General features: G+C 45.7%; 14 protein-coding genes across 22 annotated transcripts in view; 5 read left to right on the forward strand and 9 right to left on the reverse strand.

The window, feature by feature from the left end:
* Positions 1-16,314, reverse strand: part of fam135b (family with sequence similarity 135 member B) — a 25,311-nt gene extending 8,997 nt beyond the window's left edge. For all 3 annotated transcript variants that reach the window (XM_084696560.1, XM_084696559.1, XM_084696558.1), the window contains exons 1-12: positions 15,921-16,314; positions 12,147-12,268; positions 11,937-12,033; positions 10,301-10,380; positions 6,196-6,335; positions 4,921-4,991; positions 4,296-4,469; positions 3,700-3,826; positions 1,096-1,249; positions 907-956; positions 594-749; positions 1-49 (exon numbers count right to left, since the gene is read on the reverse strand). The exon at positions 1-49 is cut by the window's left edge and continues 25 nt beyond it. In XM_084696560.1, coding sequence (XP_084552686.1) covers positions 1-49; positions 594-749; positions 907-956; positions 1,096-1,249; positions 3,700-3,826; positions 4,296-4,469; positions 4,921-4,991; positions 6,196-6,335; positions 10,301-10,380; positions 11,937-12,013 — 1,078 coding nt within the window. In that variant the 5' untranslated portion in view covers positions 12,014-12,033; positions 12,147-12,268; positions 15,921-16,314. The remainder of the gene's footprint in view (positions 50-593; positions 750-906; positions 957-1,095; positions 1,250-3,699; positions 3,827-4,295; positions 4,470-4,920; positions 4,992-6,195; positions 6,336-10,300; positions 10,381-11,936; positions 12,034-12,146; positions 12,269-15,920) is intronic.
* A 3,538-nt stretch (positions 16,315-19,852) lies between these two features.
* Positions 19,853-36,722, forward strand: col9a1c (collagen, type IX, alpha 1c). Of its 2 annotated transcripts, XM_084695655.1 has the most exons (38): positions 19,853-19,881; positions 22,734-22,819; positions 23,984-24,055; positions 24,651-24,780; positions 26,353-26,749; positions 27,106-27,186; positions 28,162-28,179; positions 28,715-28,798; positions 28,915-28,950; positions 29,216-29,287; positions 29,457-29,501; positions 29,656-29,691; positions 29,819-29,842; positions 29,954-30,007; positions 30,226-30,267; positions 30,649-30,690; positions 30,844-30,900; positions 31,065-31,118; positions 31,226-31,279; positions 31,470-31,523; positions 31,621-31,674; positions 31,841-31,894; positions 32,026-32,079; positions 32,178-32,231; positions 32,347-32,400; positions 33,079-33,123; positions 33,294-33,347; positions 33,456-33,509; positions 33,674-33,727; positions 33,842-33,913; positions 34,011-34,046; positions 34,140-34,184; positions 34,324-34,356; positions 34,489-34,635; positions 34,746-34,800; positions 34,895-35,089; positions 35,655-35,741; positions 35,845-36,722. In XM_084695655.1, exons 1-38 carry the CDS (start codon positions 19,853-19,855, stop codon positions 36,045-36,047), a joined length of 2,817 nt encoding a protein of 938 aa, XP_084551781.1. In that variant the 3' UTR covers positions 36,048-36,722. The 2 variants fall into 2 exon arrangements, with proteins under 2 accessions (XP_084551781.1, XP_084551782.1); XM_084695656.1 differs by lacking the exons at positions 19,853-19,881; positions 22,734-22,819 and having other exon boundaries at positions 23,987-24,055; positions 30,226-30,297.
* A 799-nt stretch (positions 36,723-37,521) lies between these two features.
* Positions 37,522-69,544, reverse strand: col22a1 (collagen, type XXII, alpha 1). Of its 2 annotated transcripts, XM_084696022.1 has the most exons (65): positions 68,920-69,544; positions 67,456-67,615; positions 66,784-67,350; positions 63,672-63,752; positions 59,650-59,761; positions 59,276-59,399; positions 58,815-59,090; positions 58,598-58,678; positions 58,275-58,391; positions 58,101-58,145; positions 57,938-58,000; positions 57,640-57,678; positions 55,856-55,909; positions 55,719-55,772; positions 55,581-55,634; positions 54,267-54,320; positions 54,121-54,165; positions 52,956-53,009; positions 52,793-52,846; positions 52,394-52,429; positions 52,260-52,289; positions 52,016-52,069; positions 51,839-51,883; positions 50,607-50,660; positions 50,168-50,221; positions 49,981-50,034; positions 49,818-49,871; positions 49,510-49,563; positions 49,343-49,387; positions 49,170-49,232; positions 48,941-48,994; positions 48,745-48,786; positions 48,562-48,594; positions 48,380-48,433; positions 47,946-47,999; positions 47,740-47,793; positions 47,593-47,646; positions 47,424-47,477; positions 46,961-47,065; positions 46,258-46,302; positions 45,515-45,592; positions 45,316-45,351; positions 45,177-45,230; positions 44,895-44,939; positions 44,703-44,738; positions 44,485-44,598; positions 44,139-44,192; positions 43,916-43,969; positions 43,729-43,782; positions 43,556-43,609; positions 43,324-43,377; positions 43,172-43,225; positions 43,002-43,055; positions 42,862-42,906; positions 42,221-42,274; positions 42,076-42,129; positions 41,819-41,872; positions 41,387-41,458; positions 41,170-41,205; positions 41,038-41,082; positions 40,605-40,784; positions 40,407-40,473; positions 40,132-40,314; positions 39,914-39,991; positions 37,522-39,793 (listed from the first exon to the last, which is right to left on the reverse strand). In XM_084696022.1, the coding sequence occupies exons 2-65, from the start codon at positions 67,544-67,546 to the stop codon at positions 39,600-39,602; spliced, it is 4,860 nt and encodes a 1,619-aa protein (XP_084552148.1). In that variant the 5' UTR covers positions 67,547-67,615; positions 68,920-69,544; the 3' UTR covers positions 37,522-39,599. The 2 variants fall into 2 exon arrangements, with proteins under 2 accessions (XP_084552148.1, XP_084552149.1); XM_084696023.1 differs by lacking the exons at positions 57,640-57,678; positions 57,938-58,000; positions 58,101-58,145; positions 58,275-58,391.
* Positions 69,545-71,401: 1,857 nt separating this feature from the next.
* LOC146295222 (uncharacterized) lies at positions 71,402-73,179 on the reverse strand. Its single transcript, XM_084695990.1, has 2 exons — positions 72,995-73,179; positions 71,402-72,501 (listed from the first exon to the last, which is right to left on the reverse strand). Exons 1-2 carry the CDS (start codon positions 73,034-73,036, stop codon positions 71,506-71,508), a joined length of 1,038 nt encoding a protein of 345 aa, XP_084552116.1. The 5' UTR covers positions 73,037-73,179; the 3' UTR covers positions 71,402-71,505.
* A 4,513-nt stretch (positions 73,180-77,692) lies between these two features.
* Positions 77,693-91,712, reverse strand: kcnk9 (potassium channel, subfamily K, member 9). Its single transcript, XM_084695559.1, has 3 exons — positions 91,124-91,712; positions 78,929-80,277; positions 77,693-77,882 (listed from the first exon to the last, which is right to left on the reverse strand). Exons 1-2 carry the CDS (start codon positions 91,710-91,712, stop codon positions 79,382-79,384), a joined length of 1,485 nt encoding a protein of 494 aa, XP_084551685.1. The 3' UTR covers positions 77,693-77,882; positions 78,929-79,381.
* Positions 91,713-98,665: 6,953 nt separating this feature from the next.
* trappc9 (trafficking protein particle complex subunit 9) lies at positions 98,666-219,968 on the reverse strand. Of its 3 annotated transcripts, XM_084696038.1 has the most exons (23): positions 219,853-219,968; positions 218,650-219,245; positions 216,988-217,133; positions 216,641-216,766; positions 215,712-215,738; positions 213,994-214,115; positions 212,702-212,827; positions 211,994-212,210; positions 209,177-209,320; positions 203,395-203,521; positions 202,338-202,483; positions 195,617-195,702; positions 192,253-192,379; positions 191,514-191,646; positions 189,244-189,407; positions 180,988-181,140; positions 174,790-174,908; positions 158,007-158,149; positions 151,638-151,748; positions 139,538-139,691; positions 136,269-136,359; positions 100,426-100,649; positions 98,666-99,384 (listed from the first exon to the last, which is right to left on the reverse strand). In XM_084696038.1, exons 2-23 carry the CDS (start codon positions 219,231-219,233, stop codon positions 99,205-99,207), a joined length of 3,450 nt encoding a protein of 1,149 aa, XP_084552164.1. In that variant the 5' UTR covers positions 219,234-219,245; positions 219,853-219,968; the 3' UTR covers positions 98,666-99,204. The 3 variants fall into 3 exon arrangements, with proteins under 3 accessions (XP_084552164.1, XP_084552165.1, XP_084552166.1); XM_084696039.1 differs by lacking the exon at positions 215,712-215,738; XM_084696040.1 differs by lacking the exons at positions 98,666-99,384; positions 100,426-100,649; positions 136,269-136,359; ... (2 more) ...; positions 158,007-158,149; positions 174,790-174,908 and adding an exon at positions 176,875-178,300.
* Positions 219,969-220,461: 493 nt separating this feature from the next.
* Positions 220,462-223,675, reverse strand: sh3bgrl3 (SH3 domain binding glutamate-rich protein like 3). Its single transcript, XM_084695530.1, has 3 exons — positions 223,544-223,675; positions 222,280-222,447; positions 220,462-222,120 (listed from the first exon to the last, which is right to left on the reverse strand). Exons 1-3 carry the CDS (start codon positions 223,586-223,588, stop codon positions 222,055-222,057), a joined length of 279 nt encoding a protein of 92 aa, XP_084551656.1. The 5' UTR covers positions 223,589-223,675; the 3' UTR covers positions 220,462-222,054.
* Positions 223,676-226,245: 2,570 nt separating this feature from the next.
* On the reverse strand, positions 226,246-228,747 carry paqr7a (progestin and adipoQ receptor family member VII, a). Of its 2 annotated transcripts, XM_084696939.1 has the most exons (3): positions 228,366-228,747; positions 228,064-228,256; positions 226,246-227,376 (listed from the first exon to the last, which is right to left on the reverse strand). In XM_084696939.1, the coding sequence occupies exon 3, from the start codon at positions 227,344-227,346 to the stop codon at positions 226,276-226,278; it is 1,071 nt and encodes a 356-aa protein (XP_084553065.1). In that variant the 5' UTR covers positions 227,347-227,376; positions 228,064-228,256; positions 228,366-228,747; the 3' UTR covers positions 226,246-226,275. The 2 variants fall into 2 exon arrangements, with proteins under 2 accessions (XP_084553065.1, XP_084553064.1); XM_084696938.1 differs by having other exon boundaries at positions 228,064-228,747.
* A 2,235-nt stretch (positions 228,748-230,982) lies between these two features.
* On the forward strand, positions 230,983-235,649 carry tmem222b (transmembrane protein 222b). Its single transcript, XM_084696889.1, has 6 exons — positions 230,983-231,271; positions 232,315-232,399; positions 233,147-233,178; positions 233,401-233,497; positions 233,577-233,707; positions 234,299-235,649. The coding sequence occupies exons 1-6, from the start codon at positions 231,027-231,029 to the stop codon at positions 234,384-234,386; spliced, it is 678 nt and encodes a 225-aa protein (XP_084553015.1). The 5' UTR covers positions 230,983-231,026; the 3' UTR covers positions 234,387-235,649.
* Positions 235,650-238,298: 2,649 nt separating this feature from the next.
* Positions 238,299-240,191, forward strand: tpbg1b (trophoblast glycoprotein 1b). The gene is made up of 2 exons (XM_084695671.1): positions 238,299-238,886; positions 238,998-240,191. The coding sequence occupies exons 1-2, from the start codon at positions 238,627-238,629 to the stop codon at positions 239,845-239,847; spliced, it is 1,110 nt and encodes a 369-aa protein (XP_084551797.1). The 5' UTR covers positions 238,299-238,626; the 3' UTR covers positions 239,848-240,191.
* An 8,664-nt stretch (positions 240,192-248,855) lies between these two features.
* kdf1b (keratinocyte differentiation factor 1b) lies at positions 248,856-252,653 on the forward strand. Of its 2 annotated transcripts, none has more exons than XM_084695713.1 (4): positions 248,856-248,991; positions 249,780-250,711; positions 250,789-250,863; positions 251,125-252,653. In XM_084695713.1, the coding sequence occupies exons 2-4, from the start codon at positions 249,799-249,801 to the stop codon at positions 251,229-251,231; spliced, it is 1,095 nt and encodes a 364-aa protein (XP_084551839.1). In that variant the 5' UTR covers positions 248,856-248,991; positions 249,780-249,798; the 3' UTR covers positions 251,232-252,653. The 2 variants fall into 2 exon arrangements, with proteins under 2 accessions (XP_084551839.1, XP_084551840.1); XM_084695714.1 differs by having other exon boundaries at positions 251,137-252,653.
* Positions 252,654-253,174: 521 nt separating this feature from the next.
* Positions 253,175-254,462, reverse strand: nr0b2b (nuclear receptor subfamily 0, group B, member 2b). The gene is made up of 2 exons (XM_084695692.1): positions 253,675-254,462; positions 253,175-253,537 (listed from the first exon to the last, which is right to left on the reverse strand). The coding sequence occupies exons 1-2, from the start codon at positions 254,234-254,236 to the stop codon at positions 253,287-253,289; spliced, it is 813 nt and encodes a 270-aa protein (XP_084551818.1). The 5' UTR covers positions 254,237-254,462; the 3' UTR covers positions 253,175-253,286.
* A 1,158-nt stretch (positions 254,463-255,620) lies between these two features.
* On the forward strand, positions 255,621-259,406 carry nudc (nudC nuclear distribution protein). The gene is made up of 9 exons (XM_084697164.1): positions 255,621-255,828; positions 256,344-256,421; positions 256,545-256,760; positions 256,843-256,920; positions 257,196-257,309; positions 257,441-257,635; positions 257,727-257,810; positions 257,958-258,076; positions 259,025-259,406. Exons 1-9 carry the CDS (start codon positions 255,754-255,756, stop codon positions 259,074-259,076), a joined length of 1,011 nt encoding a protein of 336 aa, XP_084553290.1. The 5' UTR covers positions 255,621-255,753; the 3' UTR covers positions 259,077-259,406.
* Positions 259,407-263,208: 3,802 nt separating this feature from the next.
* tbxta (T-box transcription factor Ta) lies at positions 263,209-267,006 on the reverse strand. Its single transcript, XM_084695484.1, has 8 exons — positions 266,751-267,006; positions 266,070-266,334; positions 265,660-265,794; positions 265,501-265,562; positions 265,345-265,406; positions 264,999-265,172; positions 264,746-264,869; positions 263,209-264,594 (listed from the first exon to the last, which is right to left on the reverse strand). The coding sequence occupies exons 1-8, from the start codon at positions 266,933-266,935 to the stop codon at positions 264,336-264,338; spliced, it is 1,266 nt and encodes a 421-aa protein (XP_084551610.1). The 5' UTR covers positions 266,936-267,006; the 3' UTR covers positions 263,209-264,335.
* Between the last annotated feature and the right edge of the window lie 19,135 nt (positions 267,007-286,141).

A 286,141-nucleotide genomic window follows, 5' to 3' on the forward strand; every position in this document is an offset into this window, starting at 1 on the left:
TCTCTTTGGAGTGCTCAGTGAAGAAGTATGCTTCTGAAAACCTCCTCACCTGAAACACAACCAACCACATTCTCTGTGATGCGCATCCCAAAGATGTTATACAATACTGACAATTTGTAGAAGTAAAGAATGAAAAGAGGTGAAGGAAAAAAGGAGTTTGATCCAAGCTATGAGAGACAATGGATTAGGTACACTCTTTCTTGATGTTCTTCCTCTACTATAATCACAGAGTAGGTGTTAATTGAAATCCTAACTAGCAGGGTAGCAGAATAAAATATCCCTGCAAGGTAATCTCAGCCAAGCAGGTTGATTATTCTCTGACAAAGGAGATGAAACTTCGTCAAATACAAGAGCCTAGAGCCCTGCTATATTAAGGAGCAGATTGGGAATACTTTAACGTTAACATTAATCATTCAAGTGATTAGATGTAAATTGCATTTGGATTCCGTGCCTGTATCTAGGCACGCCACTTGGGTGGGGGGGGGGGGGGGGTGTAAGTCCTATCACACACTGGAATGTAATTCATGTTTTACAACCAGGGAAGGGGTGGGGGTAGGGGGTCGCTCTGAGGGCTGGTGATGAGGGAGTCTCACCCTGAGTGTGTGATGCTCCTGGGCTAGGTAGGACAGGATGTGGGGGTTGGGTACGGCCGCCTCCAGGAACTGGCTCCACAGAGCAGTCAGCTGGGAGCAGAGCTGGCTCACGTCTCTGCTGACCTGCTCAGCCACCTTCTCGTGGCAGCCCTGCAGCTAAGGCAGGAAACAAAGGGAAGCCAGAAAGGAAGAAGTTAGTGGAGAACTCTTGCCAGTCGATGACACTGCGAAGTACCAAAAAAAGCAGGTAGTTAAGGTAAGGTCATTTAACGGACAGATTTCTTTTCAAATTGAAGTCTATTTATAAACTCACCTGTAATTCTATTGTCATCTGATTTAGGGTCTCTTCCACAGGTAGGTCCTCTGTAAAGAGAAATGTATTCATGTCAACATGCAGCTTACTCCAAAGACCGTTTCTCACACACCGTATCACATTAGGAACGAGTTTTTGACTGTTGACATGTCTACAAGCATGTGATGAACCATCTTCAGCTGGCCTCACCTATCTCCAGTTGAGGCAGCTGGGGGATCTCCTTCATCAGAGCGGTGAAGTAGGAGCGCAGGCCTCTGAGAGCCACCAGCAGGAGGCGACACAGTCTCCGGTGCCACGTGTGAGCTCTCTGCAGGCAGTCCTCGCTGGGTACGTAAAAACTCCCCTGAGGAGACACAGAGGAAACAGTTCAACAGTTAAACAAATATCTCCTTTGATGACCAACGGGGACACATGCTTGAGTTATACAGCCTCCGCTATGAAGGTGCCTGTGAGCTTGTTACTGACTGAGTGTACGAGGAACTTGTCTCTGTGTTCACACCAGTGTCTTAAACCAATGGAGGATCAAATATGAAAGACACAAGCAGGCTCTAAAAACCACTTGTAAAGAAACAGACTTGTAACCAGAATTATGAGGAGCCTGAGTCATTTGAGGATGGACCCGTTTACAGCAGAAACGATCTAAAGGAATGACAGACATTGTAATGGCAGCACAACCAATTGTCAGCACAAACTCATTTAGTTTGGATGCCTCATTCTTGCCAGAAGATGGCACTCTAACCACAAAGCAACCATACTCAAACTTCTTAAGACATCACATTCTAAGCCAACCTTGTTATTGTAGTCCATACTGACAAACTTTGATAGTAACATGTGGCTGACATGACACGCACGCCAGGCTGTCATCTCTGCCAGGTGACAGTCCGATCAACGGACCAGCCCAGTGGGCTAGGCTTCGGGCCCGGGTTCAGCCCACCTCCCCAGGTTCATCCTCTGGCTGGGAGGTTTAACCAGCGCCAAAGGGACTCCGTTTTAAAGGCATGTAATGCCTGTGTATCTGTGGATGTACTATAATTTGCTGGAGGCTGGTAAAGCACCAGCCCTATCATCATACCTGAGCGTGCTCTGTAATTGCAGCTCAGCAGCATCCCCACACCAGGAAGGAACATCTGTATGTTTACTTTCATAATTCTTTTTACTGTTATGGGGCCTTGGTCCGTGGAGCCTTGGAGCGAAGGAGCAAAGCAAAATAACAATTTTTAAACTATGAACCGGTCGTTATCTTAAAAAGGAGTTTTTTCTTCCCTGACAATGCATTAGGGGCTGACCTGTCTCTCATCCCACTAAACAGCCTGTCCGTATAGACTGCATTTCTTAAAAATACTTTCTTCTCTCACTACAGTGACACTGCAGTCTCCTTAGTACAAGACCTGACTGTGTGTGACAGGAATACCAGGATGAGTAGTCGGATGGTACACTGCGTGCGGTGGCTGTTGCCGAGCACCATGGGAAAAGTAGACGTAGGGGGTCCATCTGTTTACCATGGCGAGACTTGCTCTGTATTTCAGTACAAGGGAAATAACATGGACAGACAAGCCTTTACTTAGTGAGACACGTTTATGTCGTATAGCACGAGGAATAGGCTTTCTGTCCGCCTACTTAGAGAGGTTTAACTTGCACAATTTCATCTGAAGATATTCTTGCGAGAAAACTGTAGGCTACACTCATTAACCCTCAAAAGAGTCAGTAACCCTCGAGGCCCCAACTACAGTAATAATCTGTCAAAAAAAAAAAAGAAGAAAGATTGGATTGAGATCTCTCATGCACATCTTTTTATAGCCCTGTGGCGTTCTGGCCTAAATGATTAAGAACACACCTTTTTCTTTCACCCGTAGACCACGTTTCAGCTGATCCAGGTGGAATATCTGCAACAAACACGTGGCGGGCTTTGGCTATAACAACGCTCTTCATAACGACGGTAACTAAAAGCAGGGTGGAAATGCATTGGGTCGGCTGGGGGAAAGTGCTGAGAAACGTGCTCCAGCCCCCAGGTAGGAGCCTCTAAATAAATAAAGGTGGAGGGGAGACGGGATCACTCGGAACACATTTCACCTGCAGCGACGTGGAACGTGGCCGTTAGCCGGAGAACTCATTACCGCGATCAAACGTAGCTCCCCTGCTAGGCTAAACGCAGCGCTTATTAAAGCTCTCGGTCGGGGTGGGTGTAAAAAACAGGAACAGGGGGGGGGGGGGGGGAGGAGGGGGGGCTGTCCGGGCACTCGTTAAGGTTTACAGTGCAAGCTGTGACGTCCGCAGGCCCAAGGGAGAGAAACGCGTATGAAAACCAACTAGTAGGCTACTGAAGCGGAAAAAAAAATAACTAACCAGTTGGACCCAAGGTAGAGGCTGGCCCATACAGGAAATGTCCGACATAGTACCCATCGTAACAAGCTAATGAAAAATAGTTTCTCCGTTGGACGTTTCTCCTTCTCCCACACCACGAAGGAGCATGAAAGTGTTCATGGCAAATCACTCTCACTGCACAACGCCGACCGCGCCCTGACCACTCAACAAGCCTAAATGCCTTGTGAGTCAGATAAGAGGACGACACAACACCATTAAAACAAAGCACAAAAGAGCATCTTCACCTGAGGCCAGCTGTGGGTCCTGCCTGCCCAGGCATACAGGTTAATTAGAAAACAAAGGAGGTGAAAAACTGGAGCACATCAGCTCTAATCTCCGTGTGGCCTACTTAAACGGTCTATAACGACCAGGGGAACTGACAGATGATCCAGCAGGGAACTGGGTGCCTGATGAACTCCATGGTGACTATACCTCTGTGATGACAGGTTTGCAGTATCCAGCCCCGAACATGAGGTTCTCTATGGACATGGCAGATTGGTCGCTTCCACTTTCTGGAGAGCCCTTGCCAAGCCAGGCGCCCTTGCCTGTCCGTGCAAAACTAGAGAGAGATAGAGAGAGGGGGCATGTGATCGAGAGGGAATGTGAGGGAGAGGGAGAGAAGTTACCCTATAATGCAATCAATAAATCTCTGCTGTAATCAGTGTAATGGATGACTAAACATTTGGGTGAAGGTATCGGCAGCTGGATTCATCACTTAAGTGTTTGGAAAACTATTAATTCAAGTAGCCGGAGGATGCAATTTCAGGGCACGCTGCCAAATCAAACGACAAGTGTGCTGAGCCGCAGATAAGCAGGACTTGACTTGCAAAGTGCTGTACAGTCATACAAAAGTCAACCCATTCGATTCCTGTGGACTTGCATGGGGAAAACTCCAGCTTTTTAAGAACCGGTTTCCATAAAACAAGTCTACAGACTCCTTTGGATGAAGAACCTCCACTGAGGCATGTTTCAGTTGAGGGGTCGAAGCGAAGTCACATTTGGAGCTCTGCATCTCTGTGGTTGACTACCTGATGAGTGGTTGATGTAAGGCCACCAGGGAGGCATGTATGGACACAGAGATGACGGACAGGTGGAAGTAGTCGAACATGACAGGAACATGGTGGTGGAGCCCCTTCCTGGGGTGGAAGTGCAGGCCCAGGGTACGACTGCTTATCACAGGCACCGTCGCTATCTCTGCCAGCCTGGGAGACAGTAGACGACAGAGGAGGGCTTGTTCAAATCTTATAATACAGTTAGTGATGTAAGATGCAGCACCCACTAACACACTTAAAGCTAATGTTGGATAACTAGCTAGCTTGTTGGATAACTGTTTTCCCGAGGTGAGAAGAATGTTCAGAGGTCTGTCATGTGTTTTTAAATGAATGTCCCATCCCCGAGTGTAGACACCTCAGTGTGTCCTACCTTCGACTCTACCCCCTGTCTCAGTGCTAGAGGCATTTCCCTGACTTACATTTGGACTTCTGTTCACTGATGAGAGAGCGAGACAGATATAAAGAAAGACAGATCGAAAGGAGATAACCAAGAAGTGGATAACTAAGAAGTGGATTGGCTATGCCACTTGCATCCAATCCAAAGTGTGAGGGTGTGTGCGTGTGTCATCACTGAGTGTGCATACTGTGTGTCGTAGCTTACTGTTGCTCATTATCAGTGAAATGCAGGTCCAACTTCAGCTGGAAATCGACTTCGCTCAAAGCCTCTTCTAACTGGGAACAAAAACAACACAAAACAGTTATTTAATAAAACACTATGAAAATACACAACAATACACATTTCATACATGTAAATGCACACAAGCAAACTCAATCTAAATTTGTATTGGCTGTGAATAATAGGAAATGATGGCTGAGATGGAAATTCTGTTTAGATCAACAGTTTAAGAAACAAACAAGTATTGAAAACAATGTGTCGCCTCTGCCAGTAATGGAGCAATATGTTCTCTAACTCCCCTGTGAACCTTTGTCTCTCAAAAACACACACACACACACACACACACACACACACAATCACACACATTGTAGTCATTCTGCTAAGCTTGTGTGACACAAACACACACAGGCATCAACATCAACACTATAAGAACAAGCAGTGTTGTCAGAGCTATTGATATTCTGATTGAACGCACGCAAACACACACAGAGGAAATGGAGGGGTATTTTGGTCTGTGTAATCTCCGTTAGAGAGGAGCAGATAACCTCTATGGGGGTAATGAGGAGGAGTCAGGGATAGCTGACAGCTGAAACCTGATGCACCTCCCGGGCCACTGTCACATCTACATAAATGTGTAATAATACATGTAATGACATTTCTAAAATTAAGACACCTGATGTGAACATGTCGACACTAATGCAGTCTCTATATTCTGACAGAATCTGAATAATTTTAATAACAGTTCAACATTTATTTATTGAGCTGTGCAGTCACGAATGCTCAAGGAGAGCTATTTGAGGATCGGAATACAAAGGTAAAGCCCTGGGATGAGGGCTGAGGCAGGAGTCTGGAGCGTGTGGATGATTCGTCTGCGAGCAGGGCTGTTTCAGTGTGCTTCAGCTCCCATCTTGGAGCCTCCCTGTCACCCCTGATCAATCTGAGCCCACCCACCCCCTCCTCTTCTTCACAGCAGCAACAACACCAGACACACTGGATTTTTGGGGTCACGCTCACAGCGCAACGGCAGAGTACAAAGATCATCAATAACTGTCTGGCAGGTTTGCACGCTTGTATGAGACGGTGGATTTTCGAGCCGGTTGTCTCATTTGAAGAAGGTCCTTGCGGACAAAAAAGTCATGGTGTTTTTTTATTGATCCACCCCAAAAATGGGGCTTCATTGCAGTAAGATGTTTTTTCTCCACGTCATCCATGTATACCAGGGAATGCTGGAGGGTTCGTCTGCCAATGACCATAACTCACCCTCTCTCCATCCAGCAGCAGGTGGACCTTGAAGGTCATGCTGTCATTTACTGCGATTTCCTCGTTCCTGTAGAGGATCTGAAAGATTCTGCTGAACACGGCGCCATCGTAGACGCCCGAGGAACTGAGGCTGCATTCACCTGGGGGCGGAGCCAGCACACACAGCACACACATCAGACAGGAGAAGAACCGCCGGAAGGAGATCATGTAATGATGCAGTGATTCACCATTCCACGAGACAGCAACTACCGTATAGGTGTTCAGGCATTCACATGTAAAGCCTCAATTTGATGATGATATACGGGTATTTGATGATGATGATATGATATCCGGTGAAAACAGAATTCCCCTTCATGCATGATTATACTGTGATAGTCAGTGTTGCTCTCTGGTGGTGGGAGACAGACACAAGGCTGGTGGGCAACACACTGGATGAAGTCTTTGAAGGGAAGAGCCCCACTGGGCAAGTGCTCTCTTTCTCCCCCGTTCCTTCATCCCCTCTCCCTCCTACCCCCCCTCCCTCTCTCTCTCTGTCTCTCTCCCTCCCTCTCTCTGTCTCTCTCTCTCCCTCTCTCTCTCTATCTCATTCTTGCGATCTCTCTCTCTCTGCAGGCTTCCCCTGATAGAACAGTCGCCACACGACCCGTCAAGCAGCCATCACGAGCAAGCACCCCTCTGGTCATAATTTCTCATGGATGAGGAAATGCTGTGGTTTCTATCTAATGAAATTTTTCCATTCAAGTCACACTAGGTATTGATCATCTCATATGTAAAGGGAATACTATTTTGTAGTTGGATTCAGTGAGCCAGTAAGCGATTCACTGGTGTGTGTTGATAATGCACAGTGCTTTCATTTCCTTCCCAACCAGCCTCGTAGCTCCAGTATGAAGATCAAGGAGACTTTTGTTGACAGAGATTGGAGGATAGACTCTGCTTGCTCTGGGTTCATTTAAAAACATTGCATTTCAAGTTAGTATCCAAAGGGGGAGGGAGCTGGAAGGCAGAATAACTGGTAAGTCTTAAATCTTATTCGCTCAGAGTTGTACATTATGAAGGTGGTCCACTGCCGCATCGCTTCAAATACACTCTTTCGCTGCTCAGGGACTGAGCTTTACTTCCAACTTTGTGTTCTAAAGTAAATTCGAGAGCTCTGTGGACCTCTGTGGAAACACTAGTGCACGGCAAAACCAAAAAAACACGGCTGTGGCCGTGACAAAAAGAGTATTAAAAGTCCTAAAAAATAATATGACTGAGGTTTGAGTGAAGTTTTGAATTAAAAAGACATGCAGAAATTGTACCTTATACTATGGTGGACATGTTTTTTTAGCTAGTAACTTGGCACCACACTGAGATTTGTATTTATTTGGTTTGTTATGTAAATGTAAGTATTATAAAATGTATTTTTTCCTTGCTACTGAGCGAATTAAAAACATCCCAACCTGCAATCACTGTATTTTTCTGTATTCACAGCTATTAACTGCCCCAAATCAGCACAAGCAGCAATACTTCCTGCCCTAGAGTTGTTCGAAGAGTACACACAACTGAAATGTCAAACACACAATATCATTGTGCATTGGAGGGGGATTATTTCCTGTGTCTCATTGAGATAAAAAAAAAAAAATCCCGGATGGACTGCACACGGGCTGGCTACCTGGTGGCTGGTGCATTATGGCTATGAGGCTGTCTGCGAGGCTTAATATGTGACCTTGTGAGGGGAGAGGCAGCGGCAGACGGGAGGGGGGGGGGGGGGCTGCGGTTAAGCTCTCCAATTAGAATATGGACACAGCCTTTCTGTACGCTGCTGCATTTTAGCACACTGTACTCACACACAAATCCTACATCTCAGGCCCTGTAGCCAAGCAGGAATCCACCCCACTGTGGGATATAAGGGGATCCTATTGTTTGAGGACATTACTGTTTTCACAGAATGTTCTGTCAATACTACGTTTATAGCTCAGTGTCTCCAAATGTTTCTGACATGTTACTGCTGATTGAATATTCTGAGAAGACTTAAATGTTTATGTAGTAAGCGATTGTGCGACGCAAGCAGGACCAGAGCAAGTGGATTTCTACCTAACCTGCATTGTTCAGTTTCCACCGAGGTGTCATTAAACACAGCCGAGTTCAGCCTCCAGTTGAGGGAGCGCAAAATACAAGATTCACAGTGCTAAGCTCCACTGTTGCTTAGCACTGTCCTAGCCTGACATTTATTAGTTATTCTTGTGACTATCTTATGTCTGTGTCAAAGTCAAATCTCAATGTTATAGGAAGGGTTTTCACAACCAGGCATTCCTTGCCAAAGAACACGCCCCCACCCCCATGCACGCATGCATGGAAGCACACACACACTGCTTCCTGCACTCTGCTCCAACTATCAGGGGCTATAAATAGCCTGTATTACCGCAAATCGGTATTGCCAGTGTTGGTGCTGCCTGCGTATTCTGAAGAACAGATCTGGCCGGTGGTTTTTGTTTGGTTTCACTACTAAATAGATTAAATGACAGCTTATTACACATGCATTTGACTATTTAACCTCTAGAAATTGTGCAAATATTGTTTGTGGTATTGCAAGACAGAAAACAAACAGATACCAATTCTTTTTTCCCCAAACATTTTGTCTCACATTCTGCAGTTCTCTATTGTAATTGACCTAAAGGGAAAACAAGCCTGGGATCTCTTTCTGATTAGACAATTATTCTATTTCAGGAACAGCTCACAAAATCACGAGGGAGATATTCCAACAAAAACTGAGTTAATCACTCTGATTTTGAAAATGAGTTTCCATGTAAAAGAACAAAGAAAGAAAGGCTAATAAACATGAGACAATCACAGCAAACACTTTTCATCAGAACAAAACTCATAACGGCCACACTCAAATTAATGATTCCATCCTGTAAGAAGACATTCAATTTACAATTTTGTCTCTGGTCCTTAAGCAACACTGCTATTCTTCAAATGAAAGCCAACTTGTGCAGGCAGAATATTGTCAAAGAGAGAACATTTGCTAACAGCCTATAGGGCCACAGTATCCAGCCATAGGCTTGGGCGCAAAGACAGGTAGTTACCGGCTGGTGTTTGGATTCCTGTACGGAGGGAAACCTTTAGTTAGGTTCCTAATAGAGGAATTTAAAATGGGTCTTAACAGATGTCATAACACCAGGGAAAATATGAACAATAAGGGCGGACAGAAAGAATGTGGGGGATACGTTTTCTTTCTGCTCAAATCACACAGACATTTTACCAAGGGCCGTAAAAGTGTTTGCTTCAGAACAGACTAAACCAGCTTTAGGAAAAAACATTTCCCACACAACACTATCTGGTTGCAATACCATGCATGTGCACAATAAAAAGCAGTCACCTTTAAAGATGACTGTTCTCAGAACACTTCAAAGACAACTCGGTCCTACAGAATGTATGTCATTTGGACAAAGAATGCAGATCACAACAGAAGATTGTTATCACGAGACTATGTGGGACCCTGTGTCATGCGAGTGTGCTTTTCCCAGACTCATCCCCCCCAGAGCTTCAAAACAGGAGCTGCTTATCAACATCAACAGAATTCCACTTCAGAACCTACTCTCGAATTTAGGCAGTCCTAAATCTGTGGGACTCACTCTCTAGTTTCCTGCTGGAGACGTGGAATATTCTGGATTATGGTGATGAGGTGTTCAAGACTCAGAACATGTAGCAAAGTTTGAAAGTGTGTGAACTCATGACAATTTCATGAGCGCACAGAAGAAAGAAGCTAACTGCAGCCGGCCTATGGGCTGCAGTTCTCAGAAACAGTGTGTTGTCTTTGATGAAACCTCACAAGTTTAGAATATGGTTATTCTCGCCATCCTCCCACAGTCAGACAACAAATGCAAATACGCATTGATGAATCAAATCATGAAAATATGGTCTTCACTGTCCATACTCATATCCAGAGAGGCCATAACAATATAACAAATACAGATAATGCTGATAGCATTGCTCTAAAGAGGCCAAATCAATGGCCAATGTAACACATTTGCAGAAAACAACTTCCTTATAGCTTCCTCTGTCTTTGATACAAATATACTAACGGTGCAGTATAAATTACAAGACCTCAGTTATTTGTTTTTACCTGTATTCCCCTTTGTTGTTGCTATCAACCTGTGTGGCACACGAGGTGATACCTTCAATCCAGCTCGGACCTGGTAGAATCTGAGAACAAAACGACATCCGGAATCAGTATCTGCCACATACAGTACAGAGCATACCGCATCTTTGTACTACACATTGCAATAAACAACTAAAATCACGAGTGCTGAGACATTTGAACAAGATGCATGCCAGGACAAATGGCCTGGAGGTGGCCTGACGGTCATGTCAAACAACAGTGGACAGGACTTGTACAAATGTAGCTGAATATTTAATGAGGAGAAGATAAAATGGCAATAAATAATGAATCCTATGTAGTAATGCTCATCCATTTAGAGTGAGGCCAAGGCTGAAGAGCAATACATTACTATACATTATAGTTGCTAAAAACATTACAATTACATCTGCACTGAAAGTACTGAAAGTGTGCTTTGCGTATATTGGAACATTGTGACTTGCACACAGAGCGGAAGATTAGGCGGCGGTGTATTGAAAGAGACGTCTTACAAAGGTCACTGAGGGTTGGAGAGAAATTGGTTAAAAGCACATGGGTCCACAGGGACACATTGGCAGTCTGAGAAAGCAACGCTTGGCTGTGAACACAGTCATCGCATCCATGTTTTAGCGACCGACAGGCTCTTACAGATGGAGGCGTGACAGTATAGAGCGGCAAAGAGGTTTTGAGGGTCAATAAATAAATAGTATATAAACAAAGGGTAGTGTTTGTCTGGCGTACAGTTGGATAAAGCTAAGTCAATGCTCAGTGGATTGACTGGTTGGAGCCCATTGTAGAGCAATTGCTGTTTACAGATCCTTAAGGGCACAAACTGCCCAAATAACTGGGGTTAGAAGATCATTTTAAAGCAATTGCACAGCAAGGATAAGTTATCCAATTTCAGTTTATTGTTAGACCAACATTTGATGGCCAATATGGCAAATTAAAAGGTCAGCAATCCTATCAATCTCTTCTGCTCTATAAATCAAATGCAGACTTCATCAGTGAATTAATGCAATCAGTTTAAAACAGCATGGATTTCTCTGAAGTCCACTGCCGATGTTCACTTTTACTGTATAAAATGTGTAAGAATTCTACTTTACCGCCTCACAATAACACATGACACTCATGTATAGTGGTCAGTGGTAGAGAGGGACCTGCCAGCTCGTCATGCCCTTTTTCCTCTATGGGGCACAAACATGGCGGCCAGTAAAATCAAATATACTAGCGCACTCAACTGAGGAGATTACTATGAGAAGGCTTTAGCTTTCCTCGTTTGGGGTGGGGGCAGGGGAGGGGGGTCAGAGGGTGTGTGGATCAAATCTCAGTAAAGCTGGCATTTTAAAGAGCCCCCAGCCAACCAGATGCCAGTCTCTAATCTCCTCACAGACACATCATACTCTATAGTATAAAATGACCTTATTCTATCCTTATCATTGAGATTGTTTACTGGAAATCTGAAGCAGAAGTCTGTCACATAGGATTGAACAGTAGTTGTACCCTCATACTTAACTTGTTCATGTTTCAGTTATATAGCATACTAATTACTGCTAGGTACAGGCAAGTTTGCACCAAGCAATATAGTGCTAGCCAAATGGTCTTAATGTCTAAAAAATATGCTCACCCTCTCTGGAAGAGATCCACATTGTGAAACTTGTGCAACTCTACAGAAAACTCCAATGTTCCCTGTACTTCAGACATGATACATTCCAGTTCATCACCTGTCAAAACAGAACAGAACAAATCAATACAACACTGCGGTGCTTGGTTTAAAACTGGGAAAAAATGAACAATTACATCAAATATCTTCACATCGTTTTTGTGATGGTTATACCTCACAGTGAGAACCTTGGTCTGAATACAGCACTACCCTGTTCCTAATTGAGTCATCAGAGGAAGGAGTGATGGCCTTGATACAAGCTACTCAGGAAGCGGCTCCGCTGAAGAACAGGGCACCTGGCAAACAGAAGCCCAGAACATTAAGATGAATGAAGCAAAGAAGCCCAGTTGGGATTTTCAGATGTTCATGAATGGAGGCCGAACACAGAACTCAGCTACTCGTCTCCTGCTGAACCTGTGAAAGCGTCACGGCTCAGTCTGCTTCAGGAGCTTCATTCACACTCCAGTTGGAAGCTGTTTCTGCAGTTTTCTTACGAGGACGTTCCATTGCAATGCTGCTCACAAAAGCACTCACTGTGTGTACTATTTGTCTGTGGATTCATGTTTCTGGTACTTTTTTGTTGACACCGTGAAATGAGTCAATGTGCAAAGGATCCGTCTTTGTGATGCTGCTCAGTCACATTTCTGGGTTGTCCGCTGTAAAGAAACATGAGCAGGAGATGGAAATAACCCAGTCTGCAGTGCACATACTGTGTGTTTACAGTGGTGTGCACATCCTCATTATACCAGAATACAGAAGATCAAAACACTGTGAGGAGTATGTCAATCACCCTTACGGCCAATTAAGCAATGTTCTCTGGCTACAGTAATTACATAACATTACAATCCTTGGAAATGATTTTATCCGCATAACTAGACTACCTCATCCTATACCGACCGTTTGCTTTAAATGGGGGTCTATCTCTGAGCAGAATTATTCAGACACTGATTCAGACACAAAATAGCAAATCTGGTGCCACTGCACTTCTCCAACAGCTATCACTTCTAAGAAACAAAATAACGATCGTTCCTACAGTGCATTAGTTGACCGCTGATGAAAATGGCCAGGGGAAGGGAGAAACTGTAAGCGACAGAGTCTACTCAGCTCTGCTGACTTGGCGTCTCGTGTCACTTTGACAGGTAAGGGGGTGTGACTGTACAATGTCTCCGCCCCCCCCCCCCCCCCCCCACACACACACACACACACACACAACTTCCCACTGACAACTGTATTAAAGGTTAATATATAGGGCGGTGAGCTTTGTGCTGTGTCAGTGGGCCCACTGACACAGGCAGTCACACTGTAGTAACAATGACCCGTCTTCTGGCCACTGACCTGCCAGCCTTGGAACTTAGCTGTGAAGAGGAGTGTGGAAGAATATTGTTGCTCCAGTGGACTTGTTCTAGAAAGTTTGGCCATATGTTATGTCTCATTAGTTAGACTTGTAATACAAACAGCCTCCCCTTCCTTCATCATTCACTTTTGGCTGTGCTTTAGAGTCCAAAGAAGGATTGGAGTGCTTCTGCTGCTCCGTGACAAGCAGGTTACAGAGGGGAAAATGAACACTGTGTTCTTGACGGAGCGTGGACCCAGAGGCTGAGGCTGCATGATTCAGTCTCTTTACAAACACACACACACAAACACTCTTTTTCTCTCTCCCCCAATAGAGCAACTAGACCATATTCTCACAGCCAGCATAGAGGCAAAGGCCAGGTTCTTTCCTGATTGTTTGTACCTCTGCCGAAATGATCAATAACTCAAAATCTGGGGGCCATTCAACGAGTCAGAGAATCATGAGAGGTTTCAAGTGTAACTCTTTCCTTCTTCCTTTTCTGTACTACATGTGCAGTATGTGCATTGACACCTAAATGGAATAAGACACACTGTAACCTGTATGTGGAGCTGCCTCACCAGCATGTGAGACCAAAACATTCACAGAAGAACACAAAACCAGTTTCCATCTACTTCACTGCTGAGCCATTAGAGTCTATTTCAATGGTTACAGTCGACATGAAAAAGACTGCTGATGGTACAGCAACCACGTGATCCTTTGTGAAAGAGAAAAGGCATATGGGTTTGTAGTGAGAGGTTTGTGACAAAGGTCTTCATTGGTAAAAGTAACTGAGAGGGCAGGATATCTTTCTCTCTATCAGTAGACAACAATTGTTGTCATATGACTGGCATGTGACTTGCATGCACAATTCCACTCAACTGTGCGATGTGGGTTTGTAACATCAATTCCTAGCCACATGTGTTTACTCAGTATTGTTGAATGGACAAGTGACTGTGCTGCTTTAGCATTTTTATAGATGCTCTCTCATGACTAATTATCGAGTGTCAGTTTCTGAAGCTGGCTGCTAAACAATGTAATGAAAACCTTGATCATTTCAGGTACCATCTGTTTGGAATCTGATACACATTCAGACTATTTAATGCATTGCCATTACTGTACAATACAGGTGGGGGGACATGGGCTGACAACAACATATTGAATCCTACATGCTAGGCCTCAGGGCTTGTCCTCACACAGCTTGGTGCTGGTGAAGATGACTATTTCACTGACATCACAGTTATCCCAGAATCACAAGATCCTGAGGTAATATGTCAAGAATGCTATTTAAGGACTGAATACACATTGAGGAGACAGAATGGAGGACCCTGATAGCGTCTGTGTCACTAGGCAAGAGGCGGTTTGTTTGCACATGAAATGAAATGAATCTCTCACATTATACTGATCTTTAACCCCTTATTTCTTAAGCAATTTACACCACGGCTTCTATCCTTGATAAAACAGAGTGATGCAGGCAACGATGCAGTCTCACTTGTGTCTCAGAAAGGAGCAGATTACAACAATCATGTGAGGACAGATTCTGGCCAAGTCAGTTATTTTAAGGATTAATGAAAGCTTGACTAACCACACACATACTATCTTGAGAAAAATGGTTATACATGGTGAAGGCAGCAGAAATTGGCTAGTCTTTTATGTTAGACTCCTTAATAACCTACAAAGTGAATTATATTAAATCAAAGACCCAACAACCACAAGCCAAAGCAATTACAGAACCAAACAATGTGGCCAGCTAGCCTGTGATGGGGTTCAGCAGGTTGAAGATGTTGGATAAATGTAAGTGGAGAGGCATCCTTGCTTACACATGGATCCCTTGTGGTCAGAGGACATTTTGCCTGCAGCAGATGGACTTTGGAAGGTTGAAGTCAGCTGGATAATCCTTGTTTTACCACTTCAGGATTCATCTTTGGGGAGCATTCACCAATCTGACAGATGTAATGTGAAAACTGCATGCCCTTTCTGACCTTAAAACACTGTCACTGACATGCGAATGTTGACTAGTTATCAAGTTGAATATTATTGCTGGCTATCTATTTTCCTAATTTTAAAGTTTTATAAGAATATAAATGTTTCAGTTAACTTGATAATTTATTTTACTGTGAAGTCTATATCCAAATATGAATTATTAGGAGTGGTCCACTGTCATTCACAATCATGTCATTCATGGATTAACTACAATATATCTGTGCTCATTTTATTTATGCTGTTCCAGGTCAACTTTAACAGTAACCATCACAGGTCTGTATGTCTAACAGTGACAGTCAGAATACAATTAGTGAGGACTGAGGACATAAACTCACATTGTGGTGGTTTTAATAAATTATGTGCTACTATTAAGTCATATTGCTTCATCCTAGAACCTACAGAAACTATCGCTACAGTATTCCAACTTCTATTACCTGTCACCAAGTCATTTAATTAAACGTGGAAAATCATGTACAACCGACCACTAAACAAGATTAACCCGAACTGAACATGCAAGCGGGAGCTTTCCTTGAGCTAGCCAACCAACCAGTTTCCAAATGTTCCAGAGCATCCAACCTTTCATTTCTCCGTCCCACTGATGAACAATGGGGATGCCACTATCACAAAAACCTTACCTTGCTTAATGATGCTTTGCGATCCCCCACTCCTGTTGGCCTGCCTCCAAGTCAATTCGTTTATTTCTCAAGACGTTATCCTCCCAACCTACGAACATATATAAACGGTCTGCGGATTTGAGACTTCAGTCACTGTTTATATCGGTGTGTCGGTCCTCTCCGCTTCGTCTGCTGAAGCTGCTGTTGCCATGGTTATTCATTCAGCCTCTGCATGTTCTGCAGTGCAAACCTAGCAGTTTATGTTTCAACCAGCACAGGGATGTTCAATTTGTTTAAGTGCTGCTACTGTGTCTGTCTCGTGGTTCAGCTTCGAGTTCCTTCGTGTCCTTTCGGCATTTGACAGTTATCGTTTCAGGATAATATTAATGGTCAGCAGGCAGCCCTGCTGCTGCACTGTGCGTAGCCTACAACTGACGGGTTGACGTCAGAGCCCACTGAAAATGCTGAACGCATCCAAGTTATCCAAATCTTCTGATTCGAACCTGCTATAACAGCTACCACCCACCTTCTATATCGAGGCCTCAAATATTTAAAATGTTTAGCCTAGAGTTAACTTCATACAAAAATTCATGCTTTGGGGCTTGAATTAATTGGCTCGAACCAGACTTCATTCAATTATTTTGTCAAGTGCAAACAGTCATGTTTATTGCCATTTTTCAATATGTTGGCCTGCTACACCTGTTCACCAAATGACTTGTACCTGTGCTTATCTCTCTCTCTCTCTCTCTCTCTCTCTCTCTCTCTCTCTCTCTCTCTCTCTCTCTCTCTCTCTCTCTCTCTCTCTCTCTCTCTCTCTCTCTCTCTCTCTCTCTCTCTCTCTCTCTCACTCTCTCTCTTTCTCTCTCTCTCGCTCTCACTCTCTCTCTCTCTCTCTCTCTGATACACCGTGCCCTCTTCAAAAGGTGGATGATGAGATTGCAGGTGTGAGGAGAGTGTGGGGATCAGGACTATTTTGAACCATCTGTTCCAGAAAAGAACCCTTCCTGTATTTACCCATATCCCCCCCAGGTGAAATATGGGTTTCTGTCTCACATGAAATAAGACAATCATGATCATGGTCTTTTAGGCTTAGCATTCAGTATAACTCCCCGAGACTTTGGCTAGACACATTTTTCTCACCTACTTACTACTATATGCATCTCATCATGTCCACGCATAAACACTATGCTTATAGTCAGACATCTTAATGTCTGACTATAAGCACTCACTCATCCCGGTTCCTGTTTCCCCTCATCAAGGGCAAAATGCCCCGCCAGTAGCCACTCGGAGCACACTGCCATGAGCATAGAGCTCTCTGATTTAGAGGAAGAGCACTATTGATTTTCATGCAGCACTGCTTGCCAGGGCCCAGATGACCATAGTCTTGAACAAACACGTGGAGATTTCAATCAGTGGGAGGCTGCATAGCAAACAAGGGAGGCCCGCATACTCAATACTCATACCTCCGTCTCAACTGCTGAAGCTCTATGCTATTTGAATGGCAGGCCTAGTCCCTTATGGTCCCCCCGGGTCTCTACAAATAAGACCCCGGGGAACCTGGGAAGTTTTCTCACTTCTGCGTTTAAGCAGCCATTATTTATGGATAATGTAAACATGATGAAATATGCAAAGCATGAAATAAACTTAGAACTCCATTTTGCATTCTGGTTCAGGCCACAGTCGTACTATTACTGTAAACACATCATAGCGTAGGCTTGCTTGTTGAAACTCTTGATTGACGGAACCCCGAAAGCCTATACGTTCAAGAAGACTAATGTTCAACTCCTGTACATACAGTATGCTGAAGATCAATACTAATACTTAAAGCTCTTTTTACTTATTTGTAAGCCTTGAGACCAGCATGACCAGAGACTGCATCCTACTGGAAAATACAACTCTAGTAGAGCCCTCTGCAGTGAATGTGACTGTTATCGGTCATGTGACTTATCACAAGTTGTTTTCTGTCCTCTATCTCTTTCTATGCTTTCATTGAAAGCATGAGCTCTCAATTACACACCCTGGACATGTGATCTCTCCAAGGCCTCTATGGGGACTCTGACTCTGTATTAAGTTTCCCAGCAGGGGAAAGTGCTTTCATGCAAGTATCATGATTCACCAAGTACAACATAAATATTGATCCATCTAATCTAATACAGATACAAACATGTCATACTTGACCTTTTTATTACTGGTTGTAGTAAATTGCAGGGTGTCAAATATATCTGAGGTTAGTTATCGCTGATCAAATCAAATCAAATGTATTTGTATAGCCCTTTTTACTCGCAAGCATGTCACAGAGGGCTTCACATACGCCCATAGAACTGCCCCTCAACCAACCTAAACCCTCAAGGAAGACAAGAAAAACTCCCAGAAAAACACCCAACGGGAGAAAAAATGGAACAAACCTTTGGAGGAGCAATTCAAAGAGGGATCCCCTCCTCCAGAGACGGTTGGTAAGAGAGAGGAGCAGAACACAAGCTAAACATAGTCATACAATGGCAATGGGTTTTGAAACACCAAAATCCATTGTTCGGCTTTATAGACGTTGAATGGGACCGGGAAACTCGCTGTTGGCCGTCATGGAGACTGGATTCCGGTTGACGACCTGGTCCAGCGTTGGTAGACCGACACCCAGGCAGGTCCTGACACCTCAAACCCCCCACACCACAGGGAATGTGTGGGGGGGACAGAGAGGAGAACAGGGATTAGAGAATGTCAGGAGCAGCTAACAGTTACAGTCATAATAGAATGAGATCCCCACCGGTCAAGTGTGGACTAGTGCAGCAATTTAACAGAGCTAAAAGGGTATTTGATGCATCCCCACACACCAAGACAGCGACAGCCCCCCTCGGTTGGAACATGAAATCTGTTCCAGGGGGAAGAACTCTAAAATAGGTTATACTTATACAAATAAGGATGAAAACATTATAACTAGCTTTGGTTTGAAATGTGATGTGAAATTGTATAGTTATACATTGTGATGATGTTGTAATTTGATATTAAGAGTTTTAAAGGAAGTGGGATACTCAAAATTGGTTGAAATAAAGCCATGTTTGATGGCTGTTATCTTTCTTTTGAGAAAATTCCCTTGCCTCTCAAGCAGATTTTTTTTCAGATTTCATTTCACATAATGTATGGTACATGTAGAATTGCATTACTCACATCAGGCATACATGTCACCATATGTTATGTTTGCATCTCTGTACAGTGTACCAAGCGCCAGATATTAATATTAATATGAAGTATGAGAACTATACCTGGAAGATTAAAAACATCTCCATCACCAATTCAGTGACAATTACATAGGAGTAGCACTCAAGTTGTGATGCCGTGAATGTGTGGATTGACGTAGCTTTCAGCTCAACAGCCAAAGCTAATCACACTTTAACATGAGTTCTGGTTCTACCAATCTTGATTGCCTGAGGACTTGAAGGTAATAACAAGGCTTTCTGCTACAGTATGTCAGCCCCAGAGAAGCATTCTTTAGCAACAGTAATGAATAAGCGACATGTGATTTTGAAATCCACATTTCATCATTCCTGCAACTTCTCACTGTAAGGAAACTCAAACATGAGGATAACTATTAGCAGAATTATATACAGACAACACGTGTCATTATGGGGCACTGGCAAGAAGAGGAGGGGAGAGGACTAGAAAAAGGTGCACCAAAGGCCCAGAGGCCTTCTGTATGGCTTTAAAGTGCTGGTAATAAAACTCAGTCACCACCTCCTCAAAAATTCCTGTCCAATGGGAACTCGGCGAACAAACTTTTATGTCTCCTCAAAATAAGTTTGGGCATCCTCTGCACAGGTTGGCTTTGTCAGTTCTCACCATGCGCTCACAGGACTGATTTCAGGGGGACATTTCCTATCTGTGGCTCTTTCTGCTCCTCTGTCTCACTGCCTTCAGTCCTCTGTTAGCCTCCCTCACCCCTACTCAGGAAGGGAGAACTCATGGCGTCTCATAGCTCCACTTTGACCAGGTAAGTTTTCTAGCGGACATAATAGATTTGTATATCATTTAAGAAAATGCTTGACTGCTTTGGCACTCTTCATGACCTTAAAGTATTAGGATCTTGAAGTTGGATTTAAAGTGATATCTACTCTTGTTTTGGACTTGAATATTGTTCTGACATCCCAAAGTTCCAGGTCCCCATCAGCAAGGGAGTTTTCACATTTTCACACGTTATTGTTCTGCACTCACTCCATATATCAATTTTTTGGGGTTAATGTATTTTAAAAGAAAGAATACATCTTTACACTTTAATTAAACAGTCTGAAAATGAACCCTTGAGATTGTGGGTAAAGCATGTTATTTAGCTCTACAGGGATTACAGGAGCCGGCAAGGGGCCAAGATCATGATAGCTCTGCCTAAACTGACCCACACACAAACAAAACAGGCTGAATCTATATTATTGGACATCAACAAAGCTTCCAGAATCAGGCTTCTGGTCCTTCCTATTTAATTGTGTTTTTGATCCAGCTTTGACGTCTGGTTTCTGGAAATAGCTAGACCCTTTCTCACCCTAACGGTGTGTGGGGGTGTTTGTGTGTGCGTGCGTGTGTGTATGTGTGCAGGTTTTAGGCAGGAGATTGAGGCAAACCAGCCTTTAAACCTGTGGAGATTAGAATAGACTTCACCTTCCGACCTTGTGCTCGGTCAAGAGAACAGTTGGAATCACGAAATAACTCATTAAAGTGACTGATAGGTTTAATCTATGAGGCTGAGAGCAAGGTGCAGAGTAAGCTTCCAGTTTGTGTAATTAAGACAAATGAGTGTCCAGAAGTCATGCAAGAAGGGCTGGCTCGTATTGGCACTAGGTGAGTGTTGGGGGGGGTGTCAGTGCCATATGGGTGACTCTTGGGGCACAGTCTGCTCTATATACAAGCTCTGGGCTGTGGTGATCACAGTGCCTGTTCTGCTTATAGAAAATATTGACACAAGTCACCTGCACTCTCAAAGAAAAAGGGATGAGAGATTTATACATTTAGGATAGTTAGGATAGAAATTCTCAATTTAAATGACCAAAAATAGGTCTAACCTTGATGCATTTCCTTCTGCTTTGACATAACAAAGCGAGACCAGTGAGAGACCAGCGAGACTAGTAAGAGACCAGCGAGACTCAAGCTCACACTCAGCCTGCTGTTGATCTTTTCCAAGTCGTAAACTTCTAAGAGGAATCCCCACGGGTCGAGCTGTACACAATTCTTCAAGGAGCTCTGAGCTGTAATGCCTCTAGATCTGTGTTTGGGAAGATTAGCGCTGCGTCTTGATGCAATCCAACAGGGACATGGAAATGAAATGCTCCTAAAAAGCTTTCGTTGCCAAAACCAAAGGACTAAGCAAAGTTGCAAATTACTCTTCGTTTCGAACAACCTAGATTGTGCTTTTGCTGTGCCAACTCTGTGTCGGATGATATTCACTGAACAGACAGACAGAAAGACACAGAGGCAGACAGACTGATTGTGCCGTCAGCGAATGGGCGTGAGAGACGGACAGCCAGCCGTCATTGCTCGGGGCACGCTCCTCCATCATGGAGAATACGTGTCGGCAGCCTCTGTTTCTCTAAAGGGACGGTGCAGAAGATATCATTATTCAGTGCCCCGATAGCACACCCCTCTCCCTCACCCCTCTACACATATCTTTGTTACCTGAGCCCTCCATTCCAAAAACGACCTCCCTGTTCTCCTGATTCTGTCCCCCCTCCTTTCCTCTCTCCCTCCACATCTCCCGGGCTGTCAGCCTGTCAGACAGCACTGATGGGCAGCCTGTGACAGGCAGGCTGTGCTCAGAGATGGGGCAAGGATAGAAGGATATTTTGGATTCCCAAGTACAGACAGCACATTTGGCTACTACCGTGCTACTGTAGCAGCACATTCTGCACAAGAACAAGGCCAGCGGTCTGAGGACACGGCTAGAACCGGTGGCCATGTGTGCGGTTACGAAACCAGCGGTGAGGAGATCAGGCCATGTTGTACACAATAAGCCCAACTGGATTATGTCGGATGAGTTTGGCGGGGAAAACGCAGGGGTAGTTGGATGAAACATCTGATGCCCTTTTATGTCTGTCATAATGAAAACGGCGTTCCTCTCCAGGATGCAATCACACAGTTCTCCCTGTTTTCTGTCAAAGTGGAGAATTATGGCTTTGTCGTTCCCGAGCCTACCATTGAAAACACGCGTCTGTGTCATCATCCAATCCTCATCTATCAAACCGATCGTTCTTTTTTTTCTAAATCTTGGTTGCGTGATGTAGCTGCTGAAGTACGTGATTTATGCACCTTAGTGATTTGAAAGCCTCCCAGAGTTTCTTGGAGGGGGATCACTTCAGCCTCCTACAGTATGCTAACCTGACTCGCCTGATGGTTTGTTATACATAACCATCTGGGAAGTCATCCTTGGAAACTGTTTGGAAAAGGGCAGGCACTTTCAAAAACTTGGCAGGTGATTGGATGAATCAACTGTCTGTCACTGTCTATCATGGCCAAACTTCATCCACACCCGTAGCTGCCAGAAGTTCCTCATTTTCAGATGGAATCACTGTGGTTTGGGCACAAAACAAACAACTTGGAGCTTGGCAAGATGAACTGGTACATGGTTGAGATCTCATTAATCCAGCTGTCTTGCGAGGTTAACAGCATGCTGTGCAGTCCACCCTAACTGCACTGTCATAATACTGTGTTCATGATGCTAATATTCACTATGTTGATACTGTGTCATTAAAAAAGGTGATCAGAATAGACCTCAACTATAGTGCTGTGGTCGATTTAGTCAGAGATGTTGTGGATGAAATAGCTGGCTGAATGTCTGACTCCATCTCTCTCTCCATCTAGGAGGCAACCATGGCACCAAGCCTTGGTTGTGTACCCTTCTGCCTGCATGGTTCTGCTGTCGTTCCTCCTCGCTCCAGCTCTGGCACGTAAGTCATCCAACACGGCATGGTCATTGATGTCACTAACACAATGCACTGGGCACCTGTACTGCAGTAGATGTTTTTTTCAGATGGTTTGATATGAAAAACGGGCTTTCAATTTGGCATCAAAAGGCAATCGCACAACTATGAATATTTTCCGGATATTTGAAAGGTCCCTATACCGAAATATGCAAAGATATGCAAAGGACAAAATTGCGAATGCGTGCTATTTGTGATGATTCAATCTCATAATCTCTTGGCTCGCAATCACAATTTGCCTCCCTTCCCCTGTTGGAATTCAATAACAAACCTACTTTGTGGACTGGATTGTCCCCGTCATTGAATTAAAAAGCACATTTGGCTGTGTGCTCTTTCCCCTGCATATGGTAAATGTGTTTACCATCCTAAAATGCGAACAAGCGGTGTGGTCCAAGTGTTTTCCTCCACACCAATCATTAAAGCTGCCAATCACTCGTGACAGCATCCAAATTGCGGTTCATCTGCTCATTTGCGCTAACGACTGGCTTTCAGAACACATGGCGAAGGGAGGGAGACTCTAACAACTCAAAGCCCCGCATGCAGTCAGATAAGTGTTTATGACTTGTAAACGTCGTCTGCCCCACTCTCTCATTTCTCTGCAGTTATGTGGGTGCAGAGAAAGGCTTCCAGATGTGTTGTGTTCACACGCCTCCCTCTAAATGAGCTGACTCAGCTTATTGACTTTGCGGCCTCTCCGGGTCGTCCTTTCATGGCTTCCAGATCCTCATTTCACTGTTTCCCTCCAGTAGAAGAAGTGTGTTTCTGTCCAAACAGAAGCGAGATATAGCTGCAGTGGCATCTTAAGAACTGCTCCCTATCCTTATTGGTCACACACATCCACATGACAGTACAGACAGGGCCCAGTTTTTATAATGTGTTTGCACGGTCTAGGTGCATTGGGTGAAGTGTGTCACCTGGCAGTAACCTCAAGCGTAACTTCCATAACACATCCATAACCTCTCCACTGTAAGCTTAATGTGAGTTGGCATTCTCACTTTGTTTTCACTCCTGTGTGTGACCTTCAGAGGACCTCCATTTTGTAGGTGACAGCGTGTGTGTGCATTGTAACATGGTCTCCTGGGAGTCTCAGAGAGCAGACCCTAACACAGCTCTCTCTCCTTTTCCAATCAGAGCTAGATCTTAACAGACTGGACGGCGACACTGTCTGCCCCACCATGAGAAACGGACAGGATGACCTACCAGGTGACATTCTGTTTCAGCCTTTTATTTGAATGTTTTCAAATCAAACACATGGGCTTGAGTGCATGAATATATCACACTGTGGTTTACTGAGTGTTTTACCAGAATCTCTTTGAATCCAAGTTAGTTAGAGACAGTGTGGTCGTGGTGGTGGGAGGGATCCTACAACCCAGACACCTTGAAACTTTCAAATGCAAATAAAATGTTCCACTTGAGCAAGGCTGATCTTAGTGGGAAAAGTTCTAACTCTGCAAGATCTTAATTGTTCGCCATTGCCCTGTTTGAGCACAACTCCCATCACTACCTAAGCACTTGCAGATGTTCCACAAATGTGTGTTTGTTTGGTAAGGATTTAAATGCTCTTATTAGAGGACTATTGATTAGAATCACCTAACTGCCAGAAAAATACCTTGATACAAAGATAACAATATAGACTGCAATACAGCTCCACTTCCTTCTGCTTTGTTGTACACACCAGAGAGTACCCACATACGTTTGTTCACTTCACAATATGTTTTTACATTCCATCAGAGCTCTCCGTGCACACTACATCCATTATCACGCAGTTGGCGTGAACAACTGTTTGTATTTCCGGAAGGTTTCGATCTTATTACCCAGTTCCAGCTGGACGTGATCCCGCTGAAAGGAGTTAGGAAGGTGGAGGGCTCCACTCCCCTCCAGGTGGCCTACCGGCTCGACAGAGAGGCAAACTTCCAAATTCCAACTCGGTAAGTACAGTAACAAGAACGCAATACTGAGAAACGATGCACAAACGCTGAGCTGTCCTACAATGCAGGTGTTGCATTATTACAAGTCCCGGGCAGGTGTTGTTGCGCTGTGAGCAACATGTAATTGGTCGAGGAAAACATGTCTGAACCCATTTGGCACCTCCCAGAGATGAGGGGTGAGGGAGGGGGAGAGGTTATTGGGGTGTCCAGACCCCCCTTTGCCGTTTTAAACCCCCAGGAAATGGGAAGAGACGTATTTGATCATGCATTCTTAGTTGGAGTTTGCCTTCCTTGTCTCGACTCATAAAAGGGGGCAAGGCAGGAAATCGAAGAAGACAGGTGCTGACAGCTTCCATAATGTCCTCTGAGGACAGTCATTACAACTGTGTTTCGGTTGATCTAGTCACCCAGTGTGCTGGGGAAAGGGACCAGAGCAGAACCACTGTCCAATCACAAGCAGTCCTGTGCTGTCTGTAGTCTTCAGTTGGTTTGTGGTTGTCTCATGACCTTCGTACATATCTCAACACTTCTCCAAGTGTTTCACTGTTGGACAGGTCTCCAGCAGCACGCACATCTTCTCACCTGCTGTTATACAACACCCGGCGTCATGCTACTTTGGGCCTGGCACACCAAACACACACACACACACATTTCACACATACACAAACACATTTGTGCCACCAGACCAATGGACAGACTTGCCTTTGAAGTTTTTAAAGAGAGGTCTAAACTCCAGCATCCCTCCACTCCAGGGCATATAAGCCACTTAAACCCTAGCAGCGAGAGAACCCCCTCCGCAGGTAGCGACTGAGAGTGGTCCTGATTTGCTTTATTGGGTTACAGGAAACTCCTTTTTTATTGGCAAGCCTTGATCCATTTACAAGACGGTTAAAAGCCGGCTGCATCGGCCATTCATGAACACGCCACCTCTGGACACGCCGGCTTGTTAAATCACAGCCGCAGCAACACTGAGAGAGAGGCCTGGGCTGGGCGGCCTGGGCCGGGCAGCCAGGCTGACATCTCACACCCATCTGAGCAAGGGAGACAGATATTGTGTGCATCATTTGATAAAAAAAATAAATGTTAATGACATATCAAGGGCGTCATTGTTCCTTTGAGGCAATTATAATTGTTGCATATGCATGGCCACACATAGGGGATGCAGGGTAGAGAGGCTTTGAACATTAAAAGAGCAGCTTGTGATTCATGTCTCATTCATGAGTGGATCTTGGGCGTTGGAGAGCGGGAACAGAGGTGCTGCTTTGTGATTTGCCGACCTCGGCTTTGTGATCATCTCTTTCCTTTGACATTCAGCAGAGCTGGGGAACCTACCCTCACCCAGGGCAATATATGTTGCTGTGCTTAATGGAGAGTGTTATTTGAACCCTTCATTTTTCACTTTCTGTAAAGCGTCATGACTGGTATAATTAGAAACTAAGTGCTCTGACAGGAACTAGCTCAAACTATTCCTCGAGTGAGAAACCAAGCGGTACAGCAGAGCGTAGGATTCATTATGACAAGTCCATGTAAACAATGTGGCTGTCTCTGCTCCTCCACCGTTTGCCCACCCAGGTTGAACTTCCCCCGGGGCTTCCCCGACGAGTACTCCCTCATGGCCACCTTCCGGATGATCAAGAACACCGTCAGCAAGGTGTGGAACGTGTGGCAGGTGGTGGACGAGGATGGACGCAAAATGGCCGGCCTGAGGCTTAACGGCGACCAGCAGGCCCTGGAGTACTTCCTCACGGGCGCCGATGGCAACCTGCAGACGGTCATCTTCCCAGGCCTCTCGGTTCTCTTCAACACCAAGTGGCACAAGGTGATGATCGGTGTGGAGCGCGACCAAGTCACCCTGTACGTGGACTGCCACCCCGTGGACCGCAGGCCCATCAAGGAGAAAGGCCCCGTCACCACGGAGGGAGATACCCTCATCGGTCGCCTGGACGCCGATGCTGACGCTTCAGTGGTGGTGAGTGGGGATAGAGAAGAGCGTCTAATCTTGTTGGCCCAACAAGGCCAACTTTCCTCACAGCGCTGTGGTCGCAGTACTGCTGGGTAGGGCCAGGGTTTAAAGTAGGTGCGCCGAGTGACGCTTTCATGTGCAAGTGTTGCTGCCACAGCTAGTCTGTGCCTCAGTGGGGTTCCAATGAAGAAAACTGTTTCGCTGCAGAACACTCTCCTGAGTGAGAAAATAATGCAGCTCACAGATGGTGTCAGAACACCACAGGCCATTGCCAGCGCTGTGTGCCGTAGCGCATGCTATGAAGTAGTGGAAGTCATGGCATAGCATGGTTGGACATCAAAATCTCATTTCAATTGTTTCAGTTTGAACTCCAATGGATGCTGATTCACTGCGACCCAAAGAGAGCACAGCGAGAGAGCTGCAGCGAGCTGCCAGCTACAGAGGTAATCCACCCGAATAACATCCTCTAACAAGACATATAAAGACCTCAATTATAAAACAAAAACTGTGTAAGCAACTTTATGTTCGGGGCACTCTTCCATGTCTAGAATTACGCGTTCTCCGAGTGCACTGATGTGCACTTTTGCTTTCCAGTCGGTGTCACATTACCCATCTTGTATTACAGAGTTTAGGCCGCTCAACTTAATTAACATTTTATTCTACATCCACTCCTTGGAAAATGACAAATCAAATTTTGTAGTTCTTGCAAAATGAACTATCTGTTTAGGACTCTGCCATGCAACAATTGATTACATTGTGCCCTGCAGTATATACAGCAAGGCTTGCTTTGGACATAATGCCACTTGTGGGTGACTGTAGGCGTTAAGAGGTGGATCACAAAAGTTGCTCATGTGCACTTGAGTTCAAGATTAGTTTGGATGATTGGAAACACCATTACATGTTGCAAACACAAAATATTGCTTTCTGTCTCTGCCAATATTTGGAATTATAAATACACTATGCTGGTTTTTATGAATGAGGCCCCCTGCTCTAGATTGACAACTTCTTTTGGTTAATAGGTCAACTCCCAAACCAAACAACTCTTTTATTAACTAGTCTAGACTAATACTGAAAGTTCGAAGGTACCCTTAGAAGCCAGGCCAGCATGAGCAAATATGCAACTTTTAGGGTATGAACAGTATGAGTACCTCTGTTATGATGCAAACATGCTTCTCAAATCAAGAATGGTCTCATTTCTTTGATGCTAACATTTCTGCTGTGACAGCTGTATCTTTCAGTGCTCCAACACTGAAACTGTACCTGGGGCGGGTGTGAACTGTAGCGCGCTTTGTTGATATTTTAGCATGATGTGCTCACTGCCAGGGTTTTAAATGTGTGCGCTTCTTCTGCCTCTTTGGGTGAAGGTGGTGTGGTATTTTTCACTAACTCTACCTATCTCATTTCTCTTGCTTCTTCAGATGTTTGCCAATGCTGAGGTATTTATTTTTCTACTTCCTTCTTTTTCCCTGTATTTTGAATCCAGAAATCTACTTCAGTGCTTTGTCCCGGGATTGCCTGATTGCTTTATTTCTGCGTGACATGTTGCTTTTTGGGGGATATTGAAAGATGAATAATTTGATTAGTGGCCTAGATAGTACCTAAAACAGAAATAACTTCAATAAATGTGGTGGAGTCGCAAACAAATTACACTTGCTTCAATGTAATATCATTTTGATTGACATTTATATTGTATATTATATTGTTTATGTTCAGGAATATCAAATAAAGACGCAATCCATAGATTGTAATAGATTACATTCCAAGGACATCATAAAAGTATATTTTCCTTTAAGCTAAACAGGTTTAGAACACACTTACAACATTTGCAAAATTCAGACAAACAGTTTATTTTACTACTACACAGTCACACAATCAAACTAAAACAGTAAGAATACGTTTCCACTCTCCAGAGTGGCATTCACTCTGTCCTGAGAGCTGATTGGCTGTGCTGTCTCTTCCTCCTAACCCCAGCCTGACCCAAAGCCAGTGCCAGGTCCCCCAGGTATCCCAGGCCCCGAAGGGCCCCGAGGGCCCCATGGAGAGGATGGCAGAGATGTAAGGCTCATACCTCTGGATGGAAATCTCTGATTAATTAGCCTCCTCTGATTGGCAATAAAACATCTTCAAATCATAGCATTGTCTTGTACAAATGTATGTGTGTTGTGTTCCAGGGTATTCCAGGCACCCCTGGCAACACTGGTGCTCCTGTGAGTATGACTCATGACATTGTATGTTTTTTGCCAACAAATTCTGTTTCCACAGTCTTGGTCAGCTCTTACTGCTCATGGTTTGTTTAAGTGCACTCTCATCTCCTTCTTCAGAGTTGTTTCTTATCTCTGTCTAGATGAGAAAGGCACATCTTTAATCGATTATAAATTGACAGGCACTGCCAAGGTGTATCTTAGCAACAACGGCGGGGCGATGTCAGGAAGGAGATAAAGCTGATTTAGTCTTGTTGTGTCTGTTACCCAGGGCAGCAAAGGGGACAAGGGAGAGATTGGTCTTCCTGGACAGAGAGGTCTGCCTGGCCTACCAGGAGCTGTTGTAAGGACCCATTACATGACAAAATGGGCTTTTATCTATGCCCAAACACTGCAACACACATCATAATTATATTTACAGAATACTGAGATCAATTACAGTCAGGTATCTGCATGATAGTTTCAATATAGTACATTTTTTAATCAAAGATTCACTCCTCTTTTTGTTCAAGGGATCCCCGGGATTAATGGGTCCCAGAGGGGCAGTGGGAGAGAGAGTGAGTAACTCATCAAACCCTGTATTTTAGGCAAAGTAATGAAGATTACTATACCACTACAATGTTGTTACTATAGGTACTGCTTTGTAGTTACATGGTAGTTAATGTAACCTTAATGCAAAGTTAATGTAAACATTGTTTATTCTGTTTATAGGGACTTCAAGGATTTCCGGGGCCAGCAGGCCCTCCAGTAAGTATTTGTATTTGTTAGTATAAAGGATTGCGAAACATCAATACTGTTGAAAGTACTTTATTACTGCATTGATGCAAATATTCTCAAGGTTTATGATTCCATCTGATTCTCTCTTGTCTCACAGGGCCCTGCAACCGAAGGACCTCCTGTATGTATTTAGACTCCCCTGTGTCGCATCCCGTTATCTCACGGTGCTTTTGAACCAGGTTTAGTGAATGTTGCCACCCTGTATGTGACTGAACCTTGTTTGCTCTTGCAGGGACCGCCTGGGAAAGCAGGAATCCCTGGAGATGAGGGGAACATTGGGCCAGAGGTTAGTGTTTAAACACAGACACAACTCACACATAACACGCCCACCAGAACACATCGAGACATGTAAGAAAATACACACTGCATCTCCACAGTTCTGTCAGTGCAACTGTATTGAATCTGACTTTGATAGTTTGGTTTACTAATCTCTCAAACTGTTCAGTGTTAGCAGAACATCATCATTTTGTGTGATTATGATGAAGAAAACCTCCATGTTGGCAGGGCTCACCGGGTCCCAGGGGTGCTGTGGGTCTACCAGGCCCCGCTGGCCCTGCAGGGCCCCCTGGACCTGCAGTAAGTACTGGCTCCACTCTCCTCTGTGTCTGTGGTGTTTCTGTGGTCTGGTCTTCTCACATGGGTTTCCTTGGGAACGCCTGCATTTCCTGTACAATTCCATTATGAGATTGATTGTGGTGCACTATGTCTGTGATTCAATGGTACGGGCTTCACTGTGTGTTGAGTAAGGTACATTCCTAGGTGGTTAACCTTTAAACGTTTAAATAATGAATCCGTGTGTAGTAGTGTGTACTTAGTGTGTTTGTGTTTTGCATGTATTCATGTTTCCAAACATGGGATCTTTGTGAGTGTGTGTTTGTGTATGCATTTGTTTGCGGACTCGCAACCTTGTTCTTCCACGTGTTTTAGGGACCTCCCGGGGCTGCAAACCCTGAGGGCAGTGGGGAAGCTGTGAGTCTCTCTTTATCTCCTCTAGCATGGGGGGGGGGGGGGGGAATGCTTTTTGCATGGTGGTGAACTGGCAGCAAACGTCCCTTCAGCGGCGATGAGATGTTATACCAGAGTCTGAACACACTCTGAGAGGTGCTGTCTCTTTGTCGGCAGTGTCCAGCTGCATGCCCAGCGGGTCCACAGGGGATCCACGGGATGCCAGGGATGAAGGTGAGGAATGTGGATGAGGGCCTCAGGCTGACTGAACAGCTTTCTTTGAGCAATTGTGCTGAAGCACTCAATCGACACTGGCCAGTGGCTTTCTCTCAGTCATATTTTCATCGGAACCGTTTAACGATTTTTTCCTCTTGGTCTAAATGGTTTGTTGTCGCCAGGGACACAAAGGTTTGCCCGGTGATTCCGGGGCACCTGGGGAGGCAGGACCAAAGGTATGAGAGACGTTTTGTCAGGCACGTCTTGATCAGTACTCCGGTATTGAAGCATCAATACAGCGATCAGTATGTTAGTGTTTATATTTATTTTGTGTGATCTACAGGGAGAGTCTGGACCAGCTGGTGTAGATGGAGCCCCAGGACGAATGGGAGATGATGTAAGTTCAGTCTCATCGTGAAAACAACTACTGTACGTTTCGCATTCACCCTTATGCTCAACCACTGTTCAGATGAATCCCAAACCCTTGTGGATGGACCACAACACTACCATTCATGACCTAGCTTGTGAATAATATCCAGTGTTGTTCAGAAATGTATAACAAGGATGTTATCTATGTTGACCCTCAGGGCCAAAGAGGACCTATCGGTTTTCCTGGGACCCCTGGAGACAAGGGAGACAGAGTTCGTTCTTTTCCACGTTAACATCAATACATACATCCCGTGTAACTTGATCTTTTGGTGTTTGGCTGTGTGACTCACTGTGTCTTGTCCTTCCCAGGGTCCTCCTGGTTTTAACGGCATCCCAGGGCCCACTGGCCCACCAGGAGCACCTGTAAGCGACAATAATTTAATCAATGCAATCTAATTATACTCTGCCATTTTCAATCAATGTCCACAAGGGAAAGGCAGAGTCTGGCTGATGTCTTCATTAACAAAACCCAAAAAGGAATTTGAATATCATTGGATTACCATAATGCAAAATATCTTGTTCCTCTCAGGGCGTGGAGGGCATTCGAGGACGTCAGGGTTTGGAAGGGCCCAAGGGTGATGATGTCAGTGAAACAGTTATAATCTCTAATGTTTATCCTTTGCGTCACACACATGGTTAATTTGTTTTCTTTTCGGAATCAAGAGCTAGCTGCAGGCGATCAGTCATTTGATTTGTGTTCGTCTTCTGTATCAGGGTGCAGTTGGCCCTCAAGGAGAGCAGGGGGCTGTAGGACCAAAGGGAGACACCGTAAGTAGTGCAACACACTACTTTTAGATTCCACATAATGGTAATGGACGTTCAATTTTGCCCTTGAATCATAAATCCAAAACAAACTGTGCCTGCAGGGAGAAGCAGGCACAGATGGCATGGATGGTGTCCCTGGTATCGATGGAGCCAAGGTGAGTCCAATGTTTTAATGGCTATTAGTAACAAATGTGCAAATTCTAGAATTTTATGGATTGCGTGTAACCAGATGAATTGGTCAAATCTTTGTGTCCTGTGTCTATTTAACAGGGAGAATCAGGGGCACCTGGATCCATTGGAATCAGGGGTATTGTTGGAATTCCAGTGAGTGTTGCATATTTCTGTCTCCCATGTCTGACTGATAGTAATGTTCATTCTCTGAGACATTGAGTAGCTTTATAACAGGTGTCTTATTGGTTTCCATTGTATTGAAAGGGCTGCCAGATTTTTTGATTTACTTAATTTATCGTTGTTGTACATCAATTGAATTTCTTAATATTAAAAAGAAACCTTTTGAAGCATTCAGACAAATCAGTGAACTACTACAAAAAAATCTCCACAATATAAATAAATGTACTAGCGGGTCCGATTTTTTCACATAATAGTTTTGGTATTAAAAGGGAAGCACAACTGGGGGAAATCAATAGAACTCTGCAACCACACCACAGGCCCTATTAATAAAACATTTAGAGGCATGGGTTCAGGCTGAATGGAAAAATCCAATGAGGTTACCACAGACTTCCCTTTGACTGCAAGGTCAGACAAGCCGGGGGTCACAACAGAGTATAGGGTCAACAGAAGACACTCAGGAAGTAGTCCATCCTCTGTTGTGGTTGCAGAGGAAAATAAGACACATCCCTGTTACTTCCTATAATTTGAGAACAAAGAGAACCGACTTTGAATAGATCATTCCAAATGTGATGTGACGATGTCATCGGCCTGAGACGCCGTGAGGATATCAACTCGTTCTCATGTTTCTCTTCATACATTGTGTGTCTCTAGGGGTTACCAGGGAAGCAGGGAGAAGTTGGACCAGCTGGTCCAAAGGTACTGTAAAGAATCCTCCACCCAACACTCACTTCCACAAAGTCAGGACTCATTGAATTATGCATTCCTCATTTGTAAGTGATTACACTCAGGCATAGCATCTGTTGCATGCATGAGTGTACTATGCAGGTGTGGCATACCCTGAAATCTGTGTAAACTGTTTTGGTCAGGGGGATACTGGTGCAGAGGGGGCTGTGGGACCAGTTGGACTTCCAGGAAAGACTGTGAGTTTTGTATTTTGTCAAATTTGCCACATCCTTACAGTAGAATATCCACTCTAGTTAGTATGCTGCTGAAGATACTGATTTTTAAGATTCTAACATTTTGGTCAGGGGGACATTGGAGAATCAGGAGAGGATGGAATACCAGGGGACAAGGGAGCCACTGTAAGTTGTTGATGTCTTTTGGACTGTATTATAGTTGTGTTGTATGTTTTTATCTTCTGAATAATCGTCTTCCCCTGTTGTAGTGATGTTTGTATGAGCCAGAGATTAGCACACCACTATGTCAGTGACCATCAGTGATAATCAAATTTCCCATAATCCTCCAGGGGGAGACTGGAAAACAGGGTCCAGTTGGAGCTGCAGGTCCACCAGGCATTGAGGTGAGTCATATTAGACAATAATGCACCTCCAGTGTGGGAAAAAAAACATTTGGAGATGTTTTCTTTTTCATACAGTATGATAGTGACATGATTTTGGTTAATATACCTGGACAGGGAGATAAAGGAGAAAAGGGTGACACAGGTGAAAAGGGTTTGAAAGGTCATACTGGACCAAAAGGAGACCAGGTAAGATACATGTTGGACAATGTCGTGCCAGTATTTTCTCTTTATTGGCTAAATGTAAATGAATGAATACTATTTGAATAGCATCTGTCTTTTGTAGGGTCCAGTTGGCGCAATAGGTCCTAAAGGAAGTGAGGTATGTTCATTTACAAATCTGTGTTCTAGGACTTCTGTTCTACTATTATTTTGAATTTGTGTTCACTTTTGAATTTGTGTGTGTAATTTTCAGGGGGATCCAGGTCTTGTTGGGGATCCTGGGGTTAAAGGAGACCAGGTATGACTAAAACCATTTCAATACCTCCCTTAATTACAATATCTATGTCTAAAATCACAATGTTCTCTGCGAGCTGCACACAAAGTCTTCCCGTTAGGAATCACGCTGATCAGACCGGTTGTCTCATTGTCATTCACAGGGTCCTCCTGGCGTTCCGGGAATCAAAGGAGAGGTCAGTAGGGGACGAGTGGCAGCATTACTGACCCCATCTGCCACATCAATATGAGCAGCTTCTACCGCTACAGCTAAGTGATTCTTGTTGGCTATTGGGGCTAATAATGACTGTGTTGTCATCTCATGGCAGGTTGGAGAGAAGGGCACGAGGGGCGCAACAGGGGAAGAGGGCAGACCAGGCCAGCCAGGACACGAGGGGCTGACAGGGCCCATGGGAGCCCGTGGTCTGGAGGGAGAGATAGGCATACCTGGTTCTCCTGGACCCAGAGGCCTGCCTGTAAGTGACAACCAGAAGACAGAGACTGGTTTGAAGATGGCTGTATTGTTTGATTTGTCCCTGTGTTACTAAAACATATGCATTCATTTGTTTTCATGCCAAATCAATAGGGTCCCAAAGTGAATGATAAGAAACTCCAGGAACTATGCTCAGCGATTGTCGAAGGTAAGTAGTTGGATGTCGCTGTTGTGAACTTGGTCGTCAAGCCTGTTTCGTTGAAGGGTTGTTGAGTAGCATTTGTTGGCATTTTAATTTTTAGAACACTTAGCCGAGTTCAAGAAGGAGATGCTGATGAAGCCAGCCCCCCTGGCAGCACCTGGACCAGCTGGCCCCCCAGGGCCCCCCGGGCCCGCTGGGGCCACTGGACCAGCCGGAGACACCGGACCTAGAGGCCTGGCAGGGATCAAAGGCCATCCTGGCTACTACGGTTTACCGGGTGCCCCTGGCAAGCAAGGTAACAGTGACAAAGCTGATTAAATGCTGGTACTGACCTCACAGTTCTACCATTGGTGTGCAAAAACTGAAATGGGATTATATAGCTGAGGTGTCCTTGAAATGTCAAGATACTGTGGATGTACATCAGGGAAACACATGCAGTAAAGCACCAAATGTGTTTGGATGGGGCTGCTCAGGGACCGAAAGGCCCTTTACTTCGTAAGGCCCGTCCTTCATTTCTGTTCCTGGACAGCATCCAAAGCTTTCAAAGCTGATGCATCCTATCTCTTAATTGAACCTTTGAGTAAACAGCTTCGGGCTGCCAGACAGCTTTTGTTTTTAAGGTAGAGTACGTTGAAAGAGGTCTGGACGTTGTCTGGATGCAAATGTTTCAAAGTTATGCAATCACGAGATTCAATCAAAGATTCATGAACATGGCTGAAACATAGCTTGGTGTTCATAAAGCCTCTCCTTCTGAAGGTTTTTCATGTTTGCTTGTCTATAGTTTAGAGTCTACTTCCAAGGATCAAGGCAATTTGTTCTTCCCACAGCTGGTTGTATCTGAACGTATGTTTTTTGTGCAGGTGATGCTGGAGTGAAGGGTGACAAGGGAGACAAGGGAGGGGATGGAGTTGGAATCAAAGGCACCTCAGGAGAACCAGGCCCACAAGGTAACACAACTGTGACTGGCACCATGTACAGTATTCACATGAAGGAAAAAACTAACAAACTCAACCATCTCCCTATCTCCCTGGCCTTCTATCCCTGCATTAGGTGCACCTGGCCTTCCTGGTGTCGGAAAGGATGGCAAAGATGGCCCTGCTGGCGAGGCAGGAATTCCTGGCATGCCAGGTGCTCCAGGCCCTAGGGGCACTTCAGGAGCCCAGGGCTTGTGCGACCCCTCGGACTGTATAGGGAGGCCCCAGCCCCTCTTCTTGATGAGTGGGAAAAAGTCCTCCAGCATCAAGGGCCCGTGAAGCCAAGGAAGCTAGCTCACCAACCCACTCCTCATAAGCCTCAGCGACTACAGCATGGGTTCCTAAACCCACGAGTGGTGATCCATGGGAGTCTTCACATGACTCCATTGAACCCCAGAAAGGAGAGACACACAAAGGGAAACAGAGACAAGGGAAGTGTAGAATACTGTATAGATCTTTCAAACTGCTTATCTTTTCATTTGTGTGTCGTTTAGTAGAGAGTTTATCTGATGTGATCTGGTGTTATCAAAGACAGCTGCTATTCATGTCAAGACAATCTTTCAAATGATGAGAGGCCTAAAGTGCTGGCCAAAAAAATAAATTCTGAATGTTCAAATGATTCTGTTTCCATACATATAAACATGTTTAAGTAACCTCTTTCTGGCCAACACTCCTTCCATCCATGACTTTCCTTTGTATGCATGTATTGTGTATTTCCTGAAAACTCTGAGCTCCATGTACAGTGTTTAGCATAAAACCATAAAAGCTGCAAATACAATGCTTGTGTGAATGGGTGAATCAGTCATTTTACAAAACACAATGAGCCATATTGTAGATTATGTTTTGATTCAAAACATCTCTCTATCATAAAGAGATTAGATTATTTGTCTCCACAAGAAATGTATTAGATTATGCGCCACACTAAAATATCTGAGATTAAAGAACGCTTTTTTGTTTTCATGTTTCCTGTTGTTTTCAATAAACAATAAAAATAAACTACTTTGGTTTGGACATAATTCCTGAAAACATGATCTAATACAACAATAAAATGCATCAAATCACCTTTCAGCTTTGCCCCCCCCCCAACGCTCTGTAATGTGACACTTCACATCTTTCCACAGTGTTTCTTTGCTACGGTAGCTACCCATCAAACATTATCATACTGCAGGTGCTGAGTAGCTGTTGCCGGGCACAGACCAAGAATACTCAGACCAGTGAGGAACGTTTGGTCCTGGGTATAGATGTCATCATGGTCTTCCACTGTTGCTTGGTTACAGAGGTGAAGAGTCAACATCCCATCCATCCAGGGAGCAAATATTACCTTTTACAAAAGACCTGCCCGGCCCATCAGCAGCACCCTTTCTTCTAATAGCTCTCAACTGGGTCGGATTCAAAAGCTAAACTGTCTGGCCTCCCATTATAATCTATGTACACATTGCTTTGAAAAAAATCATATTGTGAAAATCGAAATTTAACAAGGCACATTATTTTGCGATGCATACGTGAAGCCTGTCAAACTGTAAAAATGGGTCTTAAGTTTTGGACATATCAGGAGTCTTATTATAAGTAAATTCTAATTGAAAACAAACCTATGCCCCTGAGTCAAGACCCACTGGTAATTCAGCTGGTTGAAGGATAGACTGTGATAGAAATCAGAAATTACTGTAACTGATTAACTAATAAACCGTCCAAGTATACTCCAATAAGCACTTTCAAAGTAAAAAAAAAGACAAACACATTTCTATAAAATGGATCTGTTCCAGTCTTTATTAAAATATACAGTACAGTACATGTGTATACCCTTATCAAACATAAATTTAGACTATTTAAGCACCAATTCCATGGGATTTACAAGTATGAATTACCAGGCGCCAATCATTCATATTGCTTGTACTGGTATTTAACATTGTGAATAATTTAACAGTATAACTTAACAAAAACCTACATCAGTTTTATACAATTGTTTAGAGTAATTAAAGGTATATATGAAAAAGGGAAAAAATATTACAATTATACAATTATTGATTGGAGCACAGAAACATCAGACATCTGTGATGATTGCTTGTTGGTGGAAGTCATAAGCATTATCATTAGCAAAACCATTTGCAGTAGTATATAAACATACAAATGTTTCCAAATAAATCTGAACATCAACTTCTGTCTTCTCTAGATGTATTAACTTAAACTTTGTGCAAGCTCCCGACATGACCAGGCGCAGGCTACATTTTAAGGTGTATTGCATGTATTGCAAGGGGCGTGATAAGATTGCGCACACAGGAATATCTTATGCCCATTACAATGTAGCCAAAGTGAAATAGAATTTGGAGATTGTAAGGTATTGTAGGACATGAAAGGCTGTTGGTTTAAAAAAACAGGTAGACACTAGAGTATGCACGTCTCCATTTTAGGTCAGCTGGCGTTTTATTGTTTGTGGGGGAACCCCAGAAAAGGCCAAATCCTAGATATCAATTCCCAATTTAAATTATTAAAGACTTTAAATGTTTGAAGACAAATGGAATACACTTGCTCATGGAATACCCATGGTTTCTAATACACCACCGACGTAGCAGTTTGTTTGGGAGGTTCAATTTAATTGGTACACTAGGGACCCGACTAAGAGTTCCTTCACATTGTTTACCTGCTGACCTATGAGCTCAAAATTCAAGCAGCATTTTCTAAATATAGTTTGCTTTTAACGAGTAACGATGGGTAACACTGTCTTTATTTATTCCCAGTTACGAGCAATAGTGGCACGTCTGTTCCCACAGAGGGTTGGTTGTCAAGCCACACACGTCCCTAACATGGAGGGGAAGTGGCCTGTTGGGAGAAACTATAGTTTGACACCGCTTCTGAGGGATAACTGAAGGGTAACAAAGGCTGTGTTTTTAGCACCTTTTCTAGACTTTTTACTGGGACAGAGATCCATTCACTGAAGCAAAAATGGGGGCGGGACAAAGGCACATAGCATGGAGCGTTGGGTCCTTCCCAATGAAAATGTTTACGGCAATTGTATCACACTCAACAAACACTGCAAATACAAGTATAAAAAGGAAACTTGTCACTTTTCGAGTCCCAAGAAAGAGCTACTGAACACTCATGTCCTATAGTCAACCAGCCATGAGGGTTCAGCATTCAGAAATAAAAGGCTATCATTATCCCAGATAACTGCACTTCTGGCAACAACGACAACAAAACACACACAGTAAGTGATTTAGGACCAACCACATGCTCATTAAATCTTTCAGTTTAAAACACTATTGATATTTGAAGATTGGGCCTCACACCTCATTTTCCCTAAAGGCAAACTCTATCAACAAGAATAGGGTATATAATTCACCTTGACTAGATAATTACGAGCTGATTCCGATGGTGCATCTTAGCGATGCATTCATTGGTGAGCACTGACTGATATCCTAAAGTAGATCAATTGCTGAATCTGCTATTGCAAGAGGAGGACAGATTAAACTGAGACAATGACAAAGTCATCATGGCATCATTTGCAGGACATCAAGAAACCATTATTTAACAGTGCTCCCACACAGAGTCTCCCAGCAAGCCTGAGAGCAAACACAGAGTCTATTTGGATAATGGCCAAATTATTGGCCTATTCCAGGTTACCCAACCTACTCCCCCCACCCTCAACCCCCACCCCCAACAAAATAAAAACAACCATCTGACCGGCAGCACATTGGCTGGGGCCCTCTGAACAGAACAGGATCCCACTGCCTTCTTTAAAAAGGAAAAAAGTTCTTGATTCATACCGACAAGTTTCAGTTCATAAACAGCTGGACTTGTCTGTGTGATGTCTGTGTGTGTGTGTGCGTGTGTTGTTTAGGTCCCTTTGACATTTTTGGTGTGAGGTCTTGATGCCAGGCTGGCATAGTAGGCACACTGTGAAGGGTCGCACTGGCCAGGGGGTCCCGTGGGCCCGGGCTGCCCGTGGGGTCCTGGGTTCCCGGGCTCTCCCTGAGTTCCTGCTGCCCCTGGCATCCCGTCTTTACCGTAGCCTGGCATACCAGCAGGCCCTGGTGGTCAGAGACATTCAGAGACGTTAGCTGACGTCATCCCCACCCATGGAGGATACAGAGTGACACAGTGATATCGGTCATGGATGAATGTTCCTACAGTCCTACAGGGAACTTTACCTATGGGACCAGCCGGACCAATCTCTCCTCTCTGTCCAACTCCAATTTCTCCTTTTTCTCCTCTGCTTCCTCTCTCACCTGGGATGAGTACATTTATTAGAAGGTCTTTGATACTGCCCGATACCACAGGGTTGGCCAATAATAAAGGAATGCATTCAAATGCATTCACCTCTATAGCTATTTTCTTCCAATTCAGCCACAGTAGGTTGTATGTGTACCTTTAGGGCCCAGGGGTCCCCTGATGCCATCTCCTCCGTTCTGGCCAGGCATGCCGGGCTCCCCAGGGGGCCCTGCTCGCCCAGGGGTGCCGTCTTTACCTGAGGGTCCGGGCGGTCCCGGGCGACCGGCTGTGCTCTTCACATGGGCTGGCTGTACCTGGGCCATGAGGTACGCCAATTTGGCTGGGGGGTGTAGCACACAGACACAGTTTACGGATAATGATATTGGGTAGACTACAAAATAGTCCACAGTCACTGTCAACTATGAGCCTTACCATCTAACTGCTTTGACAGTTCTTCCTGTATGAGTCGTCTCATTTGCTCCAGTGACACCGACTCTCCCTGTGGAAGACCTCCGGTTGATTAGTTCATCTGTACATTGTATCAGGTGGTGTGATGTTCACCAGCCCCACCAGGGCATGCCCAGTGAGGGTGTTTCGGCTGTGGGCAGTGAGAGTTAGGATGGTACTCACTCTCGGGCCTGGAAGACCAGGGTTTCCTGGTGATCCTTGAGGCCCATTGGGGCCCGAGTCTCCAGGGGGTCCTGACATGCCCATCATCCCTGTATGGCCCTTGCGGCCGGGGGTTCCGGGGTTACCAGGCATACCTGGGTCTCCTGTGGGGCCTTTATCTCCTTTGGTACCCGAATCGCCCTTGAAAAAGGTCACAGTCACAATTGGTGGTCTGGCTTTTCTAGAGAGCAAAGTGAAATTTGAACTGGTGTTCAAATATGAACTACAGCCACTGTGTTAAACACAGTAGACCTATGTTGAAGTGGGCAATTGTGGAGCCCTCTGTGACTGTGGCTTGTAAAAAGGGCGATACAAATAAACATTTTGATTTGATGGTTACAGGTGTTATAGTCTGTTTCTCTCTGTCACTTAGTTGTTGTTTGAATGCACTCACCCTCTCTCCTTTGAGACCACGATCACCCACTCTGCCTGGCATCCCCTGTGAAAGAGACAAGGAGATGAGAATTAAGTAAATAATAAACAAAATGATGTGTTCATTGTTGTTGGTTTCTAAACAGCTGCTTACCTGCTTTCCCTCTGGGCCTATGGGACCAGATGGACCCTGGACAAAAAGACAGGACAGAAAGTATCTCTGAATTCAATAACCAGACTGACCCCATCAGAATTACCTGGACAAATCTGAAATCTGCTTATGGTCTGACATCACTCTGAACATCATTCTGAACATAATAAAGAAGACTGGTGATAACATTCACGTAAAAGGAAGCAAAATCCCTACTTACCGCAGGTCCTTTTGGCCCACTAAAGCCTGGTAATCCAGGGTTTCCAGGCTCTCCCTTCACTCCGGATGGACCCTGTATTTAACAGGAGGACATGGGACTTATCACATGGTCTGCACATGGTCTAGTGTAGCCTACTGTAGCCGCATAACAGCCACACTCATTACGAAGGATTCTGTGAGATTAAAAGTTTAGCTGAGGTTCTTAGGAGCGTAGCACAAGCTAGATTCAGGTCTCATAAAACAACCCTGCGGTGGGACATGCCAGCTGCAGCAGATTCATATTTAAATTTACAAGAGACCTGTGGGTCTGATGTCAAGCTGGTTATGGTAGCAACAGAGCAAAGAAATGTCCCAATGTTTGCTTTATACGTGCAAATTCACCTCACATTTACTATTATTAAATGCTCATGTAATGTAGAACAAATTCACTCACAGGAGTTCCAGGAGATCCAGGTTTCCCTGATGGACCTGGTTCACCTGGTTTGCCCTTGAAATAGAGAGAAAAGATCAGAAAGACAGAGAGAGAAATGACAATAGAACCAGAAAGACAGATGTGAGTGACATTTCAAAATACAGCCAGTTATCAGTGTCCCAGACGTCTCCTCTGGTCTGTCTGCCTGGCACTGTTCTCTACCTGCCTCTGTGTTAGCCATCAGCTTAAAAGGTTGTTGGCTGTAGATGATGACTCACCGATTCTCCTCTTGGGCCCATGAGCCCCTCTGGTCCTGAGGCTCCCTGGTTACCCTTCAGAAGCAAACAAAATGCTGACAGTTCACACGCTTATTGCACACTGATAGCGACATCATTTCAAAGTGAATATTATGGCTTCTCTCACGTCTTTTCCAGGTGAGCCCTCACGACCAGGAAGTCCCTGTTTTCCATCTTCACCCTGTTTAGCATGTGAAGCAAACGCAGATGTAAGTTCATCGATTGGTTATGCAACAGAAAATAGTCTACAATCCACTGACGAAGGAGGGGAGGGAAGGGTTTTCAAATCTACCCTTGACCCTTTGGATACGTATATGGATTTATGGTGCTGGAAATTGCTATGTGCCACATTCATCTGATCCAGTCTATAAAATCTGTGAGATTGACATGATTTAGACACAGCGTGATCCTCTCTTATCTCTGAGGGATTTGGCGGTGAGTGCACCAGGAAACTGCTCTAATGAGTCGTCTGCAGTTAGACTGGAGCCTGGTGTTCAGAGAAGGCCGCAGGGCTGTAAACCTGGCTGGGGCTGCTGTCAGTGACTCAGTGGTGTCTGTAATGAGCCATGGTATTGGTCACACTTCTGCAGTGACAGAAACGTTTCCTGAGGGGAGCGAGACGAGGGATGACAAAGCAGCAGGTGCAATAGGATTTCACGAGAGTGGGCTGGCTTGAAAAAAGGGTGCATGACATTGCTAGCCTTAATCCTGACTCATCTTATTTTCGGTGACAGACGGATATTGCTACATGGGTGTGGACACACTGACCTTTGACCCTGGCGGACCAGGCTCTCCTCTGTGGCCCTTGAAGCCCTGCGAGGACAGATGAGGAACGTGAATCATACTGACATCTTTATAATATGAGTAACCACATGGAATCAGTATTCTGACGGCAGGTCTGGACTCACAGGCAGTCCTCTGAGTCCACTGTTGCCTGGGGGTCCAGGTTCCCCCTGTTTACCCTGCAGAGAGACACATCATTGAAGCTCCACAAAGAAATGACGCACTTCTCGTACATTAGATCCCAAACATCTTAAAAACCAACATATCAATGAATCAAGCTTTAGCATCTACTTACATGCTCTCCCTGTTCCCCTGGTCTGCCATCTTTGCCCATTTTCCCAGCCATTCCCTGCAGAACAGGAGAAGGAAGCATCAAGCCTTAATACGACACCGCCATGCATGACCTGTAAACCGATCCTCACTCGTTGAATAATATTGTTGTCTTACCATCAACCCTGGCAGACCTGGAGGTCCCTGGATGCCTTTGAGGCCCTCCTTGCCCTAGTAAAGCCAAACACAAACACAGACAGGCCGCAGTCTCAGAACCCTGGTGATTAATGCCCGCTGCTGCCAGGAGCTTTGGCCCAGTTGACACACACCCCAGAGGGGGGGAAGCTCCGACAATGAAGACGTGTGTAATAGGTAGCTCCAGGGTGTGGCATAGGGAGGCTAACCAGACCTTTTCTCCAGGGGATCCTGGGGGGCCAATGGGTCCAGGCTGGCCGTCTGCACCCTGGATGGCGAGACAAGTGGAAGTCAGATGAAACAAGTGAATGTATTAGCTAGGCGTACAGCAAGATAATTCAAAGTTTAATAAAACAAACATTATTTGTGAAAGGTGATAGCACTCACAGGTTGGCCCGCGATGCCAGCAGGTCCTGGGTGCCCAGGGGGTCCTGTGTGTCCCTACACACACACACACACACACACACAGATGAAGTGACATAGCCAAACATGGCATGATATGACCTGACAAATAAACATGAAACAAATGACAATGACAAGAAAGTGAAGTCTTAAGTTAAGTAAGCTGTCCTACCTTTTCACCTTTGTCTCCTGGTGCCCCTCCAGGGCCTTTATCTCCTTTCACTCCCTGTGGGAGAAAACCATTCACATTACCTGTCTGTGGCCTGAGTGTGCAAAGCACATACTGTAGCATGCTAAGACGTATGCTGTAACATGCTATGTCTTTGGGTCACTTGTTGATATTGAACTCGTTCGTTTTGATGTCAGGGGCATGGTGGAGAGGGTGTGGTACTGGCCTTGGTTCCATCAGCTCCTGAGGGGCCCGGGGGGCCGCTAGGGCCCGGCTGGCCCTATAATGACAAAGCAGCTCATTAATCTCTGTCCAGCTGAAAGGGTGTGTCCAGTCCCCTAGGCCAGACCATCAAGAGGAGTCACGTCCTAATCATTCACTACTGGCCCCAGAGGAGTCCTGCCTAATGATGCAGACACAGATGCCTCTCTCTGTCGCTCACCCCAAGTATGATTGATGTCCGAGCCAAGCCGATGCTTCTTCTGAGATGTGAACATTCTACTTTTGTAAGACAGGGTGAGTCAGTCATGCTTTGTGTAATGAGCGCGGTCGCTCGTTCCATTCTTACTTACTTGGTAGCCATCTTGTCCGTTTTTCCCCGGGGGTCCTGTGTGTCCTTTGTCTCCGGGGGCTCCTGGGAGCCCAGGGGGGCCTGCGGGGCCCGGGGGACAGTCTGAGCACACATCCTGAAAGAAACACAGTCACATGGCAGTGGGGGAGGAGTCTGTTTGAGTGAGGAACGCACTGTTGAACAAGACGGAGGACATAACAGAAGCCAAGGTCCACTCACCTTCAGATTCAAATCGGACAAGTCTGCTGCTTTCCCCTGAAAACACATAACCATATGTTAAACCGGTTCCCATGTTCAGATGAACCCGATCAATGGCTACCAATGCGTCAATGGGGCTGAGTTGACCTAACAATGAACTGTGGCATGCTGGTAAAGTTATTTCTTGCCCATCAAATAGCAGGGCGTACTCACTGGCTCTCCTTGAGGTCCTTTGTCCCCTGGTCTTCCAGGCAAACCCTGCAATCCAGACAATGGAGAGACGTGAATCACAGCAGCCATCCTTCAGCCCCACAACCCAAGTCGGTACTATCTCCAGCTGATCAACAAAGGGCATGTTAAACTGCCAATGAGGACTCGTTGGCCTAATGGTACAAGTGTTTTTCTCAGTGTCCGCAAGGTGGAAGAGGAGAGCGGTGAGAGACAAAGCCAACAGAAGGTGAGACATTCAGCTGTGTGCTGAGGCAGTGTACATACGTTGTGACCTGCTGGACCCTGCGGACCAGCAACCCCGGTGGGCCCTCTCATGCCCTGAATCACAAAAAAAAAAAAACGATATAGTCGTATCGGACAAGTCCTAGTGGTGCCAAGTTCTAAACATCACAATGATACTTACCTGAGATCCAGGTTCTCCTCTGGGCCCTGGGGCTCCCTAGAAAGGTTAGATATATATCAAAACATGTCCAACTGTTTGAATATGTGTACCTGTGTTCAAGCGTATTACATTGTATTTTTGTATGTACCCAGTGTGAATCCTCTTTGAGTATCTACTTTACAAATTGAATGTATTATTATAAGTGAGTGTGTCTTCTTACCGGGGGGCCAACTTTGCCTTCTCCCTGGGCACCCCTGTCTCCTGGCAACCCCTGCGGTCCTTGTGATCCAGGTTGACCCTAGAAAGTGATCAAATCGAGGTCAGTTTCTCACATTATCTGATGTTATTAGCATCATTCCGGTTTGAAACCTTCTGAAGTTTAAAAAAATTAATCTATCATTGAATTAACTGATGACAATAACACATACTCTTGAGGTCATAGCATCCCATCACACAGAAAGCATGGATGTCCTCTCATTTTGACAAAATAAATTCATAAAAAGACAGAATAGTTGCAAAGTGACAAGCCACTGTCCATTATGGTGGACATAACATAATTCCTGCGTCTCAGAAGAACATGGCTTAGATGTCGGGCTCCTAGGGAGGTCAGTTTCACAAGTAACATTTTTGCTTTCATCTCTCTCAAAATAATTCTCAAACCGACTTGTGTATGGTAATTGTGACATGTGATCATGGTAGATGGTCTCACAACACTAGTGGACTGTGATTTTTCCCTGTCTGCCCCCTCTAACACCTCTTCCTCACTTGAAAGTTCTGGCATGGTCACAGCGGGCTGGTCACACAAATTGCTTTTGTTCCCTTTTGAAAAATGGATTTGTTTTCTTATATCCGTGCAAGAAAAAAAGTGTATGGGAGCTGCCATGCATGCCAACAGGCCACCTCCAGGAACAAGGTAAACAGGCCAGTGTCTCTACCCCCTTCTCATCCTCTCTCCCAACACACCTTAGGTCCAGGAGGTCCTTGGATTCCCTGTGGTCCAGGTTCCCCCTGAAAAGTTACAAATTGCAAAACAATTATCCTACGTACGGGCAAGATCTAAACAGATTTAAAGCAATAACATTGCTTCCAATTTTCACATAAACCAGCCTGAATTGTTAGTGTAACATCCTTGTTCATGTATAACTTGTGTATTGTTGCCTGCGGGGGTTGAATATTATTGGCTTGCACCTGACAACAGTTAAAAGAGTATGTGTGGACATCCCTGCTGCGGCCCACAACAGTTTAATGTGATCCATTTAAACGGTGTACTATTTGTGTTTTTGCTTTTTCAGCACTGTCACCATATGTTTGTGGTAGAAAAAATTGAATAGGTTTGGCTGAAATATGCTTACTCCAGTCACTGGCATACCTGCCATGTGAACCTGTGGTAATACAGCATGCCAGCAGAAGCCAGTATTAAACCCCCTAAGCTGATCCAGCACTCTCAGCCTGTACTATTACGGACTTTCCGTACTAGTAAAGTATTGTACTTTTCGAGATTGAGGTTGTAAGAGACGCAGTTGCCTGATTCAGAAGAGATCATTAAAACTATTTCATATGATTGAACGGTTAAGGTGAGATGTGCCAGTCTACCTTAGACACACACACACACACAGGAAGAGCACATTTGCAAGTGAGCTACAAAAATGTTAATGTCATGACTTACATTGAGTCCATCTTTTCCCTTCCCTTGTGGCCCAGAAGGTCCGACTGCACCAGGTTCTCCAGGGGGCCCCGGGGGGCCTGCACGTCCTTCCTTTCCCAGCTCTCCCTGAAACACATCACCATGCAAAGAGCCACAGGGACTCAGAACAGAGCTCCAGTCTCCACTCCTGGAATAAAGATGCACTGACTGAGGTGTAAGCCTGGGTAAGCACCAACAAACATGACAATGCACCAGCACACCCAGAGAAGATGTGGGTGAGACTACAATATGCTTGCTGTGAAATCCAATTTGGGCATTACATCTACACATAGAAACATAGCATGTGGCACTGGCTATGCATCGAATCAATAGTCAAAATCAAAGGTTGGACTTATTCTACCCTATACAGTATCTGTTCCAACTATAATGGTTCTAACTTTGATGAAATGGGACATTTGGATTCAGACAGGACGAGGTGACCAACCCTCTCTCCTCTTTGTCCTGCTAGACCAGGAGGTCCGAGAGTTCCAGGTATTCCCTAGAAACACAAAGGTGAAAGTCAAGAAAGGCAGTAGGGATCCCATGCATTTGTAATCAAATGCATTTTCTATCTGCCAAAAACGTCAGTTCCGATTCGCAGGAAGTCGACCTACCACGTTGCCTGGTAGTCCACGAGTGCCTTGGGAACCAGTCAAACCTGGAGGACCCTGAGAGCACAATGAAAGTCAATAACAACAGTCGACAAAGTCAGAACACCATAACAAAAACAATCACAATGGGAAGACAGAACCCAGACTCACCGGATCTCCCACTCGCCCTGTCTCGCCTTTGGGGCCGATGTCACCTTTCGGACCCTGGGGTTAAGTCAAGAAAGATCATTATAAAAACAATACTTTTTGAACAAGCTAGTACACTTATCATGTATGTCATGGTATTTGATCATTTGTTTGTATACAGTAGTGCTACAAGTAATTCAGGTGCAGAGTTTCAGGAATAAGATGTTTACCTGAGGCCCAGGCAGTCCCTTAAAGCCTTGTTCACCAGGCAACCCTCGTGGACCCTTTAAAGGACAAAAATAAATTATCTTGTGCCAGTATAGTGTTGACTCTGTGTACAGTAAATCCTTAGATTAGACTAATGTTAGAGATAACAATATATATGATTAGACTAATGTTAGAGATAACAATATATATGATTTTTAGAGTGGGCCACCTGACTGGAATTAGACTGGAATTATTTATTTGAATCAATCGCAGTTGAATTTAACTTTGGAGTGAACAATAGCAAAAGAAATGTAGGATAGGTGGCAAGGCTTATGTCAGTGTAGCATGTCAGTGTAGCATGTTGAACCACTTTCCATGAGTTTCATTTACAGGTTCTAGACTCTTCTGACATCTAGTGGAAAGATTTAGACATTGTTATATTAGTGCCTTAACTCACCAACTCTCCTGGTTTTCCTTGTTCTCCCTTTACACCTTGCTCTCCAGGTTTACCCTGCGAAGATAAAACAATACGCTGAATCCATATAGAAATAAACAATCATATCCAGCTAAATCTGACATATGTATGCACTATTGCAAACATGTATTATTTAGTACATCGTAATGTTGTATTGCACTTACTGGTTCGCCAGGCTCAGGAATTACATTGGCAACCTACGACAAAATGAAACACAAAACTGTTTTATATTTCATACAGCATACGCCATTTTGAAAATGCAATTTTTGATGCGCAACGCTGCATGTTGGTGTTCCTGTCTGTTATTTAAGTAGGATTATTATATCAACATCCCCAACACAACTCACATTTCCTGGTATCCCAGGAGCCCCTCTGGATCCTGTCTCACCCTGAGGAGAGAGACAGAGGAGTTAGTGCAGCATGACTGACTAACACTAATGAACTCATTACACCTTCATTAGGGTGAACTGATGTAGCATGTAGCGATGTATTTAAATACATAATGAGCAGCACATGCTGTCCCTGCTACAAACTGTCTCTCACCTTGTCTCCTTTGTCACCTTTTGGCCCGAGAGAACCATCTTTTCCCCTGTCACCCTAAAACGAGGGACATCAAGATTAAACAGAGACATCCTTATAAGTTAATCAGCTGAGGAGAATATGGGGCTTTTCAACACCGTCACAGTGAAGAGATTTTGAAATGGGTGTCAACGTATGTCGCTAAATGAGTCAAATGTAAAACATGTCAAATGTGATAGGAGACCGAACCTACCTGGCTTCCTTTCTCTCCTCTTGGCCCAGCAACACCTTGCTGTCCAGGTAGCCCCCCCTCTCCCTGCAACATCACACACAGACCCGAGACAAAGGGGGCATCAGGTGACCAATTTCCTGAAATTCTTAGCTTGGCATACGGCTGTAACATGAGGGGGGCAGACACGAACATACCCTCTCTCCTGGAGGCCCTCTAGGGCCAGGAGATCCATCGTCACCCTGGAAGGACAACACAGATATCGGAACGATTCATCGGAAAACACATTGAGATAATCAGTCATCCACTGACTGGAGTGAGTGCTCTCACTGCTAGGCAGTATGATTGTGCATTGGCACTTTACCTTCGGTCCAGATTTTCCAGGGAAGCCATCTGTTCCAGACTCTCCTCGAGATCCCTTGTTGGAAATAGAAGGGAAGATGATCATTTGGTTTTCAATAGAAGCTTGTGGTAAATATGTTAATCAAGAAAAATAAATGTTGTAGTGATGGAAAACTTTATGAAAGGTAAGTTCAAGTTACATACTGTATCTCTGTCTGTATGCATGTATTCATGTATCCATGCATGTACATTATTGTGTAAAAACACATGTTCAATGGTCTCCAAAGTGGGGTCTAATGTGAACAGTAAAGAATAGGGAGAGCAACTGACCTTGGCCCCATCATTTCCTGGAAAACCATCCAGGCCATCTTTACCAGGCAAACCCTTAGATAAACCACAAAGAAGGATTTCAGTAAGAGGAAATAAAACGTTATAGCATCAAAACCATGGTGGGAGTAATCCTGAAACCGACAATGAGGAAGCATGAACTTACGGCTTTTCCTGACTCCCCTGGTTTACCAGAAAATCCAATTTCACCAGGTAGACCCTTAATAAGGAAGAATGAAAAGAAGGTTGACCGTTTCCAAATAGAGTATAGTAACCTAGTATAAGGAAGAAGTGATTTGAGTGAATGCAAGACGACTGCGAATCTTGTCCTGTGTTGTCTTTCACCCACTTACAGGTGGACCTGTTTGTCCAGGGTTTCCATGTTGCCCTGGTGGACCCTGTGCACCCTGTTGATAAATGATAAAATACCATCAATAAACATGGTCATCATCAGTCTAGCAAGCAGATGTTTGTAATAGCATGTCCTTTCATCCACCACTAGAGGACAGTGTAGTGATGCACAATCTCTTTTTTGAAACCACAGGCGAAAGTAGGAGCAGTTATTATTGTTGTAGTAGAAATATGGAATATTGATGGCAATGTGCATTAGCGTAGGACCTGCCTTGTGCAATTTCCTTAAGTTACTGTAAATTGGGGATACTGTTAAGAGAGAAGTCAGGGATGACTCTGGTCTGCATTGAGTTGTTGACAGACTGACAAAGATGAAAATGCATATACTGGAATGGAAGGAATGGCAGCCACATTTAAAATTCAAAATCAAAGTCTCCTTACAGGGGATCCAGGTAGGCCATCAACACCTGGTAATCCACTCTCTCCTTTCTTTCCCTGTAAAGAAACAGATACATCCTAAATGGCCAAACACCAACATGATGAGGTGGAGCATACATTTGAGCGACTACAGGATAATAATATAGGCACGAGCCCTGCATTTGGAAGTAGGATTTGTGAGAAAAAAACGACCACGCGATAATCCATCTTTTTAAGTTCAGAGTTATTCATTTGTTCCCGAACCGCAGTGGTTCTGATCAATCAGCATCATATGAGGAACTACTGGTAGACGCGAGCAGGGTTGAAGTTAGCCCATGATGGAAGGTGATAGACTATGACTGTTCACCCAATCACCTACCAAGTCTTTTTTTAAACAGTTTCATTGGACAACTTCCCAGATGGTTATGTGTAACAAACCATGAAGCTACCCTCTTACTGTAGTTGACCCACCACCACCGATTTGATTTCAAAGAATTCCATATCAACTGTAATATGCCGCCCTCTGCAGGCTGTCTTGCAACACTGCATGTGTTTCACCTGGAAGGCCTGAGCCGTCATAAGGACATGGGTGGGTGGACAGTTCTCAGTGCCTGGGAGGGACACAGATGACTGATGATGAGGGCCACAGTGAACGTCAGAGCAGCTCGTTCCGTGCCTGGTCAACCAAGCGGCTGGCTCAGCTGGTTCTGTCCGCCCCGCTGGTCGAGCAGACATCCCTATTATCACAGCTAGCCCCCCTCAGTGAGCTCACATCCTCCTCACAGACTCAGACCAGCCCCCCGCCACGCTGGGCTTCACAGCAACAATACACTGAGGTGCATTTAAATGCAGAAGCACTGGCGAAGCAAGCCAGAGAGAAAAAAAAAGGTGAAGAAATAGGTCAAACTCTCTCTGTTTTGTGCATCCAGTGCAGATCCATTATCTACTCTGGAGACTTTCTACACTGCGAAGTAAAAAGCCATCTAAGCAGTCTGTGTACCTACTGAAGAACCTACCGCTGCTGACTACACCGCTGGAAAACCCACAGAAAACATTCAGTAGCCATGACTACAAATTTGGAACCAAGAAACGTGTTGCTGAACATGTTACATTTACAATATGTGATTCTGTTGATGTTTGTGGTAAAATCATATTCACCACAACGAATATTATATGCCTCCAAGGTTTAAACATGCCACTAGAAGTTTCTTGTGTTGAAAGGATAAGTTGACTAATCTTGTGTTCAAAACCCTTACCCTTTGTCCAGGCTCACCAGGTAAGCCTAATTCACCAGGTTCACCCTAAAGAGAAGAACACATTTTGAAAGTAAGTATAAGCTCACTGACAGACATTTAATCACCTGCTAGATTTTCAATAAAGGACAGTTGAGTCCTTAAGGTTAATAACATAAGTCCTAAAACGTGGATCCTTACTGGAGGCCCTGGTGGTCCGTCTCGTCCCTGGGGGCCAGCAGGGCCAGGGGGCCCCTGAAACACAGTCAAGACAGGACATATGTGACCATGTGGCTACACCGTATGTAAGTAGGTCCTCTAATAACATTCACAGTTCAGTGTTCTCACTGTTCAGTAGACAGTAGATTCCAGAAGTAAATAGTTTGTTTAATAGACACTGAACAAAAAAACAGGACAGATAATAATGATAATTGCATTAACTTACAGCTTCTCCTTTCAAGCCTTCTTTTTGAACCTGTTGAGAAAGTATTGTGAAGACATGTCAGCCGAGTAGATACAATTTAAAGATTATTTAAATGCTAGTGTACCTGACATTTAAATATCTTTTTGGGGACTTACCACATCTCCAGGTAACCCGGCCAGGCCCCTCTCTCCCTGAGGGAACATTTAAACAGAAAGAAACCCCCTTTCAAAAGGTGCAGTAAATCACAATATGATTTCTTTGTGTGCGAGTGGTGTGTGTGCGTGTGAGGGAGATTGTAAACATGTACACTGCACAGTCAGTAATTACTGACAGACAAATGAGCTCAGCTATCTTCTGTGTCAGACAAATAAGAAGGCTGCCTTTGATCAGAAAAGGGAAAGCAAAACAAGAACGTCTGGAAAATAGAGACAGCGACTTATAAACTGAGAACAGTACATTCGAGACACTGGCAGCTCTTCACTTCTCCAGAATGCCCTAAAAGATGTTCTTTTTTGTTCAGAAAAGGTGTAATAAGTACAGATGAGAGACCCTACCTTATCCCCTTTGATGCCGCTGGGCCCAGGTGTACCAATCAGTCCTCTCAAACCCTATGCAACAAAAATATCCAGAATCAATTTTAAATTTCAAATAGACAGGTAACTGCCAATAAGATAAATGCCTATTTTTTCTTGGGTGAACGGCAACACGATAACTCACATCTTTACCAGAAACACCAGGCTTTCCAGGCAATCCATCCAGACCTGCATCTCCCTAGGAAACAAGAATGAGTTCAAAGGAATACACATTCCACAGGAAACAAGAACAGGAACACAAACCCATGTTGTGTAGCAACATGTATTTATCATTTGGCAGTTTAGCAGCTGGTAGGAGATGATTCACATTACACGTGTGTGTCAGTCAGGTTTCCTAACATACAGTACAGTCCCCTTGACCCGAGCATCACCCCTAGGCCCCCCCCTGTCTAACCACTTCCCCTGTCACCTCAGCTGAGGTGAGCGTTTCTCCAGGCCTCAGCCCCAGGAAGCTGACTGACTGGGGGACTGGTAGGTATTGCACGGTTGCTCTGAATGCACGAAAACAAGAGAAGTTCTATGGAGCCCAATGGTGTGCTTTCAGAACCTGCTACATGATTTAAAGTCAGGACATGACTGTCCATGTGCTTAACATATTTGTGCTGTGAACTAAGACAAGGACCTGCAGAGACATCCTGACAGATTTTCTTCACAGGAATTAAACAAAACATAAGTCTGACTGGCAAACTATAATATATGTGTATTCCTCCTGTGTGCATGGATTACATTTAGATGTTTCTCAAGTTCTTCAACTACAAGTGAACAGTAAAGTTACAAGAGTTTGTACAACCAAAGACAATACATTGTCAAACCTGAAATAAATTCATGATCAAAAGGCACCCTATCCACATATGACCAAAGCTAGATCTCCCAGTCACAGATGTATTTTATTTGGGCACAAACTTTCACAGATTAATAAGTTGTGAACAACACTGGTCAAATACTTTTTTATGATGAAGTGAGAGTCTATATTTCAGTATGTTCTTAGATATCCACAGGAAGCCTTCGACACATGCTGCAGTAGCCCTGAATGAGCCACATTTGAGTGTAACGCCCCCTCAGGTCCCAGACAGGAAGTTTGGCAAGTGCATTAAGGAAGCACATCTGTTTGCACCATTATTCCTCTAAGTTCCCCCTTCCTCTGGGATGAATGTGCTTTCTCTGTGGCTTATGGAATTAACCCTCTCAGGGATGGAGAGCCCACAGCTTCACTACATGAAAACCACGAATAACCAGGGCCTACTGCAGTTTTTCTGGAACTTAGGTATGTAGGCTCTGACAGAACTTACCCTTGTTCCTGGTGTTCCTTTTTCTCCTTTCACACCACTGGTTCCCTAATGTTGAATAAAATAGCACAGGCATGAGGGTCAATATAAAGACCAACCACTTTTTTTAATTTATTTTTTATTGGCAGATTGCAGTATGCTGTACTCACAGAAACACCTTTGGGTCCAGGTGTGCCAATAGGTCCAGAATCTCCTTGAACTCCCTGAACAAAGAGAACAATAGGATCAAACGTTGGCAGTTTTTAGCTGCAGTTCAGTCAAGACAATCACGTATTAGATTTGAGCATTTATTGTTACATGACATGGACATGTAGATTTACTTTGGCAGAGTGGATAATCTAAGGGAAGCACTCCCTGCCTCCTCAATGCAACACATACATGACATGACATATGAGGCAGGGAGCAACAGAGATATAATCCCCCTGATGGATAGACATACAGACAGCATGGGGGGGGAGAAGGGGACGGTGGAGGGTGGCAGCAGCACTGATCATACAACGACCGGGGTCTTTTAAAGACGCCTTATTGGACGTGGCCCAATGGATATGCGCTGCTAACATGGGTGTGGTAGTGGGTGGAGTAAGGAAGGTGGAGTAAGACGCCTTACTTCCCCGATGACTGTTGCGCGCTGCCCGATTGCCCTGCCAGAACTAGCTGCGCTTATTTCAAACATAAATTCCAACATACATAAACTTAAGGTTTGACTAAAGCATTTGCTCCTTGAAACAGATTGAACAGCTGTAATGTTATTTGCTGTGACAGGGTTTAACTAACTTGGGAGGCACATAGATCATGTAGGCCCATAAACGCCCAGAACAGCAACAACAGCTGTCACTATGGAGACCTTGGGTTAGAACCCCCCTCGGAGATGACCTTGACTTGCGACCTCATTCTCACTCTCTCTGCTACTGCAGATGCCTAGCTAAATAGTGACATATAATGCCAGTCAGACCTAAGAAGACGTTCAAGTTATGACCTGTTGTCATCTAAGGTTTTCCTGGATCATAAGTCCAAAATGATTTTGTTTGTTATGGGGGGAAACGTTGTTTAACATTGTTCATGTTTCCAGTACTCAGTAGTGAATAGGGGGGCTATCATTAACTCTAGTTCTGCCTTTTTCTTTGGATCGGGCTCTCGCACCGAAACTGGGTGGTCACAGGTCATTGGCCAGCCCCATCAGTGCTCCACCTTCTTTCTCCAAATATTTAATCTACTATTTGGTCTCCTTTCCAGGGAAGGTAGACCAAGCCAGTCACATTTCACCTGAAATCGATAACAGGCAGAGAGGTATTTGTCTGTCTGAAGTAAGTACGCCCACGGACACAACAAAGAATGTCTTTAATACAAAAACAGACGATCCAAACATGCTGTCTGCTTTGTTAAACTGCGAAAATACCCACAATTCTTCCAGCTAAGCTGGAGATCACGATGCAGTCATTCTGAATGAAAGACCGCTCACTCACCTTTGGTCCCAGTGGGCCAGGCAAACCCGGGTCACCTGCAGCCCCAGCTTCACCCTGTCACATGAATTGTGCTTAATAAAATTAGATGGTAGACTCTCCACAGTAATCAAATAATGATGCCAAGAGAACGGTGTTTACTTTGGTGCCTCTCTCGCCCTGTTTTCCAGCAAAACCAGCTACTCCACTGCTTCCCTGTGAGAGATTTGAACAGACTTAGATTTGGCATGTTTCAGAAAGCACAACATTCAACTGGACTATGGGCATAAACACCTCACCTTCTCTCCTTTCTGCCCTTTATCACCTAATGAGCCCTTACTGCCACTGTCACCCTGTGGAGAAAAAAGAAAGGTGTTGGTAGGTACATAACTGATGTGAAGGGTTGGTGCGTTGGGACAAACACGTTCAAAACGACAACATGCTGTGAGAAAACAGGGTTAACAAGGTTAAGTCACTGAACACAGCTTAGTAAACAACTGTTAGAGAACTGGTTTACACACAATACGACAAAAACGAACAAGAAAAAACAAAGATTACTACGTTTACATTCAAAACAATCAAAGCACATTAAGAAACTAGGACATTTACACACAATACTTTTGAGCAATGGTTCAAGGGCCAAACTATGTGGATGTCAGTCGGTTTGGTTCACCAATCACCACTGAGGTCAGTTCGCACATGCAGTAAGGGACAACCTCAGCACATCAAGGTCAATGGATTTCTATTGTCTTTAAACTTTGTCCTTTTGGTTTGTACTCTGATGTCATTTTCTGTGCCAAGGAGTTTCCCTGACTTTAAAGAATAAAACCGAAAAGGATGTTAATTACATGGTACCACCAAACCTAGGCCAACCAAGGACTTTACTGTACTTCATAAACCACTTCACAAGTCAAAGAAAGCTGCCCTTTAATTACTATGGGAGACGCTTTACTTTAACACACATCACTTCTTCATCAAAGAGACCATGAACTAAACAACTTCATTATACTACAAGCTTTAATGAAATTATATAACTGTAACCAAAAATGTGCCCTTGTTGCAAGGGAAAGTGTTTTTTAGAGTTTCTAGCTTGCTGAAGATGCAATTATACATAAATGGAGAAGGATATATTAAATTTCACCTTTTAGAAAGTGTGAGTGAGTTACGCGTCAAGGTGTAGCACACCAATGTCAGGGTTTTCATCATTTGTAATGTTACACAGAATAAACAGAAAGCTTGAGGCTGGAAAAACAGACAAAGCAGATAGACCGAAAGATAGAACAGCAACAGAACAGCCCACAAACATTTAGTAGTTTGTAGTTTCATGCTGTTTTAGCAGTAAACTCCTCATTTCACATCAATATGTTAGCCTGTCATTTATTAGAATTCATTGTAAAGTGTTTCTTTTAATTTTTAATTTTGGGCCAGTCAGTGCTAAACATGTCGAGAAATTCCGGATGAAGTATTATGACTTATGTAGTCAAGCAGGCTGCTTGTTTGTCAATGTAGCCTGAGTGCATGATGTGAGATTGTCGACTTGATCACAGTGAAGTGGAAAGTCAATACAAACATATACAATCAAACATCCAACACCACACTATTTAGGTGTATCCATCAACACCACAATGACCAAGTCCAAAAACCATGTGAATATGGAGCAGGAATAGGCCATTGGGCCTGTCTTTTCAACCCACACAACCATTTTAAGTATAACTCTCTGGACTCTCGAATGATACATGCCTCAGCTCTGGACTAAAGGGAGAAATTATATACTGAAGCTTTCAGCTGGTACTGCCAAACTACACAGAACGTTGACAGACGTGATGGGCGTCTGTGTGGGCCAACCTTTAACTCTGTTACACATCCTCTGTGGTGACCTGTCCTGTAATTCTAACAATGATATAGTTTTAAGTATTTTCCTTGACGCTCCCTCAAAGTATTTTCACAGTGCTTCTGAGGTTTTATGTCTCTATCTGGTGGCACACAGTGGCAGTCTATGCCTGACAAGTATTAGTTACGTGTATTGAGGCATATGTATTTGCATTGATTTGAGGAGTTTGACCGTTAAAAACCATGACCTTACCTTCAGACCCCTGTCACCCTTGACAGAGATAACTTCGCCCTGCAAATAATCAATCAACAAAGATCAATTATTATCGAGGCTTTCGAGAGAAAACAGCAGAAAAGAATATTAAAGATGAGGAGAGCAATGTCATAAAACGAAGACTAATAATGTTGTACTACAATCCACACTAGGGGACAATGACGCGTGTTCCAGTGAGCATGCTAGAACATGTGTGGTTCGAATGTGTTCAGGATTGTTTATTTTCATTCAAATGTGTTCATTGAAGTGGGATGTTAGCACAGAAGGATTTTCATACAGTTTCTCCTTTTTGTCCCTTCAGGCCAGGAGGTCCAGTCGGGCCTAAACTGCCAGTGTCACCCTGGAAATGCACGCATGTGGCGTTACGACACAGAGTGGTCGAGACATTCGAATATTTTGTTACCACACAACAAAATGACTAAGGAGGAGCATTATTTGACCTTTTCACCCTTGACACCTGCAATGCCAGGTACACCGATCGCTCCCTGCAGAACATAAACATAAAAACTTTGGAACTTTGGAACCAATAAATGAAAAAAGTCCATTATCATAACTACAAGCTGGTTGAAAACTCGACAGAGGGTGGACACCAGCCTTCAGAGTAGGCATCGTACCCTTTCACCAGCAGGACAGGAACAATTGACTTCGGGTCCTCTTTTTTGCTCCCCACTTGTGGGGGTGGGGGTGGGAATCAGCACAGGGGGTGCCTCTGTCACCACCTGCTTGGGGCACTGAAATGGTGCAAATATCACTCATCAGCTCCACTCGTGATGCCGACACAATTGCAGAACAAAACGATCTACCTTGCTTCAACTGCCAAAGGCAATCCAGTGTAAATGTAATATCTTGGATTTGAAAGGAACACTGAGACGGGGGCCAGAATAAAGGGAAGTGTGGAAGGCCAGGCATCAGACTGACGTGACCCAGGTGCACTCACCGGCCCAGTGGGCAGATCACAGCAGGACTCCAACTCTGCATGCTTGGAATCACAGTAAATCATCATCCTCTGGAGGTCAAACTGGGTGGAGGGAAAGTGGAAGACATTCAAACACATTTCAGTTTCCTTGTTTTTACTTTTAAGAAGAAAATTACAACTGACAAATGGGCCATCTCTGTGCATTTGCTAAATGTACAATACAGGGAAGAGGACTCACATCTATTGGTACACTGTCGTACAGCCTCTTTCCAATGACAGTCTTCCCTTGGATGTCGATATCCTCCCTATCCTCTATGGGCAATGTTTGTATTTTCTTGCAGTCCAGGAAGAGGGTCACTTGCTTCGCCTCTACACTGAGAGCAATCTTGTGCCAGTTGCGGTCAAACAGGTTGTCCACTTCTGAATTCTTAAACACAGCTCTCACTGCATCCTTGGTCAATCCTACAGCATTGTATTCCACAGCCTTGTTTTCACCGTCTAGACGGATAGACACCTAGCAAAAAGAGAGGGCAATCATTTGCATTTTAAATACTGCTGCATAATTTTACAACAGTCTAAAATGGGTTGCGGTTAAATTAAAACGAGAAGGGTTCCCCTTTGCTAACTTGATGGGCCCAAATCTAGCTGCATCACAAGGTACAAACCCCTTTGGCCATTACCCTCCAAAATGCAACATACCTGAGGAATACCATACTTGTCATAAATCTGCCAGAGGTACCAATCTTCCCTTCGTGAGGTCTTCCTGAATTTGAATGTTGTCACAAAGGCATATTCATCTGGTAGGCCTTGGGTGAATACATCTCTGTACAAAGAAAGGAAGAAAAAATCATTAAGTCACACAGTCAGCATTTTCAAATTCATCTGTGTGGCTAATTTAGTCTTTCTCTCAGCTATTAACGTGCATTTGATTTGAGTGATTTCTGTAGGTCACAGAAAAGACAAAGTAAGCCTTTTTACTGGTATGTGTGTTCAAACACAAGAACACACTACAAAAAGGTAGGCCCTGGTGTGGGTGTCCAAAAGCCATATGAAATATTTCCTCATGTACTTACTCTGTTTGCTGTACAATGGGCATGGTCCCCAGACGAACGTAGGAGCTCTGACCCTCGTCAACTCTTGTTCCCAAAACGTCATCAACTTTGAAGTAATCCATGAGGTCAAATCCTTCAGCATGGGAAGCAGAACATGTTGATGAGCCAAATTGAACTTGACCAATTGTTCATTGTTCCCACTGGACACCACTAGATGGGGCACTCGGAATGAATTAATAACACCCTCCCTTTTGCCGTTATTTGTGTCTCATATTCAGGCTTTGTTTGAGCTATTCACAATGAAGACAACGTAAAACATACATTTCTAAGAAAGGTAGGTTTCTTGAAGCTTTACTGCTTTGATATTCAATGAAGGCCTGCATGTTTTCTCTTGTGCTACTTTCAAACACATACTAGTTAATGGAAAACAGAGTCAAGATGTCTGACTCACTGATTATGTTCTGGTCTGCAATTTATCAGCTGCCAGATGACTTAAATAAATCTGATGCCTAAAGCTTCCATATGTAATTATGACTTGGTAGTCCAGTGTGTGTGTTTGTGTGTGTGTGTGTGTGTGTGTGTGTTTGTGTGTCTGTGTGTGTGTGTTGTCCAGCAGCATGCATGTCATTTTAAATGGTTGAGGTTTTCTGGGTAAGCCACCCCGCTATATTAAGGTAGTTTACAGAGGGCACTCCCTTATTCAACAAACAAGTTGCTATGGTAATCCCAGCAGTGACCCGGCGTTTACTAATGTGGCCAGTTTATCTACATGTGATCTCATCTCACTGAGGGAAATGGCCATGAAGTTTGGCTTGGATTTACTGTGAAAGTCACAGAAGTGCTCTGTTAGTAACAAAGTGGGTCAAATGTTTGTACTTCAGGCTTTTCTTAAAGATGTGTCCAGTTTGTTCTGTCAGCATTAAGAAGACGTTGTTATATATATGTAGACTTCCCTTATCATGGTGTAGGACTGTAGCTAGACTCAGTAAGTCAGGCTTACACCGACAGTCGAATTGATCATTTATACCCATTCAGGAAACATGGCACGTTTGTGTGATACTTTTTGATTCAGCTTTCCCAGGCAGATCATGAAGCCCATCATTATGACTGCAGTAATGTGAGAGCGCAATATGCAAACGCTTGCTCAGATCTTTGTAAATAGCCTGGAAACAGGTGGCAATGCACAGGCTGCCGCCAGCAACAGTGAAAAAATAACATAAAAAATGTGGCCGATAAACATGTGAAAGCCCTGCCACCTAAACTCATATTGTGGCCAGCTGGTAGTGCCAACTGCCCAGATTTATTTGTAGACTACCTCCAGTGATGTTTGGTCCTCTGACAATTGTTAAGTTGCACTCCAGATCATAAAGCATGAGATGCAGGACGTCCGTGTCTGATGCTTTTCCTTCTGGGTGGGTTGGAGTGATGGCCTCTACCTATTCGGTGGAGAGTTTTTTACGGGTCTGAATCAGTTTTCTTTGTGTCGCCGTGCATCATGCAAATGCTGTCCGAGCTGTATCTGTGGCTTTCAGGGACGAGCTCGAGTGCAGACCTGTAATTTGGATTGGCAGCAGAAAGTGTATAATCAAGCCCAAAAGTTATTTTGAACAGCCAAAAAAAGAAGAAGAAAAAAAGGCCAATGGGGGCGATCACTGCGGGAAAGCCAGATGAGTTCACTGACTGAGAAAAGCAACCGTATAGAGTGCATTCTTCTGATGTGAGCAGATGGCAGCCTGGCTCTAGACTGCCTAGGGACGCCACAACACTTTATCTTTCGACTTTCAGTATTCACTGTTGGTCACACCAGACTCCACATGTTATGGATCAGAAAACTCAAATTCACAGGTTGCTTTCCCCTCTGAAAAGTTACAAGCTTTTTTCTGACAGTCAAAAACAAAGAGGCTAACAGCAAACAACCAACTGTAATGCCTTCCTTATGTCAGGCGCTGCTGCAGTGATTGACACTGACTGGACTTACAAGACCTCCAAATCCCTTGCATATCATACATAGGATATCTGTATGCAGGCTTTTTAAAGCATGAATGTTGCCAGCCAACACAGTTCAAGTAATACTGAGAAATAATACTTGGAGTCCTTCGCTGACTTCCTGTAAGTTCAATATTGTATAGGATTTTCACAAATAAGATCATTTCACGACTTGCAATTTATGTTGTTGTTTTTTCCAGACACTTCATACAACAACCTTGGATTGCAGTGATTCATTTTGATTTCTCCTTCCATCATTGCTGTTTACAGCAAAGGGATAACCGCATAATTAGCACTGGGCTCAGAATGTGATATTTGTCTAGTCAGAAGTAACCGTAAACGTTGTCGTCCACAGGATATCAATTTCTGCATCTCACTCCTGCATTTTATTTTTTTAACTGCACAGCAACTTTTATTTCATTTTTTGTTTTTGACTGTTTTCAATGTCTTATTGAATGTTCTTAATTGTTTTTAAATCTTGTTTTCTTTTGCGATGTTTTAATGCTTTTAATGGTTTTATGTGAAGCACTTTGAATTGTCTTGTTGTTGAAATGTGCCATACAAATGAACTTGCCTTGCCTTATAAATCAGAATCAAACAGCTGCTTTACCAGAATTCCTTAGGTTTAAATCCAGCACCCGTTCACCTCCCATTGTTCTCCAAGGCCTCACTTGGCACTTTTTGTGCCTACCGTATGTGGATCACAATCAGCGATTACCTTCTGTCTAAATGATCCTTCAGACATACTGTAACTGTACTGATGACAGTCACAGGTCTATGATGTAGTGTCCACCTGATTGAATAACGAACATCGGTTGGCTGTGTCATCCATGTTTCATTATATATAATGTCAGATATTCATATCGTTCCAGTGGAGACAGACAAAACGTTCCACTACAATACCATTTGAATGTTCAGCTGACAAATGTTGACAGTAAGACGTGCCTACTGTGACTAACAACCTGATATCCTTCCTGCAATGACTGACAACTCAGTGGCTTCAAACACAGACTCATTTATTTTGCCATGTACACTGTTGATTTGAAATTGCCTCTGGAGATGTTTCTGAAATATGAGTGATGCAATAGTCTGACATGTGTACTTCCTGTAGCAAGTACAGACACTGATGCAGCTACTGCCAAAAGGTATTCAGGTAAATTATTGTTTTGGCAGTGAGACTAATACTGGTGTTGCCAGCAGCTTCATTAAATTAACAGTAATCACTTTGAAGTCTCTGTTGTTAAAGAAAGAGAGAAACCTTGGCTGTTTTTGACAGATCCCTTCATTTTTATGTAAAGACATAGTAGCAGTCAGACATCCCTGTGTGGGTCTGTTTTTCCTCTTAGTGTGATGAATGTGAGTGGGAGGTATAGACAGGAACTGAGATCCCCAAAGGCCTCAAGACAACATCCTACTTATCTGGTTAAGCGCTTCCCTACATTTCTCAGAAAGTCAGCCACAGGTATTGCAGACAAAAAGAATCAAGCTCATAAAGTCATATTAATTCTCATTTGAAAGCAGCTACATTATTTACAGATAGCAATTGCATGTTCAATGGAAAACACCCAGAATGATGCGCTTCCTGAGAATAATAAATTAAATGTTATTATACAGGCGTCGAAAATGCAAAGATGATCAGGCTTTTGGGGTTTCTCTAATAGAAAGAAATGGATCTGCATAAGTAGTGGGGTGCAGACATTTTCCCGAGCATTTTTGAAGTTCAGACGTGATTGAGAAGCTGGTATAGTAATTTATGAATGAAAACAATTCATTCAACATCTGGATCCTTGAAGACAAAAACATTTGTGTTGTACGATATATCCATTACTAAGCGCCCCCAGACATTTTTCATAGGGGTGGCCAGATGGGGCAAGGGAAAATCTTGGGGTGGCACACCAAAATCAAAACGCATAACAATAATGCCCCCCCCCCCCCTCCCTCCCGACGGCGCTACTAATTATTATGCTTATCATCTTTTGGTCAGAAGCACATATCAGCCATTTTGTCCACAATTATAAAAAAGGTGGAAAGAATTTGAATACATATAAACATTTTACCTGGAACCTCCTGAAGTCCATAACTGGTGCTGTTGGGTTTGAAACGGTCTGGTTGTACCTTCATGTTTGGACACAATACATCTGAAAGACAAACACAAGACTTTGGTTGGCAAAGACTCATCCCAGCATTGGAACTGTGTCAGTTGTGAGGTTTGTTCATGATTTTGATTGAACATATTGCATAATGTTGGGTAGTAATTCTTGCATAGGAGTCGCCAGTTGAAAGACTACAGTATCTCTTTTTGGAAATAGCTCAGAGAAAGTATGGCACAATCAGGCAGAGAACATGTGGGGACCATGGTTCCAGTAGAGTAGTGGGCACATGCTTTGACCTCAGCGGTGACAGTTTTAGACTCTCACACACACATTTTTCAGAGGCTTGGGCCATCCAAGTGATGCCAGTGGTGACAGTGAGAAAGGGAACACCATCAGGATTCGTTTACATTAGCGCAGGATGCAGGACACTTTTCTATTTACAGGAAACTTCTCTACTTCCTTACTACTAAGGAGCAGGCTCAGTTGAAGTAAATGCAAAGAGATTGGTTTTCCCCTACATTCTGTTGACAGAGCAGTCACTTGCACCAAGCAGTTTTAATGTGTGGGTCTGTCTGTCTGTCTGTCTTTATGCTTTATACTGGGCTGCAGTAAGCTGACACTCAAGTTTCTGTAGCCTTTCTTGTACCTGACATTGCTCAGCATCAGACCCTATAATTAACTTTAATCACAGCTTGGAATGATTTTGTTAATTAGCCAAAAGAAACTTAAACTTGACTGTAAAATCACTTTCCTACGGACGACTCTATTGACACTGACCTGTTTTGCATGATTAAATTAGTGATATAAATTTGTCCTTGGGAAACGCTTCCTATTGTGAGTGTCACAAGAAAACATGAGAAAACAAATATGTGCAATACTGAAAACAAATATCTGAAAACAGACCAGTAAAGCCCATTTGTTTATTTGATGTGGCTGATTGCGGAAGGGGGGGTTCATGGTCAGTGATTACCTGCTCTGTGTCCTTTTTGTGTATTATTCAGATCTTCACCAATCTTACAAGAATGTAAAATGTACTTCTAACCGTACATCCAGGTCTTTAGTCCTTATAGACACACACACAGTTATTTAAAATATGCTTTGACCCTGGGTTCTATCTTGTGAATGGATGTCTGTGCGTCACTGTGTTTTAAGATGGCACTGTAAATCAAACTGAGCATGCTGAACAGCCGAGCTTCTCCCTGGGTTTGTGGTTGTGAGGCCATAATTTAGAGAGCTTGCAAGTTAAAATTGAAGCAATTCACAGCTTTAAACCTTAAGGGCACACTCATTTAGTGTTGCTTTTTCATGTCAGAAGCTACTGCTTAGTCACAGACTTATCACCTTCAAACTTCAATTCAATCTGCAGTATGAGTGTATACAGTTCCAACCTCTTCATTAGCATTTAGCCTATTTTAGTCTGTAATGTAAGTGTTTGTATTCATATGAGCTTATTGTCTATGACAGTAAAATAACTGCTCTGTATGGTGTTGGGTTGTGAATGAAATTAAGGGTCACATGAGGTTGTGTGTGTTACTATACCAGTGTTCTTACAGGAAGCTACTGTAACTTAAAACTCTCTGCACTTAAATGTATTGTCGTGTATTATGTGAGGATACAGATAAGATCCTACATTGTATCATTCTTACACTATTTTATTGTAACTGTATTTATGCATGTTAAATGACAAGGACATATTTTAACCTTAATTAAAGGTATGGGCATTGGTTTGTTTACAAAGATTCTATATTTTTGGTTGAGATGTGGTAGATGAAGGTGAAAATCAATGACGTAGATGTTAAACTGCAGTGTGGGGCCCACTTGAAACATAAGAACTGTAATTTTATGAGCGAAAATAACTTGTAGTACTCTGTGTGCCCATTGAACTGACCATCGATATTCTTAGATATGTAAGCTTGGTTATCCAAGAGATTACAACATTAAAACTGTCCCGGGAATGCAGCTATATCCCACAAATATCCGAAGTTATGAACCATTATGACAAGTCGTCAATGAATCACGCACTCAAAAGGTTGGTGGAAGATCATTAGAATTTGTGGGCTCAAAGTGCAAGGTCAAGGTTAAGGGTTTTAAAATGAATCTACAAGCTCTTTGCCAAACTCAAACGGTGCAGTGTCACCCTACAAGGTCACCTGATTTAAATAAAGAAGAAAGGCTCTAATTACAGAGTAAGTCAGGATACTTTTCTCCAGGGTGTGATTGCCACCATCGACCCAGTACTGTAACAATGTAGTATTAGAGCCAACTGTCAATACTTATCTCTGTAGGATGAAACCATAATCCCAAGTGACAGGAGTATCATTGTAGATTTTAAACATCTTTATTTACAGTTTGTGGCCAAGACTCCAGGCATCCTTTGCTATCCTGTCCGGCTAATTTTAGTTGGGAATGCAAACTCTGGAGTGTGGAGCATCCACTCTCCCGCCTAAACACACAGACACACACTTCTCCACTTTCCTTTAAGTGTTGTTAAAGGCCACATTATATTGAGAGACTTGTATTATTGTTTTCAGAATTATTTACAGTGGCTACAAAAATAATGATTGATTCTTTTCTCTGGAACAACTTCTTTGCTGGGAAGGTTGTGTTGTACTCTGTAGTAGACATTGAGGTTATAATAGCTTAGACTATCCAGTGTTCAGCACCTCCTAACCAAACTTTAACCCGGCAGTTGGTGGGCAACTGACCGAAAAAATGTCTTGGTTAGAGAACTGTCATTTACAAGCAATTTCTGCATCTCGCCCACCTCAAACATATAACACCCTGTCTGTGACAGGAAAGTTAGAACAAAGCAGGCCCAAGGGAACAAGGGATATTGTGCGTGTAATGGCAGAAAGGTGTTGGGTGGGGTTTTGGTAAGGGTCTTAATGTATGGTTAAGCGTTTAGAGGTGGGATTTAAATGGGACTCATGTTCAGAGAGATTTAGATTCAACACTTATAAAAGGCTTTGAGGTGTTCTTTTGAACACAAATCCCATAACTTAGACGTTCTGTAGACAGTTTTCCTGGTTGTTCCTGTGTTTATAACTTTTGGTGAATAATCACTGTGATGACTTACTCTCACACAGCCTCCTCCTCAGTCTGCCTCTGATCTTATCGATGGCATTGAAATCGGTCACATGGAAAACATGGGCGTTCTTTGGCTCCGCCGCAATCTCCTCCAGCTCTTCCTTAAGTGCCTCCCCGATGCCCACTGCAAACATGCGGATCCCTGCCTTAGCGGCTTCCTTGGAAGGTTCCAGAACGTAATCCTGGCTTCTGCCGTCTGTCACGAGAATGGCCACCTTCTGGATGCCTTTGGCCGCATGCCTGGCCCCGGCCCGCTCGGTGAAGATGTTTTTGGTCGTGTAGCTGATAGCGTCCCCAGTCATTGTATTCCCTCCAATGTAGCGGATGTTGCGGGCGGCTCGTTTCACCTCCTCCATTGTCTTGAACCTCCCTAGGTTAAACTCTATGGTAGGCCTGTCACTGTAACGGACCACAGCGACGCGCGTCTTTTCCTCGCCCACGTCAAACGAGTCCACCAGGTTAGCCACCCACTGTCTGATCTTCTCAAAGTTCTCCTTTCCCACGCTGGAGGAGGTATCCAGAATGAACACCAGGTCATAGTTGACATTTTTGCACCCTAAAAGAGAAAACCAAGTAAGTAGTTAGTAAGGAATAAAGTAAGTCCTATTTTGATCCTTCCCTTTGATTCTCATTCATCCTTTGTAAGTACGGCTGGTCTTACCTGCCCTTTGGGCATGAACCCTTTCTCCTGAGAGGGTAAGGGCCAGAATGAGCAGGACTATGGAAGCCCTAACTCCCAACCGCAATTCCATCTTGGCCTTGATTCTTCTTCTTGGTAGCTTAGTTTGTGATCACCATTAAGGTCACCTACTATATTGCACCTGTGTGGATAACAAATAAAACCATGAACTTTCTCAATGTTCAATTGCAGGTAGTGTAGAAGGTGTCTACATTCTTCATGCTTAACTTGTGTTCATGAGTTGCTAGTGAGATGTGTAAAACATGCCTTGTATTTAACTAATGTACTGTATGTGTTATGGTAGTGTAGTGACAGGTGACAGTCCTGTTAATAGGTAACCTGTTCACATCAAAAGTACTTGTAAATGTACATCAAAAGCCTTTTCACTGAAGTACTGTACAGTGCATGATAGTATGTGACGCCTGAAAACACTGTTGGTGGTGTTTTTCAGCCTCCATGATAATGCTAGATCATGCCTTTAGGAAAGTGGTTTCAACCCAGATCCAACCCTACTCTGTCATCAGTGGCGTGAACGTCAGTGATGTGGCAAACTCCAATCAGACGTACAGTAGCCTATAATACAAGCATTCTATTCAATGTCCCCCCTGTGTCCCTTAGTAGGTAAATCAAGCTTCTACTGTATGCTCATAGTACTTGTATGTGTTACCACAGTGACTGACCTGTTTGGCAGTAAATCCTTGAGTAGTTTTGATGCTGGCTAGGCACTTATCTGAAATTCCACTGGGCTATTTTTGCTTTGGACCACTTGGTTTTAGTTGCTCTATAATGAATAGAAAAGGACTCCTTGCTGAAATTGATGTAATTAGTGTTTAAAATCTATGAATATCTTTTTCCCCACAGGAAGAAAGATATTCAAGGAACTCAAAAATGTCCCTCCCAAAGTATTTAACTTTACAGTGGGTACTATTTGGCTGTTAATTCTCCAGGGAACTACATCTCAGGCACTATGTTACACTCTCTACAGTAAATGTTTTTAATTTAATAATTTAATCATTCGGGACGATTTTGTTCAGTGAATGTTTAAAACATGCTCTTTTGACTTTTTCAGCAGGTAAATCCAAGGCAGATTTCCTGTGTGAAAACTGAAAACTGTTTGGTCTTCAACCAAAGGCCTGATTCCAGTTCCTCTTTCTATGACTAACCTGGGATTACAACATAGATGTATCTACCAGAAACCTGCTGTCCATCATCAGCAAAATGCATAAAACAGGGAAAACTTTTCCATATGTAACCCAAAGGAAAAGGAAAAAAAAAAACAGGAGATAGATACCACAATCCTCTGTCTGGAGTAGCATCTAGACTGCTTGAGGTCAACAACGCCTCTCACAAACAACACAAATATTATCCAAAGACACCCATGGAAGTCTGCTTCGGGACTATATCTGAGAAATTAATTGATCTAAAACTGAAAGATTTAATTCCTACCTGGATTAACGATCCACCGGAGGTCTCTTTTGCTCCCTACCACCTTCTGCATGTGCACTTGCTCCCTTCACGCAGTATTAAGGAAACATTGTTCCTTGGTGATGAATCAGATCTCCTTTTCCAAGTGCCAAAAATGAAGATCCAAATAATTATACAAAATCCAGGGTGAAAATCCAGTGTACAGTGTTGTTTAAAAAGTGAGGTGAGCTCAAGCAACAACCTTTTGGATGGGAGGACGGAGTGGGAGGAACAGAAAGGGAAAGTGTAGGGTTTCAATGGGGGAGCGAGGAGGCTCACTGTGCTTTGCTGCTGTGCTCCACACACATAAAAAGGCTGACAGGCCCAGCCAATTATAGACCCAACTTTCAGGATATTTTTGGTCTCTTTTTTTTCCTCTTCCTTTATGGCTGCACCCATCTGAAGTGTTGCCCTCAAAGACAAGCACAGCTTCTTGGCGGCCACATCGACTGTCCAACCCTGCCACTGTGATAGCCACAATGGAGCCGCCCTGGCGATGGTGGTGGGCAGGGCCGGCCTCCCTCAGCCCTCAGACAGACACAAGCTCATGGGGAAGGGTGTGTTTAAGACTCCATGAACACTTGTGCCTAAAAACCTTGTCCTATGCACAGCCTTATCACTGAGGGCATAAACAAATGTAAATAAATACGATAAATTAAATGATTATGTTCACTGTCTAATGATGTCAGACATAGCTTAATCAGTTCTAGAAGATAATGTGTCAAGCATATGGAAATTTAATATTTTATGTTTTAACTTGGGTGGAGTCATAATGCTGTGTTCCAGTGAAACAAATTGTCATGTAAGGTTCGTTCCAGCTCCAGATATCTTTCTCTGTAAACTTATTTTCTGTTAGAAAAGCCCAAAACAGGGAACGCTGAAGCATAGCCTACTATACTGACGTTTACAACTGCATCAGAAAAGCATGAGCTCAATCATCCCCTTGCCTACAGTACTTTAGACATCACAATGCATTCTGAGTGCTGTATGCAAAACTTTTGCAACTTGGCAAGTGAGCACATGTAAATCTATGTATAGCAACAGTGTAAAGTGGATGGGAAGCGTGGTGACGACCTGGGGCAGATGCATGATATGAGCAATGGTGTCACTGTGAGGAGCCGTCTGCCGCCTTTTGCAGAAAGGGCCCAGGAGGTGATCAGGAGGCCGAGTGACTTCAGGCTGCCGGCGTTGTGGAGGAAGTCTCTTGTCATCTGCAATCCAATTTTGGATCTCAGATGTCTGGCAAATGCCATGTCTACAGTACCAATGTGTCATCATATTTCTGCTAGTTTGGAAGTTTTAATCAATGTTTTACCTTTTTATTTATGTGATACACTTTTGTAAATTGGGATTAAGTTATTATCTAAGGGTCATGGATATTGCTGATAAAGGGATTCTAGCAACAAGATCTGACTCAGCTCTCGTGGCTACAGCCTAGCTAGCCAGTCATGGTCTTTCAAAGAATGGCCGACTCTAATTAACCACAGCTGTCAATACTGCGTCAGCTTTACTAAGATGGATAGGCAGCTACTGCAGTATTAGGCTACATTAGCCTTTTGTTGTCTGATTTGGTCTAAATTATCTATTTTTTCCTCCTTTTTTTCTCTCATTTATAGTGTATACAAACATTTTATGGAAAAACAAGCAATGCGCAGATTATGTAATTTCCAAAACATCTCTTTTAGTGGATATTGGCCATGGCAGTAGATGTAAAATAAACCGTTAAACAAGCTCATAAACCTTAAAACATATCTGTTGAAACAACTCATAAGTCAAAAGTAACTTGTCTACTAAACTTTAGAATCTGGTAACTGTAGGCAATTTGTTGCTTTTAATTAAATCCTATATTTTGGAAATGACTCAAGTGATGACTTCAGTAATCAGTAAGAGTGTTTGGATCCTGGACAGATGATACAAAGTATGTATGCACATTACACAATGTCATTTCCTCTTTCAAAGAACAGACATTTTCTGGAAATTCAATTAGTGAGCTAGGTTTTGGTGTTCAGACTGAGTACACTGTACACATGAGTTTTAGACTTTAGTTTGTCCCATTTGCAAGCCCAAGCACAAACAAACAAAATACAAAGAACATTGTCATGGACTTTATTTGAGGTTACATTAAAGGTACAGTTGCTGCTTTGTTTGTGAATCATGTAATAGAACGATACCATCGCTTGGTCCAGATCTGAGCTATGAAAAGTGAAGCCATCATGCCTTAGCCCTAATTATGATTCCTCAATTCTGGTTAGTTTGGCACAGCTTTAATTAGCATGTGATGGAAATGGCATGTTCTTCTGAGAAGCAACAGCATTAAAATACATGTATGTTAGGTCTCTTATTTCTTACTTTATACAGCTTATTTACAGTAGAGTTTTACAGAGTACATTCTATTTATAGAATAAAAAGTACTTGGAAGTGTCATGAAATTGCTACTGCATGCTTTGGGAACATTACAATGGAAGCTGGGCTCTCCTATGTTACCAGTCAGAAGCATCAGTAAGTCATCTAGGCTCAACACGGTCATGTTTTTTTTTTTATTGCTACAGCCCCCAGATTGCTCAACGGTCATAGGACTGCGTCCTGGAGATCGCTCACAGCCTTCTTCCTGATGGCTCTTCCTGACACCTCCGCATCCCCAGACTGCTGCGGTGGGCCTGCATTCCTCCTCGAAGCCTTCTCCAGCATGCGGCTGGCCTCCTTCAGAGCTCTCTCCGCCCGCTGCCCTTTGCTGTGGCCACGCTGGGCCAGCTTACCTTCCTCCACAGATGACCCCTCCGTTGACATGGTCGATTTGCTCTGATCCTCTTGGAGGCGTTCCTCTCTCTTCAGCCGCAGCCGCCTCCTGCCCGTCGTCTCCTGCTGGAGCGTGCCGGAGTTTTGGCATGCTCTCCCAGCGGCGCCGCGCGTGGCTGGAGCTTTCACGTCAGAAGCCGGGGTGGGCGGGGCCGGTTTACCGCTGACAGGAGGAGGGGCCTCTTGGCTCGCTGTATCCTCGGGGAGTCCCGCTCCGCGTTTGTGATCGTCTGAAGCACGGAGCTGCGGGGCTTTCACAGAGCCGTGCTGCTGAGGCCGGCCCTTCACTGGCTCTGTCGGGACTCTCTGAGGGGGGCACTCGGAAGATTTGACCAGGCCCTCTCTCCCACCAGCCTTCACCTTCCTGGGGTAAGGCTCATGCCCTGCCACATCTAGCTTGCGGGCAGCAGCCTTAGCCTCTAGCTGGATCCCTTTGATTTTCTGCCTCTGAGCCTCCCTCACCTCCTTGGGCAGCTCCAGGGGAGCCAGTTTTTGCGGCCGCCTGGGTGGCAGATTCTCGCCCTCCCTCGCTGAGTCAGGCAGGGGCGACCTGAGCAGCAGCGAGTCTCTCTGTGCAGTGCCCTCCTGTGTAGGCATGGCCGGAGTAAGCTGACCCACCGCCTCGTCCCCATGTGTGGCTGACAGAAGGAGGCCAGGTGTTTTTGAATTGGGGCCATTTTTAGCTGCCAGTCTGAGGTATTGGCCATTCACATGCATCGTTGTATTTTTAGCCAGAGAGGTCAAGGGTTCCTCTGACCGAGGCGCCACCTGAACAAAAGAGACATCACTCATCAAGGATCACCACTGTCTCCACTGAAAGGACATGAGACAGAAATGACAATAAATAGCATCAAGTACAGCATAGGCAGATGCAGTTATGGTGTCAAAGGCCAATAAAATACATGTTTACACAACCATAAACCATTCAGTTAATTCAAACACGTCATACTTTTTTTTTTATATATCGCATTATAATTTATAGAATTTATCCGACAGGACATATACTTAGCTATCTGGATTTAACATTGAACTGTGAGTGACATCATTTATGGACCCATGAATCAGCCATTATGTATTTTCTACTGTTTGCATTCTAGCACATACTTGTAATACTGTGAAAACCCAGCACATTTACACTACCACTGCTTCCTTAGTCTAATCAGCATATTAATGTTCATCCTACTGCAACAAGAAAGACAGAACCCATCATCCCTGACAGGTAGCTAAGTAAAAGGATAGAGCAAACACAGTCTATACTCACTGGTTTAGCAAACATTTCTTGCTTGTATTTTTGCCGAATCATCTTTCCCCCCGTTCAGAAGAGAATGTTTTTGTTGTCCTTGTGCCTATCCCTGCCTGCTGTCAGAAGCATTTGGCTGGAGATAATGACAGGGCAGTATGGGGTTGGTTTTAGCTCCCTCACTAAGGTAATTAAGGAGATTAGGGTCAGTGTGCAGCAGGGTGATCTATAATGAGCTCCAATCCAAGTCAGAAGCAGCTGGAGTGCACGCGGCCAATCAGCTACCTGCCATTTGTTTGTTGTGATTCAAAAGTACTGTTTTACCATCGAGCAATGGAGCAAAGGTGTTTTTGTTGAAATTACCAAATTGGTCTGCTAGGGACTGTTTGATGAGTTCCACTAGATGGCGCCAGAGTCCACCTTTGTTTGCAGCTGGCCTATGTGGTCACATGAAAGTTGTGTTGGTCTGATCAGTAAGACCAAGTAGGAAGGCAGAAACGTATTTTGGTGAATGGGCTAAAGGACCAGTAAATGTGTAAAAAAAACTGTACATGTTAAAATCTGTTTATTTGCGCTAATACCAATGTTTGTTCATTGGTTCATAGACAACAGGAATGTCTGCTCTAAAGTTTTCTCAAATAACCAGAGGCAGGTAAGAAAGGATGAAAGGAGATGAACCCTCTGAAATGGATTTCTCAGGGTTAACAGTCCTTTCTTCAGCCTGATTTTAAATTCTGAATCTGTTGCCAACCAGAGGCAAATCACTCAAATAACTATTTCTCTGTGAAGAAGAGAATGGGATTTTGGACTCAATCCTTCTGGGTCATAATTGTTTTTGTTCAAGATACCTTTTTGTCCATTTTGTTTTCTGTTATCTAGTTAAATAGGCTGGGATTACTGCTGTATAAAATGTTTGCCTCTTTTCTCTACTTAGGATTCATGTCCCTCTCTTCAAACATAGGGGGGAGGTATCAGGTGCAGAGAACTCCAGCTCCTTGCCTCTGGTAATATTGTTAGATATAAGCGGCCAGCATGAATCAAATATCTTTGATTTCAAGAGGCACATCATCATTCTCAACCAGACCAAGTTGTATGGTGTAGACCGACCTCTAGTCTGGTGTAAGCTTTAGGTTTCTATGGGCTTTGCTGTATCTTCAGTTGCTTCCTAAAACCTGATCGATTATGGCAATGAATGAATGCATTGATACCCACAGTGCTTATAACTAACATACTGTGTTTTGAAAGATCTGACTGTAATCGAACCTTCATCACAGCAACCTATAACCACTGTATCTGTGAGAAGTAGTCTGGACAGCTTAAATTAGATGTGAGACTGCCTGTATTAACAGTATTACATAATAGTATTTTTCTTTGACAGTTGTCACTCCCAAACTGTCTTCCCATTTGTCAAGCAGCATCCACTCAGACCTCTCAAAGGATATCGGCAATAACCTCTCAAAAGACTCAGTGTCACCATCCTTCGTTCTCAAGCCAGGCTTGAAAAGACACACCAACACCTGCCTATTTAGAAGCTCTTTCATATCACTGTTATGGGGGATAGCAAGAAGAAGAAGAAGAAAAAAAAAAGAGTTCTCCAGCAGACCAACTTGGCTCTGCTTACATGATCATTTGAGATGTGGTGAAATTACAGGCTTAATGCTGGGAGAGGGCCTCAACGCCCCTCCACCACTGTTCTTATTGTGTCGCCTTCCTCGCTCCCTGACGTCCAGGCCTGACAGTATAATTACTGAGGTGTGGGAAGGGATAAATAAGGATTCCGTGCTGACGCTCCCCCACTTACTGCAGAACATCCACAAGAACATCCAGCTGAGATGCCAGCAAAAATGCGCTACTGCACATTTTTTCTGTCCCCCTCCACACATACACAAGCGCACACACACTGTACGCATGTAAATAATCTGGAAAAAGTTTTCGGAGATGAACCGCAAACCAACCAGAGCTTTCAAAACTAGTTGATGGTGACTTACCCTGTGTGAGGTTGATTTTTATTTTGTCAACTCGATCTTTTGATAGACTAGCATGCATGCATGATGCGAAGAAAATATTGTGTGCGTACTACTGTGTTGATCAAATCTCACTCAGGCACATCTTGTTTCCACAAATACACCTACATTAGGGCACAAAGCAATTTACAGGAGATGTGCATGTGTTATGGTCTGATATGGGCACATTCAATGTGAGACTGCAGTCTATCACTGGGGCTCATTTAAATATCACACCAAGCTTAGAGACATCTGCTTTACAGCTTATTTCTTTCTTTCTGTCTTTGTGCAATATGGTAGCTCTGTCAGTACATTAATATTTCACACCGAGCTTAGGAAACTTCTACTTACCAAGCTTGATTCAAATGTAGGTATTGGTGCGGGGTGAATTTCTCAATGCTTTTCTGCTATGTTTGGTTTACTTCCTATTGTACCCTCCTGTGGCATCTCAGCCACATATTGATGTCATTGGAGTTAATGTTTTGGGAAATGTTTGATGGACACGTAAGGATGGACATGTCTCTGTAATTAAAAGTCATGAGACTACTTATAAATTGTCAAAATAAATGGATTATTCTGACTCTTTTGTCCCAATCAGATGAATTGTCTTATATGTATGAAGTTTATCAGTGTTTTCAATGCTTGTTGTCCTTAAAGTATGCTAAGGTATAAGTAGCCAACTGTATAAGGTAAGGTATGTCACAATATACCTAGAGGTGATATTTAATTTAGTGTGAGCCCAAACACAGACTTGAGTCAGAAGGCAGAGAGGGTTTGGGGCATGTCAGAAAGAGGCTCATAGTTTATTCAAGTGTGTCATGGCTTCACCCAGGTCATGTGACCTAGGGAGTCATCCACACCAAATCATGCACACACATAAATGAAAACATACAAACGTAAATGGTAATATACTCTCTTAACAAGGATCTCTTTCCCATTTATTGAAAAGAGAGAATCCATATCTCTGAATGTGTTGACATCAGGAGTTATAAATCAAACCATGACATAAAATATCTATTGAATCAATATGTCCATTGAACTATCATAATATAAGATACTAATATTTCTAAGCTTTCAACAGAATATTGTACATATAATTTGTTCGTCTGACCTAAAGAAGAACTTTCTGCAACGGTTTACCATAAGGCTAAATGAACTACCATGCAACAACTTAACGATACCTATGGTCACATTGTAGTTACAAAGGAAAGCCTATGTTGATCATTACGGTTAAGCGATACAGCTTATTCGGCTTTCCAAGGGGAAGTGGGTGTTGATGTTGATATTGATTTTGTTTTGGTAAAACAACCTTCAACTGCCCCTTACAACATCTACTTATCCCTTACACCCCTCACCCATACTGTGTCGTCTTAGATTTAAGTAATAACTTGTACCCCTAACACTTAACACAATGTAAACACTTAGTAATTCCTATATACCTACAATGTTGTTACTTTAGGTACTGCTATGTAATCACGTGGTAGTTAATGTAAACTTGCTGTAAAAGTTGCAGAATTTTCTATTGCAAAGAAAAATATCTGAAAAATAAGATGTAGAACAAGAAAATGAATTCATACAAACATACTGACAGCTTGTGTGACACTGATAGTAGTGCAATTGGTGTCTCTTTGTCCCTGTCATAGGAAAACATGGCACTGACTGTTGATGGAGGAATGGATAGCACATGGAGTTGTCTGCTAAACATGTCAAGTCCAAATGAGAAACATATTGAAACCAAACGCCATCTAGTCCCACATCCACTTCATACAGGTACTGTTGCCGTAGTAAAGCATGGAGGTCAAAAGCCAAGTGTACAGTAAGGCTGGACACATGTAAAAGTGGACAATCCTAAACATTGTGTTGAAGGCGAAAAAATAAATAGAAATACGGTATATTGTATATAATATAGTGTCCTTGTAACATGTCTGTCATATAGAATCATTCAACTCACATCTCGAAATGGCATCTGTCGTTAAAGAAGACACCTTCCCTGCAGCTGCATGCTGCCATGGAGATATGACATAATTTGACCTGCAGCTCATGGGGAGCAGCATAGAGTTGATTTGTTTGTTTTATGGAACTCCAAATATGGCTCATACATTCCCCCCAGGTGTGGCTTATAGATTTACACTGTATAGCTTCTTGTTCAAGTGCAATAAAATCACTTGATTATACTGTTAGATAGCTACCTCAGTGGTATAATCAGCCATTGATATGCTGGTAAATATTTCATTCAAAAGCAAGTAATACAGAAAGCAGAATTCAGGACAGGAGTACTGGAACTTTCATCTGTTGGGTTATGAATGACTACTAAAAGTTCAGTTGTTGTCAATGAGTGTGCCAGGAGCAGTTATTTCACAATAAACACTGTTGAACATTGTACTTTGAAACTGTTGGGCAATGGGGTGGGCTGAAAGTGAATTTCTGCTTTGGTTTTAATGTGTATAATTTGCACTGTAGACGAGATCCAAGATGGTTGTTTGATAAGTGTAGGTATTGAAAATATTAAAAGCCTAGACCATGTCATGTTTGTACTTATTCCAAAAATATCTACATTATGACTAGCTATTCTTGACTCAAGTACATACAGAATAGATCTGAAACCAGGCTTGTAAAACGTGCCTAATATCATAGAAACATCTACGTGTTTTTTTAAAGGCACATTATGCTAAAATGTGTAAAAATGCTTACGCATCTGAGCTGTGGAAAGGCATTGTTTATTCCAAAGGATTTTATGAATATACTGTACAATATATTCATATCAATTTATATAAGTATTTACACAATTTACATATTTGTCATTGATGCTGTGACATGGCTGCAGGAACTAAAACAGAAAAGTGTGACATTGATTATGATGGGATGTTTACTTGCAGTCTTGGATCCATCAGATTGTTCTAGTTTGTCTGTAACAAACAGAACAGAACATTTGATATGTACTGTAACTAAGAAATACAACCACTTTAGTAACTGTATTATAAGAGGTCATGAAAAATTATTGGTGGAATCATTTTGTATTTTGCTTGATGAAAAGGTAACCAGTAACCCATTGCTCACTCACAAAGAAAACATTGTTTAAAACTGAATGACATAATTATTATTGTATTCACCCTATCATGGGGCAAAATGTATACTCTACTTGCTGGAGACCGGTATCTAAACTATTGTTTCATGTTGCACACTAGCCTGTCACCCACAATAACATGCTTTATTGTCACTGGTCTTTGATGGCTTCCTTATTGTTTCATTATTGTAGAGCTGCTGTGTATTGTACCTTCATGTACTCAGAGACCAAACAGCCAAACTGAGTTTCAACAACTTCTTGTAGTAAGATGATGCATCTTAAGGACCTTCTCTTGGAAAATGAGAACTACTTCAAAATAAAAACTTGATATGTATCATGTTTAGTTTGGCAGATGTATTCGCATTTCTGGTATTCTTTAAGTAATTTGATTTTGGGAGGAAACCAGAAAGGCTTTTCATTCAAACCTGAGAGAAAAGACTATTTTACAACCAAACAAACGTGTAAAGCATATAAACACAGCTTGCACAACTAATGCTGGAATCACTTTCGGTGTGGCACAATGTTATGTTTTTTAAATAATTCTTGAGATTACTTGCTATCAAAACTATTCAATGTAATTTAATCCCAGGAAGATATTTTCCTCATTTGTCAAGATGCATTTCAATATGTATATCCATACTACATGCACTTATCAATTCTTCCCAAACTAGATGACCTCTCTGACCCCATTTCCTGTCCTCATTTTACACAATCTCATATTCAAAAGACATACACAATATTTGGAAATTTACTTCGAAAAATAATTACTGATGATGACAAAGTAACCATGGCACACAAATGCACATGCTAATTTTAGCAACAATATTTAGGCATGACGTTTTGTGATCAGTTATTTTCCAAGATATGATTGCTTATAGAAAATGATACCTGATGCTTTTAGGTCATTTCAAATTCTTTGTCTGCAGTGAGGCAATGGAATATTACATAATTGCAATCATTTCAAGTTAGGTGAAACAGGCATATCCCTTGAAAATATCCCCAAAATGTCCAGTGTGCATCATAATTTGTGTAAGTCCGCAATAAGGAAGGATTTTATGTCCTGGTGGTTTTGTTTTGTATTTCTAAAATGGGCCTGGTTGCTGAAAAAATAAATATCCATGCATCATGCTTTGAGTCCCCCACAAGATAACATGATTCTTGTCCAAGTTTGGTATTATGTCAAATGCTCTTGGCCTCCTCCCCGTTAATCCTTTGTATATGACTTTTTTTCTGTATCAACCGATAAGGAAAACTGCTAAAAAATTAGATTTGGTTAGGCGCAGCAATAGAGATGCATTTGACTTGCTGTATAAAAAAAGTAACGCTTTCTTTTCTACTGATTCAGATAGATTTCCTTCTCTTCATGAGTCGGTGATTGTCCGTGAAGCTGTGGATGCCTGGTGACACAGAGCTGATTGGTGAAGGGAAGAAGCTGTTTTTCAAGGTGCTGGGAGAGATCTCCTCGATCCTATAGGAGACCGAATGAAAGTACTGATGGGGGTTCAGCTGGGAGATGAACGAGTTCTGGTGGGAGAAGTCTCCGCCCATTCCCCCCAGTGCCCCTCCTCCCCTGGAGCTGCCAAACTCATGTGAGTGGTAGTGCATGCAGGAGCACACGGACTGCAGGTCGGTCACCTCTGACCGGTACTGCTGCTGCTCTCTCCGCCGCCGGCCGCGCTGCAGCGACTCCTCCTGGACGTGGATGATCATGCTGTTCCTGTTGCCCGCCAACGAGGCCCGCTCCTCCGCGTCCCGCCGCTCGTCCTCACTGTTCATGGTCAAGAAGCGCAGCACCACCAAGTTGAGGAAGGCCCCGATCACTGTCAGGCCCACCAGAATGTACATGAAGCTGAAGGCCACGTAGAGGGGCTTTCTCTGCAGGGCCCGGTTCTTCTGCAGGGCCACAAAGTCCCCAAAGCCTATGGTAGTTAATGTGATGAAGCAGTAGTAGTAGGACTGAAAGAAGCTCCAGTCCTCGTAGTGGGAGAACGCAGCCGCCCCGATGCACAGGGTGCCGATGCAGGAGAAGAAGCCCACGGTCACCATGTTTTCCATGGACACATCGGTGATGCGCATGCCGCAGCACTTCTTGATGCGCTTCAGGAGGTACTTTACAAAAGTGTTCATCCTCTCGCCCAGGCTCTGGAACATGACCAGGGTCAGCGGGATGCCCAGGACGGCGTAGAACATGCAGAAGGCCTTCCCTGCGTCGGTCCCCGGTGCAGCGTGGCCGTAACCTGCGAAGAGACCACAAACTGCACGTTAACAGCGTTTGAAGACGTGAATGATGCTGCCAACATACAGCGTCGGTATTGCTACTACAGTGAAGTGATGCTCTACAGTGCTACAACAGGGAAGTGGCATCTTCAACAGTCTTATACTGTACCACCAGACCTGCATTTTTCCTTAGAAATTCCCAAGAAGTCTATGTTTGGCTTCGGTTCATCGAGCAGGAAGTCTCCGGAAGGGTCCTTTACCTCTTCTAAAAAAGTATTGAATACAGTGGAGGCCAATACAGAAATGTGGCCACCCCATTAATCTTACTTGGGCCCAAAGATGATATGGGTGTCCAATTAACCCAAACTTTGTTGTGCAGTAGTGCAGTGTGGGAGCTTGTGTAGGAGTTATTGGATAAGAAAGGAGTCAAAGAGACGCCAATAAAGCTCTTAGCTAAATTAGACTTCATCTTTTGGCCACAAGTTTCTAGCTCCAACACTAATTGAACCAGGCATTTGAGAAGCAACCTGCACTGGTAACAATAGGTGTCATCTCAATGATTGACTGTACAGATAGAACACATGATCAACTCTTGCAGAACACCTGCAACACATTGCACATGATGTGCAGCACTGTATGTACAGTGAGTGGTAATAAATGAGAGCCATAGTGATTTGTTGAATATAGAGAACGATGCAAACAGTCTTAGAGGCCTCCCCAGTGTCTCTTCAGATGCTTTTATCAACCGCCAAAGCGCCAAGTAACACCCACCTACAACAGGCCAACGCAACACGCTGTCTTCCATTTGTTTACAGTCCAAAATCATCCCTTTACAAGAAGAAGCAATTATTTTCCTATGCTACGGTATTATTTTTTTTACATGGATCTAACCTAGGCAAGTTTAAGCCCAAGTATCGATTCAATATTTTCCCTAGTGGGCTGCCCACCCACTCAATCACGTGTCCATGACTTATTTTTATAAACTCTGCTTTCAATCAATGTGATTTGCAGCATGCAGTGAAAACAATTTTATGTGCATATGAATTGTGCTCTTCTGACCCCTTCTGTTTATCAAAGATTTGAACTTCTGCATGGACAGGAAGGTTCAGCTACAGGTCAAGAACAGCAGACTTGTACAGCAGACTTCTGCATGGACAGCAAGGTTCAGCTACAGGTCAAAAACAGTGGTTTTCTGCAGGATGAATCTCTCCATTTGAGCATGAACTCATAGTCTTGGACCATTTTCAATGAGATACAAAAAAATGTATAAGGAGTTGCTCTTACAGACATACGCAGACACACACACACACATACACACACACTATATCTTTTTTCTGATACTTGTCATTTGCTGCAGTGTGTCCTGTGTTGTCAAAGTGTGATTGCTGGGGTATAATAATGGCATGGTGTGAACACGAGGCTGAAACTGTCAGAGGAAAAGTCTCGCTGCAGCTCACATCCCTGAAACGTCTATAGCTCTCTCTCCTTTCTCCCTCTCTTTCCCTCTCTCTTGAACTTTCTCTCTCCCTTTCTCTCCCCCACCTCTCTCTCTTTCTCCCTATTGCTTCCCAACACAGACATGTGAATATTCCTTCGCAGAGTGAAGAAATGAAATCCAGCTAAGTAAAATTCAAACTTGCTATGGGGTTGTGTTTACAATGCATTTGTGAAAGTACACATTTGTAATGGTATTCATACAGTATCTTACTATAGTGAGCTTTTGCATGTAGGGATACACTTTTTTTCATTTCATAGTACAGTCATTAAAAAATTAATGCGCAGTTTTACAATTTGCAAGCTTAAAGCATTCTGTCTCTCTTCCTTCTTGCACATGAAATAGTCTAATTAATGTATATTTTTATAGCTCAAATTATTCCTGCAGAGTAATTAGACTATAATGAATTACACTGGCTGCCATGATGAATTATAAATCATATTTGATTTGTGGCTCTCATGACTGTGCAGAAATGGTTTCCTCAGCCCACTAGTCTACCCAGTGTGTCAGGAATAAAATGTTCCATTAAAGTCTTGTGAACAGATATTTATATAACAACTCCAGAGATAGGTTTGTCTCAGAGCCTGCATCTTACTGGCTGTGTGCGTTCCTGCTTTGGCGTTGGACTCCATAATGTACTTGTTTTGCTGCAATGACAGTATCGTCTCATGTCGTCAAGGGAACTGCCACTCTTACCGGGCTGAGATCCACAGGTGTTTATGTGCATGCACTGGTGCGTGCACATGCATTACACTGTAAGCATGCTGTTCTGCTGACACAGCTATTTCCTTTGGTGTGTGTGTGTGTTTGATTTATTCATTGCACGTTCTTGAGATCCAGCATACTGTTGCAGCGTTTGTGGTTACCAAATAACATCCAGGTTCCTCATTGGCATTCAAGTCACAGACAGGTTACCTACTCCACAAGGATAGAGCAGAATAGAGCAGAACAGAGCAGAATAGAACAGAACAGAGCAGTTGCTTAAACGGGTGGCTTTTCTTTGCTCATATCTTCTGGAGGTTAATCCACCTTGAATTATTTCAGTCGCCTGGCAGCATTAATTGCCATGAGCCATGGCATTTTAATGAAGGCCAGGAGAGGGGAACAGAGTAGAGCGTGTGAAGCCCTGCCAGCTCTTCCTCTGATACGAGCTCACTGGGACTGGGAACCGGGCGGCTGTTTAGGAGCATTCGTTTCTGTCAAACGCTACTTGTCTCCACAGCTCCGTATGTCAACTGAGCGCATTCCTGGGGTTTCAGCAAACACGTGATGCCTCGCTAATTGTCACTCAGTTGAATTATCACTCATTCAGATTGACTTGTCTCAAATGTTTTCGCTGAATGGCACGTACTGTATTGGTTTGTACTGTAGTGTAACATGTCAAACAAATCCACAAGCAGTAACAGAGGACAAGAGTTACTTAAGTTGTCCTTTTCTCTGAGAATCCAGCATGCATTGGGCAGCACTGCAGGTTAAGACCTCACATCATTCTGCTTTGTGACCTGTTGAGCAAGGTAAACAAACGATGCTTAAGTGCAGGGCAGACAATACATTCTCATTTCAGTCCACCGCACAATCCACACATACAACGGCACACACACGCAAGCAGGGATCTTCACGCTAGGCTGTGAGCAACCACCTGCTGCTCAAAAAGCTCATTTTATTACCACTGTCTCTTTTACTTTATCAGCTAGCTGTTCAGTCTCACAGCTCCAAGATAATATCACTTCACCTGTAGGCCACACAGCATTAGAGATACTGTCTCAGGGAGAACATTGTGTGTGGGTGTGTTGGTGTGGGGGTACTTATATTTCAAGCTACCAACAAAGGACGGCATCATTCTGTGCTTAATTTCAAAGGATGTTTGACTAATTTTCACCGTCTGAATGCAGCTGGGATCTTTGAAGTCTCTCCTCTGAGACCTGTTTGTTTCCATCTTATCTTTGAGCTCCTGTAGCTCTCGTGGACAGCTTCTACAGTGGCTTTCATAGCCAGCGTGAGCTCTCAAGGAGAAGGGAGGCACAGACAGGGCGGCAACGGCAACACTTATGGGGCGTTCATAACAGAACAGCCAGACCAGTACTGTGGAAGAAATTTAGATTTCCTGTATGCTTACATTATTCACTAATCAAGAGAACTAGTCCTTGGATACTAGTTAGTATATTCTCATGTAAGCTTGCTATTAATAAGAGTAGATTGTGTCTATGTGTCAGGGTTAATAGATGTTTGAGATCAGGAGAAAGTACTGGCTAAATGGTCCTTGTCATGACTACAAGGAGAGCTCCAACTATGAACTCTGTAGTTTGAGTTGTCTTGTGTTGGGAGCTGTGAATCTCTTTCTCTGAGACTGTTCTAACGTCATTACTGCCTGACTGTCACTATCTATGTTTACATTCTTGTGCCCTATAAAAGATGGTCATCCGGCCTTCAGAGCTGAGAGAGACTTGATTGAGTCTGTTTTTCTCTCCCAATCTGCAGATTGATAAATACTTATTAAAATCCAGAACTCAACTGAACTTAAGTCACTCCGTTTATGAAGAGACGGACAAAACACTTTCTTCATCAGTACCACAGGGTTCAGGTTGGAGAAACAGACAGGATCTGGTTCATTCTACAGTAAATCACATCAGAATTCTGGTCATTTAGTGTACTTTTTCTTCACACGACATGCGGATCCTAGCCAGAGAGCACTGTATCGACAGAGATCGCAGTGATAACTAACGCCTGTAAGTGGTCTCTGTGAGAAAAGAGTGTTACAGCCCCATTCATGGACAGTTTCATCCTAAATAAATGCATGTAATTGTGAGACTAATGGCTGGATGAGTGAACAAATGTTTGGAAATTACTTTGGAAGAGATTATTACAAAATCTGCCTCCTCTGGCATTAAAAAGGGCTCGCCAATACACAGTTAGGGTTTGTATTGATGGGAATGTCCATCATTTAAATGCCAGTACTTATTGCAGCTCACTGACCTTATTTGCTATTGGCTGGCAATCTTAAGCAGTTATAGCAGTATTGATTTCTGTTAATAAAGGTTCTCACCTTACTTCTGTTTAGAGGCACGGGTTTTGAATTCCAGATATGGTTAAAATAAAGACTATGTCTTTCAGCTATCTCATTCTGTTAGAGAACGATTATGTACACTCACACGCACACACACAGAACACAGTCTTGTTGTCAGACCAGCCACCCTTAAAAGGTGCCGCAAAAATGTGAAACGTTTCAATATAGTCCAGCATTACTCATCACTGGACCACTGGACCGACAGAGGAAGAAAAAGGACAAAAGTAACCCTCTGTAATCTTAGGATTTCTCTGCTCCTCTGCTGATTGCATTGAGCTATATCCCCCACTGGGTGTTCTTCAGGCCTGATTATCAACCTTGGCCAGATATCGGAACTGGAGAAAATGAGAGAGCAATGTGGAATATAACTGCTCTGTCAGAGCCACAGTATGTTACTTTGTGATGTGTCTCTCTTGAAATCTGTCCCAAGTTGTCACTCTGTCCCTCTGTGAAGGCACACGTAATGATGTGCAGTGCACACATAAGCCAAAAAGGCCGTCGAGGGCTGCTAAGCAACAGGCATTTGCACACCACCTGCCTGGAGACAGTGACACCAGCTTTGGTTTCTGGCCGGACTGTTCCCAGCCCCCCCTCTCTCTCCCCCCCCCCCCCTTTCACTTTTAATGAGGATTTGCTGAATGTGTCTCGACGATTACTCCAATATTTTTATGACATAAAACTTTCGTCATCTAGGTGTTATATTGACACGTGAAACATACTCGCACGCACACACACATCCCAGAAGATCCTCTTCTCTATTAGCCGCAGCACTAGTACGGTGTTCCTCCCTGGTGGCTTCTCTCTTCTCACTGCTGGTCAAGCTCATTTGTTAGCACCTGCTCTCTGTCTCCCCACTCGCTTCCTCCCATGCAGGAGGTCATGATTCCAGGCCAGACGAACCAGCTCCGGACAGTAGACCTCTGCTTGGCTGTCTGGCTCCGATGTCTTGCAGTGCATGATGACCTGTCTGTCATGTCATCAGATAATCATGATGACAAAACCCCTTGCAATCTCCTAAGGGTAATAATACCTGATTATTACCCTTAGGAGATTGCAAGGGGTTTTGCGCTTGGAGACACCTGAACAAGTTTGGGTTTTCGGTTATATTTTAATTAGTCAACATTTTCTTAAACATCCTAATCATGGTACAGTGTGTGTTACAGTGTTTGAAAGCACTCATACAGTCCATTTAATGCCATTTATTTATCTATACTGTAGGGGGCGCTGTGAGTGCAATGTTTGGAGACAACTCTCTCACTACTTTGTGTGAACAGTATTTATTTAACAACCCCCCAGGGACATACTATTTCGTATCAAAGAAGCCACTTGTGGAGCGCAGTGTGCAGCCACTGCTTGCCTCGTTCTGCAGTTCTGCAGAAACTCAGATTGCAGGACCCGACTCAGTGGAGACCAGTGGCAATGTGCTTCAGGTATGAAACTGTACCAAAACACACCGCTAACCTAGAGCAGTTACTCAGGGTGCTTTATCATTGGTGTTTTAGAGCGAGGAGAGGGTAGTTAGGGATAGAAACACCTTGTCCAGGTCCAACGTACTGTAGCTATCTGGACACAACAAGGAGGTAGTGCAGGGCCACTAAAAGACAGTGGAAGAGTTCCTGCATCTTGTTCACAGGGGAACACAGCCCCAGGGGGGAGACACAGGCCTTGTGGCATGCTGACTCACAAGGCTTGGTGTGTATAGTGGGGGAGAAATTAACTTCATGGATCAATAGCCGACTTGCAGCCAAAGGATGAGCACAGGTGGGCTAAATGTCACAGCTCATGCTGAAACGCCCACTTGCTACAGCCAGACATCTAGGGTGAACACTGTTTGGAATAGTTTAAAGCAGAGGTGGTTAGTCATACCATAATAAACAGCTGTTTGAGTTTAGATAAAAAATGCAATTGATGACTAATCCTTCTTGTCTTAGATATTTTGTTACTATATTTAATAATTGTTTAAATATACCTTAAAATAGGTTCAAATGGATAAGAAGCTAGTTAAAAGTCTTCTAGGTTTTATAAGTTAAACATTTCACATCTTTATCCCATATTCACATAACCTACTGTATGTTTTAAAGCATTTTGCAATATTTAAATCACTCATATGAATATTTCAAACAGATTACGGCATAATTTGTGTCTATTATTAATAATAATACCCCTTTATTGCACAAATGTTAAAGGATTCCTGCACATTTTGATGCATTTTTCATGAGAAAGGAGAGCCAAGTAGGTTTCAGGCCTTTGATACATCCATCTTTTAACATGAATATCAGGCTTATTATATATTTTTTCCTCAATGCAAAAAGGTAATGATTTTCAACTGCTATGTTGACTTTGATGTTTATCATGCATAAACACCATCTTGGTGGTCGATTTTAGTGTTTTGATTCGTTTTTTATAGTGTATCTTTCTGATCATCCCAACGAATCAACTCAACATTTTTGAGGTGCATTCATGGAGATAAATGGATAATCATTCCAGGCAGTATCATGACAAGATTGGGTCATTCTTGATTCTCTAACCCTCTGTAGAAGTGCAATTTGTATTATGTAAACATATCTGTAGTCTGTTCGTTCAAATTCAAGAAAGCAAACTTGTAGCTATTAGCATTAGTCAAGGCAATCATCAAAATGCTGGGCTATGTGCAACCCCCCCCTCCCTCCACCAAAAAGATGACCCCACACACTTCTCCTCCCCCTTCTAACCCCACAGAACATGACTAAGATTAGCCTCATGAATCCCCATTGACCCCCCGCGTACACTCCTTCTTTCTAGCTTACTCTCACAGAAACACAACACACTCTCTTTCTCTCTCTCTCTCTCAGTGACAAAACAATCACCTTCAAAACCCCACAACCCAATCCCAACCCCTTACGAAACCCAACCTACTTCTGTGATGACAGTCGAGGAAACAAAGTGCAGTGTCAATCAAATGCCTGACAATGTCCTGCTGTTGCCTTAACACAAAAAGCTACGACTGTGGCAAATGAGCCTTTCAACTCATTTGCTATAAAGACTGGCCACATATGGTGATGGAAAACAAGTGACACGCTCACTTGTATGCCTGCATGTGGCCATGGAAGAGACTGAGCTGTACTGATTGTCAACAAGGAAAGTTTGGCCCTCATGAGCTTGGCAGAGGGCCAATATAAATGCCACCCAGTATGACATAGTATCAATTAATGTTATTTCTACCCACTGTTTCCATTAAAAAGGCACACTTACGTTTCAAATTGGCTCCACTGTGATGGTACACATCTAGTAACGCTGGTAGCAAAGCCAATTAGAATCCATAGTGCTGAGAAAGGTGTGATGGAGTGGTCGCTAATGTCTACATTTAAAGCGTCACCTCTTAATCAATTAAATGAGAAGAGATTATTATGTAAGATTTGTTTTCTGATTGTTGGATATTAAATGGAATGTTTCATGTCTTGGATATTTCTTTACAATTTATTGTTGCGGTAGACATGCCACTTTTCTATATTTGTGACGTGATCCCTGACACATTTTGTAGGCCCTACCTGTTTTTTTGCAGTACATCTGTTTGGTTGTACTCATAACGTGTAATAGCTACAGTATCTTGAGTACAGTAACATTGTTTAGAATTGAATGTCAGGCGTAGTGCACCTTTGATGATTAGATTAGCTGTTGTAGCTATGTCGTCTATGAAGTAACTCAGCTATACATTAGACGCAACAAATCATGAATGTAGCCAACTGGATTTTGTATTTGATGGAGCAGGTCAAGGTCGCTTGCTACGTAGGTTTGGCGAGTGAAATGTTCACCGATGGTTTACTTTAATGAATGACAGATAGCTCAGTCCAAATATTTCTATCGTATGTCGAGCCTCGCAAGGTTACTCCATTAGCCTGGCCCCGGATATGATACTGTATGATGCAATTATGATACAGAACCTCTCAACATGGGCTGAGGAAATTACCTGAGTGCGTCATGTTTTGGGGAAAAGCGTCCAGTAGCCCAATTTTTTTCAAATAGCCGAATCTGTATGCTCTAATCAGCTGACTTGGATGACGTGCGACTTCACAGTTTCTGAACACATCGATGCTGGAAAAATTACAGTTAAAGCCATTTTCAGTCATGTAGATCACAACAGTCTTTCTACTTTAGCCTACTCTTCGAAGAACGCTGAAAGAACGCTGAAAGAACATTGAAAGAACGCTCTCCACGTCATTGTCTATACCCGTTTAAGGCGTGACGAAATTAGCCACATTCTGTGTAATGGGTCACAAGAATGTGGGGAAGTAATTTACTGGACCATCAGGACGGGTGGAAACGTGAAGTTGGAACAGCAAACATAATCAAGATACTTTACAGTGTCGCCAAGGCAACTAGGGCTTGCACCTTTCCACAGCTGCGCTGTCATGTGATCACAGTTTCTCACCTTGTCTTCTATTTCAGACATACTATTTTAATTATAGCTCCTACTCTCACGTTAATTAAAACCAGGTTCTTCGTTTGCAGGTATACTCTATTTAAAACTTGTCCAACTGAATGTTCTCAGATCAAAGAAGGACAACTAGCAATCTAAACTTAGTTTTTCCTCACAGCGGGACACCTGTAGGATTTTACTTGTGACACGGAGAAACAGATTTTTCAAAAAGGCAAAAAGGTTATCCTCTAACGTCCTTTGTGACATGGTGACATTTTCAGCCCAGCCTTGTTTGTGTGTTCACTCATAGATATTGACTTTTCTTACTTATGTTCCACACATGGGCCATGTGACAGGTCCCTAAGGAGTGTTGGAGTCCTTCTTTGATGCAGTGGGCCTGCAGTAATGTGCACAGCCAACATGGAGGTTACATGGACATAATGTATACCCTTGGTGTTTAGTGCCAATCACATGATTGCCTCTATTAAGAAACCATTAGGCCAATAGGCCTACTGTAAAAGTACAGGCCCAACATGTTTCTAGCCTTCACCTTAAAACTACAAGAGAAACACCTGTAGAGGACTACAGAACCGGCGTAGTCATTTCTCCTTTACCAGTTTGAATGATAAACTACAGCTTTCAGACCTTCTAAGAACTTTATCTATTTTGTCAGAAATGGAAGATGCATATAGGCTATATGTGATTCATATCCTAAATAGGTGTATGCACAATAACACTTTATCACATGTAGTTTCAATCATGTAATTATTCATCCATAAATGCATCTTTATGTTTTATACTAGAAATGCTGTTTCATCATTGAATCGATTATTTTAACGAGATAAGATGCAATATTGTCATGGACAACCGCTCTTTAGTGGTAGGTAGGAGGAGGGTCTGACCAATCTTATTCGATTGCAGGGTGCGTCTTGTAAATGTATTAATCATTTAGTCTACAAAACAACAGGCATTGATTATAGCCTCGGTGTGAATGTACAGTAAGCACGACTAACAATTTGGCTGTAAGGGAGATCTACAACTGTTCAGACATCATTCAGTTAAGAATCTGTTGCACATAATTGCTTTTATGCTTGTCCAAAGATTTCTTTATAGAAATTCATGACAAACTGGAGTTTATTGTTATGAAGATTAGGAGTCTGACATTTCTGCTATGTCTAACGCAGATACTCCCCCGTGACGTGTCGGTAGTCAAACTCTGAGGAGCTGTTCTTTCAGCACCACGCTCGTGGGGTAGTGATATAGCTTATGGGAGATCCTGAGAGCCCACAGCTTCACAGTTTGTGTTTAACCCTCAGTAAATCGCAGATGTATGTCTCTTAATAGACAACTGACTTGTTATAAGAATGTGTAAATATTTAAATAATTGAAGGCATTTACGTCTAGGTCTTTGAGGCATGTACGATAACCAATCAAATTTTAGGTCGACCTCTTGTGCTTGAAACAATCAATTCATACAATACGTGATGAGGATTCTAACCAATATTTGTCCTCTTTTGATTTTGTGGTATGAGAGTTGTAGAATACAGTTGGCCATAAAAATCATGAAATAATATGCTCAATATGGATTCACAGACTAAATGTATGTCAATACAGTATTTACAACTTTTCATCAACGTTCAATGTAGACAACGTCAGTTAAGGGTTAAGGATGGGAAGACATGTTGCTCGACAAGTTTGTTCAGGGGTTTGCCTACAAAGTATGTTCTTTCGGCTACAATATTTGTCTCCTGGAATGATTTTAAGTCTATACCTGCATACATTAAATTGTTCACCTGACGTTGAAGGACACGACAGCAGTTACACACGTTCTATTGACAGTAAAACAGGCCTGTCTTCGAAACAATGGTGTGCGTAATGTTGTTACGCAATTAAACTCGCAAGAAAACTCACCTATGGTGGTTATGACTGTGATGGCAAAGTAAAAGGATCCCGCAAATTTCCACTGAACCCCGGCTCTGTGGGGCTCGGCCTCCAGAATAATGGTCTCCAGTTTTTTATAGTCATCATCGCTGATGTTGTATTTCCCTTGGAGACGCTTCTCCTCGATCTCCAGCTGCTCCTTCTCCCGCATTTCGAAATCTGATTCCAGGGCATCGAACACCGCGGCCCCGACTAGGAGGTAAGTGAACGTGCAGATAATCAGGGACAAGGTCCGCACGTTCTGCCGCTTCATGGCCACCAGGAACCGGCGACTGAGGGGCTCATGTCCCCTCGGATCCCCCGGGAAGGCGCAGCAGTCAGGAAAGCGTTGGCAGCGGTTTGAAGAGGAGTGACAGAATGGTGCGTGTTGGTGACAATGGGTGCGGTGGACGCTTGAGCAGTGGATACTGCTATGATCCCTGTAACAGGTCCCCAAATCCTGCTCCTGGTTTGCAGAGAGACACAACAGACTACTCGATCGCCGGGACCAGGAGCCCTGTAGCCGACAGACTCTGCGTAAGACCTGTCCAAACCAAGTCCTTCCGTTGCGTAGTGCCATCAACAAGCAGCTTTAATATTGTTGTTGTGCGATCCAAAGTAAACTATTTCATCTGATGAAAATAAAAACATTGCAAAAAACTTCTAAATTCAACATTTGGTCAATCTTTTACGGTTTGATTCAGTGCTCTCTGTTTGTGATGCGTTCCACGAAGTTTAAGAGATATGAAAAGACCCGAGTGAGCTTTGCGGGCAGGGCATCCTTCGCATAATTGCAACTTTTAGCATAACACCAACCTGTTCGTCGTTGCCTCATTGAAGTATGTTGCGTCTTTGATAGGCAATCCCCTATCTGTCCAAAGGTTTACCCCCAAATCAAAGACCTGTATATGGAATCCAGAAATCTTAAAATACGTGGCATCCTCATCAGTAGACCAATTTGCTGAGTCGTCGGTAAGAGTGAAGAGGGGGTGAATGAGCAGTTGAACGGAGGATCCGTCGAGGAGGCAAAAGCTTCTCACTGGATTCGAGCTGTGGGCATCGGAATCACAGGCGATTAAATAAACCGAAGATCAGAGGTTTTGTAAAGGGCTGTAGTGGCGTTACCTTGTGCTTCACTTAACCTACTGATCTCCTTCATGATTTTCTGACCATTTTGCCATCATTTCAAATAGCAAAACGACTTATCCAAACGCGGACTTAACTGACTGTTCGCCTTAGTCATTATCAGTAGGCTAAATCAGCATCGACAACAAGTTACATTTTCGTGAAATCAGGTTTTAGTTTTACTAAGATAACTGAATGTGACCATTCGCTCTTCGGCCTGGGAAGTAGAATAAGATATGTTGAGACTTCACGAAACTGAAAAATCCACATCATTCATGGTCGCTCGGTCACTAACACACGGAGCTGCGCAGATCGCGCGCGCTCCGTGTTTCTCCACAGAAAGCAAATCATCTTGAGTTTGTTAACAAAAAAATACGTTTTCTGTCGACCCTGAAAAGTTAAGTGAGGCCTTGTACCGATACTTTTAATGTGATATGTAATATTCTTTAATAAACCCGAACAGTCGTGTAGTCTTTCATTAGACACCCAGTACTTAGCGCATTCCTCTTGGTTCAGTTAAGGTTATTTCCTATTAAAACCCCCTTCATTCAAACGTGAAAGCATTTCGATTTTGGTCTGTCAGATTATATTTTCATTCCAGTTTTTGGATTTATCACACCGGTCCATTCCCTTGCCACGTCTGTGCGTCCCTTTCCCACATACCCCATGATGACCACTCCCACCATAATGAATAGCATATGAGAGGGCAGTTAACTGATCCAAAACGATTTACTGGAAAGCAAACGACACAAAAATGCAACACAACCGCTAACCAAACATGAGGAGAAAATCACTAGAACAAGCGCCATTAGGAGCGTCGCTGTCCATGGTACCTCACAATCAATTCTCACAAGCAACTAGTGCTGAGTGTGGCCTGCGTGCTGTCATTACTGTGACTGGAACTAAAAACTACTTTGCCCACCACCAAGGCCAATGCTGTCTCCTCACGTATATATTATTGAGGCATATATATTACCTTTAGACTGAGTAAACAATAATTACTATACATTAAGTTATGTTTACTTTCACAGGATCTTACTTTAAAACAGGAATCGAGACCATTTAAGACATGGAGCAAATAATTGTAATCGCCAATATGACAAAGGATATAATTCCCAGCGCTGGTGCAAACACATTGTGTGTCTGCAGTAGGCTACTGTGTGCCTAAACGTTTCATAAATGCCACCGTTTGAAGTCGAAATAACTCCATCACTCTGAACGGTCTAGATCTCTGTATCTATATTTAGACATTTGTCTCCTATAGACATCTCAAGTCTCTGCTCAATCCACGCATACAAATCACACGCTGTATTTCACGACGTTCTGTAAAATTAAGTTTGACAATAGAAAATACTTCAGTCTCCGGGGCAATGACAATTCATTGCATACATTGTATGATAATCAATCAAGCAGACACATACAGCAGGAGAGAGCAAGCCTGGCTTCATTATCTATAGAAGAAATGTCTGTTTACATCACTGGATTTCAAATGGTTGAAGTACTTAATCTCCTCAGGCTTGTGCAAGGAGCATCAGTGTGTCTCTTGTTCTCTTATCTCAATCTTCAGAATGTACCTTTAAACTTCAAACTTTATTTGTATAGCCCTTTAGGACCATTCTCCTTCCTGTGCTCTTCATAGACTGTGTTATATTTGCAACAAACAATGGTTTCCTGTTCCATTCCACTCTAGGCTGACATGGCAAATGCCATTCTGAGCAGATTCTATAATGAGCAGAACCACTGAAGATGCATCTGGTACACATCTGAGTCAATCACAGTAGGCAGGTATGCCATGAGGATTACCCTACGTGGTGGCTGTTTCTGGGGTTCGAGATTAGGGATGGCGAGTCTTTCGGTGTCTCAGCTTAATTCTTAAGCAGGTGATGCACACAGCAAGAAGTCACACACACGGGATAGTTTAAACTTCTCTCCCATCGAATATCCTGAATGGTGTTTACACTGTTGATTTGATCTGCTAACTGTCATACCAGGAATATTACAAGGTTTTTGTGCAACTGTACTACTTGTAATTTTCAGTATAACATGTGTTTCTGGTGTTTCCTAATACAGTACTGCATGAAAAAATAAATAAATAAAGTTGTCATGTAGACCCAATCGTTTTTTTTTCCCATACATTTTTTATGGATGCTAGGAGGTAAGGAATTCTCTGCTCACTGACAGCTTCCTTGTTGTTCTGCCTGAAGTCTAATTTGGTCAATCCACCTCCTCTACACTTAGCTGGGGCATACAAAGAACAAAGTAGGAAGGACATGTAACAGTTTAGAAGAATGATTGCATTCCACTACAACAACTCCACTCATCCTCTTGAGATCATTTACATATCAAGGTTATTGAAATGTATGAATCACAGACTTCTCAATTTTGAAATAATGAACAAAGGAATGTCATTGTTATAACTATGTCTTCTAGTCCCATCACACATTTTTTAACCTTTAATAAATTGTTCTTAGCTAAACTGAACAATGTTGGATTCTATTTACAGGAAAATAACTAATTTACCTTTTCTCTGAGCCAAGAACTGAATTTCTTCAATTGTCACAGCAACACGAGCAAGGTGGAATGTCCCCGAGGTTCAAGATAAATTGATTCACGGAAATTGTTGTCTCCCTTTTGCAAATTTAAAGGTGAAAGGGATTGTGAATATTTCTGAAGACTAAATCTTTCAGTGACTAATCTTGCTGTGCTCTCACACAGACGGCGCTCTCAGTGGATTTCACCAGAGGACGAGAGACGCCAATGTGACTGGTCTTAGGTCACTACCTTAACATCACAACAACAACTTCATCAAAGCCATTCATTAAGTTATTTTGGTAAACATTTATTTCCAACAGTCAAAAGACCCCAGTCTCATCCCAGCCTTTAAAACATTGACAGCTGATGATTTTTTTGGGTAAGATTAAAGACTAGAAATACCTCTTCTTTGGATTGAGGCAATTGATCAGGTTTTGTGAACAGCACAGCAGCATCGGTGAGAGCTTCTGTATTCACTGCAGGCAGATGTGTATGAGGAGGCAGAATGTTTGGCTTATCAGCTGCACCAGACAGATGATGCATCCAGACCTTGCTGCACTCCCTGCCAATACTATCCCACAATGGCTGTGAGTCCACGTTCACGGCCAAACAGAGGAGAGGAAACCGCTTTAGAGAGGCCATGTTTCACTTTTATTGTTTGTGTCAGATTCTAAATATACCTTTTTTGAGCTTGAGTAAGAGATGGAGAGAGAAAGAGAGAGAAACGCTTTGTGGTTTATCTCAAAGGGTGAACTGGACGGAGGGAGGGAGGGGGAGAGTGAGGGAGGTAGAGACAGTGAGAAATAGATTATTTTATTCAGTATGACCCAGGGATCTGTTGATCCAAGCTATCCTTAGCTACATTTGTGGAAGAAAATGCAATTTCCTGTTTGCTTACATTATTCACTAATCAAAAGAGCTAGTCATTGGATACTAGTTAGTATGTTCTCATGTAAGCTTGCTATTAATAGAGTAGATTGTGTCTGTGTCAGGGTTAATAGATTTCGGGATCAGGAGAAAGTACTGGCTAAATGTTCCTTGTCATGACAACAAGGAGAGCTCCAACTATGAACTCTGTAGTCTGAGTGGTCATGTGTTGGGAGCTGTGAATCTCTTTCTCTGAGACTGTTCTAATGTCATTACTGCCTGACTGTCACTATCTATGTTTACATTCTTGTGCCCTATAAAAGATGGTCCTCCGGCCTTCAGAGCTGAGAGAGACTTGATTGAGACCTAAGCCTGGTGTTGTGTTGTCATTTATTGTCAGAGGTCTGGTTTTCTCTCCCAATCTGCAGATTGATGAATACTTATTAAAATACAGAACTCAACTGAACTTAGTTTATGAAGAGACGGACAAAACACTTTTTTCATCACATTCCACCTACATTGTTCCCTTCCCACACCTGTAGGATCATTTCTGAATCAACAGCATAATTAACATCCAACAAATGGAATACAGCACTTCCATTTGTTTGGTGATAGTGCTCTGTAAAATAGCCATGCATCATTTACTATAAATTTGTTCGACATCAAGACAAGGCTATTATTGTAAAATATTATTTTAGGCGGGACATTTTATGTGAAGAAAATTTGAATAAATGGTTTCTTTGTGAATTTCTAAAGCTGTACGGTAGATTGGGTGAGGGGGGAAGGGTACATATGTGTTCCTGAAGGGATTAAAAGAGACATTGTGCATATAATTTGTTCTCTGGGAGAATTTTTCGACAATTAGAAGGAGCAGAGATAATGACAAAATTAAAAAGCTACATAAACCGTCCTTTTGCTTTTTGATTCTCTGGTACACTGCACCTCCTTCAAGCTAGCATGCATTCAGTCACATGCATGCAACATGTTATCAGCTATAAGCTATATCACCTATAAGATGATATAATTAAATTGACATTTAGCAGACGCTCTTATCCAGTGCGACTTACAGTAAGTACAGGGATATTCCCCCGAGGCAAGTAGGGTGAAGTGCCTTGCCCAAGGACACAACGTAATTTTTCAAGGCCGGGAATCGAACCGGCAACCTTCTGATTGGTAGCCCGATTCCCTAACCGCTCAGCAATCTGACCCTTCTCGGACAGCCTTGTCCGCCTCTCTTTCTGTGGTTCTCCATCAAAGTGTATTTGAATTTACATACCCCCTATCAGCAGCCATGTGTCCTTCTGATCAGAATTCGTAGCGGCATGTCATGCAAACGCACTGTACATATTCAACACATCAAAAGTTCACATCATACGACCTGGTGTGAACTCCTCTACACCCAACGTGCTAATGAGCTTTGAGAGGCTTCAAATGGATCTTACTGATGTCTGCTCCTTTGAAATGTTCTATAGCAACGACAGATACAAGAGCTTAGGTACTATTTGGGATTTCAAGAAGCTCAACAGGCTTGACACATGAAATATGTTTGTCTGTGGCAATAGCATGTGCAAGAGAGACTGAGAGATGGAAAGAGACAGAGACAAAGTTCTTTCAGCAGTGTGTCACGGAGTTGGGAGGCGTCTTGTAAGAGAGTGGAGATATAGCGCTGAAGCTAGGGTGTGGCAAAGGCGGGGTTGAGCAGGTGATTGGCTCCACCCTTGGTGTTCCTCCTCTGAGAGGCTGCCTCAATTCAGACTCACTTGTCCAAGGAAAACCTCAAAGCACTGCCAACGATGTCTCCCACTTGGACTCCTCCCATCCGAGTTTGTTAGACAGCCCCAGTGCCTCTTCGCTGCAAAGCCCGTCTTATCTCTCAACATCTCCTGTTTGTCCAACAGAGCTTTGGTCTGGCTATGATAAGGAGGGGGGGCCCTGGAGTGAGTTCAGCCACAAAGCACACTCCCACATGTATTATGCTCTGAAATGGCTTTTACTCCCCAAGCTATACTAAGGAGTGAAACATTTATTATGTGGGGACTGTGCATAATACCTATAGTATGAGATGGTCGAGTTTTCAAAAGCATTCGTTCAGTTTTGTTATTTTAGATAGTGACATGTTAGATTGTGAACCAACTTAATGAAAACACTAACACCCGTGTCTAAAGGCACAGTACCTTTCTTCCATCCTCCCTCTACTCACTTAGGAATTCTTTCATTTCAACCAGCATTAGAGAAGTGCATGCTTCACTCACTTGTAAATCATGGCTTTTCATTCATTTCCGTAGACAGCTTTGCCTTGGGCCTCACTCTCAATTGAAGATATTGTTCCCAAAAACGAAGACATAAATGGATGTTTGTGGAACATTCATCGGACCCACATCTTCTCATCTAATCTGGATTAAATATGGACACTTGCTCTTTTCTTAATCCTTACTCTTATTAAAATCTCTAAGCATAATATGAGGCCAGTCAAATCTGGTAACATGCCCCCTTTTCCCCCCAATGTTTCACATATTTATTTTTTACACATTTTCTTTACCAACAATTCAATGACACTCACAAACATTTGAACATTTTAATATTGACGGATGGACAGTTGTTGATGCTTGTGGAAGCTTCTTCACGTCACGTCCTGTGGTTGCCTGGCCAGAGGAATAACGCCTGCATCCTGCCCAGGACACACGCTTCACTGTAGGATTCAGGAGTTTATGGAACCTTCTAGTACTCTTAAGACACACCTGAGCCCAGAGCAGGAGGCCGGCACTGAAGCTTATCTCACACTACGTGATAGTGTGTGTGTGTGTGTGTGTGTGTGTGAGAGAGAGAGAGAGTGCCATAAGAGAGCCAGAGAGAGACTGAGAGAGGTGGGAGGGAAGCACACACACTGCCAAAAAAAGAGCACTTACATAAAACACAAGCATGCACATTTCAAAGGAAAGTTCCCAAACATGACTTGGAAATCCTGCTAAATTGGAATAATGATATCATAAAAAAAAGAAATCCTTACTGTTATAAGATCCATTTGACTTTTTATTGACATATGGTGTGAGATTCAAATGTTACACAAGTGAGACTACAGAAGACCATGGCCTTGTGCTATTTAAAAGAAAAAATTGAAAACATTTTGAGCAGACTATTTGTGTCAGGTAAGAAACCATTGTGCCTCGCAGAATATAATATCCATGGGGAGTCAGTATATGTGGTTTTACAGATTGTCACAATAAAGGACTTCTTTAAATTCACAATATAAGGCCCTGTCAAAATGAAGCCATTCAGAGCCCCCCCCAAAAAACGACATTGGCTTTAAGACATGAAACACTTTTGACTCCACCTCAACATCCTCCTGGACGTCCATCACACACAGACCTCCACAGAGTACAGTAACAGCACATATGTACATCGCATGGACGAATGGCTTAGCTAGCATAGTGTCAAGTCCATCCAATCACCATCATCATCTCTCGCAGTCCCTCCAGTCACCCGGACTCTGGACACCCACCATGCCCCACTAGGCCCCACCATGCCCCACTAGGCCCCACCAGGCCCCTCTAGGCTCCCGCCTCCATGGGAGCATCCTGGGCCTTGATGTGGACGCTGGGCAGGCCGAACCAGGCCAGGGGCAGCTCACGGCCGGCGCTGTCGTCCTGGAACTTGATGTTCAGGTAGAAGTCTCCGGTGTGGAGGAACAGCAGAGCTCCCACACAGACGGAGCTCTCAGTGGGTCTCACCTGAGGGGGAGAGACGGGCTCCATCACTCACAGAGTCTACAGTACCGGTCCATCTACTGTAGGTACGGGATAAGTATATACTATTGAAAGTACAGAAAGCACATAAGAGTCTTCAGGTTGTGTCTGAGCAAAGAGAATCGTCCTTCACTGTTCATTGGTATTTGTGATTTGTTTGTTTTCTTAGACCCAAAGCTTGTGGAGGCGATGCAGTACATCACGAGAAGAGTTTGTGTTAGTTCACTGATAAGACTAAATAGCACTATGGATGTGCCACGGTAGAACAGCCTTGCCATTAGACTCGTACTGGTTACCCGAGGATTGTCCTTGGACTGTGGAGCAGATAAACGCAGATTTACCCTCTCACACAAGCTCCCCTGGAGGGAGAAGGGGATGTAAGGAGGGCAAATGGGTGCTTATCTGCCATCAGTTATTCTGACAGTTCAGTAACTTCTGGCAACACACTCCGGATCCTTTTGTGTCCTTCCACAGCAGAGAGAAACCAAAGAGGCTTGTCAGACACCATGATGTCTACCGGGTGCAAGGTGTGCTACTCTATCTTCCCTGCCTGTCAAGCGTGAGCAGCGACAAGGGCACTCCCTGTCTGGGCACTGTTGGATAGCCACTTGTGATAATGAGCTTAAGTTTAATAACCGAGCTTTAGTCACAGTTTAGTTTAAAGCACAGTGACTTGGTATCATTTCCTTTCATTCCCCTCATATTCTTAGAACTAACATGGACGGTCGAAGGCCCATATCAACACCCAACCTCTTAAAAGCAGCCAAGCCAGTGGTGTTCAGCCCGCCCAAGTACCTGGTCTTTGCTGATAGCTGATTGGCTGAGTGAAACCCAATCCAAGACAACGGGCTACACCTCCTGTCTCTTCAGGTGGTGAGACCTAGCAACAACCCTTTCCTAGCATCCAACCCCAAGATAAGACTGCTGTCAAACTCTTTTTCACTGCGTCCCCGTGGCAACATCGGACGAAGCGTTGTTCCACAATGTGAACGAGCGCTTCGGACAGCCAAGCCGAGAGTAACTGACCGTGTCGATGTAGAACGTGTTGGAGCCGATGAAGGTGACCGCGTCCTGGAGGTCGTAGTTCTGGACGCCATTCTGGTAGTCCTGGAAGGGCACCACGGTGAGGGCGAAGGGGCCCACCGCGTTCCTGCTCCGATTGGTCAGTTTCACTTCCAGGGGCACGGCGTTGCCCACGTCGCAGCTGGCGACGACATCGCAGTCGCACGGCTTCCCGTTCACCATCACGTCTGCCAGGCAGCGAGAGAGAGGAGGAGAGAGGTAAGGAGAGAGGTAAGGAGAGAGGTAAGGAGAGAGGTAAGGAGAGAGGTAAGGAGAGAGGTAAGGAGAGAGGAGGAGAGAGGAGGAGAAAGGTAAGGAGAGCGATAAGGAGAGAGGAGGAGAGAGTAAGGAGAGAGGTAAGGAGAGAGGTAAGTAGAGAGGAGGACAGAGGTAAGTAGAGAGGAGGAGAGAGGAAAGGAGAGAGGTAAGGAGAGAGGAGGATAGAGGTAAGGAGAGAGGAGGAGAGAGGTAAGGAGAGAGGAGGAGGAGAAAGGAGGAGAGATGAGGAGAGAGGTAAGGAGAGAGCGAGGGATAAAGGGCAGAAAGAGAGAAGGAGCAACGTTAGGATGTGAGGGGAGGGAGCATATGAGGCTTGCAGAGGATGGCATTGGTACAGGAGGCTGAAACCCTTATGGTCTTTAACGTGACTACACAACTCTCAAAGGGTCAAAAGGTCCTCACAGAGGGAACAGATCCTCAACCTGTCCCAGAGGGCCGGAAACTCATCAGGGAACCAGATGGATGCATTGTCCACCATTGTGTCTCTGAACAACAAGACCTGGACTCCCTCCCTCCCTCCCTCCCTCCCTCCCTCCCTCCCTCCCACACACACGCCACCAACTCCAGCTTCCTCTCATTAGCAGTCAGCCGAACACAACCTGCCCCACGACAAGCCGATCACATTGTTTCTTGTGAGGGATCAATAGGCTTGTTCGTCCTCCAAAATTTATTGACACAAACGGGGGGGGGGGGGTGTTAGGGGCACGCAGGAGCCGGGGGTTTGGAGTGAATTCTCCAAGGCGCCTTTATCAATCTCATGCATCACTCATTTCTGTCAGGAAGGGGACAAATGGGGTTGTTGGAAACACTAGTGGCCCACGGGCCCTGCCTCCTCTTCTGGCGCCCCATCGGAGCAGTCCGGTTTGTGCGGCCGAGCTTTGCCATCCCCGCGGTGGAGGAGCCCCTCTCCACCTGAGGTGTGGGGGAACACAAGACCTTTAGAACCAGCTCGGCTGGTCCATTTCTGGAGGGAGACCAGACTATTCCAATGAGCTCCATGCTGTTCCTGCTTCCTGTCGGACCAGGGAGAGGAGAGTCGCCGACAAGAGAATGGAGACCACAGGGCTGGCTTGAGATCAACCTGGAGCAACATTTTCTTCGAATAACCCTAGAAACACACACACACAAAGAAACACACATACTGGTACAGTGCGAACACACGCACGCAAAGTGGCTTGACATCCTCTCTGTGGTGCCACGCCTGGGGCTGTGCTAACCACGGCTCGTCACATCAGTCCAGTGTGTTCTGGACAACGTAGCGGGGTGTACTTTGTGGACGTCAGCAGTGGGGGGAGGGGGGGGCTGCCTGTGGAGCCAGGCAGACTACGTGGCCTGAGAAGCAGCCTCCGTCTCCACGGGGAGCGCCAGGGTGGGTGTCGGCCCCTGATGACTGCTGTCACTCAGGGTGACGGGAGGCCAGGCAGGCTGGGACTTGCATCAGAGTGACATTCAGCTACAGCTCTGCCCCGCCTCCACAAACCTGACCCTGCTGACTCCGGGGTCTGCCCTCCCTCCCTCCCTCCCTCCCTCTCTTTTTTTTTTGGGGGGGGGGGGGTCCAAGTTTTAATTAGGGGGGGTCAGACCCCCCCCCCCAAAAAAAACCCATCGTAATTCGCACCCTGCTTATTACCCCTCCCTCCCTCGCCACTGTAGCTAAAAATACACAGACAGGTCCTCGACTAAGCTTCACCTACGGGGATAATTTTAATAATGTCTGTTTGAGAAATGTTCTGACTGAATAATGCTTGATTGTGTCAGCAAGGGTAAGTGAAGGGAAAATCCAAAAAGCCAAATAGTTAAATGATTATCAGTCAAACATGACACAAATTGTCACTGTCAATTGATTTATTCTGTGTTTTTCCTTTGGGTCCATCACTCTCATAATAGTAACCCAATTATTTTCAATTGCAATAAAAGGTGGGAAATCAAAATGCAATTATCTTACATTTGGTTCAGTGAGTTCTTTTCAAGTCGTTTTTTTCTGGGCCTCGTGTTTACATTCCCTGAAGTGTACCTATCATTCCTCAGGGGACATGGAGACAATGTCTTCATTCACATATTCTCACATACACATAAGCAGCGTATACACGGCAACCTTTATACAGTCATCGGTTCTGGACCATATGTAAACACTTAAGTACAGTAGATATATTTAGTTTCTCAAAAGGCTTGTTGCTAGGAGATGTGGTTATAGGTACATCGGTTCGAAACAAGAGAGAGCCATTCCACCACACTAGAAGAGAACACAAAGGAATATGTGTGTGTGTGTGAGTGTGTGAGTGTGTGTGTGTGTGAGTGTGCGATGAGCTGAAGAGATCACCCACAGACTCATGCCACCACATCACATCCCTGTGTGTCTTCTCCTCTCTGGTACTAAACAGCTGATTAACAAGAGAACACACACACACACACACACGCACACACAAGAACCCACACTGGCGGCAAAGTGAAGGCAGTGGGCCGGGTGCACTGGGTTCTGAGGAAGCAACATTACCTTTTGAAACAGATCTCGGCGCTTTATTGTTATGTAAATGACACTAGGTGAACGTGTTCAGTATTTGCATGAGATTCCATCCTTTCTTTCCTTCCTATCTGTAGAACATCTGCATGCTTCCCATTTATTGCTTCACCAAACAAACACACAAAAGTGAAATAGGTTTAGAAACGACACTTTAGAAGTGTCCAATCATGTGCAGAGTACACATTCCCTGGAACACAGAGGTGCACAGACACTCTCTCCACCAACACCACGGTAAACATGTCATCACCTCTAAATAAATAATGGTCTCTGATTTGTGCCCCTTATAACCCAGTAAACAAGCCCAAGGCGGCCAAAGCCGGCCTTCTGATTGGCCAGAATCTCCCAAGGCCTTTAGCAAGCATTTCTCTTGCTCCTCCTGAGACAGGTTTTACAAGGACATGATGAATAGCTGCCCACTAATAGCATATGCAGCATTCTGCCACCTCAAGAACCAAACCTAAAAGTGTTTAAACACCCAAGGCCTTCCTCACCTGGCCAGGCCCCGCCCCCTGAGGCAGGTGTGTGATTGAATGCAGAGGCCCCAGGAGAGAAAGATGCTTTGTAAATATGCCTACCCTTGGGTCTACTGGGTTAACGAGGACCCAACAGGGAAGAAGTAATGGTCTGTACTAAACAGCACCTGGGTTTTCATGTGCCAGCAGAACCCACGTTTATGAGTGAGAGATACTAAGAGAGAAAGACAGAGACAGAGAGAGAGAGATACCAAGACAGAGAGATACTGAGAGAGAGAGAGAGAGAGAGAGAGAGAGAGAAGGAGGAGGAAGGAAGGAAGGAAGGAAGGAAGGAAGGGAGAGAAAGAAGGAAACAAAGAAAGAGAAATTGAACTCATAAAACAGGCCAACAAGTACATTCAGTGCATGGATAAATGTCAGCAAACTAGCTAGTAAGGGAATTGCTGTAGAGCGAGGGAGCGAGTGAGGGAGGGAGGGAGGGAGGGAGGGAAAGAGAGAGGAAGAGAAACAGAATTATGACTGCGACAAACCGCTTGAACAGCTGCTCCGTTTGCTGCAGCAACAAGTGGCTGGTTGCTTTACCATCTGATCAACAGGTCACAGGGCTGCCACTTGTTACACACGACTACTTTCCAATGGCTACCCATTATCCCTCTGCATCTTGAGGGGCACACGCGGAACGCCACACAAACACCCAACATAGTAATAGTAACAGATGGACGAAGGACCCGTTAGCACACGTGCCGCACGCCTATTGGCTTGGTGGCGTGCCATCGGCACAGTCTTTCAGAGTCCTCCTCGCCCACACTTGTCGAATGTGTACCGTGGCACGTTGCGTAACACGTTGAGGCGGCGTTGCCGCGGCTGCCGCAGCCCTCGTGAGGGCCCGCTCTAATGTGTGCACACAGCAGCTGGAGGAGACACGCTCTGCCGAGGGGAGGGGCCGGGCCCTGCGCCGTCACCACAGCAACCAGGCTCGGCCACCGGCTACAGCCTGCCTCTGTCAGAGCGGAGCAGGGAGGGAGGGGGGAGGAGAGAGAGAGAGAGAGAGAGAGAGAGAGAGAGAGAGAGAGAGAGAGAGAGAGAGAGAGAGAGAGAGAGAAAGAGAGGGAAAGGGGGAGAGAGAGAGAGAGAGAGAGAGAGAGAGAGAGAGAGAGAGAGAGAGAGGGGGGGGAAGGGGGGGGGAGAGAGAGAGAGAGAGAGAGAGAGAGAGAGAGAGAGAGAGAGAGAGAGAGAGAGGGAGAGGGAGAGGGAGAGGGAGAGAGAGAGAGAGAGAGAGAGAGAGAGAGAGAGAGAGAGAGAGAGAGAGAGAGAGAGAGAGAGAGAGAGAGAGAGAGGATCAAACTAGCCAGTGGGAGATAAAACAATCTATGGCACTCATGTTATCTCAGCCAGTGGAGGGAAGATAAGGTCTCGATGGATGACTGCTTGTGTTACGAGATGTGCCTGTCCTCTTGGGTTCACATATTCACATATTCAAGTCGATTCAGCTCAACATGATTCAAAGATGAATATTTTACAGGAAGCAGAAAAACTAAGAAATCAGCACAAACATCCAGTTTTGACATGACAGGCTGCAACACTGCAGCCATGGCAGGTATCCATATGGCAGGCCAGCTCTATGCCTCCCTGCACTTTGGGTGTCCCGGACAGCTCAGCTGTACGTCCCTACAGTAAGTGGCCCGGGTCACTCTGCCCTCAGGGCCAGGGTGGGGTGGGGGGTGGGGACGACGCGAGGCGCTCCTGAGGAGAAGGCTGGTGTGATGACTGTTAACAGGGAGATGCGTGTGGGGGTAGGTGACAGGGGTCTCACAGCACACGCCGCCCCAAGGCCACTTAAAGACAGGAGGGCTCTTGATGGATGCACGCTGATGGACCCTGAGCATGTGCTCTGAAAAGGTTCCAGTGTGCCGCGGTGCTGCTAAAAATACCCCGGCAGCCTCTGATACCCATCCTGCGCCATCTGCCCCCCCCCCCCCCCTCCCCTCGTTAATAATGATCACTATAACAACCACTCACTTTATTTCTGTTGTCGTTCACTTCCATGAACAATTGGCTTTTAACGCGTCCATCTGTTCCAGCAAGGAAAACGTCCACATGGGTCTCCTTCCATTCTTTTTATAAAGCCTGCTGATTTGAGTTTTTACACCTACACACACTCTACACTAGCTTCTAAAGATATATTATAGAGCAACGGTGTTGGCCTCAACATAGTAGTATATGCACTATGCTCGATATGGAAGTCCAGTTTGGATATTAATGACTCAAACTGGCAGATTTAAAACTCTCAACCATGCCGCATCCATGGCAAGGACCTTTGTAATTGTGGTCCAACTGCCCTTCCGGTTATAACACAAAAATTGGACTTTCGAATTTGATGTCCCTGTTAGCGGAGCGAGGATGGGTTATCTCCCATAAAGTTGTCCGTTTATTGCACACTGTTAATCCCAGAGTGAGTTTTGGCTGAGTGAGGCTGTGGAGGTGGATGTAGGAGCGTCTCCGCTTCCCTCTCTGTAGTTCATCAGCTGGGCTGGCAGGGGCCCTCCACCCCAGGCTGCACGGGGCTCCTACTGACATCATCCCGCCTCCCACTCAGCCGCCCTGCAGACCATCACGAGGGAGAGGAGGCTCCTCCCCCCCTCTCCCAGGCCACAGCGGGGCGGGGCTCAACCCCAAACACTGCTTTCATCCCCCGCCGACGAGGAGAGGAGGTGTGAGGGGAGGATGGGGGTGGGAGGAGGAAGGGAGGCAGAATGAGTGTGAGTTTGTGTGTGTGTGTGTGTGGGGGGGGGGACACTGTAGTTTCTGTAAATAAAAACAGACCGTTTTTGTTCTTGTTCTTCCTTTCTGTCACTGCCAGTCTTTCTTTGACAATAGAACAGGAGAGAGTATATCGTGCATGGTGCTGGGCCAACGGGTCCAAAGGTCGAAGCTGAGTAGCCCCGTTAGTGCTTCCTCCCTCGAGCTCTGGGGTTCTGCTCGGAGTTTGTCTTTCACAGCAGCTGGAGTGCAGCGCAGAGGGGCTCGTGAGATGGCGCTGATCCAACATCTCTTTCAGTCCATAATACTGAAGCTGGAACATTACACAAACATAGCCGGTGAAAGGAATGAATGCAACCTTTCAAGAAAACTCGGCTGTCCTTGCATTGTGGCTGCATCTGTTGGAGACCAGGGAGGCTAGTCTAGACAGGTATATGTGCCAAGTACTTGAAGCTTCACAACCCCTTGGTCAGTCCGTAGATACAGGGAAAGACAGAGAAAACTAACATCGTAAACGGAGGCTGCATTGCTGGATGGTTGTCAGTTAAGCTCAGTCAATGTGATCTATCTACAGGCAACCATGAAACCGCTTTACTAACTATACCGTGCAACACCAGTATCATGTGAGATGAGAAGCCAGGGCAGCAAAGACTAGGGACAAACGTGTTTATAAAAGCACAACAAAAGATTTTAGGTCAATGAGGACTGGATTCTCCTGTTGACTGGCAGCTTGTCTCCTGGCTGAAGGCCAGACCTTAATACCCTCACAATAAATATGGGGGGGTTTAATTAGTTCAAAGGCTTTGAAGCATGACTACCTTTCAAAACCCTGTTCCCACCAAACAGAGATAATTACAGCTTTCTAATTACTGTCAATCGTTACAGAGAAAAAAATACAATTCTTGAAGCTGATTGTTGACATTGTTTTTCATTATAATTTATTCAGTCCATTCCCCCCATTATGTGTTTTGTCAGATTGTTGATTTTAACTGGCAATGTCTAATCAGTGGTAATTCAGACGGTTTTGGACCCAGTAGGACAGGACTTTGCACATATGTATGGTCAACCAAACCTGATTAGAGGGGAAATGCATGAAAAAAGGCTTAGGAATAGTTTTAGGTTATTAACAACCTGATAAAATATCTCTATAGCAGATCCACCACACACCCACACCCACCCACACCCACACCCACACCCACACCCACACACACACACACACACACACACACACACACACACACACACACACACACACACACACACACACACACACGGAGACCCTTGATACAGTCCCACAGCCGGACATAAGCTGTCCCTGCAGAAAACCGACAACACATTTAATGCGGTCATTAATTTCCTCAGTACTGTATCCACAGGCCTGTGTGAATCCATCATCATAACGTTTGTGGTGAAGTGTGCAGATATGTCCCTGCGGATGCCATCACTTCTACTGTACGAGCCTCTCTCTCAGAGTAAAAAAATATTCATTCTCCCTCATCATCATCATCATGTTTGTTTAGGCGCTATTGACCTGCTGACTGTGTGGGTTTTTTAAAGCATTTGCACTGGAGGCATCTGAGCTCATATCCTGTCGGCTAGGCAAGTTACGGTCTTGTTTGCTCTCATCAGACAACTTCACAGAGTGTGGACAGATCCCACTGAACCCCCACAACCAAGATCGCTCTCTTTATCTGAACCAGGATCTACATTTGGATATAGATCTTTTTGGAGAAAAAAATCATGTTAATATGTAAAACGGCTTGGTGACAGACAGGCTGAATGCTCAGGGTTAATCACATCATCTTTGGTCACACGGACCATTAGAGGACTCTCCCCTCTTGAAAGTCCATTCCAGCTCTATCCAATAGGGGCTGTTAGCAAGCTCGGGTCTAGGCCAGTATGCATGGCAGAATTAATGTGAAAACAGAAAAGGGGCTCTTGCTATTAATAATTCCGAAATATAAGAGGGAAAGAACATTTGACGAGTGACACACTCGCATACCTGATGACACGACCAACTCTGAATGACTGGGTGCTGCTTCTCCGATCCGCCAGTCTACACGGTTGTGTATTAAGCATGTTGGTAGTGGTGATGTACAGTAGATTGGGACAAATGAACATGTATGCCACCTGGTTAGAAGGATATGATGTTAGAGAGGCAGGCGGGGGCTGGTCAAAATGAAGGCACTCGATGTGTTGCCGATACGTTTTCATGCTACAGCTTAGTTCCCGAGTCAAAACAATGCTGTTTTTGTCATTTCAAAAGGAAGATCCTTCGATCTAATCGCTGTCGTCTTGGAGATAGGATCTCTAAGAGACCTGTCGCCTGTGCAAGGCCTGGTCTCATTACGGTCAAAAAGTCAAGCAAAGCTAATTATTGATCTTGTGTGAAAGCCTCGTAATATGGTACAGCAGCCATTGTCCACCCTTCTAACTCGACATCTCCAAGCTCTGAGAATTCTGTATGCACCTCAGTATTGTACTGCATGCATCAGCACTACAGCGGTGGACAGTCAACATAGTGTGAGGACTGAAGTAAGCTTTTTACAAGAAACACGAGAACATTGGTCTCATCATTTCAGACAATAGGAAAAGGCAGTTAAGAAGAAGAAAAAAAATCTTCCTCATTCTCTCTCTTTTCCCTCTATCTCTCTTTCACTCTCTTGCTGTCTCTCTCTGTAGGACAGGGACAGAATTACACGCCACCTAAGTCTGAGCCCCTTCTGAACCAGGGGGATTACTGTGGTGGGCTTGGGAGGCGCTCTCTCCCCGAACCCTCGTCTTCTATTCTTCTGGAACAGAAACACATTTTGTCAGGAGCCAAACAGCATTGAAAGTCTAATTATGGCATTATTTCCCCTTTTCTCTCCATACAATTAACTGCTACTTGCCCCCAGTTCATCAGTGATTGTGAAAGCATGACGTGTGATTGGGGATTTATTGCCTAGAGAGTGGAGACATAATTAAGGTCCACCACAAAAAAAGTTGCCGAACACCTCGCCCTAAGGGACTCTCTCAATTCTCAAAACGAGAGGCATTTAAAGAGCTGAGAAGGAGCGGGATTGTAATTTTTACCGTCGACCTTCGCCCCCCTTTACTGCAGCTCTATCAGACAAAATACAATAAAATAAACAGACAATAATTGCCAGAAAAAAACACGACATAACGTTTAAGTCACTCAAAATGCTCGATGGAGGGAGGGAGGGAGAGAGAGGAGAGAACCAACAGGCAGTGACCCCGGAGACCACGTGATGTTGTGACTGTGTGCTGACCCGAGATGGCGAGGAGATCAGAGTCCTTCCTGCCACAAAGCAACCAGCCGTTAACCCCCCAATCACTGCAACCACAAAGATGGAAATGACCAGGGAGTTAAGGTGGGGGGGACTCTATTCTAGCCACAAGAGGTTCTCCATCGTTCTGTAGACACAAAGCCTACTTCCCTATTGTTGGATTGGTTGATGTGGACACTTGATCTTTCATCCTGGTTGAAACAGAAATATTCTCGATCAAAATGATTAAGGACTTTAATAGGATAAGAATGCCATTCCTCCAACGTCCCTGTCCATTAAATTCTTCAAAGGAACGTGGATCTGAGATGTTTCGCTAATGACATCTCCGCGAGACCACATCGGCATTAATCTGCAGTCTTCACTAAATAACGAGGAGATTAGTCATTAGCATCAATTGGATGGTACCTTTCTCATGTAGAACTGTAAGTGCATCTTACTGAAAGTATATCTAATATTCCTGAGGCGTCATACAGTTTGGCTTGATAAATATTGAAAATATGCAACATGCCTGATTATTTAATGAGAAAACTCATTAAACTGCATGATTGCACAAATGAGTAGGAGTGCCATCTGATGTAATCCAAAAGGTTCCTTCCAGGCCTCTGTGGACTGTATGTGTGGACTGTGTGTGTGTGTATATGTGTGTGTATGTGAGTGGTGTTTTGGTAACTACGAGTCGAGATGCTTCAAACAAAACTAAATGGACGACTTCCATGAGATAAAGCCACTGGGCAAACAATGGCAGAACCTGTCCAGACGCACTTAAGAGCGACAACAGAGGAACAAGCATACGCAGCACTGAACGTAAAACAGGCCTGATGTCCACGGGCACACGGTCGCTTTGTTGAACGCTTTGGAAAAGACATAAAGGCTCTATCACCATCAAATATTTGCCGACCGGGACAGTATGGCACTTAATTGAGCTGGAGAGGCATTGTGCAATGGGATCCACCTCTTTTTCCTATGACATAATGTCATGGAATGGAAAACACAACAGCTGTGTGGACAATAGACAGAAATCTAAATTTCTCGGTGAACTACTAGATAAACACCAAGGTGAGGGGGGGTTTGTTTGAAGAGGCAGGATTTGTGGGGCAGTGGAGGGGGGGGGGGGGGTGACTCCATTTATTGTTTTGACTCGTCCCCAGCACATTAGAGCTCATTGGCTGGACTCCCCTGTGAGGCCGTTCTTTGAGTTGCTCCCCCCCTTCACCAACCTTCTAGGATGACCCAAACCCAACAGATCTAACCATGTCCACCAACTCTCCTTAATGAAATGGCACTCCTAAACAACTCCAATAGTCCTGCGTCTGACCTCGCATGGATAACACTCAACCAACTGTTAGACCACTGACCTGACCTCATTATCTGTGGGATGCTGATATTGATGGGAAAGAGAACCCTGATTCAGGCTGCCGTAGACAGGGTCTATAGCGACACAGCACCTGCTTTTCACTGGAGGATCGGCCGAGTGGAAACTGGAGAGCCCAGTGGCTGCTGCTCAGGTGTTTGGAGGTTCAGACTGGAGCGCAGTCATTGATGTCAGCTGGGGTCTGGAGGGTCAGACTGGAGTGCAGTCACTGAGGTCAGCTGGGGTGAGGAGGGTCAGACTGGAGCGCAGTCCCTGAGGTCAGCTGTGGTGCTGCACTGGGCGGGTGGGCTCTCTCCGCTGTTGGCCAACGAGTGCAATCTAATCTCCAGTACAGGAGAGGGGGCACGGCCTCTCTACCTGGCAGGACTCCCTGCCAGTCTCCCAAGGCCATCCACTCACTCACGGCCAGGGCCAAAACCGAGCTCTGACTCCCGGCTCCATAAGACACCGATGTGTTTACCCTGGACGTCTGGTGAGCCTCTGGAACGGTGGAGGATAAAGCTCTCCCTCTCCTTCCGCCCCCGCCCCCTCTGCTATCGTGCTTGCCTCCGTGTGGGAGGTTGAAACTGATGACGAGTGTTCATGGTGACGCAACTGTGACAACAACTGCCAGAGGATTTCCCAAGAACCCGAATGAAACAGCTACGGTGACTGTAATGTATTATGTTCACGTATGGGCGCTGCATCCTGCAACACACACACACAACTGAGAGCCATATTGGGGAACTGGTTGTGACTGTTTTTGTGCCTTTTCTCTGACTATTTAAAGGTCTTTAGGAGTACTTAAAAGACCACTAAGACTGTATTATATTCTCTCTTGCGCTGCATTCTAGTAGTAAAGGAATATGACAAGAAGGCGACCATGGCAACCAAGCGAGGCAGAACGTATGTAGCCACTGCAGATAGAAAGAAAGTCAAATGGACTCCCAACAATTATGCATGCTGTTCTTGGCAGACAAATAATCCAGGAAAGTAGATTCACATTCACTTGAGACGTAAAGGTGTGATCGATACTATTTGCCTGAGGGCTTTAGTTCCAATTAGTCAGAGCAAATGAGAGTTTTACTTTAAAGGGTTCCAATGAAAGTGCATGAAAGTGTTTTACTTTGGACAGAACGTCAAGTGAAGTGAAAGACTAGGCTGTTCCTGTGAACAGTTCCTGTAAAGCTCAAATGGAAATATAACAAGGGGTCACTAAAAGGTTGAGGTAAAACTTTACAATCCACAAGATTAGTTTGCCTACCTGAGACCCAACTGGCACAGCAAGTGAACTTGAAAGACAGAAAATAATCAATGTCCACTGTAGTCACCTCAGCAGGACTAGAATGATATGTTTGGGGGGTGCCAGGGAGGAGGGGAGAATTCCTCTCGTTAAAGGCTTGCTCTGATTCTCCGCTCGGATCTCAAACAAGCACACTCCAGTGTCTTCTCAGTTCTGCCGAGAGATTGGATTTCATACGTCGTAAACAAAAGTCATTACTCTCCCCAAAAGGCTGCTAGCTTCCTTTGGGGGATGGCACACCTTGTAAAAGAAGGAATTAATGAAGTTCAGCAAGTTTGACAAGATCAGGGACTGCATCCACGGATTGTATTACAAAGGTATGATTTATTATTCATGGTGAGCTCAATGTGGTCATTGTGTGTGTGTGTCTGTGTGTGTGTCGCATCTGTCTGGCCCAAAGGTAAAACTAAGAAATCAGCTAATGCAATCGCCTTTGTTCTGATCCTTGGGCAATAAAGCGTGACTCACAGTAGAACTTGTAATGATTGCAGCATTATATTTTTACACAGTTTAATTACAACCTTTCCAAGCACATTTGAGATGATTACCATTCATTTCAAACGGGAGGGCACCAGGGAGCGCACAAACAAACCTGATGAGTGTCTTATTGTCCCGGCCGGGGACACACACACACACACACACACACACACACAAACGGCTGAATATATGCTGCAATCAGATATCAGAAATAGCTTTGGCCCTGAACGATTCAATTAGAGCTTGCATTAGGGCCACTCATTATTGATGCTGGCATAAGTGAAGTAATGGTCTCGATTATAAGAATCTGTTTTGTTCTTTGACAGAGATACAGCAACTGTGGCCGTGGTGGGCATGGTCGGCAGCTACGTGGACTGGCGTGCCTGGCCCACGCCGGCAGGCTGAAATCAAAGCGGCTTCACTAAGTGATGCATGCCTATCCGATTAGGGGGAACAGAACAGAGAGATGAGGTGGAGTCTAAAACAGCTCTGTGAAGGTTAAAGTAAATGAGGCTGCACAGTCCATGTTTCGGGTCTCTCGAATTCAATCACAGAGAACTTCAAAGCACCCAGGAACCTCTGTCGCCCATCAATCACCTTCCGGGAGCAGGGACCCATACACACTTCCTCCTGATCTCTGTCCAGCCCCCCCCCCCCCCCAGGTGTCCTCCTACTTTATTCTTTCATTAACTCACCTCCGGTATTCCTGTGGAGACAGTCTTTCTCTGTCTTTGCCAACCCTAATCCCACCTCCCCCATCATTCCCCCCATCTCTCCCCTATCACAGCCACTAAACAAGCCATCTGGTATATGTTGATTCTCTATAGTTTTCTAGAAAGATCACTATTGTTTCCCCCCCACTGTCACCACCTCAGTCTCTGTGTCTCATTAACCCAGCTTGTCTAATCAGTGTTCTGTCATTAACCCAACCCGAAGGGCCAATCAACTCTCTCCAATCAGTCTTGTGACACGTGCACGGCCTTTATTATCTGTGCGTTAGAATGCGACACAGCTTGTTACAGTCGCCATGGTCACGCGGGTGGCCCCGTCTTCTGAATGGTTTTCAAAAAGTCAACTCAGAGAACAAGGTCACCAATATAGACCTGACTGAACAGGCCCTGGTTTGGAGAAGCAAGTTGTGGGCAAAGCGTCACTACAGTAGCTTGCAATCTGTGTGTACAGATAGGCCATTATCTGCACACACACGAGTTAACACAAACTCAAATAAGGACATTCGGAGCTCTTAGCTGCTGTGGGTTGAGAGAGACGGTCTGGGGGCGATGCAGATGGAACACCTGTAGCTCCATGAAAACACACTGCTTAAAGTGTTCAATAGCATTACAGACCAATTAAATAGCATGGTCATGTTTGAAGAAGACACAGTTTCAATGCATTTAATGGCGTCATTAGAGAACTAGCAAACACCGTTGGACGCTGTGAACCCATTGGATCCTTATGGTGGGGGTAATGAGCTATCGACAGAATACTAAACAGCTGGAGGGTTAGACGCTTTTAACACACAAAGCAGCTGTAAATCAAGGGGCAGACAGGACGCTAAAGGGGGGCGTTTTACGGCCCTGTTCAAACGCCGAGTGGCTTTTTATTCCCCGTGCTTTGAGTGGGTCGTAACGGGCTGCACAGGGGCCACTCTTGAACCCAAACCAATGTTTTCGTTCATAAAACCCACCAACGGGGAGGAGGGGGGGGGGGACGGACGACGGCTCTGGTTTGAAAAAACGTAGTCATGGTACAGCATCACAGAGCAGACAGGTTGACGGCGAGCCTTCCCTAGGGAGAACAGCGCGTGCCTCTTCGTGTTTGAGAAAAAACATCCCATGTGCTGTGAGCCCCAAAACTGCTGCTGGAAGGACTCACACATGGCATTCTGACTTTGGTCTTTGCCAGGCTAACCAAACCAGTAATCACATAGAGCGGAGAGTGCGACGGCCATCCAGCATCGGTGTGGCTGATAATCGTCCGTTTGCAACAACAGAATTTGGCACAGCGGCTCCAAAACATCATTATCCTTGAGGTTGTTGTTTGTGGTAGCAGGCAGGCCACCTAACAGATTGACCTTAATTAGATATGATTAAGTGAATTACATCCAACCATTAAGGCCCTCTCCTTTTCTCTCCTACTGATCAAAGGGAATGCTAGACAGACTCATAAACCCTAATGTCCATGTCAAAAAAAAAAACCTGCCAATTGGGGATGGAGTTGGGAGTGTGTGTGTGTGGGGGGGGGGGGGGGGATATCATTGGAGCACTGCTGTATGGCTGTATTAAGCCAGCCTTAAGGACACCAGGAGTTAGGCCAGGAAGAAAGTTTGGTTGTTTCAAATCGACAAAGGTTCATTTAAGGTTCAGGCTGATTACTTCCAAGCGCAGAGGACACCTAGAGCTCTTGCAAAGTGCTGGCCAGGGCTAGTAATGTGATGTGATGAAGAGGTCAAGGGAGAAAGGACGGGAAGGACACTAGTGGAGAGGCACCGGGCTGACCTGTAGGAGACCGTCTCTCATTAAAAACCACACTTCAGACTCGTCATTTGTGCTAATAGGGCCGCGGTTGTTCTCCAAAGAATATCCCATTGTTCGCACGGACGGTCACTCTTTAAATGACACAATAAGGACCTAGCTGCCTCTCTGTTTGTTTTCGGGGCTGTTTACAGTTTGTCGGGTCGGCGAGACACTTTCAATCGAGTGTTTAAATCACCCGATACGCCGGCGGACACGACCTTTAGACACACAGATTTAACAGATCATCTTGATGAACTGTTCCGAGGCAGATGATGAAGGTTAATGGATAATGTCAGACTTCAAAACCAAACTGCGACACAGACGCAAAGCTGTATCACGTGATGTGAGGGAGAGAGACAGACACAGAGAGAACGAGAGCAGAGAGAGAAAGAGAGAGAGGGGGGGAAGTGAGAGACGCACAGAGGGAGAAGAGGGCGGAGCAACAGAGACTGAAAGCGACATAAATAAAAAGTCTGGAGCCAGACTCCGGCTCTTGCCATCCTTGTCAGGGAAGGGATGCACAAAAAATAAGTTCTTTCTTCGCCCCCATTTCCCCCTTGCTCATTGCTTCTTAGCCCCTGAATTATTCAGCTTTAATACTAGGCACGTGAGCCCAGCCCCTGAAATAGCATCACCGTCTAAAAACAGATCAAGAGGGCAAGCGAGTTACCAACACACCAGCCCAAAGATTTATTATGCTCCACTCTCTGTAGAACTAGACACACAGAGTGATGTATTAAAGGAAGCTTTCATGCTCGAGACAGAATAACACAACTATTTAAGTGTTGCAGACAGAGTTTCGTCTGGCAGACGTGTTTGAAGGACTAAAGAAAGACACACTGAGCTTGCACGCTCACATACTATACACGAAACACACACACACACACACACACACACACACACACACACACACACACACACACACACACACACACACACACACACACACACACACACACACACAGAGTCAGAGCAGGTCCTTAAGTAAACATGAGCAGATTCAATAGTGTAAATGCCGGCCTTCCTCCAGCATGTTCCGTAGCCTTCACGTCTCTCGGCTTGTTTGTCAAAATGTTATGCCAATTCATTACTGGCCTTCAGACAAAGACCTATAGAGGCAGGTGACTGGCTCTTGGCAGCGTCACTGACGATCTAAGCCCACGACATGTGTGTACACGCACACACGTAGACACACACAAATCATTTCTCTCATTACAGTTAATTGCACCCGTTAAGCAAGGGGGGGGTTGTTAATTAGTCAAAACAATAACAAAGTAGAGAGATCAGATCCACGCTTGTAGGTCTGCTCCAATCCCAGACTACACACTGCACGGGAGCGTGCATGCTGTGGAAGGAAGGCCCCTTTTCCAGCGCTTCCCTGAGCTGGGGCCAGGTGCAGTCATGCTACAGGCTCAGGACGGGCCTCTGGCAGGGCCTGGGGGCCGCGTCTGTGGGGAGAGGAGCCTGTGTGAGACGGAGCCACCAGCCCAGGGGACGGGGAGGAGGGGCCGGCAGACGAGGATCGATCACAGGCTGGAGCCACACCCAAGTTCGGTTTCATGTGTCGCCGCCACTCGGACAACTGCGGCTCGGATTGTTCCAGAGCAGTGAAATACCGCAGGTTGTCAAGTTACAGTTCACTGTTCATAGGCACACACTGTGGATGCGCACACGTGCACCCACGCACACACACAACTTGGGAGCAGAGTGGATGAACAGATATAACGGGTGTGTGAAGACCCCACTCCACGTGGGAATATCCGACAGAGGAGAGGGCGAGCGCCGACTCTCTCTCTCGTCCCGTCCTGCTTGATGAGCAGCGGAAGTGTCAGCTTGTCCACCGCCCGCCAATCAAAACACTCGACAGCCCAACGGGAGAACGCGGCGCCCACTTCCTGTCTCGGTTCCGGGAGATTCCCCGTCCTTGGATCTCACGCCCGTCGCCGCCCCGCAACGGCCGCCTCCACAACTGTCGGACGCAAGTCAGACTGGCATTTAGGAGCGGCGTGGGCACCGCGGTGGCAGTCCAACACTGCCGTGCCACCAAGACAAGCGCACGAGCTGGGAGGAGACAGGAGTCTCTGTGACAGTGAGCCCGATGACTTCAGAAATAAGTGACAGCTGAGCCCAGATAGTTTGTCAAGGTGTCACACATAATGCTTATCTAAATGGAACACTGTGCGCGATTCAACGTTTGGGCTCGTTAAAATGCGGTAGATTGTTATTTAAGATGTTGTACATGAAAGGGACGGAGATAGTTGATGAGGGGAATATCAAAGACCGTTTCAAAGTCTATCTTCGTCAAAAAAAGACCTAAATAAACAATCACTTTTATGTTTAACTCTATTTTCACATTCCCACAGCAGAACTGAACTGTGACCAACATATCCGATTTCATGGTATAACCCATTTGTTACAGTCAATTCAAATATAGTTAAGGACATAAGTAATATGTGTATACTCAAGACCTTTGTCAGCACATTAAAGTATTATTCTGCCAAAATCAATAAAAGAAAAACACCAGACCAAGCATGTGGAACGATGACAGCTAAGACACAGCCAGCCGAAATGTGAAGTCATGCTGAATTTCTCGTGAATGAAAATGTGATTTCCTTCAACACCGCTGACTGGCAGATGGAAGCATCTGGGTCACTTGGGTTTCCAGATAAATATAAATTCAACATCTTGGTTCCGTGTATGTACAAGAACATACATGGACCAAACTACCACTGCCTAGCCTGACTGATTCAAACTGAGGTAACTTGTTTCAACATGGACAAGCTACAGCCCCAACACGCAACCGTTTTCATACAGTCTAAGGAATCTACAGTCCACTTGTTTGGATCAGCCTTGTGTTTTATCCTGCCAGAACTAACAGTTGTCTTAGACAGCAGCTACAGAGAAGGTTCCAGAAGGACACCTGGAAGAAGGAGGAAGAATAGATGGCTGTCGTACGCGTCAGCCCGTCTTTTTTTCATCCTTACACAAGCCTCTGGGGCTGACGCTGCCCCCCCCCCCCTCCCCCATTAGAAATGAGGAGAGATAATTTCACAAGGGAGACAGAGAGTGAGAGACAGAGAGAGAGAAAAAGAAAGAGAGATAACGAGAGATAACGAGAGAGAGAGAAAGAGAGAGAGAGAGAAAATGAGAGAGAGAACAACAACAGAAAGAGAGACAAATGACAGAGGAGGCGCCAAGCCTGGTGTGATGAATGAGAGAGATACAGATGAGATTAGGAGAGGCCCACAGAATAAATGAACAGATTAATGAAGTGAGAGAAAAGAACAGGCAGCCCCTGCCAATGCCGGTCTCGCTACAAAAAAAAGAAAAGAAGAAGAGCTGCAGTTGTGTGTCCTCATCATCCCCACAGTATGATATCATCATCTAGCATCAACTGTGGATGAGGCTAACGCACAATGCTAGCACATTGCTACCAATGCACCCATCACACAGCACAGCTGAAGCCAGCCAGCCGTCCTCCCTGGATGCTACTTCAGTATGCTAGCAGAAAGGCCCCAGGTTTAGCAAGCGTGACTTTCCCTTGGCCAGGCCAGTTTACCGGCATCAGACCCACTCTGGGAACAAGTGTACCAGGCTGTGTGGCCCTCCTGTCTCCCCCAATCAGCAGAACTGGATCTGAGTGCACTCCCCCCCGCCCCCCCCCCCCCCCCCCCAGGGCTCAGCTCATCCCTCTCCCATCACTCCACACTGGGCTTGTCACTCACACTAATTGCCATACTAGTAATGGTCCAAGTTTAGCATGTCGCCCCCGCGGAGACCGCCGAGGGTTTGTGTCAATACGACCACACAGCCTCCCCTCTCAGGAGGATCAGCCCTCAGGTACGGTCTGCACGTCCGCAGGTCCTGAGACCTGCCGGTGGGGGGGGGGGAGCATGTAGAGCTGCTCCAGTCTCAGTGGCCTACTGATACATATAGCATTTTCGCCGGGGTTACCGTGTCCTTTGGAGAGCTAATTTAGTAGCCGACCTCTCTGTGGGTTCAGCTCTGACATGACTCACGGCCAAGCCTCTCTTCGTCAGGGTGTCACCTCCCATCACTGTCTGACGGGCCTCCGAGTCCCACATGCTTGCTGTAGTAGTAGTAGTAGTAGTAGAAGTACTATTATTAGTAGCAGTATTTGTAGTACAGTAGTCGTAGTAGTAGTAACAGTGGTTGTAGTAGTACTTGTTGCAAAGGACTGATGGTTTTGCCCCCTTAGACTGTGCACGTGAACAGCCTTTTCGCTGCCGTTGGGTCATGCCGTTAGTGCATGCACCCCTTATGGCTCCACTGGTACAGCCAATCGGAGTGCAGTCTGGGGAGGCTCGCGCTGACGATACCCAGTGGCGGGAATAGCGGAGTAGTGGACTGCCTCGTTAATGGTGCGGACATTTAGTTTATCGAGTAGAGTGAAAAGTGTTGTATTGTGTGCGTTCAGATACATGTAAGTATTTCTAATGCTTCTAGTTATGTCTATATGCCATTATGAGTCTGTTTGTTAGACACGGTATTGCTGTAGTTTATGTGTTTTTTGATGCCGGAGTCGTGGTTACTTTATCAATGTTACGTAATCGTTGTTAGCCAGCTAGTGACATGTTTACTTGCGCTGTTTTAGTGGCTGGAATGTCTACGTGAAGAAGTTTTACGTGATTGTTGTTTTAGAAGTAGTAATAATAGTAGTAGTAGTAGTAGTTCTACCAGTAGTTCTGAATCTTCAACAGAGGAGCATGGACTCAGAGCCTCACAGCAGTCCCCATTGAAGTCCCTCCCCCCTCTAGGTTTCCCTGTGACAATGTTGTCATTGAAGTGAAGACTAAGGTAAAACGCGTCTGGAGCATAGTGACGCTGCAGTCAAATCATACAACAAACTGGATTCCACTCACGCTAAACCTCCAACTAGCGTGAAATGTATAATGAGCTGCCACACAATCGTTAAAACACAAAATGCTCGTCTGAAGGTTGACGGTTATGCAATCGCTTCGATCAGAATGGTCAACGACCAGATGTCCTACTGACACAGAACATAACGGACATCAATGACTTCTCATCTTCTGCTTAAGGGAGAGATTAAGCAAGGACAGTTTCATAAAACACCGACTAGATGGACCGTCAATGTACAGTACGATGACCCAATCGAAAGGAGGCACCTGCGGCAGAGCCTACAGTCACCTCTATCTATCATGTGGGACAGAAAACAGCCAGTGAGAGGGTGCTCCTGTCTCCAGAAGGGCGACCCCTATTACACATAATGAGGCTGGCTCGCAGTAAAAGCACCTTGTTAAGGCCATCGTCATGAGGGACACGTCCCATCTCTTTAGTCATTCACCGACCTTGTTGCTCTTTGGAGCCATCAAACAGCCCCACTGTTCACACACCTGTTATATATATATATATATATATATATATATATATATATATATATATATATATATATATATTGTGTAGTAGGACTGTACACGGCTCTCTCTTCCCTATCTTCACAGGTGAAAATCTCGCCATTCCTCTCTAGCTTCCTTTCAGGGGAGGAGTTGGGATAAGGAGTCAACCGTCCTGCCTGTCTCCCTGCCTTGTCTGCCTGCCTGCTCCAGCTACTGTACGCCCGCCTCATTGACCTGCCATGGCCTGTTTGGCTCCCTGCTTGAGGAACATCATGAGTGGCAGAGGTGCTCATTAGCCACAGCGCGGGGAGCCTCCCCATGTTGGCAAACTGCCTGCTAGTTTCACGTGATGGGAGAGGGAAAACAGTCTTTATGGCTCTGGGCTCTGAGTGGGCTCTGGGGGCCTTCACCGGCTCCCAACCACCTCAGGAGCGATGTGATCTCCCTCCCTCCTCTTTACCTCCTTCCCAGGGTGTTCCGCAGTCCTACAGCAGGTGAGAGTGAGTCATGGTAGGACCACAGGTCAGACAGCATCTGCCAGCTTAGTAGATCTCTGGAGAACCTTCCGGCAGATGTGAGGAGCCAGAGAGGGAGGGAAGGAGCGAGGGACGGGGGAGAAAGCGCCAGGGAGCTAGTTCCATTCAGCAGACACTGCCAGGTGCACGGCCCCCAGCCCCTCCGTGCGTGGGTAATTAAGTTTATCCTCGGCCATGGCTGGGATTACAGCTATGACACACCTGCAGCAACCCCCCCCACCCCACTCTCTGTTTCGCTCTCTCCCCTCCGCCCCCACCTACGCTGACCTCAGACGACTCCGCGCACAGACTCCCAAAAATCTAATTAAGGCCCTCTGCAGCCACTGTGCGCCGGCATATTGTTCATCCTCTTGGCGTTCTCCGTCTCAGAGGAACCCCGGGCACAGGCCTCCCGAGGATTCAAATGAGGAAAAATAGATCCTGGTATTGAAAGCGTCCAGAGACTGTGATCTCGAAAGTGACTGAAGGGACTGGCCGCGCTAATGTGGAGGCCACTTGACCGTCAAACTAAACGCATGAACCTTTCTACTAGAGATTACCGGAGAGGGGGTTTTCGGGGGCGTCGTCCAGCCTACCTTTATGGACGTGTGAGCAGACCGAAAAACAGAAAGCGATGAAGTGCCACGGCTTTCTGTTCTATTTCCGCCATTTCAAAAGATTTCAGACGGGCCTCATTAGCAAGGAAACATAAACATGATATTAGCATAGGACCTGCTGTATACCCGCATGTCTAATCACCGCAAGCAAATGTCGGGGATCGGTTTAATGCTAATGGGTCTTGTTCAGGATCAAAACCTTAAATCAGAGAGTTCATGGTCAAAAATGTGACCGGTCTGTGGGTGTGCGCGCATGTGTGTGTGCGTGCATGAGCATGAAATGGAGACGAGGGAGAAATGGGAAATCATTCTGTGTGTGTATACGCGCATGGGGAGAGTGTGCGTGTGTGGGTATATTTGTGTGTGTGTGTGTGCGCGTGGGCGGCTGCAATGTGTGTTTTCTGGCCAACAGCTGTGCTGGCGAAGACGGGGCCAGAAGCCTGGCTTGTGGGCCGATGGCCACTTGGTGAGCGCGCCCAGTGAGCGCCAGCTCATCTGCGCTTGGCCGGCACCAATCGAACAGAGGACGCGCACGGGGACATTTACAAGGCTAATGAACAAGTACACACGCCATTTGGGAGCAATTCCTCTCTAGCAGGGCAAATCAACACACACACAACACACTGTTAGAAGTTGAACGTGGATCTAACCCACCGTTAAGGCCTCCATAAGGCCTCTCTTCCCCATTTCTCTCTGGCCAGCCTGAGGGGCAGGCAGGGAGGGCTGACGTCGACTCGTCTGGCCGGATGTGGATTCTGCCGTGGTCACCGTGGTCTTCGAGACACTCAGGGCTGAGCAGGAGCGATGCGATATTTACACCGGATCTTTTTACTCGGACAGGCAGGAAAGTCGTCGTGCCGCATTGGAGCGCTGCCTCCGATCCCAGAGGCAGACTCGTGAGGGAGTCAGAGCGGCGGAGACGTATCATTCGATGAGCCATATGGGCAAACCCCTGAGGAGACTCAAGGGAAGGGGGGCGGGGGGGGGGGGGTTGTCTCATCCAAAGCTGCCCCTATTAAGGTATGCAAATTGGTCTAATATGGTTCAGCGTAAATATTTAATGAGTCATTAGGTGTCCCCGGTACATTCCGTGTGACTAGAATCTAATCGGTGTGTCACAGCAGAAGGGTTCTACTGTTGTTGGTGTCCAGTTAGAGAAGCCAAGAGATGAGGAATGAAGAGGGAGGATGGATAGATGACTGCAGGGGCTTAAGAACACACACACACACACAGTCAGGTAACTGGGGGTCTTGGCTGCAGGCCACGGCTGTTTGTGCTGGGCTCTATGTTAGTATACAGCTTATACTGAGAGCTAGAATCTGGACTGAAAAAACGACAACAACAAAACCATCAGGAGTGGTTCCCCTATGCCTACTGAACATGTCAACGCTACACAGGGCTGTGTGTCCAAAGCACCATGCAAAAGAGGACAACTTGATCCTACTTGTCACACCAAAACCTCCGGACACACAGAGCCCAGCAGATAACGTCCGGTTTTGCCCGTCCAATGTCACTGACGCATGACTCACCCTGAGACGCCCTCGTCGAAATGGCGGCTGGCGTGCGGGTGGACCCAGTTGGCACTGTTGCACGGGACAGCGAGCATTCTGTCAGTGTCACAGTGAGTATTCACCGGCCGCAGAGTAGCCAGAACGCACAGAGGGGCGGGCCGTTGTGTGTGTGCCGCCACCACGGGCCGACCAGCCGACCGCTAGCCAACAGGCCCGCGTGGCCAGCTGGCTGTGGAGACACGCGTAGGGGCCGCGCTCGTAATGTTGTTAGTCACGGCGGGGGCCCAGGTTCAGAGCGGCCCTCCCCGGACGCTGAGCTGTGGAGGAATCACTGCTGCCACGACGTGCCAGGTCTGAGGGGCACACAGATTGAGTGTGTGTGTGTGTGCGCGCGTTGCACCTGTTTGTGTGTGTCCTGCTCACGCCAGGCACCGTACACCGCTGTTGGAATCACGCTTGGGCAAGTAGGCAGAACTAAGGGCCTTCTGCTCTCATTTATAATTCAGAGGAGCGCCACATGCCATTAGTCTGCAGAGAAGTGACACTCTCACATCCCTGCTTCCTTCTCCTGTTTTTACCCCGATGATTGGGGAGCTTGCTGGGGAGGTCTCTCCGCCACGAGGGCTCCTGCTCTGGATTCTCCCAGGCTCCCAAGTCTGTCATAACAGGAAATACATCAGAAAACGTACAGAAGGTTTCGGGGGGAGTCGAGACAAATTCATTATCAGCCCATAAAACGGACAGCGTATAGCCCCAGCTTCTTCCTCACTTGAAACAACCCGACCGCCCAAAAAGTCGATCTGAATTCCAGGGAGTGAATCCGTCATTCGAAGATTTAAAAGATAAGAGATAACAATCCAATAACTTCCAAAGAGCCGGTAGAGTGTCGGTGTTTGTGAAGTCGCCTCATCTGCCGCCGTGGGCCGTGTGGCAGACGGGCTGAGACTCATTGGTCAACCTGTCATCAGAGCATCTGACTCACCGCTTAACCTTTGTGAGCGTGAATGCTGTTATTCCGTGTGGCACAGGCCCCTTGGGGGACGGAGAGAGAGAGACACACACCGAGAAAGGAGGAGAGGGGAAGAGAGGGAGCGAGAGAGAAAGAGAGAGAGGAAACGAGAGGGACTGAGGGAGGGATTTGATGAAGCCTGGGCTAGAGTGTCCAGGTGCTAAGAGATGTTTTAAAGACGTGAGAGATGGACTTGTGTGCTGGAGGCAGGCTCAGACACCAGAGGAGAGAAAAAGAGGGTTTGTGACTGCCGGCTCGTACAGCCAAGTCTGTATCAAACCTCTCTCAGCTCACAACTTGCGTTTGCCAGTGAATTCTGAAGAGACGCAATCACACACGTGACAATAATGGATTCCTGCCTGAGATCCTCCTTCCAACCCGTTTCGATCAAGACAGAATCAAACGCTTTCCTGTTCAGTCACGGCAAAACGATAATGTGACGTTGTCACGAGTTTTTCAATGTCAAAAAAACACGAGTTTGCCTTGGAGTGGCCTCACATAACACCACAGACCCTGAATAAACATGACAGGCTGCAGTTGGAGGGGACAGTCCACCAAAACACAATGATGTCAAAATGGTCTCATTCAAATGCGGAGGGCTCTGCAGAGCAAGAAGCTTGAGGAGACCCTGTGGTCGTCAGGTGACCAGGCGGAGCCAACCCAGCGTGGCCTCCGACTGCTCAGGTGCTTCGTCAATAACCCGCATCACATCCTCCCTCTCTCTAACATCAAGAATCCATCAGGATAGGACGGCTGTCTTTCACATGAGACTGCCAGGCGGTAAGTATGTCCGAATGTGTGTGTGTTTGGGGGGGGGGGGGGTTCACTTGAGATGTGAACAAGAGATCTGATGATGACTCTTCAATCCATCTGTCCATCCAGGCCTTGGCAGGTCAAAGTAATGCTTAGTAATAATATAATAACAGCAACGAGACACAAGCTGCCATGGAGCATCAACAAAGACAAACCACAGCAGAGGAATTCCAAACACCCAATAATCTATACACATCATACTCGGTCAACTTTAGAGTCAACAACCACCTTTTTATGGGATAACTACTGTACCTGTGAACAATCAAATGTTTGTGATTAATACTGAAGCAATACAATCCCTTTTGTATTTTGTGGTCTAGACATTGGGTGCTGAAGGGTTATTACAATATCTACAGGTGTGTTTACCAATGAGCACCCAGCTAAAGACACTGACGTTTAATTAAACTCTGGAGTCGTTCATCAATAATATATCGCTCCTATAACGTCAGCTTCCCTTTGTCTGACCTTTATCTGACCTAGACCACGGTTAGTTCCGGAGCCCACGACACATACATTTCAAGCAAGGACGCGTCCCAGGACGAGTCTGCCTTTGAAAGGTTGAGGAAGCACATCTGAAGATGAAATGAGCGCCTGGCTGCCAACACGTTGCAGGGGAGATGGCACCACGTTCATCTGAAGACGGGTGCCGTTGGCAGCGAGCACTCGCCGGCTCCCTCACTCCACTGCCCGAGTCGCTCTCAGTCCCCGGGTCCAAGTGGCCCCCTCTCCACACGTACTTGTTCTGAGCGGCGAAGGCAAAGGCGTTTCTGAGGAGCGCGGAGCAAGGTGTGGACACCCCCACGGTGACGATGCTTAAAGTTTTGGGTGGGAAACTGACGGGGAAAAGATGGACGGGTCCTCTGGAGACTCGCTGGGAGGAGCAGAGCCTTTCCTCTCTGTCTGCTGTGCGTGTGATTAAAGCGGCGGACATGCACTCTGGGTCTGGTATCGACTCCACTTTACTGTGGGACACACCCGCGAAAACAGTGCTGGGCCCTTTGTGTTTGAGAAAGCATTACAAACCAAAAATGTGACTGAAGAAGGCTGGATATCTGTGGCTAATTACAATCCAGTCAGCGCCAGGATTGTCTTCAAATACCAGGCCAGGAGAACAATGGAAGGAACGGCGAGGGAACAACACAATGTCCATGTTTGGCTTGAAAAAATATGAAATGAAAAGGGGCACAGACTATTGCCCAAAGCGATAACACCACAAAGGACCTGTCAGGGAGTGTGCGTGTGTTGGACGCCAGCTGGAGCAGACACCGGTCAGACAGGTCTGGGCTTGAGCAGGGGCCACACCAGGTCTCTGCATCACAACAGCCAGCGAGGGGAACGTCACCACTGTGGCCTTGAGCCACTTTTGAAACCCCCAAATACATAGTCCAACCATGCCATGCCTTCCAACGCCACAGTCTGGGAGGGGAAATGAACATGTCACGGTTTGCTGTCTCCGGAGCCTGGACACCCAGTGACATAATAACACATAATAATGTGGAAGTAACGAACCCCGCAGCCCGGCCCCCTCAGGCCCCTCAGCGCCCTGCTCTGGCCCGGTCATCACACCATCCAGAGGACTGGAGACTTTCAGAACCAGGCTCGTCGATACGCAATGCCCCCCCCCCCGCCGCCGCCCCCCCCTCCCCCCCCCCCCGCGGCTTCAGCCGTGGCCAGCGGCAAATATGAGTCGTTGGGATCGATCCATCCACGTCTTCCGTACCAATTACTCCAGCCCGTGGGACTGATGACTGGTCACTGGGCAGGCAGGGGGGGGGGGAGGGGGGGACTGAGAGGAGGAGAGAGAGATAATACTCTTCCCCGCAGCTCGACAGGTTGTTGTAATTATTCCTCCTAATCAATGGCCGTCATATTCAGGGACATATACCAGCTGGAGGAAGACGGATCGATGTGGGCGGAGAGTTGGGTCAGCGAGTGGGGGGAGGGAGGGAGGGAGGGGGGAGGCTGATCAATGCAGCACGGGTACGCACCGGCTCCCTTCTGCAGAAAGGGCCTCGCTCGGTGGCTGGATCTTGCGGTGTCATACACACACACACACGCACACACACTCACGCACACGCTGATGTGCGGTATGACTGCCGAGCATCAAACGCGATTTGGTCGATTGATTTATGGAGTGGCTCCCTCACTCCGCCACTCGAAAGCCACACTTGAGCCAGCTGTTTTCCCCGGGAGCTCTTTCAAACGCTGATTCTGGCCCTGACCAAACACGTACGGCCTGTCCTTACTCATTACCCGCCACGCTGTGTGATCATGGGCCTGACATTGTGTGTGTGGGGGTGTGTCTACTGTATGTGAGTGCATGTGTGCATGTGTGTACTTGAGAGAAATACATAGAGACAGAGAGAGAGAGAGAGCAAGAGAGAGAGAGAGAGAGAGAGAGAGAGAGAGAGAGAGAGAGAGAGAGAGAGAGAGAGAGAGAGAGAGAGAGAATGGGGGATGAGAACAAGTCAGAGTGTGCACATTTCTAAAACAATGCCTCCTAAGCCAGGATGCTATTATTCTTCCTCTGCATGCCATTGCTCCTAGGACACTGTCGACGAGACATCTCCTTACCCAGACCTGCTGTCAGATAGAGTGTGTGCATGTGTGTGTGCGCACGCGTGTGACCGGTGCAGCCTCTCATCTGTGAGTGACAGAGCCTCTCATCTGTGACTGAACGCGGCCCCTAAGCGCGACACGGTGGCCTGTCCCCGGTGTCACGGCGAGCCGCATGTAGCGACGGCTCTGAGCTCGTCAGCGACCCGCAGGCCTGGGTCACCTCCCCACCACCCCGCCTGGTCCCTCCGGGTCCCTGACAGCCCCTGCCCGGCCAGGTGTCTGCTCCGGCGGAGAGACACTCTCCGATGGAGGCTCGACACCCCTCCAGAGTCCCCTTGGCAGGAGAGCAGGAGGGTGATTCGACGTTGCTGCTGTGCATCATTACGTGACGTGGGAAAGGAGCGTGGGGGGGTGGGGGGGGATCAATAGAGGAAAACAATGGAGTTGCAGTCCTCCGGGCAGGGCGTTGCAGGGCCCCTGGAACCTGCCACTCAGTAAAAGGTCCTGGATCCTGCGCATGAGTCAGGGGTACCCGAGCCTCCTGTCCTGACGTGTTCTACCGCCTGCTCGAGTCAAAGTTCTGAGTTCTCTAGTGAGCTGTCACAGTGGAACATGCCATGCTCCTCAGACCACTTTACGGCACTTCACATTCCTTCTCCTAATTCCAGGCTCCCGTGTAAGAGATGTTACTTTTAGGGATTAGTGCCACAAAGAAGACATTTTTATCGTTTTCTTTTTTTTTTTCTGGCAAGAGGGAACAAATGGGGGTGATTACTCCATCATCTGTCTATGCACTAATCATAGCTTCTATATCTGAACGAGAAGACAAAACTGTTCCTATCCAATTGTAGAAATGTAATCATTTGGCCATTGTCTTTGGGCAGTGATGAGTATGGAAGTTTTATCAAATGTTCTATGCAATAAAAACACTGCTTCGATAGTCTGCTTATGAATAGTCACTCAGAGAAAAGGCCAAAAACACGTTTAAAAAACCTCTTACAAAAAAAACGATTTCTCACCACCGTGGGCATCCAGTTAGCTTAGTCACGCACAAAAAAGAAAACATCCACTCAGAAAGGTAGCGAGAATATGTCAATGATTACGTAACTGATAAAACCAAATGGCATGTGAAAGTCTGTGAAGAAACTCCCTGCAATAGTCTGAAATAGATGAGAAAAATGGCTAAGCTTGTGACACAGAAATTACCAGTGTTGGGGTAGTTACTCCAAAAAAGTAATAGATTACACATTATTAGTAACTTTTTTACGTAATAATGTGTAAGTAATGCTTTACTTTACTAGAATTACTCACTGCTGAAAGTAACTAGTTACATTACTTTTGTATTACTCCGTCTGTAACATCACCTGAGATGCACTTGACAAATAACAATTTATGTACTATATATATGCCCAAATCAAATTCTTATTTTAATGAGGACAGATCTCTCTTTTGTGCTTTTTAATACCAAAAAGCTGACAAAAAAGTTGTGAACATCAACCTAAAAGTTGTCAAGCATAACAAGGCTACAGTACTGGCAGTAAGCAAAATATCTCAAAATAAAATAATCCTTAAAACTTTAAATGGCAACATTTCCTCTACTATGTATGCTGCTACATGCCTGTTTATCTCTGCTTTGGTAACCCGCTGCTGTTGAAAGTCAAGTCGTGGCTGCTTGGCTGGTGTCAGCAACAATGGCAACGGCAACCTTTTATCGGCGTCAGTGTCACTCGTTAGCTACTAGTCTTGAGTTAGCATGTTGCCGTTGAAGATGCTTTGATAGATTAGAGGTTGTGTTCTCGGCGGTGGCAAGTAAACACAATACACTTTTTGTGTTAGTAACTGTAATGCGATTACTTAAGTTATCAACAGTAATGCGTTCCATTACTGCGTTACAGACAAATGTAATCTGATTACAGTAACGCGTTACTTTGTACTTTGTAACGCGTTACCCCCGACACTGGAAATGACCCAGACAACAAACGACAGTGCCTGGAGCTTTGAATACCATATGATTTCTCACAGACTCTTTTCACCAAATCCTTTCGTTTATAACCCCCAAAAAACCTGTTGAAGGTGATTGATGGTGTAGGCCGAGGACTATAAACACCAGCAAAATCATTTCTGAAGTCTGGCGGCTGAAACGGTCATGTCACATTACTGGCTGGCAGTGGCACTTGCAAAGACACGGCGGAGCCTTCAAGACACTCTCACAATGGCAAGCAGCGGCCAGCCCTGGGTTCGTTTAGATGTGTCATGTCATCTGTCTTACATGAACGAAAGAGCCGGCTTTGGGGAAACGCTTGTTTCCTTTAAAGAAATCGATGATGTGGGGACGTTTGTTTTTATTTGTTTCTTAATAGAAAGTGGTGTAGGCCTCAAAGAGGTTGGGAAACTGTGTTTACAAGAAGGTAAGTAAGAGGATTTGCTACACCATGAGAAAACACACAAAGAACACAAGCATGTGTCAGGGTTACGCTCCTTGATACATGCTTTTAGATCAAAAATACTTGTTGGTATTTGTTGTCTATGTCTAAAGCCTTCAGTGAGTTGTAGAGTGCTTTGGAGAAATTCTCCAAAACAGAAACTTGAACTCTTTCTCTCAACAGTTGGAAGAAAAAATAAAAAAAAGTTTATGTCATTTATTTAAACCTTTTTCAGCTTTTCCTCTCCTTTCACAGTATGTAGGCCTGGGCCAAACGAGCTTTCCCTGCCTCCCCCTCTCCCCCCTTCCTCCGGTCAGAGAAAACGGATGTTTGTGTGCTATCTCTGCCTGGCTGGAGGAGTTATGATTTATCTGTTCAGCTCATCCAAACGGACGCGCTGACAAGCAGGATTGTTCTCAGCTCATGATAAATGCCCCATAAAAACACGCTGGCGGCCTCTTCAACGTTCCAGCTCTATTTCCCTACACTCAGCGAGCCGTACTGGGGGAACTCGGGAACGGCATGGCTGGCTCTAATCACCATATTAGAGCCCAGCGATAGGATCAGGTTTTCAACGCAAACACAAAGCAAAACAAGTAATCCTTTCCTGTTTGTTCCAAATTTCGAACGCGACCAAAAGCCCGAACAGCAAAATCTCGACTAAATAGCCCTGCGTATGCTGGGATAATCCTGCGTGGTGTTTCCGCACAACGCGGGAGAGATTACTCTCCCATTACGTTGACGTGGTAACAGGGACGACGGCGAGAACGACAATTCCGCCTGGGCTCGAACCTCCAGAATCCTCCGGCAGAAGAGCATTTCCGTGCTGACACGGTGAGACGGCAGGAACGAGGGGGAGGAGGCCCGTCCATCCCCGGCCCTGAGTTGACAGGGCGGAGGAGTGATTTGTGGGAACACGGGGAGCCGCACACTCCACCTCATCATCGCCTGCTTAGCTCCCGCTTGAGCTCCTGCCACCTCGGCCAGCTGCAGCGCTGCGCTGTGACTCAGCGCCTGACCCTAAATCACACCTCCAGCCAAGACGCCAGGCTCCAGGAATAGGCGCATGTCTTTCACTCCGCCCCGCCCGCCCGCCCACCTTCCCCTCCCCCCACCCCTCCCTTCCTCCCTCCTTCTCTCTTTCGGTTCCTTCGCCCAGGTCCACAGACCTTTAGTGGGGGTGACAGACAGTGGCTGGATGACAGGGCTGAAAAACAAGCAGATAAATCAGTCTGCACGCCTACCCGGGGCTCCTCCCCAGCGCCCATCACTCAGCCTGACGGGCAGCACCTGACACCTCCCCCAGCACTGCCCATGATTTAAACCCGCCTCCCAACCCCCCCACCCCCCCTCCTCTCGCCGAGGGCGCCATAACCGCCCCTACAGCTCTTTAGACCCCCATTTACCTCTTGGCTTGTTCATCATCACAATTTCCAGCCAACCCCCACCCCCCTCCCAGAGGACAACATCCTAGATGGGAAAGTGATTCTCTTTGGAGCAGGAGGAGGGGGTCATTCTAAACAGGATTACGCTGAGCCAGCTAGGCAGACTTGAGGACAATGTATCTTTCAGATTTTCCCCCCCCAATATCGGAGTATCGCGGGCGTCGGAATGTCCCTACTGTACTGAAATGACACCACGTGCGGGACTGTGTAACGGTGTGTTTGTTAGCAGCCAGCTTCTGGCTAGCATCGTCAGGGCTGAGTCAGCAGGCCTCCAGCGGAGGGGAGGCCGGGCTGGAGCCTGGAGGCTGGGAGATGGGCCCTCGGGGGGGGGGGGGATCAGGGCTGGCCGGCTGGGCTGATGCCATCCTAAGCCAGGATTTAGAAGGGCTTACCATTCCCTCTCCCACAGGCCCCATCACTCCTCTGGACATGACTGAGGAGAGCCGGCATCGTGTTTGCTCAGAGCTGCACTTGTTAATTACAGCTATGGGTACCAGTACTGATGCTGAGTGGATAGAAGTTGTGTGCGTAAGTGTGTGTGTGTGTGTGTGCCTATGAATGAGAGTGTGCTTCGCTTGTCGTCCTATTTACAAACACCTCCACTCCCCATCTGTAGTTCCAGGATGTTTTGTAAAGAAGCTGACAGGTTCGAATGTATTTGCCAGTAGCAGCAGCAGCCTGCATCATGTTGCTACTGGGCTCCTCAAGATGTCTTAAAGGCACATTATCTCGGCGGTGTCACTGGTGTGTGCTAGGAGTCTACAAAGATTTGAATATTCCAAATGGCCATCTGTCTTCTGTGTGGTTGTTGTGTGTGGTTAGTGTGTGTGTATGTGTGTGTGTGGGGGGGTGGGGGTGGGGGGGGGGTGAACCAGTTCAAAAGAACCATCTTATTAAATTAGCTCTTGCTCTTTTACAGCTGGCTAGTCACCCCACTCTCTCCATCTTGCTGCTAGGTCAAACATTTGTCTTTCCATTCATGACTGAATTTGTATTCCGTTAAGATGGATTCCCAGTGGTGGGCTCTTGGTAGCAAGGGCAAAGTCCATGTTTCTCTCACTCTCCCCCTCTCTTTTTTCCCCTCCATCCTTCATTGTTTAGCTACACAAGCCAGGACTTCAACGGGGGGAAACTGAGATTGCGTGGAAGGGAACCTTCGCACAGAATCAACAAACTATCAACAGCATGGCCGCTGTTCAATTCACTGATGGGGAGATTCTCACCAGCACATTAGAAAAACGGACACTCGTCTTGCCGCCTCAGTGGAAACTCTGGCGTGCCGCGCTGCAGTATGCTAGCTTGGCCCTGGTAACCCCTGGGAGAGGCAGGGTTGATTGGCCATGTGCCTGTTTATTTAGCAACACAATTAAGCTGACACAGATACTCCCAACACTAGGTGTGCCACTTTGGCTTTAATCAAGTTGTCAGACGAGGAGCTGTAATCAATGAAGCTATTTGCATGAACGCCAGGCTGCAAGAATTGCCTCTGCCACCTGTTCTGGCATCGGTAGAGAGCTCGTTGAGCCACAACTACAGTACGGCAAGAGCTGAGGAACAACCAGAGCCAACATGGGTGAACAGTCTGTTAAAACTAAACTTGCCATTTGGGGGGGAAAAGTCGTGAATAAGTGATAAGAGCGTCCCCCATGAAAGCCGGCCCACTGAAACGTGGATTCACTTTATATCACATGCTCCCCCCCCCACCCAAGGATGTAGCTGACTAGCTATCACAACAGTTTCATGTTATCCATCCCACACACCCGCTCGCCGCTCTCGCTCTGACTCATGTTTCTGAGGACGAGAAGTACCCCTCAAGGTTTTTGGGAACGTCACAATTGTTTGTCACGGATAATTAGGCCGACCAGCCAGTAACCTTCAGAAAAACAATAGGGGAGAATAACAGTCACACACCAAGGCGGCTCGCTTGACATTTAGACAGAGGTTTTTTTTTTTTAACCTGTCTGTGACACTGGATACACTCGGGAATTCAAGGATTCTACTGTAGATGTCTACATCTCAAATGCCCGTCCAATATGGAGTGTCAAGCATGTTCAACACAGGAAGGATCGTCTCCATCTAGAATATTTAGAAGATAAAACATTTTCTACAACTTTTCCCACGGCAACCTGCTTAACAACGTCGGCTGTAGAGATTAAGACAAACGTGAGGACATACAAGCTATGTCTACCTTTCCATTCGCTTGGAATACTTAATCATTCTTTCCAGTATAGAAATTCAGCACTAACAAAGGAATACATCATTAATTAAATTAAGCCCAGCATTATTACTGGTAAGGCATCAGGTAGTGAATCCTAGATTAAGTCTGAGTCACTGAGCTGAGATAGGGAGGGCGTTTACCCACAGGGTGAATCATTTACTAATAGCTGCACAGTATCTCCCCTGACCCCCGTTTAATAATAATACACTCGCAAACAAATGCAGGGACACATACCACTTTCTGACACTTTCCGTGTTTTCCCCTTTATTGGAAAAGTGCATGATAAAATATTCATGGCGCGCCGGGCGTGAGAAGGGTTTATTCACAGGCTGCAGGGAGGAGAACGTGCTGCCTGGCTGAGAGAGGCAGGAGAATCACTGTGGAGAGTCCGAGTCAGATACCCACAACGTACCCACAACGTACCCACAACGTACCCACAACGTACCCACAACGTACCCACAACCGACAAACACGAAGCTCGCCGTTGTGAAATCACATGACAGTCGAAAATGTGTCCCTTTTCCAACGGTGGCGAGGGAACGCCAGTTCTATGACCTTCGAGTGAGGGTCACTACAATCATGCTAATGATTCACGGCTAATTATTCTTGAGTCACAATACTGGTCGTTGGTTCCTCCGGGCAAGGTAAGGACGATTATTATGGACACAGTCAAGACTTCAGAAGACATATGTCATTCCTTACCTGGACTTCGTCCCTGGTAAACTAGGCCAGGATGAAAGAGAAGATACTCTGTAGGGCGCAGGATGAACACGTGTTTGACTCCGCTCCAGACGGGAAATGGATTTGGTGCTCTGCCTGACACGAACGTAACCGGAGCAGCGCTAATATAGTGCCGCGCTTTGAGGGGGAAAAAAAAACACTGTCCCAAATGAGTTTGTTTCAAACGCAGACTGCTGGGGCGGACAGCGCGGTATGAGAAGGTCCCAAAGCACAGCTCTGGGACACTCAGGTACAGGAATACTCCTTTAACAAGGTGGAATCTTCCCATTAATCACCTCCCTGACACAGTCATCCAAACAGAACAGCTACGGTAATAAAAGCTTCCGCTTTGGCCTAATGATTTTTCTTTTTTATGTTCATCTATGGGGGAAACACTGGAAGCCATCAGTGGGCCTTATGACGGTATTGGCAACGCTAATGAAGGCATCCGTGGAACGCTGAGGTAAATTAACTTGGCAATCAGCAGGGCAGAGGGCTGCCCAGGAATCCATTCTATGCACTTGGTGCAGTCTATTAGGACTTGTGGTATCACCTTCTAGCTGCCGCCTGGCTCTTAACAGGCCCTTCGGGTCTCCTAATGGAGAACCACAGCAACATGTGACCAGCTGAGAGATGGGGCATCATTAGATCAACCTGTGTCTGGTCCGGTCGACGTCTTCGACAGACGAAGACCTCGTCGCCAGGAGTCCGGTGGCACCAAATCCATACCCAGTACTAGAGACAACATGGGATTGGTCCAAATTCTGCTCAAACTAAAACAACAACGCCATGAAAACGCACACTGTGTAACCCATCCCTGGGTTCTTTTGTTTGACTTGAGAGGGTTTGGGGCTGACACCACAATTCCTGTATCTCCTCCACGCCGAAGGTCAAAATCCCTATCGTCACCTCTGATGGTGCAGTTAGCGCCCCATCGTAGACCTGCTCACCGTGTTGACACACACCGTGACACGCCCCCTGACCAACGTCCCCTCTCTGAGTGGTCTACACCCATACACCGTGACACACCCCCTGACCAACGTCCCCTCTCTGAGTGGTCTACACCCATACACCGTGACACGCCCCCCCAACCGACGTCCCCTCTCTGGGTGGACGTAGAGGAAACGAGAGCGGGAGAGCCTTTGGTAGATGGAGCTGATTTGGTATTTGGTTGGCTGGTGGCAGATGGTGAGACTCATCTCAACTCTCCCCTCCATGTCCTCCCCCGGGCACTTCGCACATTTCCCAGGCCGCTCTCCGCACGTTCTCAAAATAACCCTGTGCCCATTATGAATGCAAATCAGAAACATGGCTTGAGACTAGTGCTGGCAGGGGGTTTGTGTGTTAATTGCCAGGTTTAGTGAGTTGTTTGGGTTCCTTGACGCGACCGTGATTGACGCGGCGAAAACCGAAACCTCTCCGATACCGTGGAATGGCAACGTGTGCCTACCTGGACGCAGTCACTGAATGGGAATCGGTTTGGGGAAGGAAGTAAGTGCTAAAACACTATACAATGAGGCATATCGTTCAGGAGATGGGATAAGGAGATGAAACACGTTGTGTGTGTGTGTTTGTGTGTGTGTGTCAAACAAAGACAAAGGCCACAACCCCACACGGCCGGTGACTCACCCCACTGAAGAGGTGCCAGCTGCAGGTGCTCCAGGACCAGCTGGTTGAGGACTCCCTCCACGCTGGCCTCCCCAAGTCTGCGCATGGACGGGTGGCCACTGATTAAGGACTACACCTTGAGAGTTTCTACAATGTTCAGTCAACACACACACACACACGTTCACAGAAGATCCTGTACTTTGTCACAAGCAAACAGAAGCGTGCAAACCCAACGAGCCAAAAGACACACACCTTGATAGAGTAGAGGTTCACTGTGTAGTATGCAAGGGGAGTACACAGACTGAAACATATACTCAAGACATTCTCAATAAAAGCTCTGTCAGTGTTGAAAGGCACACTGCTGCTGTATGTACTGGCATGCTACATCGTGAGATCGAGGAAAAAAAGGAGATGGAGAGAGGGAAGGAGAGAGAGAAGAACAGAGAGAGAGAGAGAAAGGCAGACAGAAAGGAATGACAGGCAGACAGACAGACAGACAGACAGACAGACAGACAGCGAGAGAGCAAATAAAACGAAAGAAAGGGAGTCTTTGCATGATCTCAGAAGAGGCTGTGGCCCAGAGGTGAGGACAGAGCCTGCAGGCCTGGGTCTGCCTGGTGACCCTGCTGTTAGAACAGGGCTGCGGGGCCATGGCTGCGGCTGCCATTACGGAGAGCGGAGTTCAGTGAAGTACACTGTGTGCAACATCGTGTAGATGGAAGCATGCATCCGCTGACTGAAAAAGAGCCCCTGGCTTATTTTAACACTGGGAAGTCCAGCACAGTACTTTGGGAATGTAGCACAGAATGACACCTCCCTGGCAACCAGGTCAAAGGTCAGCTTCTTCTCATCTCGTCTCCATGTCCTTTAGCTGTTGTTGTTCACACTTGATTTTGTATTCTTCAAAAGTATCGGTGCTTTTATGAACGTTTACCGTGTGTTCATTTTACAATCACTTGATTTGTAATTAAAGGCCTGAAAGGAAAAAAGAGAAGCAGCCTAATAAAAATGTTTGCTTTGAACCATCGCCGGGGGCGATTATCCTTCATATTGTGTAATCAGTCTCAGAATCCCACGGGAAACTACAGAACACAGCGTTGACAGAGAGAGAGAGAGAGAGACACTGTGTGTGAGAATGAATGTATGGGGTCTGAACTCTGCTGTACATTAGAATCTCTTCACCGTTTTATACCCATATTCATGAAAACATCAGGGAAGTGGGTTAACCTCGGAAGTGAGGCGAGCCGTTGGTTTGGTTGGGTAGATCCAGCTGCTGCTACTAAACACTTATCCCACACCAGGAGTGGGTCCTTTAGAATCCGATGCTTCAGTTGCACATATGCTGCCAAACACACACACAAGCTCCAGCCTGCTACAGGTGACTGCCCCTTCGCATGAGCAGCTAACATCACAACAGGGGGAGGGGGGTCAAATGATGGGTGGCTAGCCGTAAAACTGACCCTCAGCCTGAACGCACCCCCGCCACCTGGCTCGGCACCCCGTGTTCATTCTCCTCTCGCGTCTGAGAGGAGCATCCGGAAAAGCAAAAACACAACAGAAGGCTGTAACCAGTTCACCTTTCCACAGCGCTACCAGCAGACGTGGAGCAGAGAGCCGGGACGGACATGTGCAGGGCTGGTATAAACACTGGCGCTCCGCGAGGTGATTAGCTGGATAATATGTGATGATAAGGACAAGCTGATCCGTTTCCACCGCTGACATTTTGAATAATGGGAGAGCGGAGTGGTGTGGTGGAAGCGAGCGGCTGTATATTAACCTTTGAGGACGCTGGACACCGCCCCCACAGGGTATCTCACCCCGAACGGCACCGCCGCTACTCCCACACTGTGACCCGCTGAGGCCGACCAGGGGAAGGGGAGCGAGCGAGTATTGATTTGCAGCTGTTCCTATCCCTGTGGGTGGAGCCGGGGCGGGGCTTCTTGGCTTGTTTGGGGGTGTTTACGCAGATGTTGTACACGACGTGTACCAGCCGGGAGGAATCCCCTGCCCTCTCTGACGCTGAGACCCTGACAGACTGACTTGCTCCTGGCGTGGCTGGGACTGAAGATGGTGGGCTTGAGGAACCAGGAGCAGGGGCGAGGCCCCCCGGAGGGACCTGTGTGACAGGGAGCGCCCCGTGTGAACTTGGAGAGCCTCTCCCAAAGGCTCTCCTGTTTTCTCTGCTCCGCCTCGCCGCCTCTGACTCGCCCGTAAGCTGCTCTCCGGTCGATCCTCTATTTTTAGGCGACTGTTTTCATTGGGATGGAAATAATGCACATTGATTTTCAATCGGGATTAAGTCAATAAAAACAATCAAACGAGCTCGGATTGGTGGAGACGTTGTCTGTCAGTTTCTAATGGGGAAACGTTTGGAATGTCACTTGTCACCGCCTGTGCCGCCCACACGCTGCCAAATCGCTTGTAGATAAAACAAATGCATGTCATCATGGGAGTGTTTTTGCGTTCATAAAATGGGAAATAATATGGCAAGTACAAACGCTTGGGTGGACTTGATTAATAATGAGTAACCCCCCCCCCCCCACACACACACACACCTTACAATGTGACAACACTGTGTTTTGGTAATTGCCACTTCATTACTTGAGGGCTGGAGGACAGACGCCTTCTTTACATGTCACCACGCCCAGACAGCCCTGCCAAACACACGACAGGAACCCTGGGGAGCGTCTAATGTGGGAAATCACTGGATCCCACTGGATATATATGTATCATTGATATACGGTATAATATGACCCCTCCTGTAACTGTCTCACCGGGATGACAGCCTTCCAAATGCATGAAGTGACCAGGGGACAGAGTTGAAGACTGTGGGGGAGGAGGAGTGGGGGCAAGGCGGTTGGGGGGGGGGGGGGGGGTGATGGAATGTGGCAGGACAGCAGACACTAATTCTGATTCCAAGCGCTCGCAGGTCGACATACTGACAATGACGTGGGTCAAAGTTCAAACGGAAGTCCAGGACACACCTGAATGCCAAGGATGTGGCACGAGGGAGAATACCTGAGCGCACACACACACACACACACACACACTCCAAATACTTGCCATACGCCTTGCCATCTGTCACAGCGACAGATCAAGCCCAAACACAAACTGAAGGGCCTCCAGATGAGGGCTCCAGATGCCTGCCTAATAGCGCACGAAGCACCATCGACAACGTTTAACATGTGTAAAAGACCCTCACAGAGCGCGTAAGGCATCAAGCTGAACATCCAGGGTCCCCCCCCCCCCCCCATCACCATGGCCTATCGTGTGAGCCACAGGAAGGATATGATGTTCCACTGGATGCCCAGCTTGTTGTTGATCTGGCAGCCGTGGGCGTGCCTGCGCTCCTCCTCCAGCTGCTTGGGGTTGACGAAGCGTGTCGCCTCCAGGGCTGGCTGGGGCAGGCTCTCAAAGTCAAACTTGTCCACTTGGATGGCCATTCTGCAGGGGAGTGAGAGGAAAGAGGGTCAAACACACACACACACACACAAAGAAGACACACGTGAGGTTATCAAGGTACACTCCTTCTCTTGATAGGGAAAAGAAAAAGAGCTGCTTGTATCGTTTTTCTTTTCTTTTTTGAGAATAAGGGTTTTTTAGGTTGAAACTTGACAAAGGCTGGGAGATGTCAGCTCTCAACTCCCGCTTCTTGCCAAGATTTTAAACACACCACAGATGGCAATGCAGGAGACACATGTATAACACCTTTCTCTTTAAGCCTATGAGAGATCAACAGAAAGGATAATTGGGGCCGCGTGGGGGTAAAGTTTGTGCTGAATGATTAATATCCAAATTTCATTTAAACAAATGAGAGGCCGCTAACTTTTTGCCTGGTGCCATTCATCCTGCACTGTTGTGAGTGTTTGGGCAAGAGTCCACGGGCCCCCAATACATTATTTATCTGGTTTGAGCAAACACCCTAAGGCAAACTCCCACCATGTGGTGTGTGTGTGTGTACGTGTGTGTGTGTGTGTGTGACTTTTGTGTTTTGTTTTTTGATTCCTTATTTATAACAGGAGCTAGTGAGAGTTTATTGCCCAAGGTAACAGCAACCTGTCATATCCGGGATTCAAAGTCTGGCCGTTCGGAGGAGAGCTGAGCACATTTGCTCACTAATCAAAACGAAACACCCCAAAAACCTCTAGACTAATTGCTTCGGTCAGCTTCCCTGTATTCGGCTCCAAGATAAAAGTAACAATTGGATGCAGCGGTACTGTACATTCACAGGCACAGTTCCCACAAGAATGGAGTGAAGTGAGTGAGAAGACCAAGATAGTAAGAGAGAGAGAGAAGGGGAGAGAGAGAGACAGAGTGGAGGGAGGTAAGAGGAGAGAAAGAGAAATGGAAAGTCGGCATGGTGCTAAGCGAGACGGAATCACATTCACACTGTTAGTATAGCAACCTCACTGCTGTTTGCCGAGGCCAATGAATGGACACCAACGGCAACGGCAAGACCCAAATGCACTGGAAGCCTCCTGTGGAGCCGTCCTCAAAAATACTAGCGCCTGATTGGCCCTTTTTTTACTTTTGAGGGGGAAAAAGCAAAAGGTGTGGTCTGGTGGTGTGCTGGTGCTTTCTGTACCCTCTTCCGAAAGCGCCTCTGCCCAGTTAAGAAGGAGGTTCCTGTGATCTGCTCTCCTACACAATCACACACACACACACGCACACACTTACATGCACACACACACACACGCCCCACAGTGATGAATTAACCAACGTCTTCTAAAGAAACCCACCCCCCGACGAGTTCACAAAAATGGCAGAGCTTGTGTCAGGTTGAACTGCATTTTTTATTTCTCTGCATAAACAAGTTAAATTGATGCGTGTTGGTAAATTTCATTAATGTTATCGAGTCTCTTTCAGTAATATATCAGCTTCCTGAATCGATAGATGAACCTTTGGTCATCTCATTTCTGTCCTGTTTCAAAGCCTCAGTGGATTTAATTGTGATTGATATTAAGCTAAATAACACAGCTTCACATACAAATCGATTCTCAGCAGACAGGAAGAGTAATGATAGCTGTTTGATTGTGTGTATTGGGGGGGGGGGGGGGGGGTTTAACACAAAGCCCCCCGGAAACTGTTTAACCACAACCCAAATCTAAACAATCATTTTCTACTAATGCGTTTAAGCCTCAGATCTTTAGTAGGTATCATTACTAAAGATCACTCACCTATATAAAACAAAGCTAAGATCTTGGGAACAGTGAATAACAAGAGCTAAAAAGAAAATCGTGATTTTTTGACTGTCATTCTTCCTATTAACAGGCTTTTTTTTCAGGTGTAAAAAAGATGGAGTTATTCACTATTCAAGTCGGGCCACATTATCCGCGTCTACAACTGAGTGCCGTAGCCTGGTCAGGAATGTGGCAGTGTGGGAGTTTGAGGAAGGCAGCTTTTTGCAGCTCACTGCAAAATACCTGGACATCTGACTCTAGCGCGATATTGGGATTTTCGTGAAATAAATTGTCAGTCACAGTCCCTTACACAGCTAGGTCTATATACAGCAATATCTATATTCTGTACAGAATACACACACAAGTAAGGGAGTGTGTGTTCGAGTGTGACTGAAAAATAAAAACAATAAGAATACAAAAGTATATGGTAATCAAACTGTGTACGTAGAAAGTGTATGTGGTGAATGCTAAGGGTGTAAATGCAAAACAATATATAGTACTAGCATATATATATATATATATATATATATATATATATATATATATATATATATATATATATATATCCCCTCTGTGACATGCTTGCATGTAAAAAGGGCTATACAAATACATTTGATTTGATTGTTATATATATATATATATATATATATATATATATATATATATATATATATACATACATATATATATACTGTATAATATAGCCTACATAAATATACCATATTTCTTTGATTAAACGCTGCTCTCAAATAAACGCTGCACCCAAAAAATCTGAAAACAATTATTTAACTGGTTAAATTAAAACACAGTATTTATTACACAAGTAAATCACAAGTGTACAATATCAATTGTAATTTTCTACCCAGGAATTTACCTTTAATCGACCCCAAGTTTGCGTGCTATCTGTTGCTGCTGGTGAGTGCTTTCTGCACAGCTTTCTGTTTGAGAGCTAAAGTGTAAGAATGTTTCGTCATGCTGCTTCAGATTTCACAATGTAGAACACTTGTATTTGAGATATATATATATATATATATATATATATATTTGAGACAGTTATAGACTTTGTGTTTGACCTCATTGTATATTTTTTGTTTGTCTATGGCCACACTGCAGCTACAATTCACTTTAAACGCCGCCCTCAAATAAACGCCGCCATCGTATAAACGCTGCACCAAAAATGAACATTGTGTAATAAACGCTGCAGTGTTTAATCAAAGAAATATGTTACACAAACACACACGCTTAAAATATAAATGGCAATGATTTATCTATGAAGGCATTCATGGGGGGACAGGGGGGGTTGTGTGTGGATGCCCATTTCCATGCTGTTGCTCTGTCAGGGAACATTCTGGATGTATGTATCGACCTGCGTGTGTTCCATCTCTGGATGCAGGTTCAGAGGACTGAGTCTCTCTGAGAAGGACAGAGGAGAACAAAGCTCACACTGACTGACTGGCTTCATCAGCCAGGGTCCCAGCGGGGTCTCTCTCGCTCTCTCTCTCCTTCTCCCTCTCTCTCACCCTCCCTCTCTCTCCCCTTCTCCCTCTCTCTCTCCCGTTCTCTCTCTCTCTCGCTCTCTCTCTCCCTCTCCTTCTCCCTCTCCTTCTCCCTCTCTCACCCTCTCTCTCACCCTCTCTCTCTCTCCTTTTCTCTGTCTCTCGCTCACTCTCTTAACCAGCCATCATCTTCATCCAAACGATGAATTACCATACAAATACAGACATTATACAGTGGGGTATTGAGTCTGGCGCAGGCAGAAGCTTGACTTCGAGTAGGGGGATGGGAGGGGACGGGGGAGGACGGACGGACAGAGAATAAAGCGATGCCAGGAAGGGGTTGTGTGATTATGATGCACTGGTGCAGCTGGCCAGCCCAATCACAACCTTCTCCAGGGAAGGCAGTTCACTAAGACGCATAGCGACCTATATCATTCCTTTTATGACACAGAAACATTGAAGGTTCACTTTTGCGGACTTTCTAGCAACATTGTGCATCATCATTTGCACACACACGCATGCACACGCACGCGTGCACACACAAACGCACACTTGACATCAGAGAAGAGTAAGTAGAAAGGTAGGGAAGAGCGGAATTGCAATTACCATTTTACAGGCTTCCACAACAAAGGCCAGCACCAATTAAACAAAAAATGAAGACCTCAAACAAAGACAGTTAACACACACCCATCCGCAAACACGCACACAAACACGCAGGGAAGCTTTGTGGATGAGTGGCATCAGGTTTATGTCACTGACAGAAGCTGCATCCTCAAACAAGTAGAGCGTTCCTCTCCCAGTCATCTTCAAAAGGACACATGGAGCCAGAGAAGGCCTTGTTTCTAGGACGGCCCCTGAATCTGAAGGGCAGCACAAGGTTTGGGATTGGTCCTTGGACACACAGGTCCTGAGACGGACAGTGACTGATTCAAACAGCCCAATCTAGACCTGGGCGTGACACATTTGATGTGATGCCTTCAAAAGACAACATGAGTCAAAGGACCTAGTCTCATCACGTGTTGCCCACAGTAAACAGGGAGTCCACGACCGGCTTTGTGGAGAAAGAGCTGTGCGTGACTGGCTCCATTGGGTCAGGAATGGTTAATGGAAGCGCCTGCTTCGCAAGCACTGCCTGGCCCTGCCAGTCCATTGATTGTAGTGTCTTCCAGGGATTAGGTGCTATCATGGGGCTAATCTAGTCTATTATCCAGCTTTTAATAACTGGAGTTTGGGCCGCGGTCCGTCCGAGCCCGGCCTGAAGGAGAGGGCTCCGGGTCAAATCCTCAGCCCTCCCCTGGAGATAAGATGCTGCCTGTCTGGAGGAGGGCAGGAGAAGGAGAGGTGGAGTGGAGGTGAAGGAGAGGAGAGGAGGGACCAGGACGCGTGTGCTTCAGCTATCCGTCTCTGCCTGATTCCGCTCTCAGTGGCGTGCACGGGTCGAACGGCAGACTGTGTTACACGAGTGTTTGTTGAATCCATAGGCTTGAGGATGAAGTACAAATTGAAGCCATACAGAGTTACTCAAGAAAACACTTGATGGTCCACTGTAAAACAAAAACAAAACAACAACAAAAAAAGTGCCATGCCCACGGATACACTGCATGAAAAGAAAAGAAAAAACTAAACAAGATGTGTAGCTCACAACCTTCTCTCTCGATCGATATCAGCTCCTCAAATTTCGGCGGAAAACAGCACTGGATGTGCCGTGGCTAATTACTAGTAATGTAGCTAGTGTTCATCTGTGGCAGAGCCGCCTGGTTTATGGCTATAATAATATCACCCTGAGATGAGCCCGGCAATGGGAAATGACCTCGGCCTAATTTAATGCTGTGTTGCCTGAGACCAAAAGCACATGAGAACATTAGAGCACAACAGTGTTAGGAGTCCATTCTCCCCTGACTACTCACACAGGGGGAATCATGTGGTGGCCGTGCGAATTGCTGTCATTCTAAGACAACAGAGGGAGAAATGAAAGCCATTTAAACATATAGGAGGGTTCCAATCGGCAGCCCCGCCTCACCTCACGCAATGATGTGTGCTGAATGCAAATAGCGTAGAATTACAATAAACCACATCCATACTTTTACTTGATTATCCCAGCACTGGGGTGCAGGAAATCTGCAGCCACATGCATTAGAAAGAGAGACGAGAGAGAGAGAGAGCATGGGGGAAGGAGGGGATGCAAGGGAGAAAGGAAGGGAGACCAGAAAAGGAGAGAGAGAAAGAGAGGGAGAGAGAGAGAGAGAGAGAGAGAGAGAGAGAGAGAGAGAGAGAGAGAGAGAGAGAGAGGGAGGGAGGACGAGAGAAAGAGAAGAAGAAAAGAGATGGGTTAAGAAGAGGGGGACGGAACGCGAGATGAAAGAGAGAAACAATCTCATCGAAGCCTTTTTGGCTCCGGCATTAACAGCCAGTGACTGTGTTACTTCACAGGGGAGAAGCTGCGAAAAGACGAACACACTGTAGTGTGTGTGCGTGCGCGCACGTGTGCCAGCAAACGCAGCGGGCTATTTTTAGCTCACGTGCCTGAACCGATGGGCGGGGGAGCCACAGAGGCCGGAGAGGAGGCAGGCGAGAGCAACACGCTATTTTTAGACAGCGGCTGACTCTGTAACCCCCGGTTACCAGCGGCACTCGCATCAGCAGCGGCGGCAGCGACGCTCTGTCAATGGCGGCCTCACTACACCTGACAAGCTGCAGTGAAAACAAATCCATACTAGCAATTACTGTATGGCTTTTCAACTCCTACTCCAGAGCAGAGGAGTTCACGATGACCATGGTGTTGAGGCATTCCAGACCTAATATAGCTACGGAGCATTGTACTGCAGTACGCTACGCACAATTCATCTTTGTCCTTATTATAGTACATTGTATTAAGAGCAAATGGGGGACTTGGAAGTCCCAAGGGGTGTCGAGTTGATTAGCTGTCGAGCTGGATCGCTTCACGATATTGCAATGGCACTACACTGCGTCGCAAAACAGGCAGACAGAGATGGAGTTAACGACGACGAAACCGAAATAGCCATTTTAACAGGGATAGGACGCCTTCAGACACTCCTCCAGTCACATGTCAGAGCCCCAGTAACAGCGTGTTTGGAGTCTGGAGCCCTGCCTTGAGCACGGCACAGCGCCTCACCCTGCCACTCCGGGAGCTGGTTCCTCACTGCTCTCGCTCTGGTTCTCCGACGGCGGCTGCTATAAATACATGGGATTGAGGAGCTTGTGTGCAGGCATGTGTAGACAGAGAGCAGAGATCTGGATGTTCTCGCATCGAAACACACTTCTCTTCAAGGGTCTGGGGACATCGTGGTATCGCTTTATTGTTGTTTCTTCCAAAGACTATTGTTAAATATGAGATCATGTTTCTTTCAAAGATGAAACGAGGCAAATGAGACAGGAGAGCGTGTAGAGATATCCTCCCTCACCCCTCTGTGCGAGGCCCCAGCAGTGCTCCTGGGAGAGCGCTTCTAAACCTCTCAGGTCGCATCTTTGTCACAACGACCCTCCCCCTCTCCTCTCCTCTCTCATCCACGTTTCCAACCCCCCACCCTGTTCCAATCCCCCTTTAACTGTCCTCACTCCCCACCCACCCTCTCCTCTCCTCTCCCCTCCTCCATACCCCCCAGTTTTGCCATCTCTCTCCTCCCCCTCCCCCCCTTCATCTCCATGGCCGACGCGTGCCATCCATGTTTTCATTTGACCTGATGTTGTTCATTTGGCGCTCAGCACAGAGCCACTAAAGGGAGAGCCAATGGGGAGGCAGCGGGGCCACGGCGTCCACACGCATCGGCAGCCAGGACGGAGGACAGGAAGGAGTCATCTCCCACGGCGGGTAAAAGGGAACGCGAGCATCACCGCCGTGTCTGCGTCAGCGAATGGGCTCGACGTCCTCAAAGCGGGCCAACGGTAGAGGAAACGGGCGGTCGCCATGGAAACCGGCTTTTGTCTGAGACGCACAGGGAAAGAAAAGGCCCGCTTGCCCTTTGGGAGTGCAAACACACACACACACGGACACACACAACATACTTCCATGCATGTCCACACGCTCCTACTTGGCCGAGAGGCGCGAGAGTGAGAGAGAGTGGGCGTGGTGAGGGTGGGCGCCCCCCTCCCCCTCCGGGCACGGCGGATCTCTGAGCGATGGACGGCTTCACAAGGCGCACGACCCCACCGTCGGGGTCGGCGCCGGCAGGGGTGGATGCTCACTCTTTGGGGGTGGAGCAACGCTGTGACAAGATACCCACCCCTCCTCCTCCTCTCTCCAGCCCCCCCCCCTCCTCCTCCTCCTCCTCTCTCCAGCCCCCCCCCTCCTCCTCCTCCTCTCTCCAGGCCCCCCCCTCCTCCTTTTCTCTCCAGACCCCCCCCATCCTCCTCCTCCTCTCTCCACCCCCCCCCCCCCCCTCCTCCTCCTCCTTTCTCCAGGCCCCCCCTGGGCCACACAGCTGTGCCAGTGACGCAGAGCGAGGGGCCCCTCAGCACCCCCCACTACTGGGCACAATGACAGGATGACCTCGAACGCCAGGCAGGGAGACAGACACCACGTCCACTTGTGTGGTTCCGTGTCACCGCCGCTGGAAAGCGACTGCTGCCGGCAAAGGTTTCGGAGACAGCATGACGAGCTTAGCGCGGGTGCGCGAATCATGTCTGTCGTATAGGGGACACGGCTTAGAGGAAAGCTTGACGGCCCAAACTCTAGTGGCTGTGCCTGCTGTGCATTCTGGGAGGAAACCTGAGAGAGAGAGAAGGCTGAAATTCCAAAAAAAGGAAAGTAGTGAAATAGAGAAAAACCTGAGGTGGAGGACGAGAGGGAGAGACAGAATGTGACTCAGAGACTCAGCCCCGCGCGTGAAATCACACCGCACTGTTGGATGAATGGCACAAAAAGAAAAGTTGAGAGGGAAATTGAGGGACTAGGCTGAAAGCCTCCTCACAGGAGGATATGAGAGACATTGAGCTGGCACTCCTTTATCCAGCCGGTTCACATAAAGAGAAGGCATCCTCAGAGAGACCAGCATGTCTGTCTGTCTGTCTGTTTGTCTGTCTGTCTGTTGGACTGTCTGTCTGTCTGTCTGTTGGACTGTCTGTTTGTCTGTCTGTCTGTCTGTCTGTTGAACTGTCTGTCTGTCTGTCTCTGTCTGTTGGACTGTCTGTCTGTCTGTCTGTCTGTTGGACTGTCTGTCTGTCTGTCTGTTGGACTGTCTGTCTGTCTGTCTGTCTGTCTGTTGGACTGTCTGTCTGTCTGTCTGTCTGTCTGTCTGTCTGTCTGTCTGTCTGTCTGTCTGTTGGACTGTCTGTCTGTCTGTCTGTCTGTCTGTCTGTCTCTGTCTGTTGGACTGTCTGTCTGTCTGTCTGTCTGTTGGACTGTCTGTCTGTCTGTCTGTCTGTTGGACTGTCTGTCTGTCTGTCTGTTGGACTGTCTGTCTGTCTGTCTGTTGGACTGTCTGTCTGTCTGTCTGTTGGACTGTCTGTCTGTCTGAAGTCAGGAGCGCGATGACCATTTGGCTTTTCATCGGGTTTCCATCCACTTTCAGGAGGCCGAGAGAAAGGTTTTGTATCTCCCCTCCCTGTCGAGTGGATCGCATTGAAAAAGTCTGAAAAATCAACACATTGTTTATGTCTGCCTACTACATAAGGTAGACTCACTCAGCAAGGCCAGGGCAGTCCAGTCCTGGGGAGGAAAGCAGATCTAATTCTCCTAAACTGCCTCGTATGAATATGGAGTCTATTTAAAGCCTGCTGTGTATTTAAAGCCGAGAACACTTGGCCAATTTTCCACGCTAAAAACAACAAAAAACTAAAAGAGTATTTCTGGCAATTCTGCTGCATTATTGTATGGACACAATACACCTACATACATCACCGAGTCCATCTAGATACACTGTGAACATCTCATTTCTGGGAAACCTTCCATTTGATTTCCCTGCCAAAGCACAGATATGCATTTAAAGAGCTGTCCCTTTGCTTCCCAGGCCCAGGAGGAGGACAGCCTGACTGGACTGAAACCTGTTTCAGGAGCATCGCTCAAAGTCTTCACGGCAGTCTACCAACATTACTACCCGTTATTATTTGCCGTCTGACTGAACACAACACTCGGTATCAAACAGGGGATTATATTACAATTACAATATTAAACAGCATCCTATAAATGGTCCAAGGCCATTATTTCCATGATTGTTATAACCAATGAGGTTGTTTATTTGCCTTGAATGTGCATACTAAGAGCCCCATGCTGTGAATCAGATTAAGATTCTGGTCTCTCCGCCCCTGGTCTCTCTAAGGAAGCTGCAGAAAGCTTCATCACATCAGCGCCACCTTTCCCCCTTCAAACCTGCTGCACTTTCTCCTGTCACCAATACTGAACACGGACGAGACGGTATAGACCTTGGACAAAGACTCTCTTGGAATGATCTGAGAAGATGACAGCAGCCAAGCCTCTCTATGCATCTCTTTCCCTCACACAAACACCGCAGACAGGGCTCTCCATGTCCTCTCGTATTCCTCAATCCAAAACTTCAGATTAGACAGTCCCTCTGCATCCAGCTCAGAGTACCTTGCACATGTTACATTATCAGCAACTAGCAGTCATGGTGTATTTCTCTACCCAACTACAGCCCGCCTTGTTTGACCAACTTCTTCTAGAACAAGCTCCATGGAGTCATGTGACTGGACGGCCTGCGTGTGCATGTTGCGCTGAGCGAGCGCGTGCATGTGTGCGTACAGGTGATTGGCAAGGCCACTTGTATGCTTTCAGCGTCGAGCCCTCCCTTTAGCCGTCCTCGACGGAGACTACAAACCCCATCTCCCCGCCTGACACCTCATTAATCATAAAGCGCAGGAAGAGAGGAAAAGTGACAGGGCCATCTGACTCGAGGGAGCGACGGAATCAGAGAGACAAGCGCAATATGGTTCAGCAGATGGGGGTGCATGGGGGGGGGGGGGGGGGGCGACGACTTGCAGTGTGGCTGCCCCCCCCCACACACACACTTCCCACGGGCACCGGTAGCCCTCGCCTCCCCCATCATCTGTTGGTGTCAACAGAATAATAAACACCACGCCGAGGCTCCCTCCCTCCCGAAGCCCGACGCAGCCGCAACCCCGACGCCTCTGAGACGCCGGCTGAGAAAATGTCACCCCCCCCCCCCCCAACAAAAACACCTTGATGTGCCGGCAACTGGGCTAATCTGATGGGAGCTCATCAGTTCTGAGAGAGTCAGGCATTATAAGACAACCCTCTCACGTGACTAGACCATCGGTTATCGCCACGCGAGCAGCTGATTCCCAAAGAGACAGCGGCAATCGCTCCAGGACGTTGTGTGTTACATTAGTGTTATCCTGTTATGTGCCATCCTCCGTCGCACGGGCTTCCAACAGACCTTCTTTTCAGCGGCACATTTGACATGAAGAGATTTCAGCCAAATATGTGCATGGAAAGGGCAGTTTGTGTAATTTTTTTGCATGCAAATTCAAATCCCCCCAGATAACTTGGAACTGACACGTCAGGTTTGTTTGTGTGCCGTTAAATATTCAGCAAAGGCAAAATAATACAGCCGATAAAATATGGGCCATCTTCCAAAAGGGGAAATTAATATTCAAAGAAACAGGGCACAACTTCCTAGAGTGTTTACCTTTTTTAAAGGTATGGAAGCTGAGGAACGATTCAACGCACTTTGTCTCCAATGCGTCTGTAATAGCGGTGATTAAAAATGAAACACTGACCTGACTGTGCGCTCGCTCGTGTGCACATTTTTAATTAAAACTCTTTTGCAACTTTGAGGAAACTTTCTGCGCAACCTGAAAAGACGGATTTGCCAGCGCCGTGCATTTCCCAACCTGTTATAACCGCAAAAGACCTGTAGCCACGGAGGCCGATGTCGTCACTACTCTGGGAGAGTCGCGGGTTCGGTTTGAAGCAGACAGCTCGGTCCTGAAACCAACAGTTTCCAGAGCGAGGCGGACAGGACAGGTCCTGGTAGGTGAACGGAGAAGACCAGCAGTGTTTGTTGTGCGCGTCAGCTCTCAATCGACAGAGAGCCACAAACACCCCCCCCAAGGCCCTCACTCACTCCCTCCCTCACTCACTCACTCCCTCACTCACTCACTCACTCCCTCACTCACTCCCTCACTCCCTCACTCACTCCCTCACTCACTCCCTCACTCACTCCCTCACTCACTCCCTCACTCCCACACTACTGAGGACACTCTGTGCAGCCAGCAGTGACGGGAATCCTAATCTGTCCCTCCTCAGGACAGGAAGAAGAGAGATCAGTAAGCTGAGAAGGAAAGATACAGAGAGAGGAGACGAGAGAGGGAGGAGAAACGGTGGAGGATGGGGATGGAGAGGCATGGGAGAGAGAGAGAGAGAGAGAGAGAGAGAGAGAGAGAGAGAGAGAGAGAGAGAGAGAGAGAGAGAGAGAGAGAGAGAGAGAGAGGATGTAGGGATAATCCTATTTCAAGATACGACTGAATGTAAACAAATCCCTCAATGTGTCACCACCACCATCACCAGTACATGCAGCTTGTGGTTGGTGTGGGTGATGTAATAGTGTGGGGTGTGTGGTACTGTGGGGAGAGTGGGAGTGTGTGTGTGGGGGGGGGGGGTAATGTAGTGGGGTGAGTGGTAGTGTGTGGGGGTAATGGTGAGAGGTGAGTGGTAATGTGGGGGGGTAATGGTGGGGGGGAGTAAAGGGGTCATGTTCATCGCCCTTGAAGCTACTCACCTCTGGCACTCGCTGGCGTGCAGCACCAGGTCCTGGTTGTTGTGTGCACTGAGCGTCAGCTCGTGTTCTGTGGAGTTAAACACGTCCAGGAGCAGATGGCAGTGGCGCGTGCTGTGGAGAAAACAGAACCAGGATCAAGTCAGGCCCAGTACAACCGCCTCCACTGCCCGACTCACTAACAGGGGCTGCAGACATAGATGCCCAGTCTCAAGTTCAAGTCTTTTATTTGTCAGGTACACAGAACAACACAAGGTCAGACTGGGCACTGAATTTCTTAAGACAACACAACGCGAGCACCTGGCATAACATAACATATAAGTATACAGAACATAATTTACATCTATGCTGAGCTGAAATAAGTGAAACTTCCTAAATATATAGATAGCAATAAATAATCGACTATACTAACTCTAATACTAAAACTTCCTAAATTACAGATAACAATAAATAATACACTATATTAACCCTAAATGCACATAAAACCTATTTCAACCCTACAACCTATTCTAACCTAAGTGGAGTCTTCAGTGTGTGTGGATCTCAATTGACACTCAACAGAGCATACATACAATCCTAGAATGGCCATGGTCATTATGTACTGTAATATATACTGTAGTAAGGCCTATGTTTTGTTCATGGATGTGCCTTAAGTAATTCCTTACATAACATATGCAATTAATCTAGCCCAACAGCGTGGCTATATTTAGGAGATACAAGAACCAAGAGCATGTTCACAACACGCAATCACACACAATCCACACACACACACTTAGCAAATGCATCCGAGATCAACAGTGAGGAGCTCTTATCAGTCCTTGTCACAACATCAAAAGGTGGTGAATCCTTTCATCAGGGTGGTGAGTCCTGTCAGCAGGCAGGCCAACCACAGACCTGCCCCTGGAAGCGACCCTTTCACATGCAGATGCTGAAAGGGCCCAATTTGCCATTTAGATCAAGACTGAGGAGAAAAAAGGCCTCATTTTCCAAAGGTTACTTAGACCCTGAGCCCAGTCTCCCTTCTCCTTAGTAATAGCAGATAAAAGGCAAGGTTGCTGTCGAACAGAAACAAGCCAGCATAATTATCCCGTCGAGAGCACATGTAAAGAGCACAGGGGCTGAAATAATAACACAAATAATAGCAGCAATAACAAGGATGATACTAATACCAATCCTACTGAGCCCCCTGTCAACGTTACTGTCAGAAAACGTTCCCGAGTTACTGACACAGGGAAACGTAGGTACAGTCTACCCACAGCAACACCCCAAAACAACAACAATAGACCTGGTGTAAGATGATCCTCCGAGTTGTGTAGCAGTGTAACACTCAGAACTGAACAGATGTAGGCGATAAAGGAATGAGGTCGAGCCAGTGGCCCAGTGTGCTGACATCAGTTCCACACTGCAAGCCTTTCCAGAGCCCAGGAGACACAGCCTGACCCTCTTGTCCACCACCTCTCCATCCGTCCCTCCCTCTCGCTCCATCTGTCTTTCATCTCAGGGTTAATGGAGTCTTAGAGATCCCATGAAATGTTGTTTTTGGATGCTTTTATATATGGCCTTAGTGGTCCCCTAATACTGTATCTGAAGTCTCTTTCCCGAAATTCAGCCTTGGTGCAGAATTACAGCCACTACGAGCAATCCCACAATGAGCTTTCCTCAGGACTTTGTGTCTGTTGCTTTAAATGCTGTGAGGAAGAAAGAAGCGAGGCTAACTGCCATGCTTCGGTCGTTTTCCCCCAGGATCACAATGACTCTTATTGTAAGATTTGCTGCTCTTGTTGGTTTGTTGTATCTATCTTAAAATTATTGTACTCGCTGTTAAATATATAATTGTTGCTTGCTTTTTCCACAGGTACACTCTTGCACTTTTGAGGTTCTTGCTGTTTAATTGTAACTTGTTTAACTACATGCTCTTCTTGTATTTCTCTTTGGGATTTATTTGGTTTTACAATGTATGCTACATGTTTGGCTACCCGCAATATTTGAGTCTATCTCGTTGTTATGATCAGTGACCTATGCAGTTTTGTAAAACTCTCTCTTGGAAGTCGCTTTGGACAAAATGCGTCTGCTAAATGCATAAATGTAAATGTTTGCAAGCCAGGATGTCTCTCGATGAAAAACCAATGTTGCGCTCGCACTGTCGTAGCTTGTTTTTTCATTGGTGGGCCAAATTCTCTGTGCGGGCAAAGTAGAGAAAGGGGAGGTAACCTTCCCTCTTATGACGACATAAGGAGAAGAGTTTCAAAACCGGGCGTTTGAGCTTTCATTTTCTCAAAGGCGGTGAAGAATACCCAGGGCTTGGTTTACACCTATCAAAATGTCTAGTCACTCGGGGGACCATACTCATATTAATGTTAAATAACCTCCTAAAGTGACATTTTCATGTGGTACCTTTAGTTTGGCTGTGTCCCTAACAAACTGCCTGGGCAATTAAAAGCAGTTTCTTTTTTACTGGGGTACCCGTTGCTTCAATTGTCTCTTTGTCTTGGTTGGAGGACATGGCTAAACAGGAGGACCAGGGGCGGAGGACTGATTTATACGGCAGAGTGTATAGCCGGGTAGATCGATCAGGCCAGCCGGTCACAATAGCAGGGCTTTCGGAACACCGAGGCCAATCACTCTCCTGCTCTCTTAGTAAGTGCCCCGCTTTAACAAGACCACTCTGGCGAGTGAAGACCACGTGTACTTAGCGTGCGTGCAGAGGGTGCCACTGGCCTTCAGCGCCTTTCCCCGTTGAATCGCTAACCTTGGACAAAGTTCAGTGAAACGGTGGATTAGCATAATGTAGCGGAGGGGCGATGGGAACGCTGCTGTGAAGGAGTTGGGTTTGGATGAGAACTCAGCTGCTTTAGAGGGCACACAGATCTTACAGCGGAATAAATCATTCAAACCAGCCGATAGGGTTTGCAACATTTTTCTTGTCTCCATTTTAGTGGTTAAATCCGGATTCGAAATTCCGACGAGAGCTCGACGTTCCTCACGGCTGTGCAGAAATGATCTCAGATCTGACTGGATCACTTGCCTGGTGTGGCGTTTGTAAGTGATTCAGCGTGAGCAAATTGAAATTCCTATTGAGTAACATGAAAGTGTGTTTTTGTGGCTGTGTGTGTATGTGTGGGGGTGTGTGGTTGTGTATAAATACACTCTGCGGCTCCTGTACCATGTGTGAGGGTGATAGGAGAAGGATTAGCCTCCATTCTGAATACAAGAGCATGAATCATAAAAGCGGAGATAATAACTGCCAAGCATGCACTTATGAGACCTTTACCCATCATGATTGCGGGAGGAGGGGGGGGGGGACTGGAAGAGTCAGCAGTGGCTGGTTAATGAACAGGCATTTCTATTTCTGGGGAGTTCCCCCCCCGCCCCCTCTCCACACCCAATCCCCCCCCGCCCCCCCCCCCCCCCCGAACGAAGCCCAAACTGTCATAGCGCGCCCGCATGCCTCCCTGTGAATCGGCCACCGAATGAGGTGTTCAGAGAGACAAAGGACCAAAGCGGCAAAGTTGCCAGAGGCCGTCCGAGCCGCTGCACGGGCGAAGCCGACCAATCCCCAGGAGCGATCAAGCCGTCGGTTGACTCATCTCTCCCTCCTGTGTTTTCATCCAATCATGTGTTCCGACTGGAACGAACAACAAGTGGGCTGCTGTGAGGTAAAGGACGCTGCACAGTGGGGCATGACAGTGTCAACGGGGTCAACCCACAGCCTACACGGGGGGGGGGGGGGGGGAATCAATGGATCATGGACCAACCGGTCGATCCTGTTGGGGTCCCATCAATAACCGCTGATTTTGCACCGTCTTCTTTGGCAAAATACGGGACGTATTCCCCCTGTGTGAACGTCAAAGCCTTAATAAGGTTTGGCTCGGATTTAGCGAGCTGTCGATGCCGCGCTATTTTTAGACGGTGCAAGACAGTAAAGGGGGAGGGCGCTACCCCGCCACTTAGAACAGCCTGCGAGGCAAAGAGAGAGAGAGGGGCCCGGGGAGAAGGAGACGCCACATTCTGCCGCTGAAGACGGTGTCTGGGAAGGAACACGTACGAAGCGGTGCAGGGAGGGCGGCGAGGTCCCGGCGTGCGGCGTGCCTGTTGCTTCCGCGGTGCACGACACCCATCGAGGAATGGCTTTAGCCGTTCCAATCGTGCACGGATCACTGCCTGTTTCACACGTCCGTCCGTCCCCGTCCCCTGGCACTCCTGCCCTTCCCTGGCAGAGTCAAGCCCCCTGAGGTCCTCGTGGGGGGGGGGGGGATGATGGCCAGGGGGCACCGGGCCTCGGCAGCGCCGGAGCGGCTCGTAACGTTTCGCACCCTTCCAGGGGTGTGTGGCCGGTTCACACGCGCGAGGGTCCAATATCCGCTGGTTTCCCCCTTCGCACAGCGGGCGCAGCCTTCCGCTGGGGAGAGCAGCGATGGGGGGCTACTGTAGGTGACAACCGCTTCCAAATGGGTGTCTGGGCTTTTTAATGGAACGCGAGAGGATGAGAGGAGTGAAAGCCTGGAGGATTAAAGAAAGAGGAGAGAGAGAGAGAGAGAGAGAGAGAGACGAGTCAGAGTGAGAGAAAGAGAGAGAGATTTTGAACGGAAGCATGTTGTTGTGTGTTCGTGAGAGGTGAGTGAGTCGAAGCCCCATCTTTTCCCAAGAGAAATACTGCAGTTTTATAGTCAGTATAATTGTTCTCCCTGTGCCCGACCCATGCCGTGAGCACCCCACTCTCTACTTTTTCCACTGAAGGGGTATTTTGGAGCCAAAGACTGTTTTGGTGGCAAATGACCTCTCTTCAATAGCGCAGCCATGCACGCACTCCTTCCTTCACCCCCAGAGGAATGCAATGGCTGTAATGGAATGAAGTGAGCTGAACTGGCCAGCTTAATCGCTCACTGGGCCAGGCAAAGAGGGCCGGGGAGATTGAGAAAGAAAGGGAGAGACAGGAAAGAAGTGGGAGAGAGAAAGAGGGAAAGCGAGGGAAACGTTCTAAAGGAGAAAGAGAGAGAGAGAGACAGAAAGGGAGAAAAAAAAAGAGCAAAAAAGGCAAAAAGTGAGAGTGTGAGAGAATGAAAGAGAGGGAGGGCGAGAGAGCAGGAGATCGAGAGGGCGCTCCTCTTCGGAGAGGGGAAGGGCAAGTTTCCATTCACTCCAGTTATTTCAAAGGATTCTTTAAAGTCTCATTCAGGTCTAGTGAACTGTGGAGGGCATTCAATAGGACTGCCCTTGAAAAATAAATAGTATCACTGACCAAAGTGGTTAACTTCAGTGTGAATCCAGATAACACAGAGTGCTCCCACTGGCTTGAAACCCAAGTGGGCTTTTGAAAAACATATTCCAATCACACTTGTCGTTAAATAGGTACACCTAATCGGAAAGACAGCTCGGTAGAACAAGATGGTGTCCATTTACAATGCTTGAAATGGAAATTCACAGACAGGGCACATAGTCCTCTCCCTCTCTCTCTCTCTCCCTCTGAATTATGGATCTACTCAGACAATCCCCACTCCCCCCCACCCCCACCTCAACAACAAACCAAAAGATCAGCGCTAGGTGTTAACAGGAGATAAGCACTGTGATAACCACCAGCCCCGTCGACCTCACATCCGAAGAAGCAGATGTGACCGAACAGTCAGGAGGCTCGCATGTGCAGCGGGGGGGGCAATAAATGACACTCAGGAACAGTGGAGAGAGGGAGCGGGGGGAGGGGGGGGAGCGGGGGGAGGGGGGGGGGGAGCGGGGGTTGGTGACAGGATGATGATGACAACGCAGATGCCGGTCACAGGCTGATCCATCAAGAGAGGGCCGCAGACGGATGGGCCCAAACTGCAGATATTATTACAGCTAATGATTCACCTCAAGTGGCGATTACTGGGGTACAATCGCTCTCCCTCACCGAGTCCCCCCCCACACACACACACAGTCTTTATGGCTAGCACTTGGAGGGGGGGGGGGGGAGAGAGAGGTAGGGAAACAGAGAAGGAGGAGTGGGGTGAAGGATAGAGGGAAGGCCGCAATCGTTTCTGACTGGCCCTGTCAGTGGAAATGCCATCCCTTTGACTCCCCCATAAAGTGTCAACGATGTCACAGAGAGAGAAAGGGGAGTGAAAGTGAGAGAGAGAGAGCAACAGACAGAGAGAGGAAGTATCGAGTGAGTAAGAGAGAGATACTGTACGTAGAGACACAGGTAAGAAGGGAGGGAAAGTAGGGAGTGAGAAAGGGAGAGACAGCCACAGAGACAAAAAGAGAGAGACCAAGACACAGACAGACAGACAGACAGACAGAGAAAGACTTAGACAGAAAGAGAGGCAGAGAGAGAGAGACAGAGCGCCCCCCCCCCCCCGCCCCCCCCCCGGGTGTGTGATGAGTGTGTGTGTTCCGTACCTGGTGGCAGGGAGAGTGCTGACCCTGGTGAAGAACACGGAGGGCTCCACGTCCACGTGCACGCCCAGGGTCAGGTCCCGATAGTAGCCCTCCACCTTGCCCGCTCCGCCCGAGTACCTGAAGTTCACCACCGCCTCCAAAGTCTGAGGCAGGGCAGGAAGAGAGGGCTCCATTTAGACAAGATGACTCGGAGAGGGAGGAATATTAAACAATCATTCAGAGGACCATTCCGGGGTGAATTTGCTGCGGCCACACCATTTTAATATTATGACTCTTGGCAGGGTGTGGAAGAGAGATCAGTGTGTGTTTGAGGTGAAAGGTCACAAAAGCTGGCTATTTTGAGATCAACGCCGTGAAAAATGCATGACGGTCAAATAATAAGGGAAAGAGAGTGGACAGGTGCTGCGATGGTACAGGACTGTGGATGTCAAGGGGGCGTGGCCAAGACCTGGCTGGTTCAGAGCTGTATGAGTGAGCGAGGGGTAAAAGAAAAGGACAGGGGGGGTTCTGGAATAGCACTCCATTGTGGGAGGGTGGGCAGGTGGTGACTCAGAGACAGCTGAGTGCATGGACAGAGGGGGAGAGAGAGAGAGAGAGAGAGAGAGAGAGAGAGAGAGAGAGAGAGAGAGAGAGAGAGAGAGAGAGAGAGAGAGAGAGAGAGAGAGAGAGAGAGAGAGAGAGAGAGAGAGAGAGAGAGAGAGAGAGAGAGAGAGAGAGAGAGAGAGAGAGAGAGAGAGAGAGAGAGAGAGAGAGAGAGAGAGAGAGAGAGAGAGAGAGAGAGAGGAGAGAGAGAGGGAGGGAGGGAGGGAGGGAGGGAGGGAGGGAGGGAGGGAGGGAGGGAGGGAGGGAGGGAGGGAGGGAGGGAGGGAGGGAGGGAGGGAGGGAGGGAGGGAGGGCAGCTGGACATCCGAGGGATGGCGAGGGGGAAATTAAAAGTGACAGTTAATGGGAAGGAGGACCACTCGCTGACTCAGCCAATAGGCTAAAGGGGGGTGAGAGAGCGGCCGAGGTGGAGCCTTTTGTGCCTCGCCGGCGTACATCAACCCACCTCACATACTGCTGATGGAGGCAGTTGCCGCCTCTTTCCAGAACAAACTTGCCAATTCCTTATGATTTTCCCATTTTATTTTATTTTATTTTTTGGGGGGGGGGAATGGGGGGAGGCTAAGTGGAATGATTTTCTGAGTGCACTGGATGAATGTCTGGCACAGCTGCACTGAACCAATTTCAGCCTAATGACACTACCACACTACAGGTATGGAGGGGAGGGGAGGTTAGGGGAGGGGAGGTTAGGGGAGGGGAGGGAGAGAAGCGAGGCGAGGCGAGACGAGGCGAGGCAAGGCGAGGAGAGGGGAAGGGAGGTTAGGGAGTGGAGGGGATGGGGGAGAAGCAAGGCGAGGAGAGGGGAGGGGAGAGGGAGGGAGGAGAGGGGATGAGAGGAGAGAGGAGGGGATGAGAGGGGAGGGAGGAGAGGGGAGGGAGGGGAGGTTAGGGGAGGGGAGGGGGAGAAGCGAGGCGAGGCGAGGCGAGGGGAGGGGAAGGGAGGAGAGGGGAAGGGAGGAGAGGGGATGAAAGGAGAGGGGATGAGAGGAGAAATTGCCATTACTATGTATCAGACACCTAATAGCATATTTGTATGAAGGCATTAAATCTCAGATGCCAAGAAATGAGTCACATTATGCATTAGAACAACTGAAAGGGCAACCCACCTTGTCCATAATATCCATGCCCTAGCTGTGACAAACAGGTGTCATATGATGAAAGAAAAAAAAAAAACACACACACACACACAGAAGGGCCTGTCAGACGTGGTCTGACCGGGGGAGAGAGACAGCCAATGGGCCCCAGAATAACAACGGCCCTGAGTTGATGATAGGAATCAGATTTGAATTGATCCGGTCTGAGTGGCTCAGATTCCCTGCACGCCGGGGCACTGCTGTCTATTTCAGACACGGAGAGAGGCGCCGCAGCCGTCTGTCAGCCTCCCAGCCCAGGCAGACATTCGGCTTCTCGGCCGTCTCTGCGGCACGGCCGCATGAAGAATCTCCCGAGAGCCTCCCCTAAAAGGCGTGATGCACGCAGGCCCCACAGAAACGGAGAGACAACCAATGTGCAGCCCTGGGGAGACTGGCAGTCGTCGACAGGGGAGCCTTTGTACGTCGGGAGTGCCCCAGGTTTGCTGCGTGGTAGCAGCGAGCCAAAGGCCCTCCAGGGAGGACAGCTCGCCTGCTGCAGAGCCCCGAAGGACGGGCCTGGATCCCTCACAGAGTGGACCGACCCCCGTCCCCCTGCTCCCCCTCTCTCTGTTCACTCCTCTCTTCGCCCATCGCCCTCTCCATCCATCTCCACCCATCTCCTCCTCCCTCCCCGGCCCGCTCTCCCAGAGGACTCTATTTCAATCACACCGGGCTAAAAATAGCCTGGGCTGTAATGAGGCGAGCGTGAGAGGAATGGACCAGTGGAAGAGGAGGCAGAACTGCGGGACTGCCCTGCGCACACACACTCGCACACACGCACGCACACACTGCCTGTGCAGACGCGCACAGGCAAATACACGTGCGCGCGCGCGCACACACACACACACCCGCAGACACAACGGCAGGCGCGGACAAAGACACAGGCACACACACACACACACACACCGAACAAGACTCCACGACCAAGTCGGTCCTTGATGCCGTCAGAATGACAACGCCCCCCCCCCCCGCGCGCGCGCACGCTCCAAGAGAACGGCGCGCTACGCCGAGAAAAAACGCCGTCTATCATTCCGATTCGCCGCCGAGAACACGGATGGCTGCTTTGCACGCGTGCGCGCGCTTCCAGTGGCGATTACAGCCGCGTCTTGGTCTAGGGGCGCGCCGGCTCGTCGCGAGGACGGGGCACAGACGGAGAACACAGCGGCCGACAGCACGGCCGACGGGCGCCCCGAAGGAAAACACGAGGCAGGGACACAGGGATGACCCTGCATATTTCACTGTCCCTGGTTCAGCTTCCGTTTGCGACCGGGGCGACGCCCCCCCCCAACACACGCTGCTACGAATGTGCGTGTGGTGTGTGTCTGTGTGTGCGTGTGTTTACACGCCTGTGCGTGTGTGTGTGTCCTGAGGCAGAGATAAGATCCTGACACACACACACCTAGCCAAACTGATTACAGCCAGGCTCCTCCCTAGCGCATCCCTGTCACGGGCAACTAGAAGCAGGCCCCATCAGAGGGAAGGCAAGGCTGGGACCACAATAATAGCAGCAACTACAGCATGCATGCATACACACAGCACCAAGACACCCAGACTAAAGATATCCCGCATCAGAACAACCATAAACAAGCCTCCTAAGGTAAGAATGCACGGTCGAACAGGCTTGGCCATTACTGGAAGCATTCTGCTTAACAATGGCACTAGGACTGTGGGCTACGCGAGAGATGAATGAGGGGAACATTCTCTCATTACAGGGCGATCTGGACTGATGCTGTGCTGTTTGGCACCAGAACCTTTGTTGGAGGTAATTAAACCACTGTCCTGGACTTCACACTAATCCCCTATGCAATGGAACTACCACAGACCAGACCACAGGCTATTACAACCCAGTGAGATCCACTTTGTGTGTGCACATGTGTGTGTGTCTGTGTGTGCGCATGCGTGTGAATTCACACACACACACACGTGTCTTTGTGTTCAACAAATATGGAGGGCACTTCATTGCTGTGTGGGCTTGAGGCAGGAGAGGAGCGGGCCTGAGTCCATTGTAGTATGAATCACAGCCCAAGCTGCAGCCGTTCCACTGGAGGTACTTGGGATGATACTGTGAGGGCTGACCAGAACAGTGAACAGCTCCCGATCCCACCGGGTGTTAGTCATCAGAGATGTGTGGGAGGAGATCCACCCGTCTGATACCCGGCCCTGTCAGCATTAGCCCTGCTAGCACTAGCCCTGTTAGCACTAGCCCTGTTAGCACTAGCACTGTCAGCACTAGCCCTGTCAGCACTAGCCCTGTTAGCATTAGCCCTGTTAGCATTAGCCCTGTTAGCACTAGCCCTGACAGCACTAGCCCTGTTAGCACTAGCCCTGTTAGCACTAGCACTGTTAGCACAAGCCCTGTTAGCACTAGCCCTGTCAGCACTAGCCCTGTCAGCACTAGCCCTGTTAGCACTAGCCCTGCTCCCGCTGTCAGAAGCTAGCCCCGGCATGGATGGAGTTGATGGTGGGGTAGCAGGGTTGTGTGGGGAGGCTTGTGTTGTGCTGAGTGTCTACGTGCATCCAGGCTGCTACGGGGAACACCACTCCGATGGCAGGGAGCAGCAGTCAGGCCCTCGCTCATTCTCTCTCGCTTGTTCTTTCACTCATTCTTAACTCTCACTCACTCACTCACTTCCCAAAATGCACCCAAATCCCCCACCTGGGGATTAATATCGCTGTATCTGATATCTTATCTCTCGCTCTCCTTCGTCGGTTCCTTCCCAACCCCACATGAGCGAGCAGCACAGGTGGATGTGATGGTTACCAAGAGAGACCCCGTCTATGGCGGGGAGAGCTGAATAGGTATTTATCCTGCCTAGACAGAGGCAATAACTCCGCGATGGAAAATAGAATTTGCAGTGCATGTTTTTAACAGCTCATCAAAGGACGCGGTAAAAGGCACTGGTGTGGAATATCATTATCTCTCTGGAAGGCCAAATTGGAACGAACGGAGATGGCTGCAATTACATCTTCTTCCCTCTTCCTCTAATCTCTCCTGCTCTCACCACTGTGTGTTTCTTCTTTGAAGTTAGTTAGACAGGTGGTTGGGCACTTGCTAGAGAGAGAGAGAGAGAGAGAGAGAGAGAGAGAGAGAGAGAGGAGAGAGAGTTAGACAGAGAGAGACACCAAGAGAGAGAGAGAGAGAGAGAGAGTGAGAGAGAGAGTTAGACAGAGAGAGACACCAAGAGAGAGAGACAGAGACAGAGACAGAGACAGAGACAGAGACAGAGACAGAGAGAGAGAGAGAGAGAAAGAGAGAGAGAGAGAGAGAGAGAGAAAGAGAGAGAGAGAGAGAGAGACAGAGAGGCGTGAGGGACAGTGTGCTTTCTGCCGAGGCAGAAACAGAAGCCCCTGTGTGCCTAATTGTCCTGAAAATGAGTCCTGACCCGGGGTACAGCAGCGTGTCTGGCTGACTCTGGAGAGGTAAGCTGTTGGCCAGGGAAGCCATTTACTCCCCCAGATGACTCTGATTCTCCCCCCAGCTGGAGGGGAGAGACAGGAACCAGGGGAATGGACGCGGAGAACATCTCACACACACACACACACACACCTATGGCGAGGCTTGTCAATCTGCCAGCCAATCAATGAGTTGCCCCAGGGTTCTTTCTGTGAGGCTGGGAGATGCGAGGGCCCACTGGGAAACGGGAGATAAAAAACATCCAGCAGGCTGCTGGCTAGTTTTCCTGCCTATAACTGCAGTGGGCCGCTTGGACGCCAAAACCTGGCCACAGTATGTTTCTGCAGCAAGAGCATAGGAGGTCACTCAGGGCCCGGTCACACACACACACACACACGCACGCACGCACGTCCGTCAAGCTGGGAGTTCACATTCCTCTTGTTCTGTCCATCTGTACGCTCGCTCTGAAAAGCTCTCTCCATGCTATTTGCGGCCCCGCGACAGCTTGGCATGATCGCACTCCTTCTGCACTCACTGGGGGTACATGGTGATTCACGAGGAAAATGGACGAGAGAGGAAAAAAAGTTTGTCCTCCCTAACTGTTGAGCCGAGCTGCAATGACTTCGCAATAATCCCGGAACACACAGGAGTAGAGCACGCAGACCCTGGACAAGCCTGTATTGATCGGAGAGTCGTTGCCTGCGCTTTTATAAACCAGGTCAGCAACAAAGGTTCAGCAAAGAGGCCGGGACAGCTCCACTGCCAAAACCAAGACGAAGGCGGTTTCCAGAGAAGAAGAAGTGTTGCGGTTTCCCCTGCGCGCACTCACACACACACACACACACACGCGCACTCACAGCACCCTCCTCCCTGTCTCCTCCACCCCCACCATCCAACCAAACGACACAGCCTGCGGCAGGCCCGGACGTGCGCTGTCGTCCCGTTTACGAGACGCTCTCGACAGTTCCGCCCGTGGCCCTTCAAAGTCGCGCCCGGCACCCGCTTACAAGGCCTGACAAGGGACCGGTTCCGGACCCCGAGAGCACCCCAGCTGGCCGTGATTGGCTCGGGGCTGGAGGGGAGGGGGGAGGGGGAGGAGGGAGGTGTGGGGAGCGCGTGAGGATAAGAGGTGTCAGCCAACTGTTATTGCAGCAAGTAGAAGGTAATGGAAATATTGACACGGGGCCTGAGTGACTCCTCGTCAGCCGTGCTCCCAGAGTGGTGCTCCCCAAAGGCCCGCGTCTCCACAGCAGCAGCAGCCAGTCAGCCAGCCAGCCACAGGCCGACAGGCCATTTAGACCCCGTAATGGGATCTCTGTAGTGCAGAGGGATCCTGCAGGGCGGCCGTGGGTGAGCGTCGGGGATGCTTGAGGAATCTCTCTGCCTCCCATGTTTACCTCCGAAACATGCAGCACCCAATGACTGCTGACTGCTTCAGCCATCCACGAACGATCGCTGAGATAGCGGGAAATGTACGGTGACGGCGAGAACGTGAGTTGTTACGTTGTAATCAGGGGTGGTTCGCCTTCCGTCTCGGAGGAACGGAGACAAAGCAATTTGGACGGAAAAGGTTTTCGATGACGAGGCAGATCTAAATGTCACTTGTAGTTGCTGTCACAGCCACACCGGGTCCAAAGTTAAACAAACGGGCCTCGTCGAGGATCCCGGCCAGACTTCATCATTCTAACCACCTCCTACGTGGGGCTCTGCGAGTCGATATGCTCGATAAAGAAAACTCGACGTTTTCAATTACAGTAAGACAGAATGCATTGCAAGACAGAAATCTAAGTACCCTCCACAATCAAGCAGGCAATTACAGTTCAGGGCTCCAGTGGTCGTGGCAACAGAGAAAGAAAGAGTGCGTGAGGGTGAGAGAGAACGCAATAAAAACATGGCCTTACGGTCTAATGCCACACTGTGATCTTTCCTCAGTATGGATTTTCATATTGGTGCAAAAAATAGAAGAGATTCAATTTAAGGCGATAACCAAGGATACCAACGGACCAAGAAAACAATGCTTAGTATCTCCTGCATGTATCCTACACAGTGCACCAGCTTGTGTGCTTTGGTGGACTGGCACACTCCAGGGACAAGCGGTGTTCATATTCCAGGATACCAACACAACTAGACTACCTCCTCTTCCACTAAGCTCAGACTACGTTCTGTTATCCTCCACAGACTCTCTCTCTATTCTCTCCACCTGAGGTGTTTCTCTGTGAATCACTGGGGCGAGGGACCAGAGGCGGAGAGGCAGAGAGAGAAACAAGAGCAAGAGCGAGAAAGAGAAGCCCTTTGATGGGATATCTACCAGTCCATCACTAATGTTCCTGATGCCGAACACGCCAGGCTCCACTGACAGAAGTATGATCACTGCACCGAGCTTGATATGGTATACTGTTCAGCTATACATACAGTGCTGCCCAGTATACTGTACAACTCCCTCCACTCTCCATCCATCCTGTTCCTCAGAAGTCGTGCCTGACCATTTGGCCCCTGCACTGCAACAAATCAGGGCCATCTGGCCACCGGCGGCCTCGCCAGATGCCCTGCCCCGTCACACGCACACACACACACTCACACACACACACGCACGCACAAACTCACTTTCCCATCAGGCCCCAGCCGGGCCAGGGCTTACACAAGGGGCCCGGTCTGGTCGCAGCTTCCTAGCTGTGTCTGTGACATCAAGGGCAGGATGGGTGTGACTGCCTCTCTCTCTGCCTCCCCTCCCACCCCGAGCACTCTGCTGGAGGCCGACGGGGGCGTACAGAGCCTCCCGCAGCACCCGCTCTCCACCTCCTCTCGCGCGGCACGCAGACACACACATTTGCATAACGACATGTGAGGCGAGCCGTGAGCCCTCCCCCGCCTCTCCAGTGGGGGAGGCTGAAAGCGGACTTGAAGTGTGCACGCGCGTGTGTCGTGACGCTCATTTTGTCCGACCTGCGTCCACATGTGTCTTTGCACAGCCCCCTATAGACAGAAACAGAGAGGGATCCTGTCAATGATGGAAGCTATTCATGTCCCAGAAAAATAGATTTCTTTTTGTGAGCGTTAACTAATTCACTTACTTAGGGCTAATCTGTTTAGGCAGAGCGAGAGCGGGGGACGGTCTGACGGCAGACCAGGGCAACGGATGAACCCTGGTGACATGAGAGAAGGTGGCATCTGTACTCCAGTGAGATGACCATCTCCTCCTCCCTCTAACCCCATCACTCGCTTCCTCCTCCTTCTCACACCACCCCCCAACCCTCTGTAGCGTTAGAGAGGAGGCCCATGAGTGCCCACATACAAAATAGGGGCTTTAACAAAACCCCCACCCCACCCCCCCAGGGCAGGCATGTTTCAAACCACTAACAACAGAAAAGGGGAGGAGGAGGAGAAAAAGAGTTGCAGGAGGAGGGAGGGAGAGAGAGAGAGAGAGAGAGAGAGAGAGACAGAGACAGAGAGACAGACAGTGACTGAGAGAGAGACAGAGAGAGAGAAGAAGTAAAGGCAGACAGTCAGCAGAGACAAAGAAAAAAAAAGAAAAAAGTGTGCTCATTTGTATGTGCGTGCGTGCGTGCGTGCATATACATGCAGAACCCTGCAAAACCAGGGGACCAAACCAACCCTCCAGGGCTCCACACCTCACCTGTTCTCTAAGCCAGGGGCCCGGGGCCAAACACAAACCGCTAGGTGGCGATGCACAGCCAGACACGCACACACGCACGCAGAACTATTCAATGATCACAGAAAGACACACACACACACAAAATCCCACAAATGTGTGCATGAGTCACAAAGACACACACGCACACACAGTGAGTGTGACAGGGGGCCGAGGGGAGAAGGGGAGACAGTGAGAGAACGATGCCTAGGCTGTCGACCTGCAGCAGCACACCTGCCAGCACTGACAAGGTAGCATGGTAGGTGGGTAATCATCTGTGGATGGTGTGGGCCCGCTCTGTGTGTGTGTGTGTGTGTGAGCGTGTGTGTGTGTGTGTGAAGCTGGGCCCAGGACCTAAGTATAGCAGCATATGGAGCTACGCTCGGGCTGGTTCACTGGATTACACACATGGATTGAGGTCCAGTAAGCATAATGAAATGCTCGGTTCCCTTCCAATTTCACCCACTGTGAGCTTGCACAAACATGCACACGCCAGCGACTGTGAAGACGGGGGGGGGGGGATGGGGCGCGCGCACACACACACATGTCGCACGCACAGCTTTGTTTGTTTCACGGCAGAACTCAAACTCTCTTCAAAGCGATAAGAGGGGGAGATAAAAGCAGTGGAGCAAGCGGCTGTCATTGCGGGGAGTTGATAAAACAGAGGGTGGTGACAAAAGACAGAGGGAGAGAGAGCGTGTTTGCAGGTGTGTTACACATCACAGAAAGCATGCTACCAGATTCTGACTTTGGGTCCTCCTCAACACACACACACACACACTTACACAAACACTTCTGGGATGTGAAAGGGAGATAGCCACAGGTGGCCCCTGCTGTGCCTTGCAGATGGGAGGAGAGGTGAGACCCTGTGGTAAATCTCATCAAACTGCTGTTGTCCCAGCATGCTGTGCTTGGCACCTGCTCAGCACCCAGCTACTGGCGCCAGACTTGGACCTTGTTAAAGCAATCAGACACGCCACTTTCCTCTGCGCCGCAAGAAGTAGTGAACACGAACACACGCACAGTCGACATGGTGTACACACACTATCTGGCTCTCCAAGGCCCCCCTGGTCTAAGGCCCCCCCTGGTCTAAGGCCTCCTGGTCCAAGGCCCCCCTGGTCTAAGGCCCCCCTGGTCTAAGGCCCCCTTGGTCCAAGGCCCCCATGGTCCAAGGCCCCCCTGGTCCAAGGCCCCCCTGGTCTAAGGCCCCCCTGGTCTAAGGCCCCCCTGGTCTAAGGCCCCCCTGGTCCAAGGCCCCCCTGGTCCAAGGCCCCCCTGGTCTAAGGCCCCCCTGGTCTAAGGCCCCCCTGGTCCAAGGCCCCCCTGGTCCAAGGCCCCCCTGGTCTAAGGCCCCCCTGGTCCAAGGCCCCCCTGGTCTAAGGCCCCCCTGGTCCAAGGCCCCCCTGGTCCAAGGCCCCCCTGGTCCAAGGCCCCCCTGGTCCAAGGCCCCCCTGGTCTAAGGCCCCCCCTGAGTCTCGAGGCTGAGGCTGTCTAGAGGCCAGACGGTGAGAGAGCAGTGAGGCCCAGGGCCTCGCGGAGCAGGTCAGGGAGAGGCTGTGTTTCCTCCCCTCCTCTGGGTCCTGCTGGAGAAGCACTTCCAGGACGTGGGGTCCCCCCCCCCAGGAGGTCACCCGGTCCCTGGAGGCTGGCCGGGGCCGGGGTCTCTTCACTCCAGGTGAGAGACTCGTCAGAGGGAAGCCCCCGGGACGGCTGCAGATCTCCCCCACGCGCCTGCTCCGCTCACTTCACAGGAACACTCTCACACACGCACGGTTTATAGGAAGGGTGCATGTGCTTACCATACATTGAACCTTGGAATGTCTGTGTGTGTGTGTGTTGTGTTTGTCCAGAAGTGCTATGAACATCTGTGCCAACAGTCCACCTCACCATCTCGTCCGTCCCACGTCCCCCCCCCCCCAGAACATCATCCACTTCCTGTTAATGGCTGCAGTGCATCCTGGGAGATCTGACGGTACGCTACCCACCTTTCAAAGTACAGAATCAGAAGGGACCCCCCAAGTACAGCTGGCAGCCATTAGAGGTAGATGTGAGTCAAGCAGCCTGGTTAAGGTGAGCAGATTAGAGGAATAAACCTGCCAGCACACCACCACACATCCCAGAGGGGAGGGGGGGGGGGGGGAGGAGGGGGGCTGTGTGCACGCACAAGATGATGCCACCTGATTGCTCAATCATCGTCTACTTAATTATCTCTCTTCCTTCCTTGTCTCTCTCACTCCTTGTCTCTTTCTCTCTCACTCCTTGTCTCTCTCTCTCATAACTGAGTAGCTTACAAACTTTCCCGGTGCTATTGTAAAGGCCTAAGTGTCCACACATGCATGTTGTCACACACACACACACACACACACACACACCAGACACTCCTCTCTGATGTGTTGTCCATGTGTTCCATTGATGTGTCACCAGAGACAGACATGTTGAATAACACTGACATCCTCATGGCAGAGTGTTTGAGGAGCTAGCTGTCAGATCACCCAGGAGACACTGGACTCCGGACAAAGGAATCAACACGTGAAACAGAACAGCACAGCACTGAGCTTTGACAGATCTCGCCAATTCTCCCATTGACGAAGGAAAGCGGGGGAAATTCCCAGTAGATGATGGAACGCTCTGACAGAACTCCCTAATAACCTACTGGTTTTCAATGGGCTTCTTTTTTTTTTTAAACGTCCCATACTAAAGCATTGAAAGCCTCCGACTGCTCATCGCCGTTTTCAAAAAGGAAGAACAGAGACGGCGAGGTAACTGGATAATTGGAAATAACACCAGCGGTGTTTGAAAAGTGGTTTCGAGGAGATTTCCTTTTCGAACGCTGCAGTCTGGTACGTGCCTATTAAAGCCAATGTTTTACTTCCTGTTGAAAGGCCGCTCGACACTTCTCCTTGTGAGTATTTGAGCCGCGTGTCCTGACTGTTCGAGATCAATGGTGTGTGTGCGTATGCATGAACATGTGTGTGTGTGTGTGGCGGAAACAGTGGAGAGGACACCGTGAACATGGTTTAATCTAAAGGTTACACAGCAGCCTGTAGAGAATGATGCTGTTCATTAAAAACAAGCTAACTCAGGCCAGAACATACAGGGATTTGTGTTTGTTTGCGCTGTTCTTCCCCTCAGGAAGCCAAACATCGCCCTATCCTCCCCGAAAAGAAACCGAAATGAATACCCTATCAACATTTGAAATCTCCTCAACGCTCCACACTAAAGCGGAGCAGTCATTTGAGGTGTGCAACGTGCACCTTGGCCGTCACACATCCCCCCTCCCACTTATGGCCCCTCCCCAAAGACCCCAGACTCCTATTGGAAGAAGGGTACATCAACGACGGGATGTACTATTCAGCCACAAATCAAACTTCGACATTGCGCCGCAAGGCTCTGTTGACAATGGTCTGGTGCTATCTTGTTAAAATGCTACGTGAAAATCCCAATTGAATGGTGGGAAAATGTTGTGGGTAAATGCACTGGCTTTTATATGTCCTGTGATCTGGGCCGGCAGCACTTTAACTGAGGCATTTGACTTGGGCTGAGGTGTAGACCTGGTATACTGAATTAAACATGAACAAGCCTGAGGGAGGGGCATTTGTCACCAACACAGACTATTAAACACGAGTGGGAAAACAGCACTGTTTCCTCCAGAAATACAGTCAACCTTTTTACTAAATGCATGTTGGACTCGATATGAAACGCACCCAACCAGCTACGAGCACTGCAACAGAACGGCAGAGAGGTTTTTTCCCTGGAAGCCAGAGGAACATTTTGCATTGCATTTCACCCAGGAGTTAGCGGTGGACAGGTAGAGCGCTCAGCGGAGACTAGGAAACATCATCCTGCTTTTCAGCCCTTTCACACTTGGACAGTCAGGCAGGCAGGGGTGAAGACAGACGGCCGGGCAGACAAGGACAGAGGCAGGGAAATATATAGACCAAGAGGCAGACTTGTGCAGAGGCAGGGCGACAGGCAGGCAGACAGACAAGTAAACAGGAAAACAGACAGACAGAGAGGCAGACTTGTGCAGAGGCAGACAGACAGACAGACAGACAGGCAGGCAGACAGGCAAGTAAGCAGGGAAACAGACAGGCAGAGAGGGAGGGTGGGAGACAAGAATACAGGCAGTGAGACAGGAAGGCAGGGAGACAGGCTAAGAGGGAGGGAGGCTGAGTAGGATGGCTGGCTGGCAGGCAGGCAGGGAGACAGTAGCAGAGATGGTAGCGGTAGTTATAAATATCTCCGTCAGGAGCCTGGATGTGAGTGTGTGAGCAGAGCTGGTCACACATTGTACAGAGCTTGGGGGAGGGGGGGGCAGTGCTGAGGAAGGGGGAAGGGAGGGGGGGGGATATAAATAGGCACCTGAAGAGGACGACACAGCAGCCTGCATCTCCACTGAGCTTCATTAGGGCTGAAGAGAGTGGCCCTGCTTGCTCCCCCCCCCCCCCCGCTTGTCGTCCCCCCCCGCTCCGTGGCAGTCTGCCTAGCCTGACTGGGAAGCCCTGCACTGTAGGCTTAGGCACGGCCCATTGAAGGCCACTCTCGTTCATTAAGAAACTGCTTACACAGGAGTTTGAGGGAGGCGCGGGGGTGTGAGGGTGGATGAATGGATTCATCACTTCATTGAGAAGCTTCTGGTACACAAAGTGGCCCGGAAGACTCCGAGGGCGGAGGCACACTGAATCAATGCCCACCCCAAAAAGTTCAGTCGTATCTCCACTGCACCCTATGGTTTATGCATCCATTACTCACACAGACATGTATTTTTACTCCCAACTCCAAACGGTCCGGTGGACCAAGAAAAGAACATCATGACTGCGTATCTGGTCCTGCGCATCCAAAACAGCACAGCACCTCTACAAAGTGCTACTGGAAATCCTAACCAGGACGCTCGCACCGTCTCCGATGCATTCTCTCCCCAACGAGGCCTGCAGGCTGCCAGCCCTCCAGCCCCGCACGGTCACGTGTCCAGGCAGCCAGTAGACCTCCTATTCCAGAGGAAGGCATTAAGCAGGGGCAGGTCAAAAAGGAAGAAATAAGTAAATAAACCAAATGGCCGAGGGGATTGAAGCTTCACACAGCCCAGACATTTGTGGGTTTGTAGATAAGCGTGGGCGGGCATCTGAGGGGCCCCTCGCTCGTTTAATATCACAGCTTCCCTTGGAGGCGGCCCTGATGCCATCTGCCCTGGGAAGATGGGTTCACGGTGAGGGTAACTGGATGAGTGGGGGCCCCTGTGCCGACCGTGCACCGACTCATTGGGCAATCACAAAAGGTGGGATTATTACATTTCTCTCCCTACTCCTGGCGCTGTCACTCAACTCCCCACCACCCCCTCACACCTGCATCCCTGGAGGAGCCGTGGGTCTAATCCACATCCTCCGTCGGCACGGCGGGCCGAGCCACAACAACGCAGAGAGTCCGGCTGCCGTTGGAACGCTACGTCAACAGGGCCAGCGGCGGACCGCCGCACACAGACACGCGCACAGCTCGCACGTGTGCACACGCACTTTGCCTGAGGAGGGCAGGAGAGGGTGGAAGAAAAAGAGGGAGAAGTTGGGATGGAGGAGGAGTGCGAGAGATAACAGATAACAAGCCCTGCTAGTGGACCGTCTCCAACTGAGTCACTGACAACGAGCAAATCTTTTCGTGAACAGATATGGGTATGAGGCACAGGTTCCCCCCCCCCCCACCCCCACGAGATGACACGTCTCCCAAAGCACAGCCACACTTGATTTAGAGGCGAGACAAAAGAAATGGGGGGGTAACAGTGAGCGACGAAAGGTCAACCCAGTCTGCTTACTGTGCGTCTCTGGGGATCCGGCAGCAGTACGCGTCACGGCTGGTTTATCATCCGAGCGTGCGCACGCCTGTCAACAGCCACAGACACCCTGCCAGCAAACCCTCCACCACCTCACACACACACACACGTGGCATTTTCAGGCAGGTTGTGCATCACCAGTGTAACACGCAGTGCCACAATAGAGAGGCGCGGGTTGTAATAACAAACGGCTTAGAAGAGTTCACCAGGTGAACTCCATGCCAAATACCACTGCTCCCCACAGCAGATGTAATCGGACCAATCTGCAAGCGACGAGGTTCTCTGCTGAAATGGCCTCACATATCCCCACGACAACACAGGAATAACAACAACAACAAAAAAGAAAATGCAATTCATAGACCAACACAGGCATGAAAACAGATCTGGGATCCTTGAGAACAGGGACACGTTCCTCCGTACCTCTGGGCAGGTACCGGAGGCAGGGGCAGTGTTGTGGAAGGGTCTGGCTGCAGCGAGACGTGGGCAGTAAGTCGGATCAGACCCCATGCGTTTCTACACAGAACACACTCTGCTGTAAACACAGACCGAGAGGAAAGCTGTGGAGTCACATGGGCCAGTCTGGAATGTTTTTCTATTTATATTTAATCACATAACGATAAGAAACATCCTTTACCCTACAGAAGATGGTAGAACAACATCTCAAAAGACCGGTCTGGTGAGTTAGAGAGTTCCGTTTCATGTGGAAAAATGGTCTCCATCCATATTTGATGAAACCAAACAGCGCTCCATGACTGAAGCCCAGGCAGTAGAGAGTGGACTGGCCATCACGTGAGGGGGACCTGGGCCTCTTCCCCGGGTGGCACAGGTGGACCTGCCCTGTAGCGTGGTCACTGGTCACCTCAACTGAGATGTCAACCCCGGACTCCTCAACGGGCCCATTGAACCCATTCGAAAAGTCGCCTTCGCTAACAAGCCTGCAGGGGGAATTTCCGCCCCCGCTGTGAACCCCTTCATTGGTCATTAGAGCGTTCTGTCACCATCACTCACCTGTCACTGGATGCATGACCCTGTGTCTGTGGCAACACACACAGCAGAAAACCCTGGCTTAGAAGCTTGGTCACAGTGAAACCTTCCATCAAGACCTTTGTTTTCGACAATTTATTGTAAAAGAGACACATTTAAGTGTATCCGTTCAATATAAAGGTACATATATTATATGGAGTACTATATCGTGTTTTTGATACTGCCACTGATGAAGCATGGATGAAGTCTGTGAAGAAGTAGCACCATGTACGAGCAACAGTAGAAACGGGGGTAACAGTTAGCATCCATGGCTGGTGTGAGAGCTATGTGACCATTTCTGGGGTGTGTTTGATTTGTAGTTGGAATTGCATCCTGCGGATTCCACATGTGGTCTGCAACAGAGCCATTAACATTCTACGGTAGCCGCCTGTTTCTGCAGGGTGCAGCAAAATGAGTCACAGTGGTCGTCACCAGACTAAACTCAATGAACCAGCGCACCCCAGGACTCACTTACCCAGAGTGCTCTGCTCTCTTTCCCTCAGTAGGTGACAAACCCCAGTGCTCAAGCCTGACAAGTGCTGTGAACACAACGAACGCACAGAGTCACCCTGCCACTCTCGGAACACAAGCTTCATTCTTTCTCTCGTCCCTTCTATCCCCTTCTCTTTTTCTCTCCATCTCTCTTTCCCTCCCCCTCCCCCCTCCCCCCTCCCCCTCCCTCCCTCCCCCCCTCCAGTCCCCGTGGCTTCTCTCGTCCCCTGTCCCACATCCCAGACAGCAGAGCTCTCCAGTGACCCCTGAGAGAGGCAGGCTGGGTTATCTCCCCTCTGCCTCCTGTGGGTGAGACACAGGAGCTCGCCTGTCTGAGAGCGGCATCTTTACATCTCGCCTCACTTAACACCTTTCACAGTCCCTATCACACACACACACACACACAGAGACACACACACACGCAGTCTATAATTATCAAAACATGAGAGGGTCATTATCTATACACAGCATCAGAAAGTGGGCTGCCGACAGGGACAAGGCAACAGGGAGATCAAAACCTTATGAATATCTTCTGAAAAACACCACAAGCCATCAAATGCAAATGAGCAAATCGTGAACAGAAAGTGCCGGAATGTGGCCCGTCTCGTCGGTGCCGGCGGGGACCGAGGCGGTGCGTTTGGTGGCGGGAGGAGAGGACGGCGTCTTACCTTCACGTGGTTGTACTCGGCCTTGCTGGACTCGCTGCCCAGGGGCTTGGCCTCAGCCCTGGGCTTGAGGAGTTGGCGCAGGGGGCTGGAGATGGGCAGGCCTGTCACACTGATCCCATCTGGAACGACAGGCAACATCCCCACAAGGTTAGCGTCCACAAACTGAAGCACACAGGACACACACACACACTCCCAAGAGGAGGGAAGTGATGTTTTGCGATCAGATGTTCAGTGAGACGGAAAACACAAAGTCTCCAACCCAAAGCATGGCTTGTGTTTCAATTGAACAATGATAACAGAAAGTGCATGTTTAGAAAATGTAATAGTGAATAATAATAACAACTAAATAGAATAAATGCCAAACAACATTATTAGTTATGTGCATAAAAAAATACCATATGGAACCAAGAAGCATATATCCTCAGGGAAAATAAAGCACCACCAGAACTCTCCCACCAGGCACATTGACACAATTACTCGAGGGCTGTTCTCTGTCGGTGACCAGGACTGAATCAATACGGAAGAACTATACACCCCTAACACGCAAGAGCAAGTGAACAAACACACAGACACGCACCTTCCACAGCTTGTAAAGCCTACTATTCAAAAATGATGAATAATGCAACATTGTATCTAGTCAAAAGTATGACATACTTGAGATAAGAACTCTATTATAACCCATGCCTGAGCACCAAAGCGATGAATCACTGACTTGTTTCCTTTTCAGCCACATTAAATGCTACCAAAGGGGCTGCTAGTTTCATCCAACTCTGGAGAGAAGGCTGGAGGGTGACGGCAGCACCCTGTCTGACGTCACCGCACACATACACACACACAAACGCACACGCATCTAGGTCTCCCTGGGGATGAACAAGGGTTCATTGCAAATCCACTGTTCCATGCCTCAGCTCAGTGTACCCACACACGCACACACACACACACGCACACACACACACACACACACACACTCCGCACAATAAGAGAGATAGAATGGGTAACGACGTGGCGGGAAGCAGAGTTTCTATGAAGCTGACAGCTATGCCTCCCCACATTCCTTCTCCGTGTCTTTTTTCGCTCTCCTCCACCAGTGTGTTTCTCTCGAAACGCCGAACAAAAAAGAAGACACCATTATTTTTTCGCTCCCTCTCTCGGCTCTAACATGTGCTCCAGGCACTGAGCACGCAGAGACGCCCCCTCCACCCAGCCCCCGGGGGCTCCACACACCACTGTGCTGTATCATTACCCCCCTCCTTCCCCAGTGGAGGCTGCAGTCACACAGCAGCGGGGGCTTCTCCACCCCCACCCCCCACCCCCCCCACCCCCAACCCCTGCTGTCAGGGGGCCGCGGGGGCCGACTCAAGGCCACGTTGGCCTCCTGGGGGCGGGCTTGTGTCTACGACACCCAGCCGAAGGAAGGGAGATGCTGCTGATTAGGAAGCTAGGCTTGTAGGATTGAAAGAAACCATGAAAGAGAGAAAGCATGAAAGCATCACTCCAGATTGCCCTTATTCTCTCTCTCCCTCTGTCTCATCAATCCTGGTCAGTAACTTGATACCTGCTATGCCATCACTGGAACTTACACTCTCTTTCCTGGAAGTCCAGGCTATTCTGGGTTAAGATGGGGAATGTGTCTGCATTTGATTGCATTGACCATACAACCGTTTTGTCTGCCTGTGTGTGCGCGCGTGCAAACAAATGTGTTCAACTTGACAAGCCTCGTAGCACAATTCTCCTTCAAATGACGCGCCATCAATCCTCGCGTAGTCTAAAGAAATATACATCCCACCTTGGTATGTCATATTTCTGCAGCTGCAGGTCTTACTTAGCTGGTGCAGGTGATTCAGGTCGCGAAAGGAGAAAAAAAAGACCCGTAAATTATAGTGGCTTTTCAAAGCTGCACTTTGCCAGGGTTATTACGACATCAAACATCCGAATCAGACGAAGGACGTCTGCGGGTCTTTTCAGATTGGGAGAGTGGTCGAGAGAGGGCTGAAAGGAGAGGAAGGGAGAGAGAGAAAGAGAAAATAGGAGAGAGATTGAGGGGGAGGGGCTTGTGAGGTCATGTGTGAGGCAGACACAAATGATTGGGATTCTTATTCGAGGCAGTTTCAAGACAGAAACCCATTACCAAATGCCCAGAAAAGAATACTAAACAAATATTGACTTTATTCTATGACGACGGCCCCTCCTTCTATGAAAGACTTTCACTGAGGATGCTGGGGTCTGGCTCTCATGTGCAAGTTGAAAATGATCACCTGAAGTCAGGCATATAACGTATGTCAAATAAGGTATAAGCCTTTGGGGGTTTTATTGAGAACTCAAGCAAGGCTATCGCACACTGCAAAAAGAGAAAGGGTTAAGAATCTGTCTGGAATCGGAACAGAACTAAATGGGACCCACCTCCTACTGTAACTGAGCATATGGGAATGTTCTGAGATAGCAGTCGAATCAGTCATGGCGCAGACTGAACTGCTGAGATACGACCTAAATGATCCAAAAATGGTTTCTTGTCTTTTGTTCAAACCGAAAAGCCAAATGACATCATATATGGTCATTAAATCCAAGTGTGAAAGATAATTCAATTATCTCACTTGAGTCTATGACAGGAACAGATTGATGATAACCTTGCTCTTGCATGAAAAAGAAATGAGAACCCGAGCCAGTGGATCACAGTGACAAAGCTCATATCAGTGGACTTGATAACTATGTCCTTTTGGTTTTAAAATATTAACCACACTATGTCAGTGCACTGTTCGCAGTCTTATTAACCAGAAGACCATCTTCTGGGTTCCAACTACTTGAGCCAGTTACTGGAACAGTTGTTCCAAAAAGCAGACAGTCACGTCAAAAAATAATGTATTCAAAGTTGAACTAACTATTTACGCCAATATTTAGACTCCATTAGCTTTTGAGGTAATGTTACAAAGCTAGCACTATGTTAGCAAGTTACCAACAGTGCAATAAATTACAGTGCAAACAGATTCTAGTTCATTATAGGAACTGTTTGAATTTCCATGACTCATCATTGCACCAGTATTATGAGAATGTCACGACCCTTAGGATACCTAGATGAATCCATGCCTGTTCTCAGTATTAACTAACAACCAGGAATGGCATCATCAGCAGAGTAGATGATTGGTTGGTATGCTGGTAGGGAGGGAATGGTCTCAGTGGAACCTTACAGAGGGAGGTGACACAATAACAGAACCCCTCCAGTTGCAAAGTCCCTTTTCATTCCCTTTAATTATGCTTTTCTTGGGGGACATTTTAGAATGAATGAGGAAAAATGTGTTTTCTAAGAAAGTGGCTGACTGGCTGGCTAGATGGCTGGCTGGCTGGCTGGCTGGCTGGCTGGCTGGCTGGCTGACTGGCTGGCTGGCTGACTGGATGGCGGACTGGCTGGCTGGCTGACTGGATGGCGGACTGGCTGGCTGGCTGACTGGATGGCGGACTGGCTGGATGGCTGACTGGATGGCGGACTGGCTGGATGGCTGGCTGGCTGACTGGCGAGCTGAGGACCTCAGACAGACAGACAGACTTTTAAACAGGCAATCAGCATGTCACTTAGTATGATGTTCACAGCACCTAAACCAATAAAGTCTGCTGTATGTCTGGAAACATTAGTCCTTATGTGATGACATCACTCCCATCAGAGGCTGATCCTGCGCTGGGCTCAAGGAGAGGGATAAACTGTCCTAAGGATAAATCAATGAGGACTGGCGTCGGCTGAAAGCCCTGTTGAAACAACTTTCTCATTGGCCACCCCATCTCTAGTAGCTTAATGGGAAAGGACATTTTGTGCTGCACAGACAAATTGAGGAAAATTGTAAGTTAAGGTTAGCTTGACATGGCAATCAAATTTGACATTAGAACATACAATTGGCTCATACTACTGATTGAACAGGATGGCACTTATCTTGGCTGTTCGGAGGCTGTCATTATCCTATTCTGTTTGCTCAAGGACTTAAAGTAGTATTTTTGAATCAATATCCCTTTCATCTGAACAGAACCCCTGCTTGGGGCCAGTTTCTTTTTCATTCAAAGCGAGGGAACAGAGAACTGGTTCATGTGCGTTTCATCTTGCCTCAGACCTTTGAGTATACCAGTATATCTAATCAGGAATAAGGGGACTGCTGCTGTTAACAGGACCTTGCAGCAGCATCCAGGCCAGACTGACTGACGCACAAGACCAGCAGCCTGCTACCTCTACAGGATAGGATTGCAGACAGGGAGGTGAGGGACGACTAAAGATGTGTGAGAGAGAAAAGAACGTGAATGAAGTGGAGAGGGAGCGAGAGAGAGAGAGAGAGAGAGAGAGAGAGAGAGATAGAGAGAGAGACAGCAGGGGAGAGATACCTAGAGTGAGAGGGAGAGAGAAATAGACAGAGAGAGAGGGAGAGAAAGAGGGGTGGTGGTTAGGGTTTGGCGAAGAAAGAGAAAGAAAGGCCGTAGATGCGGTGAACAGCAAGCTGTGAAGAGACCTTTGTAGTCCCACATGCTCACAGCGTACTGCACCAAGCTGGTGGGTAAGGTGAGTGTGTTAGTGAATATGCTTTATGAGAAGCCTCATCTTTCAAGGAAAACTGGTGGATGAAAGTAGTCCGAGAGAAAACAGAGGAGTACATTGGCACAGGAGCCTGTCTAATCCCAGTCTATTTGGTGTGTGATATCTGGAAGATGTACTTAGGTGAGTTTGTGATGACGCCATGTATTACCTCCATCCCCATGACGATTAACATGTAATCCACATTCTCGAAAGGGGTGATTTTGCATTCTGTGTATTTTTAGCATTCTCAAAGTTGTTATCTATATAACAGCACATTACCTTCATCTGGGTTTGTGAGATCAAAATCCCAACCAAAACATGCATTGAGGGCAGTACCTACTCTACAGTATTGTCAAAATGTTTAACTTTTTATAATTAAAGTTTGATGTTAAAGACTAAAGCGACAGTGTTTTTTTGTGGTAAGGGAGAGAGGGGAAGCCATGTAGGAAATGAAAGCACCAGCCTATTAACAACAGGCAACTCCTGCAGAAAAATGTTCACTAACTTTAATTAGCGAAGGTGCTATAGTCAATAATTCCTGTGCTCCAAGCGCGACGTTCGCTAAAATGAGATAAACAATAGCCCAAATAAGCACACCAGTAACCACATTAATACAAAATCAGAACGTGTTCAAGTAGAAGATAGCATCTGTGTTAAACAAACACTGTGGAGCCGAGTGTCAGCAGATTGGAGAATTATTCAGGGGCAGTACTGTAGTTCAGGAAAACCGTCCCTTATCTCTACAATTCAGGGCCACGATTATAACCGTGCTAATTAAAACGTAGCCGCGGTATCCGGTTAATGACCTTGTGAGTCCCGAGCTGCATTTGCAGTCTCCTACTCTATCTGTCTCTCTCCTGTTGAGTGGTATGGGTGCACAGCAGGCCCGGCCCAGGCTCCAGACCCTCTCAGGTGCTCCAGAGACCTCCTATGCACCTCTCATTAATATTTACCAGCCCACTAGCAGTCTGGCTGACGGTGTTTGGGATAAACAACAGTCTGGGAGAGGAGCGAGGGAGGGAGGAAGAGCGAGAGAGCGAGAGCGAGAGCGAGAGCGAGAGAGAGAGAGAGAGAGAGAGAGAGAGAGAGAGAGAGAGAGAGAGAGAGAGAGAGAGAGAGAGAGAGAGAGAGAGAGAGAGAAAGAAAATGCGTTTGGACTGAGAGAAAGAGAGTGCGAGAGTGAGATGGAGAGAGAGCATAAACGTGTCTGAAGAAGGGATTGAGGTAAAATAAGAGGGTGGAAGGACAAGATGGAGAAACGCAGGAAGTCAAAAGCCAAGAGAGAAAAGGCAGACTGAGTGGGCTGTTTATGTGTTACTTGTGCAGAATCCAAAATGAAGCCGCAAAGCTCTCAGCTCTCTCTGGAACACTGAGCGCCACTGTGTAACACTAAATGGGCAGAAAATGTTGTATTTTGGTACATATTTACCTTCGCCCCATGGTCATTTGGAAACCAAATAGCACACGGTCCTGATATACACCCAGTCAAAAGCAAAACACCACTGAAGAGCTTACCAAACCATAATCTAAACGCTGGCATTACTGAAACGTGGACACATTTTGAGAATTTTCATGCAGAGATGTTATGCAGCCAGTTTATTTACGGGTGCGTCGTTCCAGGTGTGTGGTGAGGTTTCCACTGTGCGACTTACCGTCATTCAGGTCCTGGAGAAGGTTCTCCTGGCCAGAGAAGTCCAGTTTGACTTTGATGTTGACGTTTAGCGTCAGCGACTGGCCAGGCTTCAGCGGCAGGTGGGACAGCACCTCCTCCAGGTTCCAGGTCAGAAACTCCCCAAACAGCTTCTCTGTAAAGACAAAATAACATCAAAATCAATAAGGGAGAGAGTAAAAGAGATTGCGTCAACCGGCCTCACCTGAAGAGCCGACAGGCCGGCAGAGACAGACAAGGGGAGATGGAGAGAGAGAAAGAGAGAGATCGAAGAATCCCACTCAAATACTTCCATGGCTCAGCCTTTGTGAGGAGCAATCCAGATCCAGCAAGAGGGTGGGGAAAGCGCTGTAGTGGTGAAGTTGAAAAACTCTCAGAGCAAGACAGGGAGCTGAGGGACTCAACAAACACTTCCTCAACCACAACAAACATCTTGTTGCCACAGTTTAAAAAAAGAAAAACTTGACTAGACTTCTCGAGGAGCTGTTTACAGCATGAAACCCAGTGAGCTTAGACTTCCACACGGGTGGAAAGACCTCACAAGGAATGAAAAGGGACAGGAGCAACACAAACTACTTTACGGCTTCCTGATGGTCTTGTTTCCTGCTTGTATCATTTGCTCTGCAAGTATCTACCCTAAGGGTTATTCTGACAAAGAGTACCTCCGACAGAAACGTGGGATGGGAGACTGCCAAACCCCCATATGTGTGTCACACACTGAAGAGGAGGAAAGAGGAGGACAATTAATTGCAGGTGTCACGGGCTCCACAGGGCCGTGACAACCTGAGTTTAGCTGCAGCTTTCTGCCTCGTGCAATAAAGAAGAATCCTGTTACTGATCTCATACATTTGTGGAACACACCCACACGCACGCACACAGGCAGACAGCGGCAGAACACACACACACACGCATGTCAGGGTGTTGTTCACCAGAGAAATTAGCATCAGCGTTTCCCCTATCCCGTGGTCCTCCCAGGGCAGCCAGGAGCATTGTGCAGCCACAGCAGCAGCGCCCGAGGGCTAAGTCCAAACGCTCGCCAACTTTCTAGCCAGGAAAAAAAAAAAGTATATTCTGCTTGTTTTTATTGGGGATATTTGCAGAGGAAACCCATGTGAGCAGTGGGCACGTGCAAACTCCACGCAGACATGCCTGGGTGATGTGATAGCATTGTAAATGACAATTGGTTCTCAATTGATATTACCTGGATAAATAAAAGGTAAAAAAAAAAAAAAAAAAACAACAACATCTCACCTAATTACCCACAGGTGACTAAGCGAGAAGCAAAACCAGGACCTTCTTGCTGCGTGGTGGCAAAGTGAGTTTGCCACAGCGCCACCAAATTAGCCCTCTAGATCTCGCGAAATTGCTCGCGGCTGGCTGTCGACAGGTTAGGTGACGCTCCATGCTTTAAGAGAGCGGCTTGAACTAAATGCTCCGATTAAAATCCAACTCTGATCACCCGAGATGAAGAAAGCAGCTGGCTTCATTTCAGACAAGAATGGATGCTATGGTACCTCAGGAAGATGCCCGATACCCCTCAGAGACTTATTGCTCAACTTTTCGCCCCCCCCCCCCCCACACACACACACACACACACACACACACACAAAAAAGTGAGAGAAGGACGTGTGTTAAATACAGAGTGAACACAACGACAAATATTCATAGAAACTGAGATGGAACCTTATAGAAAACCTTAAGCTGATTGAATCGGGGGGAGGAAATGGTGGAGTGCAAGGGAGGCAGATAGAGAGTATAAAGAGAGAGGCAGATAGAGAGAATAAAGGAGAGAGTGAGAGAGAATAAAGGAGAGAGTGAGAGAGAATACAGGAGAGAGTGAGAGAAAGAATAAAGGAGAGAGAGGGAGAGAAAGAGAGAGAGCGAGAGAGCGAGAGAGAGAGAGAGAGAGAATAAAGGAGAGTGAGAGAGAGAATAAAGGAGAGAGTGAGAGAGAGAATAAAGGGGTGAAGGCAGAGACCAGAAAGCGTTTTGGGTTTTTATTCATCCAGTAACCCCCTCCACACTGCCTCGCCTCTTCAACAGGTCCAGAGTGTTGCCGCTGACAGCCCAGGCTTGAGCGTCTATACAGAAAGCTGCTCTGCCTCTCCAAAGTATATGACAGCTGGAATCATGCAATTCATCATCTGGAGATCTCCCTGTGTGTGGAGTATGTTAGACATTTGTAGCCGTGAACGCACGTCTGGAACCTTTAAAGTAGACATGAAACAAGCTCCATTTGAATATTTCCCCAGAGGCTTTGATTTCCATCAGACTCACTCTTCCTCTCTCCTTCTCTCTTTCTCTCTCTCTCTCCTTCGTCATAGTCAAGAGACACATTTGGCAACACCGGCAACACTGAGGGGCTTTGCGTTAACAGAGCAAGAAAAAATGCAGTTCAGCAGTGAGATGAGGACACCTGAAAATGGAGGCGAGGTTTAATCACTGGTAAACCGTTGGGCGTGAATATTCAAATTTCTTTCTATTCAAGTCTTCGACAAAACTGTTAGAAAAGAAGTGACCGAGGCCACAGCTGGACAAAGACCTTGCAGTACTCACAACCAAACCGCTGCTTGTGAACGGTTTGATAAATGTTACCACTTGTAGCTTCCTAGGGCTTTTCATCAGTTCAATGATGACATAGCGTAGCAATTGTCACAACAGGGATGCAGGCAGTCCAGTGGTAAGCTAGCTAATGGGACAGCTCTGCTGGTAGCTCGACAGATCAGTCAGCAGTCCTCACAAACATCATGAAATGACACACGCTACAGACTGCTCTTATGTCTTACTCTGAGACTTGATGCATTTGAGCCATATCAGTCTTTAAACCCTCTGTCTAATTATTCTAACAGCATATTACTCCCAAACTGTTGCTAAAGGTTCTATGGCATTCCACAGGTTGCAGATGCCTATTTAATCATAATTAATATGGGAGTAAATTAGGCAAAACCATCAATCAAACGTGATTCTGTAGCTGAGGCCTGGCATTAAACACTACCTCTACTGCCCCCTTTTGACAGCAGCTGCAACTACAGCAGCTCTCAATTAAGGTCTAAGGCCACTACTATCTTCCCACACAGAGTGCCCCTCTCGCATATCAGTCGGCTGCGGTCTTACGCCGGGTGAAAGAATGATGTTGTTTGCTCTAGCACAGATGTCTCCCTATTGTGAGAGACTCCATCTTTTATTCATTCATTTCTCCTGATGAATACTGAGGGCCAGGCTTGGTAGGAGCCAGGGCAAACACACAGGGCCCTGGAGAGGGTCCAAAGGACGGGGTTGCCAGGACAACTGGGCCTGCTGGTGTTTGTTTTGATGAGGCTCCGCTGTCCAGGGTTCAGAGCAGGACAAGGCCATGGCTGGGTCTGAATCGGACGACCCCCAACATCAGTGTCGGAACACTCCGGAAAAATGTTCACCTCGTGCTCTCGGCTCCATTTTTTTGATGCCGGTGACAGTCAGCCAGGTGCAGCTTGGGACTGACCCGCGTTGTCAGAGCGATGATTCCAAAACGTTCCTGAGAAACTTCAGGTCCGTTTCTAAACAGCTACTGTGTGTGATGAGGGGGAGCTGTCATGTCAGGTCTCAAACTGAGAACAGACAACAGAGGATTCATTACCACCAGTTCAGAGGAATCACACTGCAGAGCAGTCTAGGAGCTCTGCTATACGAGCTTCATTCACCTAAGAGACTGTAGAAGGAGGGGAAAAAAACACTCTGATTTCTTTCAGGGATGATTTACGAGGGGCAATTTAAAGAGGTTGCGTCAGGACAGCCAAACACAGTCCCTCTCAAATGATTTATTCTTTTGATCGGTGTACGCCTCATGAATATTTGACGAAATCTGCATGGCAAAGCTGCATGTTATTAACTCGAGGGAAATCATGGCGTCGTGTTAATATGTGTTTAACAAACGTGACGTGGGTTGGAATAATGAGCGGGTTGGAATCATACTTTTTTTCTCTCCATTTGTCCACCCAGCACAGTTTCTTCGGGCCATTGTGACAACACACCAGCAGAGTTGTGCTCTCGCAAGGTCACGGTGGTTTGTCTACGGCGCCGTGGTACGATTAGCAGAGTTGATTGTATCATGCGTCCCCCCCCCCCCCCCTCTGAGTCAACCTGGGTGTTTTTGGGCTGAGCTGTCATGCGCTGAATTGACTTTTCAAAGCCATATTTTTTTTTCCCCATTTGCCACCACAAAGTAATGACTGTGGTGCATGGAGAGTTAGTCTCTCTGCATGACCCAGGCATTGTGACTGAACAGAAATGCCTCTTTTTTTACTGGCTAATAGAGACTTGCAAAGCACAAGCTGCGGTTGCTCCACAGCCGAGGCACAGGGAAGTGCATACCAATCTCTGCTAATTACAGTGTGGCTCTGCTGGGATCGAGGGGGGGGGGGGGGTATTTCAAAGATTCTGTTCTATTCGCAGCTATACGTAGAGTCGCACTGGCCAACATGAGTTATGCAAGCTAGCAGATTCCATTTCATACCTGGACACTGTGCGGGTACCGAGCCTGAGGTGGAGATCTTCAGCTGTGAAAGAGACGCTCAACTTCAGTTTGTACATGCTATGCTGGTGACAAAAACGCCAGTAGTCTGAAGCTATGCAGCCTTCACAAAAGGAACGACACCTTCAGCGGGACAGCTTTGACTCTGACCTGAAGATGTGTGTACAATAGGCACTGACACCTGACACGTCAAACTGACACAGTCAAATGGCGCACTGTTCAGACAGAACGCTAAGAACAATCCACCTTTTCCTTCCCCTTCCTCCCCCCTCTCTCTCTCCCCTCCCTCTCTCTCCCCCCACCCTCTCTCTCTCCCCAACCTCTCTCTCTCCCCTCCTTCTCTCCCCCCGCCCTCTCTCTCCCCCCACCCTCTCTCTCCCCCCACCCTCTCTTTCCCCCCACCCTCTCGCTCCCCCCACCCTCTCGCTCCCCCCACCCTCTCTCTCCCCCCACCCTCTCGCTCCCCCCACCCTCTCGCTCCCCCCACCCTCTCTCTCCCCCCACCCTCTCTCTCCCCCCAACCTCTCCCTCCCCCCTCACTCTCTCTCCCCCCACCCTCTCTCTCCCCCCACCCTCTCTCTCCCCCCACCCTCTCTCTCCCCCCAACCTCTCCCTCCCCCCTCACTCTCTTTGTTTCCCTCTCTGTCTCCCTCTCTGTCCACCTCTCTGTCTCTCTCTCTGTCTCCCTGTATGTCACCCTCTCTGTCTCTCTGTCTCCCTGTCTGTCTCCCTGTCTGTCTCCCTGTCTGTCTCCCTGTCTGTCTCCCTGTCTGTCTCCCTGTCTGTCTCTCTCTCTGTCTCTCTCTCTGTCTCTCTCTCTGTCTCTCTCTCTGTCTCCCTGTCTGTCTCTGTGTCTGTCTGTCTCTCTGTGTCTGTCTGTCTCTCTGTGTCTGTCTGTCTCTCTGTGTCTGTCTGTCTCTCTGTGTCTGTCTGTCTCTCTGTGTCTGTCTGTCTCTCTGTGTCTGTCTGTCTGTCTGTGTCTGTCTGTCTCTCTATCTGTCCGCCCCACTCATGCAAGCTACAGCTCAGTCCTGTCACATTAAATCAGTCATGTGAGCAGGCCACAATGAGCATGGCCCCTTAAACTAAAAGGAGAACACTTGATGGGACTGAGGGCAAGAGAAGCAATGACATTGTGCCGTCTAGTCACTAACCCAACCGGACCCCTCAGTAGGCATCTATCCACTGACATAACATCTATTGGCTTCTGGATGTTTTCTTCAGCGTTCAGTTCTAGCCTCGTGCTGGGACCGTCTGCAAGAAATATGCTATCTGAAGCTGAACTCACCAGACACAGGCCTAACACTTGCCTGGCATGTTTGTGGATCAGCGTAACGACTTCAAATGGGAAACATTGATCTCCCACAAGGGGCTGTCAGAGATATAACGTGCAGTGAAAAGGCGGCTAACTCTTGCAGCCGTCAAGAGATCTAGATGCAAATCTGTTATTAGACTGCCTCCAATGGTGTTCCTGCCTTGACTGAGATGGACTTAATTACTTGAGATTTTTTTTTTTCCCTTGTCATAATGAATTCAAATTGATAGGTAGCCTAGAATGAAAAAAAACAATAAAAAAATTATAGATCAAAGAAGGCTTTGAGCATCACTATCACTGAGCCAACAGGCCCTGAGGTCTGAGTGTGTGCCACCAACTTTTCTCTGTAGTAACGTTAACAGAACCTGTCATATTGGAGTCCCCGTCGGTTTAACAAACCAATCAAAATGTCCTAGCCCGAGGAAACGTCAACGAGCCCGTCTTTAATTAAGCCCAGTCCCCTGAGATCACTTGGCAAACATTACATCAGATCCACGATCAGCCCAGGGCCCCTTTTCCACTGTCTTCAGCTATTTCAACAGGCTCCAGTTCAGTCAGAAAAGGTAATTTAGCAAACAAAGGGGGGAGGGTGGGGTTCTCTCCAGGCTTCCCCTGCTCTTCTCTGATCTACGATAAGCCAGCTTGAGAAGAGACTTCTCTGTCAAGATCAGAATACATCATTTGGTGGATTCTGCGAACTTGGTTGTGTTCCGGGTACTTCTTTAGCGGGGGGGGGACGAGACCACACGACCCATCTCTTGTCTCTCTAACAGAATCAAAATGTGATTGTCATTTCCTGTCTGGGAGAAAGTGTGGACTCCAAAGTTGATGTGAAGCTTGCAGTTCTTCAGCCTAGTTATACAGTCAGACAGTGATTCATCATTTTATCCCCCAATGCGGAAAACAAATTTCACTTCAACGACTTGCCCTTTAAAATGTATAATCTCATGCAAAAGATACCTTGTGTGTTGAGCTTTTCCAATAGCCTATAGCTGGGAATGCAAATCTACTCTGGTCTTGGCTATCACTCTACAATACGGTGGCATGATTGAAGCACGTCTTCTACACAGTACATACATGGATGTATGTTCCCAGTCCTACCTGCTACGATCATGCAATCACTACAGTTGGAAATGAGGCCAGACTCCACTGGCCTCAGGCAGGAAGACCAGGGAGTCCACAGAGCACGACGATGGCCTGCCACTCCTCCCCCGTCAGCTAAAAAGATCCTTCTAATCCCAGTTTCCTTGACAACTTATGAAGGGAGGATGAGTGGTGGACGTATGTGCGTCCGTCCACCTCTGAAGGTGGAGGTGAAGCCTACAGTGCAGGTCATGCAGCCAACGTTTCCTCCAATGATTTGGAGAGCTTCGGGGCTTAAATCACACAGTCCAATACATCCCCGCCCCTCCCCCCAACCCTCGCATCCCTCCCCTCTCTGCTTCTTTACTGGAATGGGAAAACCTGCTCTATGACAATCTCTCAGCAGCCCACGTGATGCAACTGTTGAGTCGCCACTCACTAGCAGGGGCATGTTGTCATTGCCAGGTGAAGAAAATTCAGAAAGAGATGGAGAAGCATAGAAGGAGAAGGAGGGAGCGGGAGACAGAGAGACACTGCAGAGATCTGAGGAACAGCAGAACAGGTGCTGAACAGAGCCATGGAGCTCTAAGTGAAAAGGCCTGGGAGATGAAAGGTAAGCAACCAGACCCCTGCGCCCGCCGTCCCCCGGTGAGACACACAAAGCCAGACAGAGACACGCAGTCTCAAAGAGACACACTCAGAGACACTCTCAGAGAGAGACACACTCAGAGAGAGACACACTCAAAGACACACTCAGAAACACACTCAGAGACACACTCAGAGACACACTCAGAGAGAGACACACTCAGAGAGACACTCAGAGAGACACACACTCAGAGAGACACACTCAGAGAGAGACACACTCAGGGAGACACACTCAGAAACACACTCAGAGACACACTCAGAGAGACACTCAGAGAGACACACACTCAGAGAGAGACACACTCAGGGAGAGACACACTCAGGGAGAGACACACTCAGGGAGAGACACACTCAGAGAGAGACACACTCAGGGAGAGACACACTCAGGGAGAGACACACTCAGAAACACACTCAGAGACACACTCAGAAACACACTCAGAGACACACTCAGAGACACACTCAAAGACACACTCAGAGACACACTCAGAGAGAGACACACTCAGAGAGAGACACACTCAGAGAGAGACACACTCAGAGAGAGACACACTCAGGGAGAGACACACTCAGGGAGAGACACACTCAGAAAAGCCCCCCCAGAGCGTAGTGTCACCAGAGGCCATGTTATTCCATATGCTTCATGGCAGCCGTTTGTTTCCGGCTGGGAACCCCAGACTGCTTTGAGCGCTCACCTTTGGTGCTGACCATCTTGGAAGTGACCTCCAGCGTCTCGATGTCCTCTGCGCCAATGTTCTCCAGGGTAATGGTCAGCAGCTGGGTCTCTCCGTTGAACAGCTGGCTGGAGACGCTGCTGGACAGCTCCTCTTTGGACATGGGCTGGGCCGTGTGGGCAGACCTGCGGGGTCACACCAGCAGCAAGTCCTCAGGCCAAGCCTTTGACTCGTTGGAATGGTACACACAGTAGACGCGCTATTCCAAAGCTGTCTCGCTCCCCCCGTCTTAAGGCTGGTTTACAGAAACCCCTCGTGGGGTACATTCTGTTTCATTTGCACTTTCATGTTCTTCTTCAATCAGTTCGCTTTACTCTATTTGCATCAAAAAGCCTGTCTGAAATAAGACACTCTAGAGATGCGTCTTCCGTCGAGCATCCCCACCCAAACCAAGCATGTTTCTAATCCTGAAGACTAGTCTAAGTAGCAAGTTGTATGTACTCCAAATAACTGGTGAGGGAGGATCCTAGATGCTCCACTCCACAGGGGTGGTGGGGCTGTTCCCCCATACGCAAGCCCAGGCACACATATAGCATCGTAGCATAGCAATCATAAAAAGATTGAGATTAAGGGGAAAATAACTTATTGTTTCAATCTATCCTATCAACTCCAACAGCCTGAGTTGTAACAGTTAACCAGAACATCAACCTTCATCTCTGCTTACAGCAGGACATGGTTTTTAATGAGCTCAGTTGGGTAATTAGATTAAACGCATATGTCTATTCCAATAAGAGTGACCTTCATGTAGCGCCCTGTGAATCAATTTAACATTTCTATTTCATAAATATTCCTGACAGGCTGGTAAAACATTTCAGAATAAACTTTGCCACAGTAATCAACCTTACATGAACCTTTCGAGGTAAAGTCTCAAATTCTGCAGAGAAGTTACTTCTCTGAGATAACTGGAAGTAGGCCCCAAAACTATGCACACAGTTTAGAGAAGTTGCAAATCTACCACAAAGGCCCTACAATGACACTTCTAGTAAATGCTGTACTGAAATAATGGTAGTAAAACCTTGAGGTAAATGTTGAGGTATTCATGGGGTGTAGTCTTAGGTAGTCCCACGATGATTGGGACTTTGGGACCTTGATTCAGTAATCGAGCTGCATACAAGCTTGACTAAAAGATGTTCCCAGGAATGTAAAACATCTTAATGTCTTTCTGAGCAGTGAGGAAAGGTGTTAAGTTTAATTGGGCGTGACGTAAAACAATGTCAGGGATGTTTCACTGGGAAGTCAAATATATTCAAATATCTTAGCAATGAGAGTTTCTCCAGGTGTAACTCAATTGAAACATCTCACCAGTGTATAACTTTCATCGACACCAGATAAGTCATATAACGCAACAGCAGACAGACAAGTGGAAGCTAAGAGCCCGTAAATCATTAGCATAATGAGGAGTTGGCTGTTCAAAATTCTGACCTGTCTTTCTGTCATCTCCTTTGGGAGCACCCATTTTTTTGTTTAGTTTATTTTGGGGGGGGGTCAATAAACTTCACTTTGTATTCACGCTGGGATGACTATGATCAGACACAAACACACCACCTGTCCCCGGCTCATTTTCATAATATATCCAGGCATTCAACCAAAATCTCTCTCAACAAAGAGCTGCGCATTCTCAGTCATTTCCAGAGCAGTGAAATTGAAGGGACCGATACCGAGGGCTGACTTGAAGCTGGGTTTGCGTGGCTCAGGAAACAAAGTGCCGAAAGTCGCTGTGCTACCAGTGAACAGTGCTGCCTGTGACCTGGAATTAATGAGAGGATCTTCAAGCATCACCGATGAGACATTAGTGGATTGTGTAGATTACAGAGACAGGCCGACGGCCGTGACACTGGGAATGCAAGGCTTGTGCAATTACACAGAGGGGGAAGGCCCCCTGGCTTTTGTCCGCACTGACTTTCTCCTCACAAAACTCAAAGTACTTTTTGTACGGTGCAAAGTACTTTTTGTACGGTCGCACCATTCGTTTTTAGTAATAACACCGTCACAAAATAAAAATAGCCTGGCTGCGCCAGTCCCTGAACCACTGTGTGTTAGACTAGAGCGAGGGGTTCAAGGCTGGAGGGGTTCAAGGCTGGATGGGTTCAAGGCTGGAGGGGTTCAAGGCTGGAGGGGTTCAAGGCTGGAGGGGTTCAAGGCTGGAGGGGTTCAAGGCTGGAGGGGTTCAAGGCTGGAGGGGTTCAAGGCTGGAGGGCTGGGGCTGGGGGTGGGGGTGGGGCTGGTCTCACCGGGGCAGGGAGGTGCTGAGCTGCAGACGAGGCAGGGAGGGCACCACCTCCACCAGGCAGCCGCTGGTCTTCACACTAGGCAGGGCCTCCAGCAGACAGTCACTGGTCACCCCGAACACCGACGTGTGGTACCCTGGAGAGGAGACAAGCAGGGAGGAGGGGAACCGAGATCTCAGTGGTGGCATTCGTGTGGGGGGGGAGGGGGGAGGGGGGGGTAGACAGAATGGGGTGGGCATTATCGCATTTCCATCTCACAAATGTTCAAATGACTCCTACCCACAGACGGAGAGTTTGGAGATATTGAGAGTGCACTTTCTGCCTAACAGTGGTATAAAGGGCACCCATTCATCTGGATATAAATGGAAGTGGGTGTGTGGGGGGGGGGGAACTCCTGCTGAGTTTCCCCCACAGGGATAGAAGGAAATCTGTCACATGAGCCTCTCTTTCTGATTAACCCGGGCCTGTCTCCGGAGAATGGACAATCAAGCCATTTGTCTAAATCGTGGTGACAACATTGCAATCAATTACTGTCATGCGAATATTACCAAATGACTGCGCAGATCACTGAAATGTGGGGTATCGTAATGCCTGTGAGCTGCAAGATTGACAGCGCAGAAAATGCACTGTCACGCCTCGCCTCAGGGTCAAATTGAAGGTCGGCAATGAGGTTAGCCTATCCTTACCACGTATGTGTAAGCACTGTGAATGCTTTTTCTGGGTCCCGGTCTGTTGGACTCACCATTGACTGTGATGTTGCCTGCAGTGCGAGGAACCCCTACCAGGGTGACGGGGTAGAGACCAGACTCTGCAGGCAAGGACAGGGCAGCAGGAAGAGACTCAAATTCGACACCTGATGTCAGCAAGCCCTTCAGACCAAAAATAGAAAAAGGTGAGTACGAATGAGATTTGGCAGGAACAGGCTAAACACAGATGACACTGCTGTGCCAGGAAGTCACAGGGTTGACCTGATGAACATGAAAATGATATTGAAACCCAAGTGACGACGCGCTCATTTCTCAAATGAGCATTCACCGAGTGCGCGCTAATGTCACCCAGAGCTGTCAGTTACTGGGTGTCCTGGTGGGTCACAGTGCTGGGAGGGGGGGGGGAGGAAAGCTACTCCACTGCTTCACACAATCCATCATCCTAATCTACCCATGATATCCTGGAGATGGAATCGCTCCCAGCGTGCAGGCCCATTTTCCATGAAGAAAATTGCTCTCGTTCACACCATGAGGGGAAAAAGAAAACGGTGCCGCTGGAATGGGGTCTGCCGGCGGAGTGATTGGAAATGAGTCCTACATGCTTCTCCACTGGGGGTGGGAGGGAGGATTCAATTGTTCAACTTCACGTTGGCCATGTACGGCGGGACTGGGTATATACGACCGGACAACTGTGGCTGGAAATACGAGGGTGACTTTGAGCGTGTACTCGTGTCTCCTCTAAATCACAGCGGTGTGTCCGTGTGTTTACATTAGGAGCTGGTCACTGGAGGGGGGGTGGGTGGGGGGAGGGGGGGGTGACGTCATGGATAGCATCAATCGTCCATCTCAGGCAGTAGACATTACCTCACAGGAGGGGGTGGGCTCGGGGAGGGAGGAGGAGGCGAAGAGGGGGGACAAAACCTCTGGGAACCTCTTCAGGGCTGTGATTTGTCCCTTTATGCAGATCGCTTTACTGAGATATTACACCTCTTTAACGGATGTCAAATTGTCTCAAGTTCATCTATCAGAAGTAACTTGTGTTTGTATTCAGCTTAAAAAAAAGTTTAAGTAGCTGTTTGCTTGTGATAACAGTCAGTCTCCATGCATGTATACTGTAGCTGACAGCTACCATCGTTTAAATCTCAGGGCAGTTAGGTTTGGTAGCAAAATTCCAAAAATGAATTCCCCTTTGGTTCATTGCAGTGTTTTGATTACACCAACAGCATATGGAGGCATACTGTAGTCTATCAATATTGCATTCACACACACGGATAACTGTGATTCAGAGCTAAACATCCCCAGCGGTTTAGCTGTGTGATCACAAAGTATGAAGCAGTGGAGCTCGAAACTAAACTGAAACCAGGCCGAAAAACACTTAGACAGATCAGTTTGTAAAATATGGATGATTAATTCCAATTTCTCATTTCTGCGAATCAAACGATTTAAATCCGTCTGAATTGCTTAAATCTCTCATCCCTGAAAACAGTTTGATGAATGACTGGAAAAGCCAAAAAGAATGACTATCAGTCACATTAGTCAGTCCAACTAATTACATAGCTTGATGTTGTTTTAGCTATAGTCACAATCAGTGTCACTGTTTACAGACACATTAATTGTACCTTCGGAGGAAAACCAATAAAAACAGGGCAATCCGAGGCAAGGTCAGATTGTTGTTTGTTTTTTGTTTGGATGGACAGGGGAGGAGGGGACCCGATGGCTACCCCTGTGAAAATGAAAGGGGGGGGCGGAATAAGTGCACCACTTGAATAGAAAATCAATAAAGCACAACAGCAGAGCTGGGTATTACTGCAGCATTCGTGTGGTGACTAAGAAGGAGGTCTGCCCAAGCGCGAGGTCACCTTGGTGCCCGGGAGACAAGAAAGTGCCCTTGTTTAGCGCGCAGGAGTCGGGTGCGCCTCTATCTCTGGCCTGACAAGCGTCCTTCTCTCCGTGTGTGGTATGGACGCCACAGGCCCTCTGCCTGGCACAGGCGTCAGGGCCATCAGACAAGAGGTCTGGGGTAGAGAGTTGCCCTGGCCTGCTGCTCTCTGGCTCGCCATCGCTGCAGAGCCACCTGAAGTAGCCAGCTGCCAGGCTGCATCAGGGGGCACAGCCTCCATCTGGGTCCTGATCAATTGACCTGCAGGTGGGCAGGGTATAATGATATCCCTCCATGTGTGTGTGTGTGTGTGTGTGTGTGTACTGCATTGCATTTTCAGGCTCCCACACTGACCACAGGGGGAATTATCCGTCACCGCCGTTTGACCTTCTCCGTTATCCTCCCTCTGAGTAACGTGTGTTTTTGACGCACACCTGTACGTCAACGACTGACAGTTACTCACACGCATCAGCGGAACATCCCAGATGTCCGTAACGGCTCGTCGTCACGGCTACCTGGGGGTGTCTCCGGGGGATGTTCGGACACGATGCAAAGCAGCTAAATCACCCGACCAGACCTGTCCAAGTACATTAGGGCCCACTAATGCAAAGCCAGCCCACGTCATTGTTCCTCGTCAGCCACAAGCCTTCACGGCAATTTGCTCTCAAGCCTCCAATTAAAGGCTACATCGGTGTTGTCAGACAGCAAATTGAGAGCCAATCTTAGCGACGGTGTACAATCCCACAGGCCAGTGGGAGCCCGTCTCTGTTGAGTGTAAGGGGCCTGATGACAGCTCTGTATTGAAACCTACCACCCTACTTGACAATCTGTAACACATCACTGTGTGGCCGAGCCGTTGAATTCTACCGTTGTGGGGGGAAAAAAAGTGTCAAACTGGGAGAGGTGGGGAAGCTTCTAGTTGTTTTGTGGAAAACAGTCAGACTGGGATAGATGGTGAGGTAGAAACCGACAGGCAGGCAGGGTGACAGGCAGAACAACAGGCTCTTACTTACCTTCTTACCCTAACAAGATGGTGTGTGAAACCACCGTAAAACCTAATGGCACTGCGGGGGGGTAGTGCTGCTATTGTACAGGTTGCTTCGTGCCAGTGAAGCTTCAGCTCCTTAGCCCATATGCTCATTATTGCAAGTGTCAAAGCAAGGCTTTTAGAGAACTTTAATTAGGTAATCAGAGATAACTACAAATGCATTATCGCAGCTAAAAATGTACTGGCGTAATGCAATCCTGGTGTCAGTGAGAAAGCATAGGCTATATTAAACATTCACATCGTTGCAGTTTAAGTCGAAAATACAACACAACAACAATCCGTTATTGCTGCTAACTTATTCATGCTATTTACAGTATATGACCCATTTAAAAAGTAAAGTGCTCCAACTGATTCAACAAACCTTGAAGAACATAACCAAGGACAGTTGGATGTGGGTATATGTGCTGATCTAGTGTGTCCAGTATCGTGTTCCATGGCAACATCCTGTGGTGGTTGTTAGTGGTTCACTCACCATGTTCTCTACCCGCAGCTCAAAGGGCATAGGGTTGTACACCATCAGCTGCACCTCACACACATCACCCTGAACCCACTGGAAATCTGACAATGGAAAGAGGACAGAGAAACAAACGTCACACCACAACACTCAAGACCCTGTCATGAAGACATGAAAAAGACTCAAGTTTGTAACGTGTACTCTCCCTTAATTAGAATGTACGAGACTGTATGAGAGTCAAAAAACTATTTACATTTATAAAACACATTGAGATGATAGGCCCAATTAAATGTATGCGCAGGAAACATCTAGAACTTCAAGTCTATTGAATGCGACTCACGTCAATTAAGCAGATTCTTAATACGGGCTAGCGACAGAACACACTAAAGCTTATGCACACAGGACATGTTAGCACAACCCTGAAGTCCAAAACAGCCTCACACCGGGCAAATGATGCAGGTAGATGCATCCCTCACAGTTCCCAGGTAGGTCCCTTTCAGTGTGAGAGCAGCCCCACTCCTGGTCCCTTCACAGTAAGAGCTCTAACTGCAGTAAACGGTTTCAACAAATCCTGGGTTGGGATCTGGTGGGCCAGCGGATTTATGCTAGATCCAAAACCCCAGCCGTGTGCCATGGGAAATTAACACCTCGTCAAAATAAAGGGTCTGCATGTAATCCAGCCGCTGCGAAGAGAGGTCCCTCACGACCCCAACCTCAGACGCCTGTCCTCGCAGGTCGGCCAATTAAATAAGAAATATGCCTGTGAGAAGGTGAGCGGAGCGGCGGCTTCCTCATTTGTGTTGCCCTCTGTGTCCACATCTCCTCAGGTGGCCCCTCCAGACTTCACACGGAGCCCGTGAAGGTCCGGCACCTCCAAACCTCGGCCTGAATAATGATCTGGAAGGCCCGCGTCAGAGCTCTCGCCGTCGGCTGAGCGCGGCGTGCACTCGTCTAAGGGTTTGTGGAGACGGCATGTCGGGTCCAAATGTTCTTGACTTGCTCTGCAGATCATGTGGGGAGACTGACGGAGCGGAAAACAGCGGTGCAGATGTTGACTGTGCCTGCTATTGAACGCTTGACAGAGGACAGCTGTGAACCAAAGGGTACTCAGTAAAAGGTAATGTGATGTCATGAATAATTCATTCCCATCATGGCTGGGAATTAAAGAAGCCATGTGAAATACAAATCCTCAAGAGTCTGCTGATTTACTGGGAGGGTTCACATACTGAATAATTATCATCACATTTTTCAATATCCACACAGAACTGGAACACCTAAACAGGAGTTTAGCCGAACAAAGTCTAAGCACATTACAAACATTGCCGTGGTTGAACATCTGTTTAGTGTCAATCCATCTTGTTTGTTAGAACAAATATGAAAAAAAGAACAATGTCTCCACTGTTACCAAGTGCCCACAATGAGAGAACTTTCAAAATGTGCCTGCAAAAAGTCATAAAAGGTTGGCCAATAGACTGGCAGTGTGTCATGGGAGGGCAGTGTCTCTTGGCTTTGTGGGACAAACACCTAAATACACACACACACACACTCAAACACCTGGATACACACACTCAACCTGAATACACACACTCAACCTGGATACACACAAACACACACACACACACACTCAAACACCTGGATACACACACTCAACCTGAATACACACACTCAACCTGGATACACACAAACACACACACACTCAAACACCTGGATACACACAGACACACACACTCAAACACTAACACATACACTCCGGTCAACACAGTTCACATAACTGTCCACACAGCAATATCTAACAGTGTCAGAATCCTCCAACGCTTCACCCAACCCCACCTTTGAAAGCCAACCAATTACAAGACAATCAGAAAGAATTATCATCAACTACCAGGAAATGTATAATCCTAGGTGTTTATTTCCATGAAGCTTCCAGGGAAAGCTGAATCAAACCCTGTCTAATCAAACGATGTGTCTGTAGTACAAAAGATTTCTCATTAGCAGTAAAATGTCAGTGGACGTGGTGGTGTATTAAAATGTGTTTCGTCCCCCCCCCCCCTCCCACCTGAAAGTAGGAGACGTTGCTCACATCTGCACCAGGAGAGCGATATCTGACGCTCTCGTGTGAGGATGACGATGCACTTCCATGAAATAGGCCCATCTGCAGGCTAACGATAGCCAGCTTTATAGGATTGGTCTCGATCACAGTTCACTGAGTGCTTTTACTGGGCTTGTGGCAATGTCCACTGTTCACGGGAGGAAAATTGAGTCAGCGCTGAGAGTCGTATCAACAAATACCTTTGAGGCAAAAAATGATTAAAAAAAAACTAAATCGAAGAGTTTGTGTATTCTGTTTGTTGTGTACATTTTTTTATAAGCTGTGTTTACGTATGTCCTAAACTGCAAATAGTCTGGAGGCATGGGGGTAAGAGAAGAGGCCCATAAAGAAAAGCATTTGGCTCCTTATTGTGTCTTGTTGTTCTAATAACAAGCCAAGTGAGGTACTTTGGCCATTTATTTACCCCTCGAATCCGGGTCTCGTGCCCAAACACACCACTAAACTGAGTGGAGAAGTGGAGGGATATTTCCCCCACTTGTCCGTCATCAAGGCCCAGCACAGAAGCTGCGCTAATGCTGTAAATCAACTGGGATATTCCTTTTACACCATCCTGCCCCCAGCCAATTTCCAGACTCATTTATATTTCAACTGATTGATAAATACCAACAAGGAGGCACAATCTTCCACTGTTATCCTAAATGAAATACCTCCATAGTCACATAGAGCCTGAGAAAACGGCTCTCTTAAACAGAGAGTGCAGGCCTTCTGCCCAAGGTGCACTTAGAGGAGACAAGGCATCCATTCACCAATCACACCTGTTATTCCGCCCAAGTGTTTCCCAATAAGATATATTTTCTGTCAATTTAGTCAGAGGCACATTTTTCTTATCGGTTGGACTGCATGGACAGAAATGCTAAAACGACAATACGACACGATGACAGTCACTGTATCCACACCTCTGCCGGGTCTTATGTTCCATATTAGTCTTCCATATTACGCTAGCTGTATTCCAACAGGAGCAGAGGTATCCATTATGTTTCATCTCATCTTTATAGATGAAGGTAACCAGTCATATCAAACAAAAGACAATATGGGGTCCCAAGCCAGTTTACCTTTAGATAATGTGTGGAAATATATTCATCCAATTTAACTGGAAGGCGCAGCTTTCAAAACAAAAACAAATGAAATGTAACCATCAAATCCAATATAGCTTATTCAATACTCTGCCTGATGTTGTGATAGAGTACAAGACATAGAGGCACAGTACCTTTGAGTCTAATCATAGACCGAGACTGAGGCCCACTCCCCTACTCCCACCTCCACTCCCCCACCCCCACCCCCACCCCCACCCAACCGCTGTGCAAGAAAATGAATAAATATTCTGGAAACCTATCCCACTCTCACACACCTATCTGTATACCTATCCACACTCCTGACACAGGAAGACACATCAAAGTGGATGGACACCAGCACATGTGCAGTCTCTAAAGCCTAGTCTCAAAGCAATTATAGAAAAAACAATCGCCTTTGACAGAACACCCTGTTTTATGGTTCTGCATAAATCTGCTTTATGGAAATCGACACAAAGAGGAGCCTGACACACACACACACACTATGTAGCCCCTGGGTTTTTCTAACAGAATACTTGAACTTTGATTCCTTATCAGCAAAACGTGAGGGATAGAAGCCAGGGCAAGGGCCTGCAGTTGTATTGCTTGCAGAATGCCGGGGAGTGCCAATGTTGTCCTATGCTACAGTAACCACAACCAAAGCTCTCATGAACATTGCCAGTGTGCGGTTTCAATGGCCTCAAAGCTTGTAGGCTTTGAAGATACTCTTGAGGTTAGTCGGCTAAAGACCCACTCCTCCTCAGTCTGATAGTGCTAGGATAAATAAAGGGTCCCTCAATGATCCAATTACAATCCCATCTGCAGAAAGACCAATGATGATAGCCTTAGATCTTTGGAGAGGAGATGCTCCACACGGGTTTACGTGGCTCCCATCCCAAGTGAGGCGGCGGTGGGAGAGCCATGGCGTATTGACCGGGGTCATGTTCCTGCGATCGCAGCTGCGGTGGCAGAGATACTGTGGGGCTCAGTGTGGGGAGACTGTGACCGCGTGTGAAAGATGCATGTTCACAGTTGCACATCTGCCACAGGCATGATGCCTCCATACTGCTTCTGCGCCGCTTCCATAAGCCTCCCCATGCAGCCTCTCCATTCTGGCCTCTCCATGCAGCCTCTGCATACAGCCTCCCCATACAGCCTCTCCATTCTGGCCTCTCCATGCAGCCTCTGCATACAGCCTCCCCATACAGCCTCTCCATTCTGGCCTCTCCATGCAGCCTCTGCATACAGCCTCCCCATGCAGCCTCTCCATTCTGGCCTCTCCATGCAGCCTCTGCATACAGCCTCCCCATACAGCCTCTTCATTCTGGCCTCTCCATGCAGCCTCTGCATACAGCCTCCCCTTACAGCCTCTCCATTCTGGCCTCCCTATACAGCCTCTATGCTGCCGCCATGACAGACAGAGTCAGTTTTAACTCCATTGCTGGCCTGTCGACTCAGAGGCAGAGTAGAGTTGGTGCCCTAAAGATTCCAGACTGAACTTTTAGAAACATATCCAGACATGATTCACTAAGACAATAAAAATACATCTGTAAAAAGACACCTAAATGCAGATTTGTGCCCACGCATAGCCTAAGAGAATGCCAAGGTGCTGTTTATTTGACTAACAGCAAATATTATTCCCTGAAAGCTTCTTGGCGTTATCACCACACACAGCCTGCCCAGCACTGACGATTAAGTATGTAAAAGAATGCACACAGTGACAGTTTTGGAAGAAAGGTTTACGGACAAGGTAATGGGTAGCAACAATGTGTTCAGATGAAAGAAATCCAACAAAGCTCTCTTGATGATAGTTAAGTCATGTTCATATGAAGATAGTTGCTGAATACACTCAGACTAGGCGTGTGTTGTTTTGCTCCCTCAGTGCCTCTAAGCCTCTTGCACTGCAATACAGCTTGAATTTCAGCAAAGGGTGCTGTCCACCTGCTAGCCCTGTAGTTGCAACTAGCGAGTTTCATCCCCACATAATGGCCTCCATCAGTTGACTGTGAAGTTTAAATTACTTTTGCATTCTTAATGCGGGGTGACCACCTTCTGGATATTACATTTGCACTGCATGTCGCATAATGTGCTTAAATCCAAAAAAGAAAATATAAAACTGACGTCGCAGGTTCACACTGGCGGACCCTTGAGGTTTCGACTAGACCGGAGACCTACGCTGGAGATAATCGAGGCTTTGGATGGTTGTCTGAGGTGTGTGTGTCAGGTGATGCTCCTCGTTCTAGACCATGGCTCTCATTACCGAGCACCTTGAGAGAGAAACAGGCAAACACAGCCACCCCTGCGAACACCCAGCACTGTGCTGGCTGTCTCTCCCCCGGCTCTGCCCAGCCCCTCTCACACGCTGACTCGTATGCATACCTTTGACGGTAGCGTGGAACCACAAAACACTGAAATGGATGTGGCAGACACGGGATGCAAACAAGTTGTAGTTCATCACAGCCCACAGATTCCCTGTCAAGACAGGAGTGACTCACTCTGGCCTAGCCTTGAGCATGTTGCTTTTCTTTCGCCCCCAAGTGACATATCTTCCCCACAGTGGCAGTTGGGGTATTTGTTAGGAGAAGGCATTAATTCAGATCTGGGACGGTTAAGATAATGTACCTCGTTTACTAGAACAGCCTGATATAAGAGATGGGTAGGGGGAAACAATAACATTAAAGTGATAAATAATTGATCCTGATGACAACACTTTGCCCATTAAGAAGTAATTTGTTTCTCTTTTCTCTCCTTGGCTTGTTTGTCTGTCTGCCATGGAGGCATGGCTGTCAATCTGGTTGGCTCAGAGCAAAAAAATGACATGAATAAATCAACAATAACAGACAATCTGTATTAAGATTAACTTTTGTGTTCATACACAAAACACATACACAAGTTTTATGATGAATTAAATATGCATGCAACTAAAAGACACTAAAAGCTTTTCGGCAAGAAAAGACTGAGGCCTCCTCATTTAACCCTAATAAATAAATAATATATTTAGTAAAAACTTCAGAATAATGTGTTCACCCTCCCTCCTCGTGCTGTGGCTTACAATATGTCACCAAGAAAACCAAACAGATAAACTCAGCTAAGAGCTACACTGGTAGACTACATGGAAGGGGTAAGGATAGAGAAAAGCACCGAAAATGAACTTCAAACAACAGCCATTGTGTCAAACCCATCTGATTTGGCAGTGTAGAGTAGATAAGCCTGGAGCGCAGGATTCACACTCACACTCCCTGATTTCGATGAGAAGTCAGGGCAGCTCATGCTGAAAAGCCATCTGTCTGAAGACAGTGTCTGCCAAAACTGGAGAGCTTTCAAGATCCTTCAAAATGGAAACAAGTTAATCCCGGGAAGGCTATATAGAGACCAACGCATGGAGGTTGCAGTAATTATGGAGCTAGTCAGACGTGCTGACAAGTCTACGATGTTATTTTAAAAGCCTTTCTGATTCCATGCTAAGTATGCCAAATTAGCATGTCTGGTCTAGCTTTACATTGACATGCTATGCTCAGTACACTGCAACAAAAAGGGTTAAATGACCTGTAGGACCATATGTGCATGTGCGTGTGCCCACCTATCTTCTTGCAGCGCTCCTCTCCCCGGTTGTGCATGATGATGGGGGAGTAGATAAAGGGGCTAGCAGTGGACATGTTTTGTCCCAGCAGGCCTTTTACTTTGTGGGGGCGCAGGCTGACGGGCAGATTGAGTAGCTTCACTGATCTATTTGGGTGGAAGAAAAGAGAAGGGGGGGGGGGGGGGGCAGAGAAAAAGAGTTAGTTTCATCTGGCCGTATCCATTACGGTCCTGAGAGGATGAGATGGATTCTGGCCAGGTCTGAGCCAATCGTATGGCAGAACATAAATCCCCGAGAAGGGGAGGTGGTGGATTGTAGCGATTCCAGTTCATCTATCAGGCGACACAGTGCTCTGAGGTGAGAGTGGCGCTGGTGGAGCACTTATCAACTCAGGGTGGCTATGCATCTCAACCTGTTAGCCACCAAGCTTAGACATTGATAAGCATGTTGGATTTGTCTCAAAACACACACTCACACTGGGGGAAGTTACAGATGACACACCCTACCACCTGCCCTACTAACGACCCTGACTCTAGGATGAAGGGGAGAGGGGGGGGGGAGTGGGAGTGGTTGAGGAGTAGAATGTGGTGGGAAGTGTAACTGGTGCTGTTGAAGCAACAATGCACCCAGGCTAGATATGTGACTTCCCTGTGACATATTGTAAATCATTTTTGTTAGGAAATACGACTCGGGAAATGAATAAGTAATAGGCTGTTTTACACAAATACAAATTTGCCTACAGAGATTAAATTATGTTGGCATGTAAAATATGCAGCTCTCAGGATCCTTTATAAATTGGGGATTGGAGTATTGATTGATTTAAATCAATATCCACCATCATTAAAATTACCTGACAAAATTGAGAGAAGACAATATCTCAACCGCTTTACCGCTCCAATCACAGTGGCACTTACTGCAGTCATCTACTGAATGACTTCATGAGCCAATCAGAACAAACCGTACAAGAACCTCGCCACTCAGGTCAGACAAAAGCGTTTCCCAGGTCAACCTCTGAACTATTGACCAACGAGCTGACGGCCAGTGTACTGGGACGTACCTGACGATGGGTAGCTTGGTAAAAGGCACCGGGGGAAGCTTGAGTCCATCAGGGAGGGAGATGACCTCCATCCCACCTGGGCACTTGGAGGTGTAGTTCTCCAGACTCTGAGTGACCTCTTTCTTCTCTGTGGACAAAGAGCAGAAGAATGGAAAGAAGAAATGGTTGGAAAGAGAAGCATTAAAAGGGTCGAAAAAGGGTCACACTTTCCAGGTCCTTCCTTCCCCCACGCTCATACCGTTGACATTTAAACCCTGAAGGGTTATTACTGGAATGTGATACAAAACTTGCGAGCGCTAATTAGCTTCCACTTAATTCATTGGGCTTCGCCCATCTCCATGCCTCCAGGTGAGAAAGACACTCAGTTTTACAGCGCGATCAATAAAAATGTTTATGGCCCTGCTGTATCATCACTCTGCCTCGCTGCTTTCCTTGCATACAAACATGTCTCTTTGAGTTACTCCCCCAGGCTTCAGACCTCAGGCAGGGTTGGGATGACCGGATTCAGTCTCAGGAACAGTCAGTTTGTTTTTTCGAAAAGGACATCCTCGGCTGGACTAGTGCGGCATCCATGAGAGCCATGAGACAGACAGAACGTGGAGCCCGATCCTGACGAGCACCAGGCAAACTTGTCGTCGTGTGAAGGAGGGATCACGCGTGCCTTCAAAAGTGTTAACATTTACCAGGGGTTTGCGAAAAGGAGGATAATCGAATGCAAGTCAATAGTCAGGAGGTGGAAGGGGGGGGGGGAAGACGAAAGTCCTAGAAGTGGGATGAAATGCTTCTGATAAAGAGTAGAGAAAGACGTGGCTTGATAACGTTAGCTGAGCTGGAAATTCTAGCCACATGGATTCGCTGTTGGGGAAACAACAAACAAAAACATATTGCAGATATCTTCCCACCCATCTGCATATTTTCTCGACAAAGCGACGGTCGCAACAACTTTTTTTCCTGCTACATTCTCCCTTACCAGTCCAGTCACATACCGCATGAGGGTTAGGAAGCAAATGGAGATTCTGCACTCGTTGGGGAACAAACAGACGTACTGTGTGTCGCATACAAAAGTATCAAATGAATAAGAGTTTGTGTGTGTATTGCTCATCAGAACTTTTTAAGGCAATTGTGGTGAAGGGTTGTCTGCCCATTGTGACTGATTTGCAATGATTCCTAAACCAACAAGGAGTAGGACTTTTACTCTGCAAATAAACTAGCCGAAGCAGCACTGCAAAAAAAAACATTAAGGACAGCCTTCTGAAGGGCAAGAAGAGTATTGATTCTTATTTAAAGATGATATGCCGTAAACAGGATCTTTCAAGCTCACTGGATTGCACAGGTCTATTTGCCAGGCTTCATTGAATACCCCATGTCCCTCTCCAACTGTTTCTCTCTCAGCAAAGTGGCTTGGCACCTGCTTGCCCTTACCCTGAAGCAGTACCAAGCTATCCAACTCAGTAGGGAATATTTTTGACTCACTTTCACACTTGGAGTTTCAACAGGAGGTTACTAGAGAAATAGGACAAGTTTCTGTTTACATCACCCGTATAAGTTTCAGAAATGTTTCTGTATCCTCTGAATTGATTATGGTCCTGTGTTTGCATGCAGATTACCATAAGTGGGTTATTACAGTGATCTGAAACATACCAACTGAAAGATAAAACCAGAAGATGTAACTAAATTAAAACAACTAAATACAATAAAAACTAACTTTAGTTTGAGCTCATTATTCCCCAACAAGAATCTGCTAACGGATAGCCACTGCACATAATGCAGGGATTGCAAATCCAACTAGTAATTTATTGACGAGTAAGGAAAGCAATAACAGCTTCAATAAGGCTCTGATATTTTAAATGCACTCTTGTGTGTTAAACATCTCAGCCTGGATCATGTCTTTGAGTGGCCTCAATAGCATTCTCTAGCAGTATTTTGACGTTCCCCATTTCCAATGCAGCAGACTAGTAGTGTGTGGTAGAGGCCTCTGGTGACTTCTAAATGTTTTAATATCCATGGTGGTGCCTCACTACTTAGAGTCTGAGGACAGAAGAGAGTCGAAGACTTCAAATACATTTTGACAGTGGAACAGACTCAATAAAACATTGGAGAAATGCCGGCAAGTGTCACTGAAGATGAACTGCCCAACTCTGCTTGATGGCCACACTGCTGACAGAGTACACACACATTAATGTCACATCAAATATGAATAGTATATATTTTGGAGGTGGAGGCAACTGAATATGGGGTTGGTGACAGCAGACTTAGGAATTGGCTGAGGTGATGTAATGTCCATCATGAATGTTGAGTGCTGACTCTTTTATATAATGGAGGAGAGCAGTAGTCTCAGTCGCTGTGACCACATGTATCCATGTAGCAGACTATGTAAAAAGCATGTAGGCAACACAAGGTAGGTAGGATTTTTCCAGTATGAAAATATAAGTTGTACAGTCCCCTGTAAACATGTAGTGTAAGCTAATGAGGCCCTCAGAGTTGTTTAAAAACACAGTTCAGTGCCAGTGGGATATTGATTTCATATTTTTGAAGTGGCCCGCTACTTTCCAGCCAATTAGGTTACAGCAAATATATCCCAGCCTATCGCCTTTGGCGAGACGGCCATTCGTCTGTCTTATTTTGTGAAACCCTAACCCTGTCAATCAAACACGTGCTGGTGGAAAGCAAAAAAATTGGGGAACTGTTTCTCAGAATGTATTTTAGATGCCATAAGGCATCTTATATTAACATGTAACTACATACCAACCCTTAGTAACTAAATTGTAGTTACAGAGAAGCAGCTGTGTAGTAATACTTCATTATGTTTTAGTGGTAAAAGTTACTACACAAGTGAAACTTGGTATGGCGAAATTGGGTTTAGTGGATGTTTTGGACATTGATCTTGTTTTAGTAGTAACCTCCAACTGCCTACATCACACATTAAACATCCCCTTCTTAGAGTTTTGTAATAACCTGTACAGCCAACAATTACTAATGTTTGATTACAATTAATAATTCCAAGAAATGTACTTACAATCTTGTCACTATTAGGTATGGCTGTGTAGTTATTTGTAGGTCATGTAATCATAATGTAAAGCGTTACCAAAACCATTTAATTTGCAGTTCCTATAAACACTTCTGAAACACATAAAGGACCTTTTTGAAATGGGCTTCATGAAATGTGGAAAAAACATATATGTTTTGGGGGAAACTGCCTGCTATCGCTGTGGGTAGACAGGACAGGCTTGAGTCAGCCACTGAGCGGTTAGGTGCAAGTTACAGCTCGGAATACACCCATGAATGGTTGGGGCTGGTTCAAGAGGCAGTTATCCTTATTTCAACGATAACCACACTCTCCACTTACAGTGCCTTTCGTGCTGGTTGAGAAGAGATGAGAAAAACTTCTTAGTGCTTTTTATCTGCCGTCTGGATGTGGAGGTAGTCTTTTTGTATAGTTGGGAACAGTATGGCAGCAATAGCACTGCTCAACTGGGCCAAACTGATATCATCTCTGCTCACAGTCACAGACAATGGGCTTCAGCTACCACATCAAGGTACCACCATTTTCAAAATTATTTCTAAGAATAGTTTCAACAAAAATCCTTACATTACAGTCTTTTCTCACTCCATATATATCAGGCACAGCAACCCATCACACTCAATCATAGTTCCCTAACAACAACGAACGAGCGAAACATATTGATTACAACCTCGTTTCTCTGAGTCAAGCATACAACCTATTCTCCCCTCTCTTCTCTCTCATCGCTCACACACCTTTACCCCCTCATTTTTTTTCATTTTTCTTTTTCAGTTGAGGCATCACTCCATCTCCTCCCTCTCTCTCTCTCTCTCTCTCTCTATCTTTATTACACCTCTCCATCCTTCCCAGCGATCCTGAGGCTACATAGTGAAGGAGAACGACAGCATGACACTGCGGTAATTAGCTGTGCCTGATCACCTTCTCATGACCCACAGGCAGTGCAGTTAAGAGCTGTACCCGGTACAGAGGTAGGCTTAAATAAAACATTTGAGGATTTTATTTTTTACGTTACCAGCGAAGACTTGAATAAGGTGCTATCACAAAAAGGTCTTTGAAAGAGGCCACAACCAGAACATCAAAGGCTTTGCCTTTCCTAACGCTGGATTGGCGGCTGACATTAAAACGGTGGATGATGACTAACAGGGTGCTAAAAGGGAAAACTGTAATTGTGAGTTCCAAGAATGTAATCGTGTTTACCTTCAAACACAATTAGGTTGAGGGACAGAATGGTCCTGAGGGGTGCAGGAGCTGGAGTGGGGAGGATTATATTGAAAGTGATCAATCTAAAACAGTTTGACTCTTTCTGTCCATACGAAATGCGACCCTCTCAACTCTCCACACAGCAGCATCCACCTGTGAAACGGAGGTGTGTGCAAATGCAAGTCCATCCATCCTATAAACGGGGCGCGATGCTCAAAGAAAAACCTCAAACGACGGGGGGTCCCGGGTCCTAGAGAGAGGGCAGTAAGAGGTCCATAAGCACTTTGGCTAACCCCTTTCTGCACCTGGGCTCTTGGCCTGCATTCTCCTCTCTGGTCTCTCTCAAACCAGTCAGAGAGCATGGAGAGACACTCAACATTGTGAGGCCCCTCAGGGCTCCCCCAGTACCTCACATGTCTGTCCAGCAGCCCGCACCCCACATGGTGGCCATGGCTGGGGATTAAAGATCCAGGGTTTTAGCTGGATGGAGCAGGACTCTGGGAGTGTGTGTGTGAGGGGGGGGTGGTCTCTCACAGCTCGGGTGTTTTACATTTACCACCTCACGCACACACACACATGCAGAATGCCCAGCGAGGGGCCATGCAGCCCCATGGCATGCTGGGATACAGCAAACTGCAATAACCCCCCATAGCTAGTAACATCACACTGTGGACTTGGGTGTGTGTGTGTGGGGGGGGGGGGGGGGGGCAACCACAGTTTAAGGCAGACAGATTTGCCTGGACCATTACACACAGTCTGCAAAAAGCCACTATTCACAACCCAACTGAAGGTTTTTTTGTTGTTGCTTTTTTTGGCAGTAATACAGCTTCTCAGGCAGTCTAGCTTATAGAGGAGGGTTTTTTTTCTTCTAGTGAATGAGGATGGATGAAGTAAGAACATCACACCGTTTTTTATGCTCCTAACCGGAGAGTCTACAGAGGGCAGGCGTTTTCTCCATTATAGTACGTTTCCCTTTTGTATTTTCACCCAGAGATATGAAGGCGGGAAGTGCTACACATATTCCATAAGGGGCAAAACCGAGGAGGCGAGGAAGATGGGAGCATGCCCTGAGAGCAGCAGCAGTCCCTTGCTGACAGTGTTGAATATTTAATGCTGCTGGCTCTCTCCCTCTCTCCCCCTCTCTCTCCCCCTCTCTCCCTCTCCCTCTCCCCGGAAAAGGATTACAGTACATTGGCCTCCATTGTATGGTCAGTAGAGCATCTGTTGGACTGCTTGGGTGACTACTGAATCTCCTGAGTCCAAGAGGATATCTGGTCCAACTACACACTCCCAACAGTCCCCACAGCCCAGGCTGACTTGGTTAAGCATCACCGGCTGTTAAATGCAAAGCATAACAGTGTACTAAGTGAAGCGCAGGACGAGAGAATGGACCTGGATTTAAAGTGAAATCCACAGAATTCAATGAATATGAAGAAAGCTAGTTATATATATATATATAGTTCAACATTACAGGGGGTGTCTCTCCCCTTTGTGATGAATAACAGGTGGATTGAGGGATTTCTGAAAGGCACAGCTTGCCAGTGGGTGTCTACGACTGACCTTGGTCAGACAGGAAGTCCAGCATGGTCTGCAGGAGGAAGGACAGGTGGCGGACAGACAGGCCAGGGTTGCCCATACGCCGCGACGCATACACCAGCTCGTGGAGGAGACGCATCTGCACAGCCGCCCAGCCACAATGGGACCCTGAGAGACACAGAGAGAGAGACAGAGCGAGAAACAGAGAAACAAGCACATTTCAACTCACCGATGCAATCAAATTTACATGAAGTGAGTTTGTGCACCTGGAATAAGCCACCAATGTTCCATAAATAGACCCAAACAGGATTAGAACACTTGTGTATCCAGTGGGCCTCCACATGCAATTAAACCACCACATCCTCTCTCCCCTGACATGATATGTTTGTATGTGCTTTTAACTCAGCGTGATCCCCTTTCAGCAACGCGTACTCCACGATTTACACAGCCCTGCTACAGCTCTTGGAGAAGTTCCCATCTTTTCAAATGCCAGCCTTCCCATAACAGATCAACTCTTGAGCTGCAGAACCATGGCATTCATTCAGGCAACACTATTTTCTCTGCAGAGGAATCCACATCCACCAGACATCTTAATGGCATTTTAGCCTGACATCCAATGTTATGGAGCGCACGGATGGGTTTTGTTACATAAGAACGTAGCCAGCCCCACCCCCTTACCCTCCCCACGGACCCTTGGTTCCTCTCTCAGCTGTCAGTGTACTTTCACAGAGTGAGAGAAAAAATAAAATGAGACTTCTGAGAATCCAGTAAATAAGATACTATTCCCTGAGCAGCAACAATTCAGAGAGGAAATCGTGCCAGAGATGCTTGTCAGCCATCAGCATTTTCTGTACCAGGGATATTATTAATTCGTACTGACTTTCTCTGTCATCTGAAAAACTATTAATGCAAATCCTTCGTAAGCTATTTCTTTTCTGTGCGAAACAGCGCCCACTAAGCAGGCTAAAAATAGAGTGCTTCCACCTGTCTGCCAGTGATTTCTAGTGAAGCCAGTGCTTATCTGGAGGGCAATAATCCAGAGGACACTGTCATGTCTTTTTTTAACTGGTGCCTGTCGTTTCTCCCCTACGACGAAATGACTTCATCTGTGGTATTCTGGTAAGGTGGGATTGAGTGTGTCTGGCTATCCAATTAGCACACCACCAAGATAATGACAGCGGTGCCACCGCCAAGCAATCGCCCCTGTCACGCGCCGGCTAAGTCCAAAGCCACCGTACCTTTTGCACTCCGACTCAAGTGAATTAGTGGGCCCTTTGTAGGACTGGCCGGATGTTACGGTCTTCGCTGTCATTTCAATGTGAACAGTGATGGCATTCCACACAGCAGGATAATGAAATCCCTGAGTCAGGTGTATGTGAAACACTGCAAGGTTGTGGTAATACTGTCTGACAGAACAAAGAGAGAGAGAGAGAGAGAGAGAGAGAGAGAGGCAAGGGAGGTAAAATAAATAAATAGGGGAATAGAGATGGCCTCTCTCTCTCTCACCCTGGTAATTGAGGAGAGTCGTGAAAAGTGCTCCCAGGCCAATTAAAAGCCCATTCACTTCTCAATATCTCAAGCCACTGCCGCCGCTATCGGAATGCGCTATTGAGTCCCATTTTCTCTCTCCCATCCTCCGCCTTCTACAGTTCGATAAACTCACTCCTCTCACCTCTCTCGGAGCACTAGCAATCACCTCGTGCAGCTTTCTCCATCGCGCCACTAAGGGCTCCCAGGGGAGAAGCAAAGCTTTCTGGAACCCTCTTTCACTTGCCATCATGTACTGAGCAGGAGAGTGGACATCTTACCGTCTTACAGTACAGTCCAGCATGCATAACACAAGCTAGGACTCTTTGGTGGTGTTTGGAACAGTGCTCACTGGTTTGTTAGGAGCTATTCTGAGGAGTTATTTTTGCATACTCTCTTTTGCAAAGAATCAATAGTCAACAGGCACTCGGGTGTTAACAAGCACCACTGTTGACTGTGTGTAGGCGTAGGTGGATTGAAAATAGCATTCTAGACAACGGTTGAAAAGCTCCTCTCAATTTCATTTTATTTTTACCTTGAAAAATCTTTTACGTTCCTCCATTGACGGATCCACCTGGCAAAAGTGGACTGGGAGGGTCAACAGTGCCCTTGTGAAAACTCTCCTCAAGTGTGTCCTCTGAACGAGCATCACAAGGAGAAATATGGATGACCTCGAGCCTTTGTATTCCCTGGGAAGGGCTTCTTTTGTTTCCAAACCCCTCTAAGATGAGTGGGTGCGTGAGGTGAAGGTTGAGAGTCGGCAGTACAGAGAAGCTTATCACGAGGACCCCGCTACAGCAAACCTGAGAGCCTATCAAAGACCTGGGTCAGGTCTCAATTGTGTCTCTCTGTGAAAACAAAGTGGCGCACGGAGAGCATATTACCCCCGACGATACCCATCTTCAAAGGATGATACTTTAAGTAAAGCATGGGCAGAGCCATGCCAGAGATATCTGTTGTCTCTGTGTATTGACATTAAGATTGTGTGTGTGTGTGTGTGTGTTTCAGAAAATTGAGAGAGAAAAAGACAAAGAGAGACAGAGACAGAGACAGAGACAGAGACAGAGACAGAGACAGAGACAGAGAGAGAGAGAGAGAGAGAGAGAGAGAGAGAGAGAGAGAGAGAGAGAGAGAGAGAGAGAGAGAGAGAGAGAGAGAGAGATGGAGAGAGAGGACGGCGCATTCAGGAGTAACGCGCCCCATCTCCATCCACATTGCACACGCATCTCCAAGCCGTCAGTCACGCAGACGTTGGGCTTTTTGGGGGAAGCTCGCCCGCCGTGCTGGGGCGCGGCGCCTCCTCCGGGTACCCACCCCTGCTGAAGTCCTTGGGGTCGAGGGAGAGGCTGTAACCCGGCAGGGTCTCCAGCAGCAGCTTGTAGCAGGCCCTCCAGCCCGGCTCTGGGATGGTGGGCGCCACACACTGCATGGCGGCCACGCGCTTGAAGAAGGCCGACTTGCGGTGGAAGCCGATCAGGTTGTAGAGCTCGGACAGGATGCTGTAGCGCTGGATCTTCTCCTCCTCGGAGAGCTGCGGACACACAGAGGACGCCTCGTGAGAGGCGCACACTCGCGAGCGGCACATCCGAGTTTGGGAACCGTTCTCCCGCTCTTTACGGAAGGACATTTCCTCGATAGCGAGGCTTCGAGGATGTTAAGGGGGCGGCTGCTGAACTGTGAAATTTGATTCAATGCTTTTTTTGGCTCTTTGGTCAGTGTCTTATTTTGGTTGGGGTTGGCTTGAGAGGCTCTGTTGGGATTCTTGTAAGAGACAGCTTTCCTGGAAATGCGTTGAGAATAATGCGACACAGCACAGCGAGCAGGGACAGGGGCTTGCGTAACTGGGACTCTCTTATCGAGACAGACGCCTACATAGTGTCCTTGCTGTCGAGCCTCAAAATAGTGCCGTTTGTCAGTTTCCAGGCTGGCAGTCCAGTGAATACGCATTAAAGCTCTGGTGGTGCAGACTAAATCCCAAGGATGCTGGCTAAGATGGGGGGCTGTCACGGGGGTCTGTCTTACCTGGCCCAGGTTGATGTAGACGGCGTTCTGGAGGAACTCCGAGGCCTCCATGGCCCTCTTCTGAATGGCCAGCACCCGGACTGCCTTGACACAGGCCTCCAGCTCGATGACGCCTGCGTTCTTGTACTGGGGGCGGGCAGACAACGACAGCAGAGGAGTCACGGCCCAGCTCAGCACAGCAATAATGAAAAAATGAATAATCAATGAGGGCTACCGTGAGTCCTCCGGGCGTAATCGAAATGAATGTTTTCCCATCATCATAAGACAAAAGCTCATCAGTCACCATCCGCATTACAGGACTTGCACAGTGAGGTGTGAGTCTGCGGCCCCAGACCACCACTGTGACCCTCTGAGCTTGGCCACTCACTGGTCTGTCTCTCTTGACATTTCAAATCTGTGCCTGAACAGCAGATCTGATGAGGAGCAAACCTGAGGCAGAACTGCAGAGACATCCACAGACAGTTTTTTTTTTTTTTCCTATACAGAACTGCCCACCCCCTCCTCCCTCCTCCCTCCTCCCTCCTCCCTCCTCCCTCCTCCCTCCTCCCTCCTCCCTGCCTCAACCCCATAGTCGCCTTATTAAAATTCAATTAACGTCGGAATAGGCCAATGTCGAGATGTTATTTAATTTTGGATGAAGCAGTAACAGGTAAAGGGGCCAGGGGAGGTCAGTGCAAAAAGCCAATTATAATAATGGATATAAAGCGCAGCGCTGCCTCTGAATGGTGTATTAAGATAGTGTGCTTGTTTAACTTTCCCATAGCATTACGACTACCTTGATAAATGTTAGAGGAGCTATACTTTAATAGAGACTTGAAGACAATAGTAATGAGTCTCTTTGAAAGTGATAAGTCCACCAAGGCATACGATTATAATGCGTGTGCACTACAATATGGGAAGCATAGATTTAAGACCAAGAGTTCATGTCGTAAATAGTGAGAACATTTCAGGCCGGTTCAAACTGTCGTCGCTTTTTGACTGCAATCAAACCCATTCAACTGCAGTCAGCATTTGCTGGTTTGTTTACAGCCTGGGTGCACACACACACACACACACACACCTATGGTCCCTCAAAGACATCATGGATAGCAGGCTAATCCCTGACCCCTGGTGGTTATGAGCATCATTTCCATGAGCATCGTTTCCTACCATATAGAGAATCGCCTGCATAAACTGCAGTTACGTAATGCCTTCGAAATAAATGAATTTCACATTTCAGGGACAGTGTGTCGGTTTGAGAGTCAAGTCGAGTGTATTTGCATAGTGTAGCATGACAGGCTCTAGTTGAATACCTTGCCATAGTAGGAAATGGCCTCCTTGTATTTCTCTATGATGTCCTCGGGGCTTAGACAGTTCTTGGCGCGGCCGATCTCAGTGCTGGTGTCTGCACTGATCCCATTGGCTGTGAGGGCACCTGTACTCCAGAAGATAGAAAGTCATCAACAATGAGATAAAACACCTTACAACCACACTGTTCCGTGCCAGACCCATCCACCAATCAACTGCTCTGCTGCAGACAGTCGTAAAAAACGAGGGGGAGCAGGGAGGGGGAAGATGGGGGACCAGATGAAAAGAGGTCCATTCTCAGCGTGAACCACCGGCTTGCTACCTAAAACATCAAACACCAATCACTACGGAGGACCACATGCACACAAAGTGATCAACCGGGATCAACATTCAAACAGTCCACAAGGACACCTTGAGTTCAATCAGCGGGCGGTTCTGAAGGGAGCGTGTTCACTAGCTTCATTAAGTCTGCCATGCTCAGCGTCAAGCTCGGCATCAGGAGGCTCCAGTCCAGTGCACACAGGGGGACTGTGTTTAGTGGAAGATCCTCATCCATATCATTTCAAGAGAGGTGACCTCAAATGAAAGGGCAAACTCTGGAATGGCGCACACATTTCAAGAGAAGCTGGCAAAGAAATCATATATTTTTGAAAGGCCATCCAATTTTTGTTAGCGCTAATCAATTGTTGTCAAGTTAACAGGGACAGTGATCCAGGATAAGTTAGTACATTTGGTAAATGTGATCAAAATAGCATTCTGGGTCATTTCTATTAATAACAATTACAAATAAAGCTTGATTTGGTTGGATTATTATTCGACCATTCTGATCAGAATATAAATTCCGATTGAGAGTGCATTGCCTGGCAACAGTCGGATCCATGGCAACAACGTGATACTGTCACTCTGATGACACCAGGTGAATAACGAGAGGCTGTGTTACGTCATTGTAGCGAGGATTACATTACACCGACATCTCTCTTTTATGCGAACAATTGACAAAAACATTTATGAAACAATTTGCTAAACATTTTCTCGGAGAGAGAAAAACGACTCAACTTCCCCATCACTGCCCAATTACAAATATATGGTCAATGAGTCATAATGAGAAAAACGACATGCTGAATCTATTTTTCTGCATTGTATCTGAAGGCTCCAGTCAAACAAGAAGGCTGAAGTGGCATCCATACAGCATTGAGTGCCTGCTGTATATTCCCATAGCAACACTGCCACCTTCTGGTGACTTATCTTTGCTCCTTAACATTGCAATGGCGGATCAACTACAGTTACCTGGATACATATGAAGCACCCAAGCTTACCAACTGTAAAATGGAACCATAAAGAAAGCGCTGAAAATGCCTTAAGGCACGAACATCATCAACTGATCATTTCAGATTACAACTGTGTATTGCAATTGTCAGGGTCATGATTTTTAGGAGACTAATCCCTGACCTAACAGAAGCATTTGTGAAATGACTACACAGGTTAACCCTGCAGAAAGGGGGGGGAAGGTGAAGGGAATTTGGGAGCAAAAATCAATAGAATCAAATAGTGCAGATAGAGTGGAATGTAATACCAACCAAACCCACGACAAGAACATATACTGACACACACACACACACACACACACACAGACAGACAGACAGGGCATATGAGCGCATGGAGGGCTACAAGCAAAAAGGGGGTGGATGACTACAGCTACACCGGTTAGTGTGGCATACCCTACCTGGGTCAATGAGAACCTCCTGTGCCCCTAAAGACAGACAGAGAGAGAGAGTGCAGGTTCACTCCATGACACATGGTGCACTTGATCAAAGCAGTGTTAGTTGAAGTCCTGGCTTTGTTGTTTTCTTAGAGCCATGCCTGAGGGCTTCCAGACAGACCATGACTGGATTCTACCCAGTTTCTATCTGAACTAGGAATAATGTTTAGCTGAACAACAGGAACATAACTGAAGCAGTTGGGACCTTCACAACTTTGGGAAAGACATGCAGAATGTTAATTATCTTAGAGGAGGATATTACATATGTATTTCCGGTTCAAACTAAACTGCCAATAAAGCCAACATTTTCATAAAATTAAGTCAATACTATGTCCCTGTTGTGTATATCTATGAGTTAAGGGAAAGTGTGATTTTAATAAACACGTTAATTACTGAGTAAAGAAATATGTTTTTTGAATTAAATATTGAAGAAGGGTTAGGTCAGGGGTGTTCAATCCTGGTCCTCGAGAGCCCCTGTCCTGCATGTTTTAGATGTTTCCCTGCTCCAGCACACCTGATTCAAATGAATGGTCATTACCCGGCTTCCACAGAGCTTGATAACAGCCCATTCATTTGAAACAGGTGTTCTGGAGCAGGGAAACATCTAAAACATGCAGGACAGTGGCCCTCGATGACCGGGATTGAACTCCCCCTGGGTTAGGTTGTTGGGTTAAAACACGGTATTCTGTCAGTTGGTGATGATGTCCTGTCGAGCAAAAACAAGAAGCTGCAGGGCTGAGCAAAGCACCGCAAAGTGGTAGTCGCTGGTTTGGGCCACACAACAAGCCGGGACAATCCTCTCACTCCAATTGCCATTCAACTGCGCCTCGTCCCAGGCTGACGGCACACCCAGGGCCGGAGGCCCTTGCAGGCTCGGAGACAGAAGAGTTTACCTGGCCGGTGTCTCTTCCCAGCATCCGCAGGCTGGGAGATGCTGGGTTTGCGTCCGGCGGCCTTGCCTGCAGTGCCCCCTGGGTAGTGGAATATGACCGAGGCCGAACACAATCCCTCCAAAGCAGCTGGAGACAAGACACAGTTGGCATCCGACAGTCAGTGACTTCACCCTGGCGTTAACTTAACAAGTTGATGACCAACACGTGACACGGCATGCGTGAGTGTTCCTATGTGTCTGTGTAGATGAAAAACAACCCTGGGAGGTAGATAGTCATTTCAACAGAGCACGCTGCAGTTTGAGGCGTTGGTTTGAGAGAAAGACAACTTGGTCTCTTCTCAGGCTTACCCCCCAGCCACAGGAAGTCGTTGACGGAGCGCAGGAGCTCCACGGCCATGTGGTAGTGGACCAGGGCGTCCTGCAACATGCCCGCCTGCAGACAAAGGTCGCCCACGTGCTTCCTCATCCGACCCTGGCAGCGCTTCTTATAGTGCCTGAGGAAGGGGAGGAAGAGGAGGAGGAAGGCCTTGTCACATGCACACTAACACATACCAGCACACTGACAAGGATGGGTGGCAACCTTATGCCCAAACTCATTGTAATGACTTGGTATTAGACAGCATAAGAGGAAGCCTTGTGGGCTGTGCTGGATAGCTAATCTTTTTTTTTTTTTTTTTACGTCTTGCACAGCAGTTGCGTGACAATTACTTTCATTCTGGATGGTTCCGCAAAAACGTGTTTGCCTTACTCCTGTTCTCATATTCCATCTTACCGGGGTATAATTTGGTAGAGGTCTGTGAAGGAGACTCGCTGTTGAAGTAATTATGTCAGTTAAAAGGGGGGTGTATGTGGGGCTGGATAAGATAGCGAATAGAGAATAAAACAACAAAGAAGACTGAATCTATCTACCCTAATTTAAATGTTTGAAGTCTTGCGCATAAATATTAAGGAAAAGGACAACATCAACACAACAAAGAATAGGGGGACAATTGTGCAAGACCTCAGACATGTCTGACTGGGACTGGGAGTAGACTGGGAAGGTTAAGAGAAAACTGAACTGAATCACTGAACGCTGCAGAACAGTGGAATATGATAGTGTCAAAGTAGTAGTCATGTAGGAAATGTAGTTAATTCCCTTTTCTTGAATTTCCGTTGGGATCAATAAAGTGAATTGAATTGAACTGAATTTGAACAGTACAGGAACTAGAGAGCTCCAAATACATTCCAGATGTTCTGACAGATAACGGATTAGATGGCCTCGTGCAACTTGTGTTTTTTGGCGAACAGGTGCAAAGAAGCCAAGCTCAAGGTCGATGCGATCCTCCATGAATCCCGCGAGATTCATGTCGCACGACAGTGTGTTGCTACAGCTAGGCTACGTCGAGTTCAAGGAACACTTAACCTTCCCATGCAGCAGGGGTCTAGCCCTCGCTGATTTCTTTGTCAAGCGCTCAGCAGATCCAAACCTCAGCTCCTCCTCCATCCCCTTCGCCCTCGTCTCGTAGGAGGAGGAGGGATGGGTTTGGTGTTCAGCTGTGAACGCCATGCACCAGAGCACTGACAGAGCGGTGGGGGGGGGGGTGTCTTGGTGGTGGGGCAAGACTTAAGCTGATGGGGCTGGGATGGCTTAATAAGCTGTGTGTCTAACGGCTCACCTTTTCACACCCAACAATAAACTCACAGGACAGTATGAAAGAAAGAAAACAAGAGAAAGACAAATAAACGAGGATAAACAACGAAACGGAAAGAAGCAAAATCAAAAGAGATTTGTCATAGATGAAGACACGAAGGTTGCCCTCAGCAACATTGTATGAGCATCATGACAAAAACAACCCAACAAATCTCATCCACCCCAATAAAGCATGTCTACTTTGAACTGAAAAAGAATCTTCCAATTCAGTTGAAACTGGTCTGGTTAATATCCATCAAACAATAATCCTGTGTAGCTCATTTGGAATTTGGCAGCATTCCCAAACTCCCTTCAATTCGTTGTAAAAGAAAACCACTCACCTGCTATCAGTGTCTAGACCCACAAAGTCTTTCTTCTCAAAAGGAACACAGAGCAGTGGTATCTTGTCTCCAGACTTGTCAGTGGCCCGGTCCAACCTCTTGGACTCCAGCACAATGAAGATAGACTGCACAAAGTCCTCCACCCTCTTCTCCACATCGGGACACTCGTCGTAGCTGGAGTAGAAAGCCACATCTGTGCGCTGCTGCTCGGCAATCTCTCCCTGGAGCCCGAACACCAGCAGGCGCGAGTCATAGAGCGTTGAGCCAAACACCTCCTTCTGTGCATGGAAGCGGTCCGACGTCTGAGGCCACTCCTTAGCTGATGCGCAGGTGGTCACGGCAATGAGGCCCACCACCTTGCGGTGGGTCTGGAAGTCGCCCCACTCGTTGTTCTCTGGCAGGTAGTGGTGGCGGTAGCGGACGTACAGCAGGCGCTGGGAGTCCCGGATGCTCACCTGGCTCGTGCTGGCGATGCGCTTGTAGATCTTGAAGAACTGGTCCTCTGGCACGATGCCAACGGGCTGGACCACCACTAAAACTGTCTGGTGGTCCTCCGCACACTGCATGTAGTCTGGGACACTCATGTCTTCATGAGGCTGTAAATATACAATTTGCATTAAATGTTTCAAACCTAATCTGCGAGCCTACGCGGAATCGTTAAGACATGAATCGACAATAGAGAAGAAACCATGGTGCTTTTAATACAAATAACTATAATCTATAATTAAACTAGGCCTATACTACAATTATATTATAATCTAAATATCTAAAAAGGTCGTAAACTTCGCCAGGCTTCTGTTTCCTTCAACAGCGAAAGGTCGAGCATGACAGCATACTGTGGAGTTTAACTAAATCTGAATGATGTCTGCGAATCACACACTAGTAGTGACGCGCCTTTCATTCATAAAACACAGGCTTCTACAAATGACATCAAGAGAGCTTGACAATTGCAAAGTTAATTTGAACTCAAATGTTCTGTTTATCACCCTAAATACAAATGCTTTAAATAAAACGATTAAAGCCTTCGGGCATAGCATAACAAAAGCAAGCCAATATAGTTACATGCTAAAAACATTAGCTAGATACAGATAGTCTACGTAGCTATCGTTAGCCTTCATATTTGGCAAGCCGTAGACATCTACAGACCTGCCAACATTAAATGTGTTGACATAAAATACAGTATTTGTTGCCAATTTATTTTACCTTCACGGGAGCAATAACACAAGTATGCTTGCTGTAAGAAAAGGCTGTCAATTATTTTGCAGAAGTGACAGTTCTTTCCTTCTTTCCAGGCTTCCTTGCTCTACACTTAAAGAGTTGACAAAGCTAGGAGCCCGCTCACTACTGCCACTGCCAAAACGAGCGGCGGCAAAGCACACTACCACCAACAACTCATCAGACAACATTTAGTGCCATTAGTCTATGGTGCCACTTATTAGGTGACAACAAAAAAATCAGTTTTGAGACAAACACGTCATGCCCAACATTTAACATTGCTTATACCTTTTTTGTTACCACTGAAAATTATTTTCAGTGAGTAGCCTATTTCATCAGATGTGGTGAGAAATAAACTCAGTGTGCTCATTAAAAAGCAGGTGCAGACACAGGCTCCTGTCACATTCCTCAGTAAGATGCTGACAGCAATGGAGAGGGAAATTCAGAAGCCATGTCTTGAGACTTCAGTAATGTTTGTTACATCGTCAGTTTAGTGCATGTATTATGTATATATGTGCTTACTTTCAGTTTCCTACAACATGTTCTTCTTCATTATCCCATTGCCATGTTTAATTGAGAGGCTCTCCACACAAAATATTTTGTTCATTAGTTTTATATGATCCATAAATCACTTTTCACAATCTTCTTGGAAGACAACGGCATATCATCCTTATTTTTCATTTTTTGGCCAAAGAGGCATTGGTCCAAACGCAAAGCAGAAGCTCAAAGAGAGACATGGAATGTCCAAAAATAATGTTGATATGAGTCTCTTACACATCAATAACAGGCAAAACGTCTACTACCATTAACTGACAATACAGTGCACAAACATTGTCTGTGAAGGGTGCCATCGCTGAGTAGAGATATCCAGATATATTACTCATGAAACTAGTGACTGGATAATATACTAGGTGTGATTAAGACCAAATATATACTTAAGAAAACCCTGGGGTGAAATGGGTTTTAAAGACAAAAAAATATATGGGTTAGCTGCAGAGATGCATACTATACATGAAAGCAAGAATTCATTTTGTGCAACTATCAATACAGCAAAAACCATTTAGAACAGAGCAGACACAAAACCATCAGAGGTGAGGCCTTCGTTCTTCCCATGTGGTGTTAGCTAAAGCTGAGATTGTATCAATTCAATACAAAACACTGTCTCTAACCCACTCAGAGGTGCGCTACAATAGTGATAACAGTATCGTAATTATGAGAAGGAAGCAGTTGCACGGTCACTGCATCTTCACATGGTGACAAGTATCATAGATATAACATTGCTGAAATAGGACCTGAATAGCCATACTATGTACCTTGTACCATCTCACTCAATATCAAAGCCCAAAATTGAGAGCCAAATCCTTTGTGATATCATATTTGATATCTAAGACATTAAAGCAGCCACTGGGTTTGTAAATTAGTAAGACTTTATGTTCAGATAACCAGCAATATAGCAATATGCACCTTCAAAACATATTCTCACAGTTATTAATTGGCACCATGTATTTATCTATGAAATGATGACTAAAATACTGTAGTTTAAATTATAGCCTGCAATTCATTTAAATGTTAGGATATAAGTTAAATGAAATGTTTAAATGTTAAATTGTAATACTATTATGCACCTTCAGAGTTCTGTTAATTACAAACATAAATTCTGACAACATGGGAATCTGAAGGCCAGAAAAACAAACCAGTAATTAAGATTGGGGATGACCAAGCACTGTTTGTTTGGTCTAGGGATGATCATGAAGATCCTTAGTGAATGTTAGCCTCTGGATTATCATAATCTTCAGTAATCATGTGGTCACAACCTAGATAACTTGACCTAATTATCTTGTATCTAGGCACTCCATTGATCTCAACCGGACTAAAACGCATTAGTGACATTCAAACATCACACAGGAATTGACCAATAAGGGAAGAGTAGAAAGGAAATAAAAGAGAAAAAGCTTACAAAACATTAACAATCATATTAACAGTGGTTAGGTTAGAGTCCAATGGTACTGTTTCAGGGTGCAGATCCGCGTGTGCCTTCTGATTGGTTGGTTGTATGTATTTGGCATTCATCATGGCATTGAGACAAAGAAGGGTGGGCACCGCCAGCGGGCAAAAGGTTTTTCACGTGCCTCACTTGGGGTATGAGAGTGGGTGGGGGGATAAGACAGGGTACAGGGGTTTAAGTGGTATTCATGCCATCTTCAGGAACTGTTCCACTGTGTCTTCCTCCACTGCCTCTGAGAACATCTCATGGTTCTGAAGAAAGAGGAAACAAAAATGCATCCATGTACACTTTTTTTAGCACAAATCACAGAAATCTCTTGAATTTTCTTATGGAACAATAAAAGGAATTGAATTCAACTGAAAAAGCATTTCAGAACAGTGAAGCAGCTTTTACAAGTCAGTCTTCCTCACCCCACAGTACTGGTCCCCGTTGAAGATTTGAGGTGGAACAGCAGTGGGGTTTCCCGCTTTGCTCCTCATCTCATCTCGTACCTCCCCTCCCACTGAGATGTCGATGAGCTCATACTGGATGCTTTTGCTGTCCAGGATTCGCATCACCTCCGCCTGTTGGGATTTCACCTATATACACACAAACATGGAGTTTTTGCTTTGTGAAAATCAATAGGGTATCAATTTATGAATATAAACCACTGACTTAGTTAAGGCAACATTGGGGTTAGATGGTGAGGTCTACTTTGCCTTTAAATGCTAGGGAGTTTATCTATTGTGGTTGATGATTAATGGGGCAGTGCTATCTGTTGGTGCCCCATTGAGGAAGCTGGGAGGGGATTTTTGCTATGCAACCACGCCTAGCTCAGGCTCCAACTGCAGCCTGGCATATGTTGGGCAATGTACTCATACAATCTTACAAAAACGCTGAAAGTTCAGTCGAAATGCATATTTAAATGTCCACATTGTTTAAATGACTGGATTAACGTTTATTCGTAGGTATTTTGATTTGTTTGTTTGTTCAAGCAGGTCAGAATTTTATGAAGTCATATGACTAGGCTACTTATGACTGTATCATGCCTCATCTATGTCTATCCAATCAGAAATGACTTAACACTGCAAGTAGTGAAATGCCTCTGTAATTAATAGCAGATGTAGGGGCCTGCCCTAAAAATCTACATTTGTGGAAACAGTCCGGTTGGACGGTAACGGAGGTAAATTCATTTGTGTGCCGAAACGCCAATGACTGTACAGTATTTTGACTGGTTGTTTCTTCTTCCTGTTTCAACACCTTATGAGCCACCGTACAGGTATATGATGCCCTTTATGTTAAAGCCAGTAGGCTACAGTGTCTATATTATTAAAATAGCATTTCAACCATCCATGTTCTACGGTAGGCTATATTGGTTTAGACAATCTCCACCCAAATTCCAATGAGACAGAGAGTTAAAGCACAAATTACCAAAACACTTCCGTTTTTTTAATGCGGATGTAGCTATTCCCTTCGTTCAGTAACTCTCCAAGAACTCGTTTATGCCTATATTCCAAATTAAGACACGATATTTGGGATAAGTACCATTAAAAAGACGTCCAGACCATATATGTTCAGGTGGTGTGTATAGCTATTGCCAGACCATTGGGTGTGTCTGTTACAGAGACTAAATCATATCCGTATTGCCTTGGTTAATCCTAATCTTATCAAAAAGTAAATGTATTGAGATCTTACCTCCCTGGATGCCGTGACGGTTGTATAATACAATTTGATGACCATGATCGCAATTCTCAAAATCCCTTTGTGTATCTCGGTGAACAGTTCACTTGCCGTACAATCCCCTTTCGCCCGCGCCTGCAAAGCCTCTATTCGCTGTGTAGTTTAAAGGGACCGTACAAAATGTAATTGAAAATGGCATATCCCGTGTTCCACAAATTTCTTACAAATAGCCGACCATTTTCTGCAAAAACTGTTTCACCTTGGATTTGCCACAGTTAGCAATAGGCCTACTATTTTTTTAAATAAATAATAAAATAAGAGTGTTCCCTGTGTGACCAACACATCTAGGTCTGTACACTGTAACATACATGAAGGGGTTAACAGCTCAGACTATCATTTTCCATTTAACTGACTATTATGGAAAGAGATTCAACTTATGTTGTGCAAATGCCATGAATGGCTGGAAATGTGTCCTGACAACCAATAGTTCTCATTCTAGCTGTTCCAATGACTTGCAAGTTATCAATGCTTGCAATATTTGTATAAGATTGTAAACTAATAAGCTGTACATTTAGTGCAAACCCAAAAGTACTGCTACACTAACATAATATTGAGATGAATTATCAATAAATATCTTACCATATACTATCAATTGCCTTACTATCAAGTAATGTATGCATGTTACAAGGCAATATTGGTATGTTTAACTGGCATGATATATATCAACAAATACACAGGCTGTTGCCTACCATCATGAACTGGGCAGTTGGGAATGTGGGAGGAAGTCCACTATCTTTTCTCTGCTGAACCAGGCATTTCCACAAATCTGAGCTCTGTGGGCAAAAACAAAAATCACTGAACCATTCAGAAAAGAAAGATCTAAGATGGAGTCTAAACACTAGTCCAGTCTTGTCAACATATGTCTTTGGAGGCCTACCGTTATATCATACTGTTAGCCTTTTCAAAGAGCAATGTTATCCATCTCCCTAGATGAAGAGTAAGGGACTATGTCTGATTGCATCATGTTTCAGTCATAAAGATCAAATTTAACAAATGCTGATTTGCCAACTCCTGTTAATAGTTAAGTACATTATAATGTTAGTGTTAGTCACAGAATGTATGAACTTTTGTTAGCCAGTGTCATTTGTTTTTTTATTTCCACAAGGGGGCAGAAGGTAACTACTTTCCATTTCATTGGCTGTGGGAAAATAACTTTTTTCTTTTGCAAAAAGCAGAGACTACAAGGATGGTATGCTGTGTCTGAAACAACAACATCCTTTACATTTTAAGAAGAAAGTGATAGACGGTGAAAAACAATGCATGGAATCTGTTGAGGGCTTCAAGTACTTTTTATTAACATTCTACAAGGTGCAAAGTAGTAAAAAGTGAATGCCCATTTGTAATCCATTTTTACAAATGCTTCCAACACTAGACTTTTGTGAAGATTCATGTTTAAACTTTCATTTTGAAACCATCAACACCATATGACATTCAATGGAGATAAGACATTCATGGCAGAATAACAGTAAATAAGCAAATAGGGTGATTGAAGCCAGTGACAAATACTACTTAGAATATTTTGGACTAGTAAAGAGACTTGCTGAACCTCACTCTTTTATTAAATCCCCCTGGCAGAACTGATGTTTAATTAGAGGTCACCATGGAGACCTCCAACCAAGAGCCAATCAGAATCTGTCCCTACTCTGGCATACGTCAGAGCACTGTGCAAAAGCAGGCAAATAAGAGAAGGAGAATCAGGAAAAGCTCATAGGGTTGTCAATAGACAGCTCTGGCCTTACTAACCCAGGGTTGAGAAGAAACACAACATTTCTCCAAGCATCAATTTTCCAAGTACCAAAATACTTCAACACGTAAAAAAAAAAACCTGTGAACATATTTTATAAAAGCTAACATATTCGTAAATCAGCATACACATTTATCCAGAATCAAAAAAACTATGGAATTACATATTGTTTCCCAATATTAATTGTGTAAACTTGTTCTGCAGAGACAAATACATCCATTAAACTCTATAAACAAACACCCATAGTAGATAACAGCAATACATAGGCAGGTGAACTGGCCTACTTGACGCAAACATATATCATAGTGTGATGCGTTGACATAAAAGTGATACAGTGCACAAAGAGCAGCCTACAATAAAAATCAAAACACTAAATAAGAATCATTCGTCCTCTTAAATGCAATTTTGTTAGATGATTGGCTTTCTCAAATGTATATATCTCAAAAGGCACAAAAGAAAGTACTCCAGCATTAATACAGTGGTTATACTGACACATATATATATATATATATATATATATATATATATATATATAAAATGTGTGTAAGGGTCATAGGTAAAGTAACTTTAGGTTGGTAAAGTTTGTAATACTGCAGCTGTTGTCTGACTCACAATGTGCTCCCTTTCCAGAATGATTTTATCTGTCCCTTAAGCTTACATACACCTTCTCCCATAATTGTGGAAACTCCATTTTAAAATCACAATCACCCTTTTAGCAGTGATGAATACACTCCATATTCAGTCTTAAACACTAAATATTAGGTGGTTGTTCATGTCCTAAATTGACACACATTTGATTACAATAATCGCAAGATTCATTACCAAATCCCTTAGTTCAAGTTGACAACTGTGTAGAGATTGACATACAGTTCATTGTAGGTTAAAGTCTAGCAGAATCCAGCAGGGCAAAGTGTACTTTATGTACATAAATGTATCCTGTCCTTTATTTGGATTTGGCACAATCATTCAGCAGCCGTCTAACTTTCCTGAACATGAATGCAGCTATGAAGGCACACGATACTAAGGTTGCTACATACAACACTACAAAAAAGGCAGCCTCACCAGCTCTGTGCAGGTGCACATACAGAGTACGGCGGGCCAGGTAGTCAAGGTAGGAAGCCTGGATCTGGCACAAGGTGCAGAGGAGAAGAAACACATGGAACAACTGGTGGCCCTGTCCCAAAAAGTCACAGTGTCCTGGAAACCAGCGCTCAGGCAATGGTTGGGTGAAGAAGAAAGCGCTGGAGAGGAAGAAGGCAACTTGACCGAAGTGGAAGATTAGAGAAGAATCTTTGAAGCCATTGGCTGTGGGCCAGAAGAGGAGGCGATGAAATACTGGGCTGGTGTCCCACATATAGGCCACTGAAGAGGGTATCACCTGGCTCACCTTGCGGACCCAGGGTGGGAGGCTGTGGTTGCGGTATTTCCCATAGCAGCAGCCAAGGCATGAGAGGCAGCAGAGAAGGCAGGCAGTAGGCATGAAGAATCCCTGTACACAGCCATGCCAGTCCTCCTCTACAGCATAGTAAAAGTGCACCACAGCACTGCCGTACTGGTACTGGGCCACTCCCACATAGTCCAGGTAGAAAAACATGTAGTGACAAAGCTCAGACTTGCCTGCCAGTAGGTGGGCCACAGCACTGCTTAGAGTGTAAGACAGAGAGGACTGAAGGAGGATGAGGAGAGGCCAAGCATGGGGGTCCCTGACAAAGTCCACAGTCTCGGCCAGCTGGGCCCACTTGATCAGGATCAACAGTGCCCCCAGCAGGTGAGTCCACACGTTGACTGTCTCGTTGTGCCACTGGAAGAGGGAAAAGAAGTAGTAGCGCCAGCCTTGATGAAGAGGTCGGTAGCCAGAATAGATGTAGCGTTCTCTGAAGAAGCAGGGAACCTCACTGTCCCTCAGGGTGGCTGGCATGGAGGGTGCAGCTGTACTGAGCATCTCAGGCACCTGCCTGACCTGCTGAATGCTGATAAAAAGACGGCCAATTCTCTCCATGACAATTGTTGCCATATAGGTTTGTAGACTTAAATGCACAGGCAACTAAAGGAGAGGGGAAAAAACAAGCACATGATTCACTTTACCCATACTCGTGCACTATGAAAGCATGAAATAATGTTGATCGATGTTGATAACCAAAACAGCTAAATGGTGCATGCATCCATATGTTTGCCTTTTCAAAGTTTCATAAGATGAGGTATATCATTACCACGGTAGGCTTTCAACTTTTCTTAACTCTTACCTTATTTGGTGACTGCTTTAGAATATAAGAAACATTCTCAAACAGAAAGTCATTTCAGACTGCATTTCAATTTTATCATCCCATTTCAACAAAGTAACTCATTGCAGTCCAACTATAACAAGTGATTGTTGCTTCCTGCTGCGATTGACAAATACATTAGCATGCACACTGTTATTATATTTCCACTTGTTAGTATCAATATAACACAAATGTTATTCAAATTATTGCACAAATGTGGTTTAGCGACTGGAGGCAGAAACCAGTTTGATTTATTTGGCATCTCCTGCCGGTGCAAATACCCACACTGGCATGTGCAACAATATTTCAATAGGATTCTGAAACCTTTAGGTTGTTAATGGTACTAAACTTTTATTCAAAGTTCGTTTTAGCCCGACAACAGCCAAAGATAAGGTAGCCTAAACAATATGGTGAAAGTTACCAAATGGCTGTTGAGTTGACTGACCGGGCACCCCCGTCGGATATCTCACCTTAGGATTTTAACTAGTCTTCGTTATCCCCCTCGAAAATACTCTGAGCACACCTTTTCCACTGGCTGCAGCTTCCACGGGCACTATTCTGAAAGGCAAAGGTGTCGCCAGTATACTCGATAATACGTCCAATGACGTTCGGTACAGCAGAATCAGTACTTGTTGCCTGCTGTAGAGATGAAGGAAACTCTTCCTGAAAGCACATCGAACTCGAAACGTAAACTTTTTGGTTATCTTCTTTTTCTGTTTGAACGTATAGTATTTAATAGATTAAGTGTGTAGGCCTACAATGCATAGCTCACCTGTTGCAGATGGAGCAGTCTAGACTGTCAATTTAATGACATACAAAATTCGAAAAAGCCTTCTAAAGTTCATTTGTTTTCATAACCGCACCCAGAAAAAAAAGAAAAAGAATACAGGGCAATGATTAACTATGAAACTATGCAATCTAATTGTTAATGACTTTGGAGTCTTGTTCAGATTTGCGAGCAAACAAAAATGTATTTCAAGTTATTGGAAGGTTTCCAAAATAAATTCAAAACAGGCCGTAGCCTACGTAGGCTGCGTGTCTCTTGAATGTGTCATCTTTACAGGCTGTTGCTCAATATCCGCAGGAACAGTGGGCCTACCATCCAATCCAAACCAGTGATGATCATTCTAACCTAACTTCACTAGAAGTTGAACTAGGCTCAGACTGAGTGTTGTAGTGAGCACAATGCAGTAAATCTAACTGTAATAGCACCCCGTAAACTAACAATGGTCCTCTTTGTTGACTGAATTCAGTTTTGTCAATCGTGCAATTATGTAACTTTCTGGCCCTGTCCATATTTGTCCAGAATATGTCTGCTGTTGAAAATTCGACCTGTGGTCATTTGCCGTTTCAGCTTCCATTTTGTGATTGTGTTTGTGTCTTTAGTGATAAGTCGGCTACTTTTAAACCGTTCTGGAGTCAGAATCGCAGTAGGCAGGTATACAATAATTGTCAGAAAGTTATGCATTTGAGACGGCTCTATTTTGTTTTTTAAGACAGTTTAAAAAGTGCTGAAGCCTATTGTATCAAGAAGATGGAGACGTAAACCCATGTTGTATCCACTGAGGGGCACTGTTTCTCTATAAAGTGCTGAAGGAGTGTTTACTAATGAGTTGCATGCAAGTGTGCAGTTTTGGTAATTAACCAATTCCAGATCATAAAACGTGTAATATGCTTATACGTGGTACTGGTTAGTGCAGGCTTTTCGCATACAGTATTTTTGCCTGACCATGCATGTTCTTCGACACATTCTGCGTGAAATATAAGACCAACAACCACCATTGGTATTCAACATTCGTTCTTGTGTTACAGCAAGTTGTATTCACACAACTCTGCTTACACAACTCTTTGCAGAGCTTTGGTCCTTAGCTGTAGCCTGTTCTTTGTCATTCATGTGTTTCCCCCATGCCCTTTTGTAAAAAACCTTTGGGACATAATCCATTTCCTACAGTATTGAATATATTTATAACCAATGAGACTCGTGTCATAATAATTTCCGAAATCCAATACTTGCAGTCATGAGAACCGATGTAGGTTAAAGGTTGTTCTTTATTGACCTTAATGTGTTTACCTCTCATAATGTGACTTGAAGGTGTTTGATTTAAAATTGCCCCCTGATATAATGATGCATTATTTACTCTTGCTATCTTTCTCTTTTGTGAAGCTTATTTGAATCTTTATTCCTTATTTTTCAAAACAAGTTACAGGTTACAGAAGTGGTGAGGTGGCATTGATCCTGACATTTTACATTTCAAATCTCTGACTGAAAAGGATGACATGTCATGAAATACCGCTAAGCTCCACATCCAAGGCCTAATTGGGTTGGAAGGTTCGGGCAGATATTGAGGTGGCATTTTGCTGGAGAAATCCCTGGGCTCCTATATGGTGAGCCCACTGTGCCTTCGTTTATCAACGTCTACCTGGCTTTGCTGAGTAGTTTGTTTTGAACCTTTGCACAATATATCACCTGTCATGTCTAATGGGAACCTGTATGGAGTGTACAGCGCCTAGCCATATCCCTTGGGTTCATCTTTGTTTCTGTTCCACCATTGCTACAGATAACTCCCTCAATAAGTGCAACCCCCACACCATCACTGAGTTATCACTGTGCTGGCCTGAACCCAAAGACAGGACTCTTTGTGCCATTAAGAGCACACACCACTTAAAAACTCAAGTATTACTTTTTCTATTGTTTCATTGTTGATTTATGATGCACAATTGCACAGAAATGAACAATGGTTGCATACTTATCTAAATAATTGTCTGAGTTTTCTACTGTTTTCACCCGTTGCATGAATTAGTAGAGCAATGAAGCACCCTGGCATGTCAAAGCAGAAACAAAATATGCTGGACCAGATACTATTGTGCATGGGGCAAGTCATCACAATGCCAATATGCCAGCAGTGATGGTACATCTGGCAAACAGATCTCATTACTTATTTTCCATATTGTTCATGTTTCTACCACTAGGGGTCTCCCACTGGATGATATACGTAATGTGTTTGTTTTATTGACAGTAGTTTTAGAGACGGTCTACAATAAGTGTAAATAGAGAATTAATAAAGTTGGACTACAATAAGTATACATATATGATTATGTTTTGTTAAAGAATTGTGCTATCCCCGTTTTTGTAATAAAAATATAGTATTTAAACAAACAACAACTGCCAAAAGAAACTGTTGATGCAATAATCATTGACAGCAGCGCAAGGTATTGTAGTCAATCACGGCACTGGAGTTTTAGTAAACAGTGTTCTATGAACAGAATGTGTACTGCAGATTTTCACATCGTTACCTGCCTGTCCTTTAGTATATTTTTCAAGCAATAGCCCTATTACGTTATTCAAAATGGGCCTACAGCACGCACTCACACGAGTTGAATGTTTCTAGAAAAAACATAATTTGAAAGAACCAGCGGGATTGATAGATTCTTCATGTTATTCAGACCATTCATAAACCATACACTTGCTTTCTGTGAACACCCGGAAGCTCACGCTAGCTGTCAAAGGAGACGGTTTCTGCCAGGAAGTGGGACGAATGAAGTTCATTTTCCACAGTTGGTGATGGCGGATGTTGAAGTAGACACCATGAAGAATTACCACATAGCGTTTGAGAGAATAAACCCAGACACAAGTCGCTATCCTTACTGCATTGTATGGACACCTATCCCCGTGCTGTCGTAAGTTATCGTTTCCGATTGTGTTTGTTTTTATGTGCTGCCCGTGTTCTACTGGCTAGTTATGTCCAAGCTTGGAATGAGTACTATTAGTTTACATCTCAGTGGAACAGCTGGCTAGATTGCTAACAGGTACAGTATGATACCTGTTTTCACCCAGACTTCTCCCAAAGACCATCGACCATTATGTTTCGTTATGAAATTGAATGGAGAGGGTAGATGTTTTAGCATGGCCCGTGTGTATGCAAGTTACCTATATGAAAGTTTGTAATGTAGTTAGGTGATATAGATTGCTGTAATTCAGTAGTCAGATACAATATTTGTGGTGAAATCGTTACTATAAGCTTCGCTACTGCTCTGTACAAGGTGACTTAACGGGATGAGCGCTTTGCAACATAAAATACAGGACGTTGTGTCCTGAAGGTGACGTCATTCACACGGACGGGTTGGTATTTGCACATGGTTGATAAAATGTGACAATGTTGGATGTATGATACTAATATGATAGGCTACCAATGAAACTAATTTCAAAAGTGGATAGTTTCGTGAATAGTTTCAAGGATCAAGGATGACCGAGCTGCATCAAATCTATTTTGTTAACGCGGCAAGCCGATACAAATCTTTCTACGACCCGGCTCTTCTCATCCTCCCCACGATTATCTAAACTAAATGGCCCTTTATTTATTTATATGTTCTTGGAAGATCCATTTATGCTTTTGCTGTATCATTTTACAGTTGCAGGAGAAAATTCTTGAATGCAAATTCAGTGAATGCATAAGCAATTTTGTACAGAGCCAAATGTATGAATCCAGCCTGGTGATCTGCCAGAGTTATGATATTTGAAAGGATACTTTGCAATACCACCTCAAGTTTGCAATTGAGAGCTATATGTAGGCATTTTTTCAAGCTGTGCACAGGCCACTCACGGTAGGCTATAATTAAATTGATGACATTTGGCAAAACTATATGTGGAAAGAGGCGGTTTATCATTGTTTCCTGTCTTTGTTGTTGTTCCAAAACTTGTATTGATAGGCAGTGTCTTTCAGATGGCTGCTTCCCTTTATTGGTCACATGGGGATCTGTACTTCCTCTGGAGTGATCAGGGACTTTGCTGGACCGTACTTTGTCTCGGTGAGTAGTCATGTTCCCATCCAGAACCCCCTATTCCAAGAAGAATATCAATAGCAAGCACTGCTTCATGCACTCGTATGGGGACCTAATCATTGGTAGAATAGTGAGAGCAGTCTATTTTTAGAACTAGTTTGGTGGTTGTTCTGTTCACTTTACATTTACACTTCCTGGGAGGAGGTGTCGTGGAGATATAAAATCCCCACTGGAATCAATGAACTGTTCCATATTATCTAAGCCAACCTCTAAGACAGACTATGCAGGTTATTTAAATTTTTCTAGTTTGCAAGATATAAATAATAATAAGAATTGCATATCCAGAGAGAGAAACAGATAGATGAAACATTAGTTCACCAGACTCTCCAGGGGCTATATATGTTAATCTTAGTTGTAGACTTCATCTTACTCTGCGGTTAGTAAGATCCCTGCTGTAAACGTTCACCTGTTTACAGGTGTTTATAGCCTCACTAGGAATTCCATGATTGTGGTTATTGTTTTTGTAGGCTGGGCAGGGTGAAAGTGAAAGTGCCTCTGGAAAGAGTCAGAAACATGAGAAGAGGATATGTAGTTTGACCCTGTGACACGGGCCAGTGCCAGTCGCTCCTGGTGGGGTCATCTGTCCCCACTGTTAGCCATCTGGAAAAACAAACCTAAACAAAGCCCGATAGTAGCATAGGTCTGGTTCATTAATTAGTAATGAAACTATTAACATATATATTGAATACTTTTGTTCTCGTTTGTTTTGTGCAGGAAGACAACATGGCTTTCGGGAGACCGACAAAGTAAGTCAATAAAAATACGTTGGGGTGTTTTTATCTTTGTGACTTAGCTTTATGCTTACAGTCTTCCTGGGAGCATTTTGTCTGTTAAAAACTCACAAGGGAAATCTATTAAAGTCTCCACTTCTTTGCTCGCTGAGTGTTTGATTAAAATTGTGCTTGATGCAATATGAACCTGGTCCAGAGAGCAGTAGCTTGGTACTGAGTAGTCTGCTGGGTTTGCAGGTACTGGATGCTGGATGTCAGCAAGGTTTATGCAAGTGGGTCGAATGCTTGGGACACAGCAGTCCATGATGCCTCGGAGGAGTACAAAAACAGGATGGTAGGGAATTTTTAATTTTAATTTAATATAACACTACATTCGAGACTAATACTAATCTTCTGTTCTAATTTATCCTAAGCACAACCTCTGCTGTGACAACTGCCATTCCCACGTTGCCATGGCGCTGAACCTGATGCGCTATGAAAACAGCACCTCATGGAACATGGTTAACCTCTGCTTGCTGTCGCTCATCCATGGCAAGCACATCAGGTGAGTCTCTGTGCCAAGCCATTAAAACATACATTACTGTCACTGTAGCTTCAGAGCAGAGCAGTCGTAAGAAATGGGGCTGGAGATGTCACAGTAGAGTACTCTGGATCTCTAGGGGGGAGAACCATTTCACAAAGCAGCCCTTCAATGTACTTTCTCAAGGATTCTCAGTGAGAGGGGGCAGTGAGAGAGCACCCTGGTTCTAGGAACATGCATAGGATTATCCTGAATACAATCCATTAATACAAAACAAAGTACCTCATGAATCCAATGGGCCTTAGCTGAAGCAGTCTGTTGTAATTAAAAGAAAGTGACAGCTCCTCCCTTTGTCCCACCTGGACGGGGGCCTTGTGGGCGGGAGTCATGGAGGGGGTTATACCGCCATAACCCTGGCTGGGATCGGAGAAGGATGACATGGGCTCCGGTTGCCATGGCTACACCTTGGCGCCGAGTAATTGATGACGTGCGTGCGTTCTCGGGAGGGTGTGGTAAAGACTATGGGAGAAATTAGATTATTGTTCCTCAGTGATGATCTTCGGTGATCTTTTTGTTTCCCCCCCCCTTTCTCCATCCCTCTCTATCTCTCTCCAGCTGTGCAGGGTTCCTGAAGACTTGGTTGCCTTTCCTCATGTTGACAGGGGTTATACTTACAGTGGCCCTGACCCTTAACCTCCGGTGACTGGTGAGATGGGGGAACCACCAGGGGTCCAGAGGAACCCTGCAGGTTGGATGTGGGCTTGACCTTCCAAGTGACGAGGGAGGTGTCGCTTTGCTGGACCCTCTCAAACAGGACTACTCATGCCAGAATCCAACCATGAGAGGAAAACCAAGAGCATCCGACATTTACAACAACAACAATGACTGTTTGTTTCTCTGAACAGGCAACCTGTCACTGGTGCCACCCTACTGGTGAAGCAGGAATACATTTGGAAGCCAATTTCTTCTTGTTTATTGTTTTGGTTTGATGTTAGTGGTGCTGATGTGGATTTTTGATCCCCTAACCACCATAGTTGATTGGTAATAAAACCCTATGGGAAGGGGGTGAGGGGGGAGGGTGTAGTCTATCAACACTTATCAATTAGAAATGAAGGTGGGGTAGCTGCAATAATAATTCTGGGGGAGTTGTATTCCCTAACATCCCTTTTTTTTAATCAATTTTTGAAGCATCTACTAAGTAATTAAATGTGACCATGGTCCCTTGATCTAGTGCTTCCTATATTCCATTGTACATGTTCTGGAAGAGAGACATGATATTTCACTCAAATGCCTTTCAAGGAATGTATTGGATTTTCTGCTTGGTTTGAAATAGATCTTGTACTGCTGTGTAATGCTTGATTCTCCAGAAAATTGTGTTGCAATGCATTGTATTTTGCTGAATTCCAGGATGCCTCTGTATCATATCTAACTTTTATGAAATGTTTGTATATTGTGTCGGAAGTCTAGGTGATTTTGTATTTTCAGACCTGTTTTATCATTGCTCTACACTAAAAGGCTGAATGTATAGATTTCAGATCCTCTTAACTGCAGATTATTGAATGCCCTTCTCCAGACAGTGCTGCTACAGCCATGACAACCATTACTGCCGACTCAGTTATAATTCTGGTTTACACCTGCAGATATTGGAGTGGTATGCCTGACTGGAATGCTTGAGAATTCATTTATGTAAGAGGTTTGTGCCAAAAGTAGGATGGGAGACCCAGAGAGGGATCAAAGGAGCTCGATCATGTCAAACTGTGTCCCAAAAGAATCCTGACCACTAATGAAACACCTGATTGATTTAAGTTTGGGATGACAGGTGGAAAGAAGAAAAATGAAAAGGCCTTTGACTAATGAAACCCGAGACTGTACTTTGTCATTTTGTTTACAAAGAGAGACCTACATACTTATTCTTTGTTATTGTTTTTAAAGAGCAAAAGTAGTACATAAATCTGGTGCCTAAATATTTTTTTTGTCATGGGTCTTAAGTACTGAATGTCTTAACATGCATATCACACGCTAGCGTTACTGTCCTTTACTCCATCTATGTTGATTTTGTGTATGGTTTCAAAGCCCCAAGGTAATCCGAGATGAAGGTTGGCACACAAAATACGTTGCCATGGCTTCATTGACCAGAATCAAATCCCTTCATTGTTTGGAAGCAAACAGAAAAGAGCTGAGCCTTCTTTTTGCCACAACGCTGCCAGAAGCAGCAGGTAGCCAGGGTCCTGAGGTCTACTCACGCACACACACATGCACACACACACAAACCTTTCTCCAGATCCTGAGAAAGTGTTGCTCCTTGTGTCCTGCAAACCAGATAAGAGGTGCATTGTGAAGTGTTAAAGAAGTTCTTGTCAGTGGTTCATTGTTGAACTTGATTATTTAAGATTTCTGCATATGTGTAGGGTAGGTGTTAAAAGCTAAGTAGCTATGTTCTGCAGGACATATGAATATACTTGCATTACTGTAGAGGTTGGGTTGTATCTAGGTCAATGTGTCCATTCCTGTGGTGACAGGTGGGCTTGCGAAGAGATGCAGTGTATTCCCTTTTGTTCAAGTTTATGTGTAAATATTAAGCATCCTCTTGGAACAAAGTGATGTAGTGATAGACTTTTTCAGTCATGCACGTCTTGCATATTTTAGTTTATAATTGCAAATTAATTCCTATTTTGGATTTACAATTTTTGCAAAGGCCTTTCGCATCTCATCACTGTTCTGCCATAAAGCAGATTAGTGCCTGAATGTGAGCGTGTATACCGATGGCAACATGGATGTGTAGTGGATGTGGGCAGGTGTTGCATGCCGGCAACTACGTTGATATGCACGCTTGCATGTGTGCGTGTGAGAGATGTCTGTAAATGTCTGTTTGTCTTTGTAGTGTACAGATGGTAGTGGCTAACTTACTCAATTACATAGCTTCTTGGAGGAAAGGAAGGCTGCATTTGACTGCAGAAAACTGCCTAACGATCCATTTAACATTTGTTACATACTTTTTCTAAGTATATGTATTGTTGAGTGAGATGTTGTAATGTAGTTAATGGTAAAGATGTATAGATTAAAAAGGCCAGCTTGAAATTATGCCTATTTACCCAGTTACTTGTCTTGAATTGTGTTTACATACAGTATATTAGATCCAGCACTATTACACCAAAAAATATTTATAACGTTTTCTTTTTTCTGCGGGTATGATTAGTAAAATGGGGAATGAAGTAATAGGTAACCTTGCTGAGAAGTCGGAGGAGAAAGCTGTTTCACATGTTTGAAATAGATATATGATTTAAAATACTAACATTCAATATATTTGGTGCATGATTGGTGGAAATGACTCTATCCATTTTGACTCCAAGATTTCATTTTGATTCATTTGTATTTTGTTGCTAGATGAAATTAGAACTTGTGTTTCAAAAAACAACACAGCCATGAACCCCACAGCTCAGGAACACAGGCTAATGCTCTTTAGAGTGGCATTGAATTGATTCAAGATGATCCTGTCTTGTTGTATCCAAGAGCCAGGACCTGGAATGTGGAGACCTGTGGTTCCATCAATTCATTCAGTTGACAAAAGACAGTCGGGATGCTATTCTACGAGGGGCTAGTATAACGTAGGTCTGTTATTATCAGACCCTCTGAACCAAACCCTTTTTTCCTATTATGTCCCCATGTCAACACTAGAAGAACATGCAAGTTGTGTCAACAATGATTGTAAAGAAATGGCTGGATGACAAATAAAAATGGTATTGTTAGTCGGAAGAAAAACATTCTTTGTTTAGTTTTTTATGCACTACAAGGTTGTGTATTATTGCCATTTATGCTGCATACATTTGTCAAGTATGAAGCAAAAGTAGACTAAGAAAAAGACGCTTCAAAAATGGCAGGTGGTAGAATTAGGTTTGGTCACTGAAGTCGGTCTATTTCAGCTTTGACACTTAGCTGTCAAACAGCCAGACTCTTTCAATTTTAATGTCCTTTATCCTGCAAATGATAGGACACTCGAGGAGGGGAGAGATCAGAGACAGAACCATGCGCTCTGAGATGCCTACTCAGCTGCTTGCTATAATAGGCCTACCACCTACAGGGAGGATGGGTTCGACGGTCAGGGTCTATCTGACACCATTGCATCCGCTTGTGCTTCAATCTGCTAAGTACGCAGCTTTTGATCTGAGTGGGTGTTGGAAAAGGAGGAAGATGCTGTGATCTAGAACACCCGGAATCCGGTTCAGGAACGTCTGACACCTTGGCCAAATTAAACATGGAATGAAAAGTAAGAAAGTAAAAAATAAAAAACAGAAAAAGGTCTCCTATTAAAGTAGACTACCCTAACGAGATTGTTTCACTCAAAAATAAAGAATAGCCTTTCTCGAACGTTCTACTTTGCAACTCAATTCTTTATTTCAAGGAGATTAACACAGTCAACATTCCTCTGTATAGTACTTGATGGAGCGTATTGAAAGGTAGGAAAATCCGGAGGAGGTGAGTAAAAAGCTCCACCCCGCAGATTGCACGACGCGATGGTGCTTATTTCATTGTTCGAGAGAAGCGACGCCCCTCGCAGAACGGCTAGGATCAAACGCTAAGATCAGCAATACCCCTTTTTCTTATGGAAATTAAACCCTGCCTCTCAGCCACACGTGGGCTTCAGAAATGCAAAGAAGTTGAACATTCAAGCAGGACACACTACAGACAGGGACAAGATGTTGAGGACAAGCTGACCAGCGCAAGTTACTTCGCATTTCGTAGGTCGCCTGTATGCATGTATGTAGCCAGCGCAATGACGGATTCAATGGGACGATAGTCGAATTATTTTTTGTTGTAAAAAGTAGGCAATTGGAATTCAAGTTTTTATTAGTCGAGAGTTGTACACACTACAAACATATTAAGCCGAGTCATTCATTTTCATACTTGTGTATATTTACAATACTTTCATTGCGCTATTTTCCAAAATGACGAATTTGGCCCTCCGAATAGTTTTCTGCGCGTTGGTCTGTGCATTCTTTGCGCGCGCATCTTGCCCTCCGCGTTGCGAATGCTCTGAAGCCGCACATACTGTCAAGTGCGTCTCGAAAGACTTGCGGAGTATTCCATCTGGAATTCCTGGATACACCAGAAATTTGTTTATCACAGGAAATCAAATCAGCCGTATCGGACCGGAATCTTTCAAAGGACTGGACAATATTACAACTCTGTCTCTGAGCAATAACAGGTATGGAAAAATATGTTGTTATCCCACTAATGGATATATGTATAGTACAGAGATGTTAACAATGTGAAGCACCAGAGCATGTCAGTATCAAACCCTTGTCTGTCCCTTCAGAATTTCCACGGTGGAGTCCCAGACCTTCTCAGGTCTTCGCAGCCTACGCTCCCTGGACATGAGCAGTAACCAACTAGCCGTGATTCACCCCGAGGCTTTCACGGTGCACAGTCACATCCTGCGAGAGCTCAACCTCAGCCGGGCCCTCTACAACCACTCTTCTGTGATGGACCTAGCGCCCGCACTGCGCTGGAGCACATTGGGAAGCCTACAGGGCTTGGATCTGTCGGGCAATGGCCTCATCTACCTACCGTCTCACATCTTCTCCCACTTGCATGGCCTCCAGCGGCTCCAACTGGGAAACAACTCCCTGGTGGCCATTTACAATGGCACCTTCTCAGGGGTAGAGCAGCTGGAGGAACTGGACCTAAGCCTCAACGCCCTCAAGACCCTCAGAGCGGAAGGTCTGCAGGAGCTGGACAAGCTGTCCAGAGCCAGGGTCCTTCTGGGGGAGAACCCCTTCACCTGCACCTGTGGCATTGAGATGTTGGCCAGCTGGCTCAACAACTCTCAGGGACACATAGGGGATGTTGATGGACTGGTGTGTGCCTTTCCAGCCAACTTGAGGAACACATCCCTGTTGACCCTGGGCAAGCTGAGTTTGTGGTGCTACCAGGGGGGTGAAGGGGCAGATCTTGCCCTCCAGACCTCCTATGTCTTCCTGGGGATAGTCCTGGGCTTTGTGGGCTTGGTCTTCCTCTTTGTACTTTACCTCAACCGCAAGGGCATCAAGAAACGCGTCAATGACATGCGGGAGGCCTGCACAGAGGTGTGGGAGGGGTATCACTACCGCTATGAGATCGACTCTGACCCCAGACTATCACAGGTCTCCACAGCCGCTGATGTCTGACAGAACTATTCACCCTTTCATAAAGATCTGACTTTTTTTCAAAGCATTCATTACTAGACGAGGTCTGTCCAAAACTGTACATATACTGTCTGTAAATATTGACATACATTCGTGTTCTTCACGTTCTTAGCTTTGTCTATTAAAGCATGCACTGCCTGTCTTTCCTGTACGACCTCTCAACCTACTCTCTGTGAATACACAATGCTTTCGAGAACTTGCAACTCCCCTTAGCCAAATGTACATGACATAAAAAGAGAAACTGAAATTACCCTCAGCATTGATAGGACTCCTAAAGCTGGGCTGCCTCATCCAACCAATGGAATAAATATATCATTTTAATATCACACATTGTCAAATCCTTCTTCAATTGAACTATGTTAGTACAAAAATAAATCCATGCTTTCATTACATTCACGAAGCAAAGATCATCAGCTAATGAAATGCAGGTACTATGACGCCAACCCCTGTGAATTTTGAGCACAATATCCCATTCACTGTTGAGCCATTTAAAGCAGGACAAGCCCTTTGGTCTTCTGTCCTTTTGCCCCAGGGTGCCTGCAAAGAATCTGAGGAGATTAGCCCCTGCAGCATTCCAAAGGGAGGAGAACTCCTCCAGGAGTCTTCCAAACATGTAAGCTCTGGATGGGAAAGGGACAATTCAGTGCACAACCAGGAACGGAAATCTTTTGCCCCCTTTTTCATGAAACTTTGCTTTGTTTTAACTCCTCTACTTTTATTGTCAAGATGATGAGAACCAGTCGTGGGCCGGGGCTGCTGAAAGCAATCCCTCCTCCTTGAAGACAACAGCCGCTCTGGGGGCTCTTTGAAGGAGAGCCTGGTGCTCCAGCTTTTTCTGTTTAGGGGACTTTGGAATGATAAGATACAGATGATTCTGAAATGCCAAAACCAAGGTTTACTTCAGTGGTATACTCATGCGAGCAGAGGAGGTAATGTGAGTCAAAATAATTTGGCACACATTCATTTGGAAAGCAAGCGTTTTAGACCCTATAGAAACTGTAACTGAACATAATGTGAGGAGTGTTTTGAACAGCCTTTGAATTGTATGTTTCAGATCAAAAGTTTCCTTGCTCCCATTGCAAAATTCATAATGTAAGTCAAATGAATTAACAATGCGTGTCTATATGTGCAAAGTAATCCGTCAAATAAAGTATGTGTCATGGTTTCCTTTGGTCGTGCTGGGAAAAATACATTATATCAACTTTCTAAAATGGAAAGGTGCTACTGTGTATGTATCAGATAGCAGTGCCCTGCTTCATTATCCCTGTGACAAAAGCTGACTCATCCCTCTGTGGCCATTATGATGTAGAGTGTCAAAAAGACGGACCAAATAACCAGCACCACTACAAATGGCATTGTTACACCCAGGGAGAGCCCTGGGGGAGAGAGAGGAGAAAAAAAGGACCTGGTTTTTGCCCTTTTTTCTATTAGAGCATCTTATTCAGAGGCCTGTTCTCTTGTCACAAATATTAATGCAATTTCTCTGTTAGTAATCCAAGTATGTTTTACATAAGTTAGAAAATAAGTCAGTTGATCTGCATGCTGCAAATGACTAAATAAAGATTTTCAAATGTGTTACGCAAAAGTCTGTCCACTTCTTAACTTCACTTCTTGGCAATGGTGAGTCAACTCCCAAGGGGAACAGTCAATGGTAGATATATGGCAAGGGCATTATTAGGGTTCCTCCGTAAGGAGGAAACCTATTGTTTTCGCTAGATTTATTATTATTATTATTAGGGTTCCTTCGGTAGGAGGGAACCTATTATTAGGGTTCCTCCGTCTGAAGTCTGATTTTCAAAGTGATAGCATTTCCACCCCATTGCTCCAATTCTTCTGAAACTTGGTGTACATGCCTTATTTCTCATGGCGAACAAAAAAACCTCAAGGACCCATAAGGTCCGCCTGATCTATTTCCCTGTACAGTGATAGTTTGGGAAAACATTCAGAATACCTCTTCTGTTGAACCAAAGGTCTAATTAACTTGATATTTTATACAGATATGTATCATTGACGTATTTAAAAATGTTACTTAAGATAGCCGTCAGAAATGGTGACCATGTTTCGAAGTTGTATTACCTTTGAGAAGCAGTTTAGCTGGGAACACACATTCTTAATTTAAAAAAAAAATCTTTTTTTTTTTGTGGGTCACACATTCTGACGGCCGTCATAAATGGTGACCTCAGTGGTAATGGCTCTATGATGACTCAAAATCAGAAAAAATGGCTCCAGATTAGTGTGAATTGATGAAATAACTACCCCAAACCATGTTTTGAAGTTGTTTTTTTGTGGGTCACACATTCTGACGGCCGTCAGAAATGGTGACCTCTGTGGTAATGGCTCTATGATGACTCTAAATCAGACAAAATGGCTCCAGATTAGTGTTAATTGATGAAATAGCTACCCCAAACCATCTTTCGAAGTTTTAATACTTTTGACAAGCAGTTACGGTCTGACGGCCGTCAGAAATGGTGACCTCTTTGGTAATGGCTCCAGATTAGTGTGAATTGGTGAAATTGATGCCCCCAATGAGGAAATTGAAAAGAGTTTTAATTTGTCATTGACACAATGTAACAAGAGCTTTAAACTTGGCTTGGGCTTATTGGTGTCAAATACTGCATATGGCCCAACAAACAAACAAATAAATAAACAGGTCACTATTGGTGTTTTTTACCTTCTTTAGTGGTTACATAAATCTGGATGCAATGTTTTTTTTCTTCTGAAAAACCACATTGTCATGTTTGAAGAGGATGCACAAGATTGGCTCAGCAGGGTGGGAAGAGGAGAGAGCCTAATAAACTGAAGCTGTCACTCACCATTACCCCCTTTGCATCAAAGGAGTAGAAAGCATGTTATAAACAGACAAATCAACCTAATTACGTCTGTTTGTGTGATTGTCTGATGTAAATCTGATGCAAGACATTGTTAATTTGCATTCTAGGATAAGGCTATTAGCTCATGTCTCCAGTCCCACATTGGCAATTTTGGTTCTCAAATTAAACATCCAAAACATTTGATTTCTTCTTAATTTGCTTTTTTCAAATGCCAATAAGCCAGGCTGGTTGTTTATTGGCTTAAGTGATACAAAAGTTTATGAGACCACTGTGCTTCTTTTGAAGAGGCAAGTTTCTCAAACTGTCATACTTTCATATTTTATTCTGTCACTAATCTTTGTTGCTTGTGGCCTGGCTATGAAATGTAAGCAAAATATTTTATTTTCTTCCCCGGGTTGCATTTGAAAAAGTTCCTCTGAAGCAATTAGTCCTTTATGAGTCTTGCCTCTTTGGGAACATCTTGGCACTATTACATGGATTTGAAGGCCATGATAGAGAATATGGCTTAAAAGTGAATCCCACATCTGTGAGAAATTGAACATGCTAAAAGAAAGACCACAACAGTCAGCGGCATGACGACAAAAGACAAAGTGGCATCCACTGTGCCTCAGGCTTGGTATGGCATACAGACATCTACTCTGTCTCCCATTGTTCTCTATATTTTTCTGATTCTTTCTCATGCACACACACTCTTTGCCTTTCTCTTTTTCTTTTACATTCCAAAGTGGTTTCCTTCATGACACACTTGACAGACCTGAATCCTGCTGGGGTTTAACAATTTCCGACCATTCACCTTTAGTCATTGACCAAGGCACACCGACGTGTATTTGTTCTGCCTCCTCTGTATCTGTCCTGCATGTCAAACCAGTCCAGCCATAGATATCCACAAAGCAACCCCTTAAGGGCTTGTGGAAGGCTACTGCTCATTGTTCTGTGGCTCAGTTGATCAATGGTACCTAATTGTGTTCCAAAGGTGAAAGAGAAGAGGAGTTGGTGCAGCTGGACAGATACCCATTAAAGCCAACAAGCATGCCATTTATCAAATTCACAGGACTGGTAATATCTACACACACGCACACACTTTCCAAGACAGGGTTGCATGTTTGCTTTTACCTAAATAATCTCTTCATAATTAGGATAAATGGTGAAATGTATTTGTCACCATTTCAATTCAGTTTTCATTTTGTGAAGTTAATCATGCGTTCAGAAATAATCATAAACAAGTAATTCAGAGACAAAGACAATCCTTCCTGTAGCTTAAAGTACTGTATGTCTGCCGATCACAACACAGTGCTTGGGTTAGAGAGTGTTCTTGGGAAATGAAAAACAAATGGATACAGCAAAATAAAACTTGCGTCTCATTTAACAGTGTCTCATGTGTAAAACTCACAACCACAACAATGTTAGTTTCCTCTGAAGTTCTTACAAAACACTCTCATTGATCTCACAATTCAACTGCATGCACCACCAGGTCTGGGTTGCCAAAAACTCTAAATACCATCCTCCATGCATCAGGGCAGCCGATGCATTGCAGGGACCAGCTTGTGGCCTTGTTGTGGGTGCAGCCTTTACCCAGCTGGCTGGATGATAGTCCCTCTGTCCAATGTGGCTTGTAAGAAGTGCTGTTGCTGCGGTTGTTTAGTGGAGGAAGAAGTTTACAATTAGACAGTCATTTTTTCCCTCTGTGTCCCAAATCACCACAGCCAGATTTCCTTCTCTCTCCATGTCTCTTCCAATTACCACTGAGCTTGTGTGATTCACTGTTTCAATTTATAGCAGGCCTTTCGACTCTGTCCCATGTACCAGGGCGTCTGATGTCATTTTGTACACGCTCTTCATTGTGCTGAACTAGTGTACAAAGACAACCTAAAGGATATAAGGCTTTAGTAGAATTCTCAAGAGAGGACCATATATAGCAAATATGGATTGGGAAAAGCTGAGAAGCAAGAAGCCACAATATAGGATTCATAGAAGAAGGTCCTGTCATCGGATGGCTTTTAGGGTAGTGTATCCTGACTGTCTCCCTGGCTCATCAGTTATGGTCTTGTTGTGCTTTGAAAAGATGCTTTGAACTCTTCTTCCACTTCGTCATCCAGTGCATATATGGATGCCCTGGGTGCTCAATTGAACAGAGCACAGCCCCAATCCAACAGTTCTTTACTGTATCAAGTAAATCAAGTCAATCTACCTCCAAATGATTTACCTCTTGCATTTAATGACGGATTTCCAATTACAGTTGTAATGCACTTTACAGGGTGACGCACACACGCCATGCGCTCATGATTGTACACTCAACACCTAAGTCTTTTTTTAATGCAATGTTCCATGCCTTTTTAAGGAGCTCTGTCAAGGCAAGGCTAGTCGCATGGAGGAACACGCATAGCTGTGCCTGTCTACCAATGATGGATTCGTGGGGTGTGTAAACGCCACGGCGTTCGGTGTGCTTCTCCATACGCAGCTCAACCTTTTTTGCCCTCCCAGGAGGACGTGTCTTAAGCTCATTATTGCTCAGGTTGTTATTACCTTCATTATTTCAAACGGTCGACCAGATGCCCAAGCGGGAGGGGGCCCAGCGTGCCCAACAGGGATCTGGAGCTCCTGATTGGTCAGGACGAAAAGAACTTTCTGAGGGTCAAAGGGCAGATTCATCCGGAGAGGAGACACCATCTGCCTGATTATGATTGTTTCTGCCTCTTTTGGACTATCGAAACGACACTGCAAAGCAAATGATAATCAATACAGGCACCTTCGACAGTAGCTCAGTGTCTTGTAGAAAAGGTAGATTAATCACTGGGTCTCACAAGTAGCATGCTTGGTGCTTTAACACAGAATTGTAAAGAAATTCGTCCTGCATTGCTCTACATATAAAATAGATGACAATGCTACATGTTTGCATGGCCATCCATCACATCCCATTTGTTATCTTGTTCCCTGTGGATCAGGACATATCTGGAGGGAGGGGGGGGGGGGGTAAGAGGGGGGGGTGGTGTGTACAAGAAACACCTCACCTCAGTAGTGTTGTCATTGGCCAGGTTTCCCAGATTCGTTAAGAAGCTCTTAACACTAAAAGCTTCTTAAGAACGTTCGAAAAGCGTTCTAGAACGCTCTTAGAACATTCTTAAGAAGCTCTTAGCGTTAAGAGCTTTATTAACGAATCTAGGATACCAGGCCATTGTCAATTTCCACTCCTGAAATAATTTACCCATTCATTTATTTGCAATGACAGTCAAAGATATGTTGAGGTGTGCAATTATTGTTAAACTAGCTTAGTACTCAACACACATGTGCTTATTTTTAGAAATTGTGGAAGCGGACTGAATATTAACAGAGGAGTCCCCATCCTTAATTCACAGATCTCATTTGCAGTCTGACGTGTGTGAAACATATCTTCTTTAGTGCAAGGATTTTTGAGAAACCTGATGCTATTCAAATGGCTTGTGCCATCAAGATTGGTTTATGCTGATGACAAAGGAAGACTTGTTGTCTTGTTCTTTCACTCTTTTGTGTGACTGTGTCTGTTCGGCATAATGGAAGGAATTCAGAGAAAAGGAAACAGCCCCTAAAAAAAATCCCTCCACCATTTCCTCTGGCAGGAAATGGTATCTTTGATCTAGGCCACCACACTTGGACGGCCAGAGCATGGGAGGTGTTGCTTTTCCCTGCACTGTAACAGAAGGATTGTGGTGTCACTCTGGCTCCTGAGCCTGTGTAAATGTCAAATGTGTCAACTACAATGTACAACCTTAAACATTTAGGACATTGATTGTTTTTTTTTCACTCCGGGGTTGAGCTGTGCAGCACCCCAGACAAGATAATATGATAGTCAAAGTAGGACAAGGTTACTGGACTCCTTCTCGCCCAGGACACGTTGCTATGACCTAACAGATGGGCTCCTTTCACACACACCTCCAACTCTCCAGATGGATGATGGAAATGATCCCTATCGATCAAGGACAGATTGAGATTTCCGCTGGAAACTGGCAGGGTTTGTTTACCATTCAGACTGTTTTACTGTGTGTGTCTCCTACACCATCAGTGGGCAGGATAGGATAGCACATGGTCGCTGTATGAAATTCAGATTGATCATGCATGCACACTCTAGCAGTAAGGGATACTGATTACTTAAAATATAAATCAAAGCCAAACTCTGACTGGTTATTGTAATCATGTGTAATAAACAAATGCATATTGTACATCCCTTGTGTGTGTCGATGGGACCCACTTTCACCATTCACAAAAATGACACAATTATTTTTTCAACTTGTTAGTCTTTGGCATTTGCAATTTTCTGTGAAGAATGCATTTTTATTGAGTGCACGCCGTGTACCCCCCGACACATTTATATTATTTATGTGGTGTTCGGGTCGACTGGGCCCAGAGGTAATAAAAGTATGTGTGTATGTAAAAAAATGTATAATTATTGTATTTTTTATTAAGGTTTGCATTGTGCCTTCCTGTCTTTTCCCCTCAACTGTTTCAACATATCACCAAGAATCTATCTGTCTCCCTGCCTGTTTGAATGGCTCCTGCTTCCATTGCACTCTTTACTGTTAGGTGTTGTGTGTGCAACTACATGATGGCTTGCAAAAACCTGCATAGTATTATTATAATACACTAATTCGATGCAACAACAAAAAAGGAGACAACATTTTTTTCTTCTACATTCTACCCCAGCCAGGTGCAAATTGGGGGACAGTTTACATAAATTGTTCTGGCTATTTTGCTTATAGCTCACAGTAATGTTGTCGCTCCATCGACCAGAGGACACTGATTGGGTTACCAAATTTGAACACAACACAACGGGTATCTATTTTTTTCACAGAAGGTAAAGCACATGCTAAGGAACAAGGACAACATGGAAGGTTTGTGGTGCAACTGCATTCGAGAGAATGCCTGAAGAGTCAACATGATAGCAAAGACTTTGATAAGGTGTGTGTCATGTCTAGGGCAGACTGCAGCACTGAAGCATGCAACGCAGGTCGCATCCCCATCAGGGGGTTGCAGGGGAGCATCATTAATAAATATAACAAGGGCATCCAGACCAACAAGCTCGGTCTCAGGGTCAGGCTGGCAGAGCTTGGAAGTCCCAGTGAGGCAAGAAGCAGAAATGTAACACATACATTTCATCTGTAATGAAAACACTGAAAAGACATGATTCGGGTATGGAGGAAAATACATGAAAAGGCCTCCCATAACTGTTCTACTGAGTATAAACCCAGTATAAAAATATATACATAGCCAGATATTAGTGCATACATGTCTTCCAAAAGTGGTGCTTTTATTCCACATAGTAAGTAAAACCAAACCAAAACAATTAAATCAAATTAATAATTAAAAACTTTGGTAAACTAATAACTTACTTTAGATGTTGTTGTGACTGGATTAGATGGCCAAGACCGTTCTAAACTACAATTATTTAAGCACCAGACACACAGCTGTAACCAGCACTGGCTCTGCATTGTTAACCAGCCAAACCCCAACTCAGTATGGAATATTCTAAACCAACCATTGTCCATCTCTGGGCAGTGAGACCAAGCATCATAAAACTGAAATAACCTGTTACACATGAGAGTGGTAATTCATCTCTTGCCTGCAGCCGCCCCAACTCCTCAAGCCACTCAGTGACAACCACAAACTCAGAGTGTATGCCCAGAGCTCCAATTATAGTAGATAAGGGCCTACAATGTGAGGAAATTAGATTAGCTGAGGTAAGTAGTCACTGGCATCAAACGTTTTCCATTATATACATGGGGTTACAGTGGATTCCCTTAAAATTACGAGTTATTGGATAGGCTGACATCCCTATCCCATGCATTTCTGATATTGTAACTGGTTTCATATGTACACATGCTGAGGGCGCCATCTATTGTCAAAATGCTGCTTAGCCTCTGCTACAAATGGTGGGAATATTGTAAATGATTTACAATGATCAATTGATGTTGACGACTTTCAAACTGGTTTTTCGGGAGGTGCATTCGTGTACAGCAACAAAAGGGCTTTCGTAAGACCTTTTCAACGCCTGTGCGTTTTCCATATTATAATATATTTTCTTGTAAGCCTACACTAAATTCGGAATCAAGAGCGTGTGTATGACGTCATCAAGCACCTGTGGGCTGAGCTTGTACCTTGACGCGCAGGTAACTTAGGGGAAATTTGAGGAAACTGTAGTGTACACCGCTACCGTCTATTTTCCCATTGCGTTATTTATATAGAAAGTATGTATCCATCCACAAGAATAGCCCTATAACATAAACGGAGTGTAGTTTGGGAAGCGTCCTGCGACCAACTCTATGCCGTAAGTATAGTGTCAACAAAAATTGAGACAGAAAGTGACAACTACTTAGGTCGACATTTTTTGTTTCTTTTTCTTATTATAGTAGGCTTGCGTATATAATCCGGTTCCGTGCTGTAAGAGCCTATGTGTCCAACTGTAAACGTGTCAAACGAGAGGATATTTGACCTGAAAAGCTCATTAGATTTAAGCTATCCTACTTTCGAATTGTTTTACCAATTGGTTTTCGGTGTGTCCACGTAGCGCAATGTCAACAAATGAGGCCTTGTTAGCTTTTCACTAACATTTAGTTTTAGGAAGTAAGATTATGTGGTCACAGTGTAAAATTGTTTTTGCCATATATGATTCCAGTATTTCGAAAAGACCCACGTCAGCTAGTCAGCTTAAATTTGTTGTTGGCACCTGCTACAGTTGCATTGATGGGTTTGTGAAATAGTCTGAGTATTTATATGTAGGCCCTAAGCTATTTAAAAGAGATACGTAGGCCTATGTAAAATATGTGGTTTCTTTTTAGTTGTAATTCATGGCCTAAAATGTTGAGTTCACCCCAACACATTGGGCTACACTTCACAAATACCTTGTTGGATGACTTTGCAGGGCCATTTAAGATGCTGTGCCATGTAGACAATGCTAACAGGTTTGGAGAGATGGGGCCTATCCCCAGGTGGTAGTACCTGTAGTCAGCATGGTGTTATTTAGACCATACACATTGACACCAAGGTCGTTGATGGTGTTGTTAAGACTGCTGTTGAGACTTACAATCTTGTTTTCCTTTTACCTGCCTATTTTAGGCCTGGAACTAACTAAGCCATGCCTATCAGCAGTCAGAGACCCTTTTCAGAGCCAGATGGCTACATACAGGGGGTCAGCCTCTCAAGGAGCAATAGCACCAGCAAGAAGTCGTATGAGGAGCGTTGTGTGGACCCAGTGCAGGAAACACCACAAAGCAGGGGGGAGCAGAGCACCCACAAAGCCCACCCCAAGGATGCCAATGGGAAGGAGTCTGAGACTATCGGCTTCATCCCTGGTTCGGCAGAGCCTGGTGCTCACAGTTGTGGACTGTGTGCCTCTCCTGGCAGCTGCAGAAGTTTTGTGTGCAGCGTGCTGACCTGCGGCCTCTACAGGGTCTGCCAGCGCACCGTCCTGGCCCCGTGCCTGGCGCCCGAGGAGAGCTCCCCTGACGAGCCAGAGAAGGTCAACCTCCAGGAAATCAAGCCGGGAAGCCGGGAGTCCTCTCCCAGCAAGGAGGGCGGAAGCTGGCCGGAGGACATCCACTTCCATGGAGTCAGGGTGGACACTCTGACCCGGGAGGACTCAGACGTCACTACCAAACCCCGGGTGTATAGCGAGAGAAGACCCAGCCCGCCGTCATTCTCGCTCGACGATGACAATTGGGGTTACAGCAATGAGGACGTTGATTCCCTTATTGCCAAGAAGCTGTTGGAGCTTTACTCAGAGTACCAGATAGAAGAGCTGGCCAAATGCACCTCAGACTCTGTGTTCCTAAAGAAGACGAGCCAGATCAACCAGCTGATCAGCGAGCTGGCAGAAGAGCACAAGCTGGAGCAACAGGACGCTGAGTGCCGATTGGTTCGTGGCATCATACGCATCAGCACACGCAAGAGCAAGAGGAGGCCCCCCTACACCAAGGCCAACAGGACCCTCTCAGACAGTGGCAATGAAACAATGAAGGACAGTGACTCGTTTTCCTTCAGCAACAACAGTAAGTTTGCCTTCCATTTCCCAGAGGTTTTACGAAATATTGTAGAAGATGTTATATTATGAGTTTGACCCTCACAGATGACTATAACGTCCAGATATCTGAGGAAACACGCTCAGACATTTATGCCAGAAAAATGAGGTGGAACAGTGAAGGTAAGAAACCAAACCGTATTGGTTAACATACTGTTTTTAATACTAGTTTAACCATATATTTGGTCAAGCTTACAGTTTCCCATATTTATGGTCAGTGAAATACATCCTCTCACTGTAGTAATATTGAAACTACTCCTCCAATATTGTCTGTGGGTTAGTTTTTCTACTGTACGTGTTTTCATTTTTACTGTCGCATGTTGTGGAAATACTTTACGGAAATCACTGACTCATTGTTTGTCGAACCTCACCTGACAATTCCAGTTGTCTTATCAGGTCATACCTCAGGCTCTTCAACGACACACTCCCTAAGTCACACAGAAGTTGTTTCCTCTGGGGCCCCACTCTTGCAGACCTATGTGAGAACATGACTTCAGACATGCATCTACAGCAGAACCTTTAAAGATATCAGAATCTTCAAAGATGAAGAGAATTGCACACAGTTCAGAAGCACATGGAGCTTCTTTGGAAGATAGAGGTTCATTTTGACCAGCTATATTTTTACGACAGTTGAGTGTCGTGCCATCTGTAAATGAAGAATTATAGTGTACTCAGGGTTGCGATGTATATCTGATTCTGTTATTTGTCATTTTTGGTGAAGACAGCCTGACTCTAATTGGGTCAGAAAGTTGACAGTATATTGTGAACTTCCATTAGCAAACTGTGTCTATCCTGGAGTGTTCACATGTATCATGTCGCTGTTTCCAAGTATATCATGTCCCTTTACCCTTGAATGAATCTAGCTGTGTGGTTGTGAAATTTGACTCTTCTCTGTTGCTGAAGTTCAATTTCTTGTTGGTCAAGCTCTGTACTACGCAACACAGGAGCAGGCTGGAATGTTCTAGTCTAAAAACCACAGAAAGAATGAAAAAAGGAGGCATACCCCATCCCATACTCATAGTATGAAATGTATGGTGTGAGGATTGTTATACTTTTTGTATGCTATTTGTAACTTGTATCATTCCTTTATGTACATTAAACCCAAATGCCCATGTATCGGAAATGAGGGGACTAATCCTTTCAATATTTCCCATTTATTTTGCCAGTTGTTGATGTGTTGTAAACCTGCACGTAAGACAGAATGATTGTTATATTATATTGCTAAGTAATTCCTTCTTCAAACTATTTTTGTAAGGATACACTTGCAAAAAATAATTTGCTAATAGCGTGTTTGTACATAAGATATTATTGCCAGATGTTTCATAAACGTTTTGTGACATTAGTTTGTTCTGATGAAGTAGGACAAAAATTGTATTTCCATTGTAATATCTGAAGAATCAGACCTGTAGTTTCCTGTCAGTGCTAAGTCATGTGTCTTGTAAAAGAGTCTTGTGTTTTCATTCTTTTTAAGCATTAACACTAAAATGACACACGTAAGTGAGTCACTTGAGTATGTCTCTCCCTTTCTGTAACTAATTTTAAGTAAAATGTACAATCAATGTACACGTAGACTTTTGTATATGTAGAAATGTGGAGGTAAAAAAGAAGTTTGCAATGACGTGGATGAATTGGCCAGGTCATACTGTACTGGCCACTCTGAATCCCTGAACGACTGTCGGGAACATGATACCCTCTAAATATTTTATCAATTGATGGTCAGAACCAAACCACATGACCAGCAGTTTAACTTAATTGCCACGGTGGGAAATAATATTCAGAGTTGGCATATTTTAATAGTACACTAACTCTGTGTTGCACCTGTAATGTCATTGATTTCTTAGTGAGGTCATTATGTATTGAGGTCCACCTTTTGTTTTTAATATCTGGCTCTAATAAACAAAACTACTCACTCATTTCCATGAATGCTCTTCCCTGTGTGCACTTTCAGTTAAGCATGAAAGAGCTTTTTTAAAACAGGTTTATCTTGTTCTGGCCAATTATGTAAAATAGAAATAGCTGTGGGTTTATTGGAAATATATGGGTTGGATAAAATAAAATGTGCATGATGCACTTTCTGTATAGTTTTTTTTCTCATTATGATTTAGTCTAATGACAGAATCCTTTCCTTACAGTCCAACTCCTTCTTTGGAAGAAAAAAAGTCACCTTGTCCTGTGTAGACTGGAGCCAACAACATGCAATTTTCTCTAGATGCAATGTTTACATATTTACAAATTGTTATATTTTCCCCATATCCTTATTTTATATACATATACTCTAGATTGGTTCATTGGTTTAAAGAGAGCACACTGGTCATCTTAAACATGAAATGATTTTACTGTTCAGTATTTCTTTATGGTCCATTCAGCCATAAACATCCACAAGAGGGAGATAGAATACATATATTAAGTTTACTATGACAGCAATGTGTGATAGGAAAGTTTTTTTTATTTTCTATAAAACATACATATTTAGTTCTAAAAGCCATGGTATAAAATATACATTTATAATTGACACACAGACATGTCTCACTCTTAAAAGGTTGTGTTCAGCTATATTCTTGTCTCATGAAAAGCATCTCATTTAACAACTCAAACAGGTCTTCCTGGCCGATGACAGGTCTGAAGAACAGTTCTGTTAGAAGGTTTTGACTGACAGTCTGTGTGGTTGAGGCTGCCAGGAGAATACGTCTAAAGCGGTCCTTTCCCTGTTGATCATTTAGGATGACCTCTTGGAGAGCTTTCTGGGCTTCTTGTTGTAGACTTTCAATAAGTGAAGAGACACCAAGTCCTTGTACATCTGCAAAGGAGACGTAAGGGTTAAAGAGGACGTTAACATGTCTGTAGAACACATACATTGCCATGTAAAGTTTTACAATAAAGTTTAGAGTGACCAGATTTCTCAGAATTGATACTGAACTGATTTTGATTTCTTACCTGGATTAAACAACAACATTCCCTTTAGATATGCGTATTCTTTTGGACTGAGACCCAGATCCAAGAGCTTGTCTAAGCAGCATCTGAGTTTGTGCACCCCAGCGAGGGTAGGCAGGCACCTCCTTTCATCCTCCTCTTCTCGACTCTGGCCCTGACCGCTGAGCAGAATCCTCCGCAGCTTGCTGGAATCTGGTAATTCAGCCACTTCGAAGACCATCCTCTCCTGGGCCAGCCCCAGAAGAAAGAGGGGAGCCCAGGAGTCCCTTAGCAGTGCTAGCTGGTCTTCTGAGGGTAACTGACTGAAAGATGGCAAACTTTTCATGAACCGCACAGTTTTGACCAGAACATCGGATGCAATTTGACAGGCACCGTCAGGGTTCTTCAGGCAAACTTCCTTGCTCTGCTCACAGTGGCAGTTGTGGGGCATGGCATAGTTGTTCCGGTTGTTGTTAAGGTAACTGCTGTCCTTCTGGCTGAGGATACTGTATAGGATGGTGTGAGGGTGTTGATCTTGAGAACCCGAGCAAAAGCAGTCTGTCTTCATCTCATAAAGAGGAAACATGTTGAATTAATTAATCCAAATGGCGATGCTGCAACAAGGAACACAGACCAACCTACTCTCTGGGTTGGATGATCATGTATGGAGTGTAGCTTCAGTCACCAATTCCTATTTAAAGATTGCATCCCCTTTCTATGACAAGTCAGCCTTGACCTGGTGAAAAAAACGGAATGACCCTGCACTGCTGGCTGAGTTAGGCTTCTCCACGTGGAGGCAATAAGACACACGCTGTGACAGTCACGGTGGAAGGGAAGTGAGGCTGCTGGTGGGGTGAATGACATTTATCATGTTTACCTCAGTCGTTAATTCACGAGGCTGTACCAGGCTACCAAGGACTACCAGGGTCAATGCTCAGAGTGCCACCCCAATCTGCCAACCCCATTGAATTCAGTTTACTTTACTTCACTTTACTTCACTTACTTTACTAACTTCCACATGTACATAAAATAAATAATATGATATTTTAAAATGTTGGCATGTTTTTCTTTTGGCCAAATAACATCTATATATAAATACTGTATATGTGGGGTCAATATAAGTAACCTACTTTAAATATTAGTATAAAAAAAGTTTTTTTCACAAATTGTATTTTCAAAAACCCAACACAGATGTTTTTTTAGTTTTTATGACAAAAATTGTGTAAATTAAACATAACTTCTTTTAAGCAGAACAATCAATATCTTAACAACCTGTTTTTATTTTAGTTTATTTAAATGGTTTAATCATGCTTCCACAGGTATTTTATCTGGGTCACAGAAGCAGTAAGCTCTCGGTCAGTGACTCCTGTATCAGAGATATCACCTGCTAATCAGTAAAAATAATAATCTTATGATAAACACCATAAGCACTAATCTTAGTAACTTAGTCTAATCATTTTTCATTTCATAACTTTCAGTTATGACATTTTTTCGATTTTTGTACAGGGGGTGGGGGTTAGTTGCTATAGTATTTGTGTATGTAGGCCCATGTGTATTTGTTAATGTAGAATGCTCTACATTATCAATCTACCATGTGAAACATTAAATAACATTTTAGTTGTAGCCAATAGCAATTATACTGTGGCCTGTTTTGCCCATGGTCTAAATTGTCTGAGAGGTTGCACTATGCGCTTCCCTACATGTACAGTAAAGGGTTCACTAGGATATAAATAAAGTCGTTTTTGCTAAATGTATTTGTACTTATTTGTGTTCTAAAATATTCTGATCATTCGGTTCTCTCTTACATTGGGCATTGGGTGCTCTCTATTTCCCAGTATTTTACGTCTCTGGTTTTACTGGCTCAACCGCTCATTTATGGCAGTTTCTTGTTGGTGTATTTGTCTGTCACTCAAAATGTAGGTCCCTGACTAGTAGTTTTGATTCGGTAGATTTTTCTTGTCTTGCAGAGTTACCAGTTACACGCTGTTTCCAGGAAGTAGTTGTCTACAACAGCGTGACTTAACATTGTTACCACCATCCCCATTTAGCTAGCTAACTGTCTGTTTAGCTTTCGTACAGTGAATATTTTGCCTAACATTGAATATGGGTGATGATGAAGAAAAGTATGACGGAATGTTGCTGGTTATGGCACAACAACACGAAGGAGGGGTGCAAGAGGTAGCTAATACATTACTTAAGATAGCAAGCTAGCGCGTTTAGCTACCTAGCTAGCAAACCAACATCGCTAGCTTACACAAACGAGGCTGACATGCTGCATTAGCTTATCTACTGTCTAAACACATTCGATAATGAAAAAAAAAGATTACCATGCTAATAATAAGTTGCATAGACATGTTGCTCTAAAATTTCTCAGAAGCAGCATAGCTAGCTAGCTACAGTACAGTAGTTAGGCTACCTTAAATCAGTGTGATTGCGTTAGCTACAGTGCTTGAATTTGTACTAGCTCCAGTACGTTTACGTTATGACAACCTTTCTTGACTAGCCCTTGCCAGTATAATTAGCTAGCCAGTTAGAAATCTGGTATCGTCATAAATTGGCATTGAAGGCTGGTTGGCAACGTCAAATCTGAGTTAGAATCAAAAATGCCCTGGAATCAGTATATGTAACTACCTACAATAATCAATGTTATCTTTGAGGGATTATGAGCCTAACACCATTTCTTCTGTCAACAGTTAGTCAATACTTTTTTTAGCTTCTTACGACGAAAAACGGATTTCTTCATTGGTGGAGAGGCAGGTGCGCCAGAGAAGGTGGGTCCCCGGCCAGGTTTTCACTCTCACATAGGGAAAGAGCACCTCATCTGAAGAGTTTAATCATCACTATTTACTTGAAGTTCATCTTTCCCCTCTTAACATCTGTCTTTCCCCTCTCAGCTGGTTAAGGAGTCCTTTGCCCACCACAGTCAGATAGCCCTAAAGGCCCAGAGAGAGAAACAGTCCAAACAGGAGAAGGAGAAGAAGGAGAAGGCTGAGAGGGCAGTGAAATTGGCCAAGGAAGAGGACAAGAAGAAGAAGAAAGAAGCAGAGGAGCCCAAGATCCGGGAGCTGACAGATGAGGAAGCAGAGAGACTTCAGTCTGAAATTGATCAGGTACTAAGGTCATTACAGTCAATCCTATTTAAGTCCATTTCTTGATTAAGGCATGTCATAGCTGGATGCTACTTTTCCGTAGAAAAAGAAAAAACAAGAAGAACAAAAAGAAGCCCCCAAGAACAATGTGGAACCAGTTCCAGAGAAGGGAGACAAAGCGGTAAGAGAAGCTTAGCAGCAGAATCAAAAGGTCTCTAAAAAGATTTATCTGAGAGGTTTCCTGTGAGTTTTTCCCTTTCTTCGTTGAGGGTGTTTGTTGGTTTAGGTGCAGCTCTTTGGGAGTGTGTGAAGCCCTCTGTGATTGTAAAAAAGCCTATTCAAATCAAATGTGACTTGAATTCTTATGCAAACCCTGTATACATACATACAAAATGCTATGCTTGACCAAAAAGTAACTGATTCAGTTGTTTTAATAAGCCCTTTTCTTTCCGCCAGTCTGATTCAGAGGGAGAGGAGGATGAGAAAGACAAAGACAAACTGAAGCCAAACTCAGGGAATGGAGCTGACCTGCCCAACTACAGGTGGACACAGAGCCTGTCTGATGTGGATGTAAGCAATCTGCTGTTCAATCACAGCCTCAACAATAATACCACGGTCTGTTCTGTCGGTGAATTGGATGGATCAGTCAGGAACAGGGCATGCCTTCATGTGTTTTTCCCCCCTTAATCATCTTTCCTCAGTTGCTGGTGCCCTTTGACGTGAACTTCCGTATGAAGGGGAAGGACGTGGTGGTGGATATCCAGCGGCGCTCTCTGAAGGTGGGCCTGAAGGGCCATCCTCCAGTGATCGATGGCCAGCTCTTCAACGACATCAAGGTGGAGGAGAGCTCCTGGCTGATAGAGGACGGCAAAGTGGTCACCATCCACCTGGAGAAGGTAGGGAGCCGTGGTGGAGCGGGAGACCGCCTGTCTGTTAAACAACAACCGTTTAGACCATCGATCTTTCTCCATTTTTTTGCCATCTCAGATTAACAAAATGGAGTGGTGGAATAAAATCGTATCGACAGACCCGGAGCTCAACACCAAGAAAATCTGTCCGGAGAACTCAAAGGTGACCAGTTCTTATGTGAAGAGCTATAATATCATCATCCTATAGGGTGAAGCTATTCAAACAGAATGACTAAACCAACACTGATCTTTCTAAACCCCATTGGTCTCTGGTTTTGCCGGTCTGTCTTCCCATGTCCCTGCTGAGCAGTTGTCAGACCTGGACGGAGAGACACGCAGCATGGTGGAGAAGATGATGTATGACCAGAGGCAGAAATCCATGGGCCTACCCACCTCCGAAGAGCAGAAGAAACAAGACATTCTCAAGAAGTAGGATTCTTGTCCCACATACAACTCCTGTACAGGAGTTTCGTTTTTTATCTAACATATCAGAGCAGCTACTGTATAGTGTTGTTGGTTCTACTTTTAATGGCTCTTCCTAGAGGCGAGGTCAATGTTTCGTAAGTCTAGGCTAACCAGGGAAAGGTGAAGGCGGTTTACTCTGCTTCCACGGCTTTACTGTCAAGGCCAGGCCACTCTTAGATGACTGTCATAAAATACTGGGAGACGTCTGTACCAGGTTCCCAGGCGACAGACGGTTCCCTCCACCGCAAATAGGTCTCGCATATCAATATTGCATCATTGGTGAACTCAGGCCTGTACTTTCATGTCCTGTGCTCATAACCCACTTTTATGACTTGATGATTAGATCGGGTATTTAAATAGACTGAAGAGCCAGAAGGGGATATGGAGGACGTTGCCTTTATCACTTGTGTTATTATGCCAGAGCTTATTTATCCATCCTACTGGGGGTCTAGAGCCAGGCCAATGGCAGGGAAGCTTTTGTTACGCAGGACTATCTGGGAAGTCTGCTTGGAAACTGTTTGAAAAATGGCAGGCACTTCAAAAAAACTTACCTGCTAGGTGATGAGATGAACTATCTGTCCGAACTACTGTGGTTTGGGCACAGCCGTATAACGTGGAGCTTGGCAGGATGGATTCTCACGTGGTCGTGATCTCACGATTCCAACCGCCTTGCATTGTTGAATGTCAGGTTACCTTCGTTCAACTTGCAACAGCTTACAATGTGTGTCACTTCCTGTCATTAAACATCTTCAGCTTCTTTGATGACTTTTACTAGGGTTAGACCTTCATTGCTGCAAGGGCACTATACATAAAGTCTATTGTAAACTGTTCTTTTTACGACCATATATTTTCTTTGTAGGTGTTTTCACTTTTGTATTTCCTTGACTGACGTGTGCTTTGTATGTTTTCCAGGTTCATGGCTCAGCACCCAGAGATGGACTTCTCTAAAGCCAAATTCAGCTGAGAAGCTTGACACCTATCGGCCTAGACGTCCAATCCTCCTGGACTGCTTGTGAAATAAACTGTATGAATCCTTGTCAGAATCAACCTCGGGTGCTGATACTGCAGTCTAACGAACTCTCTTCACGCTCTCAATCTTTCTTTCCTTTGTTTCTTTCTCCACCTGCTGGCTCTGTTCTAACAGTGCATTCTGAGGTTGACAGTGTCCGTGAAGTTTTGCTTTTTGGTTACTGTAACAGAAACTTCTCTGAAACGCCTATCCTTGTTCTGTTGCATGTGTTCATTCAATGTTTAAAGTAATGTTGGAATCCTTTAAAATATTAGTTGAAACCAACCCAGTGTGATTTGTGGTCATTTGGTCAACTCCCCCAAAATAATGTCAGTTAACTGGTAGAGAGATATAACAAATTGTTAGGATAAAGTGAATGGCTCACTTTTATTTGTTATCGTATAATAAAATGTTACTACCTATGAATTGAAAGTAAAGAATCCTAAAGTTGAAGGCTAGGTCAACCAGTGAAGTTCCCTGAGTCCATGACCATCCCAGTCTATTGCTTTTGGATGAAGTCCAAGACCAAGGAGTGCTGACTCGCATGTTTGAAAGCAGCAGGTCGTGAGTATGGAGTAATAACACCATGCATTATCTTCAGACTTGAGTATTCCATGTGGGCTTTGGTTATGAGTCGTATTTCACATAGTGCTGGAGGACGTGTCAGCGTAAATGTGTTATCAATGATGCATATCACTATCAAGGGTATTACTCTGATCAAGGTGTAGAAAAAACATGCCATTGAAGTAATGACAGATCAGAAATGTCACATTTAATGTCCTCACTAGTCTTATAAATCCCCCATTTGGTTTTCAATTTGGTGCCACCAGGGGGCGCAAGAGGACCTCAAGATTTACTGCGGCTTTCATTGCCCCCATCATGTTTATCCATGGAGTCTCACTGTTTTCTAAAACAAAGGTTGAGCACATCTGATTGGGCCTATGACTAGACTACTATGACTAGACTATTTACTGTAACTCATGTTTACTGTGAATGGTGTGTTTGTAGTTATTGTTCACATTAGGAGGATGATCACTGTCTTATGTAAAGAATACTGACTCCAAATAGGAGTAGGATGTTCAATCGAAGCAGTACAGTAGCTTACAGTCCAGCTAGAAGTTTGGTTTAAACGTGATATTCACCACACCATTAAGAAGGACAATGACAGACAATGGTTTCTATGTATCACATATGTCTGATGTTTTTCCCTTACAGTGTCATTATCAGCATGGGTGTTAATCAACATGTCATTATTAAGGTGAGAGACACAAGCTTTCTCACATAGGCCACACTAGACTTCTTGCATCTCGGCTAAATGTTACTTCAGTAAGGGGCAGACTAGTTTGTTTACAAGTCTTTTCTACTTGGTGCTACTGCCTACTGCTAAGTTGTCTGGTTCTGTCAGGATGGTGAGAGTGTCACCATCTTGCTGGTGGCTGTTAGGGGACATACATTAGCTTATGCTAGCTAGCAAGTGTTCCAGATGCGTGAAATTGCACATGTATATCTTAAAAACCTTTGCGATAATCTGTTCTGCCTTAATGAAGTTGCCTTTTCCTTGAGAGAAATACCTGACTTTAATTCTAGGATGTGTCTGAATGATAACTTTTCTACTTTTGCAGTTATGCAATTAATCTTCGGCAGTGCCTTCTGACTATTCAAGGGTTTGTGCGTTTTGTTTCTTGTCATAGGGATTTATGAAGGCTCTGAAAGCCCAGATGGTCAGTTGCTTTTGAACACTGACAGTTAAAGACCTTTTTATTTCAAGATTAATATCAGAATTATTACATGGATCTCCACTTCACAGTCACCGGTGTATCCTGTTCCAGAATCAGGCCTCTGAGTTCTCTTTCTTCCACGGCTGGACCCTGGGCATGGGTTGGGCGGGTGGACGGGTGACCAGCAGAGGTTGAGAGCAGTGGGAGAGGTAGAGTCTGCTCAGCTGAGAGCAATGTCTCACCCAGGTATGAGAATTTCTTCATTAGCGAAGACACACAGACATCAGAGGACGGGGTTGGGGTGGGTTGATGGCCGAGGGGGTGGAGGGGGGGGGGGTCTGCAAACACACCGCCCCCACCGCTCCGCTGACTAGCTTTTCCAGACTTGACGACTTGTTTTTGGCGACGGACTCTCATAAATCACCCAGAAGGCCTTGCTCTGTGACTCACCATCATAATCGTACTGTTTGCGGAGGCCGCTTTGCCCTCTCTCTCTCCACAGCCCGCTTGGCGAAATATTCCTGGAAACGCAGGAATATGTGAGAGGACGCTCGGCCAAGGAGGAGGATCTACCCTGACCAATAACTGAGCAATACAGCTACCGTTTCCCAACATGGCAAAAGTGCCAATCAATAAACACCCATCCATCCCCATGTTACTGTATCGTGTTCATCTGGCCAGTCTGCGCATGATGTTAAACACCTGTCTGGAACACTGACTGGTCGATGTACCCCAGCAGGATGACCCACTGGATAACCTGGCCTCCGTCTCGTTGTGGCTTTTTTGTCCGTGTAGCATAATAACGATTATGCCACACATCAATTAGCTCCGCTGTTTGGAGTCCACATGCCCTCCCTTGCCACCTGGGTGCTGGCCACACTCTGCAGAGCGTATTTGGAACACACACTTCCAGGGGAGGGGACGGGGGACGGGGGGGGCAAAGCCAATCTCCGGCTCTCAATTAAGAAGGACCAACAGAGGCGGCAGGCCGCAGTGCGCTGAGCGGCCCTCCCTCTGTGTGCTCAGCTCTGCAGACGGACAACGGCTGCAGTCACCCGGCGACTCGCTTCGCGCACACCCCCGGAGCGGAGCTGGAGGAGATGGCCTCGGCACAGCAGGGCCTGTTTATCCCTCCAGACTAAGCAAAGACCAGCATGAGCAGCCCAATCAGCAAACATCCTCCTCGGCTAATCCGAATCGTCCTCCTAAACAGTCTCACACACGTGCCCACGGACACACACCATCCTACACACACTCGCTCGGAAGCAGATACACACTGACAGTCTCCCTCGTATCTTTCTTCCGTACACACACACACACACACACACACGTGGACAATAGATTTGGGGGTGTTTGCTGACTGTTTGATTGTGATCCCAGTGCCTGTACTCCTCATTGGTTTTGAAACTAGTCGTATTCCTGTGTGAAAGCCAGATCTCCTCGTGGCAGCCGTTAAAGCAGGTATTCTGAGACCAGTCGTTTCATGGGGGACCTTTGCTCTGGAGTTGAGCACACAGAGCTGCTGTCATTGGCCCTGCCAGCTGCGTGTCACGTTGGCCCTTCAGTACTGTTTGCCAGTGGCCCTGTGACCCTGCTGCCTTCATTTGCGTCCTGGTGTGGACCACTCAATCACTGTCCTGTGACAGCAGCCCTCTGGGGCTATCACACACCGCTCCTCTGACGTCACCTGGATACAGCAACACATCTCCACACTGTCGGCCAACACAACATGGACGGCCTGCCGCCCTGTGCAATTGGACCTTTCATAGATTGCGGTTGTTGTGGTGTTGCTGTTGTTAATTGTGTTGTGAGGTTACACAATGTTTTTTATTTTTTCGAATATATAAATGTCATGTAAAGAACTGGTAATCCTCACTTCTACACAGAACATGTTTGTACATTTAGGAAGGTGGAGGTTTGGTCTTGGTTTTAATTCTCTCCCTAGCGCTAGGTGGTCTGGCATGTCAGCATCTTGGCATTTTGGGTTCATATACCTTTTGTTTAATGACATGGAATTCTGAATGTGTTAGCCGTGTGTCACACCGCTCTGCAGATTGTAACAAAGGAGTGCCAGCTATGGAAGCGCTCACATGGAGGGCCTCCACCTGCACACTTCTCGCACTCACTGACATTTCAATTACACAAGTCAAGAGGCCAGATTCGCTTAGCATAGCAGTGTTGGCTTTCTTATTTTTAGAAAGCATATAGCAACACCAAATGTTTATTGAATTTCAGTGTAGCGATAGCAAAACCTGTATGCCACTAGATTTATCTTTTGTCTTAGCAGGACCATAGTGGGAGCGTAGCTTGATGTGGCGTGACCATTTTTGTCTTAGACGGCACCAATGAGATGTTGTGAATTTATGACTCCAAACTTGTATCTCAAATAACATTTATTTTTTTGTGTTCATGCCAATCCAGTTTTTTTCATTGTCAAATTTGATTTCAGCCTTCTAAGAAAGAAAAGGACCCATCAAAACCATAGTTCAGAAAAAAAAGAATGTTTAATTTATTATTAAAATGACATAAATAAAACTCACAATGAGTCCAAATACAAATAGATAGATATGTACATGTGTTTTTGTGGAGGGAACTGGAAGGACACAGTGCTTCGGAGCTACATCTCATGTACATGCTGTGCTTTCCCCTGGGCAACTGTGTGGAAGTACAAGGCACTTCTTTCTCTCCTTCAGACCAAGAAAAGCACACATTGACATTGGAAGCAAAAAAGGCACATTTGTATGGCTAACAATCAAAATTGACGTTAATTTATTCTATATACACACATATAAACATTTTTATGTTAGGACAACTGATTACTTCTTCTTATTTACCTTATAATAATAACACATCTCATGGCAATAAACAATCAAACCTACAGTAAAGATTGGCCTCTTTGGTCAGTTTTTAAGGGGCTGCTTCATATTCCTGTTGGCTGGAATGGTTGTGGTGATCAACCTGAACATGGCACGTGTCTGAGGATTACCTTATTCCAGCGTATGATTGTCAAATTATGGTAGAAACATAGCAGTGCTGGATAACTGAGTCCTCACACTACATAAGACACACACTCACACACAGTTTGATCAGGATCTAATGGACCACCACTGATAGTCTTTCACTTCAAATTGCACCTTTAGGGGAGTAGACTACTTCTGGAACTACAAAAGACCCACTGCATTCTAAGACCTCAGACTGTCCTAAAACCATAGACTTTGCATGTTGCCATTGAACTTGAATGGATTTTGGATTAAGACTCTAAGGTCTTAGTACAGTCTCAGGTCTTAGAATAACCTAATGGAATGGAATAAACCCAGAGCCAGTGGGAGCTTGTTTCTCTGTAGTATGAGAACTCTGTGCCGTGTCCCAGCTCCAGTCCACAAGGTGGGTCGCAGCTGTTCCTGCGCCCTCATTGTTCCTGAACTACCAGCCACTCAGCCGGGGAAGAGAGGGCGGATGACGTGGAGGACTTTGGAGGACGATGGGCCGGCCGTTCTTAGTAGCTCTGAGCCACGGGGGCCCAGGACGCGGTGAGTCTAGCGATGGAGCTCTCGAACTGGGCGTCTCCGACTCCCACCTCGGTCAGGCTGGGGTCGTACATGGAGGAAGGCGAGGAGACGGGCAGCGAGGAGGTCAGACCCGTGTAGGAGGAGCCTCGCAGGAACTGGGAGGTCAGCCCGCCAGCGATGGAACCGGAGGCGGAGCCTGAGGGGGTGAGGGTGGTTCCAGCCACTGACCATAGGCTGGGATACTGGCTGTGGGCGGAGAGAGGAACACAAGGGTTAGACTTGCACTGAGACACATTAAATGTTTACAATAGATGCAGCTTCTCAGGGAAAAAAGTGTGTAGAGCGGTCCTGGTCTATCCCAAGTGTTTATCTCTAACAGTGAGCAGGTGATGCTTACCTGGTGTTGGAGGTGGAGTTAGTGGTATGCGCCAGTGTGCCCATACCAGTGGAGTTGGGGATCTGAAGCGCTGACCAGCTGTCATGGGTGGGTAGAGTCCCTGAGGAGTTGTCCATGTAGTTGTCTACACAAACACCAAAGTCAGATCAACCATTAACAATCCATTTCACATCCACTGGATTGATTCGAGCACCCTCCCAGGTGTTCCCTGATTGGCTCGATGGCGCGTCAATGGAATGGAGGCGAGCCTTACTTGTGCCAGTGCTGCGGTGGGGGTAGTGGGAGGGGTAGGGTGCGGCCCTGTGGCTCCTGAGGCTGGAGTAGCGTTCACAGTAGGAGCCGGAGGAGTGGCCCGGGGTCCCGCTGAACTGAGGGGGGCTGCTGCTAGGGCAGATGGGCCCGTTGCCTGGCAGGAACCAACCACCAACTAGAGGGAGAGTGGGGGAGGGAGAGGGGGGAGAGAGGGGGGGGGAGGGGTCAAAGATGTGTTCTGGTTCTGTCTTGTCTAACACACATTTGGTACAAAATGTAATAGTGTAAAAATAACTTGATCTTGATTGACAAAGATGGACGTGTCTTTGGGTTGTGTGGGAACTCACGTTGTGAGTATCCTGACTGTTGACCATCTCCACTGTGGTCTGGCACATCCTTATGGTCACTCCTGCAATAACAAAAACAAGCTTTAGAATCAGCACCGAAATGATACTTGCTGCATTGCTGTTATCTCACACGCATGAGGAGGATTATTTTCTTACCTTTCTTTGGCATCCAGGAAAGCTTTGGCGAAAGGGTTGTGTTTGATCTTCAGAGCAGTGATCTACAGGAAAGGAATATGATTCATGTTAGTTAAGTGTCTTGAGAATTTCACTATATATCCATTGGTTTAGAGGATGGGGTTTCTGAGTGCTACTTACCTCTTCGTTCTGGTAAGCGGTAACAGCAATGAACTGTGTCTCAGGAAATGACTGACTGCTGATCATTTTCTGAATCCCTCCAACCTTCACGATGTGTATCCTTGGTTCATATTTGTGCAGGGAATTCAGCATGATCTTGGAAAGAAAATTGTCACATGTTTTGAAAAAGTTAAACACTGACACTGTAGACAGTTTAAATTATGTCATGTCATGTCATGTCAGCATTGATTAATTTATTGTTCACCAAAATTCCCTTGGGTGTTCTTTAATAAAGTAGAATAACCTTGAAATGCAGAACTTAAATTGTTAATGAGTTGAGCGAAGCAATTTACCCAACTACCAAGTTGATTTGAATTTATTATGTACTTGATTTCCCAGATTTCAAAATAACAACAAAGCGAAGGCCTCACCTGTCCTCCTCCGTTGAGTTTGTTGGACAGTTTGACTTTGCTGAAGGAGACAGGCGCTTTCATCCAGTGCGCACCGAAGTTGGGGGAGTCGGGATGAATATATACGCAACTAGGGCTCTGAGGTTCGGGCTTGCCCCCGGGAACCCACTCGCCGTTCACGTATTTCCAGCGGTTGTTGTCTGCCGCTACGAAATCCAAGAGGACAGAATACATGGCATTGGGGTCCAATCCGGTAACGCTTGCTCTTAGCACTGGAAACATCCGCCTGAAGACAAAATGAATGAGACTATTAATTCGGCTATCAAACGTTAATGACCAACACATACATAAAGTTGAGAATTAAAAACAAGTATCATCAGTAGGGTGCTACACTGTGAAAACTAGGCCTTGTGTTCATTTCGGGCCTTAATAAAATAATAGGCATTGTAATTAGTCTTTCTATCTTCCAGCAGTTTACATAGCCTAGCTATTCAGATCAATGCAACTTGTTTGGGAACGGCTGAAAAGGCTGTGACCAATTTAGCCAGTTTAACTGATTTAAATCCACCTAGAAACTATGACACAGTTTGGATTATTTAAATTCAGAATTTAATCTGTGAAATTTGACTAATCAGTGGGCCTCGTCTAGGCCTTTCCATGTTTGTTACATATTGAAAAGCCCGTGCGAGAAATCATTCATACCTTCCAGTCTTGGTGACAATCATTTCGTTTGTTAGTTCTTTAAACTTGGTCCATAACTCTGCATCTTCCAGTCCGAGTTTAATATCCCTCTCGGAAGCGTCCCCCTTCTCACTGCCCTTCTGAAATTCGCTTTCAACGGCGCTAAGGAGATGGTCCAGTCGCTGGTCTGGGTTTGAAGAAGTCATATTTCCAATTAGAAGGAATTTGTTAAGAGGTCCGCAGAAGATTCTATGGGGTCACTGACTTGCAATGAGTTTCTGACAGTGAAATAAGTCCTACTGATTTCGGCCCCCGAGGCTTTATTATTTAAGGGACCACAGGGACCACATGGGGATAGTGGGCGTACCATTTTCATAGCAAACCACGCCCGCATTGCCAATCTAATTTCGGACGTCTCCAGCACGGAGGCCTGTAGGCCCTAAAGGCCTGTTGAACAGGCACAGCATAACTGCGACAACCAGCAATTACATGTCACACTAGCTCATATTTGGATTTACAGTTTAGACCAGATGTATACGCCGATATTTTTTGTATTTGATTATTTCTTCCATCTCTGGCATGCCATTAGATCTATCTGTAACAATAACACAATAAATACAGGCTTTACAGATAACAAAAACAAACAAAAAAGACTAGGCCCTATAAGTTTATTAAAATATATCAATCAAATTTCCAGAAATATCCGAGCGTAATTCCACATAGGCTTTTCGTTCATGAGGTTATATTGGGCTAATTTTGAATTAATTCATAATGTAGGTTTTCATGCCCGTGGTTTAACCTCAATTTCGCTTTGAATTGTACAAAGAGTTAAGCCTGTAACACAGAGTTTTAATGAACATCTAGGCCTACATTTGTTGAGGGAGGGGACATTGATTTACCCTGTTTCAAGGCTATGCTTAAAAACAAAAGAAGGGAAGAGACAGTGCCCGCACGGTGCCTTTGAACTCGGTTGTATATTTGCGAATAATGCTAATCTTTTGTTGTCCCAAATACACACGTGAGAAATCGTGTGTTTACTGCGGACGGGCCATTAGCTAGCAGCTATTGAGGCGTCTCATGTTCCTGTACTTGGCCAAGTGTGGATGGCGACGAGGTGATGCGCGAATTTGCGTAATGGAGCCGCCTGTCTCCCCTTGAAGTAGTCTGCTGAACATAAATTCACTGTCTCAAATATTCCGTATGATTGATTTACACTTAACCAATAATAGGCTATAGATAGAAGACAATTTGTTTTGGGCAGAACGAGGAGAGGAGCCTTTATTTATTCAACTGATAACAACATTTTGTAATTGGTTATGATAAAATGTAGGCCCATAATTAGTTTGAATTATGTTAAAAATGAATTCTCATTAATATTTTAATCCAAATATTGTAACAATCAACTTATTTTCCACAGGTGTAATTGTAATACTGTCTCCAGGTACTTCAATGGTGTTCCAGCATGCAGGCCGTTCTGTAATTGACCCTGAACAAGGCTGAATTAGGGGTCCTGTCTGCCCTTGTTTCCAGTATGCTCTGTCTCAGCGTCTGTGATGTACTTGGGCTTTGGAGCGTGACTCCCGTTTACTATGCCACTTCCTCTTGCTCTACAGAGGCCATAAATGTAAAGGGGTTCTCTCACACCTCTCCATCCCATATCATTCAGCGGCTTCTTCCTTCACTTCTTCTAGTTTGGAGCCTGAGAGTGTGCGTTGTACCAGCTACATGACTGTCCCCCATCCAGAGGCTCTGTCTCCACTCCTTGCTCTCTCCCCCCCCCCACCCCCAACACACACACACACATGTGGAGGCACATGTGCACACGCACACATACCAACACAAGCAAACTGACACACAGGCACATACACACAAACATGAGCACACACATGCACACACACGCACACACACACACACACAAAACAAAAGACAACTGTCTTATCCACCAAACAAAACTAAAACAATTTCTGTACAATTTCAATAGGTTTACTGTAAGTATTGAAGATAGTGCTTACTAATACAATTTAGTTCCAAGTACAATTGTTTTTATTTATTTAATGACAAGTTGAATTTTTTTTGGGATGTTTCAGTATGCACTTATTTGATGCATATTTAACTACTTTCACATACTCCTTTCCTAATGAAAGTATCATGTGTTTACGGTGCTAAACATCTTATTATACCCTGTCATGATTTTGCTCTTGGTGACGTGAGGGTTAAGCGATCCAGCCTCTCTCTGGCATCAGCACACAGTCACCTAGGTGAGAAATATTACAGAGGCCTGGTGCTTTACAAAGAGACAGTTATAAGACGATGCATATTTTCCAGCGGACTTTGCTGGCCTAAATAAGTAAACAGGGGGAGGTGGATGAGTCAGCCCTGGGAAGAAGAAACTACCCAGACGTGGGCACACACACACACTCACACACACACACACACACACACACCGACACACACATACACACACTTTTGTTGTGTGGCTAGTGGCCTATTCACTGCAAAAAAAATGGATCAGTCTTGGCCTAAAACAGAGCAGAAGACAAAGTGAATGCAATCAGCGCACCCTTTTTCTCACATACAGACAGAAAGCCTCGTGGTCACAGTCCTTCCCTTTCAGATATCTCGGGATATTTAAATAATTATGCAAAAGAATGTTTCACTTCCCAACAACATAATTTGTTTCAGAAGCAGTCCTTGCTCCCTCTGAAGAAAGAGTCTTGGGGTTTTAGTATATCTATGTACCAATTATTCCTAAAACGGTTCAAGGAAGGAACTGAGTTTGGTTTCTATTGCAGTGACAGTATTGTATTTTAATGCTACTTTATTAGTGCTACTGTAACCGGGAGACTGTGTGAAAGAGTGGAGGTGAGTACAGATAGGACATGAGAGAGAACTACCAATAGTCACTTCCCTAAACCCTCCTACTGCCCCCCCCCCTCCCACACACACACACACACACTGTCCCAACTCCCCCTCTGATGTGGATTGAGCCCCCAGATGCGTCTGTCACTTTTGCGTTTCCACTTCAAGTTCAGGAAATCTAAACTTTCCTCTTCTAATCACCCGTCCCTTTGAAAGGGATAAAAAGAATTAGTGGGGACAGTAATTGCCCCACCCCCCCTCATGTAGGTGCCCTAGTGTGGGCTCGGGGACCTTTGGCATGGTAATGCAGAAGGCTCAGCTTTGACACTCAGGCTGATGAACATTATCCTGCAGTGGAGGCGTCTGTCTCTAGGCATTCTGCAAGGAGGAGAAGGTGTTGCTGCTTGGGACTGCTAAGTGTGGCAGGTCTACAGGTAGACAGTAGTAGGCTACTCAACATGGCCTCCATGATTTAATACGTCTCTTTTGCCAAAACATTGAGACTCCTTAGAATCCTTCTGTGATCATTTACGTTTACAAGGCCTTCGTTTCGTTTTTCTATTGACAAATACGTACAGTCTCCCTTTATGGTTCTGTGTCACTGTCTCTCCCTGGTTCTGCCTCTCTCTCTCTTCTTGGTTCTCCATATCTGTCTCCCTGGTTCTCTTGATTTTTTTCTGGTTCTCTGGTTCTCCCTCTCCCTGGCTCTAGGTATCTCTCTTATCTAAAAGGTGTCAGGAGCTGCAGATCAGGTTGCCAGGCTGACAACTGACTGATTTACAGTGTGTTTAAATCCTGGCTCTTTGGGAGAAGTCAAGGATTTCTTATGTGCTCAGTAGACCAGCTATTGCATTACTGTCTGTTCATGTATTTTGTCTTATTATTCATTAATATGCATTCCTACTTTAACCTATACTATCTTATGATGACAGACACAGGTTGATGATGTCACCTGTATGAATAATCCACACCTTTTGGCTGTTATCTTGGTTTTTCCCTTTCTAAAATAATTTCTGTCCTCTGACCTTCATGCCTCTGAGTAACTTTGCTGGTACCACAGTGTGTCTGAACTTTGTTTGTTAAACACTCTCTCCAATCAGCTGGTTGTGAAATACTTAGAAACACTGAACTTAAACTAATGTTCTGATGTACTCACACTGTTGTAGTACAGAAGAAGCAAACTTTCTTCCACCGGTCGCTTGGCAACTACTGTGTTTTCCATCATTGTTTGTGTTTCAAGTCAAAGTACCTGTTTTGAAATGCCTCACCTCAAAACATTAATAAAGGGAAGGATCGGCAAGTGTCAAGCTGTCATTTTCCAGACATACAGAGTTCTCTGTGTATTCAAGTCAGGTCAGATCAGTTAGTCCGTCTTTTCCTGTTTTTTTTCTTCTACTGGTATTGGTGTTGCCTGGGGTAAATATGTGCAGCTGAGGTCAGCAGACACCAGTGTGTGAGAAAACACGGATAAATCTCCTCACTCCAGCCCCCAGCTGGGCCATCACACACACACATACACACACACACACAAACACACACACACACACACATACACACACACACACACACACACATACACACAAACACTAGGATCTCTACCTTTGGTCATTTAGATGATTTTAACAAATGAATGGCAGTCAAATTGCATCAGACAGCACATCTTTATTTTGTGTGGTGATTGCCTATTTCATATATTTTGAACCCTGTTTGCGATATAAGCTTAGGGCATTGCAACTGTATGGACTGACGAAACGCAGGGAAATGTGTTCCATCAGTAAGTGTAATCAAACCTGAGGCAGTCGTGATGGCTGCAGGGATCTTATTTACACAGAGAGACGTGTGATATCAGAGTGTGTGACTCATCGCCCTCCCCCTGCCTCATCACTTCCTCTCTGTGTATGCACAATTACAATGAGATGTTCACACGATATGGTGTCAGGCCCTTGTTCCTGAATAGTGAAGATGGGGCCTCAGCATTGACAGTTCAGTACAAATAACTAATAACAGTTTGACTTATTTGGTAATCCTTGTCATCTATTCTCCTTCTTTGCCATCTACATTGTCCATCATAGGTACATTTCTTTCGTTTGAGGTATACTTTAATTCACATTTGAACAATGTAGCAGTTTAAAGAACCGTGTGCTACAATTGATCATGCATGGTAGTAATTTCCTCACATCCTCCTGGTCCTTCCCAGGTAGGAGCCTCTCTCCCTGGGTATGCAGTCTGGCTAGACTAGGCCATGCTGATGAGCCCTAGCATCTGCATGAGGAGCCAGGCTAGCAGTAGGGGCCAAGCAGGAGGAGATTAGAGACAGGAGGCCAAGATAGAGGAGATTACAGGCAGAAGCCAGGCTAGAGGCAGGGGCCAGGCTAGAGGCAGGAGCCAGGCTAGAGGCAGGAGGCCAGGCTAGAGGAGACTAAAGGTAGGAGCCGGGCTAGAGGCAGGGACCAGGCTAGAGGCAGGAGCAAGGCTAGAGACAGAAGCCAGGCTAGAGGAGACTAGAGGCAGGAGCCGGGCTAGAGGCAGGGGCCAGGCTAGAGGCAGGAGCCAGGCTAGAGACAGGAGCCAGGCTAGAGGCAGGAGCCAGGCTAGAGACAGGAGCCAGGCTAGAGGAGACTAGAGGCAGGAGCCGGGCTAGAGGCAGGGGCCAGGCTAGAGGCAGGAGCCAGGCTAGAGACAGGAGCCAGGCTAGAGGCAGGAGCCAGGCTAGGCAGGAGAAGGGGGCCAGCTGACCGTAAAAATGGGGTAAACAAAGGGGGCTGGGTCGGAGCAGGGAGAGGGGGAGGGCTTTTACTGCCTTCCCACGCCAGCAGCAGCAGCAGCTCTCTGAGAAGTGTTACCTGGAAAAAGACTCCCCCCAACCCTAACCTCCACCTACCCCCCAAATCCCCCTACCCCCTTTACCCCTGCCACCGGGACACAGCCAATCTGAGGCCAGTGATGCAGCCCAGGTGTACAAACACTAAACTCAGGCCCAGATCAAAGGCTCTCATTAAAGGACAATAGATACAGCCCCCTAATCCTGGAGCTTTACCACTGTGGAGGGCCACCCCTTTCCACTACTGGGCCCTGCACCTATCAGAGCGCCCCCTTCTGTCCACTGTCACAATCCAAACTGCCCTTGGTGGTGGGTATGTCCTTGGGCCTCCTCGCTACTGTTCGACATGTTTGACATTTCACTTTGACATGGTTGCACCTCAGCCCAGACATAAGGTCCCACGTTACTGATGCTTGACACTAGAGATCTCCATCACACAGACTTACGCCACGGGTAAACACATATTCACTTCTATTAATATGATAAACATAACCCAGTTGTCCATATAAACATTTGGTTGCTGTGGTCAATGACTCAGTTTTACTGAGTGTCACGACCACTGCATGGGTGTTATGTCTCAGCACAGTATACGGAGGATATATACATGTAATACATAGACATATACTTTAATTAATCTCTTTACAATTTATGGTTTCACCAGCATGTGAAGCAATCATTCAGTATATTAATTTCCCAAGTTATGAAAGCTATTTTTGGAGACTCGGGATGAATGTCATTCCGTATGAACTCATATCGCTCTTTGACAAGACACTCCTTCATGAGCCGCTGTAGTACTTCACCAAACGCATCCATCTTCTCTGCGCCACAAAACGTGTTGTTTTAAACAGAACCCTCAAGGGTTCCGGAATGAACCGTTACATTTGAGGCCTGGGAAAGGTCTGTCTGGACTGAACAGACACCATGAGCCTCCAGCTTTGATGGGGGAGGACTCTTTGTAGTTGGCGTGGAGATGGCTTGTTAGTCAGTAAAAGTGAGGGCTAAATGGCTCCCTAACAGGAAGCTGTTTACACGGTGACGCTCAACCTGCCTGTGGCCCTCTATTGTCTCCTGCCCCCTGTCCCACTTCATTACCATTTCCATAAGAAAGGAACAGTAATTGCACCTTTTCTTCTGCTCTCCCTTCATCTTGAAGGTCTCTCCTCTTTCTCCTTCCCTCCTCTCTCCCTCGTTCCTTCTCTCTCCTCCTCCTCCCTCTCTTTTGCCATTTACTCTCTCTGTTGCTCATTATGCTTCATGCTATTCATGTGAGACTAGAAATCACTGTACTTTCAAATTAACTTTAGAGTTTCATGTTCTTCCAGAAGATAGGGTTAGGGTCACCTTCATCTAAGACTAAGTTAAAGGAATGAAAGTAAAGTTTACATGAATTTAAAAATTAAAAATCTGTCCAGAGCTTTTTTTTTGACGCCGGAGAGGTTAAAGTTCACCAGACTAAACATTGTTTCTGCAGAGAAAGGAGAAAACAGAACTGGGCAGGGAAGGGTCCATTAAACACAATCTGTCTCTCTGAGGGTTCAGTGTGTCTGACACTGCCCTGGTCTACAACCTGGGAAAGACCCCAGCAAGACAACAGTGGCCGGTTCATGTCATGTCAAGTCTGGGATCGAAGGTTCTACACAACTGTATGCTGTTGATTGTTGTAATAAAATATAAGTGTTATCAAAGTCAAAATGCCGTACACCAGAATCACTTGTCGCATCAATTGTCGCCCCCCCCTCCACCATCCCTACTCTAGCCCTTTCTTCTTATCTCACTTAAACAGCTAAGTTGGTAAACCAGAAACACAACACAGAAGTAATCTATGCAGAGACAATTCATCAGCCTTACATGAATCCTGTCAGGTTTATCCATGAACACATGCAAACTCTCTCTTTCGTTCTCTCTCTCTCTCTCTCTCTCTCTCTCTCTCTCTCTCTCTCTCTCTCTCTCTCTCTCTCTCTCTCTCTCTCTCTCTCTCTCTCTCTCTCTCTCTTCTCTCTCTCTCTCTCTCTCTCTCTCTCTCTCTCTCTCTCTCTCTCTCTCTCTCTCTCTCTCTCTCTCCCCCTCTCTCTCTCTTTCTCTCTCTCTCTCTCTCAATCCCCATAGGTATGCAATATTTATACATTTGCTTACAGCACTCTAAATCACATTTAATGATGTAACAATCTCATTATCATCAGATGCTCCAGGCTTTCATATGATGGCTAAGAAGCTTTATAATAAACAAGGCATCTAGTATTCAGCACTATCATCAGCACTTATGATTAGAGGAATCCTGCCGCTCCTGGCCAGAGAGACAGCATGCTTGTTGTGCTCCGGTCTGGGGGCAGATGAGTTGGTGCATGCAGGGGGTGGTGAGGATTCGGGGGGTGGGGGTAGGGGTGGTGGGGGACCCCCTCCGTGAGCTGAGCTGTTTTAACCCTGGCCCCATGTGGACCCTGACAAAAGACGGAGGGTGGAATCACCGTCTGCCCTATTGTGTGAGGGGGAGCCAGCGAGGCTGGGACCTGGATCTACAGAGCAGAGCTCTAGGCTCCCAGCTCCACAGCAGGCTCCCTTACACCAGGCCTGTGTTTGCTTTACAGGTGACCTCCTCCCAGGTGACAGGAGCGATACAGCGAGTCAGACGGCCACCTGCGACACGACAGTGAACTAGCGGCTGTTTTACTGGGCTCTGGTTGGGTCTCTTTATCTCATGCCAGGGGTCGAGGTATTTTGTGGGCATCCCAAGATGCTTCGTGTGTAGCAATGACCTCATTAGAGGAAGCAATGCAATCGCTGAAGTGTGTCAGGCAGTGTGAATTAAGGATTGGATATGAATCGCATCTCCTAAAGTCATTTCTACTTTCAGGAAGCCCAATTACCCAATCTCTTTGAAAGTAAGGTGACATTTCCATTGATCCCCTGGTTATCCCTGTCCAAACTGCCCCCCTCCTGTGTTTATGGCAGATCAGGCAGGAGGTAAACATCTGTACAAATGAGGAAGAGATGAAGGGCATAGATAGGTTTGGCCCGTTTAGAGCTCAGTCACATCAGAGGCAGATGTGTGTGTACCAAGCTGAAGTAAACAAGGACACCAAAGCTTTGATGTCACCAGTGCATCTATAAACGTTTTGTCATCGACTCCCATTTCCTCAGTGCAATTCAGTGTTCTAACGTCGCCCTCTGCTGGTAGGAAATGTCAACACCTCGGCTTTGATTTACGGCATCATGGCTCTCAAAGCAGGGTACATCCTATTTCTGTGACCAATAAAGCATTTAAAAGTCTTAGTTAAGTAAAGGGACACAACAGTGTAAAATTATATATTTATGAGCTCAGACAGAATTATAGTTTGTATTTATAAGTCACACGTCTACCTGCAACAAAGCAGAGAGATGACAAAAAAAAAACGAAAAAAACTAATTTGACATGTGACCTGTTCCTAATGAATGTCATACTACCCTTACCAGACATCACACGGTCATGAATACGAACTTGAATATAATGAGCACAGGACTGCTGAATGTGTGAAACAGCCTGGCACAGCCAGGATGACTACCATGTGGTGTTTTATTCACAAGCTTTACATCAGCTGTAGACCCAGAGTGATTTAACGGCAACATGAGTGTACTCAGACGCAGGGAGATAATCCGGGGAAAAGATTCCATCAGATGAGGGCTTCATGTGTTTGAACAAGCAATCAGTTCCGATGGACCAAGTATTATTTCCTAAACAATTTGTATTCCTCTTTCACAGGAGATAACACAGAATCACAACTAGGATTTGAATGCAGACGGTCTGCATTGGGGGAGAAATAGGATATTGCGCTGTCAGATAACCTTGCAACAAATCACATTGACACAATCATTGTGCAAACACTGTACAATAAAGAAAAAAGGAAAATATTGACGTGTTCAGATCACAGAGGTTAGTCTCATCATCGCACCCTGTCTGATTACATTTCTTTAGTAGAGTCTGCATTCATGTTTGGCAATCTTGTCTCTGCCTTTGTCTTTCTCCCCTCTGTCAGTTGGACACTTTCCTTCTCCTCAGTCTCTTTCACTTCCTCCAAACCATGACAAACGAACACATTAGCAGCCTAATTGCTAAGATTGCCAATGAGATGCCTTATGAGTAACCCAGACAGCCTCGCTCCAAATGAAAGCCAAGGCAATTTGCATGAGAAGTAATTGAATCGCCTGCAGTGAGGCAGAGAGGGGACGTGTCGTACTTTTCAGCCAACTGGCTTCTCTGAGAGTGGAGCTTGAAAAGCCATTTCACTCGAGGGTGGAATGCCATGAGTTTGCTCTCTCACTCGTGTAGAGTCCCCATCTCTTCAACTTTCCCCACGCACTCGCACACCCTGTCCTGTTGCTCTATTGGTTGGCTGGCCCTTCTATGCGTTTGAATGTGAGGCCCTGTTAGTTCTGATGGACACACACAAACTAACAACAATCCTGAGTTGGTCACTGTATGAGGAATGCAGGACTGGAGTGGAAACTCAATTGTGTAAGCACCGCTGAGTAGTAAAGTGTGATAAAAGAAAACATTATTTGTGAACTGAAAGGTTTTGCCGAGTGGATTTAGACAAGTTGTCCTTGTTCCTCAGATGAACAGGAAAAGTAAGGAGAGCTAACAGTCAAATATTGTATGGAAAATAAGAAGAAAGATGTACGGCAAAGAATTGATGTCTTTCTCAATAACATCCTGTCTTAATAACAGTATGTCTTAATGACATTCTCCAAATTCAAATAAAATACACAAGAAAATTAAATCCCTATGGACAGCTTTATGACAGTTCCATTATTACCAATCAAAGGAGCTGACAGGAGAAGTGATGTCTGGATGCATGAATATTCACATCTGCACGTGCACGCCACACGCCTTGATGCACACATACAAGGACATGATAGATTAGTTTGAATAGCACACATATAAAAACGGCTATTTTTGTAATTCTTGTATTAGTTGACCACTGAGGTAACATGACCCCCGGTCTGATGAAGCCTTCTTATAACAAGAGGCTACACTGCTGTGTATTTTGAGTTTTAGTCTTGAACAGCAATGAGGCCGATAACACTCCAAAAAATTGAAAAATTTTGAAAATGTAAAGGAACCTTCCGAATTAGCAGGATAATTGTACGAAGTCTCTTTTAATGGGCATGTCAGTGATTACCATCTGCCTCCACCAATTCCGTCGGAGGATTTGGGGGAGGGGGGTCGCCAAAATGAAATGTCAACCACATTCATCTAAACGAGTAAATTAGCGTGAGTGGCTCATTGTCAGAGTGAATCAGCCTTGACGTGACATCCATAACTTGTGGAGAACGACACTGCGATGAAGGATGCTGCGAATCACTTCAACCAGGGAAAGCAGAGCGCAAAACAGACACAGGGAAAGTTTAATGAGAGAGGGGGTCAGAGAAGAATCGCGTGAGAGCATGCGATAGGCGGGTAGGGACAGCTTCAAACAAGTACAATTATCTCACTTTCGATTGGCCAAGTACATGGTAATGAGAACGCCCGTTCTACTCATTCATATCCCCCTCGGCAGACCTGCTGTGGTACTGGCACAGCCTGTGGCTGATCCTTGAGCACTCTTCTCTCTTCCTCTCGTTCTCTCTCTTCACTCTTCCTTTATTCTTTTCACTCCCTCTTTCTCACCCCCAACACACACACGCACACACACACACCAACACACCATCTCTTTCACTGACATTTCCTATAGCCATGGAAGCAGACTCTAAATCAATGCAGAATTCACCCAGTTGGACGATTCATTTGTCCATGGGCCTGTTAACGGGAAGAATAAAGAGAGGGAGAACGTGGCAATAAATAATCTGACGCCTGGCTGTATTTATGCCCACAGCAATGGGTTTAACAAGGTGAGTAGTCCTTCAAGCAATATCCTAAGTGGCACTTTAGTCTTGCCTCCCTCCACACCCCCTGTGCCTCTGGAGGTTCCTTAGTGTGAGCTGGGGAATATGCTCTTGCTGCACACACACACACACACACACACACACACTCAGCTCACATCTATATTTATCCCTGCAGTCGGAGATATAGAAAACTTAAAATCCTTGTAATAATTAAAGTTCTCAACCTTCATCTGACCCAGTTGTTCCCTGACTGTTGACGACCAAATAGGAGCAGCCTAAAGAACTTTCCAGTCACTGCTAAACCAATCAGATTCCTTTCTAGAACTAAATGTGTCCAACAATAACGCTAAGCTTACTCATGGGGTCATAGTCATTGTTGGTGAAATTGTTAAGGAATAGTTCACATGGAATATCATCTTTTCTCATTTTAGACCTATCAAAGTCTTATTCAAATTATTAAATTATATGATCAATATTATTCAAGGTCAATTACATATTTTATATTGTGGCTTTACAGCTAATTTCCCTGAACTGAAAAAGGAAGGTATTTCACAGTGTGTTGCAGTGGTTTGTCCACAAAGTGGCAGTCCTGAGCCAGCAATTTGTTTTGCTGCGCTGTTTTGTTGATTCCCACATCACATCTACAGCTGTGGTAGCATACATCTCTATCCTCAGACCCTTTATGAACTATCCTTACTGTCTGGTTGGACACAAACACTCCGGTAAGGCTGTCAAAGAATGTCCTCAAATTAAGAATACATGGGTTAAGTTAATGAAAAGGGAAACTTCCCTTTGTACCTTCTCTGGGCTCCTTGACATGGCTGTACCTACATTCTCTACACCTTGCTTTCTAATCATATCAGGGTATTGTTCGGTTAGGAGAAGAGGGGGGAATAATTCTATCTAACTTTTTCACAGTTTTCAATTACTGTGTCGTTTTCAGATTAAAACCCCACATTCTACCTTATAAATGTTATGGTTGGATCAATAGTGTTTTAATCCGCTGAAAAATCATTACACGTATAATGGCATGCATTGTCACATTATCCTGACCTGAAATCATCTAATGTAACAACAGCATAAGATAAATGTTATTAGCCTCTGTATGGCGCTACAAGAGGGTCTACAAGTGAATCTGCCACCATTGCCATGATAACAGATTTGTCAGTGTAAGTCTTACTCCCCTGTGATGGAATACAGGTGCTAATGTCACAGTTAGTATGATCACCCTCTATTTAGGACCAGGCTGTGTGCTAGTGAAATACCAAGCTATAAAGATGCAAAGTTTTGAAGGCTGACACGTTGTTTTTCTTTCAATAAATATGAATACTTTTTCAGCATTTCTGCTCTATTTTTGATAGTGACCGTACGAGAGAGACAGGAAATTGGAGAGAGAGAGAAAGGCGATACCATGCCGCAAAGGAGCCAGGCTGGAATCGAACCTGGCCTGACTCTATGTGGTATGCCTGTTTACCCAGTTAGCCCACTGGAGGCCCCTGGCTGACGTGTTTCTGATGTCAAACCTCTTCATTTATCTTATTTATTTTGCAAAAACCGTGTGTGTGTGTGTTTGTGTGTGTGTGTGTGTGTGTGTGTGTGTGAGTGTGTAGGGAGGCCACAGACTTAAACACAAGCCTGTTTCCATACAATAGGCTGGTGCTGGGGTCGCCGTGGTGAGCTTCTGACCTCTCCCTCAATGGGCATTGTGTCTGTGGACCCGTCGCCTCCTCTGTGGATCAGGGTGTAAACCGGTCTGGGTTTAACAGGCATGAAGCAGGGCAGACTTACCCAGGAAGAGATGCTTGTTGTCTGGCTGGAGGTCTCTGACTGCCCTCAGTCACCTGGAGGTCAAGTCAATAGAGTAAGCAAGTGAGTGTCATTAAGTGTGGGTGAGAACCCCTGGATCTGTTTACAACGCCCAGACAACATGATGTTTGTATGGAGGCTTGTTCCCATCATATCACCGCCCTGACTGTCTTTAAGTCTAATATCCTGTGAAAGCCATGTCTATCTCCAGACAATCCTCTTGGCTTAGCTTTGTGAATGACAAGCAGAGATTGGGGAAATGTATGGTGGGCCTATAGCATAAAGACAAGGAGATTAGTATGCTATGACCTGCTTTACTGTCTCCTTTGTTTTCTGTGTGCCTGTGGTATATCTGGGTTTGAGTGTGTGCGTGAGTGAGTGTACGTGCGTTTTTCATTCGGAATTCTAGCATGAAAGAAACAGAATATATTTTGTTCCAAGCTTGATCAAAATATACAACTGCCTCATGCACAGTTGCTACCCTTAGACATCAATCTACAGCAGAATTCCAGGATTATGTGAAATTAATTCAGTTTTACCGGCCCATGGAACAGATGGCTATTTCATTCAAGACTCTGGGTAGTTTTGTTGCCTGGCAATCTCTACCCAAACCAAATCAGAGACCATAAACTGTCACTTAGGGGCAGTGGAATCTCGTTTCCACACGAGTCTAGCTATGAAAACGTCAGTCATTCCTCTCAAATGAAGGACGCTTTGCCCGCCCACAGCATCAGATCTCTATGCAAAATAGAACCTGGCTCCAAATTAATTGATGGTTGGGGTTTAATGCCAAGGGCCATCTCACACTGAAGCTAAAGAATACATACAATTAAACAAATAGTCTCCACAAATCAAAAAAGACACAACAGTAATACATCACTAGTTTAAAAAAAGTTCTGCTATTATAATTTAGGAAAGAAAGGATATTGTAAACCATTTTGTTTCTTTTTCATAAAGCCATGGCAGAGACTATACCTTATAAATTCTGTAGTGGAATACCATTTTTCTTATACTATTTGTGCACTAACAATGACAAAAAATGTGTTTTGGTTTTAATAATTAAATTATGGGCCTGAAATAACCCTAATTTTGATAAAAGAGACAAGTCTATGTGATTTCATGTAATACATTCAATCTGAGACCAAACTGTCTGGTTAAAAGGGCCTCTCCACTTTTCTTTCCCCTTCACTCTCTTTTAGTTAAGGCGGGAGTTTACAGGAACAGCAGGCAGGCAGGCCTCATCACACGCGGAGTTACACAGGAATGCATTGTATGTGTTAGAAAGGCAGGACAGTGAGGCGAAATAGTGCCTAAGTTCATTAAAACCGGTAAGAGGACAAATCCAGACACAATTCATAGACCCCCATGAAAGACTGAGCACAATAATATGTCTCTTTTGCGTTTTTTCTCGTGCACCCATTTGATATTCTGTCGTTCAATGCTTGAAACACTGTCACATACACGCACACAAGTGAGCCGCGGAGGAATCTTTAAGGTTGTCAGTGTGTGCCTCGGTGCTGAAAGCACACACAGTAAATTGAAGCTATAACCGCCTGCAAAACGTGGAATGGATTCTGATTTTAATCTACTAGAAAACCATAAAAAGTCGAACACCAACCCTTTATACTTTGACGATTCTTGACAATATGTCCATAAAGACGTTTAATTTGAATTCTGTATAACACTTTTCTCTCTATTTAAGCGGTTAACTTAATTTCTGTGCCTTGGTTTGATGGGATCTGGATTGTTGTACTCTGACCTCCAGACTCAGTTGAAACTGAACTGTGTGAAAGCTTGACACAAACAAAATGCCTAATGGTGAGGCCTTCCAGAGAAGACAATTGACTGATACAGCTGAAATACTTGTGTGGGAATAATTATTGTAACCTTCTCGCTTTACACTATGCAGTTCCTGCTAAATGGGAAAATGTTGATTTTAGATTATAAAAACAAATTGAAGTATTGGACAAGAATAGTTCCTTATATATAAAGTGGAAGATTATATATGAGGCGTGAGATTAGAAAAAAATATTATGAACCCCATTTAAGGATAGGCAATGTTATAATTGAAAAATAGAACAGAACGTGCAATTAATAAAGTATCGTCATGGAATGTTACTGGACAGATAAACTATGTTATTAAATGATACTACAAAATGTTGGTTGGTCTCAAGTGTATCTACAAACACTATCAAAGGTTGAAGGCCAGAACACTCTGACCACTCACTTCCTCAGATCATCGTATGATTCTAATCCAGTGACTCTACCATCTCTTTGGTCTGTCTGGCCTCTCTCTCCTCTTGGAATGCTGCCACTGGCAGGAATTCTTGACTCAAACAACAGAAAGGACTATTTGGAATGTGTAGTAAAATCAACACACCTCATAGCCTATTGGTCGTCCCTGTGCTATGTGAGCTTCTCTGTCTCCCGTTGCCTCAAAGCCTTGCTTGAGAAGGTACATGTTAAAAGGGCGAGCAAGACACAGTTTGATCAAACCTTGGGGTGCCACTGTGTTCAGTGTCAATGTGCCACCATTTCAAAGAAATGACATATTAAGGAGCACAATGGAGGCAAAACGAACGCCTTTGGAGTGGTGGGAGCCTGAAACAAGCGCACATGCCCCACTCTTGTTTTTTGAAAGAAGGCTGTCAGCGGGGTAGTATTTGGCTGACATGCTACCAAGAAGATTTCTGGGCACACTTCAAAGAACTTTCCCCCCACTCAGTTCAGCAGCAAGCTGAATGCGGATTCACTCCTTGTTTCATCTTAAATGGATCTACTCTTCTCTGTACTCATAGTTCACTGCGTCGTGTTTATCTTTCGAAATCAGTATTTGAGGTCAGCATTGCCATTATCTAGACCTGGACTCTTTTGGCATCAGTCAGTGTGGTTGTTTGGGGCCATGTGGCTCTTCGTGGTCTGATAATACCCCGGCTCTCCTCAGGCCCCCTTCTCCACTGTCACGTCTGGTTGACACAAAGTGCTGCCGCGGTGACGGGGCTTACCCCTCCCTTGAAAGCCCAGCTGTCGGTGGTTACATAATAGCAGGGCCTTGTTGGGCTCTCCGGACGGCTTTGTGCGCCTGTCACTGAATGTAATTGTGGGTAAGATTAAGCGGCGGGTGAGAAGCCGCTGGTAAGGGGTTCCTACCTGGTCTCCTGCAGAGAAAACAAACCTACTGACTCACAGAAATGAGGACTTAAGCATCAAACCCAGTGTTGTTCCCTTTTTTTTGAACACTTAGCTTTGTGTTGCTGACTGATATTTCTTGTTGATGTGCCCAATTGTCGGACTCAAGACCTCCGAGGGGACACTGGCTGCTGGAGCTGCCCTGCCCTGAATTATCCTGGAAGGCTGAATATCAGATCATGATATGACTTGGTGTGTCAATAAGGGCATGACACAGCAATGCCCTTTGTATAATTTGAATATGGGCCATTTATATGTTTGTGTCTTCACATTGGTGAGATGCATGTGATAAGAGTAAAATGTCATTGAATCTGTGAGGTCTGATGTGTATTGTAAATTGAATGCCTTTATGGGTTGTTTACCGTGGCAACAGCAAATTTAGTTTAAATGAGGAAATAAGGCTGTTCAGAGAAGTAGTTCCAAAGAGGAAGATCTGGCTGGCTCATAGTAAGCCACCTCTCAGATTGCACAGAATGCTTTTGAAAACAGTATCCAGTTGTCCATCTGTGAGCTAACTGTCATCCCCTGGGTTTGAGGCACACACTCTGCCTGTGCTAGCAGTTGCACCACGCTCCCTCCTCTCTGCCTCCCTCCTCTCTGCCTCCCTCCTCCGTTTGATCCAGGCCAGCTTTTTCCTCTCTCTCCCGTTTATAACAGGGAGCCAAGCCTTACATTAAATCTGTGTTTCTGCATAACCGGCCTTGTGTGTGTGCTTTTTTTTCTTCTAGTCTGCCAGGCCTCCTCTCTTGCGCTTTCATGCAGTGGAAGTGCCTTATACAGGCAACCCAAGTCTACCTTCCTTCAACCTCACTGTTCCAGCTCCTCTGAACACACGGAGACAAACCCCCTACCCACACTATGTTACAGTTATATGATGCCTTCGTTCAGTAATATGTTCAGTAAACACACCGTTGTTGTGACCCCACCCCCATCCCCTTCCTTTCCCTCCAAGCCGTCCCTTTAATATGTGTTTACATTACTGCTCTTGACTGACAGATAGTGGTTTGCTAGGGGTGGGGTCTATGCCTCTGATCCATTATCTCCGGCACCTCCTCCCTCTTTTCGTTCTGTTTTCAAATTGCCTTCTGTGAGAGAACAGAGCTAACAGGCTGTAATAACTGAGCCATATTCTCCCACCCCCTCCCCTTCCTAGACTCGAGTCTGATCTGGAGACACAGGACGGCAAACTGCTCTCCTTGGTGTGTCTGAAATGAAACATCGCAGTTGTCCCTGGCTGTGTTCTAAGAACTTGCTTTATTGTAACTACCTCAGCGACGATTGCGTATGTGGCGCCTGCTGCTATCAAAGGGAGGAGATATCCAAATCTCTTTTGAGAAGCACTCATCCAAATCCTCCAGCAGAAAAGTGGGTTCACAGAAAAGGCACAGTCACACTGTATTTGTAAAATAGAGTAATAGTATTGGTTTCAACTCAGCCAGGGGTGGTATTCACCCCTTCATGTAAGTTGTAATTTGTGTAATGTTAATGAATGCATACTCACCCCTTCAGTCCAGGCTGAAGCGTGGACTCAAATAAACAAACAAGCTAAGTAATCAATCACTCTGCTCATCAATACAGTCTTCAATCAGTGTTTTTTTTTCTCCATGGTTCTTCTTCTGGAAGCTGTTCCATGGCATACCACGGAGACACATGCCAAAACAAAACCCCTTGGTTGGCTCTCCAATGTGAGCGTCATGCCTTTGCCAGGCTTCACACTGCAGGCCTGTGCCAACCTTTTTATAAATGCCCTATTTGGCATGAGCCATGTTGAGCCCAGCACGGGCTCAAGGTTCTAGTTCAAATATCCTTTCCAAATATGAACACGTTCCAAGTCCTAAATGTTCCAAGTATGATAGATAATGCTTTCTACATTGTAAGCTGGCTGGTCATATTCACAGGACTCCATGGGCTGTGGGACCACCACAGCTGGGCCAACAGTTAGGACAGAAAGGTAATGTCGTGTGCAAGACTGCCTCATCTCGTAGTATAGTCACATGTCACCCCCATTTCTGTCTGTTAATCTCAGAGGACTGTCCTAATGGGCCCGTGTGGCAGCTGCTACATTGTCTGTGTTTACGGTCTCATTTCTAGGTTTTCAGATAGGAGGTGTGTCCAGCCAGCCTGACAGCCAAGGAGCAATCTTGGCTGAATGTGTCTCTTTCATCAGCATTTCAATGCAGAGATTTTAAGATACCCACCCACCACCACCACCCTCCACCTTGTCCAGAATCCCCCCCAGGCCAATAATTGAGTCAGGAGAATGGCTCCATTCCCTCAATACTTCTTTGGTCCCCTATCTGGCCACCTCCCCGCAGTGATGCTACAAAGCCAAGCCAAAGTTTTGTTGTCACAGTTGACTGGTGGGTGGTGCGGAGACCCCCCTTCCACCCCCAGCATGGGAGCCAGAGGTCATTCCTGAAGTGTGCCGCCCCATGCGGGGGTCGGCCCTGTCACAGCTGCACCTCTCCTGTGGAGACGGCAGAGGATGGTCACCAGAGAGGAGCCCCGAGAGGAGGGAGCAGCAGGGGGTTGGGAGCCCGTGGGGGGGCCTGGGTGGGGCCCCAGAAGCCACGTGGTCCTGCTACAGGCTTCCCAGCCTAGTCCTCACACCACCACTCCAGGGTTGTCATCCCATGCAGTCCAGTATTAAATTGGCATTGGAAGTCAACTGTGACTAACGTTATTTGTGCTTTCTTCTATTAATATCTGAAACGGTCAAAAACATGATGTGAGCCAAGGTCCTGAAAGGTACTTTGTCTGGATGGATGGATGGTTGTGCAGCATGTAGTTTGGCAAATATTTTAAAGTTGTGCCATCTATTGTTTACTATTTTTACTAATGACATTTGGATGTATGTACTGTACACTCATTTGTGGTT

The sequence above is a fragment of the Hypomesus nipponensis genome, chromosome 4 (assembly GCF_054491055.1).
Source record: "Hypomesus nipponensis isolate SF chromosome 4, ASM5449105v1, whole genome shotgun sequence".
Classification (NCBI taxonomy): domain Eukaryota; kingdom Metazoa; phylum Chordata; class Actinopteri; order Osmeriformes; family Osmeridae; genus Hypomesus; species Hypomesus nipponensis.

Bases quoted from the DNA above. Each gene is read 5' to 3' on its own strand.
- col9a1c (XM_084695655.1), top strand. From the start codon at position 19,853: ATGGCGTCTCATAGCTCCACTTTGACCAG. The intron at 26,750-27,105 runs GTGAGTGGGGAT...CAATTGTTTCAG, and splicing joins ATGCTGACGCTTCAGTGGTG to TTTGAACTCCAATGGATGCT. The intron at 32,401-33,078 runs GTGAGTGTTGCA...GTGTGTCTCTAG, and splicing joins GGGGTATTGTTGGAATTCCA to GGGTTACCAGGGAAGCAGGG.
- col22a1 (XM_084696022.1), bottom strand. From the start codon at position 67,546: ATGGAATTGCGGTTGGGAGTTAGGGCTTCCATAGTCCTGCTCATTCTG. The intron at 58,001-58,100 runs GTCAAATAATGC...GTGCATTTCCAG, and splicing joins CAGGTGTCAAGGGTGAAAAG to GGTGACACTGGCAGTTTAGG. The intron at 45,231-45,315 runs GTAAGTATCATT...TTTGTGATTCAG, and splicing joins GAGGAGAACCTGGATCTCAG to GGCATGAGAGGGCCCACCGG.
- LOC146295222 (XM_084695990.1), bottom strand. From the start codon at position 73,036: ATGATTCGGCAAAAATACAAGCAAGAAATGTTTGCTAAACCA. The intron at 72,502-72,994 runs GTGAGTATAGAC...TCTTTTGTTCAG, and splicing joins AAGAAATGTTTGCTAAACCA to GTGGCGCCTCGGTCAGAGGA.
- kcnk9 (XM_084695559.1), bottom strand. From the start codon at position 91,712: ATGGCACTACGCAACGGAAGGACTTGGTTTGGACAGGTCTTACGCAGA. The intron at 80,278-91,123 runs GTGAGTTTTCTT...GTCTCTTCGCAG, and splicing joins CACAGTCATAACCACCATAG to GTTACGGCCACGCTGCACCG.
- trappc9 (XM_084696038.1), bottom strand. From the start codon at position 219,233: ATGAGTGTCCCAGACTACATGCAGTGTGCGGAGGACCACCAGACAGTT. The intron at 203,522-209,176 runs GTCAGTCGTAGA...CTTTGTCCACAG, and splicing joins GGACTTCCTGTCTGACCAAG to AGAAGAAAGAGGTCACTCAG. The intron at 192,380-195,616 runs GTGAGTGAACCA...TTTGGTCTGAAG, and splicing joins AGCTGCGGGTAGAGAACATG to GGCTTGCTGACATCAGGTGT.
- sh3bgrl3 (XM_084695530.1), bottom strand. From the start codon at position 223,588: ATGGTCATCAAATTGTATTATACAACCGTCACGGCATCCAGGGAG. The intron at 222,448-223,543 runs GTAAGATCTCAA...GTGTGTATATAG, and splicing joins CCGTCACGGCATCCAGGGAG to GTGAAATCCCAACAGGCGGA. The intron at 222,121-222,279 runs GTGAGGAAGACT...CTCTTTCTTCAG, and splicing joins ACGGGGACCAGTACTGTGGG to AACCATGAGATGTTCTCAGA.
- paqr7a (XM_084696939.1), bottom strand. From the start codon at position 227,346: ATGGCAACAATTGTCATGGAGAGAATTGGCCGTCTTTTTATCAGCATT.
- tmem222b (XM_084696889.1), top strand. From the start codon at position 231,027: ATGTTATTCAGACCATTCATAAACCATACACTTGCTTTCTGTGAACAC. The intron at 232,400-233,146 runs GTGAGTAGTCAT...TGTTTTGTGCAG, and splicing joins CTGGACCGTACTTTGTCTCG to GAAGACAACATGGCTTTCGG. The intron at 233,498-233,576 runs GTAGGGAATTTT...ATTTATCCTAAG, and splicing joins AGGAGTACAAAAACAGGATG to CACAACCTCTGCTGTGACAA.
- tpbg1b (XM_084695671.1), top strand. From the start codon at position 238,627: ATGACGAATTTGGCCCTCCGAATAGTTTTCTGCGCGTTGGTCTGTGCA. The intron at 238,887-238,997 runs GTATGGAAAAAT...CTGTCCCTTCAG, and splicing joins CTGTCTCTGAGCAATAACAG to AATTTCCACGGTGGAGTCCC.
- kdf1b (XM_084695713.1), top strand. From the start codon at position 249,799: ATGCCTATCAGCAGTCAGAGACCCTTTTCAGAGCCAGATGGCTACATA. The intron at 250,712-250,788 runs GTAAGTTTGCCT...TGACCCTCACAG, and splicing joins GTTTTCCTTCAGCAACAACA to ATGACTATAACGTCCAGATA. The intron at 250,864-251,124 runs GTAAGAAACCAA...TGACAATTCCAG, and splicing joins AATGAGGTGGAACAGTGAAG to TTGTCTTATCAGGTCATACC.
- nr0b2b (XM_084695692.1), bottom strand. From the start codon at position 254,236: ATGTTTCCTCTTTATGAGATGAAGACAGACTGCTTTTGCTCGGGTTCT. The intron at 253,538-253,674 runs GTAAGAAATCAA...TCTCCTTTGCAG, and splicing joins AATGTTGTTGTTTAATCCAG to ATGTACAAGGACTTGGTGTC.
- nudc (XM_084697164.1), top strand. From the start codon at position 255,754: ATGGGTGATGATGAAGAAAAGTATGACGGAATGTTGCTGGTTATGGCA. The intron at 256,422-256,544 runs GTGGGTCCCCGG...TTCCCCTCTCAG, and splicing joins AGGCAGGTGCGCCAGAGAAG to CTGGTTAAGGAGTCCTTTGC. The intron at 258,077-259,024 runs GTAGGATTCTTG...TATGTTTTCCAG, and splicing joins AAACAAGACATTCTCAAGAA to GTTCATGGCTCAGCACCCAG.
- tbxta (XM_084695484.1), bottom strand. From the start codon at position 266,935: ATGACTTCTTCAAACCCAGACCAGCGACTGGACCATCTCCTTAGCGCC. The intron at 264,870-264,998 runs GTAAGGCTCGCC...GTGTTTGTGTAG, and splicing joins CCACCGCAGCACTGGCACAA to ACAACTACATGGACAACTCC. The intron at 264,595-264,745 runs GTAAGCATCACC...CTCCGCCCACAG, and splicing joins AACTCCACCTCCAACACCAG to CCAGTATCCCAGCCTATGGT.